This window comes from Amphiura filiformis, chromosome 16 (genome assembly GCF_039555335.1).
Source record: "Amphiura filiformis chromosome 16, Afil_fr2py, whole genome shotgun sequence".
Taxonomy (NCBI): Eukaryota; Metazoa; Echinodermata; class Ophiuroidea; order Amphilepidida; family Amphiuridae; genus Amphiura; species Amphiura filiformis.
Genome location: NC_092643.1, coordinates 12609278 through 12897635, shown reverse-complemented (window position 1 = coordinate 12897635; position 288358 = coordinate 12609278). Strand labels below are relative to the sequence as shown.

At 36.4% G+C, this 288358-nt stretch overlaps 6 protein-coding genes across 6 annotated transcripts in view; 3 read left to right on the top strand and 3 right to left on the bottom strand.

The window, feature by feature from the left end:
* LOC140135590 (uncharacterized) overlaps positions 1 to 9150 on the bottom strand; it is a 22001-nt gene extending 12851 nt beyond the window's left edge. The window contains exon 1 of the mRNA XM_072157130.1: positions 8794 to 9150. Coding sequence (XP_072013231.1) covers positions 8794 to 8980 — 187 coding nt within the window. The 5' untranslated portion in view covers positions 8981 to 9150. The remainder of the gene's footprint in view (positions 1 to 8793) is intronic.
* A 67103-nt stretch (positions 9151 to 76253) lies between these two features.
* Positions 76254 to 200021, top strand: LOC140172437 (uncharacterized). The gene is made up of 2 exons (XM_072195586.1): positions 76254 to 76882; positions 198455 to 200021. The coding sequence occupies exons 1-2, from the start codon at positions 76254 to 76256 to the stop codon at positions 200019 to 200021; spliced, it is 2196 nt and encodes a 731-aa protein (XP_072051687.1).
* A 5994-nt stretch (positions 200022 to 206015) lies between these two features.
* LOC140136510 (uncharacterized) lies at positions 206016 to 215013 on the top strand. The gene is made up of 3 exons (XM_072158222.1): positions 206016 to 206118; positions 206374 to 206695; positions 214139 to 215013. The coding sequence occupies exons 2-3, from the start codon at positions 206374 to 206376 to the stop codon at positions 214318 to 214320; spliced, it is 504 nt and encodes a 167-aa protein (XP_072014323.1). The 5' UTR covers positions 206016 to 206118; the 3' UTR covers positions 214321 to 215013.
* Positions 215014 to 263082: 48069 nt separating this feature from the next.
* Positions 263083 to 264387, bottom strand: LOC140172436 (uncharacterized). The gene has a single exon (XM_072195585.1). It carries the CDS (start codon positions 264385 to 264387, stop codon positions 263083 to 263085), a length of 1305 nt encoding a protein of 434 aa, XP_072051686.1.
* Positions 264388 to 267057: 2670 nt separating this feature from the next.
* Positions 267058 to 288358, top strand: part of LOC140135589 (grancalcin-like) — a 25087-nt gene continuing 3786 nt past the window's right edge. The window contains exons 1-6 of the mRNA XM_072157129.1: positions 267058 to 267230; positions 277441 to 277479; positions 278432 to 278501; positions 285602 to 285645; positions 286257 to 286404; positions 287374 to 287487. Of these exons, the coding sequence (XP_072013230.1) occupies positions 267222 to 267230; positions 277441 to 277479; positions 278432 to 278501; positions 285602 to 285645; positions 286257 to 286404; positions 287374 to 287487 (424 nt within the window). The 5' untranslated portion in view covers positions 267058 to 267221. The remainder of the gene's footprint in view (positions 267231 to 277440; positions 277480 to 278431; positions 278502 to 285601; positions 285646 to 286256; positions 286405 to 287373; positions 287488 to 288358) is intronic.
* Positions 270724 to 274766, bottom strand: LOC140135588 (uncharacterized). The gene is made up of 5 exons (XM_072157128.1): positions 274178 to 274766; positions 273402 to 273797; positions 273114 to 273246; positions 271805 to 271969; positions 270724 to 270806 (listed from the first exon to the last, which is right to left on the bottom strand). The coding sequence occupies exons 1-4, from the start codon at positions 274581 to 274583 to the stop codon at positions 271813 to 271815; spliced, it is 1092 nt and encodes a 363-aa protein (XP_072013229.1). The 5' UTR covers positions 274584 to 274766; the 3' UTR covers positions 270724 to 270806; positions 271805 to 271812.

The window sequence follows — 288358 nt, the reverse complement described above, 5'->3', positions numbered from 1 at the left end:
TAGATAACTGTTTATGTACACAATATTTGGCCAAGTATTAACAAATGAATACCCAAATATACTCCAGAATGACTTGAATGTTGCAGATTACAGTAAAAATGTTAATTATGCCATACAAAATTATACAGTGTGTCATTAAAAAGTAACAAAACATAATTTCTATGTAAAATTATACAGGGTGTGATTTAATAGTAACGCAACAGGTTGAAAGAGGTCGAAAAAGAGGAAAGTAAGCCAAATTATTAACGAGTCAATCAAAGTCGCTATCTTGGTACCATATTGCACCTCATTTGTTGTTAGTTGGAAAGAATTTCAAACAAATTCATGTACAGACCTATGAGTTGTTTGACTAGAAAAAAAAAGCCAATTATTTCAAAACCTTTTTGGTAATATTTGATGAAAACAGCAATGTAACTGTGTGGGGTTGGCGTGCCGATATTATGACAATAAATGACAAAAGTCTCGTTTCGCTTAACGGGGATTCCCTTACAGATTCCCTCTTAAAACATAAATTCCACGTATATTGTGAACGTCAGCGCATTATTATGACAATTATTATGACAATAAATCAAAATAATGACGACATTTGAGACATTGCGACACTGAAACATTGCGAAACTGGTTAGGTTAGAGTTTAAGACGCGGTATAGCTAAGTTTATAAGCATATTCAGCAGTTGGCCTAATTAAAGATATGGACGGTAGACATTGACCAGTGATAGGTCTGTCACACTACACCGAATAGGTCTTCCGTACAAGAAACGGATGGCATTTTAGTAAATCCGTTGTTGTTCGTCAATGATCGTTTTATGTTCTTTTTATGTCCTGCTATCATCCGCCAAATGCGTTTCGTGTTCGGTGATGTTCGTTAAGTCCGTCGGCAAGTTTGTGCATGCACAAAACTTGAAACGGAGTGTACCGAATACACATGTTCGGTATTTATCCGATGTGTGTGTTCGTATGGTGCTGCATATTGCCGGAGTTTGTTCGCTCTCCTTTCGTAAGTGTTCGTTCTTTGTTCGTTGCACTCGGCCCGTGTTCGTTGCAAATACGTTCCTGTGAGGCCTTCACCACCGGATAGCATATTTTTGCATTCGGTGATGTACGTTGACCTATACCGTCTTAGTGTCACACTACACCGGATCGGTATTCCGTATAAGAAACGGATGGTATTTTTGCAAATCCGTTAGTGTTCGTCAATGTTCGTTTTATGTTCTTCATATGTCCTGTTATTATCCGCCAAATGCGTTTCGTGTTAGGTGATGTTTGCTTAGTCCGTCGACAATACGTTTCAAGTTTTGTGCATGCACAAAACTTGAAACGGAGTGTGCCGAATACACATGTTCGGAAGTTGTCCGATGTGTGTTCGTACTGTTCTGTATATATACCCTGGGTTTGTTCGTTATTCTTTCGTTTATATACCGCGGGTGTTTGCAAGGTTTCGTAGGCGCTTGTGCCGGATGTAGGCCTATGACGAACATGTGCATCGATAATTGGGGGTGGAGGGAAGATCAGAAGGGTGTGTGACGCAATATCATATTTCCCCAGTACTTTAGTGACTGACAAGTAGAAAAAAGGGGAAAGGAGAGAAAAAAGTGAGAAAAATTGAAGAGAGAAGAGAAGAGAAAAAGTTAAATTGCACGTAATTTAGTAGTAGGCCTATGCATGTAAGTAGTATTGAGGGAGGGGCACTTTCTGAAGGGTAGAGGACGCAATATCAAATTCCTACCAGTTTTAGTGATTGACAAGAAAAAAAAGGAAGAGAAAACATGGAAAAGGTTAAATTGTATACGTTATTGAGTAGGCCCAGGATAGTAGTACTAGTAAGCCTAAGTAGGCCTATAGGCCTGTGATTATTATAGACAGTGCTTAAATGTGGTTCCTTGGCCCAAAAGCCTGTGAAAATTACTGCCGGCCAGTCCATATGCAGGGCCCGTGATATTTTGTCACGAAAGTCAGTATTTAAGACGGACTTATAGGTCTATTCCTGACTTTAACCATGGAAGAAAGAGATAACTCTTTCTTCCATGCTTTAACATATCAATCCATGCATGCTTTACCTGAAATTACGAGTCTGAAGTCTTATATATCCATGGAAGAAAGATTTCCATGATATATCTAAGTGTCAGTGGATCAGTGTAACATTTTAAATTTTGCAAATTCAAATCGGGCCTTCTTTGTTTTTTGTTTAAGGCAATAATAGTGTAAAAATGATGCACTAAAAACAATTTTCCAAATTTTCCATTTAAAAACTAAATTTATACACAATAGGCCTAGGCCTAATAATGTAAATAGGTCCTACAGTCCCCATGCAAATGGCTTCAATTGGACCTTCATTTTCAAAAATGGACAAGTCTTCCTTTTTGCTTCTGCTATGGACATCCACGTGTTATTTTTAAAACAATTGTTTATATTATACAATAATGGTGAAAACTTTTTAATGGCTTCAATTATAGGCTTTCGTTTCACCAATTTGCGGCTGTTTCAAACTAAAATAGTACCCAATAATAGTGCTAAAATTGATCCAAAAAATGACAAATGGCTTCAATTGGGCCTTCATTGTCGAAAGGTTTCTCACCTTTGCCCCCGGACGCTGGTTGCCCTGATATATCAGATTTGTAGCCCTTTTGTACTTATTAGCCAATATTTGACCATTTTCGTCAAAATTTACCCCCTTAAAAGTTGTCTTTCCCCACTTTGTTCACCCTCTGAAAAAGTGCTTGCTACGTCACTGCCTCTAAGGGGTCAAAAACCCTCTCAAACACACTCTCCTCCCCCACTTTTCTGATAGGGTGGACGTCCCTATTGGTGCCACATGCGACGGATTCGCCGGTCATTTGTCGGACGTTGAACGATTGAATATAAAACGCCTGCAGGATTATTAGCGGCCACAACGCATAGAGAGACGAACGGGAATCGGACCCCAGATCCGGACATTTGTCGGACGTTGGCCCCCAACGCCGGTCATTTGTCGGACGTTGAACGATCGAAAATAAGACGCCTGCAGGATTAATAGCGGCCACAACGCATAGAGAAACGAACGGGAATCGGACCCCCAAATCCGGCCATTTGTCGGACGTTGAACGATCGGATATAAGACGCCTGCAGGATTATTAGCGGCCACAACGCATAGAGCGACGAACGGGAATCGGACCCAAAATCCCACCGAATCTTCTGCCGGACTGGTGATTTTTCCACCGAATAAAATATTTTTGTATTCGGTGATGTACGTTGATCCAGTCCGTCGTAGTGTAACAGACCTATGAACTACATTCATTGTGTTTGTAAAGTACAATCCACCTCATTGGTCAACTATTAGTCGCCTCTAGATAGAGTATAGGGCGTCCATACGTCCATACACCATAGGTTCTCGAATGTAAAGATTCAGGCTAATTAAAAGTCGATATTTTGTTGGTTATGTATATCATATTATACTTGAGATGCAGGTATAGTAGGTAATTGGTATATGAATGTTTTGGAATCAGTTTGCTGCCAAGGTAAAACGTAGTTTCTACCTTTGCTTTTTGCGTGCCGATTGATGCATGAGATTGAATTTAAACCTACTCCGAGACAATCGCTTGACGTTATTGACATGAATAGAAACAATGACGGTGACTTTTTCGACTCTAGTGCGTCTTAATAGGCAAAACATTCCTGAAGTTTATCCTTCCGTTGGCTTGCAAACAATATCTTTTGAATCTGTAAAGCCATTAATCATACTGTCATTTTAATATCACCAAACCATTTTAGTTTAAAACCATTAACTACCCATTTTCGCAAAATTGCCGTGCAAAATTGTTGATTTTCTGATGGATAATCAGGCTGCTGCACGTATTCCTATGTTTAGAGCTCAAAGGACATTCAAAAGGTCGCATTAGACCCAATGATTCAACAAGGGCTGTACAATTTTCTCTACAAGCAGATTTTTGTGTACGGTGCCATATTTCCCCCAAGGTGTCATATTACCCCCAAGTGACCTTATACATTGTACAGGGTGTCTCAATAAAAATAGGCCCTGTGGATAGGGGGACATAACTTAAAAATATCAGCAGTCAAATTAAAACTTTCTTGCAGATTCAAAATCCATCAAGTGTTTGCTATAGAGCGGGGAGTCAATTATCAAAATCCGTTCACTCGTCACTGAGATAATTGGGAAACTATAAATAGACAATACACATTAACAATAATGTGCTGCATTGAAGTTAAAATGGAAGAAATTAATGAAGTTAATGGTTGACTAAGTATTGTTTGTCGAAGCTGCCAAAAAGATCGATTTTCATTATCTAAATCAATGATATATTATTGAAAAAAAAACACATTGATGTTTTGTGAAACGTCATACTTTGAAATCTTGCTTGATTTATTGTTGTTAATGAGTTATGTACGTTTTACAAAAGTGATGTTGTTTCATTCCTCTTTACAACATAACTCGAGAACCACAGGACCTACGAAAGTTTATCTGTAATGTCATTTTTTTTAAAGCTCACTACCATTTGCAATATGATGTGAACTACCAAATCGCAATAGTTTGAAATAGTGTCAAACCTTAACTCCCAGTGTTGCTAGGTATAGGAGATAATTAATCAGCAACTATGCCTCGTTTCTGTTATTGATGTTGTTTCACCATCAATACTATCACAAGGACATTTCATTTTGAGGGAATTTTTTCTTGAATCACATACAAATGTATAAAGAGCGACATTTTCAAGAATTTTTTGTGGGACCTGAGAGCAAATCAGACATATCGAATTACATTTCGAAAACGAGGAATGTCCTTTTGATATCAAGTAGTTTTTTAAATTCACGATATAATGTCATTATGGCAAATGATTAATAATTGATATTTTTGAAATTTACCAGTCCTCGAATTAAATTGTATAAATTTAATGATATGTACGCCGAAAAGCCGTCTATCATATGAAATTTTTACCTTTCATATTGATGATAAAGATTTTTTCCCAAATTACAAAACAGAAAAATATTGTTTTTTTTGGTTTTTTTCAATATGAAAGGTTAAAATTTTCAATTAAAGGTGGGCTTTTCATCCAGCTACATACACTAAGTACATATCATTAGATTATTAATCAATCAATCAATAAGTTTTTATTTTATTCAAAATACAACAATACAATAACATCAAAACAACACATTTGAATGACGAGATGCTCAGAAGGCCAAAAGGCCTGAACAAACACCCCCTTAAGGGGGTACTACACCCATGTGGTAAATTTGTGACTATTTTTGCATTTTTCTGCAAAATAATTGCACACTGGTAACAAAAGTTATGTATATTATTGGGGCAAGGAATCCAATTACTACACTGAAATTTCAGTGACTCAAGACAAGCGGTTCAGTATATATGATAGGAAACGAGGTACATGCTAGTGGTACCTTATTTCTGATCATAAATAACAAACCGCTTGCATTGGGTCACTGAAATTCCAGTGTAGTAAGTGGCTTCCTTGCCCTATAATATACATAACTTTTGTTACCACTGTGTTATTAGTTTTTGAGAGAAAAGCCTAAGTTTCATAATTTGTGAAAAGAAAAAACAGGCTTAAAACATGAACATGCTTTCTACATATACATCATCCCATGAAGCAATCCCTTCTTATGCCTAATTATTTTTAAAATGAATGGATATTAGCCGTGTTTATACACTTCACCATACTTGTATAGGTGTAACATAAAATTCCATGATTTGATATTTTCACAGTAAGTGATCTTTAACTTCAGACATACGTCGTACCTTGTTCCTTACAAAATGTTTCATACAGTGTAATTCCAGTGTACTTGGTAATGTTTAAGCATGTCAATAACTAGGCCAGGCATGATAATTGAAATGTGTACAATTTGCCCAATATGCATACAGTTAGGACGCTGGACAACCGATTGTTATTGTTCTGCAAGGCTCACTCAGTCATTTAATAAGGCAATACAAACGATCGAATTTGGTATTCAAATGACCAAAATTTTGAGTTACACCTTTTCAGTGTAAATTTTTTTTTCTCGGCCAAATGAAAAGCAAACATTTTCATTTTTTCAGTAAATGTCAGGAAAAACTCTAATGCTTGATACTGTATTTTTTTTGTCAAATCTTAGTGTTAAACTTAGTCGTGAAATTCAGTCATTTAGTGTAAGATTTTCGATTTTGATAGGCTTCAACTCTGCCCGCGAGCCTTTTTTTTTGGATCAACCTTTTAGCTTTTCAAAGTAATATAGTTCGCTAAAGAAGGATTTTTCCCAACTTTCTAACGCACATCACCGTGAGCGATATATCATAGTTTTGTCAGAATTTCCGTTTTGATTCCATAATTTTTTACTACCAGCTGAAAAATTTTCAAATCCACGCGTGAAATCTTAGGCTAATACTAGCATTGTGGATCGATATCTCTGGGTGCCCGGCCTGGATACAGTGTTGCCAGAACTTCAATATAGCAAAGAAATTACCTAGTGTTTCAATTGTCATGAAGGTGACTGGGTATAGTGCCTTTTGTTTGTGTTTGTTTGAAATTGCTTAAACCCACCGAAAGTCATAATGAAGCAGCCAAAACAATACAAGGTTAAACATGGAAGTTTATAACAACCTATTATAATGACCTAAAGGAAAAATCATTTATGGCAACAATGAGCCTTGCATTGTAAGTCATGGTTAAAATGTGTTGAGTACCCACCCCACCCCATAGGCCTACATAATATTACATACCGGTACCTTATAATATTTATATAGCACGGCTATAGCTATACATTTAGAAAGTAGGTCCTATAGCGCTAAATTATGACAAATATGCCTACACAAACCCGAACGCAAGTCTGAAGGGTGTAATGAAAATGCCAACCCGCGATGGGGGGGGGTCATTCAAAATTCACCTGGAGATAGGAGGGACAGAAAATTAAAATCCCCTCTAATAACACGCGAATTTTTTTAGTTTTGGACAGTGGATTTTCCCATGGACCTCATCCTAGGTAAATAAACAAACAAACAAACAGACAAAATGGTTTTCATAATCATGGATCCATAGCCCCTATAAATTGAAATTGCAGGCTATCACGGGAGCAAATTTCCAAAATTCACCTCATTTACCAGAATTGGGGATTTGGGCTACCAAATCGCTGGTCAGGCAATCCTGGTTTTCAATGGAAAAGGGACCTTGTTGACAACAATTGAAATATCGATTATTTCTGCTGGTTGCTCTCGAGATAAAGTACTGAGTTTGACATTTTCGGAGCATGAAGGGAAAAAGGGTAAAATAAAAACGGAAATTCTGACAAAACTATAATATATAGACCCACACGATGTGCTTTACAGAGGTGGGAAATATCTTTCTTTAGCAAACTATATTAGTTTGAGACGCTAAAAAATGAATTCCGTAAAAAGCTCGCGGGCGAACTAAAGGCCTATAAAAATCAAAAATTTCACACTAAAAGACAAAATATGATGCTTGAATTTTAACACCAGGATTTTTAAAAAAATGTATATCCAAGCACTATGTCTTTAACTGATATTACTGAAGCAAAAAAATATTGCTTTATATTTGACCGAGAAAATAAATTTCATAGCAAAATGGTGTATCTCTGAACTGTGCTGATTTTAACATGTATCGATCGACTTTTAGCGCGACTATGTATTTCTAAAGAATTGGTTGTCCAGCGTCCTAACTGCATAGGCGTATTTGGAAGTTCAAAAAATAAAAAAATATATTTTGAAAAGATTAGGGCCTATTTTGTGATACATTATACTATTTATACAAGTGATTCTATATTCCTAGAGTCAGCAGGTTTCCAACAATGTATACTCTTATTATTCTAGGGTGATTGGCTCACAAGATGAAAAAAATGTGTATGCAATGAAATTGCGCAACTTCACACTTCAAATTACTGAGTCTTGCATAACGACAAACAGCATGGTCACGTGACGTGTATTTTCCCAGATCTCTGAGGTTTGTAATTTCGCTGCCATGGTGAATCATCACAATCAGATCGCATCAACTAGGCTGGTTATCCCGAACCTGTCACAAACCTGTCCACACGTAGATGGTAACATCCACCAATTATCTGTGCAGCTCCCCAAATTCCATTGGGTGAAGGAAGTTTTTGATAACCAAACAACTAATAACTGATTTTTGAAAGCAGGAGGAAACCGGAGATCCCGGAGAAAACCTGCAAGAGCGAGCATGGACCAAGTGCACATGAGTCCTTGAGCCGCGCCGGGGCTTTAACCCAGGACCTCGGTGGTGCAAGGCGAGGTAACAACCGCTGCTCTCCCTAGGGGTTTTGTTATAATAAAATCAATTTAATAATATAACTGCAACATTTTCCCTTTAAAATGAGACCAAATATTATTATTTCAATTAAGGTTTGCTAACAAAAATTAACAAAATTATACACATGATATAGTGAAAAAGTGTGATTCTGCATAGACTTTATACAGTCCCTCCCCTAATCCTCAACCACCCTTGAAAGATGATTTGAAAACAGCACTTTACATGAGTAATAAAGAATAAATTAGCTTAAATTTATGGCCTTAATGAGCCTTCTGGGTGAAGAAATACTCAGGAGACAATGTTTTGTAATTCATACTGCACGTCAAAATGTAACAAAACCACCTTTTTGGATACCCCAGTATATTGCGCAGGACCATATGTTAGTTCTTGACTTGTGTCACTCCTCATGGGATATTGTTCACTCCAGCATTTTATGAAAAAAATGCCGACATGGCGCGTCTAGTCTTTTTTAAAGCCAATATAGCAAAGAGACTGCAAAGCTGACAGCAAACATATTGAATCATATCTTACCTACATTAACCACGCTAGGTGATGCTGATGATCCGGTCTGTTTGGACAAACTGACAATGGCAATAACGAAGGCCACAAAGCCAAAACATACCGCAGCAACTGACAACACAAGATACAGTTTACCATTCCCAGTGCTCCCCGAGTTGTCTTTTATGTACAGCTCCTTTTCTGAACTAGCAGTTTGCATGATCGCAGATAGATGTTGTCCTCTTGCAAAATATAGTTCGTCTGTCCAGGGTACAGCAAAATGTTTTTCTGTCTGTCTGTCGGTCGGTCGGTCGGGGTGTGTGTCTGTCTGTATGTTTCTTTGAGTGTGAAAGCTTGTGAATATGCGTTCATTTCGTATGTGACCGTAAGGCTTATATGTACACATTCACTCTTAAGGGGTACTACACCCTTCGATAAATTTGTGTCTATTTTTGCATATTTCTCAAAAACTAATAACACAGTGGTAACAAAATGTATGTATATTATTGGGGCAAGGAATCCAATTACTACACTGGAATTTCAGTGACCCAAGTCAAGCATTTCGTTATTTATGATAAGAAATAAGGTACCGATAGGATGTACCTCATTTCTTATCATACATAACGAACCGCTTCGTCTTGAATCACTGAAATTTCAGTGTAGTAATTTGATTCCTTGCCCCAATAATATGCATAACTTTAGTTACCAGTGTGGTGTTTTTTTGAGAAAAATACAAAAATAGTAACAAATTTACCACAGGGGTGTAGTACCCCCTTAATCACAAATTAATTGAAGCGTATTAAGGTTACCTGAGTTGTATGTTGTGTAAATTTGACTCATTTTAATTTCACATGGCTCGAGGTAAGGTCCCATTAAAGGCGCCGTTCCAATTTCTACTGCGAGTTTTATGCATGATCAAACATCTGCACTATTAACGTCGACATACCCTGAATTACTGTACTGGCTACCGGAACAACGTTTTTTAAAAGAAGGTCAAAATGGTTAAGTCATGAAAGTTGTGACTGGAAATCGAGGTAGTTTTTGCTAGCGATCAAGTCAAATTAGATACCTTTTCCAGATTTTTGCAGGTGACCTCTGAACCAAAATAAGATATGATACATCGGAATCCCGTGCGCATCCCTCCTACGAAATTAGCTCGATATGCAAGTGTTATGATTTATGCTAACAGATTATAACTGAAACAACATCAAATGTGTAACCAAACCTTTAGAAGAAAAGTATTTAAATACATTTTAACTTACACAAGAATTGTCTCTAAACAGGAAGAGTCCTTAAAAGGAAAAAGGACAAGCTCCCGTGTAGGAAATGAGGCAAAGCAATTGTAAATGATATGAAGAAATTTTTGTTTGAATTGAGAATTGAGAATGCAGAAAGCATGAAATGTACTAAATTGCCTAATGCGCATAAAATTAAAAGAGCAACTAAATATTTCTTATCTGAACTGGCCACTCTTCTTGATGAGTTGATCATTGAACATGTTGAAGTCAGCATTCGGAGCATGTTAATTTTGGTCCGTATTAATATTGACGATGGGGACCAATGGATAATGGATCACTCTTTGATGCAAACTTTGAACCAGTGGATACGGCGATGTAAATGCCTTGTGATACAATAATGACCTAAGTCCATGACAGGTGATTTTGAGAAAACTAAACTTACATCCAGGAATAAAAGCAAATAATTGAAACAGAATGTGAAAAACATGCTATGTCTATAATCTGCACATAATCTGTGGTTTTTCCAACTCTCAAGTCTTGATTTACTAATTATTTTTTTTATTTGTGTGCAAGCCCAGGATATGGCAAACGTATAATACTTGGGAAACTATATAAACAAATTAATTCCCTCATTACTGTCCGAAGTGTGAACATCAAAAGGTTTCTGTACCGTCTTAACCCTGATGGAATCCACGTCTGTATACGTACTCTGTATGTAGCCAGCGGATGGAAAATGCATGCTACTTTCGACGACCTTGAAAAATCGAAGTGCACCTAAACTAGACTACCTGTGGGATATGCAACGTTTATCGTCTATAGTTCATATATAAAGACGAACTTCGCAATCCGCAATAATAATTCTACAGGTTCCGGGAAAGAAGCATTTGTTTTTATCCTGCTTAGGGTAACTCGGGTATTTATCCGGTAACTGTGTTAATGTTCCAGCAAATTTTCCAATTGTGTTTCTTTTTACAGCATTCGGTTGCTCAAATTTGATTTTTGTTATTAAAACGAACAGCAGTGTTTCACGCGCCTCGTGAAAATTCAGACTAAACCCATCTTGCTCTATTTGTTGGCTTTTCTGTACATATTATCTATATTACCAGAAAAACGGCATTTGCTCGCTTGTTTGATTTATTTGCAAGAAATAATTTCAAGAATACAGATCATGAAGTAACATTTGACCCCGAATGACCCAGAATGACCCCAAGTATAAAGAACATTAAGATGCCTGCGTAAAAATCCTATAGCATCCACGGGAGGAGGAACCATAACAAGAGAAAGAAATCGTTATTATTATGCACTGTCCAGTTATCCAGTTATATTATATCCATAGCCAAGTACTCCTCACTTTTCTTTTTTAATAAAATTACTATTTTGCCTAAAACGATGTAGAGCATTTTTACTGCACACAATGGTGTGAACATTGTCTGGATGGTATCGATTGTGTTGATGAAGTACATTAGTAATGACTTGTGTATGTTTGGACGTGTTATTGATACGTTACACACATACCAAATTAGGTAATATAACACACTACTTGTAAGTGAGCAAGATATGACCAAAAGGTAAACACGAAGTGTCAACTATGGTGCTACTAGCCCATTTTATGAAAGTATGGATCTTGAATATTAATGTAATGTAACCTAGAATTCATGCGGGGAACATATTCAATGGTGATATAGCGATGAATGTTTGCGTCATAGCAATTGGGTGGGCCCAACTTCCAATACACTTATGAAAAACATAAGTCATCTTTCTACGATCTTTAATTTTCATTCCAAAACTCCTGACCAGAAACGTATATATCTACACAAAAAAGTATTCAACATACTTCACGTTGCGAAGAATTTGTAATGGCATAAATGGCTTCTTAAAAAATATTTCTACCCATATATCTGATCAATACAGGCAAGCTAAGTTAATATGATCACCTAGAATTTCGTAAGAGGTCATTGGGTTTTCAGTTTTTCTCCGTCAATCAATGTGATGTTACATCGAAACGACTCACGAGAATACAAGAGAATTTGCTCTGAACACGGCACAAGTCTCATTCCATGTTTCTCATTAAAAAAGCTGTCCAATTTATATGCAAAACTATAAAATATCAAACGAACATTTAAAAAAAATTGTGTACCCTTAAGAATATCAATTACCTTGTTTTCAATAGAGCAACCATCTACTTACCTGTTCTGTTCATTTGCGTATTTTCTCTTATTCCCTAATCTATAAAATTCATATCTTGTTATTGACTTACTCTTCTGGCTAGTTTGATACAGCACACTGCTAAATTCTTTTCATTTGCCTTGCATATCCCTAAAACTTCAAAACCTTACTGAACATTTTCATCTGAACTGGGACTGAAACGTCAACAATGCGTACTGTTTTATTGTGTTACTGTTGCTATTAACCGTCCATATCATACAAACATAATTCACAGAATCGATTCAAGCTGTGATTTTGGTGATAGCTCTCCCTGAGTATTATATTTGGTTGTTCCTGATTCATTTACATACAAATAGATTGCACTGGATCAAGTTATGAAATAGTGGCCTAGAGAGAAGTCTTTTGAAGTGGTCACTCCTTTCTAACTGAAGATTGTGTGGATAAAGAGCCCTTCAATCGTACTGTCCGCGTTAAGCATCAAGTTAGAGTCGTTCAATATCAGGTTGTTGCTGGCTTACCATAGAGCCCCTAACGTGAACTAAATATGTCCACTGACAGGTTTGAGGCTCTTAAATATACGAGTAACAAAGTAAAGTAGATTGCGCTTCTACGGTATATCAAAGTTTAGTTAAGCTTAGTTTGTTGTCAGTGATCGTTACAGACTAACCTAAAAGCGAGCTATAACTGCGTCTAGATGCCTCAACATCACCATATGAAAGCGTGGTCACGTCTCAGCTACGCCCAATGTACATACTCTAATGTCTATAGCCTTGAGAATGACGCTTTCAGGACAACAACAATGATAGTTGTGGTGCCAAGCCTATTTGGATAGCACCACTGATGTCTAACCAAAGGCAAGTAAGAAATGCGCATCGATATTTCCTGTAACGGCAACTTGAGAGGTATAAAATAAGCCTATAGTATGGAGTTACAAACACAACCTTGTTCACCACACATGACCACGGGCTGCTCAAATTTCGTACCGCTTGACATTATAGCAATGCTATTATGTGGACATTCATTATACATGTAGCTGACCAGAAGCCAATATGGGCAGAACATATTATGCATACTGATTTAACAGATCCCAGTTAGTTGTGTTCACTCCTGTATATCCTAAATAATGACAAATGTGTCAAAATTAAAACAAGCAACAGATGCCTGTACTCTTTAGCTCTGATTTAAGACCTTAATTTGTTGAGAATTAAAGAAACAGTAATCCAAAACCTAATGAATTCGAGCTAAAAGATGCAGCTATTGGCTGTTAGTTCCAAGTATGACAGAGCTGACTTTATTAAGGATATACAGGGGGTGAACGTAACTGGTACCTTAATTATTTGGCTTACTGTATAGCTGACCTACTATTCCACTACCTTTTTATATTAATATTGGTTTGACATTCGGATTTAAATGTTCAATTTGTTGAACATTGTACCTCAAAACTTGTTAATCTTGACATCGCAAAAGAAAAGCCACTTGCAATGATGTTTTCAGGCACACGTCAATAAAGATTATTATAAGCATAGCCTTGGATAAGATAGTAGCTGTTTGTAATTAGTTTTATTAACTTCTCAAAACGCAATAATCCAGTTTCCTCAGGCCGTTATCTCAGCAGTATTGTGTGGATGTTGATAGGTATCGGTGGTTGAGAGAATTCTTTACAAGTAGTTGCCTGCGTTATACGAATATATAAATTCGACAATACGTTGAATCTACTTGACGTCCGCAACGTTTAATGACACATGTTTTATTGCAGTTGCTTCGGGAAACATTCCGTGTTTAAAAAAACCATTATGGAATATTTGCAATCAAGAACAAAAACACAACAGCTTTGCAGAAAAGCGTTTTCATTTTTTTACTTGTTTATTATGTTAAGATTGAATTGCTTTCAGAATTTAAAATTTATAAAAAAATAATTTAACGTGCCCTTACCATACATCAAAAAGATTTCGCTTCTACAATGATGCAGCTACTCTCAGTAATGAGAGACTACGACCACGATACAAATGACAGTTACGAGTTTCTTGCACGCCTCTGGTCCGTCGAAATGGAAACCTATATAATACTACGCCATGTCTGTCTGTGAGTCTGTTCGTCATTATTCTGACAGATTGGGGGTAAAATCACCTTAGATTGTAGCAGGTTCATGAAATTTTGTGGGAACGACCACCGAAGCAAGACAAAAAATGTCACTGTCAGTTTCCGAGTCATAGATTGATGCCAGCTCAGGAAATTTGGTGAAAACGATATCTTTAAACAGGTTCTGTTTTTACGAACAGCGAAAGCCGAGTGACAACCTATTGTCTCTATATTGACACAGGTTTGAGCTAAATAGTACACTTTTAAAACTGCGAGTGTGATTGAAGTGTACCAGATTCTCCTGAAAATGTTAAGTCTATGTCATCCTACTGGACTGATACATATATATTTATGTTTGTGCTCTTTTCTTTACCTTTTTTAACTACTTCTCAAATAAAGGTCCATAACACTCTGCCCTTCTTACGTTCTTTTCATTCAGGACTACGTTTTACCTTCTTTAGCTCCCGGCTTTATAGCTAATTACGTATTTTGACAGAAAGATAAATGTAATCATAATTTTAGATTTTTGGACAGTAGACGCTCTTCGGTTTAGATAATCAGGAAAACTAATCGTAATAATATGGTGAAATAATAGTATCACCGATCCATGATTGCGCATGAGGCATGCAAATTATTCTGCCATAGTCCATGAAAAAAGAGTCAAAATTCGATGGTGAGTATTTGGTGGTTTGATCTAAAAGTTGGGTATGTAATGCATATATGCAGTGTTTTGTAGTTCCATATCATATTTCAATCACATCTATTTACTAATATTTCTTTTAATATTTATCCCACGTATAGCTAAATCCTATGTGGAATTGAATTATTATGTGCATTGAATCCACGTCAATCTTCAATCAATGCATCTGATGTTTAGCAAATAATTATATTTCTGACTAGATAGTGCAGCTGCTAATCTGACGAAGTGTGTGCAGTGATAAAGGCATGAATGGTGGTTTCCACACATGCAGTACATGGTCAAAAGTTTATCCAAAGAGGTGAAAGGTCGTACATTGGTGAAAATACCCTCATACCTTTATCAAAATGTACACAAACAAACAAACAAACAATAAATGCTGCAGTAAAGATTCTTGCCAATATATTCTACCGACTTTATGTTCATTATCATGACGCATTTTGGTAAATCAGACGGAACTGGGTACTTAGGGACCGTTCACAAACACTTGTAAGGGGGCCTGATGTACAGACCTCAAAAATTTCAGGGCTCCTCCCCCCTTTTTGACATGAAAATTATGGGTCAACCCCATAGAAAAGTATATAACCTCATTTTTTCCAGGAAAATGTGTGGTCATTTTTTCAGCCCCCCCTTAGGATGGTCAAAAATTTTCAGGGCTCCCCCTTTTTGCATCAGGCCCCCCTTACAAGTGTTTGTGAACGGTCCCTTACATGTCGTGACTGAGATTATTTGGACACCGTCTCTTGTATCATGCTAGCATCCGTAATCACCGTATTGAAAAATTTGATAAGAACGGGTATTCAATACAGGCAATATCATATGAAAATAATAATGGTAATATTCTTGTCTCTGGAGTAGAGCATCAAATATTCAGTGGCGTAACCAGTGGGGGGCCGCAAAAAAACTGGGAAGAAGAGCAAAAAATTGGGAAGGGGAAAAGGGGAAGGAGAGAAAAGAGGGAAGAAAAAGGGAAGGAGAAGAGAAAAAGGGGAAAAAGAGGAAGAAGAGAAAGGGAAAGAAGAAAAGAAAAAGGGAAGGGAAAAGGGAAGGGAGAAGAGAAAGGGAAAGAAAGAGGGAAGAAGATCTATACTACTTTCATTGTGAAATTTTGTACTCTGAACACTGGATTTTTAGCTTCTAATATGCCAAAAACCATGAGCTTCAGGGGGCTCCGCCCCCTTGACCCCCGACGGGGCTTTGCCCCTGGACCCACCAGGGGCCCTATGGCGGGCCCCTGGACCCCACCCGTTTATCACTTCGCGGCAAGCCGCTCGCGATGCGCACATAAATAATACAACTTTTGGTCAAAAATTGGGAAATTTTTCAATCTTGCCCCCCCCCCCCGGAAGGTCAGGTCTGGTTACGCCCCTGTAAATATTAACAATAATTATGTGTATTACCTCAACAATACAATCAAATGTCCCGCGCAAAATCAATTGTGGTGCCACCAGGGTGCCACCGCTAGAGGACCAAACACAAAACGTACGACAGATCAGGAAGAACATATCATTTGGGGACGATGAAAGAATGATGTGTACCCCGGGGTAATTGTCGGGGCCAAATAATTTGGCAAAACAAAGAGGGGCAAAGACTTTTTGGCAAGACAAAAAGGACCCGAGGACTTTTCGCACAGATTTTTGGACACCGTTTCAATATTACGTCCCAATGGTGTACAAAACCAGTAGGAAAAAAGGTTTAATTCTGTAACAAACTTCCCTGTCCCGCTGTATAACCTTTCTCAAATTTGAAGTTGAAACCTGTTACTGTTATTGCAATCATTTGGAGGTTACATATTGTGGATGTTAGATTCACCTCAAATCAAGTTTATGTACCAAAAAGTTCTTGCGGATTGAATTTCGTTCTGGTATACCAGAACGAAATTACAACAGTGGCCTATGGAGCAGTGTAATACACATAATCATGCATAACTCGCGAACGCAAAATCGGAAGCGCGCGAAAATTTGCAATTTCACACAATTCTATACCTAATTCGAGGGTTTATCAGATTTGTGAGTGTTTAAACGGTACTAAAGAACAAGGAATATTTCCTTTTCTGTTTTTGCTTGATAGTCAAATCCCAGATTAATGGTCATAATCTGATCTCAAGGAATACGGAGCCAATACGTTGGTACGCGTGAATTTTGACATTAGGGGGATGGGGTTGGAAAAAAATATCTTAAATCCAGGACTTTTTGGCGACAAATTAAGTTTATGACACAAATGCGCGCGAAACGCGCGAAAAATGTTGCCATTTTGAAACTAAACTGTTAAAATATGGTGCAAAAGGGGGGATTTATCCCCATCCCCACACACCCGGATCTACGCCTATGCACCTTAGGGCCGGATTTGCCTTTTTGGGGGCCCTGGGTCCGGCCAAATTTGGAGGGCCCCAAACTCACTATAAGGAAGGCATATATGCACCCAAGTGGCTTAGTTTAATTTGATTTACGTATAAGATTGCGGCAGAAGCATAACAATTTAGAGAGAGTCGGGCATATTTTGTTTTCAATTTTACTATGACATTTGCGGGTGAAGCACGGACAAAAATGGAGGTGAATTTTGGTATAATATAGGGCCAGTGCGCGCTTCGCGCGGGCAAAATTATGCAATTTTACCCTATTTTGGCCCAAAACATGGTCTAAAAAGGAAGGTGCACAGGGCAATTGGCAGGGAGGCACATTTTGGGGGCCCTGGGTCTGGGCCCATTTGGGCTCTGTACCCAATAATATTTGACATGAGGCTCATATACCCATGTAAAGGTACACTGTCCAAGTGCTGAACCGTGAACTGTTATTGCTTTAAATTACTTTTTAAACACATTTTAGGCCACAGGGACCTATAATATTTGACCTTTGGAACTCATGAATAGTTATTGAGAAACGACAGGCCCTTTGTATTGACATTTGGGCCCCCGGGAACTCTTGATCATGGATATCCGGGCCAAAGTTGGCAAAATTCATATCTAAGGGGAAAGACCTTCAGGCTTAAGTGCATCACGGTCCACATACGGGGTCTTTTGTTTGTTTGTTTGTTTGTTTGTTTGTTTGTTTGTTTGTTTGTTTGTTTTATTTCTTCTTTAACCTGGGACACTCAATCAGTTGAAAACACAATTAATCATCTGTTCTTCCTTGAGGCCCAGGGAAAAAGTCAAAAGTCAAGGGCCCTAGTTCCTTTGTAGTTTTAGAGCCAGCTTTGATGATACGCTTATATCTAACATTGGGGGCCCTTGACCCATACTAGATGACCTACTTTTTGAGAATGTGTAATGCACCAATTCGTAGTCCTGATTCTATAGAAATTGTATTCCCAAATATTAAATTTGGGCAGCTAGAACCCTTGACTTTTGATCTCTTGCTGTGGCCAAAACGGGCAAAATTTAATGAAACTTTTCAAGAATCATAAATGCAGGCATAAATAGAATGTCCTCTTGCATGCACGGGCATATATAACCTTTTCAGTACTATATTCTACCCACCGGACCTTTGAACCTTGCAGAAACCCAAAACAATTAAAGCACTTGCTGACTTGCTGACAGCTTAAATCCGCCACTGATTACATCCCTATGTTCGGATGAAGTATCTTCTCTTTCATCGGCTCATCAGTTTTGCCCATCAACAGTCAGTGTATAGCTTTTTCGTTTAGCTTTAAGATATATCACAATATCATTTTCCGAAAAGAAGAGGTTTACAGATCTGATAAAAAATGGTTTGTTCCGTTTACAGATCTGATAAAAAATGGTTTGTTTCTCTTCTCCCCTGTTTATTTTTGCATTTTTTTATATTGTCCGCTGCATCTTTCTCAATTTATTTCTGTTTCATTTCGCTCTGAACACTAAATGTTTTGTTCTATTCTGAAAGGAGTATTTCAGATCAATATCAAACAATAAATTTAGCGTACCCAACCTTTTATTTGCTTCTCCTCATTTTGCACCGATCTGATTTAAGGCTGGTTCAAAGTGAATATTCGAAGGCGAATATTCGGCTTCGAATACGTTTTGGGCGTCAAAATATATGCGGCTTCGAATATAAAACTATGAACCGGAGAAAGATATATTTCTACAGTTCATAGCGTTGCCCGACTGTTAACAAGTATTGCCCGTTGACCAAGGTAAGCAAAATTTAGAGAATTTCTTTAACGAAGTTAATAAAATCATAATAGGTAAACTCCATTGAACTATTGTCATGATTTAATGTCTGTATAAACATGATAAATGGTTTAAATAGGAGCAGTGGCGTAACCAGTGGGGGCCGGGTGCAAGCTGCCCCCGGACACAAAAACCTGGAAGAAGAGTCAAAAATTGGGAAGAGGGAAAGAGAGAAAAGAGGGAAGAAAAAAGAGGGAAGAGAAAGGGGAAAGAAGAGAAAAAATGGGAAGGAGAAGAGAAAAAGGGAAAAAGAGGGAAGAGAAAGGGGAAAGAAGAAAAGAAAAAGAGGGAAGAAAAGGGGAAGAGAGAGAGAAAGGGAAGGGACTCAAGGGAGAAGAGAAAAGGGAAAGAAAGAGAGAAGAAGATCTATAGGCCTACTACTTTCATTGTGAAATTTGTACTCTGAAACACTGATATTTTCTAATATGCAAAAAACCAGGAGCAGGCGCGGAGGTTGACCCATGACCCATACCTTCTTGTAGGTTTCAACTGCAAAGCAAATCATGAAATGAATGAGTAATAGATAAATAAAGAAAGAAAATAAATAAATAAAAAAAAATAAAAAATAAATAAATAAGTCAATAAATAAGTCAATAAATAAATAAATAAATAATTAAAAAATTTAATAATAATAAATAAATAAATAAATAAATAAATAAATATATAAATATATATAAATAAATAAATAATTAAATAAATAAATAAATAAATTAATTAATTAATTAATTAATTAATTAATAAATAAATAAATAAATAAATAAATAAATAAATAAATATAAATAAATAAATAAATAAATAAATAAATAAATAAATAAATAAATAAATAAATAAATATATAAATAAATATATAAATATCATAAGATATGATTGAAGCGACGACAAATATGACAGCCCTCACACGTGTTATATATGAGACCACCCACGGTGACCCACCAAATATATATCTGTCGAGTTCAACAAAATTCAACTCCCACAAATATATTTCCGGTGAATACTTTTTTCATTGGCTGATATCCACTAGAGATCGGTATCATCAAAGTAGTATTGCTCTCATTTCATGATTCATTGAGCAATCAATTTTGGCATTCGACCGAAATACGCGTCAAAAGATAAAAAGTCTCGTTCCGAACTTGTGTAGGCCTACATTGCTAGGGCCTAAGTGTGTTTTAATGCCTGATTCACAAATTATAGAAATAAACAAGAATTTATTTTAAAAGAACACGCAATGATAGGGTACCAATCCTCGTGGTTTTGGTTGTTCTGCATAGTTTATGAAGAGATTCATTGCAAAGCGCTATATATCCATTCCTACATATTACTTATTTTGCCCTCTTAATTATTAATTATAATTATGAATTTGACTGATAACAACGCATTACATCTTTATTCGGCCCAAAATAACAAAAATGGGTGAACTTCCATGAAACGCATTTTTATATCAATAACTAATGATTTACCACCCCGGACCTCACTCGTCCTCTGCCAGGGGCAGATGCATATGGGGACCTAGAACTGGGGCCAAACATTATTTATGTAAAACCGGGGTGGAGGCATAAATCTGAATTTGAATATGTGAAAAATATCACATTCTAATAATTTGTCATAAAATTTGTATTATATCGTGAATTTCCAAAAAGACCTAATTTTTTTTGGTGTTTTGGGGAAAAAATCCATATCTTCAATATAAAAGGGCAAAATTTTCAATTGATCGCCGGCTTTTCCTCCCAGCTACATACACTTTAAGAAAATATCATTAGATTTATAATATTTACTTCGAGGACTGTTATATATCAATATGTGAAAAATATCACATTCTAATAATTTGTCATAAAATTTGTATTATATCGTGAATTTCAAAAAATGAAAATTATTTGATATCAGAAAGGCATTCTTCGTATTCATAATGTAATTCGATATGTCTGATGTGCTCTCATGTCCCACAAAAATACTGTCGAAACGCTCAAAACGCTCATTCCAGATCCTTTAATTTTCATTGGGGATTTTTGAAATCATCGTTCGTCGAACGATATTCAGGTGACCTCGAGCCTTTCATATAAATCAATAGTATCTCGCTATCAGTTGCGCGATATTTAATCCGGTTCAACTCATATTTTATTCGTTGCCGTATATATTTTGACGTCACAAAAAGTATTCGAAGCCGAATATTCGTCTTCGAATATGCACTATGAACCGACCCTTATTGTCCATATCTTTATCCCGGTAAGCTGCTAATACTATACAATTAGCTTGAACCGTGGCTAGAACCAAATTCTACATGTTTTTAGGGGGAGATATTTTACATTAAATACAATCATGACAATGGTTTATATATAATTTGTCTGTATACTTCTTCTACCATATGATGCTATTTTTTAATTTATTTTTTTAATATTAATTTTGTGTCTATTATAGCAGTTTCCTGTAAAGGAGATGTAAAGATTATGCCGATATAAAAACGAACATCAATCAATAGAAGTAATATTTATTTTTCAATTCAATTCATCATTTTGTAAGACGGATTGTTCCACACTTGGAAAAATTAATGTGTTTCGCTGCGGGCGTTACCGAAATTGAAAGTAGTACAAATTGTATCAAGCACCAAGCCAGAAAATTAGAAGTAACAATAATAATAATAATAGACTTGTGATTGAGGACGATGCCTCATGGAATGATAAGATTGACGACACAATTCATCATTTTGTAAGATGGGTTGTCCTATATTTGAAACATTAATGTCTTTGCTGCAGGTGTTACAGAAATTGTAAGTAGTAGGATGCGTAAAGACCATGCGAGAAAATAACAAGTAACAATGGTAATAATATAAATGTGATTTAATATGATACATGAAATTTTAAGATTGAAAACAACCCTGTAAATTGAAGGCGATTATAAGCTTGTGTGACAAACACAAAGGTACTGAAACAATGGTAGGTAATTTAATTCTGTAGATAGGTAGGCATGGAGATTACAGTTTTAGATGAAACTTGGGGCTAGGTTAAGGGATCAGATAGCAACGTTTGCACAGTATTTTTGTGGAACATGAATGCACATCAGACACATCAAATTGCATTCTGAATACGAGGAATGTCCTTCTGATATCAAATGCTTTAGATTCGCGATAATAATTTGGTATGAATACACGGAGCCTAGACACCATTTGTCCTTCGGGCGATTTGAATGTGGCGTGTGAGTGTTTTCTGCAAGAAATAATGTAACGCCTTCAAGGAAAATTATTTGGTTGTGATCAATTCATATGTATTTTGGCAAAAAAGAATGCGAAGCACGATATGAAATCTAAATCATAATTCCGACGACATGCTCTCAGTAATTGACCAATGCGATGCGTCGTTAGTCGCTGAACTGTAAAGTACATGCATCATGACGACGACGACAAAAATGATGATGATAATGATGATGACGTTGGTGGTGATTGTGATAATAATAACGATAATGACGATGGCGATAAATCTTTCATTCTAAAGACTATATTCATCTTTAGATAATATTTCTTACCGCAAAGTATTGATACCCCCGGACTCTCAGCCATATTTCAGATTTATCTTGTTTTGGGGTCTTAAAGGTTTTGTTTTTGATGGCTATTGCTTCTCAAGATCACCTATTTAAGGGGGTACTACACCCCTTCACAAATTTGTGTCTATTTTTGCATTTTTCTCAAAAACTAATAACACAGTGGTACAAAAGTTATGTATATTATAGGGGCAAGGAATCCAATTACTACAGTGAAATTTCAGTGACTCAAGACAAGCGGTTTGTTATTTATGATAAGAAAAGAGGTACCGCTAGGATGTACCTCATTTTCTATCATATATACTGAACTGCTTGTCTTGAGTCACTGAAATTTCAGTGTAGTAATTGGATTCCTTGCCCCAATAATATACATAAATTTTGTTACCGGTGTGTTATTATTTTTGAGAAAAAAATGCAAAAATAGTCACAAATTAACCACAGGGGTGTAGTACCCCCTTAAAAGATAAAATTTACTGGTCCTCTGTTATTCCTTACCGTGATACCGTGATACTAGTATTCCAAGATCATTAACTTGAGTCAAAGCTTTTGAAAAATATATACATACAGATTTCGTACCATACACCAATTGACATTCAAACTTAAGGGCACAGACTATAGGAATAAAGACCAATCGAACATATTCTTGTTTATGCCATAATATTGTAGTCTTTCAACCCTTACATAACTTCAGCTGTGTAACTTACGAAAATTCCCGCTAAAAAGTGGTTCTTTTAATTTTTGAAAATCTGGATTTTTCGTACTGATCATACTATAATGATCACCAGACAATAATGTTCTAATCACACTATAGACTGTGTTGACATGAGACGTCAATTGCCAGGCAATTTCGGTCATATGCCCACGGATATGTTATGTTCAGTACGGTGTACCATGAGGAACATGCTAACTTAAAATAATTTTGCAAACTTTGATAATTTTTTACAAACTCAAATGATTTTTTACAAACTCAAATAATTATTACAAACTATTTTTTTTTGCAAACTTTAATATAATGTATTGTGCATGTAGAGGCCCATTTATTGTCGGATTTCTGTATTTAGATCACGCAGGGGACGCACCATTAGATTCTCAGGGGTGCATGGGAGTTTGGGTCAGGTAGAATTTTTTTTTTTGGCGGCGAATTTTGTATTTTTTTATCGCCTCCAAAGGGAGGATTTATTTTCCATCTCACTAGTGGGCGAAGTTGTTTTTTCGTCTCACTAGTGGGCGAAGTTGTTTTTTCAAAAAAATCCCATGCCCCCTGGAAATCAAATGGTGCGGCTCGTAACAACAATTGAGCGCTATTAATACACATTAATGTTTTTAAGCAAATAAAATTCCAAAATATGGTACGTTTTCTGTCTTTGCTTGCCACGTGGTAAGCCTATGTTGAGGTTGCGATTATATGTACAAAAAAATTCAAGATGGATACCAACAAGTCGTGTGGCCGAGCGGTCTAAGACCCTTCTTTTAAAAAAAAAAATCATATTATCGCATCGCGCATATACTCAATCTCGATAGCCTGAGTCTCGCTGGGAGTCTTGCTCTCTCGTGAAAGTCGAAAGTTTGCAAAAAATATTTCAAGTTTGTAAAAGATTATTTGAGTTTGTAGAAAGTTATTTGAGATTGTAAAAAAATATTAGAGTTTGTAAAAAACTATTTGAGTTGTAGAAAATCATTTCAGTTTGTAAAAAAATATTTGAGTTTGTGAAAAATTATTTTAGGTTTGCATGTCCCTCATGGTACACTGTAGTTCAGGGACCGTGCTTTAAAAACCCGCCAGATCGCAATCAGGCCATTGACCTGTGTAGTGGTCATACGTTGCTCGCTCAACCATAACAGCATGACTGTCCCTAATAGCTACTCATTAATAATGCGTTGCATCAGGTCATGGACTCTATTCAATAATTTTAATCCTTTCTTTGAGGTCAGAAAGATGAAAGGGAGACCTTGAAAAACAGATGCATGGTTCTAGATAATATTTTATCATCCAAGCTGGTTATCTAGGATATTTCTAGGAGGCCACACTTATTAATTCATAACGCTCACATCTTTCTTCATCCAATGGACTTTGGAGAACTGCTGAGATAATAAGTGGATGTTACAATCTAATCGGCTACAATCGGCATAGTTGATGATATCTGATTCTGATAATTCACTATAGTAGCAGCAAAATTACAGCGCTTTGTATCCTCTGGTGCGCTATATAAATCTTATATGGATTAATGTTATTTATTTATTTTATAAATATTTCTTTTAAACACAATCTAATGTGATGCTCACTACATGTAGAAGGCCTGGTCTGCAAACGTTCATTTCATAAATCTAGTAAAGATAAAGCTTCATGTTTAGTGAAAATGAAATACCAAAGCTGGATATTATACAATCGTGCTGCATTCCTTCTTGTTATGGACGACAAGTATTAACTTTGATATTATTATGGCAATATCCATTCCCTTCTCAATTGATTATGCTTTCTTTTCGAAAAATAAACCATGAGGCCTAGAGGCCATGATATAAACCTATATTCGGTATGGAAACCTTCCACGGTTAGGGCGGCGCTTGCACTCGCATATTCACTAAACTGCCGCCTCCTTCATTTGCCAACCTTTATAGAGGGGCGAGTTTGAGGTTTTATAGTCATACATGTAGGCCTACCATTTTTCACCCTTATGGCAGTCAACGTCAGCGCGTTGAAGCAGCTGTCTCGCTCGCGCATCTATGTGGCGTCGTAAGCGTGTGCATGTGTACACCAGCGCGCTGCAGCGCTTTGACCGAACGCTAGTAATTATTTGGCTGTGCCCAATTAAATGCTCACTGTACTGACATCACTACCACATCAGGATGAAAAATCGCATATCGCAAACCAGCCAAATTTGTCATAGGTTTGAATGCTAGTAGGAAAACCGTGAATATAGGGTCTCAAACTCTGAAACATCTGAGCAGAAACGTGTCCTTTTTACTAGTTTAAAGTGAGTCTGTAGCTGTCGCCATCTTTGGAATATAATACAACATTCTCTGGCCAAACATCGGGTTAAATGTAAGTCAATAGTTAAAATCGTCTAAATTCAATAATATCAAACAGCCACGGACATTAAGTCAAGGCTACATGAGAAGTTTGGTGTAGGTCACGCATTTCCTTGTTATAAAAAAACAGCCAAAAGGATGTCTAAAATTCCCTCTTTTTATCACAACGCGATTTATTACGAAACAGCATTTTCATAGGGCCTACGCTGGTTCTGTCAATTTTAGTTTAAAATCTGTTCGTCACATGCAGTCTGATTTGGTATCTATGTTATCATCAAAGTCTTGGGAACTAATGTGGACAGTTGTTTTGTTTAAAAAACGGATACTGTTTAAAATATCAGTATTTACGCGAGCGACATTTTGAGTGTGTAAAATGCATTGAAAATTGTCGGCTAAAGAGTGCATAAATTAAAATCGCGAACAGTAATAGCAACAATAACTATCTACATTCCAAGCGGAAACGCTTTTCATAAGCATACCCCACTTTTTTCAGCAATCGCTGAAACCTAAATATGCAATTCCAGGCGATTTGTAAAAAATAGCGTCAGCATATTTTACTATGAATTTAGGACACCGAAACAAATGCTTGCATTGGTGCCAGACCTATTATAATGATACGATAATTAGGCCCCCAATAATGGCTTTCATTTTAACCGTTATTTATTAAACTGAGATTTTTACTTTTTGAGAAATTAATGAATTTATCGAAAAACTTTTCGGAGAACGCTACTTTAACGAACCCATGCCTTAAGTGCACCCATTTTCATCTCAATCGACCAAAATGTCAAACACCCCATTGTACGCTAACGTCATGCAAAAAAGCAACAGAGAACGGGCATTAAATTGATTACAATCAAACATAAAAACGGTCACTAACACCTACTTCAAACCATTAAGCCATTCTATACTGAAATAAGAGTGTATGATATAAATTTACCAATAAATCTCTAAAATAACGATATTCAATTTTCCTTCACCAAAGGCGCAAAGTGCTTTAAATAAGTATAAATATGTTTGGCATTGGTCTGGTGGTTCTTACGATATGCGTTAAATGGAGTAACAAGCTATACATAAGTTAAAAAGGCAGGCGCTAAATACTATAAGATTCAGAATTCTTTTACCTAAAACAGAGAATGGTCCATTATAGCGCTGCATACATTGCCAATTAGACAAACGTATCCTGAATGATTTGGAATAAGGATATTTGTATGCGCAGTCATATTCTTATACGTGACATTCACACTGAAATACTGACATCAAGAAATGTGACATGAATAAACAAAATTAGTGCTTTGTGAATGCCGATCCAAAAGTCTACAATTTGAGGCTAGTACCTTTAAAGGTGGGTGACCTGATTGACAGCCTCACATACACCCACACACCCCACACCCATCTCCGCATCAAAATGGAGATTCTGATATCTAATTAAATATCATATCTTTCTCATTAACATAATAGGCGTTCCTAATCTGTGTATTTCGAAGATATCATCAAAACAACTGTTGAATTAAACTTGACCGTGGTATACCACGTTTGTTTTGAGTTTCATAAGAGGTCATTGGGGTTTCAACCTTTCTCCGTCTAACAATGTGATGTTGCATCAAAGAGACCCAAAATGGCTCCGCAGATGGTACCACTCGAGGTCTCATTCCATGTTTCTCATTAGAAGGGCTATACAATATATATGCAAAACTATCAAATGTCAAACGAAAATTGGGGACCCTCAATATCAATTATCTTTTTTCGATAGAGTACCCGTTTAATTTTCTGTTCGTTTACGTATTTTCTCTTATTCCCTAATCTATAAAATTCATATCTTGTGATAGACTTGCTCTCGATGCAGCTAATTTGTGATAACACTTCTGGCTAGTTGCATTGAGCAAAATGAAGGAATGAAAAGACATTACATCAAATGAATTAATATACATTTGATGTCATTTCTTTACATTTCATAAAAACGTTAATATAAACCTGTATGCTTCAATTGAATTGCACAACATGCAGTAAATAAATGGCGTTAAAAGGTCCTCGTGAAGTATGTTTCTGAATAAAGATATGAGTACGGTTGTTTCAGCTGCTACTCCTGTCCTTTTAGGTGAGACTTAATGGCAAATCCTTAAACAGGATAACACTCTACCTATATGGATAGAGTTTTACTTAAAAGTTTAATAATGTATAAGTATAAGTAGCAGAAAATGTGAAAGGCAGTGAGTTAACCACACCCTGTTGTGTGATCGGAATGTTTCGCGTCTTTCGTCTTTGCCCCCCCCCTAGAATATTCATGGCCCCCACCCCCCCCCCCACCCCCTCTGCCTACTGAAGGTTTAGTGGGTCTGAAAAACGTTTCAACATAGATTGTTGCTAGTTTACTATAGTGTTTCTGAAAAGAGAGTTACCTCCTAAAGTTTTCGTAGAATACCCATTATCTACGAAAATAACCTTAGATATATCAAATATATATGTAACAAAGTAGACTACGCCTTTACGGTATATCATAGACTTGGGTTGTCAGTGATCGTTGCAGCTTAACCCTAATTCCACTTCATATGTCCATAAATAAGATGTAAAGCTCGAGCTAAAAAAGTTATTCGTGCCGTGCGTCTAGATACGACCACATCACCATCATGTTAAAGTGTGGTCACGTCCCAGCTACTCCCGTGTCATACTCCAATGTCTATAGCCTTGAGAATGAAAAACGATGTTTTCAGAATAAGAAAAAGGATGGTAACTGTTACAACCTGCTACAACCCTCATTTTTATGGCGCCACAATAATCTGACCCTAGGAAAGTAAGAAATGCGCATCGATATTTCCTGTAGAGGCAACTTGAGACGTATAAAATAAGTGTATAGTAAGGAGTCACAAACGGTTAAACAATCTAGTTCACCACATATATGCACCACGGGGCTCAAATGTTTTACCGTTTGACAATATTACGACAGAAATACTTTGATTCTGGACATTGAGCAGCCAGATTGGCGCAAATCATATTATGTGTTCGTTAATCCAATGATTCAACAACTACAAACATTGCAGAAAACTTTCTGATAAAAAATAATATCTACCTGTCCTACTATTCCACCACTTGAACAGAAGACGTACCGTTTCCAATTTTATTTTTGGCATTGTAGTTTTAAATGTTCAATTTCTTGAACGTTACTGCAAAACATCGTTAATCTTTACATCGCAAAAGGAAAGCCACTTGCAATGATGTTTTAAGGCACATGTCAATAAAGATTATTATAAGCATTGCCTTGGATAAGATAGTATCTGTCTGTAATTGCTTATATTAACTTCTCAAAACGCAATAATCCAGTTTCCTCAGGCCATTATCTCAGCAGTATTGTGTGGATGTTGATAGGTATCAGTGGCTGAGAGAATTCTTTACAAGTAGTTTCCTGTGTTACACGATTATATAAATTCAACAATACGTTGAATCTAATTGAAGAAGAGCAAAAACGCCTGAAAAGTTTAATTACACTTACATGCTTTATTGCAGTACAAGAAAGTCGTATCTAAATGCTTGTGTTTCTCTTTTTTTTTACTTGTTTTAATTAAGTTTCTCTTCGATGTGAACACCACTGAATTGAAGGAGTAATTGGAGTAATTGTGATTCTATTCTTCTATTACTATGAGATATTAAGACTTAAAATGACACTGAAACTACAGAGTAACTTACTTACTTACTTGCTTAAGATGAGTGGTGTCCTCGAACTACAACAGCACGCCAAACCCTTCTGTCCTGCATGGCCGTTCCCAAATCCATAACATCCAGTCCAGTGTCCTGTTTCAATACATCCACGTATGTTAGAGGGGGTCTACCAGGTTTTCTGTTTCCATGTTTTGGTGTCCAATGGATCAGCTTAGCTACATGTTGCGCATACGTAGATCAATCTTTAACAGATATGGAGCCAGAGTTATATGGTAGTGTAACTCCATAATCATACATGTATCATATTGTAAATAATCACAATCATGTTAAATTCTTCCTAACAATTCTTCCTTAAATTCTTCCTAAAATTGTTTTCAGTGTGCTTTTCAGTCTCGAAATTTCATAGTGTATACAACTTGCAATTATGTGTATGCTTGAACTTTAGAATAGTCTCCTAAAATATATTTTGTACATATATTTTGTTCTGTTTTAAATAGAAAACACTGCATTTGGGACTTTATTTTAATTCAGGACAACATTCCATTTGATTTTCTCAATCGAATGTCATCAGAATGAACATTGATTTTAAGAAAAGAAATAAGTTAACAAGTTTACAAATTACTTCCGAAGCCCATTTATTTCAATATGTTATCCGGTTTTATTATGTATGTTTTCTTCTGGAGCTCTGATACTGTTATTTCAAACATTTAGAGGTTTGTACTTGATTTGGATGTTTATAGATGTTTCTTTTTTTAATCATTATGCTATTAAGCTGTTCCATATTATTACATTTTAGTGTGTAATATTACATTATTACATATTACATATTAGTGCGTAATATTACATAATATAACACACTTGGTATCTAGGCTCAGATTTGCAGGATATAATATTTAACTTGTTTTAATTGGCTTACGCATTTTCAGTGCCTGCAGAGGGCGTGGAGAGAAATCATGTAATAACCCATTGGAGCATAGACCATCTAATAACAGTCAATGACATGTCCCCATACTCAACGGGGAACTGTGCCTTGTTGTTTATTCGGTCTGGTGTAAGCCTTCGGTACTTACGTGCTCCTTACTATATAACATAAGGTGATCCTAATGTCTCTTTACAGAACCTTTAACTCTATCGTAATGTCACTGCGAATGCGCAAAATTATTGATCAACTGCAAAGTGAATGGACTTTAATATGCACAGGGTAAAATGACGCCCGGGAAGGACGCGTGCCGTAATATGGTTACTGCCGGTCTATTTATGAATTGTGTACCTAAATTAGAATAATATGCCCGGTAGAAACATTGCTGCGTTGTTAGAAAATTATGATCTGTTTATATTACATCAAACTATGTTGTACTAAATTGCCCTGAATACATACGAACCACATTCTAATCTAATTACAAATACGTGAAACTGATACCATTATTATCGAAGGTGAACCTCTGAAATTCGCGCGGGTTGTTTTCGTTACCTATGGGTGGAAATTAATAAAATGCCCTTTTAAATCGAACAAATTATCAAACATTGTATTCTAATATTTTTGGTTTGAAGGTTTATTAAGTCTTGAATTAATATAGTAATAAACCATAATTTAATACAATGCGTTTGCAAGATATTTTCTTAGGAAACACGAGAAGGGTTTGTTATTACAAATCATAATCAGGAACACTTATTTATCAAACGCCGCAGGAATTCAGTCAATATATGTTGCAGACATTTGCCGAAACAAAGGAATGTATATTTAAACCAGATTCAACAAAAACATAATTCGACTTATTGAGGCAGCTTATATTCTACCTAAACATGTGTGTGTAAAAGTAACTACTTGTTAGTAATTTATGGCCAGGAAAAATGAATTAATTGAGCTAGTAGTGTTTGCCATATTCTATTCTATTCTGTGAGTGGGTGAACCAGCCAAATGGTAATGTATATTTAAACCAGATTCAACAAAAACATAATTCCACTTATTGAGGCAGCTTATATTCTACCTAAACATGTATGTGTAAAAGTAACTACTTGTTTGTAATTTATGGCTGAATTGATTGAATTAAATGAATTGATTGAGCTAGTAGTGTTTGCCATATTCTATTCTATTCTGTGAGTGGGTGAACCCGCCAAATGGTAAACCTACATTGCCTTAAAAATTGAATAACCTTGGGATAGATTCTTCTTCATCGGCTTCTTCTTGTTTCTGTCCACCTTCTTCTTGCTGTTGTTGTTGTTTGTTCTTCTTGTTTCTCCTCTTCTTCTTCTTCTCATACTTCTTCATCTTGTTCGTTGATATTAACCACTGCTTACTTGAACTATAGACTTACCATCCGTTGCAGTTCATATGCTGTAAATCGCATTGGTAAGGCTTGACTTATGCATTCAGCTGTATTGAAAATCGATGTAATGTATTGTAAGTAATCATACATACAACATACTACGAACATTTATAAAGCGCCTTTTTCATTCAAAACGTTACAAAGCATCAATAATAATTCGATCAAAACAAAGTAATTTATTGACCACATAACTGTATATATTTATACTATTGTTTACAATGGAGAATCAGTGGGAGTTGAAAACATCAAACGTCACATATTGAACTGTGACATTTCGAGAAATGTGTACATTACTGTTACATATTATATTAGAATGCTTACATTCACCTTACAGGCCTAGGGAAATGATCAGTTAACGCCTCATTATACAAACAGAAGACTTGTTTGCACCTGCGACACTCTGGCACCAACGGGATACATTTCCACAGACATGCACATATTACACTACTTATAAGCCTTTGATACAAGTGTATTATCTGATAGAAAACGTATCCACCTATGTCATTATTGTTACTGAGCCCTATGGCTAGGCATTGTGTATATTAAAATGAAAGCCTTTTGGGGGTAAAAGTGTATTGCAAGCTGTGGATAATACGATATCGGGGATTGCCAATAAATTTGTCTCAGCGTTTCTGGTGACAGGTTTGACGAATAAAAAGCGATGATAAACATGAGAAAAAGCAAAGAAGCCCCTGAAAAAGGAAATTCTGTACAAGTCGTTGTCACCTACTGAACATGAAACAATGATATGCTATAGAAAATAAATAGCGCTCTTTTTACAGGCAATATATCCGGTGTGGAAAATTCCCAGTGACACCTCTAATATTAAACTTTCTCTCTGTCATAATACAGTCCGACACCAAGATCGTCATAATATGTTATTGATCTGATGTAATTTGAAGTAATATTTATTTTAGTACATGAAGTACATGGGTTTTCGGTACCAAACGTACCTTCTTCAGGATTTATTATAAAATGACACAAGAAAACAATCTAAAAACAAACAAGAAAATTAATGCGTAACGCGTAAAAAAACAAGCATGAAAAATCGCATGAAAAAAAATCGCAGCGTGAAGGCGCATCTTAAAAACGCGCGCATTTACAATTAGTGTAATATAGATGAGTGTCTATTGTGGTTATATTTGCCCAAGAACATACCAGCGTGGCCTCTGGTGCTATCATGATTACACAGCCGTGACGGCTGTGTCTTTTTTCTTACAGGTTCTTTACACAGCCGTGACTTTAGTCACGGCTGTGTCTTTTTTTCTTACAGGTTCTTTCTTTCTTCTGTCAACCATTACATTTGCTCTAGCACTCACATGCTTACATCGATTTTGACCTAACTTATTCACAATGATCATTGACCGTGCCCCTACATGTCACATGAAACTTGTTAGGTCAAAGGTCACGCAGGGGTTACAGGGGTCAAAAACGTGATTTCAGCTCAAAATGCATCTTCTCCTACAAATTACGTAGGACAGAGACGCCACTTGCACACATGCATTGTAATTACCCAGTGTCTATAAGGTGCACACGGATTTGGGGTCAAAGGTCATTAAGGGGTCACTTCCGGTATAAAACGAAAAACCTTCAAATTTTTTATTAGCTCAGTAAAACATGGGACAGTAACGGTATGTTCATATATGATCTTCAGTCACCCAAATGTAGTATGTGGTATTTTTTTTATTTGGGGTCGAAGCTCATTAAGGGGTCACTTCCGGTATAAAAAGAAATATCTTTAAAATGTATCTTCTTCCACAAATTATGTAGGACAGAGACGCCACTTGCACACATGCATTGTTTTATCCAGTGTCTATGGGGTGTACACAGATTTGGGGTTAAAGGTCATTAAGGGGTCACTTCCGGTATAAAACGAAATACCTGAAAAATTTCTATTAGCTAAGAAAAACATAGGAGAATGATGGTATGTTCACACATGAATTATGTCTACCCAATGTATATATGGTATTTTTTTTATTTGGGGTCAAAGGTCATTAAGGGATAATTTCCGGTATAAAACGAAATACCTTTAAAATACATCTTCTCCCACAAATTACGTAGGACAGTGATGCCACTTACACACGTGCATTGTTATTACCCAGTGTCTATGGGGTGTACACAGATTTGTGGTCAAAGGTCATTAAGGGGTCACTTCCGGTATAAAACGAAATAACTTCAAAAACTTTATCAGCCAAGAAAAATATAGCACAGAGACGGTACATTCACACATCAATTGATGTTACTCAGTGTATACGTGGTATTTTTTTATTTTGGGTAAAAGGTCATTAAGGTGTCACTTCCGGTCTGAGACAAAAAACCTTCAAAATGCCCCTTCTGCCACAAATAACATGGCAAAGTGATGCCACGTGCACACATACATTGACATTAGCCAATGTCTATGCGGTTTTCATATATTTTGGGGTCAAAGGTCATTAAGGGGTCACAACACGGCTGTGTTCGTGGTCTTAGACCACAGCTAAGTCTAGTTCTTTCTTCTTCTTCTTCTTCTTTCTTCTGTCAATCTTTACATTTGTCTAGCACTCACATACTTACATCGATTTTGCCCTAACTTGGTCACAATGATCATTGACCGTGTCCCTATATGTTACTTGAAACTCATGGGGTCAAAGGTCACGCAGAGGTCATAGGGGTCAAAAACGTGATTTCAACTAAAATGCATCTTCTCCCACAACTTATGTAGGACAGCGACGCCACTAGCACACATGCATTGTTATTACCCAGTGTCTATATGGTGTTCACAGATTTAGGTCAAAGGTCATTAAGTGGTCACTTCCGGTATAAAACGAAAAACCTTCAAAATGTTTTATTAGCTAAGTAAAACATGGGACAGTAACGGTATATTCACACATGATCTGCAGTCACTCAATGTATATGTGGTATTTTTTTGTTTGGGGTCAAATCTCATTAAGGGGTCACTTCCGGTATAAAACGAAATACCTTTAAAATGTGTCTTCTTCCTCAGATTCTGTAGGACAGTAACGCCACTTGCACACATGCATTGTTATTATCCAGTGTCTATGGGGTGTACATAGATTTGGGGTCAAAGGTCATTAAGGAGTCACTTCCGGTATAAAACGAAAACCTTCAAAATTTTATATTTCTTAAGAAAAACATAGGACAGTAACGGTATGTTCACACATGAATTGTGGTTAGTCAGTTTATATGTTGTATTATTTTATTTGGGGTCAAAGGTCATTAAGGGGTCACTTCCGGTATAAAACGAAATACCTTTAAAATGCTTCTCCTTCCACAAATTACGTAGGACAGTGACGCCACTTGCACACATGCATTGTTATAACACAGTGTCTATATGGTGTACACACATTTGGGTCAAAGGTCAGTAAGGGGTCACTTCCGGTATAAAACGAAATACCTTTAAAATGCCCCTTCTGCCACAAAAAGCATAGCAAAGTGATGCCACGTGGACACGTGCATTGACATTAGCCAATGTCTATAGGGTTTTCATATATTTTGGGGTCAAAGGTGATTAAGGGGTCACAACACGGCTGTGTTCGTGGTCTTAGACCACAGCTAAGTCTAGTTGTCATTTTCTCTAATGAACCATGCGAATGAGCACTACAGCATTTCATCCCGTTTGTTTCGCTTGAAAAAGCATGGTAATGTTATCCTTAAATAATAAAGTTAATCTAGATGCTTTGCTGAATATTTCAAAAATTTGATTTTGTTGTGCCGCTATTGTCTTACATTGTAGCACCACCTTAAATCATATTGATATTGTGGTTTGTGTATCATTAAAAGATATTTGACTGAAAATTTATTAGCACAGGTGTTTACGCTAAATATTTGGACAAGCTAGTGGTGGGTGCACACGGTTGGGTCCGGTGGGTGTGTGTTGGTATGTGGTGGAACCAGTAAACGCAATTTTTCCAACGACCTTGAAATATTGGGCTAAACCATATGGAATACCTGCAGAATGTTTGCAATGTTTCTCGTGTGTAGCTCACATACGCTTCTTCCACCGTGTCATAGGTCAATAATACAGAGCCAAGATCACTAGGCCTGATGATGCATTATGGATATTACGTGATACTGTACGTAGCCACATTACACATGCATAAAAGAAATTCCGTGTCATATTATTTTAGATCACGTACAACATGTCCGGGTAACGGACGGGCTGGTACAATGCACTTAGGGCACACTGCAAGTTCCAATCTTAACACTTTCCTTACCTATGTACCCCAGGCATTCACACCTCATCTTCCACATGGCACATCCAAAATACAATGCATGAATGATATCCAACAAGGCTAACGGTAACCTTAATGATGTGCATGGAAATAACTAGTAAAACGATAAAGAAGAAATGGCAGGAGAAGGAAACTGTTATAGATATGTTGCACTGTCTAGCCAAAGCCAAATCAAATCAAATAATCAAAACAGGCAAACCATGTACTACTTACTTCTTGTCTAATAAGATTACTATTTTGCCTGAAACAGAGTAGAGTATTCAGACTGCAACAAAAGTGTGAAATTTGTCTGAGAGCAATATCGAATTCCTTGATGAAGTACATTAGTAATGACTTGTATGTGTTTGGGCGTGTTATTAATACGTTATACGCATAATAAATAAGATAGATAAAATAGACTTTCGCTTTCAAACTAAAGCGCAGGATTACATATAATTAGATTATAACCTGTGCTTGACTTCCTCGCATACAGATGTTATATACTTATTGTTCCAAACAATTTTAGCAGAAGTGGTAATTTGACATTCCAAGGTCATGTGATCATGACGTCGGTCAAGCAGGTATCCTGCTAGGATGCTGAATGACCTGGATTTTGCTGATGATATTGCCCTGTTGGAATCTTCCACAGCCCGGGCCCAGTCGCAGCTTACTAGGACTGCAACTGCAGCAGCAGATCTAGGCCTTGTCATCAGCGCACCTTAGACAGAATATATGACTGCAAACTGTAACGCCCAACCAGCACTTGAAGTTTATGGTAGTACCATCAACCATGTCACAGACTTTAAGTACTTGGGTTCCAAGATGGGCTCTAGTGCTGGAGACCTAAACAGAAGAAAAGCACTAGCCTGGGCAGCTGTCTGGAAACTGGAACGCCTTTGGAGAAGTCCATCCCTGTCAATCGAAACAAAAATCAAGCTGTTTGAGACAACTTGTGTTACTGTCTTTCTGTACGGGTGTGAGTCATGGGTAATCACCAAGGACATGGAAAACAAAATCAATGCCTTTGCAACATCTTGCTACAGAGTCATGTTAAACATCAAGCGTGTGGATTGGATTCCAAATGTAACCATCTACAATCTGACCAACACCACTCTACTGGTTGCCAGAGTCAAGATTCATCAACTCAAATTTCTCGGCCATATACTGCGTCTTGAAGACGACGAGCCTGTGAAAGAATATGCCCTTTATATACCAACACATGGAAATAGCAAACCGGGACGGCCGCGCACACTGTACTTACAGTATGTCCAGCACCTCCTGGGAGATACTGAAGGGATGTTGCAGCCAAACAAAATTGTTTCGCTTGCCCAAGATCGCAATAGTTGGAGAAAGCTTGTAGTCGCCTGCTCCGCAGCCGACTGATGATCATGATCATGATCATGATCATGTTTACTTTATCAGCACAGCTTCTAAGACATCTGTGAGTAAGCGCTATAATTTTTGTTCTGACGAGACAAAATACCACACAATCAAACAAATCACACCGTACATATGATAATATTGCCACAAGTTGCCTGAGTTTGCGGAAAATGAAAAATAATTTAAAATTAAGAATATAGCTCAATGACATATTAAGAATATAGCTCAATGACAACTCAACTCAACTTAAAAGAATACTTTTTATATGTACATGAATAATAATAGGCATTGTTGTCTTGATATGTAACAGTCCGATATAGGTTTCAGATCTACTTCCATATCAAACATTGTAACACATATGTTTACTATGTGTCTGTAATGATTGATTTTGCAAGCTAAGCTGCATCGGTGCAAGTTGAAAAATTACAATAGCATTATACTGACACATGGCCTTCATATTCGGTCAAATATTTCCCCCTAATTATACAATATGTACGGGGCCAAAATTACTATTTATTGTTTTCAAAATGATTTTATGTTAGTTTTAAATGGAGCAACGGTACAGAGAAAACGTTTGTACGGTGGATAATATTACTAAATGTCTATCTGAGGCTTTATGGAGGTTAGTAATCGTTGCAGACTAATGTCACCTACTTTGAGCCACCATTATATTAAGTAAATAAGGGGCATACTTTCATATCAGTGGGCAAGAAGTAACCCAATATGATACACTGTAGAATGACCAATATACATTTATTCAACTATTTCACCACTTGGACAGTAGATGTAACCGCATTTTGCTCAATCAATCCAAATTTATATCACTATTGGTTTTAGCATTCAGGTTTTGAATATTCAATTTGTTGAACATTATACGGCAAAACTTCGTTAATATTTACATCGTAAAAGGATTATTATAAGCATAGCCCTGGATAAGATAGTATCTGTCTGTAATTGGTTTTATTAACTTCTCAAAACGCAATAATCCAGTTTCCTCAGGCCATTATCTCAGCAGTATCATCATCATTTCAGCATCATTTTTATTTCATTCAAATCAACATACCAAATATATATAAAAGACACAAAAATTTGAATGAGGAGATGCTCAAAAAGCCCAAAGGCCTGAAGCGAGCACCCCCTTACACTACCCTAAGTTACAACATACAAGTACACAAACTTAACAAATAAAAGAAAAAAGAAAGAGGAGAAGAACATGCAAAGAAAGAACCAATATAAATATTTATAACATTTCAATAAATAGACATTCCACAGTTCACACAAGAAATTGATAGTTTGGGTTGGGGAGGTCATTAAATAATGCCTAAATATTAGATGTAATTTTTATTAGACTTTTCTTTATTTGTAACTTAAACTGGTTGGTTTACTGATTTTGCCATCTTTATATATTTATCAGTAATATTCCATTTCCTAGGACCGGCAGCTCTTATTGTTTTGTGAGCAAATTCTGTTTTTGTATGACATATATTATAGTCATCGGCATTTCTTGTGTGATACTTATGTCGATTTATCTGCTGCATGAAATAGTTGTCGAATACTACAGGCAGCTGATTTGAAAAATGTTTATACATAAATATGCTTAATTCCATATGATATGTGTCATAAACATTAAGTAATTCATACTTTTTAAAAATAGGAGCAGAGTGACATAAATAATGACTATTTGAAATGATTCTAAGTGCCTTTTTTTTTTTTACAAAAATCTTCTCTAAGTATTTCTTACATGTATTTCCCCATGCTAAAATAGCATAATTTATATAAGGAAGAATTAATGTGCAATATAGTGAAAATAAAACTTTCTCTGGTACAAAGTGCTTAATTTGGTTTATTACTCCAATACCTCTGGAAATATTCTTTGATATATTATCAATGTGAGTTTTCCATGTCAAATTTTCGTCAATTGTCACGCCTAGGAATTTGGTCTTGTCAACCCGTTCTAGGGTAGTATCGTCCAATATGATATCTTTTTTTACATTATTTGATATACGTGATGTTTTATGGTTAGTTCCAAGTACCATATAATTAGTCTTACTTGCATTTACTGACAGCTTATTCGCCTTAAACCAATTATTGACTTCAAAATGTCTGTATGTGAATAGGTGATGGTGGTATCGTCGGCAAACAATACAAATTCAAGAATCGATGAGGTGTTTGTGATATCGTTTACATACAAAAGAAATAATAATGGGCCCAGGATTGATCCTTGGGGTACTCCACATTGGATATTTTTATATTGAGATTTGCATGAAATATAATATACATACTGTTTTCGATTTGATAAATAATCTTCGAACCATTTTAAGACATTACCTCTAAATCCATAGTATTCCAATTTATATAATAATATGCTATGATCAATAGTATCAAAGGCTTTTGACATGTCCAGGAATATTCCTAAGGTTGTTTCTTTTTTTTCAACTGAATTACTGACTTTGTCAATAAATTCTAAAATTGCCATATATGTAGAATGTTTTGATCTAAATCCAAACTGTTTATCATTTAATATGTTATATTTGTCAATATAATTCATACATCTGTTAAATACAAGTCTTTCAAGTATTTTAGAAAAACATGGCAAAACTGAAACAGGACGATCATTAGAAAAACATTCAGGATTCTCTTTTTTATAGATAGGAATTACTTTTGCTATTTTTAATTCATCTGCAACGACCCCTTCCCTGAGAGAGAGATTACAAATTATTGTTAATGGATCTGAGATTTCTTTAGCAATTCTTTTAACAATGTAGTTACCAAAGTTGTCATGACCAGCACTCTTATTTTGATTGAACTTATGTATGATTTTTATAATTTCTTCACTTACGATTGGTTTCATATACATACTGCTGCTGAATGGTTTTTCTAAATAATCATGATAATTTTTCCCAGTACATTTGATATTGGAGGCTAATTTTGGTCCTATATTGACAAAAAAATCATTAAATTCATTTGAAATCTTCTCAGAATCAAGTGTAACATCACCTTGAGTATTTTTAAATTGAGCTTGTAGTACATTTCTATTTTTCTTACGTCCAATTATAGAATTAATTGTTTTCCATGTCTTTTGTAAATTGTGTTTAACTGACTCAAATTTCTTTTGATAATATTCTTTTTTTTATTTTCGTATTAAAGCGTTCAACTTATTTCTATATTTTTTGAATGCTGCAAGCCTGTCATCACATGGTTTTTGAATATATCTTTTATATAACTTATTTTTAACATTAATACTTGTAAGAAGACCTTTACTTATCCACGGAGATTTCGGTTCTTTTTTGTTCTTACACTTATGTTTCTTTAAAGGTATACATTCATCATATAATTTACTGAAGGTGTGTATAAATTTATTGTAACTATCGTTAACATCTTCGTTATCCAATTCTGCCTTCCAATCTACATTCGAAAGTTTTTGTCTTAAGTTGTTAATATTACTTTCATTGTGATTCCTCTTATAGAAATAATTTCTCTTTTCAGTTGGCGTTTTCTTTGCTACCTGTTTTTTGATCAATATAGTTGGTAAATGATCACTAATATTTGTAACAATTATTTCCGAGTCAATATCGTTATAGTTATTTGTAAGAATATTATCAATAATTGTAGCACTGTGTTCGGTTATTCTGGTTGGTTTGTAAATGGTTGGTAAAAATGAATATGAATAAACAAGATTTAGATATTCATGAGTTTGTTTGTGGCAATCATCCTTTAACAAGTCTATGTTAAAATCTCCCATTAGATAGCATTCCTTTTTTTCGTTCGTTATTTTGTCAAGTATTGGACTAATGTCATTAATAAAATGCTCTATGGCTGTATGGGCACGGTAAATTGTGTGGATGTTGATAGGTATCAGTGGCTGAGAGAATTCTTTACAAGTAGTTTCCTGTGTTATACGATAATATAAATTCGACAATACGTTGAATCTAATTGAAGAAGAGCAATAATGCCTGAAAAGTTTAATGACACTTACATGCTTTATTGCAGTTGCTCCGAGGAACATTCCAGATTCTAAAAGAATGTGTTGAACACATACACATCGTGGCGTTAATGTAATAAAGTCGTATCTACATTTTTGTAGGTTTGCTGAAAAAGCGTTTTTGTGTTTCATTTTTGTTTTTAAGATTTATTTAATTGATTAGTAAAGCAGCTTTAACTAAAAATAAAAATAAAAAATTTGGGTGATTTATCATGAACTTCCCTGCATGAGAGGTTTCGAGGTTACGCGGGACGTCATTCACCCATTCCAACATCTAGGCCTATTGCGAATATTGCGGTTTTGAATGAAGCAAATGTGTGGGACTTGACAATTGACTCAGGAAGATAATTCCTCAAAGTTGGCGCGTATAGGTAAAATGAGGTTTCATCAAGAGTGTCTGTAAAAAGGGATCACGAGCACAGCTGTTAGGATTCCAGAGATTGTGTCTGGAATGAGGTTTGTAAGGATTTGGAGAAACACAGAGAGAATTGTAGATCTTGAAGCGATGACAAAGAGTATCAATGTCGTGGCATGGAGCAAAAGGCTCAAATTCTAAGATTCTAAGATTGATTTATTAAGGCATAAAACAATCCAGAAAGCAGGTCACAGACCTGATACGCCTGAAAGATAACCCGGGCAAAAAAACGTCGGCCTGATTCTAGGCTGTTGCTCAGAGTGCTATTAAGAGGGTGCCAGGTGATGCTACTATATTCCAGGACTGGCCGAACCAGAGTAAAGTAAAGAGTATACTATGTCATAGTCGATTTTTGGTAAATAAAAAAATATGTTATTAAAACCTAGTGTTTTTATATCTGTAATTTCCGTTTAGCATGCTTCTTTCTTTTACATATGACATCTAAATATATGCCATCTAACCCTGTTCCAATTATCTTAGCTTCCTTCCTTAATCTTACATTTCCTGATTAGCTTCTTTCCTTCTTCTTCATTTATTTTGTTCCCAGTTATTGTTTAACCCCCCCCCACACACACACACACACACACACCCATTTAATACCCTTAAATGCGATTTTTTTATGTACCTTATTAATCACCCTTTTCATTCATCTTTTAATTCTTTCCTAATCGCTGCCCAGCCATCGTTATCGACTCCGTGCGTGTGTGTCATGTCGCGTGTACGCCGACGCGCTACGGTACATGTTTTGTTGTCAAACTTTTTTATAACAAAAAACCCGTTGAGGCCAATTCATGACCGTTTTCAACCAAATATAGTTTATGGTACTTTTCGTATATTCCTCGATCTGTCGTGTGGTTCTGGCCTCATTTGGATCCAAACTGACGGGCCTTTCAATGGTCTTACATACTTACTCAAACTCACAACATTTCCCTATTTATAGTAAGATGTTTTATCACAAGTAGAGTATTCAACAAATGGTCATAAAAAGGTTCATTATAATATTTATAGTGACAGTAAAAGTGACAATGACAGTAAAGTATAAGTATGTTATGTATGATATGCAACATATTTGGCAAAATTATCATGAGGGCTCACTTGCTGAGCAATTCTGATTTTGGGATCTATCAGCTTATTGATTGTGAAGATTCGAGTAAAAATCGACTATGTAGTTGATTGCCCCGGCACTTTGTCCCTGACAAACATTCACCATATATTTGTTATCAATCCAATCTTACCGCAAGTACCAAGCATAGAACTACGAAACGTACGTCCATGCACCAAACGGGTGAAAGGCAGTGAGTTAACCACACCCTGTTGTGTGATCGGAATGTTTTGCGTCTTTCGTCTTTGCCCCCCCCCCCACTAAAATATTCGAGCCCTACCCCCCTCTGCCTACTGAAGGTTTAGTGTGTCTGAAAAACGTTTCAACATAGTTTGTTGCTAGTTTACTATGGTGTTTCTGAAAAGAGATTTACCTCCTTTCGACTTCGGTCCTAAAGTTTTCGTAAAATACCCATTATCTACGAAAATGACCTTAGATATATCAAAAAAATATAATTTATATATGTAACAAAGTAGACTACGCCTTTACGGATTCAGAGACTTGGGTTGTCATTGTTAGTTGCAGCTTAACCCTAATTCCACTTCATATGTCCATAAACAAGATGTAAAGCTCGGACTAAAAACTGTTTTTCATGCCGTGCGTCTAGATACGACAACATCACCATCATGTTTAAGTGTGGTCACGTCCCAGCTACTCCCGTGTCACATCATACTCCAATGTCTATAGCCTTGAGAATGAAAAATTTTCTGAATAAGAAAAAGGGTGGTAAATGTTACAACTTGCTACAACCTTCATTCTTATGGCGCCACAATAATCTGATCCTAGGAAAGTAAGAAACGTGCATCGATATTTCCTGTAGAGGCAACTTGAGACGTATAAAATAATCGTATAGTATGGTGCCCCAAACAGACCTAGTTCGCCACATATGCACCAGGGGGCTCAAATGTTGTACCATTTCATATAATCATAATGGAAATACTTCTGGACATTGAGCAGCCAAATTGGCTCAGATCATAATGTTTTCGCTAATCTAATGATTCAACAACTACCAACATTGCAGAAAACTTCGTAATAAAAAATAACATCTACCTGTCTTACTATTCCACCACTTCCATTTTATTTTTGGCATTCGAGTTTTAAATGTTTAAGTTGTTGAACGTTGTACTACAAAACTTGTTAATCTTTACTTCGCAAAAAAAATAAGGCCATTTGCAAGGATATTTTCAGGCACGTGTCAATAAAGATTATTATAAGCATTGCCTTGGATAAGATAGTATCTGTCTGTAATTGGTTTTATTAACTCCTCAAAACGCAATAATCAGTTTCCTCAGGCCATTATCTCAGCAGCATTGTGTGGATGTTGATAGGTATCAGTGGCTGAGAGGATTCTTTACAAGTAGTTTCCTGTGTTATACGATTATATAAATTCAACAATACGTTGAATCTAATTGAAGAAGAGCAATAACGCCTAAAATGACACTTACATGCTTTATTGCAGTCGCTGGGGTTAATACAAGAAAGTCGTATCTAAATGCTTGTGTTTATCTTTTTTTTACTTGTTTTAATTAAGTTTCTCTTCGATGTGAACACCACTGAATTGAAGGAGTAATTGTGATTCTATTCTTCTATTACTATGAGATATTAAGACTTAAAATGACACTGAAACTACAGAGTAACTTACTTACTTACTTGCTTAAGATGAGTGGTGTCCTCGAACTACAACAGCACGCCAAACCCTTCTGTCCTGCATGGCCGTTCCCAAATCCATAACATCCTGTTTCAATACATCCACGTTTGTTAGAGAGGGTCTACCAGGTTTTCTGTTTCCATGTTTTGGTGTCCAATGGATCAGCTTAGCTACAGGTTGCGCATACGTAGATCAATCTTTAACAGATATGGAGCCAGAGTTATCTGGTAGTGTAACTCCATAATCATATATACATGTATCATATTGTAAATAATCACAATCATGTTAAATTCTTCCTATTCTGTTTCAGAAAACGTTCTAGAAACGTGTGGAGACTTTAAAGCAACTCTGGTTTCATATCTCAAGCCTTACCCAAAATATTTCAGAGTAACACTGACTGAAAAATAATTTAAAACAATAGATAATTCCTCTGAAAGTCGCACTGAGTAGTTATTTTGTTCTGGGCTTTTTCCAATTACACTGAAAAATGGATTGAAACACTTCTAACCATTGACATTTACTAACCACACTGAAATGGTGCTAATCACACTGAAATGTATTGAACCATGCTATTGTTACGAAAATTGATCATCTGATCTAAAGCTAATTACGAACAGATATAATAACCACACTGACAAATACACTGGAGTAAAGGCTAGAGTAACGCTGCGCTGAAAATGGTTTTCAGTGTGCTTTTCAGTCTCAAAATTTCATAGTGTATACAACTTGCAATTATGTGTATGCTTGAACTTTAGAATAGTCTCCTAAAATATAATTTGTACACATATTTTGTTCTGTTTTTAAATTGAAAACACTGCATTTGTGACTTTGTTTTAATTCAGGACTACATTCAATTTGATTTTCGCAATCGAATGTCATCATCTTCAGAATGAACATTGATTTTAGAAAAAAGAAATAAGTTAACAAGTTTACAAATATTGCTTCCGAAGACCATTTATTTCAATATGTTTTCCGGTTTTATTATGTATGTTTTCTTCTGGTGCCATGATACTGTTATTTCAAACATTTACAGGTTTATACTTCCTGTGGATGTTTATAGAGTTTTTGGAGTAAACTTTTATCATTATACTATTGAGCTGTTCCATAATATTACATTTTAGTGTGTAATATTACATTATTATATATTACATATTAGTGTGTAATATTACATAATATGACACACTTGATATCTAGGCTCAGATTTGCAAGATATAATATTTAACTTGTTTTAATTGGGTTACGCATTTTCAGTGCCTGCAGAGGGCGTGGAGAAAAATCCTGTAATAACCCATTGGAGCATAGACCATCTAATAACAGTCAATGAAATGTCCCCATACTCAACGGGGAACTGTGCCTTGTTGTTTATTCGGTCTGGTGTAAGCCTTCGGTACCTACGTGTCCCTAACTATATAACATACGGTGATCCTAATGTCTCTTTAGAGAACCTTTAACTCGATGTAATTTCCACTGCAAATGATCAAAATGAGTGATCAACTGCAAACTGAATGAACTTTGAATATGCGCAGTGTAAAAGGACGCGTGCCGTCATATGGTTACTACCGGTCTGTTTATGAATTGTATACCCAAATTAGAATAATATGCCAGGTAAAAACATTGCTGCGTTGTTAGAAAATTATGATCTGTTTATATTATATCAAACTATGTTGTACTAAATTGCCCTGAATACATACGAACCCCACATTCTAATCTAATTACAAATACGTGAAACTCTCTGAAATTCGCGCGGGTTATTTTCGTTACCTATGGGTGAAAATTAATAAAATGCCCTTTTAAATCGAACAAATTATCAAACCATTGTATTCTAATATTTTTGGTTTGAAGGTTTATTAAGTCTTGAATTAATATAGTAATAAACCATGATTTAATACAATGCGTTTGCAAGATATTTTCTTAGGAAACACGAGAAGGGATTGTTATTACAAATCATAATCAGGAACACTTATTTATCAAACGCCGCAGGAATTCAGTCAATATATGTTGCAGACATTTGCCGAAACAAAGGAATTTATATTTAAACCAGATTCAACAAAAACATAATTCGACTTATTGAGCTAAATATGTGTGTGTAAAAGTAACTACTTGCTTGTAATTTATGGCCAGGAAAAATGAGTTGATTGATTATTCGATTCTGTGAGTGGGTGAATCCGCCAAATGGTAAACCTGCATTGCCTTAAAAATTGAATAACCTTGGGATAGATTCTTCTTCATCAGCTTCTTCTTGTTTCCGTCCACCTTCTTCTTGCTGTTGTTGTTGTTTGTTCTTCTTGTTTCTCCTCTTCTTCTCCTCAGACTTCTTCATCTTGTTCGTTGAGAATAATCACTGCTTACTTGAACTAGACTTACCATCCGTTGCAGTTCATATGCTGTAAATCGCATTGGTAAGGCTTGACTTATGCATTCAGCTGTATTGAAAATCGATGTAATGTATTGTAAGTAATCATACATACAACATACTACGAACATTTATAAAGCGCCTTTTTTATTCAAAACGTTACAAAGCATCAATAATAATTCGATCAAAACAAAGTAATTTATTGACCACATAACTGTATATATTTATACTATTGTTTACAATGGAGAATCAGTGTGAGTTGTAAACATCAAACGTGCCATATTGAGCTGTGACATTTCGAGAAATGTGTACTTTACTGTTTCATATTATATTAGAATGCTTACATTCACCTTACAGGCCTAGGGAATGATCAGTTAACGCTTCATTATACAAACAGAAGACTTGTTTGCACCTGCGACACCCTGGCACCAACGGGATACATTTCCACAGACATGCACATATTACACTACTTATAAGCCTTCGATACAAGTGTATTATTTGATAGAAAAAGTATCCACCCATGTCATTATTGTTACTGAGCCCTATGGCTAGGCATTGTGTATGTTAAAATGAAAGCCTTTTGGGGGTAAGAGTGTATTACAAGCTGTGGCTAATACGGTATCGGGGATTGCCAATAAATTTAAAAGTCTCAGCGTTTCTGGTGACAGGTTTGACGAATAAAAAGCGATGATAAACATGATAAAAAGCGAAGAAGCCCCCGAAAAAGGAAAAATTACAATTTAAATTAAATGGTTGTCACCTACTGAACAAGAAACAATGATATGCTATGGAAAATACAGGCAATATATCTGGTGTGAAAAATTCCCGGTGATACCTCTAATATTAAACTTTCTCTCTGTCATAATACAGTCCGACACCAAGATCGTCATAATACAGGGTGTCCCAGAAAAAAATTACCGTGCGAATGAATTTGGACATAAGTCGAGAAATATACATCAGAATCCAATATTCTAAACATCACCGTGTAGCCCATCTTATTCTGCATCTTATACGTTAATTTTACTGGAATCGGTTGACTGATTGCAGAGAAATGAGAAATTACATAACGCATGTGTCAATTCACTTCATTCCAAGTTTGAAAAAAAGATCATTCAACACAATGCGCACTAGTGGTTATCATAACTGTTTACGGGCTTCACATTTTGTTCTGTGAAATCCTTTTCGTTCATTTTAAACAATCTGTTTCTTGCAAAACATTTGATTAGGTTTTGTTAAAAAAAAATCCGCCGCCTTCGGCGCCGAAAAAAAATTCTGCCTGACCCAAACTCCCATGCCCCCCCCCTGAGAATCTAATGGTGCGTCCCTTAGTACAAGAAAGTCTCAATGCTGAGTTTTTTGCACAGGTGATTTTGTGTTTCTCTTTTTTTTTACTTGTTAAGTTTCTCTTCGAGGTGAACACCACTAAATTACATTATTACATATTTGTGTGTAATATTACATAATATAACACACTTGGTATCTAGGCTCAGATTTGCAAGATATAATATTTAACTTGTTTTAATTGGCTTACGCATTTTCAGTGCCAGCAGAGGGCGTGGAGAAAAATCCTGTAATAACCCATTGGAGCATAGACAATGACATGTTTACACGTGTAAACTTTCATGTTTCTTTTAAATTGGGCAGAAAATTGGAGTATCTTTGGGCGACACACAAGCAATTCAGGTTTCACCTGCTAAAGGGTAAAAAAAAGCAATTTGAAAAAACATTAAAATTAAATCACACCTATGCAGTTCGGAAACACAAATAAAAAATATAATGTTGAGTTGTATAGAATATCATCATCATAATCGTCATGACGACGACGACGAAAATGATGATGTTAATGATGATGAAGGTGGTGGTGATGGTGATAATAATAACGATGAATCGTTCATTCTAAAGAGTATTCATAATATTTCTTACCGCAAAGTATTGATACCCCGGACTGTCAGCCATATTTCAGATTTATCTTATTTTGGGGTCTTAAAAGTTTTGTTTTTGATGGCTATTGCTTCTCAAGATCACCTATTTAAAAGATAAAATTTACTGGTCCTCTGTTATTCCTTACCGTGATACCGTAACACTAGCATTCCAAGATCATTAACTTGAGTCAAAGCTTTTGAAAAATACATACAAATTTCGCACGATACACCAATTGACATTCAAACTTAAGTGCACCCATTTTCATCTCAATCGACCAAAATGTCAAACACCCCATTGTACACTAACATCATGCAAAAAAGCAACAGAGAACGCGCATTAAATTGATTACAATCAAACATAAAAACGGTCACTAACACCTACTTCAAACCATTAAGCCATTCTATACTGAAATTGAGAGTGCGTGATATAAATTTACCAATAAATCTCTAAAATAACAATTTTTAATTTTCCTTCACCAAAGGTGCAAAGTGCTTTAAATAAGTATAAACATTTCTGGCATTGGTCTGGTGGTTCTTACGATACGCGTTGAATAAAGTTACAAGCTATACATAACGTTTAAAACGCAGGAGCTAAATACTATTCAGAAATCTTTTACCTAAAACAGAGAATGGACCGTTATAGTGCTGCATACATTGCCAATTAGATAAACGTATCCTGAATGATTTGGAATAAGGATATTTGTATGCGCAGTCATATTCTTATACGTGACATTCACACTGAAATACAGGCATCAAGAAATGTGACATGAATAAACAAAATTAGTGTTTTGTCGATCCAAAAGTCTACAATTGGAGGCTAGTACATATAAAGGTGGGTGACCTGATTGACAGCCTCACTCCCCCCACACACACACACCCACCCCCCCCCCTCCACATCAAAATGGAGATTCTGATATCTAATCAAATGTCATGTCTTTCTCATTAACATATTGTAATTAGGCGTTCCTAATCTGTGTATTTCCGAAGATATCATCAAAACAACTGTTGAATTAAACTCGACCGTGGTATACCACGTTTGTATTTAGATTATTGAGAGGTCATTGGGGTTTCAACCTTTCTCCGTCTAACAATGTGATGTTGCATCGAAGAGACCCATAATGGCTCCGAAGATGGCACCACTCCAGATCTCATTCCATGTTTCTCATTAGAAGGGCTATACAATATATATGCAAAACTATCAGTTATCTTCTTTTCGATAGAGTACCCGTTTACTTTTCTGTTCGTTTACGTATTTTCTCTTATTTCCTAATCCATAAAATTCAAATCTTGTGATTGACTTGCTCTCGATGCAGCTAATTGGTTATAACACTTGTCAGCCGGTGCCCCCCGCTCGTCATGGCCGTCGGTTCATGTAAGGCCGTCAGTAGACGGAAGGGGTTGATGAAAAAAAATTGGGTTAACAATAGACTATTTTTCACCCAGGGTGACAGAAAAAAGGGGAGAATTATACAAAAACGATGAAAAAATTATGAATTATACATAAAAATGATGTGTTTTTCTGTTTGTACCGCCTAATATCCTTTTTTATTTTTTTTTTTTTTTGCTCTTCACTTTTCAAACCATGCAAAAAAAAATTGGGGTCAACAAATCACAACTTCCGTCGGCAAAAAAATATTTCCGTCGGTACATTTACAAGTTGTGCCCCTCCGGTTCCAAAATCCTGGCTACGCCACTGACACTTGTGGCTAGTTCCATAGAGCAAAATGCTTGCTTACTTGAACTCTTTTAGGAAATGAAAAGATATTACATCACGTGAATTAAAATACATTTGATGTAATATCTTTACATTTCATAAAAACGTTAATATAAACCTGTATGCTTCAATTGAATTGCACAACATGCAGTAAATAAATGGCGTTAAAAGGTCTTCGTGAAGTATGTTTCTGAATAAAGATATGATTACGATTGTTTCAGCTGCTACTCCTGTACTTTTAGGCGAGACTTAATTTTTAATCCTTAAACAGGAAAACACTCTACCTAGATGATAGAGTTTTACTTAAAAGTTTAATAATGTATAAGTATAAGTAGCAGAAAATATGAAAGGCAGTGAGTTAACCACACCCTGTTGTGTGATCGGAATGTTTTTGCGTCTTTCGTCTTTGCCCCCCCCATAAAATATTCGAGGCCCCCACCCCCTCTGCCTACTGAAGGTTTAGTGGGTCTGAAAAACGTTTCAACATAGATTGTTGCTAGTTTACTATAGTATTTCTGAAAAGAGAGTTACCTCCTTTCGACTTCTGCCCTAAAGTTTTCGTAGAATACCCATTATCTACGAAAATGACCTTAGATATATCAAATATATGTAACAAAGTAGACTACGCCTTTACGGTATATCAGAGACTTGGGTTGTCAGTGATCGTTGCAGCTTAACCCTAATTCCATATCATATGTCCATAAACAAGATGTAAAGCTCGGGCCAAAAAAGGTTATTCGTGCCGTGCGTCTAGATACGACCACATCACCATCATGTTAAAGTGTGGTCACGTCCCAGCTACTCCCGTGTCATACTCCAATGTCTATAGCCTTGAGAATGAAAAACGATGTTTTCTGAATAAGAAAAAGGATGGTAAATGTTACAACCTGCTGCAACCCTCATTTTTATGGCGCCACAATAATCTGACCCTAGGAAAGTAAGAAATGTGCATCGATATTTCCTCTAGAGGCAACTTGAGACGTATAAAATAAGCGTAGAGTAAGGAGTCACAAATAGTTAAACAATCTAGTTCACCACATGCACCACGGGGTCAAATGTTTTACCATTTGACATAATTACAATGAGTGCGGTGTGTAGATACTTTTTTAGTTTCTTTATGTTTGTTTTTTGGGTATCTACCAAGATTTTGTTCCAATTTTCTTTGTTTTTTTTTACATGTTCTTTTTTGCATGGTTCTGTTTGTGTGTGCGGGTGAGTGGCCATATTTATCAAAGCATAATTTATATGTATGTCTAGAGTTTTCTATGTACAATTACCTCATGAAACGTGTTCCATGATACCATTATAGACATTGAAAATGATTAAGCATGGCTAATGATGTTAAAATTCTATCAATGAATTGCCGGGGTTTAAATGCTAAAAAAAAAAAGAAGAGATGTTTTACATTATTTGCGTAACAAAAGTGTTTCAATATTATGTTTGCAAGATGTTCATTTTGATAAGAATATGGAAATAATGGTAAAAGCTGAATGGGAGGTGAAGCTTTTTTAGCTCTTTTGCCTCAAATTCAAGAGGAGTTGCCGTTTTTCTCAATAACAATTTAGATTTTAAAGTCCATACAACACAAAATGATGAAGAAGGAAATTGGGTAGCTTTAGATGTATCTATTAACAATGTTCGTATAACACTTATATCAATATATGGTCCAAATGATGACAAGCCAAACTTTTATCACGACATTAAAAGGGTAATAGAAACATTTGATAATGCCCATTGTGTGTTATGTGGTGACTGGAATTTGGTTCAAGATCCAAAATTAGATACCTCGAATTATATTCGCATAAATAATCCAAAAGCGAGAAAAACTGTTTTAGAAATGAAAGAAGAACTTGGATTGATAGACCCGTGGCGACTTCAAAACCCAAACTCTCGCAGATATACCTGGCGTCAACCAACTCCTTTAAAACAGTCCAGATTAGATTTTTTTCTGATATCGGAAGAGCTTACAACATATTTAGTGAAATCTAAAATAAACCCTGGATATCGAACAGATCACTCTCTTATTAGTCTTTCGCTCGACGTGTCTCCTATTAAACGTGGGAAAGGTTTTTGGAAATTCAATAATACGCTATTAAAAGATATTGATTACATAGATAGGATTAAGAACAAAATTAGTGAAGTTAAGAAACAATATGCAGTATCACCATATAACTTAAATAATATAAATCAAATCCCTGCAAGTGAGCTCGAGTTTACGATAAATGAACAACTGTTTCTTGAAGTATTGCTCATGGAGATAAGGGGGGAAACGATCAAATATGCATCAGAAAAAAAAAAAAAAAATAAAAATAAAGAAAAAATACTTGAAAGAGATATAGAAACTTTAGAAAAAGAGCTAGGTGATTCAAACAATACAGACGTTTTAGAAAATGTTGAAATTAAAAAGTCCGAATTAGAGGAGATGAGGAAGGAAAAATGGAAGGCGTAATGTTACGATCCAAAGCAAGATGGATAGAACACGGAGAAAAACCATCTAAATATTTTGTGAACTTGGAAAAAAGAAACTGTGTAAATAAAGCAATCGTTCATTTACAAAATGCAAACGGGGATGATATAAAAGATCAATACCAAATAATGGAAGAAACTTTTATGTTTTACTCGAAACTGTATGAATGTAAAGACAACAATTTATATTTGGAGGAATTCGACCAAAATCTTTCAAGATCAGATTTACCTCAATTAACTCAAGATCAATTACAAAAGCTCGAAGGGCATTTGACTTATAACGAACTTTTAACTGCCTTGAAGAAAATGTCAAACAATAAAAGTCCTGGGTCTGATGGGTTTACCACTGAATTTTGGAAAGTTTTTTTTTAAGACTTGGGAGGTTTTCTCTTACGTTCTCTGAACTACTCATATGAATCAGGGAATTATCAGTTACGCAGAGATTAGGGATTATTACCCTCCTTCCTAAAGGAAACAAACCAAAACAATTCCTAAAGAATTGGCGTCCTATTACTTTGTTAAATATAACCTATAAACTAGCTTCATCGTGTATTGCTGAAAGAATGAAACAGATTTTACCAAGCCTAATAAATGATGATCAAAAAGGTTTTATGAAAGGAAGGTATATTGGAGAAAATATAAGATTACTTTATGATTTAATTTTATACACAAAATTACATGACCAACCAGGTATGCTATTGCTTATAGATTTTGAAAAAGCGTTTGATTCCGTTTCTCATAAATTCATTTTTAAAACATTAGATTTTCTAAATATCGGTCCATCTTTTACAAAATGGATCAAACTTTTTTATAATAAAAGTCAATCCTCAGTTTTGGTAAATGGAAATTCCTCAAAACAATTCGATTTAGGTAGAGGTTGCAGACAGGGGACCCTCTGTCCCCTTATATCTTTCTAATTTGTGCTGAAATGTTGGGCTGTCTCATACGAAAAAATACTGATATATGTGGTATTACAGTTGAAAATATTAATTGTAAAATCACCCAATACGCTGATGACTCGACTGTGATCTTAAATGGAAGTAATGAAAGTTTACTACAAACGTTAAAAACACTGGATTTGTTTGAGCGTTTGTCAGGGTTGAAAATAAACGAGGATAAAACAAATGTTGTGTATATTGGGTCACTTAGAGGTAGAAAACCAAACCCTGGCATTACAAATAAAAATCTAAAGTGGGTTGAAGACGGAAAATTCTCTGCATTGGGAGTACAATTTTCAACCAATTTGGTTGAAATGGTTAATTTGAACTATGATAAGGTTATGGAGTCGGTGACAAAGGTAATGCATCATTGGTCTAAAAGAAACTTGACAGTGTTTGGAAGAATAACTATAGTCAAATCCCTACTGATACCAAAGTTTAACCACCTTGTTCTTTCAATTCCTAACCCGTCAAAAGACTTTATAAAAGATTTACAAAAGAAAATCTATAATTTTATTTGGAAAGGTACAAGAGATAAAATAAGTAGAGATCAATTGTCAAATGATTATTCTGAAGGTGGATTAAGATTGGTTAAAGTAGATTTATTCTTTGAAGCACTGAAATGTACATGGATTAGACGAATTGTAAATGGATGTATTGATGCTAAAGGATTGATGTTTTTTCTATTTCAACTGGTATACATATTAATGATCTTGAAAAGGGCGCAAATTATACACTAAAAGTAGCACAAAATTCCCAAAATGTTTTTTGGAAAGAAGTTCTTTTATCTTGGTCTAAGGTAAAGAAAAACACAATCCTAATACAATTGATGATGTGTTAAGATCATGTTTATGGGAAAACGAATGGTTTAAGATTGGTGGTAAAGAAATAAATTATAAAAAATGGCGGACAGCAGGTATTGATTTTGTCTCTGACCTTGTCCATGTTAACCAAAACCGTTTTCTCTTTCTTCATGAAATTGAAACAAATTATGGATTACGGCTAAATTTTTTGGAATACAACAGTGTAATTTGCGCAATTAAGAGTAATTTCAAGCATCTATTTCAGGAAAACGCTACATTTATTGCAATTCCTAAGCCGTTTATCCCATTTCATTTCAGTTTTATTTTAAAAGATAAAAAGGTTGCAGATCAATCTGTAAACAACTTATGTCCTCAAAGATACCAAGAGCAAAACGAAAATGGGAAGTAAAATTAAATAGTAGCTTTTCAGATGATGAATGGAAGGTATATTCTTTGTTGCCATTTAAATGTACAATGGATACAAAATTACGGTGGTTTCAGTACAGAATTTTAAATGGAATTCTTACCACAAATACATTTATGTTTAAAATTGGCAAAAGAAATGATAATATATGTACTTTTTGCAACAAGGAACCCGAAACGATAATTCATCTTTTATCAGATTGTAAAAGGTTAAACCCATTTGGTCTCAGCTCGAAACCTGGTGTTTACAAAAACTCGGTATACCTATCACATTCAACCGAAATCATATTCTTTTCGGGACAGATTTAGGAAAACTAAATAGTGCTATCAATTTAATTCTCATTCTAACTAAGTTTTATATATACAGAAAAAGATGCCAAAATTCAACCCTTTCTTTTATCCCTCTTCAGAAGGAAATAGAATATTATCATAAATTGGAAAGATTCATTCTTTTAAAAGATTCAAAATACCGAGTTTATCAAAATAAATGGCAGGTTTGGAAGGGACTTTTCAACTAAACATTTTGTTCTTATTGTAAAAGCTAGACAAATCAAATGCTATATAAATATGTATGTGAGAGTGTGTGTGTGCTGGTACTGTTTATGTATTGTTTAATATTTAAAAAATACCTGGTGTATAGAAATCAAAATTTCTGTATTTATCTGAGTAAACTATGATTGTAAAATGTACACTGGAAAAAAAGAAATAAAAAAAAATAATAATAATAATTACAATAGAAATACTTTGATTCTTAGCATCTGAGCAGCCAGATTGGCGCAGATCATATTAAGTGTTCGCTAATCTAAAACTTTAAAACTTGTTAATTTTTACTTCGCAAAAGAAAAGCCATTTGCACTGCATTGATGTTTTCAGGCACGTGTCAATAAAGATTATTATAAGCATTGCCTTGGATAAGATAGTATCTGTCTGTAATTGGTTATATTAACTCCTCAAAACGCAATAATCCAGTTTCCTCAGGCCATTATCTCAGCAGTATTGTGTGGATGTTGATAGGTATCAGTGGTTGCGGGAATTCTTTACAAGTAGTTTCCTGTGTTATACGATTATATAAATTCAACAATACGTTAAATCTAATTGAAGAAGAGCAATAACGCCTGAAAAGTTTAATGACACTTACATGCTTTATTGCAGTTGCTGGGGTTAGTACAAGAAAGTCTCAATGCTGAGTTTTTTGCACAGGTGACTTTGTGTTTCTCTTTTCTTTTTTTTTTTACTTCTTAAGTTTCTCTTCGAGGAGAACACCTCTAAATTGGACGGGTAGGTGTGAATATTCTATTTTACTGTTACTATGAGATATTGAGATTTAGAATGACAATGAAACTACAGAGTGACGCTGAAGAACAATAGATAAATACCTCTGAAAATCGCACTGAGTAGTTCTTTTGTTATTCGGGTCTTTTTCCAGAACAAATGGACTGAAACATTTCTTAAAATAAGTGACATTTACTAACCACACTTCAAATGGTGCTAATCACACTGAAATGTATTTGAACATGCTATTGTTACGGAAATTGATCCACTGATCTATAGCTAATTACGAACGGAGATAATAACCACACTGAAAAATACACTGGAAAATACCCAGAGTAATGGCTAGAGTAAGGCTGAAAATGGTTTTCAGTGTGCTTTTCAGTCTCAAAATTTCATAGTGTATACAACTTGCAATTATGTGTATGCTTCAACTTTAGAATAGTCTCCTAAACTATAATTTGTACGCATATTCTGAGTTCTGTTTTTGAATAGAAAACACTGCATTTGTGACTTTGTTTTAATTCAGGACTACTTTCAATTTGATTTTCTCAATTGAATGTCATCATCTTCAGAATGAACATTGATTTTAGGAAAAAGGAAAAAGGAATAAGTTAACAAGTTTACAAATATTACTCCCAAAGCCCATTTATTCCAATATGTTATCCGGTTTTGTTATGTATGTTTTCTCCTGGTGCCCTGATACTGTTATTTCAAACATTTGGAGGTTTATACTTCCTGTGGATGTTTATAGAGGTTTTTGGAGTAATCATTATACTATTGAGCTGTTCCATATTATTACATTTTAGTGTGTAATATTATATTATTACATATTACATATTAGTGTGTAATATTACATAATATAACACACTTGGTATTTAGGCTCAGATTTGCAGGATATAATATTCAACTTGTTTTAATTGGCTTACGCATTTTCAGTGCCTGCAGAGGGCGTGGAGAAAAATCCTGTAATAATCCATTGGTGCATAGACCATCTAAGTACAATTAGCGAAACTTGTTTTTTGTTAATTTGTATTAGTCCCGGTATCGATCGACGATGAGGGCGTGTGCATTGGCCGTTGACGTCAGAATTTGACTTCGGAATAGTTTTGATGGCCATTCTTTCAAATGAAAACCCACCCTACCCGCCCCTGTTTCGTTTGGGGAAAAAAGGGGGTGGGGCGTTGAGGGCTTACTTTTTGGAGCCTGAGCGTTTTTTTCAGATTATTCGCGTTGGTGGGGACGCGCCTCCTTCGGGAACAAATAGGGGTTGGGAAAAACTTTTAAGCTTTTAGGGACTATTGTGATTTGTTACAAATTGTTATATTTAGTCGTCCGTGTAGTATGGCGACAGCATAGACATTGTGTAAGTACATGTTGAAAGTATATGTTTTTCTTCGTTCGCCTGTGTATCACGGTGACAGTTGGTAATTCAGAATTTAAAGGTGCTCTTGTGTTTAACATTGCACAGATAGCCAGTGTATATACGGCTTTGTGTTTTATGTGTTTTTTATTCAGTATTATAGAGCCATAAAATTATTCCGTGGTCATTCCGCACAAAAGTTTGGTTGTTTGTGTCTTTCTTCTTTGTCGTCGATATCCGGGGCTAATAACAGTCAATGACATGTCCCCATACTCAACTGGGAATTGTGTCTTGTTGTTTATTCGGTCTGGTGTAAGCCTTCGGTACTTACGCGCTCCTTACTACATAACATAAGGTGATCCTAATGTCTCTTTAGAGAACCTTTAACTCTATCGTAATGTCACTGCGAATGCGCAAAAATTATTGATCAACTGCAAACTGAATGGACTTTAATATGCGCAGGGTAAAAGGACGCGTGCCGTAATATGGTTACAACCGGTCTATTTATTAATTGTATACCCAAATTAGAATAATATGCCCAGTAAAAACATTGATGCGTTGTTAGAAAATTATGATCTGTTTATATTACATCAAACTATGTTGTACTAAATTGCCCTGAATACATACGAACCCCACATTCTAATCTAATTACAAATACGTGAAACTGATACCATTATTATCGAAGGTGAACCTCTGAAATTCGCGCGGGTTGTTTTCGTTACCTATGGGTGGAAATTAATAAAATGCCCTTTTAAATCGAACAAATTATCAAACATTGTATTCTAATATTTTTGGTTTGAAGGTCTATTAAGTCTTGAATTAAAATAGTAATAAACCATGATTTAATACAATGTGTTTGCAAGATATTTTCTTACGAAACACGAGAAGGGATTGTTATTGCAAATCATAATCAGGAACACTTATTTATCAAACGCCGCAGGAATTCAGTCAATATATGTTGCAGACATTTGCCGAAACAAACGAATGTATATTTAAACCAGATTCAACAAAAACATAATTCGACTTATTGAGTCAGCTTATATTCTACCTAAACATGTGTGTGTAAAAGTAACTACTTGTTTGTAATTTATGGCCAAGAAAAGTGAACTAATTGAGCTAGTAGTGCTTGCCATATTCTATTCTGTGAGTGGGTACACTAGCCACATGGTAAACCTACAGCCAAATGGTAAACCTATTGCCTTAAAAATTGAATGACCTTGGGATAGATTCTTCTTCATCATCTTCCTCTTGTTTTTGTTCACCTTTTCTTGTTGTTTGTTGTTTTTGTTCTTGTTCTTGCTTCTCATCTATCTTGTTCGTTGATATTAATCATTGCTTACTTAAAAGGTTCACAGGGGAAATTGCCAAAAGTTGTCCAAAATTGTCAAAATTAACCAAACTTTTACAAAATTGTGCTAAAGTGCGCAAAGTTTTTATTTTACTTTGCTCAATTTTTTTGCAACTTTGCTTCAATCTCGAGTAACTTTGCGCAATTGTATGCAACTTTATGAAAGGGTTTCGCAATTTTGCACAACTTAACAAAATGTTTAAGCAGCTTTGCGCAACTTTGCAAAATTTTTAGGTAACTTAAGGCAACTTTGTACAACTTTGGACTGTTTTTGACAATTTTGAGGAATTTCCCCTGTGACATGGGGCCTCTTGAACTAGACGTACCATTACAGTTCATATGCTGTAAATCGCATTGCTAAGGCTTGACTTATGCATTCAGCTGTATTGAAATCGATGCAATGCATTATAAGTAATCATACATACTACATACAACGAACATATATAAAGCGCCTTTTTCAAAATGTTACAAAGCATCAATAATAATTCGATCAAACAAAGTAATTTATTGACCACATAACTGTATATAGTTACAATTGTTTACAGTGGAGAGTCAGTGGCAGTTGAAAACATCAAACGTCCCATATTGAACTGTGACATTTCAAGAAATGTGTACATTACAGTTACATATCATATTAGAATGCTTACATTCACCTTACAGGCCCAGGGAAATGATCAGTTAACGCCTCATTATACAAACAGAAGACATGTTTGCACCTGCGACACCCTGGCACCAACGGGATACATTTCCACAGACATGCACATATTACACTACTTATAAGCCTTTGATACAAGTGTATTATCTGATAGAAAACGTATCCACCCATGTCATTATTGTTACTGATTCCTACGGCTAGGCATTGTGTATGTTAAAATGAAAGCCTTTTGGGGGTAAGAGTGTATTACAAGCTGTGGCTAATACGATATCGGGGATTGCCAATCAATTTAAAAGTCTCAGCGTTTCTGGTGACAGGTTTGACGAATAAAAAGCAATGATAAACATGATAAAAAGCGAAGAAGCCACCGAAAAAGGAAAAATTACAATTTAAATAGAGAGTGGTACAAGAAAGAAAATTGAAAACAAAATATAGACGATGAAGTTATTATCACCTACTGAACAAGAAACAATGATATGCTATAGAAAATAAATAGCGCTCTTTTTACAAGCAATATATCCGGTGTGGAAAATTCCCGGTGACACCTCTAATATTAAACTTTCTCTCTGTCATAATACAGTCCGACACCAAGATCGTCATAATATGTTATTGATCTGATGTAATTTGAAGTAATATTTATTTTAAGAGAAGTATTACATAGTGCAATATAGATGCGTGTCTATTGTGGCTAAATTTGCACAAGAACATACCAGTGTGTGCTGTCATGATTGCCATTTTCTCTAATGAACCATGCGACTGAGCACTACAGCATTCCATCCCGTTTGTTTCGCTTGAAAAAGCATGGTAATGTTATCCTTTAATTAAGTTAATCTAGATGCTTTGCTGAATATTTGATTTGATTGATTTTGTTGTGCCGCTATTGTCTTACATTGTAGCACCACCTTGAATCTTATTGATATTGTGGTTTGTCTACCATTAAAAGATATTTGACTGAAAATTTATTAGCACAGGTGTTTACGCTAAATATTTGGACAAGCTAGTGGTGGGTGTGCACGGGTGGGTCCGATGGGGGTGTTGGTATGTGGTGGACCCAGTAACTGTAAACGCAATTTTTCCAACGACCTTGAAATATTGGGCTAAACCATATGGAATACCTGCAGAATGTTTGCAATGTTTCTCGTGTGTAGCTCACATACGCTTCTACCACCGTGTCACAGGTCAATAATACAGAGCCAATATCACCTTGGTCTGGGGCGCACATTTTAAAAATGAATTTAGAAGAGCAGCAACAACATCACTTGCATTACATTCCAGATGTTAAATCTACATCATATGGAAAATTTGAGGAAATTCGCACGAGTCCGTTTTATTTTAGGGTAATTTGTCTATAACTGGTCTTTACATGTAGCCCTATGGAGAGAGTGTCCGTTGAGGGCGCTATAACCCCCATTTTAGGAACAAAAATGTGATTTAAAAAAAACGGACTCGTGCGAATTTTCTAAAATTTTCAGAATATGTAGTATGAACATGTAGACATAATCAAGCAGTTGCCCTACCTGCTCTTCTCCGAAAAAAATAAAAAGTCCTATACCTCAATGATAATGAAACCTAGGTGATCCAAGATCACTAGGCCTGATGATGCATTATGGATATTACGTGATACTGTACGTAGCCACATTACACATGCATACAAGAAATTCCGTGTCATATTATTTTAGATCACGTACAACATGTCCGGGTAACGGACGGGCTGGTACAATGCACTCAGGACACACGGCAAGTTCCAATCTTAACACTTTCCTTACCTATGTACCCCAGGCATTCACACCTCATCTTCCACATGGCACTTCCAAAATACAATGCATGAATGATATCCAACAAGGCTAACCTTAAGTAGATGTGTGATGTGCATGGAAATAACTAGTAAAACGATAAAGAAGAAATGGCAGGAGAAGGAAACTGTTATAGATATTTTGCACTGTCTAGCCAAAGCCAAATCAAATCAAATAATCAAAACAGGCAAAACATGTACTACTTACTTCTTGTCTAATAAGATTACTATTTTGCCTGAAACAGAGTAGAGTATTCAGACTGCAACAAAAGTGTGAACTTTGTCTGAGAGCAATATCGAGTTACTTGATGAAGTACATTAGTAATGACTTGTGTGTGTTTGGACGTGTTATTAATACGTTATACGCATAATACAGCAGATAAATAAAATAGACTTTCGCTTTCAAACTAAAGCGCCAGATTACATATAATAAAATTATAACATGTGCTTGACTTCCTCGCATACAGATGTTATATACTTATTGTATCAAACAATTGCAGCAGAAGTAGTAATTTGACATTCCAAGGTCATGTGATCATGTTATCTTTATCAGCACAACTTCTAAGACATCTTGTGACTAAGCTTTATAATTTCTGTTTTGACGAGACAAAATACTACACAATCAAACAAATCACAACCTACATATGATAACAATGCCACAAGTTGCCTGAGGTTGCGGGGAGTGAAATAAATTTGAACACATATCAAGGAATGTAATAAAAAACAGCTCATTGACAACTCAACTCAACTTAAATACTTTGATATAATCATCTTATTCTTTCAAACCGATGAGAGTTTGACAAAACTATGAGATTTGAAAATTTTCTCATATCTTCGAAACTTTCTCAGCCAAATGAATGAGAAATACTAATTAACGTGTCAACAACCTATCACGTTGTATTATCGTGTTAAATTTTATCATTTAAAACAATAACTGAATATTCGGACTGCATAACCACAGCTTACTAAAAGGATGGTTAATCTTAATAGCATCGTTCAAATTAGCTTCCTGGTTGGCGCACTGAATATTTGGTATATCTGAAAGAATCGTTAAATTAGCGAATTCTCCCTGATCACTAAAAGAGCCAGGCTGCCACATAATGATATACGATCAGGTATGTTCTAATATAGCTAAGTGTCTATCTGAGGCTTTAGGGAGGTCAGTTATCGTTGCAGACTAACGTCAACTATATACTTCGAGCCACTATTATATTAAATAAATAAGGGGGTATGCTTTCATATCAATGGGCAAGGAGTATCCTAATATGATACACTGTAGAATGGCCAATCAACATTTATACCTTTTATAAAATATTTTTGTAACTGAAGAAGCCAGAACTAACCCTGCCGAATATCCGTTGTAAAAGTATAAACATGTACGTTTTGTAAGGCTACATCTAAGGCCATAACATGCGTAAAATGATTCAGGTCTCAAGTTGATTCTTCAAAATTATCAATGTTACTCGCATATGGTCTGACGTTGCTGTCCGGCAAAACGCTTTTGACTTTCAGTATCAGGAACTTGCAGAGTTGGATGGAATATCAGAATTATCTATCAATCGGAGTCATTAAAAGGTACAACGGTAACCATGCAACAATATGAGTGAAATTCGTTGCAAGCCAATGACTATCACGTTTAAGCCTCAAAGATTTATTAACCAAATGTGTGAGTTATGGCACTATTGTGTTTCCTGTCCTTTGGCTTGAGGATGAAGGTACAATCCCCGGGGGGGGGCACTCACATGTTAAGGTGGTACGGGTATGTGCGGCGCTCAAGGGTCCCTTTTTCAGGCTCTCCGGCAGTTCCTTAAGCCCCACATTTGGATATGCTCCCGTTCTTTGAGCCTCAAAATCTGACAATTGTAGCTCTTTAAGCTCAAATTTGGAAATAATTTAGAAATTTTTAGCTCAACAGCCTATAATTTGGCCCTAATTTCAGTTCTTCAAGCCCCTATTTTGCCCGAAAATCAGTTCTTAGTTCCCAAAGTTCGGGGCTCCGCGCCGCACACCCCTACCAAAATTTAAGTTGAGTGCCCCCCCCCCCGGGTACAATCCAACTAAATGGCTCAGGTCCATTTAAATGAGTTTGTGGGCTATTCTAATAGTTCTTTGATGTCTGCACACCCAGATGTTTGGAAACGTACCATTGTAGAGGCATGGCATCCCTCTTCATTCCAGGCACCCCATCACAATGTCCAAAAGCGAGCTATAAAGTTCCATTTGGTATGAACTATTATTCGTGCCGTGAGTATAGATATCGCAAAATAACCATATGAAAGCGTGGTCACGTCTCAGCTACGCCCCTGCCTAACACTCTAATGTCTATAGCCTTGAGAATGAAAAACAGTGATTTCAGAATCAGAAAAAAGGGATAGCCGAACTGCCGACCCCATTTCGATGGCAACACCGATGCCTGACCATAGGCAAGTAACAAATGCGCATCGATATTTCCTGTACAGGCAACTTGAGATGTATATAATAAGCTTATAGTATGGAGTTACAAACGGTTACATAACCTTGTTCACCACATATGCACCAGCAGGGGGCTCAAATGTTGTTCCGTTTGACATTAGAAAGCTATGATGCTGGACTTTATGACTAACCATAAGGTGTTTAAGATTGGCTACTTAGAAGCATCCAATCTGTAACACATGTGTTCCATACATGTGTTCTCGATTTCAGAAAGCCTCCAGAATTTAGTAATTCAAATAAATACAATGCCTATCATATGCTATAAGAATATTGTATCCTATACCTGGCTGTGCACATCATATCTATTCAACTATTTCACCACTTGAGCAGTAGATGTAACCGCATTTTGCTCAACCAATCCAAATTTATATCACTATTGGTTTTAGCATTCAGGTTTTAAATGTTCAATTTGTTGAACATTATACGGCAAAACTTTGTTAATCTTTACATCGCAAAAGGAAAGCCATTGCATTGATGTTTCCAGGCACGTGTCAATAAAGATTATTATAAGCATTGCCTTGGATAAGATAGTATCTGTCTGTAATTGGTTATATTAACTCCTCAAAACGCAATAATCCAGTTTCCTCAGGCCATTATCTCAGTATTGTGTGGATGTTGATAGGTATCAGTGGCTGCGAGAATTCTTTCCTGTGTTATACGATTATATAAATTCAACAATACGTTGAATCTAATTGAAGAAGAGCAATAACGTCCGCAAAGTGTAATGACTCTTACATGCTTTATTGCAGTTGCTCCGAGGAACATTCCAGGTTCTAAAAGAATGTGTTGAACGGGAATAATCAACACCATTTATAGTTTATTTAACAATCAAGAAACAAAAACACATACACATCGTGGCGTTAATGTAATAAAGTCGTATCTACATTTTTGTAGGTTTGCTGAAAAAGCGTTTTTGTGTTTCATTTTTGTTTTTAAGATTTAATTAATTGCTTTTAGGATTAGTAAAGCAGCTTTGACTAAAAATAAAAATAAAAATAAATAATTTGAGTGATTTATCATGCACTTCTCTGCGTGAGAGGTTTCGAGGTTGCGCGACGTCATTCACCCATTCCAACATCTGGGGCCTATTGCGAATATTGATTGATTGTTTGATTGATTGTTTGATTGATTGATTGATTGATTGATTGATTGATTGATTGATTGATTGATTGATTGATTGATTGATTGATTGATTGATTGATTTTGCAAAACACAATAGTGACTCAGGGCCATTTAAGTAAACGGATTTCTAAAACACAAACAAACAATAAAACACACAAAGGACCAACAAATGGGTGAAAAAACTGACTACAGAAGATGGTGGCTAATTGCGGTTTTGAATGAAGCAAATGTGTGGGACTTGTCAATTGACTCAGGGAGATAATTCCACAAAGTTGTTGCGTATAGGTAAAATGAGGTGTTATCAAGAGAGGGTCCGTAAAAGGGGATCGAAACCTCAGTTGTTAGGATTCCGGAGATTGGGTCTGGAATGAGGTTTGTAAGCTAGATTTGAAGAAACACAGAGAGAGTTTCAGATCTTGAAGAGATAACAAAGAGTATCAATGTCGTGGCATGGAGCAAGGAGACGGAGATTGAAATAAAGCAAAATGCTCCAATTTTTAAAATGTTCAAAAGGAAAGATTCTAAGATTAAGGATGACACGGGCAGAAAAACCCTGGCCTCATTCTAGCCTGTTGCTCAGAGTGCTATTAAGAGGGTGCCAGGTGATGCTACCATATTCCAGGACTGGCCGGACCAGAGCAAAGTAAAGAGTATACTATGTCATAGTCGATTTTTGATAAATAAAAAATGTGTTATTAAAACCTAGTGTTTTTATAGCTGTCATTTCCTTTTAGCATGCTTCTTTCTTTTACATATGACATCTAAATATATGCCATCTAACCCCGTTCCAATTATCTTAGCTTCTTTCCTAAATCTTACATTTCCTGATTAGCTTCTTTCCTTCGTCTTCATTTATTTTGTTCCCTGTTATTGTTTATCCCCCCCCACACACCCACACACACACACACTTAATACCCTTAATTCCAGCCGTACCATGAGATTTTAATGGTCTTCGCAATCCCTTAAGGGCTGGGGTATGAACGTTTGGACAGTATTTATTTTGGGACATCAGAGCACATCAGACATATCGAATTGCATTCTGAATACGAAGAATGTCATTCTGATATCAAATAATTTTGATTTTTGAAATTCGCAATTTAATACACATTTTATGGCAAATCATTAAAATTGATATTTTTGATATTTAACAGTACTTGAAGTAAACTTTAGAAATCTGATGATTTATACTTAAAGTGTATGTAGGTGGGATGAAAAGCCGACGATCAATTGAAAATTTTGACCTTTCGTATTGAAGATATGAATTTTTTTCCCCAAAACACCAAAAAAATTAGGTCTTTTGGGAAAAAATCCATATCTTCAATATGAAAGGTCAAAATTTTCAATTGACCGTCGGCTTTTCCTCCCTGCTACATACACTTTAAGAATATAACATTAGATTTATATAATTTACTTCGAGGACTGTTATATATCAAAAATTTGAAAAATATCAAATTTTTATAATTTGTCATAAAATTTGTATTATATTGTGATTTTCAAATAATGAAAATTATTTGATATCAGAAAGACATGCAATTCGATACGTCTGAGGTGCTCTCATGTCCCACAAAAAAATACTGTCGAAACGCAATAAACGCTCATTTTAGATCCCTTAAGGTGGGACAGGTGGAATTGACACTTTTTCTAGTGGAAACATACTAGGAAACCCTTACTAAGTATATGAAACAAGTATATGCTGAAATACACATTTCATACTTAATTACATATTTTACGCATATTAATTAGCTAATTTGCATAATTAATTAGCGTAAATTGGCCAATTTTCAAAAAAATGTGGAGCCACTATGCAATGTCCTATGAAGTTCATTGAGGTGGCAAATTAAAGCTCTTTGAAAGATCTAGATCATGGACCTACTTCTGGTTACATACAGGGTTGGTAGGTTTACCCCATTGGATTTTCCTATTTGAGGTGAAGGCAATTTTGAAAATGTACCAAAATCACAATTTCAGGTATTTTGAATTTACTTTAATTTAGGTCCATGCCCTAGATAATTAAATAAGCTTTATTTTGATACCTCAATGGGCCTCATAGGACATTCTATAGCGGCTCCACATTTTTCAAAATTCGATATTTGCTGAAAAAATGAAATGCGTAAAAAACGTTATGCAACGGGTTCGTAAACAATGAAAATAATAAGATTCTTGTTGTAATTAGCACACTTTTTATACAATTTGCATAATTTTTCCAGATTTTTTTTTATGTTATGAAAACTACATACATTAAAGTGTCTAAAAATGACAAAAACTAATTTTTGATGAAATGATGATATTGGCCTATTCCCTAATCGCTGCCCAGCCATCGTTATCGACTCCGTGCGTGCGTGTCATGTCGCGTGTACGCCGACGCGCTACCTGTTAGCTACGGTACATGTTTTGTTGTCAAACTTTTTATAACAAAAAAATCCGTTGAGGCCAATTCTTGACCGTTTTCAACCAAATATAGTTTATGGTACTTTTCGTACAAGTATATTCATCGATCTGTCGTGTGGTTTTGGTCTCATTTGGATCTAAACTGACGGGGCCTTTCAATGGTCTTACATACTTACTGAAACTCACAACATTTCCCTATTTATAGTAAGATGTTTTATCACAAGTAGAGTATTCAACAAATGGTCATAAAAAGGTTCATTATAATATTTATAGTGACAGTAAAAGTGACAATGACAGTGAAGTATAAGTATGTTACTACCAGCTTATTGATTGTGAAGATTCGAATAAAAATCGATTATGTAGTGTACTTTAGATTTTGAGCAACACTTTGTCCCGGCACTTTGTCCCTGACACACATTCACCATCTATTTGTTGTCAATCCAATGCACCAAACGAGTTTAATTTCACGCCAACACAAAGCGCCACAAATTCCACAGTTAGGCCAGAAAACCAGCGGCATTCCATAGACACCCGTGTTAAGAATTTTAATCGCATTCCAAAGTCAGTAAGTCAGTAGTCAGTAGTCAGAAACTAGCAAACAAAAGGAGCACGGGGACTGGAAAAAATACAAATCAGAGTTTCGTGTATAAATATAAAAGACATAGTATGCAGAATGGGCAAGTGGACTATGGAGACGTCTAAGAAGTAAAAAACTAAATCCTGCCTGGAATATAATCATTATGAATGAACGTGACTTTTCAATCAATGAACATGATGTTCGGGAGGCATATAGATTGCACATTTCTGAGGTTTTCTATGGTGTTCATCAAATCTCATAATATTGACAGCTTTGAAATTTGACGCATTTTGGTAAAAGGAGACGGAGCTGGGAAAATATGATCAACACAGACATTCAACACAAGGTAATACCCTATCACATGGTAATGATAGTGCTAATATTCTGGTCTGTGAAGTTAAAATGATATGTATTACGTCAAGAATGCAATCTAATGTCTCGCCTGAAATCAATTGTGGTGCCATCCAGGTGGCGCCGCTAGAGGGCCAAATACAAAACGTTCATCAGAATAGTATTCTACGTACCCAAACCTGTGAGATTCCTTTGTTTGGAGAAGCAAGAACATTACATCTACGTTAATTTATTCATTGTGATGATTTAAGGCGGTACACATTTGACCTTGATTTCATTTTTGAGTTTTATTTTGATGAAATATTCATCGCTATTGGCTTACGGTTCCAGAGCTGAGATAGGTTACCCAAAACAACAAAATACAAAGAAAATTCAATACTACAATTATTTGCTGTATCTCTAAATCAATATTAGCTCATTTAGCTCTATTAGCTTGACCAATTATCTTTATTATTCATTCATTCATTCATTCATTCATTCATCATTTTATTTCCATATCAAATTAATACATAATTACATACATCAAAATCAGACAATATTAAATTATCAAAATACATCAAAATCAGAAAAATAACTTAATTACAACAATTAACAAGACATGTTATGGAGGAGTAGGCTGGAAGGCCAAAAAGGCCTGTAAAATGCCTTCCCCTATAGGGGTAGAAACAAAAACAAACAAAAAAATATTTAAAAACAAAACAAAAAACAAAGCCAAATAGTACAACTGCGGAACAAGACAAGGACGGGTTTCAAAGAAATTTATTTAAGTGCTCAAAAGAGAAGAAAGTTGATATAAGCTTTTGCTTAAATTGATTACGGAAATGTTTAACTGATTTAGATTGCTTAAATTCATTTTCTAGTGTATTCCAAAGATAGGGACCGCTAGTACGAACAGAATGATCCGAAAATGTTTTCTTATTTTTAATTAGATTGTAGTTGTTACAGTGTCTTGTCGAATAGTTGTGGATATCAGACCGTTTCTTAAAGTAATGTTCAAATGAGAAAGATAGTTCATTCACGGAGTATCTATACATAAAAACACCCAATTCAAAAGTATACATATCAATGACGGTTAAAGCATTGCATTTGGCAAAAATGGGTGCAGTATGACTTCTGTAGTGACTATTAGAAATTGTCCTTATTGCCCACCTTTGCTTAACAAGTTTGTCTAAATAGGATTTACAATTATACCATAGTTTAAATACGGCAAGATAAGGGTACAGTAAAGAGTTAATAATATACGGTTAGGGACAAAGTGTTTAAGTTTATTTATTACACCAATATTTCTAGCAATTGTTTTGGACACACAATCAATGTGATGTTTCCATGTAAGGCATTCGTCAATTAACACACCTAGGAATTTGGTATGTTTAACTCTCTCCAAACAGGTATTGTCTAAAGTTACATTTATATCAGATTTATCTATATTTGATACCATATGCGGAGTTCCAAGAATCATATAGTTCGTTTTGCTAGCATTAACTGATAATTTGTTAGCTTTGAACCAATTGTTAACTTCTTTTAGTTCTTCGTTTATTATCAATTCCTTGACCCATTTCTTTCAGTGTGCTATCCGGATTTATTACAAATGTATTGGTATATTCCTCAAGAGATACTTTATTGCAATATGTGAATGATGTTTATTGTCAACCATTTTTCGACTGTTTCAATTGTATATCTCTGCACTATTAAAATACTCGTCAGTTCAATGTGTAAAAACATGACTTGGTTGCGTAATGCCATAATTACTTGAATTTAATCATAAGAGAAATGCTAAGGAGCCACTCAAGTATGTATTGAGCTGTTCCGTAATATTACATATCTCCCTACCGAAGACACATTTGGGATCTAGGCTTAGCTTTGCAGTAGGGATTTGCTATTTATCAGATTTAATTGGTTTTATTCAGTTTACACATTGAAGATACCACAGGCAATTTATTGCCTTTTTGCTACAGATGGAGTCTTCTATTTCTACAAGGGATTGGAAATCACATGAATTCGTCCAAATATGAGTTATGTTTATTAACTATTAAAAATAAAGTAGCAGGGGGCATTTATTACGCGTTGCTATTTTCGATTTGTATGAAATATCCTTTTTAGTGTCTACAAAGGGCGTCCAGAAAAACCATGGAATCGTCCATTGGAGTCAATGACATGTTCCTCTACTCAACGGAGAGTTGTGCCTTGTTGTTTATTCGGTCTCTGGTGTAAGCCCGCGGTTATTACGTGCTCCTTACTACATGACTTAAGGTGTATTCTAATATCCCTTTAGAGATGTCTTAACCAGATCGCAATGCCACTGTATTATGATCAAAATTACTGAACAACTGCAAACGGAATGAACTAGTATTTTATTTATGAATATTAAACCCAAATTAATTGTTACAACGGTATATTATTGTGTGGATGTTCCTTTTATATGACATTAAAATAAACTGGCCTCAAAAAGAAACTTATAATTTTTCACAAGGTCATATCTTAAAATCCTGTCTATAAAAATGAGCAAAAATTACACACAGGATTACTTCAATACTCTACTCTAAACACATGTCAGTAACCAAGCAGTTGTCCAACTGACACAACAGTAAAATGCACTCACACGGAACAGCTTCCTGGACCACATTCACAGCCCAACATATTTCTTTTGCTGGGTTCCAATTATTCGCCTGTGAATGTTGTCCCGGAAGCTGTTCCGTGTGAGTGCATTTTACTGTTGTGTCAGTTGGACAACTGCTTGGTTACTGACATGTGTTTAGAGTAGAGTATTAAAGTAATCCTGTGTACTTGTGTGAATCAGTTTAAACTTACCTGACATCATAATTCTGTGTGTAATTTTTGTTCATGTACAGGCGAATGTGTACGTGTGAAAAGTATCTCTTTCTTTTAAATGTATGGCCAAGAAAAAAAAATTAGTTGAGCGAGTGCGCTCATATTATATTTTGTGGGTGAACCCGTCAAATGATAAACGTACATCACTTTAATAATTGAGTGACCATGGGATGACTCCGACTTTGTCTCCTTTGTTGTGTTGTTGTTCTTCTTCTTCTTCTTCTTCTTCCTCTTCGTCTTCTTCTTCCTCTTCTTCTTCCTCTTCTTCTTCCTCTTCCTCTTCCTCTTCCTCTTCTTCTTCTTCTTCTTCTTTTCTTCTTCTTCTTCTTCTTCTTCTTCTTCTTCTTCTTCTTCTTCTTCTTCTTCTTCTTCTTCTTCTTCTTCTTCTTCTTCTTCTTCTTCTTCTTCTTCTTCTTCTTCTTCTTCTTCTTCTTCTTCTTCTTCTTCTTCTTCTTCTTCTTCTTCTTCTTCTTCTTCTTCTTCTTCTTCTTCTTCTTCTTCTTCTTCTTCTTCTTCTTCTTCTTCTTCTTCTTCTTCTTCTTCTTCTTCTTCTTCTTCTTCTTCTTCTTCTTCCAACGATCCAACGTACAACATGAGTTGTGTACCCAGAAATCCAGTAGAATTAGAACTAGGTTTCAATGTTTTAAAAAGCAATTTCGGTATAGAACATGAAGATAAAAGCTTTAGTCTATTGTTTTACATTGTAGCATTACATTGAATGCTATTGATATAGTGGTTTGTATATCGTCGAATCTAACACGCTTTATGTTATTGAAATATATTGTATGTGGGTGTGAGGATAGAAAACGCATATTTTCGCGACAACCTTGATATATTGGACTACAACATAATTATTAAGAATACCTTCAGGATGTATATACACACCGGGTAACAGAGCGATACATTGCAAGTTCAAATCTCTTACCTATACAGCCCAGGCATTCAAACATCGTCTTCCACATGAAAATTACAGATTAGTATTTTACAATAATGGTACAAAATACAATGCAAGAATTCGATCTGCTTCAATAAACCTGGTGACCTAAGTAAGGATGTGCAAGAAATAAGCTAGTACAAAGAACCTACCATAGCCGAGAAAGAAATCGTTATTATTTTGCACTGTCCAGCCATAGCCAGGGCAAATCAAAACATACAAATGGCAAAACAACCCACACTTCTTGTTTAATAAAGTTATTAAAGGTGTGACCTTTGTCTGAGAGACATATCAATTCCTTGATGAAGTACATTAGTAATGACTGGGGTGTGTTTGGACGTGTTATTAATACGTTACACGCATAATAAATCAAATAAATAAATACAGTTTACTTTCAAATTAAAGAGTAGGGTGATATATCGCCGTTCGCATCACATACTGCCGTATCTCAGGAAAACAGTTTCCGAGAAAATCGCGATTGAAATTCTTTTTCTATATATTTTTAATTTTCATTCCGAAAATCCAAATACATCTTTGGAACATACGAGACGAGACAAAAATTAAACAAATCACAAGTTAATGACATAAAACCTTAATCGAGATATGAAAAACAATATTTAGCAATTTTTTTTTTTAACCGCCGAGGCACAGCCGGAGTAAAACCATTTTACTATGTGAGAGGCACTCATCTACTTTGGTTACTACCTCACTAACGCAGTAACGTGGTGATATCTAGCCAACCTTTGAAAACATACCAAGTAATATGATAAAAACAGCTCAATGACAACACATCTACGTTAGAGAAGAACGGATTACCCGAGTAAAACTTGATTCATTGTAGCTCAATTACTACTTTTAAATCATTATTTTATAAATGTATGAAATCAAAGATCCCAGAATATCTGAAGAAATAAAGGGATTATAATAAATGATATTTAATCTTGATACTAGATCCCATGCTCAAACCGAACTTAAGTGGGTACTATACCCTTGTGGTAAATTTAGTGACTATTTTTGCATTTTCTCAAAAAATAATAACACACTGGTAACAAAAGTTATGTATATTATTGGGGCAAGGAATCCAATTACTACACTGAAATTTCAGTGACTCAAGACAAGCGGTTCAGTATATATGATAGGAAATGAGGTACATTCTAGCGGTACCTTATTTCTTATCATAAATACCGAACCGCTTGCCTTGGGTCACTGAAATTCCAGTGTAGTAATTAGATTCCTTGCCCCTATAATATACATAACTTTTGTTACCAATGTGTTATTAGTTTTTGAGAAAAATGCAAAAATAGACACAAATTTATCGAGGGGTGTAGTACCCCCTTAACCTGATGAGACAAAAATGGAAATAACATCATCTTGTTTGTCAATTTGCACCGATGCCGCATAGCTTGCAGAATTAATCATTACTGACACAGAGTAAACATACTTGTCATAATCGTTGATATGGAAGTAGATCTGAAATTCTGAATCGGACTTTTACGATGTTCCTGTAAAGATGTTATGGGACTTTTGTTATATAGCAGAATTCGGGATAGTTATTTGAATGAAGAACGTTTAACTTATTCTAACTATTGGATTTCCTGACAAGTCGGAACCCTTAATAAGGTCCCTGATATTTGAGGACAAATGAAGAACCAGGGTACCATTACTCACTAACACTCTGTTCCATGTCTTATGTGAAAAGACGGGTAAAAGCGAGCTGAAAAATTCGAGCTAAGAAGTTTCAAATGGATCGAGATGCGCTGATACCTGAACATCACCAACATAAAAGCGTGGTCACGTCTCACCTACCGACCCATTTCGATGGCGCTACCGATGTCTGACCATAGGCAAGTAGTATAAGAAGTGTACAGCGATATTTCCGGTAGAATCAACACAGTCTTGTGCACCATGAATACACATCGGTGCTCAAACTTTGTGCCGTTAGATATGTATAAGGATTGCTAGAAAAACCCTATTAGACATATGGCTGACCACGAGGCTCTACCCATATGAAAAGAGTTAAGGGAGAAATTTGAACACGCACGGACGGTAGAAAGATACCTACCTGAGTAGCGAATCTTAGATACGAGGCAGACCATCTGTGTTGTTGACTGATGAACGGTTATTGAATGATTAAACAGCTCCAACATTTCAGAAAAGTCATTATTTTAACTAACATTTCATTAAATAATGTACAACAATGGCCAGTATTAGCTTTGTATCTCATTTTTAGATTGTTCAATGTGAACTTTATTTAACTTGCAAAACTTCTTAATTCCGCAAGAGAAAAAGCACTGGCAAAGTATTTTCAAAAAGTGCTTTCAGGCACGTGTCAATAAAGATTATTATAAGCATAGCCTTGCATAAGATAGTATCCGTTTGTAATTGCTTATATTAACTCGTCAAAACGCAATAATCCAGTTTCCTCAGGCCATTATCTCAGCAGCATTGTGTGGATGTTGATAGGTATCAGTGGCTGAGAGGATTCTTTACAAGTAGTTTCCTGTGTACGATTATATAAATTCAACAATGCGCAGATTCTAATATAGATGCAGCGCAATAGCACCAGTAAATGACACTTTACTTTATTGCATTTGCTTCGAGGTATATTTGCAGTTCTAAAAGAATGTTAATATTAATTGGCATTATAACATGACAAAAAAATCTACTATCTTTTTCCAACTCATTTTAAACGAATAAACATGTTCTTTTACGAGCAACATATTTGGGACCAAAATCCAAAACGATTATTTTGATTATTCGACTAATGATTTTGAAAGTCGACGCTTTGCTCCGTTATAACCATGATAACTGATGTGTGACTCTTTTTACAAACCTCTACAATCTATCAATCATATATTGCAATTCTACGATCATCCTGAAACATATCCTAGCTCTTAACTGAATATCGAAACAACAATCGTCAGAACATGTTAAAATGAACGTTGTTTTTTTGTAGTACACTTTTGCGAGCGAGACTGTAATCCAAACAAATATCCCTTATACAAAACATTCATATAAGCAACATCAAATGGCGGTTGGCCTTGTAATTCCCCGCATGCAGTATAGTACCTTGAATTGTCCATAACATATTTGAATCGCATTTATGTGCTACTATGTCTATAATATTCTTCCCACGTACAGCTAAGTCCAATGCGGAATTGAATGTGCTTCGAATCAATGCCAATCTTCAATCGATGGAATGGAATATTTTGAGATGCATATAAATTGGACATTTCTGACTATAAATCTTGGTGACCGGTAAAAAAATAAAGCTTCAGTAGAGGTTTCAAACAATCATAGAATACTGTAGTTACTTATGGTTTGCAGTTCTTTTTAGTTAAGGTTTGTAAGTTGTTGTTGTTGCTTCAAATATCACCTCATAATATTGGAACCTTTAAAGCTAGAAGTGCGACGCATTCTAGTTATAAATTTTGTATGCTTCATAAGATACGATAACAACAGGTACTCAGTAAATGGAGCATTTTATGTTACTACACATGTGACACTGGCCAGTATGCCCTCAGGTATACTCTCATGAGTAAAATATGCGTGCTGCGTGAACTTAATAACAACAGATGGCGCTTAGTAGATAATTAAATCTGGTCAACCAGAAAAACTCACTTTTTGGTCAGATGGAATCACCGACGTTTCGGCCAAAACCTTTGGCCTTCAGCTGGGTGGATGATTTAGGGTCATCCGAGGTCAATCGATGAGGAAGTTGCTTGATGACCCGATCCCAACCATGTGACAGATTCACTCTAACGCCCCGCTCCTGTTGAGTGACGGTTGTTCGGCTCGTACCCACACTGCTTCTTTGACTCCCCGTTCAAACCAACGGGGTTCACGGTCCAAAATGACAACGTCGTCAATGTCATAACTGTGACCACTGCCCTGTGGTGTTTGTAGACCGCAGAATCGTTGCCACTTGAACTGGCGCGTCTATGTTGGGACATGCGACTTTGCAGTGGTTGGCCGGTTTCACCAATGTAATGTTCATGGCACACCTGATCTTCAGCGCACTGGACACCATATACAACACCACTTATACGGCCCTTGGGCTGCTTGTCCTTTGGGTGTACTAGCGACTGCCGCAGGGTATTGGTTGGCTTGAAGTGTGTAGTGATGCCGTGATCGCGGTAGATCCTCTTTAATTTCTCTGAAACATCCCCATGGTAGGGAATGGTGACAAAAGTCTTGGTACCAGAAGACGCGGTGGGTTCGCTGGCTGGTTTAGCGTCTTTCTCACCACGATTATCTCACCAAGTGGATAATAACATCAAATTCACCCAAGAAGGTCTGACGGACAATAAACTTCCATTTTTGGATTGCTTGGTTACTGTCAACCAAGATCGCACTCTCTCAGTATCAGTATTTCGCAAACCAACACATACTGATCAATATTTGCAGTTCAGCTCTAATCATCCATTGGTCCAGAAACTCGGTGTAGTGAATACGCTTTATCACAGGGCTGATACCATCATCACAAAGGACTCTGATAAGATCACTGAGCACCAACACTTGCGCCACGCCTTAAAAACGTGTGGTTACAAAGACTGGGCAATAGACAAGGCCCTAAATCGTGGTGAGAAAGACGCTAAACCAGCCAGCGAACCCACCGCGTCTTCTGGTACCAAGACTTTTGTCACCATTCCCTACCATGGGGATGTTTCAGAGGAATTAAAGAGGATCTTCCGCGATCACGGCATCACTACACACTTCAAGCCAACCAATACTCTGCGGCAGTCGCTAGTACACCCAAAGGACAAGCAGCCCAAGGGCCGTATAAGTGGTGTTGTATATGGTGTCCAGTGCGCTGAAGATCAGGTGTGCCAAGAACATTACATTGGTGAAACCGGCCAACCACTGCAAAGTCGCATGTCCCAACATAGACGCGCCAGTTCAAGTGGCAACGATTCTGCGGTCTACAAACACCTTGAGGGCAGTGGTCACAGTTTTGACATTGACGACGTTGTCATTTTGGACCGTGAACCCCGTTGGTTTGAACGGGGAGTCAAAGAAGCAGTGTGGGTACGAGCCGAACAACCGTCACTCAACAGGAGCGGGGGCGTTAGAGTGAATCTGTCACATGGTTGGGATCGGGTCATCAAGCAACTTCCTCATCGATTGACCTCGGACCCAGCTGAAGGCCAAAGGTTTTGGCCGAAACGTCGGTGATTCCATCTGACCAAAAAGTGAGTTTTTCTGGTTGACCAGATTTAATTATCTACTAATTGATCAAATCCCAGATAACTGAAAGTATACACAGTGTTAACAGATGGCGCTATCACTTTACTTTAATGATTAATATTGTCATTTTGATAGGGAGACTGGGCTGTTTCTGCACAAAATATTCTACTCAATTTCTAAAAACATGACTTTATAATAATAGTACACAATGCAATTGCTAGAGGGGACGATTTTGCCATTGTTTTACATTTAATATCCTAAACCACTGGGTTTACCAAAGTTTACCCCCTTTAATACTACTAAAACCAAGTAGCAGGTGGAATTTGCTAATTTCTGTTTGGAATTACATTTTTGGGGCCTTTTCGGGAAACATCCTATTGAAGTCAATGACACGTCCCCATACGCAGGGGGAGATTGTGTCTGGTTGTTTGCTTGGTCTCTGGTGTAAGCCCCTGGTATTTACATGCTCCTTAATTTATGCCTTATGGTGTATAATAATTCAGAAGATCCTTTAGCGAGTCCTTTACTAGATCGTTCAAATCACTGAACGTCTGTGAATTTAAAAAGGACTAATATGCACTGCAAAATAGAGAAGAAGGACGCGTATCGTTGTATTGTTGCCAGTATTTTGTAATATCCTAATTAATGCCCTCTCAATACATTGTTACGTTTATTATGCTGTCGTTACATAATTGGCCTGAATACATACGAATCACAAACTCATAGAAATACGCTATTTTAAAATAATTTTACACAGTTATTATTAGCCAAAAACATATCTAGCATGAAAATGTGAAATACGCACGGGTATTGTTTTCATTACTTACGGCGGAAAAAGTTGCTCTTTTAAATTGAAGAGAATATCAAATATTTGAATCTTGTGTTGGTAATATTGAGGCATATTAAGCATTGCTATAAATATATTCAAATGGTAATAGAAGAAGGTTTAATAAACTGAGTTTGCAAGATATTTTCTTAGGAAACTCAAGATGGAATTATTGTACTTAAAACAGGAACAGCTGTTATCGAATGTTGCAGGAATTCGTTCAATACGCTTTGCAACCATTTTCGGGAGCTCAAAAGAAAATCTGTTTATTTAAACCAGATTCAACATCATCTTGATTTACCTTTATAGTTGAAAAGTATTTGTTATGTTTGTTACATTCTTCTTCTTCTTCTCCTCCTCCTCCTCCTCCTTATTCTTCTTCTTCTTCAACTTCTTCTTCTTCTTCTTCATTTTCTGCTTCTTCTTCTACTTCTTCTTCTTCGTTTCTTCCCCCTTTCATTTATTCTACTTCAATGATATTAACCATTAATTTTACAGTCATGTTCTGTAAATCGTATTGAAAACTCGATGGTATTGTTTGAAGGAAGGTGACCTGATATATTTGGAAAATCAAATTCTTTAAAACTTATGTAAACTGTTGTCCCTTTCAAGCATTCATGCAAAAAGATCATGTAAATGTTCATTGTTTAATACAGTGTAAAACTGGTAGTCTTCAATGTTTTTATTAATGATAATCATCATGATCACGTATTAAATGAAAGATCCTATTTTTCTCATTAACATACTGAAATTAGGAGTTCCAAGTCGGTGTATTTCCGACGAAATCATCAAAAAACTGCTGAATTAGTCAAAAATGTGGTATACCACATTTGAGACTATATAGTTCGACAGTTTTTTGATGATTTCTTTGGAAATCTACCGATTTGGAACGTCTAATTTCAGTATGTTAATGAAAAAAATATGAGCTTTCACCTAATACCAAAATCTGCATTTTGATAGGATAAAGTTGGGGATGAGGCTGTCAATCAGGTCACCCACCTTTAAGATAAGATTAATAAAAATGACAATTTATAGACCACGTGACTGTTTATTATTCTACCATTGTTTACAATGGACATCCAACCCACGTTGAAAACATTAAACATGCCAAATACACAACATATTCGACGTTGACCTTTAAAGAAATACTTGGTTACACTTACATTTCATATTAAAATGCTTACATTATACATACACCCTGCAGGTGTAAGCAATTGATCAGTTAACGCATCATATACAAACACAGAAGAGTAGTTTACACCTGCGCCACCATGGCACCAACGGGATACATTTCCACAGTCACGCACATATTACGCCTGCAAAGTGATGATACAAGTGTTCTGTACTTTGGGAGACAACTTATCCACCCATGTCATTGGTGTCATTGAAGCCTGTGGCTATGTATTTGATAAAAAGGACAGACTGGTTTGTGGGAGAGTGTGTTACAAGCTATGTAGCAAATGGAATATCGGGGAGGTTTGATGGTTTGATACAGGTTCGTGGGCATATATTTGAGAGTCGATGGATATAAACAATGATTGGAGTAGTAGCGGACCAAGAGAAGAATAAGAAGAAAGATAATATATCAGAAGGAGGAATACAGAGAAGGGGAGGATGTAAAAAAGATGTAAAGGGAGTTGAAACAAATATATTTGAAATCATTATATTTCGCAACAGTCGGGTTGGTTTCGTAACGACTGAAATACCAAATGCCACAATTATATTTTATTTCTTCTCAACGTCACAGGCAGTATTGAGATATTCCCTGTTGTTATGTGCAATGACATTCTCAGTGATACACCCTATATCAAACTTTAGCTCTGTCATGTACATTCCGACACTAATATCGTCATATATTATTTTGAGCTGTCTTACGGACTTCATATTTATTTCTAACAAAAGTATGGTAACTAGTTCAAGATTTAATGTGTCCCAATATTGAAACCCCAACATTGGTCGATTTTGTTTTTAGGTTTCTTTGTCTATAGTCAGAATATTTATATATTCAGAAATTGTATTATCTACGCAAATGCTTATCAAATTAAATATTTATCTGGGAAATGAAAATCATGAGCGTCTGAGTTAGCGTTTTAAAAAAATACTGTATTCATTGAACTATATTACAGTTGGCCAATCGGAATCAAAACTAGAATTCTGTTTAGTATTCCGAATTGTGCGTATGTTAATTTTCATTTGAATCGACTTGAAACACGCTATTTGAGAAATAAAATACATGATTCAGTTCAATTTCAATGAGATCAACAGAACTCATATAGGTTAAACGTATATTGAGTTTGAATATTATTTTGTGCTCGTATATCAAGTTCTTCTTTTAATGTGTTGCACCTGTATTTGACATGGCTTATTACTCCAGATATTTGGGAACTTTTATTAGCATATTCACTTCATAAAAATAAAACTGATATGATATGTGGAAGTCTTGGTCGGTATAATTGCCGCTATATCATATTCGTTGTAATGAGCAACGAGCTAGAGACGAGGCTAATGTGGGATTCAAATTGACGCGACCAGATAGATGAATAGCTGGTGAAAAAGCTAGAACAAGGTGGCCCAAAACATCATATTTTACTTTTGTATACCTTTACTGTAAATGTGGTAAAAATCTGAATTTACATGATGTTATTCATATTGGGTACAATTATGGGTTTAAAGGTACGTCGTTCTCAAGATAGACGAATTATATAATGTAGATTTTTGTGAGTGGACACTTTGCTTGTGTGAATTAGTAACTTTACTTGTAATCATAATGTAGATTTGTTTTGAATAATTCGAAACAATTTAAGCAGTTCAAGCATGTTTTAATATTATTGATTCTTCCCAAGTTAAATCAACGATATGAAGTGGATGTAGTGAATTATAGCGCCCGGATAGTGCCCCTGTATAACAAGGTCAAAACTCTGATAAAACAATCTTGCTCAGCTTCTATTATCATTCAGTCTACCAAACTTCCCTCATTTTCTATCATCGTAGCAAATTTACTGATTCGTTCTTAAAAAACTATGAAAAGTAATCGCTGTTTATGTTGTTGACCTAGATAAAATTCATGATATTGATACAATAAGGCGTTATTTAATTACTACCTTGGATTGAAAGTAGCAATGGTTTTGTATCATTTTAAATCAATGCACTTAAGATATATGTGAAATTTAGAGGTTTATGCAATTGTTTTTCCTTGTGCATATAAAATGAAACAAAAAAAAGCTTGCTGATGTAATGTTTGCATACAAGCGGTCTTCTGAATGTGCGAACGCTTCTTGAATTGAAGAACGAATACATTTCGTAAAGGACGTACAGTCTGACTGTCTCTAATTAGTTAAAGAAACATTTTACAGCTTAAAAAAATAAAATTAACATTTCCATTATAACCAGAAATGTCATAATTCGATCATTAACAAATGGAAAATGTAATATTCTTTACGCCGTAACGTTACGATAAAACCATAACTTTCATGTTGTTTAGCTAAAGTAGTTGAGAACATAAATTTATATGTATTGATGTTTCTGTCGTTAACGTCGGCATATATCTTGAATTACCATTGCAAGTCGCCGTATCTGTTGGCAAAGGAGAAAGTGCATTTGTTAATTTTACACATGAAAGACATTTGTGAGAGTGAGATTTGGTACTATCATTATCAGGTGGCTTTAAGTGTTTTAGTCTTTTTTAAGAGGAACAAGAAAGAGGAGCCATTCCAATAAGACATCGCTTGACAACATAGTAATGTACAAGACTCACATTTGTATTATATTAGCACAGAACGCTAGAGTGAAGTGAGATTATATTCAAGATAATCAAAAGTACAGAAGTAGTCGTCAATCGTCATGCAACGGTATCAACTTCCAAATTTCTTGAGTAACGTACTTCACCACTATAGTAAGTAACGCGAAGCTTATAAGTCATTCCATCCACAGGATTAAATATTTTATCGTTTAAAGGATATAGTTGAAAGTTGTTTGAACATAACAAATGGCCGTAGGTTAACATTAGTAAAACCACTTTACACATTTTCTCACCCTAACCCAAGTATATAAAACAAAGTGGCTGTTTCAGCTGAAAGGCGGTTATGCTGAGCTTTTGCAACCTCTGGGCATTATCTTAGTGTATAGAGATAACCACTTGACCACTTAGCCAGTTGTATAAACTCGATTCCATTCCCTCGTATCAGTTTGGCCAACTTTTAATTTTGGTATATTGACCTGTGCAATAGAGATCTACACAATGTAATGTAATGTACGTATTTTAGGCATTTTTAATGGATATTAATTTAGGTATTTTAATGGATATCTAGTAATAAACAAAATAGGCATACGTGCTTAAGAAGTATTATACCGTATTCCGATTTCTATGATACTGTTTTTGTCTCTCATAAGTATGAGAGACAAAAGCAATCATCAAAGTGTCTGTTAATGCCAAAAGGATTTATATTGAATTTTGATACCACCTCCCCTTAGGCTTTGTCTCTATGCACTTCGTGCGGTATCAGTTTGACTACTAATGGATAAAGATATTATACAAATCAATACTACGCCCTATTATTTTCTATGTATCACCATGAAATGGTCTGCATTTTTACATTGATATTGACCTAATTAGTAGATCCTGAAGATCACAAGCAAGATCTGGACTATTTTTCATATTATATACTCTCATTTAATTCCCCCAAATGGAAGAGAGTTAAATAAAAGATTGTAGCTTTATGTTTTATGTTTCCAAATATAGAGTAAGAACCTGAAATATCCACTAACCATCAGCATCATTATGAGCAGTAAGAACCGGATGCTAGAACGAAATAAACAATAATTATGACATCAAAAAATACCTACATATTACAATGTTTGAATAATAATAATAAAAAAAACACAAAATAAAACAGTGGATAGCAATACGGCATCTGTCTGATTTGTTCTCATTTTTGTACATTTTGTCATATAAAGAGAATTTGGTATTATAGACAGAAACATTTCAGATCTCTTGTGAAATCCTCTCAAACATCCATTATCATTATACCATTAAAGTGAAATAAATCTTTCATTTTGAGTATTTCTACAACTTACTTTTACTGAAGAAAATATTCAACAATTGATTCAAGATATTGCTCTACATATTCATTGCACGTCTGAATTATTACGTCAATGACAATAATGTGTTATTTGGGACAACATGTCCCAGGTGGCAATACTCTTTTTCACAAGCTACTATTCAATTAGAAAATGTTCCTTTAGGTACTCAATATCATGACCTATATTTTATGCTTCACAGAAATGTAGAGACAGGATTGCTTGAAGATGTTTTCAGTCAAGATAACGATGATAAATATGTAGGAGTGAATCTTTAACAACAGGCGTTATACTGACAGTGACACACGACGACCGCAATATCAATGATGCGGATGGTGAATTTGAGCACCAAAACAGTTCAATAGTCGTAAAGTAGTTAAGCCCAAGTGACGTTTATTCCACATTAAGACGAAATTTTGCGGTAATAACCGAATTGACCATGGTGTCAATATTTATTAACACACACATGAACGTTTTCGGTAATTGCGTGTCAAGCGTCATCTTGCGTTCAAGTCATGCAATTTGTAAATTTGTATTCCAAATTCTAAATTCCTATCTGACTATTTATGCGAAGGCTAATGACAATTATTCATGAGAAATTCTAATTGTTTTTATGGAAAGCGGTATCCGTTGAAATTCGCCAACATAGACTGCTTTTTCTTTTTTTAATCAAGTATGTGTCGAAACTTATCATTTAGATTTGTTTTTAGTTTGTATCTATTCAGTAAAACAATGTCTAGATGAAAAGCGAATAAACTCAATCCATTGACCTCAATTTATATACAATGTCAAAGCAATCAACTTACAGCATCAGTTGACACTGATTGTCATTTTCTTAACAAACCACTTAAGCATCATTCAATGGTGTTTTTATCAAATACAGTGATGTCACATATGGCCCGTTAATTCGAATGGATCGTATCGTTACAGAATTTGTTTCTATTTAGATTAAGTATCATAATTTTGATAATACACTTAATTTAAATCGACTGGGATATAGATCTCTCAAGCGGTTTAACACAGATAACTCAAGATAATTGAAAGTAGCGTGTGTTTATCACTTTATGGATTCTCACGTATCATGTATTCGTAGAAAGCACTTATTCTATCCATCCATTAATGCAAACCTACACTGGTACAGACTTTGTTTCTATTTAGTTAGAAAAACATTTTGATAATACACTTAATTTGAATCGACTGGAATAAGATCTCTGTTTTTCAAGCGGTTTAACACAGATAACTCAAGATAATTGGAAGTAGCGTGTGTTTATCACTTCAGGATTCACACGCATCATGTATTCGTAGAAAGCACTTATTCTATCGATCCATTTTTGCTAACCTGTAAGCAGTTCCTACACTTGTTGTTGCTAAACTCCTGATATGATTGGTTGCTTACTTTAAAACGACATTAAATGGTTCAGCAATTATTATAAGAACGAATTTCCAATCAAGATAGTTCAGTAAGCTCACGCTGCACATAAAGCAATTAACCATGCCATAATTGTAAAAACCGTGAACAGATTTTTGACTTCTTTTCCATGTTAAAAACTAAAAAAACTCATTTGTGGAAATCGAGCGGAGATTTGAGCATAAGTTATAGCTTTCATCTCAGTAGAATTCAGCCTCAGGTGTTTGATTCTTGCCTCTCTCTTGAATAATGAAGTAGAGAAAGTGTCGGGTAGCAGCAACCATTTAACAATTTAAGTTTGCAGCAATAGGAGCCTAGGAGACAGATATTTTGGGCATATATATCCAATTATTAAATTCCAATTAAATTATTGCACCGATGTTATAATTAAATCAGATGTAAATTTCATGATGTTACAGATTTAATTCTCGTAAAATTAGAGCGAGAAACTTAATCAGTACTCGAACTGAATTCCAATTTTTTCATACGAGCCTCCAAAGTTTGAAGGTTTCGTTATTCTGGCTAATAATCAAATGCATATTTCCCCTATATTCCCTCTATAGCTTCTCATGTTAGCATAATTGTGTTTGAAACACAGGACATGTGTTTCAAACAACATTAAATAAATAATGGATAAATAAAAGATAAGCTTATAAGCTGGCTAACTTGGTCAAGACTAAGTGTTAACAGTCTGTTTCTATGTTCAAATTCCAGAATACAACGTATTGCATGCTTATTAAAGCAGTGAAGCACCCTAATACCTAAACCAGATGTAAAACATGACACGGTGTGAAAACAACAGACAATCAACAGACTGAAAGTGTTACATACATCTAAATGGAGATTTAATACAGTCATGGACAAAAGTTTGGAATATTTTTTATTTTTTGCATAGCCCTGTTTTTAAAGTGCAGATTTCTTACCAGCAATGACCCGTCAGCCATGCAAAATGGGTAACGTGTATGGCAAGCCAAGGGGGCCAAAAGCGTGGAACAGCTACGCGTAGCTTCTTTCTCGTTACGAGCAGCTGTTTGACCAATCAAAATAGTCAAATTTAATCACGTGGTTGGGTCGTTAGCTGCGCGTAGTATAGTTATAGGTATCCTCTTTCACAATTATTATCTTGTAATTAATTTACGGAATTAGCATATAGATAACGAACGGGTAAAGGAGGCCAAATCACAGCACGTGTCAAGAGAACATGTTGCTAATGCCTGGCTAAAATGACACAAAGCATATTTATTTAGTGTTTCCAAGTTTACACCGTGTTTAATAGCAAGTAACTTTATACTCGGGCTGTATTAGCCGTGCATGGGCTATGAAGGTCAAACAACAACTACTATACTGATGTAAAGCGCTGTGTAAAGATATTGCAGGGAAAGCGATATCACATGCCACTGTGTAAATATGGAGAGAGTAAAATGGGTCATCATTTTTTTTCGGAACGGGGGGTCCTAAATTTACAAAAAGTCGGCGTCAATAAATTGCGGCCCTCACTATTTCGGCATCAAAATGTTATGACCCCCGACTCCCACCACCGATACACCTTACCCCCTAGACAGGCTAAAATTGTATTGAAATCAGTCGTTTTGAATACAATAAACACACTATCTGTAGTCATCTTGTGACTCCCTACATTTTGTCATTATCAATTTATGACCCCCCTCCCCCTTATTTTTCTTTCCAAAAATGTATGACCCCCTATATTTGGGATCCCTTCCGAAGAAAATGATAGCCCCTAAATATAGAACAATCATCATTCTGTTCAGATATTACTTTAATAGCACCTATACCATTTTTTTGCTGATATACTACAGATATTTTCATTTACAAAAATTAACAACGCAATATTTGTGAGAGAGGATGTTTACATCAGCTCCACGTGTTTAAAACCGCGAATCTGATTGGTTAATAAGCTGCACGTAACGAGAAAGAAGCTGCGCGTAGCTAGTCCTACGTTCTGAGCCGCTTAGCTTGCCATAAACGTGTGTCTGGCAAGGTCTTAGGTACCATTCCTGGATTATCAATAAATCAAATCAAATCAATTCAATTCATTCCATATCACACATTACATAATCTAGCACAATGGCTTCTTATGCCTGACCAATGATCCATCGGGCATTCTTTTCGCAGTTATTTCAGCGATATGATTCATAAGGTTACATTGGCTTTTGCTTTATCGTGTGAAGAAACAAGCTTTACTTTGTTGCATCTGTCTGTTGTATACGATATTTCTGATCATGGGGTGCGAGTTAAGCGCAGATTTATACGCCCGCGTCATTGACTTACGTATTCGCGACTTTAAACAGAGGGATTACACAAGGTGCCGTTTCTAAACTACTACACCTAGACCAAGGGCAGGTCGGCCTCGAAAGACAACCGCCAGGGAAGACCGATCTCTCCCGAGACTTTGCCGCAATGGCCACACGAAGTCTGTATCTCGGCTACAACCAGAACGATTGATGTCCATTCACGCGCATGTTAACAGGAAACTTGTGAAGATCAGACTGGTTAGTGCAGGGTTTCGCGCAAGATGACCAATAAGAAAGCCGATCCTTCTGCAAAGATATCGGCATGGACAACAACCAATCACCTTGCAGAAACTTAGACCAGCCCTTATTGCTTGCTGGCGAGATATTCCACAAGGAACCTTGGCAAACCTGGTCGGGTGGACACATCAAATATTGAGTTGTGCTGAACATGTCACAGTGAGCGTTTAAGTTTTTGTTTGAACAATAAAGTTGGCTAGTGTTTGAAATTGTGTGATCCTTCCACTGTAATGCGCTTCGCCAGGCAATTCTTTGCTTAAATGGCAAACTGTGTGATGTAAACATCAAAGGACATTTGTACCTTTTAATTAAATTCAGCTGAGCACTACCCCAGATCAATAAACCTGTTCCTAATATGATTAAAACTACATTTGATACCAAAATAAAAATATTCCAAACTTTTGTCCATTACTGTATACTGGTTATTCCTCCGAGACGGTAAGAGTGTCCTGTCAAAATGTGCAAAAGGTGTTATCTGTTAGTTGAAGTGCGGACATTACCGAGTGAAATCAATTAATGCATACGGCATATTCTCGTACCTTCGTGTATTCAGTTTGTAATTCCACGACGTTGTGCTTTGGTGCAAGCTATGTCGACAAATTAAGATCTTTGAATGTAATATAGATCTATTGTACGCGTCATATGTTCCGTTGCTAGTAAAACCACTTTACACATTTTCTCACCCTGTTCCTGGGGCCAAGTATATAGAACAAAATGGCTGTTTCCGCTGAAAAGCGGATATACTGAGCTTTTGCAACCTCTGGGCATTATCTCAGTGTATAGAGATAACCTCTTGACCACTAAGCCAATTGTATAAACTAGATTCCATTTTCTCGTATCAATTTGGCCAACTTATAATGTTGGTATATTGACCTGTGTAATAGAGATATACAACATGTAACGTAATGTGCGTATTTTAGGAATGTAATGGATGTCTCGCAATAAACAGAATATTCATACGTGCTTTAAAAAGCATTATACCGTATTCAGATTTCTATGATACTGTTTCAGTTGGTGCATAACTATGAGACACAAAAGCAATCTTCAAAGGGGCTGAAAGGATTTATATTGAATTTTGATAACACCTCCCCCCCCCCTTAGACTTTGTCTTTATGCACTTTGTGCGGTACCATTGTGACCACTAATGGATAAAGATCTTATACAACTCAATACATGTCCTATTATTTTCTATGTATCACCATGAAATGTTCTGCTTTTTTGTTTTTTGTATTGATATTGACCTGTTTGTAGACCCCGAAGGTCACAAGCAAGGTCTGGACTATTTTTCATATTACATGTTCTCATTTAAGGTTCCCAAATGTAATAGAGTTAACGCTGCCAAATATAGAGTAAGAAACTGACATATCTATTAACCAACAGCATCAATAACACCAGGAATAACCGGCTGCAAGAACAACAACGACAACAGCAAAATTGACAACAGCAACAGGAGAGGCAATGCAGACAATCCAACATCTTCTTTTCAAGAGTACATAACATCAATTTTAAAAGGTAAGGGTTAAATGTATACCTGAAGAAACAAAAACGCTCTATATAATACAATGTTTGAACATTAAAATCGAGTCTCCAAAACAATGGATAGCAATACGGCATCTGTCTGATAGTGACTTTGAGGCACATTTGTGTACATTTTGTCACATAAAGAGAATTTGGTATTATAAAACAAAAAAAAGCACAGTGATTTATAGTGCACTACGCACATGCACAACGCCTAGACGATGATCCACGGCCCCACATCATTCCATAAACCATTAAACAACAATTCAGGGACTTTGCTGCTTCAAGAGCGCACACCTTAGACTCTCCACAAATGACCTTCGCAACCAGGATCAGCTCCCCGAGTTTCGTACGGGTTACAACAAGACAAATTAGCAGTAAGCTCCTTGTCCAGGGGAATTTCAAGCTAACTCAATTTTTCCACGAGAGCGTACTAGACACCGCCAGGGTTCGAACCTGCAACCTCTCGCACCATAGTCGAACGCCTTAACAATTGAGCTAACTTATAGACAGAAATATTTCAAATCATGAATTCATGATACTTTCAAACTTAAAGTGAAATGAATCTTTCATGTTGAGTGTTTCTAAAACTTACTTTTACTTGAAAGAAAATATTCAATAATTGGAGATAGCATTAATAATATTCTTAAGGAATCGTCATAAATTGCTCTACATATTCATTGCATGTCTGAATTATTACGTCAATACAATAATGTGTTATTTAGGACAACATGTCCCAGGTGGCAATACTCGTTTTCACAAGCTACTATTCTAGTAGAAAATTGTTCCTTTAGGTACTCAATATCATGACCTATATTTTATGCTTCACAGAAAATAATGTAGAGACAGGATTGCTTGAAGATGTTTTCAGTCAATTCTGCGTTCATACCGTAAGATAACGATGATAAATATGTAGGAGTGAATCTTTAACAACAGACGTTATAGTTACAGCGACGCACGACGACCTCATTATCAATGATGTGGAAGAGAAATTTGAGCGCCAAAACCTATAATACCATTCAATTATAGTCGTAAAGTAGTCAACAATTTTCAAATGAATAGGTCCGAGCGACGTTTATTCCGCATTAAGACGAAATATTGCGGTAATAACCAAATGAATTGGACATGATGCCAATATTTATTAACACACATAAATATTCTCTGTAATGGCGTGTCAAGAGCGTCATCTAGAGTTCAAGTCATACAATTTCTAAATGAAAGCAACCCTATCTGACTATTTATGCGGGGTTAACGACAATTATATATGAGTAATTCTAGATGTTGTGATGGCAAGCGGTATCCGTTGAAATTCGCAAACATAGACTCGTTTTTTTCCTTTTTCAATCAAGTATGTGTCGAAACTTATCACAAATATTTGTTGTTAGTTTGTATCTATTCAGTTACACAATGTCTCGATTTTTCTTCTTCCTTGAAAAGCGAATGAACTCAATCCATTTACCTCAATTTATATACAATGTCAAAGCAATCTTGACACTTGACACTGATTGCCATTTCAAACCACTTAAGTACCTTTCAATGATTTTTTATCAAATACAGTGATGTCAAATATGGCCCGTTAATTCGAATGAATCGCATTGTTACAGACTTTGTTTCTAGTTAGTTAGAAAAGTATCATAATTTTGATAATACACTTAATTTGAATAGACTGGAATATAGACGTCTGTTTCTCAAGCGGTTTAGCACAGATAACTCAAGAAAATTGAAAATGGCGTACGTTTATCACGTTTTGTATTCACATGTACCATGTATTCGTAGAAAGCACTTATTCTATGCTAAGCTGTAAGGAGTTCCTACACTTTTTGTTGCTATATTCCTGACATGATTGATTGCTGAATTCAAAACTACATTAAATGTTTCGGCAATTATTATAAGAACGTATGCCCAATCAAAATAGTTCAGTAACCTCACGCTGCAATTAAACATGCCATAATTTTACAAAAACGTGAACAGACGTTTTGACATCTTTTCCATGTCAAAAACTAAATGCCAGAACTCATTTGTGGATATCGAACGAAGATTTGAGCGTAAGTTATAGCTTTCATTTCAGTAGAATTCAGCCTCAGGTGTTTGATTCTTGCCGCTATCTTGAATAATAAAGTATTCCATATTAAAAGGTGTCGTGTAGCAGCAACCATTTAACTGTCAGTGCATGTTCTTATAGAGGTATGATGTTTCAGCAATATGAGTCCTGGAGACTGATATTTTGGGCATATAAATCCAATTCCAATTAAATCATTTCACCTATATATTAATTAAATCAAATTAAAAGTAGTTGAGAAATATTATGGCAAGTAACGAAGCTTAAAGTCAATTCATCCACAGCACTAAATATCTTATCGTTTAAAGGAGAGAGTTGAAAGTTGTTTGAAGATAACAAATGACCGTAGGCTAACATTAGGAAAACCACTTTACACATTTTCTCACCCTGTTCCTGGGGCCAAGTATATAAGACAAAGTGGCTGTTTCCGCTGAAAGGCGTTATGCTGATCTTTTGCAACCTCTGGGCATTATCTCAGTGTATAGAGATAACCACTTGACCAATAAGTCAGCTGAATAAACTAGATTCCATTTTCTCGTATTAGTTTGGCCAACTTTTAATGTTGATTTATTGACCTGTGTAATAAACATCTACAACATGTAACGTAATGTACGTATTGTAACAGAATAAGGTCCGAGCAAATTCCGTTACAGTATTTTAGGCATAAATGGATGTCTCGCAATAAGCAGAGATTAGTCATACGTGCTCTTTTAAAAGGATTATACCGTGTTCCCATTTCTATGGTATCGTTTCATTTAGTGCATAAGTATGAGGAACAGAAGCAATCATCAAAGTGGCTGTTATTGCTAAAAGGATTTATATTGAATTTTGATACCACCTGTACCTCCACTTAGACTTTGTCTTTAATGCACTTTGTGCTGTATCATTTAGACCACTTATGGGTAAAGATATCATACAAATCAATACATGTCCTATTATTTTCTATATACATGTGTGTATATTTTGTCACATAAAGATAATTTGGTACCATAGACAGACATATTTCAGATGAAATGAATCTTTCATGTGAGTTTTTCTAAAACTTGCTTTATTTAAAAGAAAATATTCAACAATTGAAGATAAAATTATTTGCTCTACATATTCATTGCACGTCTGAATTATTACGTCAATGGCAAAAATGTGTTATTTGGGACAACTAGTCCCAGGTGACAATACTCTTTTTCACAAGCTACTCTTGTAGTAGAAAATTATACCTTTAGGTATATAATATCATGACCTATATTTTATGCTTCACAGAAATGTAGAGACAGGATTGCTTGAAGATGTTTTCAGTCAAGATAACGATGATAAATATGTAGGAGTGAATCTTTAACAACAGGCGTTATACCGATAGCGACGCACGACGACCTCGATATCAATGATGTGGATGGGGCATTCGAGCAACAAAACCTACAATACAGTTCAATAGTCCCAAAGTAGTTTGACAGCTTTAAAACCGAATTTCAGTCCAAGCGACGTTTATTCCGCATTAAGACGAAATGTTGCGGTAATAAGCGAATTGGACATGGTGACAATATTTATTAACACACATATAAAAATTTTCTCTAATAGCGTGTCAAGCGTCAACTTAAGTTCAACTCATGCAATTTATATTCTAAAGGAAAGCAACCCTATCTAACTATTTATACGTGGGTTGGCGACAATTATTTATGAGTAATTCTAGATGTTTTGATTGAAAGCGGTATCTGTTGAGATACGCAAACATAGACTGGTTTTTCTTTTTTCAATAAAATATGTGTCGAAACTTATCACAAAGATTTGTTTTTAGTTTTTATCTATTCAGTTACACAATGTCTAGATTCTTCTGCTTCCTTGAAAAGCGAATGAACTCAATCCATTGACCTCAATTTATATTCAATGTCAAAGCAATCAACTTACAGCATCACTTGACAACGATTGCCATTTTCTTATCAATCCACTTCAATGATTTTTATCAAAATACAGTGATGTCACATATGCCCTGTTAATTCGAATGGATCGTATCGTTACAGAATTTGTTTCTATTTAGATTAAGTACCATAATTTTGATAATACACTTAATGTATGTATTTATGGCATGTAATGGATGTCTCCGAATAAACAGAAATTAGTCATACGTGCTTTTAAAAGGATTCTACCGTGTTCCCATTTCTATGATACCGTTTCAGTTGGTGCATAGGTATGAGAGACAAAAGCAATCATCAAAGTGGCTGTTATTGCTAAAAGGATTTATATTGAATTTTGATACCACCTCCACTTAGACTTTGTCTTTAATGCACTTTGTGCTGTATCATTTTGACCACTTATGGGTAAAGATATCATACAAATCAATACATGTCCTATTATTTTCTATATACATTTGTGTATATTTTGTCACATAAAGAGAATTTGGTGCCATAGACAGACATATTTCAGATGAAATGAATGTTTCATGTGAGTTTTTCTAAAACTTGCTTTATTTAAAAGAAAATATTCAACAATTGAAGATAACATTAATTGCCCTACATATCCATTGCACGTCTGAATTATTACGTCAAGTGGCCTGCGTTTATCACTTTCTGGATTCACACGCATCATGTATTCGTAGAAAGCACTTATTCTATCGATCCATTTATGCTAACCTGTAAGCAGTTCTTACACATGTTGTTGCTAAATTCCTGACATGATTGGTTGCTCACTTTAAAACGACATTAAATGGTTCAGCAATTATTATAAGAACGTATTCCCGATCAAGATAGTTCAGTAACCTTACGCACCACATAAAGCAATTAACCATGCCATAACTGTAAAAAGCGTGAACAGATTTTTGACTACTTTTACATGTCAAAAACTAAATGCCAGAACTCATTTGTGGAAATCGAACAAAGATTTGAGCATAAGTTATTAGCTTTTATCTCACTAGAATTCAGCCTCAGGTGTTTGATTCTTGCCGCTCTCTTGAATAATGAAGTATGCTATATTAGAAAGTGTCGGGTAGCAGCAACCATTTAAATGTCCGTGTCTGTCTTAGGCAATGATTCAATGTTCTTAATGGGGTATGAAGTTTTCAGCAATAGGAGCCCTGGAGACAGATAATTTGGGCATATGAATCCAATAATTAAATTCAAATTAAATCTTTTCACCGATGTATTAATTAAATCAGATGGACATTTCATGGTGTTGCAGATATATTTCCCGGAAAATAAGAGCGAGAAATTCTGCATTAAACTTAATCAGTACTCGATCTTAACTCCATTTTTTCCAAAGTTTGATGGTTTCGTTATTCTGCTTATTATCAGATGCACTTTGCCAATATATTTCCATATCTTCTCATGCTAGTATAACAAAGTTTAAAATCACAGGACATGCCATACGTTTGCCATTAATAAAAGATAAGCTTATAAGTTTACTAACTTGGCCAGGACTAAGTGTTAACGGTCTGTTTCTATGTTCAAATCACAGAATGCAACTTATGCATTGCATGCTTATTAAAACAGTAAAGCACGCTAATAGCTTAACCAGAGATGTAAACACGGCGTGAAAACAACAGACAATCTTGCTTATTGAAAATGTTACATACGTCCAAATAGAGATTTTACATACTTGTTATTCCTCCGAGACGGTAGAGTGTCCTATCAAAATATGTGATGCGATCAAGCAAAATCAGTCGGAACTCGGAAATATTAAATTTTCAGTTTCTTATATGATAGTAAAAAGCATTCACAAAGCTGCAATTTGCAGAAAACCCCATTGAAATTGAACAACCAGTTCCAAAGAAACGAGCAATTAAAGAGTTTCCAAAACAATATGAAACAAAAGGAAATATTCCCTTTGTTTGGCTATATCTCAAAATCAATATTTCCGAGTTCCGACTGATTTTGCTTGATCGCATCACATATGTGCAAAAAATATCATCTGTTAATTGAAGCGCGGATATTGCCGAGTGAAATCAATGAATGGATACGGCATACGTATCTCGTATTCAGTTTGTAATTCCGCGATGTTATGCTTTGGTGCAAATGTCGGCAACCTAGATTAAGATCTTTGAATATAATGTGGCGGAAATGGATATCGACGAGAGAGGGCCTCCTTCAGTCACGTGGTTTCATTGGCTATATAAGCCGAGTGCAAGAGCACTCTTGGCCAGTTCGCCAGGTCGGCCGGGCCAGTGCGCCCGGGCCGGACCGTCTGTTCGAGTCATTCAGACCAAGTGTGGCCAGTTCGTCTGTAGCCGTGAGTGCAGTTGGTTGGCGACTAGATAATTAGCCTCTCTCGCTCCGAACGCATCCAAACCACCGCTCTCCGCTCCTGAATCCACTCCGATCTTGGATCAGCCCGAAGCCCAATAAAGGTGTTGAGCCAATTGTTCTCATATCTGTGTGTGTGAGAGAGTATTTCATTTGCCATTGTCAGGTACGATATGGTTCGTACACCCACTAGATCCTAAGCCTTGCTTTGCCAAACGCTACTACTTATACCGAAGGCCGGTTCCGCTACATTTGGTAGCAGCGGTGGGATCTATTTGTCATGATGAACTTGGAAGCTCCGGAAATCCGGCGCATAGGGAGCCGGTTCCGCTACATTTGGTGGCAGCGGTGGGATTTTTGTGACATTGGACTACTATCAACATATCAGGGATTGTAGGACAAGTGTTTAGCAGAGAGAACTACGGAGTGCGAAGTTGATAGACTCAAAGCCTACGAAGCTCCGGAAATCCGGCGCACCGTGTCTCCGAGACATAGTTGCTCCGGATCCGATAGAACTCATTAAAGTGATTGGAATGATTAGAGCTATAATTGTGAAATCTGGGCAAATTATCGGAATAATTAATTGGAACTGTAGCAAAACGAACTTTGTCGCCGGATTTTTGCATGCTGATAGCAAGCGGAAGAATAAAACTAGTCCTCCTTCACAAGTAGCCGTTGCTGAGTTAATTAACTTGAAATAAAGAGACTCCGGGGAAATTGAGTTGCTGTAGTCGGAGCAGTGATGCAGCAGACTCCCACGAGGAAATTGAAATGCCGTGGTCGGAGTCAGTGATGTAGACTCCCACGAGGAAATTGAGATGCCGTGGTCGGAGCAGAGTCCGAAATGGAATGGGACCAGAGAGAATTAATTTTGTAGTTTTAGTTTTTGGCAGTGTGAAGCGCAAGGACAGGGATCTGAATCTAACGAAGCAGAAATCCAAATCCAACGGAGCAGCATTGTGAATTCGATGCAACAGCTTACCCAATCTTGCAGAGAAGACTTTGGAGGTGACAGCGTGTAGACAAATCCCGTGATTATAATGCAGACTTGGAGGTGACAAGGTGCATGCCGGAGTAGGCTTCGGTATTCTTAAGTAGATGAGTACATGATACGATGTACATGTAGCTCTGCACTTTGAGGGTGAGCCGACAACTGCTTTTAATCTGATAATTCTGCACACTGGAGGTGAGCCTCCAACACATGCGAATATGTGTAGTGTGGAAACAACAGGAATGTTATGTTTAGTTGCTCCGGGGAGAATGATTATTGTGCTCCGGCGGAGAAGTTGTAACAAGCAAGAACATGTGCATGATATATGAATCTATGATGTATACTTCTATGTTATAATAGTTACATGATGACATCGGCATGGTTTATTTGTTGTATCCATATAGCCACCCTATTTCATATGCCTGACACGGTCTATGAATAAATCACGGTTCAAAATGATATCTATGTTGTTGTTTTAACACTTTATGTATAATTTTAATATACAATTATGTGTCTGGTCTATTTGAATCTTTGCTGAATCCACTAATGATAACTATATCTTCAATGCCTTCAAACCCTTGTAGGTTAACATGTACAACGGGATTTACAATTTTGTTGATATATTATCTCATGACAATTCTAAATGATATCTTGTTGTATCTACACTGATCCATGTTTATGATATACATTAATGTTCCCGTTAGCAATCCATGTTCAGTTGGTTACAAAATGTTATGATTACATAACGGTTCCAAATGACTCTAAAGATGCAATATTGTAAACTCTTAAATGGTTTTCTTTTTCATGTATGCTTGTATACAATTCATGTATGTCCTCAATATACAGATTTTATGAATCTAGTACCTTTATTCTATAAATTGGTCATGTTCAAAGTCAAATACTGCATCATTCAACATCGATATGTGTCTTAATTGTTTTTGATAAATATGTTCTTTATAAATATGTTCCTTATAATATTGGCATGCAAGCTTAGTAATATCTAAGTATAACCCTAATATTTTGCTGTGTTTACAGCATAACTAGGTTATTGCTTTATATATTATTTTTACTTTATTTGTTTGTTGTTTTATTTATTTATGTCTTGTTTATGTGCTATATGCTCCCATCTTGTAAAAAGAAATCATAGAAAGTTAATTTGCAATTTATGTAAGAAATATGTTCACAAATGTTGCAGTGACCTATCTGCAAAGGAATTCAGAAGCAATGACTATACAAAATATTGGCATTGCTCCAGTTGTAATGAAAATTTGACACTGCCTTTTAATCATTTTACTGATGAACGTGAATTTCAACTTGAATTGTATAGGTGTTTTGAGGACATGTCGGCTGATACTGAATATATGAAATCCCATTTCGATAACATGAAATACAATCCTTTTGATAATGATGATGCATTTGAAGTAAATGATTGTAATAATAACACACAATATTTTTCCACAGACAATCTAAAAGAAACAGCCGGTATAAAAAACAGCAATTTATCATTACTTTGTAGCAATGTAAGAAGTCTGACTAAAAACTTTGATGCATTAAAGGAATTACTCTCAGAAATTGATGTAAACTTTCAAATCATTGGACTGGTTGAAACTTGGTTGAAAGAAAAGCCTCATGATTACTATCATCTAAGAGGATATAACCTCGAATTGTGTAATAGAAATGACAAGAGAGGCGGTGGTGTATCTATGTATGTTGATGCGAATATTGCTTATAATGTTAGACATGATATTAATGATCTAAATCAGTTGAAGTATACTGAATCGTTGTTTATAGAAATTGAAAAAAGTAATTCGCAAAACATTGTAGTTGGTGTAGTATATAGACCACCTGACCAAACTATTGATGAATTTAATAAATATATTGATGCTGTATTATGTAAAATAACAGGTCAGGAAAATAAGCTCCTATATATAATGGGTGATTTTAATATAAACCTACTCAATGATGATGTTCATAAACCAACTGGTGAATTTGTGGATGTTATAACATCATATTCTCTGTACCCTAGTATAACTAAACCGACTCGGATAACTAGAAAATCAGCAACTCTGATTGATAACTTTTTTACCAACAATTATGCAAATCAAACATCTGGCATTATTCTAACTGATATAAGTGACCATCTTCCTATATTTGTATCTACAAACTTAAGTGTTTATGGTAAAAATACCAAAGATTTTGTCATCGAAATTAGGGATATGAGTGTACAAAACATTGATGCACTTAAAGATAAACTTAGCGAGGTTGACTGGGACAATGTGTGTGAAAATCATGATGCCAATGTATCATACAACAAGTTTATTGATAAATTTAAAGCGGTATTTGATGAATGTATTCAAAAAAAGGTAGTTAAGAAATCTCATACAAAAAATAGGATGCCTAGGGCACCTTGGATAACATATTCTCTACTAAAATGTATTCGTAGAAAGAACAAGTTGTTCAAAAAACATATCCAAAAACCTACTGATGCGAATGTACATAAATATAAAATGTATCGTAACAAGTTAAACTCCTTATTGAGGAGGGCAAAACAAAATTATTTCAGTTCACAACTGGACAAAGAAAGGTATAATATGAGAAATACATGGAAAATTCTGAATTCTGTACTCAGATGTCCAAAAAGACATCTTCTCAAAAGTTTGTAAGTGACAATGAAACTTATAATGATCCATCAAAAGTAGCAAACAAATTCAATGAATTCTTTGCCAGCATTGGACCTACACTAGCTGCCTCTATAAAACACCAAGGTAAAAATTTTGATGAGTATCTAACTAATAGTTGCAACTCTAGTTGTTTTTTCAAACCGACAGACGAAAATGAAATCCTGAAGATTATTAACAACTTAGGTGATAGAAAAAGTCCAGGTTATGATCTAATAAAGTCTGACGTGGTAAAATTGGTTGCCACTGAAATTTTATATCCATTGAAAATCATTTTCAACAAGTCACTAACAGAAGGAATTGTTCCTGATGCTATGAAAATAGCAAAGGTTGTACCTATATATAAGAAAGATTCTCCACAATTATTTGGTAATTATAGACCAGTATCTGTGTTGCCTTGTTTTTCAAAAAAATTCTTGAAAGAATTGTTCATGAAAGATGTAGTAACTTTTTAAATGCCAAAGAATTACTGTACAATAGGCAATATGGGTTTCGTCATAAACATTCTACGTATATGGCTGTATTAGACTTGATTAAAGATACAAACAAGGCTATTGATGAAAATATGTATACTGCAAGTGTCTTCATGGACCTTTCAAAGGCCTTTGATACTATTGATCATGACATCACAAAAGTTGTACCATTATGGTTTTCGTGGTGTACCGTATAACTGGTTTGAAAACTATCTGTCAAACCGTAAACAATATGTATCTTTTAATTCTGCAAAATCATCTTGTACCAGTGTGAAGTGTGGGTGCCACAGGGCTCCATCTTGGGGCCACTACTATTTATTATATATATGAATGACATTAGCAGAACATCCAAACTTCTATCGTTTATATTATTTGCAGATGACACAACTGTTTTTCTTTCTGATAATAATATTCAAAGGCTTTGTGACAATATGAATAAAGAATTGAAGGAGATTGTTAACTGGTTTAAGTGTAACAAGTTATCCCTGAATGCTAGTAAAACAAATCTTATGTTTATTGGAACACCTCATCAAACAAAGAATATAACTGATGTCCACAATGTATTTCTAGATGGATGCAAACTTTCACGTGTATATGACGTTAAATTTCTGGGCATTACACTTGATGACAACCTAACTTGGAGGTCACATATTAACAACATTAGTAAAACATGTTCTAGAAATATTGGTATCCTAAACAAACTTAAACTATTTTTACCAAAAACAAGCCTGTATCAGCTGTATTGTACGCTAATCTTACCATATTTAAGCTACGGTATAATATTGTGGGGTTCTGCTAATAAGTATAATTTAAACAGACTTGTGAAGCTCCAGAAAAGAGCAGTAAGAATTATAAATAATAGTTCGTATCTTTGCCACACCAAACCATTGTTCGAAAAGTACAATTTACTTAATATATGCCAACTGTATAATAAAGAACTGGGTATATTTATGTACAAATATCATAAGGGTCTATTACCAAGTTCATTTGACAACTTGTTCATAAACATGAAGTCTATTCACAATTATAATACCAGAAAGAAAGAGAATTATCGAACTGACATCCATAAAGTCACTGATGTTTTAACACTTGGTCCTAGGCTGTGGAATAGTTTGCCAAGTGAAATTAAAGAAGCTAAACTGGTAAATGAATTCAAAAATAGTATGTTAAGGTATCTAAAAGATAACAAATAATGTCACAATTCATATTGTGCTGAATCTATGTTATTCACTATACTATTTGATACTACACTACTGCTATAATATTTGCCTACTTAACATTGTATTATGGTAAATTAAAATGGGTTCTTATAATTCATATTGTGCTGACTCTATGTTATTCACTATACTACTTGATACTATACTACTACTAAAATATTTGTTTGCTTGAAATTGTATTACGGTAAATTAAGATGGGTTCTTATAATTCATATTGTGCTGACTCTATGTTATTCACTATACTACTTGATACTATACTACTGCTAAAAATATTTGTTTGCTTAAAATTGTATTATGGTAAATTAAGATGGGTTCTTTGTTTATTTATTTATGTTTATGTGTATATTCGTTGTTTTGATTAAATTATAATTATTTGTTAATTAAAAGGTGGTACATCGTTATCAGGCCTCGGCTTTGTGATGTACCTACCTTCATCAAATCTTGTTAATACACAATAATTGTATATAATAATGCTATAATGTTTGTAATGAGATTGATGAAAATAAAGATTGATTGATTGATTGATTGATAAGAACTCCGAGAAGAATTGTGAACTGTAATCATGGTAACGTGTTACTGGGAATGTACACGAGAAAATGATGTGATTTAAGTAGTAAAATGTTCTGAATTTCTTATGATTGTCCATTTTCATTTATCTAATAATTTGTTGATCCTTGAAACAAGTTGGCAATGAAAAATGATCCAGCAAAAATTTTGCTCTTTTAATACTCCGGAATTTCGGAGCAAGTTTATTAAATGTGAGGCGTAGCTTTTCTTTGAAGCTGTTGTTAAACACACTAGTTTATTTTTACTTCAACATTAGCTTTGAAGTTTGGATTTAGAAATGATTCCCACAAAAGCTCCGGATTGTGCTCCGGATTGTGGATCCGTCGGATCGGAGAGGGAGTCTGCCAGTGAGGGTATGTGCACGAGGATCGTTTGACTGTCATAGATGTTCGACCTATGATTGCTCCTCCTGTGTTCTTGCTCATCACTGGCAGGCTCTTTCTTTGATGCGATGGCTCCGTGAAGGAGTAAATGGTTACTCCTACACTGAGTAGTATTTGTGTGTGATGTGAAATGTCAACATCGCACACATGTAATCGCGATGTAATGCTTTGATGGTGCATGGTGGTGAAACATTTATTCCGGATTCCGGGAATTGTTGGATCATTGGTTGTGATCCCTGGTGTCATGTATGGGCATTGGTTGCGGATTTGTAGGAGTCTTCCCATGTCGTTGCATTTCGCTGTATGGGCCCTTCCGCTGCTCCGGTGATTCCTAAAAGCATCTGGGAGTGGATGGAATGCTACCGTAAGTGAGATGTTGATGTTACACAATACCGGTAATTCATATTGGTGGATCACTCATTCCGAAATTTTGAATAATCAGTCAAATTACTATGTAAAATCTGGATAAAGACGTTAAAGACAACATTATATTGTGTATATTCTGATGAAGAGCAGTTGCAACATGTACATATTTTTTATGTTGTACTATTGTGTAAATTACTTATAGGAGCATGACCATGCATTTTGTGTAAACAATTAATCAGGATGATTTTGTAGGATATGATTGCTTTTAAATGATAATAGGATACATTGTTTGCTCCGGATGGGGATTCGTCGGATCGGAGGGGGAGTCTACCGGTGAGTGGTATGTGCACTAGCGAGGATCGTTAGCCTGTCATAGATGTTCGATCTCTGAAGGCTCCTCCTGTGTTCTTGCTCATCACTGGCCGGCTCTTTCTTTGATGTGATGACTCCGTGAAAGAGTAAATGGTTGCTCCTAATATTTGCGTGTGAACTAAATACACATGTAATCGTGACAGTAAAACATTTTTTTTTAATGATCATTGGTATTAATAACCAGCGATAATGCTTTGTACCGGAGCAAAATACATTTCTTTTAAGGCGACTCCGGATTACTAACTATAATGTTATAAAGGTTACCAGCATATAATATACATGCTGTGAAGTTATTTAGAACTGCTTTGTTTAAACATTCAGTATCACAAAGCATGACAACAAGTAAGTTTAAAGTTGATGATAATATTTTTTTGGATATGCCATATTACTTGTTGGAGATATTTTGGAATATTCAGTAAATTTTCCCACATGTTTATATGTTATAAAGTGTTGAAGAGTATCCTTTAATGTAAAGATGATAGTTTTTAAGGAAACATCATTTACTCCGGATTTTGGACCCGGCGGAGCACCGATTGAATCTGAGAGCAATGTGTATGGGCACCGGTGAGGGTAATGCACGATCATGGCTGATCTCGTTCCATGTTCGTACCCTCCCGCATGCTCTTGCATGTCGTTGTCTGGCTCTTTTGGTGATCCCCGCTCCGAGTAGGCGTAAGTGATCGATCCTTCCTGAGTCGGAACGATTCAGTTGCGTGTGATTTGATCAGCTCTGAAATATAATCATCGCCCATTTTCCGCCCTGGCCCGACTATGTACGATCCGGGACGTATCGGTTTGGGGAGGGGAGTGTGTGGCGGAAATGGATATCGACGAGAGAGGGCCTCCTTCAGTCACGTGGTTTCATTGGCTATATAAGCCGAGTGCAAGAGCACTCTTGGCCAGTTCGCCAGGTCGGCCGGGCCAGTGCGCCCGGGCCGGACCGTCTGTTCGAGTCATTCAGACCAAGTGTGGCCAGTTCGTCTGTAGCCGTGAGTGCAGTTGGTTGGCGACTAGATAATTAGCCTCTCTCGCTCCGAACGCATCCAAACCACCGCTCTCCGCTCCTGAATCCACTCCGATCTTGGATCAGCCCGAAGCCCAATAAAGGTGTTGAGCCAATTGTTCTCATATCTGTGTGTGTGAGAGAGTATTTCATTTGCCATTGTCAGGTACGATATGGTTCGTACACCCACTAGATCCTAAGCCTTGCTTTGCCAAACGCTACTACTTATACCGAAGGCCGGTTCCGCTACATTTGGTAGCAGCGGTGGGATCTATTTGTCATGATGAACTTGGAAGCTCCGGAAATCCGGCGCATAGGGAGCCGGTTCCGCTACAGTAATATAGATGTATCGTACGCATCATATGTTCCGTTGCTGCTTTTTAATCATGATTAATTTAATCAATCATGCTCATAATTCTCCAGTCTACAGTAATTTAAACATTCAATTATGATTGGAGGGCCAGGCAATCATATTAAGGTTCATATAGTTCCCATTACCGTGCCTACCTAAGTAATTGAGAACATACATGTATTATATGTATTAATGTTTTTCTCGGCATATATCTTGAATTACCGTTACAAGTCGCCGTATCTGTCGGCAGAGGATAAAGTGCATTGTTAAATTACACGTGAAAGACATTTGTGAGAGTAGGATTTGGTAAAATCATTATCAGTAGCCGTCGTGCTTGGGTGACTGTAAGTGTTTTAGTCTTTTTAAGTGGAACAAGAAAGAGAGGCCATTGCATAAAGACATCGCTTGACAATATATGAAAAAGTAACGCGAAGCTTATAAGTCATTCCATCCACAGGATTAAATATTTTATCGTTTAAAGGATAGAGTTGAAAGTTGTTAGAACATAACAAATGACCGTAGGCTAACATTAGTAAAACCACTTTATACATTTTCTCACCCTGTTCCTGGGGCCAAGTATATAGGACAAAGTGTCTGTTTCCGCTGAAAGGCGGTTATGCTGAGCTCTTTCAAACTCTGGGCATTATCTCAGTGTATAAAGGTAACCACTTGACCACTAAGCCAGTTGTATAAACTAGATTCCATTCTCTCGTATCAGTTTGGCCAACTTTTAATGTTGGTATATTGACCTGTGCAATAGAGATCTAAAACATGTAGCGTAATGTAATGGATGTCTCGCAATAAATAAAATAGCCATACATTTTCCCGTATTCTCATTTCTATGATACTGTTTCAGTTGGTGCACAACTATGAGGGCTAAAGGCAATCATCAAGTGGCTGTTAATGTTAAAAGGATTTATATTAGATTTTGATACCACCTCCACTTAGACTTTGTCTCTATGTACTTTGTGCGGTATTATTTTGACCACTAATGTATAAAGATCTCATACAACCCAATACAAGTCCTAAACAATAGCAACAGAAAAGGACATGTAAACAATCCACCATCTTTTTTTTTCAGGAGTACATGACATCAATTTGAAAAGGTAAGGGTTAAATTTATACATGAATAAACAAAAACTGTCTATATATTTCAATGTTTGAACATTAAAATCGAGTCTCTAAAACAGTGGAAAGCAATACGGTATCTGTCTGATAGTGACTTTGAGGTAGATTTGTGTACATTTTGTCACATAAAGAAAATTCGGTAATATAGAAATATTTCAGATCATGATACTTTCAAACTCTCGTAAAATCCTCTAAAACATCCATCATCATTATACCATTTAAGTGGAATGCATTTTTCCTGTTGAGTGTTTCTAAAACTTACTTTTATTTGAAAAGAAATATTCAACAATTGAAGGTAGCATAACAATATTCCTAAGGATTCGACAAAAATTGCTCTAGCTCTACATAGTCACTGCATGTCTGAAATGTGATTACGTCAATGACAATAATGTGTTATTTGGGACAACATGTCCCAGGTGGCAGCACTCTTTTTCACAGACTACAATTCTTGTAGAAAATTATACCTTAAGGTATATAATATCATGACCTATATTTTATGCTTCACAGAAATGTAGAGACAAGATTGCTTGAAGATGTTTTCAGTCAATTCTGCGTTCATACCGTAAGATAACGATGATAAATATGTAGGAGTGAATCTTTAACAACAGGCGTTATACTGACAACGACGCACGACGACCTCAATATCAATGATGTGGATTGGGGAATTAGAGCGCCAAAAGCTACAATACAGTTCAATAGTCTAAAAGTAGTCGACAACTTTAAAATGAATTTCAGCCCAAGCGACGTTTATTCAGACGAAATGTTGCGGTAATAACCGAATTGGACATGGTGCCAATATTTATTAACACACACATAAATATTTTCTGTAATAGCATGTCAAACGTCAACTTGAGTTCAAGTCATGCAGTTTATAAATATTCCAAGTTCTAAATTCCTACCTGACTATTGACACTGATTGTCATTTTCTTATCAGACTACTTTTCATCATACAATGATGTCACTGTTAATTCGAATGGATCGTATTCTTACAGACTTTGTTTCTATTCAGTTTTTAAAAGTATCATAATTTTGATAATAGGCCTCAGTTAGCATCCTGGACAACCGATTCTTTTGTTATGCAAGGCTCACTCAGTCATTTAATGAGGCAATACAAACGATCGAATTTGGTGTTGAAATGAGCTAAATTTTTAGTTACACCTTTTCGATGTAAAATTAATTTTCTCGGCCAAATGAAAAGCAATCATTTTCATTTTTTTAGTAAATGTGAGGAAAAATTGTAGTGCTTGATACTGTATTTTTTTCAAATTCTAGTGTTAAACTTAGGCGTGAAATTTAGTCATTTAGTGTAAGATTTTCGATTTTGATAGGCTTAAACTCTGCCCGCGAGCCTTTTTTGGATCAACCTTTTAGCTTTTCAAAGTAAGATAGTTCGCTAATGAAGGATTTTTCCCAACTTTCTAACGCACATCACCGTGAGCGATATATCATAGTTTTGTCAGAATTTGCGTTTTCATTTCACCATTTTTACTGCCGGCTGACCATTTTTCTAAATCAACGCGTGAAATCTAAGGCTAATACTAGCATTGTGGATCGATATCCCTGGGTTTAATAGGAATACCGGCATGGCTACAGTGTTGCTAGAACTTCAATATAGCAAAGAAATTCCCAGGCCTATAGCGCTCCTACTGATCATGTTTAACCAGAACACTCAATTGGGGATTTGGGCTACCAAATCGCTGGTCGGCAATTTGCTTTCAATGGAAAATTGACCTGGATAAACAACAAAGGAAATATCGACTATTTCTGCTGGTTGCTCTCGAGATAAAAGTACTGACTTTGAAATTTTCGGAGCATGAAGGGAAAAAGGGTAAAACAAAAACGGAAATTCTGACAAAACTATAACATATAGACCCACGCGATGTGCCTTACAGGGTTGGGAAATATCTTTCTTTAGCAAACTATATTAGTTTGAGACGCTAAAACATAAATTCCGTAAAAAGCTCGCGGGCGAATTCAAGGCCTATAAAAATCAAAAATATCACACTAAAAGACACAATTTGATGCTTAATTTTAACACCAGGATTTTTAAAAAAATGTATATCCAACAGACATTACTGAAGAAAAAAAAATTATTGCTTTATATTTGACCGAGAAAATTAATTTCATAGCAAAAAGGTGTATCTCTGAATTGTGCTGATTTTAACATGTATCGATCGACTTTTAGCGCGACTAAGCATTTCTAAAGAATCGGTTGTCCAGGTGGCTGACTGGCCTAGATGTCTTTTAACATTTAATTTGAATCGACTGGAATATAGATCTCTGTTTCTCAAGTGGTTTAACACAGATAACTCAAGATAATTGAAAGTAGCGTGCGTTAATGGTTGCTCACTTCAAAACGACATTAAATGTTCAGCAATTATTCAGCGTATTCCCAATCAAGATAGTTCAGTAACCTCACGCTGCACATAAAGCAATTAACCATGCCATAATAATTTTAAAAAACGCAAACAGATTTTTGACTTCTTTTCCATGTCAAAAACTAAATGCCAGAACTCATTTGTGGAAATCGAACGAAGATTTGAGCGTAAGTTATAGCTTTTATCTCAGTAGAATTCAGCCGCAGGTGTTTGATTTTTGCCGCTCTTTTGAATAAGGAAGTATGCTATATCATGTATATTAGTGTCGGGTAGCAGCAACCACTTAACTGTCCGTGTCTGTCTTAGGCAATGATTCGATGTTCTAAGAGAGGTATGAAGATTTCAGTGATGGGAGCCCTGACGACAGATATTTGATATAAATCAATTAAAACATTACAGTTAAATTATTTAGCCGATATATCAATTAGATCATATCATGATGATACAGATTTAATTCTCGAAAAATTTGAGCGAGAAACATTGCCTTATTAAAACTTAATCAATACTCGAACATAATTCCATTTTTTTTTTCAAGTTTGAAGGATTCGTTATTTTGTCTAATAATCATTTGCACATTTCCCTATATTCCCATTATACCTTCTCATGTTAGTATGATAGTATTTGAAACATATGACATGCGATACATTTGGCATAACTAAAAGATAAGTTGGCTAACATGGTCAGGACTAAGTGTTTACGGTCTGTTTCTATGTTCAAATTACATAATTACACATCGCATGCTCATTAAAGCAGTGAAGCACCCTACTAGCTAAACCAGATGTAAAACATACCAATACATTGTGAAAACAACAGACAATCTTGTTTATCTAAAATGTTACATACATCAAAATAGAGATTTAATATACTTGTTATACCTGTCGAAATATGTGCAAAAGATGTTATCGGATATTGAGAGTGAAATCTGTGAACGGATACGGCATACGTATCTCGTATTCAGTTTGTAATTCTACGATGTTATGCTTTGGTGCAGATGTCGGCAACCTAGATTAAGATCTTTGAATGTAATATAGGTGTATCGTACGCATCATATGTTCAGTTGCTGCTTTTAATCATGATTAATTTAATTAATCATGCTCATAATTCTCCAGTCTACAGTAATTTAAAAATTCAATTATGATTTGAGGGCCAGGTAATCATATTAAGGTTCATATAGTTCCCATTACTGTGCTTACCTAAAATAGTTGAGAATATATTATTATGTATTAATGTTTCTGTCTGCATATATCTTGAATTACCATTGCAAGTCGCCGTATCTGTTGGCAGAGGATAAAGTGCATTTGCTAATTTTACACATGAAAGACATTTGTGAGAGTGAGATTTGGTACAATCATTATCAATAGCCGTCTTGCTTGGGTGACTTTAAGTATTTTAGTCCTTTTAAAGTGGAACAAGAAGGAGAGGCCATTGGATAAAGACTTCGCTTTAAAACATACCTATATACAAGACTCACATTTTTTCAAGGTAAGATATTAGCACAGAACACTAAGTGTGAAGTGAGATGGTAATCAAAAGTGCAGAAGTAGTCGCAAATCGTCATGCAACGGTACCAACTTCCAAATGTCTTGAGTCACGTACTTCCCCACTATAATATTATAGTAAGTAACGCGAAGCTTATAAGTCAATCCATCCACAGGATTAAATATTTTATCGTTTAAAGGATAGAGTTGAAAGTTGTTAGAATATAACAAATGACAGTAGGCTAACATTAGTAAAACCACTTTATACATTTTCTCACCCTATTCCTGGGGCCAAGTATATAGGACAAAGTGGCTGTTTCCACTGAAAGGCGGTTATGCTGAACGTTTGCAAACTCTGAGCATTATCTCAGTGTATAGAGATAGCCACTTGATCAATAAGCCAGCTGAATAAACTAGATTCCATTTTTTCGTATTAGTTTGGCCAACTTTTAATGTTGATTTATTTACCTGTGTAATAAACATCTACAACATGTAACGTAATGTACGTATTGTAACAGAATAAGGTCCGAGCAAATTCCGTTACAGAATTTTAGGCATAAATGGATGTCTCGCAATAAGCAGAGATTAGTCATACGTGCTTTTAAAAGGATTATACCGTGTTCCCATTTCTATGGTATCGTTTCATTTAGTGCATAAGTATGAGGGACAGAAGCAATCATCAAAGTGGCTGTTATTGCTAAAAGGATTTATATTGAATTTTGATACCACCTGTACCTCCACTTAGACTTTGTCTTTAATGCACTTTGTGCTGTATCATTTTGACCACTTATGGGTAAAGATATCATACAAATCAATACATGTCCTATTATTTTCTATATACATTTGTGTATATTTTGTCACATAAAGATAAGTTGGTACCATAGACAGACATATTTCAGATGAAATTAATCTTTCATGTGAGTTTTCTAAAACTTGCTTTATTTAAAAGAAAATATTCAACAATTGAAGATAACATCAATTGCTCTACATATTCATTGCACGTCTGAATTATTACGTCAATGGCAAAAATGTGTTATTTGGGTCAACAAGTCCCAGGTGGCAATACTCTTTTTCACAAGCTACTATTCTACTGGAAAATGTTCCTTTAGGTATTTAATATCATGACCTATATTTTATGCTTCACAGAAATGTAGAGACAGGATTGCTTGAAGATGTTTTCAGTCAAGATAACAATGATAAATATGTAGGAGTGAATCTTTAACAACAGGCGTTATACCGATAGCGACGCACGACGACCTCGATATCAATGATGTGGATGGGGAATTCGAGCGCCAAAACCTACAATACAGTTCAATAGTCGTAAAGTAGTCGACAGCTTTAAAACCGAATTTCAGTCCAAGTGACGTTTATTCCGCATAAGACGAAATGTTGCGGTAATAAGCGAATTGGACATGGTGACAATATTCATTAACACACATATAACAATATTCTGTAATAGCGTGTCAAGCGTCAAATTGAGTTCAACTCATGCAATTTAAAAATTTGTATTCCAAATTCTAAAGGAAAGCAACCCTATCTAACTATTCTTGCGTGGGTTAGCGACAATTATTTATGAGTAATTCTAGATGTTTTGATTGAAAGCGGTAGGCCCTATCAGTTATTCTGTTGAGATACGCAAACATAGAGACTGGTTTTTCTTTTTTCAATCAAGTATGTGTCGAAACCTATCACAAAGATTTGTTTTTAGTTTTTATTTATTCAGTTACACAATGTCTACATTCTTCTTCTTCCTTGAAAAGCGAATAAACTCAATCCATTTATTTCAATTTATATACAATGTCAAAGCAATCTTGACACTTGACACTGATTGCCATTTCAAACCACTTAAGTACCTTTCAATGATTTTTTATCAAATACAGTGATGTCAAATATGGCCCGTTAATTCGAATGAATCGTATCGTTACATAATTTGTTTCTAGTTAGTTAGAAAAGTATCATAATTTTGATAATACACTTAATTTGAATAGACTGGAATATAGACGTCTGTTTCTCAAGCGGTTTAGCACAGATAACTCAAGATAATTGAAAATGGCGTACGTTTATCACTTTCTGGATTCACACGCATCATGTATTCGTAGAAAGCACTTATTCTATGCTAAGCTGTAAGGAGTTCCTACACTTTTTGTTGCTATATTCCTGACATGATTGGTTGCTGAATTCAAAACTACATTAAATGTTTCGGCAATTATTATAAGAACGTAATCAAAATAGTTCAGTAACCTCACGCTGCACATAACGCAATTAAACATGCCATAATTTAAAAAAAAAACGTGAACAGACATTTTGACATCTTTTCCATGTCAAAAACTAAATGCCAGAACTCATTTGTGGATATCGAACGAAGATTTGAGCGTAAGTTATAGCTTTCATTTCAGTAGAATTCAGCCTCAGGTGTTTGATTCTTGCCGCTATCTTGAATAATAAAGTATTCCATATTAAAAGGTGTCTGGTAGCAGCAACCATTTAACTGTCAGTGCATGTTCTTATAGAGGTATGATGTTTTTAGCAATAGGAGCCCTGGAGACTGATATTTTGGGCATATAAATCCAATTCCAATTAAATCATTTCACCTATATATTAATTAAATCAGAATAAAAGTAGATGAGAAATATTATGGCAAGTAACGAAGCTTAAAGTCAATTCATCCAGAGCACTAAAGGAGAGAGTTGAAAGTTGTCTGAACATAACAAATGACCGTAGGCTAACATTAGTAAAACCACTTTACGCATTTTCTCACCCTGTTCCTGGGGCCAAGTATATAAGACCAAGTGGCTGTTTCCACTGAAAGGCGGTTATGCTGATCTTTTGCAACCTCTTGGCATTATCTCAGTGTATAGAGATAACCACTTGACCAATAAGCCAGCTGAATAAACTAGATTCCATTTTCTCGTATTAGTTTCGCCAACTTTTAATGTTGATTTATTGACCTGTGTGATAACCATCTACAACATGTAACGTAATGTACGTATTGTAACAGAATAAGGTCCGAGCAAATTCCGTTACAGTATTTTAGACATAAATGGATGTCTCGCAATAAGCAGAGATTAGTCATACGTGCTTTTAAAAGGATTATACCGTGTTCCCATTTCTATGGTATCGTTTCATTTAGTGCATAAGTATGAGAGACAAAAGCAATCATCAAAGCGGCTGTTGTTGCTAAAAGGATTTATATTGAATTTTGATACCACCTGTACCTCCACTTAGACTTTGTCTTTGTGCTGTATCATTTTGACCACTTATGGGTAAAGATATCATACAAATCAATACATGTCCTATTATTTTCTATATACATGTGTGTATATTTTGTCACATAAAGATAATTTGGTACCATAGACAGACATATTTCAGATGAAATGAATCTTTCATGTGAGTTTTTTCTAAAACTTGCTTTATTTAAAAGAAAATATTCAACAATTGAAGATAAAATTAATTGCTCTACATAGTCATTGCACATCTGAATTATTACGTCAATAGCAATAATGTGTTATTTGGGTCAACAAGTCCAAGGTGGCAATACTCTTTTTCACAAGCTACTATTCTACTGGAAAATGTTCCTTTAGGTATTAATATCATGACCTATATTTTATGCTTCACAAAAATGTAGAGACCGGATTGCTTAAAGATGTTTTCAGTCAAGATAACGATGATAAATATGTAGGAGTGAATCTTTAACAACAGGCGTTATACCAATTGCGACACACGACGACCTCGATATCAATGATGTGGATGGGGAATTCGAGCCCCAAAACCTACAATACAGTTCAATAATCGTAAAGTAGTCGACAGCTTTAAAACCGAATTTCAGTCCAAGTGACGTTTTATTCCGTATTAAGACGAAATGTTGCGGTAATAAGCGAATTGGACATGGTGACAATATTCATTAACACACATATAAAAATTTTCTGTAATAGCGTGTCAAGCGTCAACTTGAGTTCAACTCATGCAATTTAAAAAGCAATTTTTGAAAGCAACTCTATCTAACTATGTATGCGTGGATTAGCGGCAATTATTTATGAGTAATTCTAGATGTTTTGATTGAAAGCGGTAGGCCCTATCTGTTGAGATACGCAAAAATAGACTGGTTTTTCTTTTTCAATAAAGTATGTCTCGAAACTTATCACAAAGATTTGTTTTTAGTTTGTATCTATTCAGTTGCACAATGTCTAGATTCTTCTTCTTCCTTGAAAAGCGATTAAACTCAATCCATTTATTTCAATTTATTTACAATGTCAAAGCAATCTTGACACTTGACACTGATTGCCATTTCAAACCACTTAAGTACCGTTCAATGATTTTTTATCAAATACAGTGATGTCAAATATGTCCCGTTAATTCGAATGAATCGCATTGTTACAGACTTTGTTTCTAGTTAATTAGAAAAGTATCATAATTTTGATAATACACTTAATTTGAATAGACTGGAATTTAGACGTCTGATTCTCAAGCGGTTTAGCACAGATAACTCACGATAATTGACAATGGCGTAAGTTTATCACTTTATGGATTCACACGCATCATGTATTCGTAGAAAGAACTTATTCTATCGATCCATTTACGCTAACCTGTAAGGAGTTCCTACACTTGTTGTTGCTAAATTCCTGACATGATTGGTTGCTCAATTCAAAACGACATTAAATGTTTCGGCAATTATTATAAGAACGTATTCCCAATCACGATAGTTCAGTAACCTCATGCTGCACATGAAGCAATTAAACATGCCATAATTGTAAAAAACCAGAACAGATTTTTGACTTCTTTTCCATGTCAAAAATTAAATGCCAGAACTCATTTGTGGAAATCTAACGAAGATTTGAGCGTAAGTTATGGCTTTCATCTCAGTAGAATTCAGCCTCAGGTATTTGATTCTTGCCGCACTCTTGAATAATGAAGTATGCTATATTAGAAAGTGTCGGGTAGCAAGAACCATTTAACTGTCCGTGTCTGTCCTAGCATGCTTAGGCAATGATTCGATGTTCTTATAGAGATATGAAGTTTCAGTAATGGGAGCCCTGGAGACAGATATTTTGGGCATATCAATCATAAAAATCCAATTCCAATTACGTCATTTTACCTGTATATTAATTAAATCAGATTGAAATATCATGGTGTTACAGATTCAATTCTCGTAAAATAAAAACGACAACTTAATCAGTACTCGAACTTAATTCCATTTTTTCATACGAGCTACCAAACTCTGCTTATTATTAGATGCACATTTCCCCTATCTTTCCTCTATATCTTCCTTCTCATGATAGTATAATAGTGTTTCAAAACACAGGATATGCCATACGTTTGCCATAAACAAAAGATAAGCTTATGAGTTGGCTAACTTGGCTAGGACTAAGTGTTAACGGTCTGTTCCTATGTTCAGAATGCAACTTACGTATTGCATGCTTATTAAAGCAGTAAAGCACCTTAACATCTAAACCAGATGTAAAACATACTGACACGGTGTGTGTAAAAAACAGACAATCGTGTTTATTGAAAATGTTACATCTATCAAAATGAAGATTTTACATACTTGTTATTCCTCCGAGACGGTAGAGTGTCCTGTGAAAATATGTGCAAAAGATGTTATCTGTTAATTGAAGCGCGGACATAACCGAGTGAAATCAATGAACGGATACGGCATATGTATCTCGTATTCAGTTTGTAATTCCACGATGTTATGCTTTGGTGCAAGATGTCGGCAACCTAGATTAAGATCTTTGAATGTAATATAGGTGTATCGTACGCATCATAAATTATGTTCCGTTGCTGCTTTTAATCATGATTAATTTAATCAATCATGCTCATAATTCTCCAGTCTACAGTAATTTAAACATTCAATTATGATTGGAGGGCCAGGCAATCATATTAAGGTTCATATAGTTCCCATTACCGTGCTTACCTAAGTAGTTGAGAACATACATATATTATATGTATTAATGTTTTTCTCGACATATATCTTGAATTTACGTTGCAAGTCGCCGTATCTGTCGCCAGAGGATAAAGTGCATTGTTAATTTTACACATGAAAGACATTTGTAAGAGTAGGATTTGGTACAATCATTATCAGTAGCCGTCGTGCTTGGGTGACTTTAAGTGTTTTAGTCTTTTTAAGTGGAACAAAGAGTGGCCACTGCATAAAGACATCGCTTGACAATATACATGTAGTAATGAAAAAGTAACGCGAAGCTTATAAGTCATTCCATCCACAGGATTAAATATTTTATCGTTTAAAGGATAGAGTTGAAAGTTGTTAGAACATAACAAATGGCCGTAGGCTAGCATTAGTAAAACCACTTTATACATTTTCTCACCCTGTTCCTGGGGCCAAGGATATAGGACAAAGTGGCTGTTTCCACTGAAAGGCGGTTATGCTGAACTTTTGCAAACTCTGAGCATTACCTCAGTGTATCGAGATAACCACTTGACCACTAAGGCAGTTGTATAAACTAGATTCCATTCTCTCGTATCAGTTTGGCCAACTTATAATGTTGGTATATTGACCTGTGCAATAGAGATCTAAAACATGTAGCGTAATGTAATGGATGTCTCGCAATAAATAAAATAGCCATACATTTTCCCGTATTCTCATTTCTATGATACTGTTTCAGTTGGTGCACAACTATGAGGGCTAAAGGCAATCATCAAGTGGCTGTTAATGTTAAAAGGATTTATATAAGATTTTGATACCACCTCCACTTAGTCTTTATGTACTTATTTTGTCACATAAAGAAAATTCGGTAATATAGAAATGTTTCAGATCATGATACCTTCAAACGCTCGTAAAATCCTCTAAAACATCCATCATCATTATACCATTAAAGTGGAATGAATCTTTCATGTTGAGTGTTTCTAAAACTTCCTTTTATTTGAAAAGAAATATTCAACAATTGAAGATAGCATTACAATATTCCTAAGGATTCGACAAAAATTGCTCTAGCTCTACATAGTCACTGCACGTCTGAATGATTACGTCAATGACAATAATGTGTTATTTGGGACAACATGTCCCAGGTGGCAATACTCTTTTTCACAGACTACAATTCTTGTAGAAAATTATACCTTTAGGTATTTAATATCATGACCTATATCTTATGCTTCACAGAAATGTAGAGACAAGATTGCTTGAAGATGTTTTCAGTCAATTTTGCGTTCATACCGTAAGAAAACGATGATAAATATGTAGGAGTGAATCTTTACCAACAGGCGTTATACTGACAACGACGCACGACGACCTCAATATCAATGATGTGGATTGGGAAATTAGAGCGCCAAAAGCTATAATACAGTTCAATAGTCTAAAAGTAGTCGACAACTTTAAAATGAATTTCAGCCCAAGCGACGTTTATTCAGACGAAATGTTGCGGTAATAACCGAATTGGATATGGTGCCAATATGTATTAACACACACATAAAGATTTTCTGTAATTGCATGTCAAACGTCAACTTGAGTTCAAGTCATGCAGTTTATAAATTTTTATTCCAAGTTCTAAATTCCTACCTGACTATTGACACTGATTGTCATTTTCTTATCAGACTACTTTTCATCATATACAATGATGTCACTGTTAATTCGAATGTATCGTATTCTTACAGACTATTCAGTTTTAAAAAGTATCATAATTTTGATATAGGCCTAGTTGTCTTTTAACATTTAATTTGAATCGACTGGAATATAGATCTCTGTTTCTCAAGCGGTTTAACACAGATAACTCAAGATAATTGAAAGTAGCGTGCGTTAATGGTTGCTCACTTCAAAACGACATTAAATGTTCAGCAATTATTCAGCGTATTAAGATAGTTCATTAACCTCACGCTGCACATGAAGCAATTAACCATGCCATAATTGTAAAAAACGTAAACAGGTTTTTGACTTCTTTTCCATGTCAAAAACTAAATGCCAGAACTCATTTGTGGAAATCGAACGAAGATTTGAGCGTAAGTTATAGCATTTATCTCAGTAGAATTCAGCCGCAGGTGTTTGATTCTTGCCGCTCTTTTGAATAATGAAGTATGCTATATTAGAAAGTGTCGGGTAGCAGCAACCCCTTAACTGTCCGTGTCTGTCTTAGGCAATGATTCGATGTTCTAAGAAAGGTATGAAGATTTCAGTGATGGGAGCCCTGACGACAGATATTTTATATAAATCAATTAAAACATTCCAGTTAAATGTTTTATCCGATATATCAATTAGATAATATTATGATGATACAGATTTAATTCTCGGGAAATTTGAGCGAGAAACATTGCTTTATTGAAACTTAATCAATACTCGAACATAATTCCATTATTTTTTTGAAGGATTCGTTATTTTGCCTAATCATCATTTCCCTATATTCCCATTATACCTTCTCATGTTAGTATGGTAGTATTTGAAACAGATGACATGCCATACATTTGGCATAACTAAAAGATAAGTTGGCTAATATGGTCAGGACTGAGTGTTATAGGTCTGTTTCTATGTTCAAACTACAAAATTACACATCGCATGCTCATCAAAGCAGTGAATCACCCTAATAGCTAAACCAGATGTAAAACATACCAACACATTGTGAAAACAACAGACAATCAAATGGAGATGTAATATGGGATGCGATCAAGCAAAATCAGTCGGAACTCGGATCTAGTTTTTCAGTTTTTTATAGGGTAATAAAAAGAATTTACAAGGCTGTATTTTGCAGAAAAATCCATTAAATTTGAAAAGAGGTATGAAGATTTCAGTGTTCTAAAAGAGGTATGAAGATTTGTTCTAAAAGAGGTATGAAGATTTCAGTTTATGGGAGCCCTGACGACAGATATTTGATATAAATCAATTAAAACATTCCAGTTAAATTATTTATCCGATATATCAATTAGATCATATCATGATGATACAGATTTAATTCTCGGAAAATTTGAGCGAGAAACATTGCTTTATTGAAACTTAATCAATACTCGAACATAATTCCATTATTTTTTTGAAGGATTCGTTATTTTGCCTAATCATCATTTCCCTATATTCCCATTATACCTTCTCATGTTAGTATGGTAGTATTTGAAACAGATGACATGCCATACATTTGGCATAACTAAAAGATAAGTTGGCTAATATGGTCAGGACTGAGTGTTATAGGTCTGTTTCTATGTTCAAACTACAAAATTACACATCGCATGCTCATCAAAGCAGTGAATCACCCTAATAGCTAAACCAGATGTAAAACATACCAACACATTGTGAAAACAACAGACAATCAAATGGAGATGTAATATGGGATGCGATCAAGCAAAATCAGTCGGAACTCGGATCTAGTTTTTCAGTTTTTATAGGGTAATAAAAAAGAATTTACAAGGCTGTATTTTGCAGAAAAATCCATTAAATTTGAAAAGAGGTATGAAGATTTCAGTGTTCTAAAAGAGGTATGAAGATTTGTTCTAAAAGAGGTATGAAGATTTCAGTTTATGGGAGCCCTGACGACAGATATTTGATATAAATCAATTAAAACATTCCAGTTAAATTATTTATCCGATATATCAATTAGATCATATCATGATGATACAGATTTAATTCTCGGAAAATTTGAGCGAGAAACATTGCTTTATTGAAACTTAATCAATACTCGAACATAATTCCATTATTTTTTTGAAGGATTCGTTATTTTGCCTAATCATCATTTCCCTATATTCCCATTATACCTTCTCATGTTAGTATGGTAGTATTTGAAACAGATGACATGCCATACATTTGGCATAACTAAAAGATAAGTTGGCTAATATGGTCAGGACTGAGTGTTATAGGTCTGTTTCTATGTTCAAACTACAAAATTACACATCGCATGCTCATCAAAGCAGTGAATCACCCTAATAGCTAAACCAGATGTAAAACATACCAACACGTTGTGAAAACAACAGACAATCAAATGGAGATGTAATATGGGATGCGATCAAGCAAAATCAGTCGGAACTCGGATCTAGTTTTTCAGTTTTTTATAGGGTAATAAAAAGAATTTACAAGGCTGTGTTTTGCAGAAAAATCCATTCAATTTGAAAAACCAGTTCCAAAGATATCCCAATTAAAGCGTTTCCAAAACAAGAGGAAACAAAAGAAAATTATTCCTTTGTTTGGCTATATCTCAAAAACAACATTTCCGACTGATTTCCGACTGATTTTGCTTAATCGCATCACATATACTTGTTATTCCTCCTAGAATAAGTGCGGACATTATCGAGTGAGATCAATGAATGGATACGGCATACGTATCTTGTTTATTGAAAATGTTACATACATCCAAATGGAGATTTATTATACTTGTTATGTTATCTGTTAATTGAAGCGCGGATATTGCCGGGTGAAATCAATGAACGGGTACGGCATGCCTTCTCGTATTCAGTTTGTAATTCCACGTTGTTATGCTTTGGTGCAAGATGTCGGCAACCTAGATTAAGATCTTTGAATGTAATATATGTGTATCGTACGCATCATATGTTCCGTTGCTGCTTTTAATCATGATTAATTTAATCAATCATGCTCATAATTCTCCAGTCTACAGTAATTTAAACATTCAATTATGATTGGAGGGCCAGGCAATCATATCATGGAAGAAAGAGATTCCATGATCATATTAAGGTTCATATAGTTCCCATTACTGTGCTTACCTAAATATCTCATGATGCAGTCATGTCTACAGTAGAATTTAATTCGACCTTTGCAGGACTTAAACCCCATTAAAAGCTATTAAACCAAGATAACACTCATTGAAAGCAGCTCAACTGATTAAATCATATCTTCTCTGGTTAAATACACACATCATATGTTTCTGCTTTTACACGTACAATGGAGCAATTGCTGAGATTATAGTTTCAGTTGGGTGAACGATTATAAAGCGAGCGCTAGAGAACAATTCTGTGTGGGCTTTTGTTTACGAAATGAGACAAAACTCTGCTTATTGTTAACCAGCGTTCTTGAAAATGAGAAACATGGTGGTTTGCAGACTTAACACGGTTTGGAAATAATTTCTTCATATTTTTTGGTGTTATCTGTCGTTTACATATCATTCCTAAAACACGAGTATTTCCAAACATCTAAATTAGCTAAAAATTTTGGACATGTTATAAAACTATATTGTCTAGAATTTTATAAGAGTACTTTTAATATTGGCCGGTTATTTTTCACACAGCGACGTTAACTAGGCAATGTACTATTACCTATAACATTAGCTAAAACACCAAAGTACGAATATTTCCAAACATCTAAATTAGCTAAAAAAATAGGACATGTTACAAAACTATAGTCTATATTTTCTAGAACTTTAGAAGAGTACTTTTAATATTGGCCGGTTATTTTTCACACAGCGACGTTAACTAGGCATATCCCCATCCTTTTAACGTAGGCTATTTGTAGAGGTCACGCGTCAATGGGAAAGAGCACTGTGTATTATGTATAGGAAAACGGACAGTAACTGCAGTATGTTACCTATATATCTTGAATTACCGTTGCAAGTCGCCGTATCTGTTGGCAGAGGATAAAGTGCATTTGCTAATTTTACACATGAAAGACATTTGTGAGAGTGAGATTTGGTACAATCATTATCAATAGCCGTCTTGCTTGGGTGACTTTAAGTATTTTAGTCCTTTTAAGTGGAACAAGAAAGAGAGGCCATTGGATAAAAGATTTATACAAGACTCACATTTTTTCAAGGTAAGATATTAGCACAGAACACTAAGAGTGAAGTGAGATGATAATCAAAAGTGCAGAAGTAGTCGCCAATCGTTATGCAATGGTACCAACTTCCAAATGTCTTGAGTCACGTACTTCCCCACTATAATATTAGTGTAAGTAACGCGAAGCTTATAAGTCAATCCATCCACATGATTACATATTTTATCGTTTAAAGGATATAGTTGAAAGTTGTTAGAACATAACAAATGACCGTAGGCTAACATTAGTAAAAGCACTTTACCAATATTCTCACCCTATTCCTGGGGCCAAGTATATAGGACAAAGTGGCTGTTTCCACTGAGAGGCGGTTATGCTGAACGTTTGCAAACTCTGAGCATTATCTCAGTGTATAGAGATAACCACTTGACCACTAAGCCAGTTGTATAAACTAGATTCCATTCCCTCGTATCAGTTTGGCCAACTTTTAATGTTGGTATAATGACCTGTGCAATAGAGATCTTATCTACACAATGTAATGTAATGTAATGTAATGGATGTCTCGCATTAAATAAAATAGCCATACATTTTCCCGTATTCTCATTTCTATGATACTGCTTCAGTTGGTGCACAACTATGAGGGCTAAAGACAATCATCAAGTGGCTGTTAATGTTAAAAGGATTTATATTAGATTTTGATACCACCTCCACTTAGACTTTGTCTTTATGTACTTTGTGCGGTATCATTTTGACCACTAATGGATAAAGATCTCATACAACCCAATATAATTTTAATATAATATAATGAAATGGTCTGCATTTTTGTATTGATATTGACCTGTTTAGTAGACCCCGAAGATTAAAAACAAGTCCTCGATTATTTTTCATATTACATGCTCTCACCAACAGAAAGGGCAATGTAAACTATCCACCAACTTTTTTTTTTCAGGAGTACATGGCATCAATTTGAAAAGGTAAGGCTTTATACCTGAATAAACCAAAACTGTCTATATATTTCAATGTTTGAACATTAAAATATAGTCTCTAAAACAGTGGAAAGCAATACGGTATCTGTCTGATAGTGACTTTGAGGTAGATTTGTGTACATTTTGTCACATAAAGAAAATTCGGTAATAGAGAAATATTTCAGATCATGATACTTTCAAACTCTCGTAAAATCCTCTAAAACATCCATTATCATTATACCATTAAAGTGGAATGAATCTTTCATGTTGAGTGTTTCTACAACTTACTTTTATTTGAAAAGAAAAATTCAACACTTGAAGATAGCGTAACAATATTCGTAAGGATTTTCGTTAAAAATTGCTCTAGCTCTACATAGTCACTGCACGTCTGAATGATTACGTCAATGACAATAATGTGTTATTTGGGACAACATGTCCCAGGTGGCAATACTCTTTTTCACAGACTACAATTCTTGTAGAAAATTATTCCTTCAGGTATATAATATCATGACCTATATTTTATGCTTCACAGAAATGTAGAGACAAGATTGCTTGAAGATGTTTTCAGTCAATTCTGCGTTCATACCGTAAGATAAAGATGATAAATATGTAGGAGTGAATCTTTAACAAACAGGCGTTATACTGACAACGACGCACGACGACCTCAATATCAATGATGTGGATTGGGGAATTAGAGCGCCAAAACCTACAATACAGTTCAATAGTCTAAAAGTAGTCGACAACTTTCAAGTGAATTTCAGCCCAAGCAACGTTTATTCAGACGAAATGTTGCGGTAATAACCGAATTGGATATGGTGCCAATATGTATTAACACACACATAAAGATTTTCTGTAATAGTGTGTCAAACGTCAACTTGAGTTCAAGTCATGCAGTTTATAAATTTGTATTCCAAGTTCTAAATTCCTACCTGACTATTGACACTGATTGTCATTTTCTTATCAGACTACTTTTCATCATATACAATGATGTCACTGTTAATTCGAATGGCTCGTATTCTTACAGACTTTGTTTCTATTCAGTTTTAAATAATTTTGATAATAGGCCTAGATGTCTTTTAACATTTAATTTGAATCGACTGGAATATAGATCTCTGTTTCTCAAGCGGTTTAACACAGATAACTCAAGATAATTGAAAGTAGCGTGCGTTAATGGTTGCTCACTTCAAAACGACATTAAATGTTCAGCAATTATTCAGCGTATTCCCAATCAAGATAGTTCAGTAACCTCACGCTGCACATAAAGCAATTAACCATGCCATAATTTTAAAAAAACGTGAGCAGATTTTTGACTTCTTTTCCATGTCAAAAACTAAATGCCAGAACTCATTTGTGGAAATCGAACGAAGATTTGAGCATAAGTTATAGCTTTTATCTCAGTAGAATTCAGCCGCAGGTGTTTGATTCTTGCCGCTCTTTTGAATAAGGAAGTATGCTATATTAGAAAGTGTCGGGTAGTATCAACCACTTAACTGTCCGTGTCTGTCTTAGGCAATGATTCGATGTTCTAAGAGAGGTATGAAGATTTCAGTGATGGGCGCCCTGACGACAGATATTTGATATAAATCAATTAAAACATTCCAGTTAAATATCAATTAGATCATAATCATGATGATACAGATTTAATTCTCGAAAAATTTGAGCGAGAAACATTGCTCTATTAAAACTTAATCAATACTCGAACATAATTCCTTTTTTTTTCAAGTTTGAAGGATTCGTTATTTTGTTTAATAATCATTTGCACATTTTCCTATATTCCCATTATACCTTCTCATGTTAGTATGATAGTATTTGAAACAGACGGCATGCCATACATTTGGCATAAATAAAAGATAACTTGTCAGGACTGCTTGTTAACGGTCTATTTCTATGTTCAAATTACAGAATTACACATTGCATGCTCATCAAAGCAGTGAAGCACCCTAATAGCTAAACCAGATGTAAAACATACCAACACATTGTGAAAACAACAGACAATCTTGTTTATCTAAAATGTTACATACATCAAACCCATCAAAATGGAGATTTAATATACTTGTTATACCTCTGAGACGGTAGAGTGTCCTGTCGAAATATGTGCAAAAGATGTTATCGGATATTGAGAGTGAAATCAATGAACGGATACGGCATATGTATCTACTATTCAGTTTGTAATTCCACGATCTTATGCTTTGGTGCAAGATGTCGGCAACCTAGATTAAGATCTTTGAATGTAATATAGATGTACTGTGCGCATCATATATTCCGTTGCTGCTTTTAATCATGATTAATTTAATCAATCATGCTCATAATTCTTCAGTCTACAGTAATTTATCAATTCAATTATAATTGGAGGGCCAGGAAATCATAATAAGGTTCATATAGTTCCCACAACTGTGTGCCTAACCTCATATTGTAGTAAAGTCTGCAGACGGTGTTTACTGTTTTACTGCTTTTCAGCTTGCTTCCGCGTCGTGATTCAATTATAATAGCTTACAATAACACAATAGTCAGATACATGAATAAGACGCTTTCAAGACTTGAATCCATAACAATTATTAATAAAGCTGAACTGAATAAATGTGTCAAAACATCGCTCTATCTTCCGAATAATTTCTGACGAAAGCTTACGTTTTAGTCCTACTTTGTATTTATTTGTATTTATAAATCATGTTTTTATGAACAAGTCATTACTTTAGTCAATAAAGGCAGTTAGGGTCCCATGTTTTTAGGCACCACAGAACCCGCAATCAAAAATCACCGCCAAAAATTCGATCTTGACTTGTACCTTTTGAATAAATACAGATTATTTAGCCAATGACAACATGGTGCCATCAGCAGAAATAGTTTGTAATTATATTGCAATTACAAATGACGTCACGAAAGTAAATACAATCTCCTAATGTGTATATTCTTCCAGCTAGCTCGCCACAATTCAACGGCCACCGTTCGTCTAGTTATTTATATATGATGTCTATGTAGTCAGTAGATGACAGTGATAAGCAAGTCAATGACTGGGGCGAGTTCATGAATGGTCTTGTATTTGATGAAGAGCGTCTTGAACATTATCCTCTGAGACACACAAAGCCAATGCAGTTGCTGTTATAGTGACGAGGTATGTTCATGCTGCTTGTTGATACACACTAGTCTTGCATCTGCGTTTTGAAGACACTGCAGTTTGTTGATCTCACAACAAGGGAGTCCGGCAAGGGGACTGTTGGCATTGTCAATTCTGGTGGATTTGAAGGTGTGGACATAGAAGAAAAACTTAAACAACTGTTTGAACAATTCAAAAGTAAACGTGAAAGTATTAAACTCAAATTTGTTGGTGACGTTTCACCAACAGACTGGTGGTTTCATACATTCTTGAAAGTAAACTACAAACAATTTTAATCTTTACTCAGAGTAGCCAGCGCACATAAACGGTGTCAAAAATCGGCAACCTTCGTAACATTACAACCACAAACGCAGGAACGCCAGAGTAGAGCAGAAGATTGGAATCTAAGTGTTCTAATGAATCCTAGCTGAAGGTATCAGTACAAGTACTTGTTATTTTGTCACAAGAAACATAAAATATGTTTCTCTATTTTGCAGAAAGTAACCCGTTATGTTAAATATGAAAGCTCTAAGGGATTGCTGTTTAAAGGAGTATTTCGTGATCCTAGCATCCTCTATTTATGTCATTTTGCATTAGATATCCACGAAAAAAACCTATTCCCAAAATTTCAGTTGATTCCGATTTTGCGTTCGCGAGTTATGCATGATTATGTGTATTACACTGCTCTATAGACAATGCGTTGTAATTTCGTTCTGGTGCACCAGAACGAAATTCAAATTTCACGATATCTTTGCTAAACGAATTAATCTGCAAGAAATATTTTGTACATAAACATTATGTAGCCAGAGGTTTCCAGTGATATAAAAATCTCAACTTTTTTTAGAAAAGTGGGGGGATGAGGCTGTGGATCACGAAATGCCCTTTTAACTATAAATAAGTAAGGACCGGTTCATGAAGTAGAAACCCCAACTCGACCATCACCTAATTCACAGTCCTTACGCTTCAAGTAAATCACAATGATGTGTTATCTTAATAAGTAGATTAGCCAGATAAATCTTGGCGTCTTTCAATTCCAATTTTTATATGACACGGTCTGGAAAACAGTCGTCACAAACCACCTCAACCAACAAGACTAGTAAACTCGATGCGCACACCTCATCCTGCGCGTATGACTCCACCAGGAGTGTTATGCAGTATACCTTCAGATTTGGATTCAGATTGGTTTGTGATATGGGAACCTCGTAAATATTTAAAAGCAGCAATATTTGGATTTGAATCTTGAAATAAAGTACCATCAAATGACTTGACATAAACGAATATCTCGGTACGACCAACCCAGCACTCGAGTATTTACAGCCAATCTAAACATGTAAATAAAAACGTACAGCATCCAATATAGAAACATACGAGAAAATCGTATGGTATGTTAACTTGTATCTTAGCTATGTACATGAAGTAAGTAAAAGAAAGGTAGTAACATTTGTAGGTACCGAATGATACGGTACAATGTAGGACTAGGTGTCATACCAAATTTAAGTAATTATATGAGTGTTTGCCCTTTAGCTTGTATTGCAAGAAGCTAACGTAGTAAAAATCCCGCTAACCATTTAATTATCGTCAAAAGGCAGTCGGCTTTTTGCACAACATTAGGAACACAAATGCGAATGTGCTTGCTATCTACGACAGTACTATTGCAACAGATTGCGAGACGGATATTCTAGCAAAAATATTTAGCGACAATATGTGGACATCTATAAACTATAAACGCCAATATGTTTCTCCCTCTTGATTGAATCATTTGATTAGTATGAATATACAACGGCGAACAGTTTTCCAATGAACTGTCTCGAATATTCTTGCAGATTTGACATTGGAATAGACGCGATAGAGGACATTCACATTATATGTCTCCCACAAACACCAATATTTTTGGGAATATTCTCTGGGAAAGAGGAGGTACATTTCAGGAATATCAACAAAGATGCAACCTGAAAAGGGCCATGCTGTCTATTGAAAGTTATAGCCGGGTGTGGCCGCTGCCTGCCTTGATCTGCATCAACGTTTCTTTTCTTAAAATATGATCATCATTTTATTAATTTATTAACAGAAATGTAATGATTTATGAACATGTTTGCAGGACTGAAGGTACTTCAATTCCAACAAGGTATGCTCGATACAGATAATTAACTTGCCTTCAAATTAAATAGCATTGTCATTATAACGTGCCCTGATTTCCTTTCATTTCATTTGATGTGTTCACTTTCTCAAACATTTAAAGGGTAGGTGGCGTTCGTTTCTTATTTTGCCAGAGAGAAATACTTTATGTTTAACACTTATCACTTTCCAATGATTATGGATACGACTGCTCATCTGATTTGTAGATGCATGTAACAAAAGAATATAAAACAATTAATTATGGTCGTTTCAAGAGGATTTATTTTAATGTTTATCAGCAAACGTCTGATAGGTAACAATTATGTTGATGTATAAAACCGAATACACTCCGTGGTCAACCGCATCAATCAAGTATATTATTAATGTTTTTTAATAAATCGAACATGATAGTGGTTCGTGATCAAGATTTTATCATTTTAATTTTATACAGAACAATGTTGGAGCGGGAAAAGGGTCGCAAACTAGGCGTTATAGCCACCATCCATATCATCAAGGCAGACAACCCAAGGGTATACCCTGATAATGGATCAGTACCAATGTATCTAGTGTAGCTATGCTAGTAAGTGTCTCCACTTTTGAAATTGTATATGCCTCTACCTCCCTTGAGAATCTATCAGGGGAAAGAATTTTTGAGACGATGGTAAATCATAGGAAGACAGATGCCAAAACTTGCACGAGATTAATTAAGACTATTTTCCAATTCTACGTTGTCAAGCCGACGCGTCGCGACGTAGTGTGCATTAGTCTGTGTATCACACGAGTGTTGATCAAGTCATGTGTCATAATGTGTATATTATTTGTCACACAGAGGAATCGTATTGTAAATTTAGTATCTCTTTAAAGTAAATCGTCATTCGTCAGTCAATAACACAATCAATAATCTATGTTATTACATTGTCTTTTTACCATACAAAAGTATATTCATGACATTCATTGAATACAAAGTTGATTTTTCAAAACTAATTAGATTCTTTCACTGACCTGACAGTTTCGAGCGTCATGGGCGACGTTCTTCTTCAGAGTGTTGAGCAATGTCCACACACTTTCCCCAACGAATTTCGGCCTGTAGAGGGCGCACTACTCGTGGAGATGTTGGGGTCATAGATGTGACCTAGAAAATGGGCCCCTCGTCTCTGTTCATGACTTGCGGTGATTTCTTCCTTACCCAGATGGATTCCATAATTCTTCTCGATCTAACGTCATCTTTCTTACTATGAATTGTGGACCCTTTCCAACCGATGACATGATTTTATTTGACAAAATGATCGGCTATCGCAGATTTGCTAAGTTCACTTTTAGATTGTTTTCTAGTCTGACGGGTGTAGTTCTTTTTTTTTAACCCGTGACTTTGTCCGTTTTCATGTGCTCATTTAGTCGTCCCGTTTCACCCACATTATGAATGATCACAGTTAGAATAAGGGATTTCATATACGCAGTCAGTTTTGGAGTCCGAATCCCTCTTGTCCTTGGGGTGGACGAGCATTTCCCTTAATGTGGATTTGGGTCTCATCGGTCATGTTCTTTTTCGTAAGTGACTTAAATGCTGTCCGTGTGGTCTGTGCTGTTGCGATGATCAGTAAGGTTGTCAACTTTTTTTACAATCTCCAAGACATCATCCACGTACATTTTCCACATACGCGGTTTACACTCAAGAGGGGCGGACGCGATAGTTTTTTCTTCCAAAAACTCCATGTATAAATTGGCTACCACCGGGAAAATGTGGCTGCCCATGGCCGCGCCAAATCTTTTTTTTTTAAATTTGCCCCTGAACAGAAAGTATGTAGTAGTGAGGACGTTGAGTCTTGCTGAAGTCTGGTCTTTATTACTTCCAGTGACTCAGTGATGGGCGTGTTAGTAAACAGTGATACAACGTTATGTGAGTTGAATAGCTCACCTTCCTCAATGAAAACTTCTGCCATGTCCTTACCGAGATTTAACACATGATGTTCTGTTGTGCCGACTAACGGTGCCAGTATGTCAGCCAAGGATCGGGTGATTTAATATGCAATAGAACCAGATTAGTCAACAATTGGTCTGACTTTGATGCCTTCTTTGTGAATTTGACACTCTGAAGAAGAACGTCGCCCATGACGTTCGAAACTGTCAGGTCAGTTAAAAAATTTATTTGGTTTTGAAAAATGAACTTTGTGTTGTGATTTTCTGCAAACCTTATCCAAAATATACCAAAATATATCTGAAATTTATCATGAATGCGTTTTTAGACACACTTCCAACCAAAAACCACTTGAGTCGGTGGGGTAAAAGAATGAACACTAAATGTGATCTTTGTGGTAAAAAGGAAACTCTTCAACATGTTTTGAACAACTGTAAAGTAATGTTTCAACAAGGTCGTAATACATGGCACCATAATTCTGTTCTCCGCATTATCCTTGACGACCTTCGTGAAGTTAGCGATTCCTCCTGGACCTTCTATTGCGATCTTGCCGGTGCTTCTAAAGTTGCGGGGACCACAATCCCACCTGGCATTCTGGCCACCCAACAAAGACCTGATCTGGTCCTCGTCAACCGCGCTTCCAAAAAAATAATTGTCATTGAGCTCATCATCCCTTTTGAACAAAACATTCACAATGCTCATGTCTACAAGACAAACAAATATGCTGGTTTGATTATGGACTTGCGGGAACAGAATTATGACGCCAAATTAAGTGCACCCTTGGAAAATTGGTAAATCCTAGCTTTGTCTAAAACATAGGCCAAAATTTTTATTTTTGGCAAACAAATGGTACACACAATATTAGTGGGCTTCACCTCCCAACACTTTAAGTTCGATTGGCCATCCTATCGCAGCTAAAGTGGTAGGTCCGGGGTTTTTTTCAGCTGATAAAGGGCAGGTCAACTGGATGATTACTTGAGCATTTTGGTGCACATATTAACTGTTGCAAGAAAATACTAAAGGTTGGTTTATTTTTTTTACAAATGGCTGCAATAGCTTTGATTGAAAACATTATTAGAACCCGTTCAGTTGAACACATATTAGAACCCGTTCAATTGAATATGTCTTTAATAAACTAGAGAAGCAGGCGCCTGATTTAGCTAGGGACTAAACTATTAATTTGCTCTCTCGATAGTCATGATAGTATATTGGCAGTTGTGAAGTGTTATCGTACGGGAATGATGTAACACGTTTAGGATCTACTATAGTACTCGTGTGTAGAAAACAATATTAATCCCGAAGTCCCAAAGCATCTTGCAACAATCTATCATCTACCTATCCACGGAGAGTATGAGTTGTTCTAGAATTTAATAAAGTAAAGGAGGCGATGATTTTTCTCTATTATATTTCTCTTTCTAATCCGTTGAGTGTCATATAATTACGAACAATATTTTGATTAACTCTTGATACCTAGCCTATCTGTCGCGCTTCATTACATAATGTACACTAAAGTGCAAACATGTGGCTTACACACTCAGTATTGTATCTTACATTTATACCAGACTAAGGATATGCGTTATGGAGCCAAACTCACTATGATGAGGAATTTATTTTCTAAAGTGAAGTGGAGTTTACACGCTTCAAACATATTACGCAAAACAATGTCTATAACTAAAGGGAATATATTACATGTGAACCAACTCATTTATTTATTTATTTGTAGTTTATTATAGTAATTGAGAGACGGCATAATAAATTCAAGCAAATGATGACTTGCATCAAGTAAATGATGATTCTTTTCTTACGAAAAAAATCAATACACAATGTAATACTTTAACGCATGCCCAACGCCTTTTATCTCGTATATTTAATTATCGATTTATTATCAATATCAATCAATTTTACATTATTCACTTCTGCGCATAACTCTTACTAACATGTCTTTTCACTTTCCACGTACAGATTGCATATCGCTCCTCTTCAAATTTGTACTATTTTGCAATATCGACTATCTTAGTCTAACTTTGATGATTGGAAATCTTCACGCGTGGTTTTGAATGCTAAATGCTTTAGTACGTAAAAACCAAGAGAGAGGGCGAAACCCAAGAATAATGGTGGAGTTCATAACCCTGTATGAATGTAGCATGCGATTGAAGTGATTGAACTGCACGCGAATGTCTTGGTTTAAAAAAGTTTTTATATTCCACTTTAACTTGAAAAAACGAATAGCAATCGTCTTCATGTGCTCTTTAAAAGTGAATACATCTAGGTTTCAATTCCTAGTTTACATTTAACCAAGTTTCATATATTATAACACATTAACCCTTATTGCAAATGGCACAAAATCAATTGTCATCAACAGGTCATCTTATCATGGCATGATCAAACATCTATCTGAGGTATTTTATTGACCTATCCACCTTAACCAACCTTGCAAATTTTCACTTATCATGAAAATTTAAGGAGTTTATCATTATTAATATTAATTTTGTGAACTCTCTTTGAATTTACTAGCACAAGCAAGTTATTGTTGGTTTTGTTTATACCGTCACCATGACGGTCAGGGCAATCCCCGTGACATCTCCTCTAACACAATGATGTTTTCAAGTACCATGGTTAATTCCATCAATACTGGCAACACTGGCGCAGAAACTTGGCTATCGTGCATGTGTTACACACATGACATTATACCGGGTATGGTTTTGAACACATCTTATCTAGTGGTATCTGTGAGTCGCAATATTAATTTATCAAAATTAATACAGCCTTTACCGTTTATTTAAATGGATAGGCCTACTATATCATTGCAAACTCACTATCACTATGATGAGAACGGCACTTGCTAATAATTGATTGTCACCCTATTCTGTAGAAAATGATATGTCTGCTATAAAGTTTTCAGTATCACTTATATACCAGATCATACATGTTCACAGAATTAACAACGTTATTTAGCACGTTTTATCTGTTCACTCCATACTTTCTCCCTCCCTGCAGCTGATGAGTTCCCACTTATCTGAGGAACGAAACCGGTCCTGCTGTTTTATCTTTTAGATTACGGTTCATGGAATGTGTTACTATATAGGCCTAGCTATCACGCGGGCTTATATCATCTAATATCCGTAACATACCATGAATTGGTCTGAACTTATAACAACCTTAAACATGTATCACAAAGCATGTATTGCAAGTGTATAGCATCATCATTGCTATACTGAGCTATGAAACGAATATATCAGGCATACCTATGCAACCTACGTTGTAGTTGAATAATGTACATGCGTCCCCATGTCGTTTTGGGCCGTCCCTTTATTCATTTTGATTTCTTTTCCCTTCTTATTTTATAAGTCGGGGTGACGGCTACGCATGGAGGTCATTTTTGATCCGTGGGTTGGCAATGTCTTATCATCATTTTTCAACTACAATATTTTAATTATCATGATATCCCGACATGATATACATGTTTCATAGCTACACCAATCAACTTGTCTGCTTTTTGATACTGTTACAACCGGGTATCAAGCTATCTTCTGACGCCATCCTGTAACAACAGGTCATCTTATCATGGCATGATCAAACATCTATCTGAGGTATTTTATTGACCTATCCACCTTAACCAACCTTGCAAATTTTCACTTATCATGAAAATTTAAGGAGTTTATCATTATTAATATTAATTTTGTGAACTCTCTTTGAATTTACTAGCACAAGCAAGTTATTGTTGGTTTTGTTTATACCGTCACCATGACGGTCAGTTCAAACTCCTTGACATCTCCTCTAACACAATGATGTTTTCAAGTACCATGGTTAATTCCATCAATACTGGCAACACTGGCGCAGAAACTTGGCTATCGTGCATGTGTTACACACATGACATTATACCGGGTATGGTTTTGAACACATCTTATCTAGTGGTATCTGTGAGTCGCAATATTAATTTATCAAAATTAATACAGCCTTTACCGTTTATTTAAATGGATAGGCCTACTATATCATTGCAAACTCACTATCACTATGATGAGAACGGCACTTGCTAATAATTGATTGTCACCCTATTCTGTAGAAAATGATATGTCTGCTATAAAGTTTTCAGTATCACTTATATACCAGATCATACATGTTCACAGAATTAACAACGTTATTTAGCACGTTTTATCTGTTCACTCCATACTTTCTCCCTCCCCTGCAGCTGATGAGTTCCCACTTATCTGAGGAACGAAACCGGTCCTGCTGTTTTATCTTTTAGATTACGGTTCATGGAATGTGTTACTATATAGGCTAGCTATCACGCGGGCTTATATCATCTAATATCCGTAACATACCATGAATTGGTCTGAACTTATAACAACCTTAAACATGTATCACAAAGCATGTATTGCAAGTGTATAGCATCATCATTGCTATACTGAGCTATGAAACGAATATATCAGGCATACCTATGCAACCTACGTTGTAGTTGAATAATGTACATGCGTCCCCATGTCGTTTTGGGCCGTCTCTTTATTCATTTTGATTTCTTTTCCCTTCTTATTTTATAAGTCGGGGTGACGGCTACGCGGAGGTCATTTTTGATCCGTGGGTTGGCAATGTCTTATCATCATTTTTCAACTACAATATTTTAATTATCATGATATCCCGACATGATATACATGTTTCATAGCTACACCAATCAACTTGTCTGCTTTTTGATACTGTTACAACCGGGTATCAAGCTATCTTCTGACGCCATCCTGTAACAACAGGTCATCTTATCATGGCATGATCAAACATCTATCTGAGGTATTTTATTGACCTATCCACCTTAACCAACCTTGCAAATTTTCACTTATCATGAAAATTTAAGGAGTTTATCATTATTAATATTAATTTTGTGAACTCTCTTTGAATTTACTAGCACAAGCAAGTTATTGTTGGTTTTGTTTATACCGTCACCATGACGGTCAGGTCAAACCCCTTGACATCTCCTCTAACACAATGATGTTTTCAAGTACCATGGTTAATTCCATCACTACTGGCAACACTGGCGCAGAAACTTGGCTATCGTGCATGTGTTACACACATGACATTATACCGGGTATGGTTTTGAACACATCTTATCTAGTGGTATCTGTGAGTCGCAATATTAATTTATCAAAATTAATACAGCCTTTACCGTTTATTTAAATGGATAGGCCTACTATATCATTGCAAACTCACTATCACTATGATGAGAACGGCACTTGCTAATAATTGATTGTCACCCTATTCTGTAGAAAATGATATGTCTGCTATAAAGTTTTCAGTATCACTTATATACCAGATCATACATGTTCACAGAATTAACAACGTTATTTAGCACGTTTTATCTGTTCACTCCATACTTTCTCCCTCCCCTGCAGCTGATGAGTTCCCACTTATCTGAGGAACGAAACCGGTCCTGCTGTTTTATCTTTTAGATTACGGTTCATGGAATGTGTTACTATATAGGCCTAGCTATCACGCGGGCTTATATCATCTAATATCCGTAACATACCATGAATTGGTCTGAACTTATAACAACCTTAAACATGTATCACAAAGCATGTATTGCAAGTGTATAGCATCATCATTGCTATACTGAGCTATGAAACGAATATATCAGGCATACCTATGCAACCTACGTTGTAGTTGAATAATGTACATGCGTCCCCATGTCGTTTTGGGCCGTCCCTTTATTCATTTTGATTTCTTTTCCCCTTCTTATTTTATAAGTCGGGGTGACGGCTACGCGGAGGTCATTTTTGATCCGTGGGTTGGCAATGTCTTATCATCATTTTTCAACTACAATATTTTAATTATCATGATATCCCGACATGATATACATGTTTCATAGCTACACCAATCAACTTGTCTGCTTTTTGATACTGTTACAACCGGGTATCAAGCTATCTTCTGACGCCATCCTGTAACAACAGGTCATCTTATCATGGCATGATCAAACATCTATCTGAGGTATTTTATTGACCTATCCACCTTAACCAACCTTGCAAATTTTCACTTATCATGAAAATTTAAGGAGTTTATCATTATTAATATTAATTTTGTGAACTCTCTTTGAATTTACTAGCACAAGCAAGTTATTGTTGGTTTTGTTTATACCGTCACCATGACGGTCAGGTCAAACCCTTGACATCTCCTCTAACACAATGATGTTTTCAAGTACCATGGTTAATTCCATCAATACTGGCAACACTGGCGCAGAAACTTGGCTATCGTGCATGTGTTACACACATGACATTATACCGGGTATGGTTTTGAACACATCTTATCTAGTGGTATCTGTGAGTCGCAATATTAATTTATCAAAATTAATACAGCCTTTACCGTTTATTTAAATGGATAGGCCTACTATATCATTGCAAACTCACTATCACTATGATGAGAACGGCACTTGCTAATAATTGATTGTCACCCTATTCTGTAGAAAATGATATGTCTGCTATAAAGTTTTCAGTATCACTTATATACCAGATCATACATGTTCACAGAATTAACAACGTTATTTAGCACGTTTTATCTGTTCACTCCATACTTTCTCCCTCCCTGCAGCTGATGAGTTCCCACTTATCTGAGGAACGAAACCGGTCCTGCTGTTTTATCTTTTAGATTACGGTTCATGGAATGTGTTACTATATAGGCCTAGCTATCACGCGGGCTTATATCATCTAATATCCGTAACATACCATGAATTGGTCTGAACTTATAACAACCTTAAACATGTATCACAAAGCATGTATTGCAAGTGTATAGCATCATCATTGCTATACTGAGCTATGAAACGAATATATCAGGCATACCTATGCAACCTACGTTGTAGTTGAATAATGTACATGCGTCCCCATGTCGTTTTGGGCCGGCCTTTATTCATCAGTCTACTCAATTTTAAGACAAACGCGCGTCTTATTTTAGTTGTTTCTATACTCTTTATTTTAACCTGAATCACACAAGTACATATGACAAAAACACGGCTTTTCGTTTTATATACAATCGCTAATGCAATTACTTGTAAGCCTGACCCTGAAATAATGCCTTCAACATTCCTGTTCGTGTATAGCATGAACCCAGTAAAAGAATAAAAGATTAACCTGGATCACAATATCAAATTTACCGTAATCAAATTGAAAGCTCATCTTCTAATACCACCACTCACAATGTCAATACCCTTAATGCTGTTGCACGCAGCTTCAAATTCCTATGATGAAAATCCTGATGGGTGCATTATATTTAAGACGATTCTTACCAAATGATATGTCAACTTGGTCAAGAACCACCAAACTATATTGTGGACATTTTTGAACTGATACAAGGGTTAAATTCCTATTAATTTAAAAATGTCCTACAAAGCATAGTTTATCATTTTCATTAGAAGGGTTGAATGCACAAATTAACAAACGTTTACCAAGGTCAAGTTAACCGTATAATGAGCACTTCGATGATTGATAAGGGCAACCACTATAATAGAATTATAGAGACTTGCCATCGTGTTCATATTTTACTTCTTTTTAATAATATTTTGTAAGGCAAATTCAAATAACGACATTTCCATACCTTTTGAATCATTTGTGTAATTATACTTTTACTATGGCTTCCTTCGTGTGTACCGTGTCGTGTAGGAGAACTGCCCGTTTCTAACGCGCGTTTTTCGTGTATGGTTTTGTATTATGATTGACACATGAAAACTTGATTACCACAATGGGCTCTGTAAATCATATTACGTGTGTTCTACAATGAGAGTGTAACATTAAGTACGGATATTTTTCACATTTGTTAGCTTTATATATTTATCTACCGATATCAGACACTGGAATACTTCCGTAAGTTCATCCAATTCAATGGCGTAGTTTATAATTATTGTGACAAGGGTCAATGTTAACATTGTTGTTATTTGAAACAAATTGCTGGCAGGTGTTGTGGAGATAACCCGGATAAGTAGACGGAATGTAGAGAGTTTGCAAAAAAAATGTTGTTTGACAATTTGCTTTTAACTTCCACTCAGAACTTTAACTTTCTTGCTCAGATCAGTAAACACCGATATGTCGGGCCTACGTTGGCAATGGGTTGGACATGGCGGGAACACGTCGGAGACGCCCTTGCTTCTTCGGAACGGCGTCGGGCCTACGGCAGTGTGACGACGTCTTCTTCAGATAGTTGGAAGAATGTCGGGCCAACAACAGTCAGCCGGCGTCTTTCATGCATAGTCGGAAAAAGGTCGGGCCTACGGCCGAGTAACGACGTCTTTTATGGGAAGTCGGTAAAACGTTGGTCCAACGACAGTGAACCGTAATTTCGTATAGGCCTATAAGTAGGACGATCTTTATTTGGATAATTTAATTAAGTTGCAAAATTGGCGGTTAAATTTTTCTTCGCCTGGAATGGGGTAGGCTTTTAATTAATTATAGCCTCCCCACCCCAACCCCCCGCAAATTGCTCATCTTATACCTGTTCTGTATATTACCTGGTCTAATTAAAGTGCTAGGCCTATAATGTGTTGAACATTACAATGTTACAACTCATGTCCCTTTTATTCTGAATAATAATTTAAACCTGTGTAAATGAACGCAAAACTAAAAGATTTTCCCAAAAATAAAAAATAGGACCAGGCCTACTAGCAATATTATAATCTCGATTTTAGAGTTGAAATGATGACCCAGCCATAGGTTAGCTATTATCAACGATGGTTGTTTTGAAATGAAGCTTAATGAGTAGGCAGCTCACGGGTGATGAGACTATACAAAACCGTTAGAAAATATGAACTGATTTTAACCTACTGTTGGAAGTGAACTTTTGGCCTCCGTTGCCGTCCACATGTACAGTCAATGCACGCTACGTTGAATTATGTACAGTGCATGGCAGTTGAAATTCAAATGACACAGAGAGGCAAGCGCTATCATGCTAATATTATATCGTTAATATTTTTTGGAAGTTATGGATAATATTATATCTTTTTAGCTGCACATTATTGTTTAAAGTTTTGGATCAGCACCAGTATACTATACGGAGTCGTTGTTGTTGAATAGCCATCACCTACCACTAGGCCTACATCACTTTCTGATTCACTTTTTTATACATTTTGTTTGTATTGCAATGATTGCTGCTCGTATTTATTGAAGAGTGAAAGAACAGGATCTAGCTTTAATAGGCCTATGTAGGTAAGTATTTTCTAAATATTTCTTCCAATTTGAATTTTTAACAGGTTAACTGCATCAAATTTACTCATGTTTAATCAGTTAGGGCCTAATGTATTGCTATATTATTAGATCTGTTTTAAATCTCGACAGGTAGGCACAGATGTTTACTGATGTTTGTGAAAGAAAACGGTCAACAGAAACATGTTTAACCACGGGGTCATACATTTACTACATGATGTACTTTACTTTATCATGGTCGGTGTATGACTACGTCATGGTTTTATGTGTTTACAACTAGGATTCTCCTCACTGCGATGCCTTCTCAACTTCCGTTGCCGTACTTTACATATAGGCCCTATCCGAAGGAAAATACATGGCCATATAAGTCGGACCATCATGTTGGTATACCATCAGATCAGCAGGACCGTTGGCAAAAAGTGTAAGTCAAACCAACGTACTTTTTTATGTTGGTATACCATCGGCAGTAGCGTAGGCAAAGAGTTGGCCCTAAGGGGCGCACCATTAGATTTCAGGGGGGGCATGGGAGTTTTTTGAAAAAAAAAACTTTGCCCACTAGTGAGAAAAAAAAAAAAAACTTTGCCCACTAGTGAGACGAAAAAAAAAATTTTGCCTCACTGATGAGTAAAACAAAAAATTTCCCCACCCAACTTTGTATAAAAATGTACATTAAAATTGAAAAAAAAATAACTTTGCCGCCGAAGGCGGCGAAAAAAAAAAAATTTGGAGCTCTTGGAAGCGAAAAAAAAAAAATTCCGCCGCCTTCGGCGGCGAAAAAAAAAAAAAAAAATTCTGCCTGACCCAAACTCCCATGCCCCCCCCCCTGAGAATCTAATGGTGCGTCCCTAAAACAATCAAACGTACTTTTCTCGTCGGCATAAGTAAGGCATGTCCGTAGCCGGCAAAACATTGGCCCTAAGTCGGAACGACGTCCTTTTCAAGTCGACATGAAATCGGCACTAGAAGATATTCTGTCGCTAAATATCTTTGTGAAACAAATGGCCCCACGTCGGGACAACCCTTTTTAAACATCGGCATAAAATCGGCATGACAGTAGGCAAAACGACGGCCCAGCGTTGGAACAACGTCTTTTACGTGTCGACGGCAGGATGCACCCCCGATGAGCACCCGACACGAATCCCGACGTCCGGTCGACTTTGCTAGCTCCTTATATCCGACGTCGGACCAACGTCCGTGTGTTATATATCGATCGATTTACTTCAACGCGAACGTCTGATTTGTTACTGCACCAACAGCGTCAAAGACAATATTGCTCAAAGACATACAAAGAAACAATGTTGCTCCAAAAACAATAGCAAACAAGCTTAAATTCTAAATTAGCACCCGATAGAGGGCAGGGCCTCCTGAAGAATGAGGGAAAGTATGAGGAAAAAAGTAAAAAAGTGAAAAGTATGAAATGGGTGACGGGCAGTCGCTAACTATAGGTATGGATGACGGGCTGTCGATAACATAATGTAACAGCATTATCGACAGCCCGTCACCCAGTAGAGACTGTTCGTCACCCTTAAGGTTAATCTTGCTTTCTTGACCTGCGGGGCCCTTATAGTGTGGTCCCACTTGGAGTGTTTAGTCGTCGTATGGGAGTCGGCGGCCTCGGGCCTGCCGGCCCTGCGGCCTTGATGTTTTCCAGTATCAACAAAAAACATCAAGGCTGGTGACTCCTATATCCATCCAGATATGTACGGTACTCTGGACACGTATTACACACGTGTACATACGTATCCCCGGGTACGTATCATGTAATGCAGAATATTTATCCGAAAGTATATACCAAGCCTAACGTTTGTAACGGAACATTATTTTAACTTAATTCAGTTAGTTTGTTTCAACAACAAATGACGTGTTTTAACCCAAACCAATTTACAATTTACATAGTAATCTATGAGGAAATATGGAAAATAGTGTTCTCAAAATTTAAATTGACGTACTTTCGACCATATTTTACGGCTCACTATAGATTTAACTTCAACTTCTAGATGTTTTACTGGCAGAGTGGTTTTGAATACATAATCCTCTATAATCCTCTAGATGTTGAAGTTTGTGCTTTTGAACCGCATGTTGCAAACTCTCTAACATTTATTGCGCAAACGGCGCATTGGACCAGTTCTAAGTATAATTGTACACACACTAAACAAAAGTATTGCAACATCACTGAATAAACTTTACGTACTAGATGGAAATGGAATGAAATGTGTGACCTGATGTGGCATTATGTGCTTATTCCAGTACTTACAATGGTGGAATAATGATAATTCGAAGAATCTTGTTCAGATGCCTTTAGAATGGACGCCAAATGGTTCAATTGGTTTCTGCAAGGTATCAAGCGAATGGAAACGAAAGTATGTTCCCATGAGTAGGTTGCACGGAAGTGACGCTTGGACGAAAATAACGGTCAAAGATATTGGACATTTTTGTGGACTAAATTTTGTTCGTCTATGTATTCAATCGGCTTTACATTCTGCCACTGTAAGCACTGAAATACCCGCATGATGGCAACACAGTGGACACCTTCCATCCCATCCATTAGCCTAATCACAATTATTCATGCAAAGAAATGTTATATTGACAGAATATTGGATGAAGGTTCAAATTACAGTTTGCAAAAAAAAAGGTTTCTCTCTCTCTCTCGGCTTGACTTCGCTAACGAAGATTTTAAGGTTGTTGTCTACGTTTTCCGCTACAGGCTCGCTGGTGACTAAGAGGCCGATGCGGAATAGGCACGTCCAACTGCAGTAGTTGCAGGTAAAAGTCTGGTCAGTGGTGGGGGTCCTGTTGCTGCTCTCTTTCCGCCTCCACAAATAATGTGTTTATGTTAAAATAATCATAATACCATTGGAAATACACATCTGAGTTGTTGGTTTATTGGTAAGTATATATGTCAAGCGTTATCTTGACTTCAAAAGTGTAAATTGTTGTGCAAAATTCTGCGAGGAAACAACCCTATCTGACTATGTATGTTTCGATGACGATAAGTAAACTAATGTGTATTATCAACACGATCAAGCCAATGATTTGTCAACATAATATAGACTATGTTTCCAATAATTGTGCATGTCGGTTAAAACAGAAAACACAAGATCATTGAAAGCAGCGTGGGTTTAGCACTTTCGGGAACCACACGTATCAGGTACTCGTGTAGAGAGCCCTTACTCTATCGACTCACAAATGCTATACTGGAAGGAAGGTGTTCCTGCACTTATTACCGCCTGTACAATTCCTGGCACGGTTGGTTGCACACTTAAACGGTTTCTCTATAAAACAACCTGAAATGATCAAGCAATCTTAGGAACGTATTCCAATTTAATTACGACAGTTCATTGACATCACGCATCACATAATGCAATTAACCATGCCATACTTGTCAAAAGCATGAGTATATTTTTCATTTTAAGCTTCTTTTTGCACCTCAAAACTAAAGCTCAAATGCCAGTACTCATTTATGGAAATCGATCGAAGATTTGCCCGATAGTGATAGCTTTTTATCTCAGTATAACTCAGCCTCGGGTGTTTGATTTTTGACGGTCTCTTGAATTAGGAAGTGTCGCGTAGCAGCAACCATTAAAACTGTTCATGTCTGACTGAGGCGATGATATTGATGTTCTCAAAGAGGTAAAAAGTTTTAAGAAATAAAATTCAGGAAGACGGATATTTTGAGCATCTAAGGTACTCGTCAAAATTAAATTATTTAGTCCATTTGTTGATTAAATTAGAGCCAGAAACGCAAGAAAGAAACTCAAGAAACATTCAGTGATCCCAGCCAAAGTGTAAAACAAATTGTGTATCAATTTCTTAAAGCCATTGTAAAATTTGCTGCGGAGAATTAAAATTATTTTTTTATAATAATGTTTTTTTAACGATTATAATGTACTTTAGTAAAATAAGACTTAAAAAATCAAGACTTAAGGTGCGATAGTTTGGTCAAATCCGAGATTTTGAAAAACCGTCTGAACAAGACGGTTTATTATATATTACGATGGAAATATTAGTTGAACGTGTGGAGTGCGAGACGATCACACCGATCAAAGGCCCGTACCGTAGCACGACCGATGGAGTAACACGCATTGGCGCTGGTAGTAAATTTCTTTACTCAAGTTGTTCGGCTCAAAATTTAAAGGGGACATGTCTGACAGTAAAAGCGAACATTTTATGGAAAAGAAATACTAATCTATTTTGTATGAAAATGTTACAATATGGCTTTAAGGATAACTCATTAAAATTGTCATTGGGTATTTTTAAAATGAAAAAACGAGGAAAACAGCAGTATTGGCGTATTGTCAAAGTTAAACAAGCCATCAAAATGCATACGTTAGTATATAGATGAATCACAATATTACGAATTTTGTCCATGAAGACCCCCAAACAAGAAACAAAGTAATAACAAATATTACAAATCTCTGACACAGTTTCATCCTTTTTTTGTATGGCGCTTTCAACTACTGTGGTTATTTGCGCCAGTACTCACTCCTTTGTCAAATTGCACCTGTATATCTTCATTCAGTCACAATACGTTATTATCTGCTTCACTGCATCTTAGTTATTTCCTATCTTCTTCATGCCTAGCTCGTTGTATGTATCTTGCTGTATGTGCTCGTACGATGAATCCAAATTTATTTATTTGTAGACGTGGTAAAAACCCAAACGGTATCTCTTCAGAGCCACATCAGGCTGAGTCAGCCGAGGAAGGGCTAGAACGGGGTCAAAACAATACATGATCCTCCGCTAGCTTGACTTCCTCGCATCCAAGCCTGTTCCCCAGAGCCCAAGCTTGCGTTACCCATCCGACACCACGTGGAGGTTTGGGTTGAGTTTTCATTTCACGAGGCAGTATTACGAATACATTCCTTGAGGTTATGTGCAATGACATTTACTGCGATACATCTATCATGATACAGTCCGACACCAGGTTTGTCATATTTTATTGATCTTTCTGTCAGATGTAATATTTATTTCCAACAGAAGTATTGTAATTAGTGCAGGATACATGTCTAGGTGATTATTTGATCAAGAGCATACCGGCGTGGCCCCTGGTTTGGATGGCATGCTTGTCATGTTCCCGTAATGAACCATGCGAATGAGCACCATAACATTAAACTTGATGTGATGAAGTGATATCCTTGTACGTTATATACGTACATTAGCCGCTAATAACAGATTTAATCCAGATGTTTGTCTGAATATATCAGCTTCAGGCAACGTCATCCAAATTGCCTGGTTATTTATGTTCCAATCAATTGTATGGTTTGTAAAGCATAATCGCCATCAGTGATACATACATACCGTAGAATTCCATCTATAAGCATTAATCTAAATATGGGTTTGTTTTAACGAAAAAGACACAAGGTAGACACTCTCAATATCAGTAATATAGTTGATCAAACTTCAAATAATGTTTCTGTGGAGGGTGTCTACCTTTCGCCTCTTTCGTCAAAGAATAAAATTGCATGTTTTTTTTTCATTTGAATGTCCATATCTTTCACATTTTATACCCAGCATATATAAAAGTATACATTTTCTTGCAGCACATAAACCCACAATCCACAAGAAATCCACAATTGCACTTTAAAATGACGCAGGCGTAACACTAAGGAGTTATGAAACTGAATATACCAAATGTTTTAGGAAAAAATAGAAAATTTGAATTTTTTCTTTAAAAAGTTCCATATTTTAATTCCTCTCAGACGGAGCTTTTTATACATACGAGAACATTATAGGTTCAATAAAATGAAAATAGTTTTGCGCCAGCCTCTTTCAAGGCATATTTTCCCATTGACTTCAATGTGTAACCCGAACGGAAAATAAAATATGCAAAATTGCTGGAATATGATTGTATTGTATTTTTAGATAAATGCACTTAAGATTTATTTAAAAGTGAGAAGCTTATGCAACGGTTAATCTTTGGGCATATGAATTAAAACAAGAAGGCTACTGCGCAAGAGAGAGGGCGCTCTTTTCTATGATCGGTCTTCTGTATTTTCGTAAGTGTCTTGTATTAAAGAACGAGTACATAAAGACGTTTAGTCTGACCAGTGTCTCTAATGATTAAAGATACATTTGAATACTGCAGATTAAAACGAAAATTAACCATTAATGTAAAAATTATCATTATCATTTTGGCTGTTAATGGCAAATATCATATCCTTCACTACACTGAGGCGGTAACATAATACGATAAAACCCATAACTTTTATTTATGTTGTTTACCTAAAGTTGAGAACATGTTAATGTTTCTGTCAGCATGGATCTTGAATTGCTGTTGCAAGGCGCCGTAACTTTTGGCAGAGGACAGAGTGTCCCTGTTGATTTTACTCATGAAAGACATTTGTGTGAGTGAGATGTGGTACAATCACTTTCTTGTTTGGATGACTTGCAAGCCTCGATATTAGATGGGAATGTCAAAATGCACAGGACTCACACTTTGTACTCGGGATTTATACAAGACAAGCTATGAACACTGAGATTGAAGTGAGGAAATAATCCAGGGTGCAGAAGTGGTCACAGATTCTCAAGTAATGGCGGGAACGATAAGGAAAAGTCTAGACAAAGCATGCCTTGTATTGAATTCAAAACCGTGACCAATCAATAGAAATGTCGGAAGACCAATCCTACTACTGCTTTGTTACTAATACAGTACCACTACTGTGATAACAGGAACACAAACACCAACAATGAGAAAGTTACTCAAGAAACATACAAGTTGGCAACTTCCACGTTTCTTGATTCCTCATTAATATAAGCGGAATACTTTTGCAGGTAATGCCAGGCTTATACGTCGATCCATCCAAGGGTTTATATATATTACCGTTTAAAGAAGTATTTTGAAAGTTGTTTGAACATAGCAAATGACCATAGGCTAGCATTAGTAAAACCACTTTACACATTTTTTTCACACGGTTCCTGGGGGGCAAGTATATAGGACAAAGGGGCAGTTTCCGTTGAGCAGAGCTTTGGAAACCTTTGAGCAATATTTCTATGTCCTTTTCAGGTAGTATCTTGACCACTAGCTACCACTATAAAGCCAGTAGTAGAAACTAGATTTCATTCTCTCTCCCAACATTAAATTGGGCAATAGTGATCTACAAATATGTAACATAATGCACGTCTTGGGCTTGTAATGGATGTCTCGAAACAAGTAGAATGGCCATACTACAACCGTATTTCAATTTCTATGCTAATATTTTATTTGGTGCACAACTATGAGGGCCAAAGGCAATCAGCAAAGTGGCTGTTAATGCTAACAGGATTTATATTGAATTTTGATACCACATACCCATAGGCTTTGTCTCTATGCACTTTGTGCGGTATCATTTTGACCACTAATGGATAAAGATCTCATACAACTCAATACATGTCCTATAAGTTTCTATGTATCACCATGAAAATGACCCTAATTTTTTTATCGATATTGGTCTAGTTAGTAGCCCCGTTATACGCCGTATCCTTTCAAGGATCATATTAAAGCTTTGGCTATGTTTATATTGTATGCTCTCATTTAGTTTCCAAGTGGGTCAAAGCCAAAAACAGATGTGTTGAAACAGCTAGCTGTACATTGGCAAATAGAGCGTACAAATATCAAAATATCATCTACCCAACAGCATCATTAAGCATTAAAGACTCATGTCATTACGCCTCTGATTTTAGGCACCACAGAACCAGCGAGCAGAAAACATGGGTACCGAAAAAAAAAAGAGGTGTAGTACAGACTGCACCTTTTACAGAAATTTGCTGACCATTGTAGCCCATCTTATAAACCATTTAGCATTAATCAGGGACTTCCAGTTAAAGAGCGCACACCCAATACATTTATACAAACCATCGCAGCCACGATCAGCTCCCCGCGTTCTCATACGTGTAAGCAGTAAATATCTAGCCCTAGTATCGCGGCCAGTAGTACGTGATCAAGATTTTGCGCTTTTAATTTTAGCAGTTCGATGCTGGAGAGGGGAAAGTGCGCAAAATATGAGTTATAGCCACCAGCCCAACCATATTATCAAGGCAGACAACCCAAAGGGTATACCCTGATCATGGATCAGTACCATTATATATTGCATAGCTATGGTATCTCTACATTCCAAATTGCATCTGTCTCTGATCTGTCTCCCTTGTGATTCTAACAGGCGACAAAATATTTGAGATGTCGAGGATAAATTATTGCAAGTTACGGATGGCTTGCACGAGATGGATACAACAGTCTAATTAAGACTATACGAGTATTTTATTTTTTCTTCTGCTTTGTCTGTCAAGCCCGTAACACCACGCTATCTCTAAGGACAAGTGTATCCTCTATAAAATGGAAAATTCTAGCTCTGCACAAAACATAAGCCAAACATTTATTTTTGGCAAACAAAATGTACACAAAACTTTAGTTTGCCACACATCCCCATACTTGAAGTTCAATTGGCCAATCTGCCTCGGGTAATGTGGTACATCCGGGGGTTTTTTCAGCTAAGCAAAGTCATTTGGATGCTTTCTTGAGCATTTTGGTGTGCATAAAAAACGTTGGTTTAGTGTTTTTTACAACATGTACAAAGGCCTGGTCTAGCGTCGATTGAAAACTTATTAAAACCCGTTCAATTGATTATGTCTTTAATAAACTAGAGAGACAGGTGCCTGATTTAGCTAGGGAGTAAACTATTAATTTGCTCTCGATGGTAGATTGCCAGTTGTGAAGTGTTATCGTACGGGAATGAAGGAACACGTCCAGGTTATGCTATTGTACTTGTGTGTATAGAAAACCATATTAATCCCAAAGTCCCAAAGCATCTTGCAACAATCTATCATCTACCTATCCACGGAGAATATGAGTTGTTCTAGAATTTAATAAAGTAAAGGGGCAATGATTTGTCTCTATTATATTTCTCTTTCTAGTCCGTTAAGTGTCATATAATTACGAACAATATTATATTTTATAAGCTACTCTTGATACCGCTGTCGCGCTTCATTACATAATGTACACTAAAGTGCAAACATGTGGCTTACATACTCAGTATTACATTTATACCAGACTAAGCCGTAACTCTTACTAATATTTCATTTCACTTTCCAAAAGCAGGTTGCATATCGCTCCTCTTCAAATTTGCGATATATTGCGATATCGTCTGTATAACTTTGATGTTTGGAAATCATTTATACTTGCAGAACAATAATGCTTTAGTACGTCAAAACCAATAGTAGAGGGCGAAACCCAAGAGTTGTGAGCTCACAACCCTGGTGCACAAAACAAACGTTGCAGGAAAACAATAAACGTTTGTTTCAGCGGTTGTTGCAATGGCTTCGATTGAAAACCCGTTGAATGGAATTACGTCTTTTAGAGAAGCAGACGCCTGATTTAGCTGCGCAGTAAACTATTACTTTGCTCTCGATAGTAGATAGGCAGTTGTGAAGTGTTATCGTACGGGAATGAACGAACACGTTTATCTAGCATACTTATGTGTAAAAAAACCATATTAATCCCAAAGTCCCAAAATATCTTGCAATCTACCATCTACCTATCTACGGAGAATATGAGTTCAAGAATTTAGTAAAGTAAAGGAGGCGAAGATTTGTCTCTATTATATTTCTCTTTCTAATCCGTTGAGTGTCATATAATTACGAACAACATTTTGATAAACTCTTGATACCTAGCCTTTCTGTCGCGCTTTATTACCTGATTACATAATGTACACCGTAAGGGCAAACATGTCAGTGTTGTATCTTACATTTTTACCAGACGAAGAATATGCGTTATGGATCAAAACCCATTATAATTTAAGAATTTCTTTTCTAAAATGAAGTATAGCTCACGCGCTAAAAGTATTCGCTGTCGCAGTCCGACGTCACTTCATGTCGAGGTCATGACTACTTCCGTAGTGATGGCTCAAGCGGTTGCATGACAACGCTATCTACGCTGTACACGTCGATGTTCTGCTGTTTAAAAATCAAGTTTTAGCCATTTCTTATGGGTTTCACTGCCTAGTAAGCTTTTGCAAGATGTTTTTCTTCTGAACTCATGAGGTTTCAGGTCTAATATGACTGGTAATTTAAAAATTTGATAAATTAATTCCATACATTGACGTCATGTCTACGATAGCGAATAGGTCACGCACTTTTCAAACATATATGTAAAACAATGTGCAGCGATGAGGTGTCTATAACGACTTAATATCAAATGCGAACCAATTTCTTTATTAATTATAGTTTATTCTAATAATTGAGATACTATAATAAATTCAAGCAAAAATGAATGATGATTAGCATCAAGCAAATGAAACATAAATTGTCACAATGAAACCCAATGCGTTCATCCATGATCATTGATTTTTATCTAGTAAAAGTATATTATCAGTTTATTATCAATATCAATCAATTGCACAGAAATGACTTCTATGCATTTAAAGGCACATACCACAGAGGAGTAAGATAAAACAGAGCGCGTACCACCAGTCAAAGTCTCCGCCTCATCCGATAATGAGGGCCGATTGTTCCGTGAAATGCGACAGGCGAGACTGCTACGCAATTACCGCGTATTTTCACGGTCTATCGCGTAATCGCGAAAGCACGCAACGCTCTATCGCGTATACGCGAAGGCACGCAGCGCTGGCGTGATTGTTAGACACGACACGGTCGAACAATCGGCCCTCATGAATATGCGAGAACTGGTAGCATACAATACACGGGGACTTTGACTGGTTGTACGCGCTCTGTTTCTTCCTCCTCTGTGGCACATACATACTTTTTAGTGGATGTAGAATATTTGATGTAACATGTCTTCGTTATTTAATCTATGCCCATTATATTTCCAGTCATTTTTAAGTTCTAACGAATGTTTGATGACGTAAAATCGATAATACATTTCTACCAGACATTCTGTATAACATATTATCGACTTTACGTCAAAAACATTCGCTAGAATTTCAACATTAATGGAAATAGAATGGGAAAAGATTAAATAACGAAGATATGTTACATCGAATATTTTACGTCGAATACTCGGAGTCTGTATCGGTCTTACTAACATTTTATTTCACTTTCCAATCGCAGGTTACATTTATCTTCTCTTCAAATATGAACCGTTTTGTGTTATCGTCTTATTTTTGCCCAACTTTGATGTTTGGAAATCATCACGTGCAGAGGCATGACTTTGAATACTAATGCTTTGGTACATAAAATAAGGACAGTGAATCACTGTAGCAAAAACCTTGATCTTCGAGTGCAAAATCAAGAATTGTATGTTCACAACCCTATATTTATATTAATGTAACGTGCATTTTGTCCAATTGAAAATTTTATATACTTGAAGTAGTCTGGTGATTATAGTGCATATAAATGTAAATGTCTTGGTTTAAAAACGAGTTTTTCCATATTGCATTAGAGCTCTAAAGAAGAGCCGAATGAAGAGAAGAGCGCTAGTCTTCATTTGCTCTTTCAAAGTGAATACAAATCGTTTTCAATTTCTGGTTTACATTTAACCTAGTTTCATACATTATAACACATTAACCCTTAATGTAATTGACAGAAAATCAATTGCCATCCAACTTCAGATAACACTAAATAGCAGTCTACTAAATTTTAAGACAAGCGCGTTTCTTTGTTAATTGTTTACCTCCACCTGAATCGCATCGGTACATAATTATGACACAAAACATGGCTTTTCGTTTTATATACAATCACTAATGCAATTATGTGCAAGCCTGTCCCTGAAATAATGCCTTCGACATTCCTGTTCGTGTATTGCATGAACATAATCCCTGTAAAAGGATAAAAGATTAACCTGGATCACAATATCAAATTTACCGTAATCAAATAGAAAGCTCATATCCTAATACCGCGACGCACAATGTCAATACCCTTTATGCTGTCGAACATAGCTTCAAATTCCTATCAAAAATCAAAATTCGGATGACTATATCATATTCAGAAGATATAGGTATGTCAACTTGGTCAAGAACCACCAAACTAACTATAGAGATGTTTATACTGATACAAGTGTGAAATTCATGTCAATTTATAAATGTCCTTCATAGAATTCTAATGCTTTAGTACTATGTTTATCATCTGTTATGTGTAAAATAGACAACTTTTACCAGAGCCAAGATAACGGCATAATGAGCACTTCGTTAATATAATAGGGCAATCATTACATAAATACTTGTCATCGTGGTATGTTATTTACATAAAGGCAAGTAACAGAATGAAGGAAGGAAGGAAGGAGGAAGGAAGGAAGGAAGGAAGGAAGGAAGGAAGGAAGGAAGGAAGGAAGGAAGGAAGGAAGGAAGGAAGGAAGGAAGGAAGGAAGGAAGGAAGGAAGGAAGGAAGGAAGGAAGGAAGGAAGGAAGGAAGGAAAAGACCTTTGATGTTTGTCAGCCATATTATTTACTTTCTTAAATCTTAGTCGAGGGCATATCCAGTCGTCAACGTGCGATCAGTCTGTTTTTAAAGTTTTCTTCTTTAACATTCGTGACTATTACTGTGTTCAATGGCATGACCCTGGATAAAGCGATAGTTAATGTGTTGTCCGCTAGTGGTCCCCAATTAGCTGAAGTCACTTGGTGGTTCGTTTGAGTAGACGGTTTGAACGTGTTATGGTGCAAACTTTTTATCGCGCACCTGCTGAAAAATCTGTACAAGTTATAGACTTACCTAAGGCGAATGATCAAGTGTCCAGAAATATGATTCGAAGAAAATATGATCTGGAAAATTGCTTGATTGTTTGTCATGTCGTTAATATTTATAAGCTTATGTGTAAATGAAAGTGACATATATGCCCGCATATATGACACTGTACCTCTACGAAGTGGATAGTCAAATAACATTCCAAAGAAAGATAAATGACGCGTTGAATTATATTGATACATACTTTTTATTAAAACAAAAAGGAAGTATTTTATGTCCAACAAGAATTGCTCTACATAATCATTGCAAGCCTGATTTATGTCCAAGTATCAATAATTACATCAGTAAGAGTTTTGTTATTGGGAAAAACAATTCCCAACTGCGTGTCTCTTTTTGCAAACTACTATTTTGGTACAACAATATTCATTAAGTACATACTATCATGACCTATATTCTTATCTTTGAAAGAAAAGTAAAAAACGATATTACTTGAAGGTGAATTCTGTCAATTCCTTATTCCTACCGTCACATAAATCAAACAGTGATAAATATGTAGGACTGAGGTCTTTAAAAACATAGTGTACACAGCTATGAAAGAACGCCTGCCAATGTGGGGAATGGTTAAATTTCGCCCTAAAAAACCCACTTCAATACTCCTGGTTAATCGTCATGATTGAAGTAGAAATTCAACTTAAACCTAAATGTTGTTTGTCCTCTGAAGAATGAAAGTGCAGTTTTAAGTTGTCGGTGATAGCCTCATCATGACTTCGAGTGCAGAAGTGTAAATTTCCATTGCTGAATTTCTTTGCCAAATACACTGGTGCAAGTAACAACATACCCGATATCTAACCAATGGTTCGTGATCAGTATTTTAGACAGGGAAGGAGCGGGAAAAGGAAGTTATATTATCAAGGCACGCCAACCAAAGGGTATACACTGATCATGGATCAGTACCACACATCGTCATCATCCCTATATCTTCGTGTCAAAAATTGCCGTGATAGTACAGCGACTCCTCTCGTTTTTCAAAAGCTACGCATCGCGATTTTGTTCGAGATAGGCCGAGCGACTCAGGCTAAGCATACCATGACTATCATATGAGATACACATAGAGTTTCTATATTCTACATATTATTACGATTTGTGCATGCTCTAGTACCGCATATGATGTTTCTATTACAAGAAAATCGATTTGTTTTCAGGTAAAACCAGGGTTTTGTTTCCAGTACACTCACTCGAAAAGCAGTACACTAATTAGCGGGGCCTTGCAGCTTGCTGTGGATATCTTTTACTGCATTTTTTATGTAAAGATTTTGAAATCCAATGTAAAAATTGTGATATATTTAATTTTGAGAATTACAATTCTACTTTATAGGTATAAAGGAACACGTTTAGCCCATTCAGTTAAGTTCCAGGTGCAAGCCCTATAACACAATGCATATGTAAACTTTCTTTATCTGTGTCAATAATAGAATATTGATTTCAACGGAGTATTGAGCTGTATGGAAAAAATATTTATAATACAGGGTGTTGACACTGTGTACCATTATGTATTGCATAGTCACGCTACATGTAGTAGGTGTCTCATCTCTCTAAATTGTTTCTACCTATATCTTCCTAGTGAATGTAACAGGCGATAGAATGTTTGAGATGTCTATTATATGTGAAAGTTTTGAAAACGTGCCTCCTTTACTTTGCAAAACACGATCATTTAAAAAAGATAACCCAAAAACCATGTTGCAAACAGATGTTCAACAGAGCCACATATATGCTTTTGTTGTACAAAACTAATTCCATCCATACCTGAAAAGATTTCATGTTCATATTAGGTTATTGCTCTGGTTTGAGATTTTCGTGTGCCTCACCACCCCTACCCTTTATAGTCCCTCCTAAGGTGGTATGTCATTTTTTCACTACAATGAGCCCACGCGCTGGTCCTAAATCACGAAGTTGCTTATTTAAGCGTATTAATGCTAGTGCATAATAAGAACTGTTGAAGGAAAACAAAACTACCATTGACGTTGATTTCAGTAGTTATTACAAAGACCTTGTCTGGCTTTGATTGAAAGATATTAGCACCAGTTGAATTGAATATTGTTTTAATAAACTAGAGAAGCAGGCGCCTGATTTAACATGGGAGCAAACTATTAATTTTCTCGCGATAGTAGATTGGTAGTTATGAAGACAGTGTTATCATACGGGAGTTGAAAACACGTCGAATTTCCGTATAGTATTTATATGTAGAAAACCATATTAATCCCAAAGTCCCAAAGCATCCAGCAATAATCTATCATCTACCTATCCGTGGAGAATTTATGTTGTTCAAGGATTCAATGAAGAAAAGGAGCAATGATTTTCTCCCATTATATTTCTCTTTCTAGATCGTGAGTATCATGTAGAAAAAATATTATGATAAACTCTTGATTCCGAGCTTTATATCGCGCTTCCTCAGATAATGTACACTTGACGCTACTGTGCACTCTTAATCGTGTCTTTAATGGAATTTAGCTTTGTGATATTTATGTACTGCGTAATGTTTTCTATAAATTTAAGTAAGCCAGATACAGATTTGTAAACCCAAACTGCATTTTTTTGATACATGTTATTTCACTTATCCCCTTCTGTGCGCTATTTTTTAAAAAGGAAAGAAACTTGTTGTTGGATCAGGGGACTTTACAACGGAGGTGTGCGAAATTTGTGCTTGGCGCATGGTATTGAAGCACTGACCTCAAAAATAACATGTGATCAAAATTTCTCGGTTTAAGCTGATTAAAAATATAGGTTTTTCAAGTTATTTTGCTCGATATTAATATCAAGCTATGAATGAATATCGACCAAACGTTTCAAGGGGCTATGCATTCACTAGATGTGCACGTATATAAATACGAGGGGAGGCACTAGATTTGTCGCATTTACCAGTGAGTTTCAATCAAAGTGCAGCAAGCAAGTGCCGATATTCTGTGTATTGCGAGACGTCACTCTATTGCAGGACGATACTGCTTACAAAATGTGCATTATGTTACATCTTGTAGAGATCAATTGCAAAGAACAATTACGGGGTGTTTTAGGTGATGTCTAAAAGACTTCTTTCTGCAATCTGCTAGTCTGTAATCTGCTGTAATATGTAATCTCATGGTACCAAATAATGACAAATATACAAGAGCAATACAATGAAATCTAGCTTGGTTTAGTCGTCAGGATAGTAGCATTAAAAAGTACACAAAGATATTGCCCAGAGGATGGTGTCAGAGTAACTTTGTCCTATACTTATGGCCCTCGGTAGTCGAGTGAGAAGATATGTAAAGTGGTTTCACTAATGTTCCACTATATAATTATTTAAACAACTTTCAAATTCTCTTTTAAAGGATATCATGTTTAAACGATCATGCAAATGGGGTAGAACAATCCTCCGCAAACATTGACTTTATATACATTTTACGCCAATGTAGTTTACATGCCCTCTATATTGTTTGTTCTATATAATGCTAATGTCTTAAATATGCGAGTCTTGTACATTCTTCACCAAAAACGTCGTCTTCCAATAGTAATTTAAGACAGTAGTTGACGACGACAGAAACATTAATGCTCTCAACTACTTTCAACTTTCAAGGGAGAAACTACTAGAAGTGACATTTGATGGGTTATGCAACTATAAAGTGAACTTCTTAATTGTTCCAGTATTGAAAATTTAGACGTTTTGTCATAAGTGAGAGCATTTTGTCTTTTACACAAATCTCACAGTGCATTACTTGCCAGCATACATGGGCGTCAATCCCGGATGGACAGGGGGACGTGTCCCCCGCCCCCACCTCTCGGCAAAATTACCCATTTTTGTTCTTTTCAGCCACTTTTCAACAATTTTGTCCGGGTGTCCCCCCCCACACACACACACACACACACCCCACACACATTTCAAGCCGGATTGGCGCTAATGCCAGCATAAGTATATATATATGCTCAGGGATGAACACAATCATTGGACAGAATATTCCCTCTTCTACTTCTTCGCTGATACTGGAACAGGACCTGCGAAGGTATACTTGTCCAGGGTGGAAAGGTAACATCACATGTGTTCACATCGAGACAATCGTGCAGACAATATTTACAGTGCAAGTAAAAATCCAACAGCTGGAGAAGCTAGTAGGTCACGATGGGCTGTTGCTGTTCCTCTTAATAGATCTCACATCGCTTAGTACATGCATTACAAAATACTTTAAGTTGCATACTCCCAAGGTTGAAGCCTATCCAGTAACTTCTCATTTTTATCTTATGTAAGAAGTACATTTATCAAAGTAGCAATGCATGCTTAAGGAATGGGGTATGAACGTTTGGACAGTATTTATTGTGAGACATTAGAGCACATCAGACATATCGAATTGCATTCTGAATACGAAGACTGTCCTTCTGATATCAAATAATTTTGATTTTTTTAAATTCGCAATGTAATACACATTTTATGGCAAATCATTAAAATTGATATTTTGATATTTAACAGTACTTGAAGTAAACTTTATAAATCTGATGATTTATACTTAAAGTGTATGTAGGTGGGATGAAAAGCCGACGATCAATTGAAAATTTTGACCTTTCGTATTGAAGATATGGATTTTTTTCCCCAAAACACCCAAAAAAAATAGGTCTTTTGGGAAAAAAATCCATATCTTCAATATAAAAGGTCAAAATTTTCAATTGATCGTCGGCTTTTCCTCCCAGCTACATACACTTTAAGTATATATCATTAGATTTATAAAATTTATTTCGAGGACTGTTATATATCAAAAATTGAAAAATATCAAATTTTAATAATTTGTCATAAAATGTATTATATCGTGAATTATTTCATATCAGAAAGACATGCTTCGTATTCAGAATGCAATTCGATACGTCTGAGGTGCTCTCATGTCCCACAAAAAATACTGTCGAAACGCCATAAACGCTCATTCTAGATCCCTTAATACATTTAAATGTTCTATACCTTATTTGCAGGTCAACGACATAAAGAGCGATTTCTCTCCATAGTTTTCACAGATGAATAATTAATTTCGTTACGGTGATGGTAAGCGAGATAATTTCGTAGATTAAATAGCAATTGTAGCTTGTAACAATTTCAGATGATTACAGACCTTGTTTCCTCTGTATACAGGGGGCGCTATATCACTTCGACGTCCTGCTCGAAAATCGTAGTTGGTTTTTAAGGAAAATATTTTTATAGTCGTAGTCGTTCGTAGATTCTGAGGACTTAAAAATACTTTAAACACTACAACCTGAGCATGAGCTTGCCAAGTAATAAATAACGATTTTATACACCCGGTTCATACCGTTTACATTTGAAACGTAATTTGATAACTTCTCGATTTTTGCGCGATCTAGTTCGACTAACTCTTAATACAAACGATTAGAAATGGCCCTGCAATTCCATGTCTTTAGTTTTTGCCTCTTTGAAAAAATTGTAGTATTCACTTAGTCAGGTTCGTTGGTAATTGAGTTTAGGGGACAATAGTAAATAATAAGTATTTTTTATTAATACTCGGTAATTCTGGACGTGATGCCTGGCAACTAGGTCGTAAAGTTATTTGTGTTTGTTTTTGTTTTTTTGGTGTTTTTTTAAAGGTAATCCGTCTCGTTGGACCTGCCGATATCACTTCAAGTTAATACATATCAAGTGTTGTACTTAAATGAACAACTTGATATACGAGCACATGATAATATTCAAACGGCATACAAAAGTCTAACCTATATTTATGACGGCTTCACTTACTGTTTATCCCATTGAAATTGAACTGAATCATCAACTTGATATGCGAGCGCAAAATAATATTCAAACGGCATACAAAAGTATAACCTATATATATATATGATGGATTCACTTACCTGTTTATCCCATTGAAATTGAACTGAATCATGTACTAGTATTTCTCACCATCTTGGCCTATGCCGTTTTAGGTCACAGCAAGAAACATTACTCTCAAACATTACTAAACAAGAAATAAGAGAATTTAAAAAGAATCTAAATAACGCGAAATCGGAATACTTAAATAGAAACCTTATTCCAATCACACGTAGTGGTGTCACCTGAAAAGCACGTCTTGGTTTTGAGTACAATACACTTGTATTAATTAATCAAATATTTCACATAACCGACTTTGGTTGTATCATATTACTGTACCTTGTGATGTACGGTATCTTCAATTTAATCCACACTTGGAACAAATTGACAGGGATTTGATCGTGGTATGACTTTTTATTATTTTATTATGTATCTGTGCAGGCATTCGTTGCCAAATGATAGCCAAACAAACAATATTTTTCTGAATAATGTGATATTTTTTTTGTTAATTTCCAGTTTTGTTTTGTTTGTTTGTTTTTCATTTTGCCCAGTATTATACATCATTTTGACAGCAACCCAGGTAAACCTTCATGCGAACACATATGATATATAGAAAAGTCTACAATAGTGTTATTACTTTGAGACAAATTTCTACAAATTTTACTTTTACAATAATTTCTGACTAGAACAATAACCATTATCTCTTCTTATCAATTAAATTTGAAACAATAGCCCAAAGCTTTTGTCTCCATGCAGCCATATATTTGTCTTTTCAAAACATGTAACACTAATATTTTATTGTTTTAATGATTAAAATCATTGTAATATGTAAATAATCATTGAGAGCGAAATCAGTTTTATAAATACTATCGCCTTGTCAGTATTGTTTTCGTTCAGTTTTGGCAAATCAAACTTTTGAAACATTGAGCAAACAAATTGATAATCTCGTTCTAGAACTTATGAGAATCATACTTTTTCAAGTGCAATAAATAGATCAAATATACACGGCATAAACAAACGACACAGCTGTTCAAGATATCACTTTACCAAAGCAAGTAAGCGGAATGTTATGGCGCTCATTCGCAAGGTTCATTAGAGAAAAATGACAAGCAAGATAACACTAGAGGCCATGCCGGTATGTTCTTGAGCAAATAATAGCCAGCTAGACGGATACCCTGCACTAATTACAATACTTCTGTTGGAAATAAATATTAGATCAGACAGATCAGACAGACGTATCAATAATAAAATCTTGGTGTCTGACTGTACCGTGACAGGGAGTTAAGTTTAATATTAGATGTATCGCTGAGAATGTCATTATGTCATTGCACAAACACGCTGTGCATGTCTTCATTATAATTCCAGTTAAAGTAAAAATATTGAAAGTTTAGATGTAACTGTTTCAGAGATTTTGTTGTTTAGGTATATTATGATTTTTTTAAAATTAAGATGCCGAGCCTGTTGTGAAATTTAATGATTTAAAATTCCACTTCTATTTCATCTCATACGATATCATATTACTTCCTTTTACTTTTACTTTTTTATTTCTCTTCTTCGTCTTCTTCTTCTGTTGTTGTTCTCCCGTTTCTGTTTCTCACATTTCTTCTTTCTCCTTTTCTCTTCATCTATTGTATGCTATTTTTTATTCCTCTTTCATTTGGTTTTCCTCCTTATTTCCTGGGCCTTATTCTCGTCTTTCGTATTTTTCCTTCTCAGTGCTCAGCTTTCAAATTTGTCACCGGGAACTGTATCAAACATACAAACAAAATAAGGTCATTACATGGTGATACAAAGAAAATAAGTTATTGGCAATCCTCGATATCGCTAACCAGGGCGTATAACCTAAGAGGTGTTACGACACACTATTTCCAAAAGAGACTTTCGTTTTATTATACACCAATCACCATGGCAAGCCGCAGGGCGCAGTTACACCGATGACATAGGTAGATATGTCTGTCAAAATACAGAACACTTGTTTTAACGCTTTTTAAGTTGAATAATGTGCATAAATGTGGACATTTATCCCATTGGTGCCAGAGTGTGGCAGGTGCAAGTTAGTCTTTTATGTTTGTAAGAGCTTTGAAAATGATGCGTTAACGGATCATTGCTTATACCTGTAGGGTGAATGTAAACGTTCTAATTTGATATGTAACTGTATCCACGCACTTCTTGAAAGATTAACTTTGAATATGTTCACGTTGCATATATGAAATGGTATTGTATTAAGTGTTTTAAAACTTGACAGCAAAATGTTTTCTACTCTGGTTCTTTTGTACACAGTAGTGTAATCCTAAAGCAGTTATGTTGTCAATAATTTGTTTTATTTATTTTGACAAACCAATCAAATTACGTGAATTCTTTACAAGACACACTGAATAAGAATTCAAGTTAATAAGATTGATAAGATAATGAACAACTTGATATTCGAGCGCGCAATAATATTCAAACGGCATACGAAAGTCTAACCTATGTTTATGACGGCTTCACTTACTGTTTATCCCATTTAAATGGAACTGAATCATGTACTAGTATTTCTCACCATCTAGTTCAAAACCGTTTCAGGTAACAGCAAATAGAAACGTTCAAATAGAAACACCTCAAATAACAATAAACAAGAAATCTAAAATGAATTTAAAAGATTCTAAATAACGCGAAATCGGAATACTTAAGCAGACACGTTGTTCCAATCACACGTAGTGGTGTCACCTGACAAGCACGTCTTGGTTTTGGTTACAATACACTTGTATTAATTAATCAAATATTTCACATAACCAACTTTGGATGTATCATATGCCTTCTGATGTGGTGTCTTCAATTTGATCCAAACTTGGAACAAATTGACTGGGATTTGATCGTGGTATGACGTTTTATTATTTTATTATGTATCTGTGTAAGCATTCGTTTACTTCGTTGCATAGCCAAACAAACAATATTTTTCTGATTAATGTGACATTGTTTGTTAATTTCCAGTTTTGTTTAGTTTGTTTGTTTGTTTGTTTGTTTGTTTTTCATTTTGCCCAGTATTATACATCATTTTGGAAGCAATTCCGAGGTTCAGGAACCCAGGTAAACCTGCATGCGAACACATGTGGTATATAGAAAAGTCGACAATAGTGTTATTACTTTGAGACAAATTTCTACTAATTTTACTTTTACAATAATTTCTGACTAAAACAAAAGCCATTACCTCTTATCATTTAAATTTGAAACAATAGTCCAAAGCTTTTGTTTCCATGCAGATTATATTTGTCTTTTCAAAACATTTAACACTGATATTTTATTGTTTTAATGATTAAAATCATTTTTTTCTTTCTTTCGTATTTTATTCCCTGTACTTGGGTTTGATGGGGGGAAAAAACATACAAAATAAACCATCAAACCCTACACACATAAACAAGCAAGATACATACATTAAAATCATTGTAATATGTAAATAATCATTGAGAGCGAAATCAGTTTGATAACTACTATCGTCTTGTCAGTATTGTTTTTGATCAGTTTTGGCAAATCAAACTTTTGAAATATTGAGCAAACAAATTGATAAACTCGTTCTAGAATCTAGAATATTCTAGAATATATCACTTTAACAAAGCAAGTAAGCGTAATGTTATGGCGCTCATTCGCAAGGTTCATTTGAGAAAAATGACAAGCATGATAACACTAGAGGCCATGCCGGTATGTTCTTGAGCAAATAATAGCCAACTAGACGGGTATCCTGCACTAATTGCAATACTTCTGTTGGAAATAAATATTACATCTGACAGATCAGACAGACGTATCAATAATAAAAGATCTTGGTGTCTGACTGTACCGTGACAGGGAGTATAGTTTAATATCAAATGTATCGCTGAGAATGCCATTGCACCATAAAGGCTGTGAATGTCTTCACTATAATTCCAGTTAAAGTAAATAAATTAAAAGTTTGGATGTAACTGTTTCAGATTTTTGTTCTTTTTTTTTCAGAAAACTAAGATACCGAGCCCGTTGCGAAATTTAATGATTTTAAATATTTATTTTGTTCTTCAATTCCTTTCTTCACAATCTTGTCCTCTTTACCCCTACTTCATTTCATATCATATTACGTCTTAACTTTCTTTTACTTTTTTCTTTCACTTCTTCGTCTTTATCTTCTATTGTTGCTCTTCTGTTTCTATTTCTCACGTTTCTTCTTTTTCCTTTTCCCTTTATCTATTGTATGCTTCTTTTATTCCTCTTTCATTTCGTTTTCCTCCTTATTTCCTGGGCCTTATTCTACTCTTTCTTATTTTTCCTTCTCATCGCTCAGCTTTCAAATCTGTCACCGGGAACTGTATCAAACATACAAACAAAATAAGGTCATTACTGTGATACAAAGAAAATATAAAGTTATTGGCAATCCTTGATATCGCAATACCCACAGCTTGTAACCTCAGATGTGTTGCGACACACTATTTCCCAAACGAGAATGTCCTTTTATTATACACCATGAAAACCGTAGTGCGCAGTTACACCAATGACATGGGTAGATATGTCTGTCAAAATACAGAACACTTGTTTTAACGCTTTTTAAGTTGAATAATGTGCATAACTGTGGAAATTTATCCCAATGGTGCCAGAGTGTCGCAGGTGCAAGTTGGTCTTTTATGTTTGTAACCAGGGCTTTGTAAATGATGCGTTAACAGATCATTGCGTACACCTGTAGGGTGAATGTTAACGTTCTTAATTGATATGTGACTATAACCACGCATTTCTGGAAAGGTTACCTTTGAATATGTTCACGTTGTATAATGAAATGGTACTAAAATGTCAATCGAAGTTCTTTAATAAAACTTGGCAGCAAAATATTTTCTACTCTGGTTCTCTTGTAAACAGCATTGGAATCCTAAAGCAGTAATGTTGTCAATAAATGTTTTTTAATTTGTTTTGAGAAGAAGAAACAAGCTGGGTTCTACTGAGATAAAAGCTATAACTTATGGCCAAATTGACGTTCCATTTCTTAAAATGAGCAAAGGCATTTGAACTTAAGTTTTTGACACTTGATACCTAAGATTGGTGGACCATTTACGTTGTTTGACAAACGAAATGAAGTGAGCAACAATCATGTCAGGAATTTTGCACCAACAAGTGTATGAAAATCGTCCAAGTTGTCATTAATGAATCTCTAGGGTAAGTGCTTTCTACTAATACATGATGCGATTGAACCCAGAAACGCTACTTCGAGTGGTTTTGAGTCATCTGTTTCAACGCGCTTAGGAAATTCCAGTCGTTTGAAATTAAACCAAGAGAATAATCTAACTAAATAAAAACATACGTTTACAAAACGACATGACAAGATCAATTTCAATTATGCTGGCCATTAGTCACATCACTGTATTTGAAAGATGGAATAGAATGTGCGTTAAGTGGTTTCGAAAATAAACAGGCAATCAGTGCAACATGATGTAGTGCGCCGACTGTGTTGACATGGTATAAAAATGAGGTCAATGGATCGCTCTCTTCTGTTTTTCTTGAAGGAACAGATTATCTAGACAATGAGCAACTGAATAAATAAAAAACGAATCATTATGAAATAGTCTATGTTGGCAAATTTTCAACGTATGGAGTTTTCGCGCAAACAGATTTACTCATTGTTTTAAAAAATATACCAAGTATCTTTTAAGATACTTCGTATATTTAAAACATATAAGTGGTCAAGGAGGGGTCCATTTGCCACTTATTGGGATATTTTCGACTCATAAGTGGGCGCAGGTTTTTTTTTCTCAAATCAAATGGTGCGCTCCTAAACAGGTCAATATCGATACAAACAAAATAAGGTCATTTGATGGTGATACATAGAAAATAATAGGACGTGTATTGAGTTGTATGAGATCTTTATGCATTAGTGGTCAAAATGATACCGCACAAAATGCATAAAGACACAACCTAAGGAGGAGGTGATATCAAAATTCAATATAAATCCTTTTAGCATTAACAGTCACTTTGATGATTGCTTTGGGCCCCATACTTTTACATCAAATGGCAATTTTGGTATGCGGCTGTAATGCTTTCTTTAGGCACGTATGGCTATTCTATTTGTTGCGAGACGTCATTCTTATAGCAGAGCTTTATTGTACAAACCAATGAAAGCCTTCTTTCTGCAGTCTGCTGGTCTGCAGTCTGCTGGTCAATCATATAAATAATGACAAATATACAAAAGAGAATAAAATATATAACTGTAAAATTGTGCTACATAAGCACCAATAAAAATTGAGAATTTTAGCTACGAAGCTGTAGTAGGGATGTTACAACGATATTACGATTATAGTGTGCACGTTTTCGCATTTAATGCCATCAAATCGGAAGATTGGCGACAACTTCTGCTCTCTCGTCTTGTTTCGATACTGCTGTGTGCTAATCTCTTAAACATGCGAGTCGTGTACATTCTACTTACTTTTATGGTTTCTGTTTTCGCTACTAACAGTGTAAAGCACTTATTATGTCATTCAAGCAAGACTATCCGACCATAATTCTAACACATCTCCGTCACACAGATGCCCTTGATGAGGAAAATATGAGCAAAATACATTTTCTCTTTGCCGCCAAACACGTAATTTAAGAAAATAGTTGATGACGAGAGACACATTAATTTTCTCAACTACTTTAGGTAAACAACATAAGAGGTTTTGCTTTTTTATCATAAAGGATAAAAGGGAAATTACTGAAAATGGCATTTCATGGCTTGTGCAACTATTAATAGCATTTTTAAATTGTTCTGTTTTGTCTACCAATATAATTATACATTCCTCATTTTCTAAAAGAATTGCAAAATGTTTTCGAAAATTTAGATGTTTGATCATTGGAGAGAACCTTTTACACAAATCTCACAGTAAATTTTGCTCTAAATTGTGTGACTTTCGTTGATATGCTCCGAGGCGAACACGAGCATTGAAGAGAATATACTCTTAAGTCTCATGCATTGCAAAATATTCGGTGAAGCCTATCCACTAACATTTAACTCTTATCTTATGTGGATATTTGCATTTATCTACACAGCCAATGTATTCATGCCTTAATACACCTATGTCCTCCACTTTATCTTTAGGTCAACAACATAAAGAGCGATTGCTCTGAAGTTTCCATTGATGAATTATTCATTTCGTTACGGCAAACGAGCCCAATTTCGTAGATAGCAAGTGCAGCTTGCAACAATTACAGAGGACTACCGACCATGTTAAAGAGGGGGCGCTATATCATGTCGACGTCCTGCTTGAACAAAACAATATCGTAGCTGCTTTGGAGCAAACGGCTGTGCTATACTTCAAACGTGCTTAGGCATATTTTTTTATTGTCACGAACGTTTGAAACGTATCTAATTATCTAATTACTACAACATGAGTTTGTCAATTCAGGAGTAGAATTGGCGACTACCACCCCAGCGTTGTTCAACCTTCAAAGCTCAGACACCTGTCTCAGGTAGGCACTCTTGGTAAAGTTCACTTGGATGCCAACGAGGATGTCAATATAGTTCCTGTGCATTTTAACTTATTCCAAAGGTTCCTGAGCTTCAGACCAGGCCTTAGCGGATTCAACTAGTTTGCCGCGGCCACAACCGTCTCACTTCCCTCTGAGTTGTTGCTTGGTCTTGGTACTAAGGACATCTTCTGACAAGCTTTTGAGTTTCTGCTAAGCCAGATTGCATAGCTTCCTCTTAGGATTGTCTTTGCTGCATGGCAGGGGCGTAACCAGTAGGAGCAGTACAGCGTTCACACCTGGCGACATCGCTCATTATAAGCGCGAAGTTTCTTTTGTGTACGCTCGGTATTTATCTACCCATGTCATAGGTGTAACTGCGCCCTGCGGTTTGCCACGGTGTGTAATAAAAGGGCAGTTGAGAAATGTGTGTCACAACACATCTGAGGTTACAAACTGTGGTTATTGCGATATTGAGGATTGCCAATAACTTATTTTCTTCGTATCACCATGTAATGTGCTTATTTTGTTTGCATGTTTGATACAGTCCCCGGTGACAGAAAAAGAAGAAACATGAGACACAGAAACAGGAGAACAACAACAGAAGAAGAAGAAGAAGAAGAAGAAGAAGAAGAAGAAGAAAGAAGAAGAAGAAGAAGAAGAAGAAGAAGAAGAAGAAGAAGAAGAAGAAGAAGAAGAAGAAGAAGAAGAAGAAGAAGAAGAAGAAGAAGAAGAAGAAGTGAAAGAAAAAGTAAAAGAAAGTTACTTAAGTAATATAATATGAGATGAAGTAGAAGTAAATAGGACAAGAATGTGAAAAAAGAAGAACAAAATAAATATTCTAAATCATTAAATTTCGGAACAGGCTCGGTATCTTAGTTTCCCGAACAAAAAAGATTTTAAAAATCATGATAGGGTCTAAATTAAACAAGCTCTGAAACAGTTACATCTAAACTTTCAATATTTTTACTTTAACGAACTATAATGAAGACATTCACAGCGTTTATGTACAATGATATCGTCAGCGATACATCTAATATTAAACTTACTCCCTGTCACAATACAGTCAGACACCAAGATCTTTTATTATTGATACGTCTGTCTGATCTGTCGGATGTAATATTTATTTCCAACAGAAGTATTGCAATTAGTGCAGGATACCCGTCTAGTTGGCTATTATTTGCTCAAGAACGTACTGGTCCAGTAGTGGTATGGAAATTGGGACTTCAAGTACTTGTATGGGTCCTATTATGGGTATGGGTATAAACAAATTAATTAATCAAGTACAAAAAGAGATCAAATATTGGTGGTCATAGTGAATCTAGCCTGAAGGTGGCATATTTTGGGATGCAAGTGAAAAAACTATGTCTATGTACAGTATGGACAGCCAGACTGTGCAATATTAATTTCAACATATATTTAGCAATGATGTAGCTTTCGAGTCTTATTATGCACATCTGGATAATTATATCCATGTTTTATTAATATTTTAAAATTCATATACATCCCAAATTTCTGTATATGGTAAGAACCTCTCTATTCATTTGACTCAGATGCACAAGCCCAAGCCTGGGCACAAGAAGTACATGTGGCTGGTGGAAATGCTCACACCAGTCAGTCACATTGCAATGTAGTTCTTCATGTGTGCAGCATGTAGAGGAGTGTATTTGGATGGGGAATGATCAAAATGATTAATAAAAGCTATAATAATGATATTTTAACATGATAACTTGAAATTCACCACAAAAAAGAAAGTATCTCGAAATGTTTTCCCAGTTTGCTGGGTTCGTTTTTCTGTATTGATCAGTCATTGTGTGAATGAGACATGTAGCATACATGTAGGGTGTGTGCACAGGCTGTTACAATGACATGTGTGTAGCATTCATGTACATTTTGTGTAGCCAGGGCTGGGTTTACCTTTTTCAGGGCCCAGGACCAGGCTAAAATAAAATTAAGGGCACTTGCTATAGCTTGCTATCTGTATCCATGCGTTACTCCCCACCCAACCCCATCCATGATGTAACCTATATGTTTAGATTATGATCAGAGGACTCACAGTGAGATATCCTGCATTTGTGTAGCCATTATACTCTATGGTACCCATGGGTACGGGTACGTGTCCCGGACCATGAAAACGGGTTCGCGTCCCATGCCATGAGTATGGGTCCGGGTCCCAGGCCATGAGTACGGATACGGGTACGGGTCCCAGTCCATGAGTCCGAAGACAAAATAGGGCATGAGTACGAGTACGGGTCCAAAGCCATGGGTACAAGTACGGGTACGGGTATGGAAATTGGGACTCGAGTACGGGTACGAGCACTATAAGTCTGGTAATCAGCAATGATGGACAATGGACTTTTCCACTATGCCAAGTTTGAAGCATGTAAAAAAAAGGTTGATCCTTTAGCCAGATCGACAGGCAATCATACATGTACATTGTACACACATACACATAATTTATATTTTAAGTTATTATAAAGATGTTGAGAGATAGTAAGCCCACTTTGTAAAATATGAATCACAATACACTGAGATGTGTGGAAGAAAACGTGCAGGTATTATTAGAAATATTAAGGTATAATTTATATTTTCGAGTCATTTTTAAAAAGTCGATTCAGCCACAGTGACTCGAGTCACAAGCCTCGAGTCATCGAGTCGAGTCATTAAATTTCGAGTCGAGTCGAGTCATCGATTCATCAACCCTCGAGTTGAGTCGAGTCGTCGAGTCACCTTGCCTCGAGTCGAGTCATCGAGTCACCAAAACTCGAGTCGAGTCGAGTCGAGTCGAGTCATTTCGAGTCGAGTCACTACAAGTCTGCTGTTTATCATAAGAAACAAATTAACAAACTAGTTCATAGGAATTATCATGAATAATGACCCCTGTCCCTGACCTGAATTCTGAATTAGAGTTGGTTAATATTGCACATGGGACGATGTCGATGCGTGCTTTCGATAGTGCAATGACTTCCCATGCTGCAATCCCTGAAATTGTTTCAAAACCTATTGAATGCATGTTTTTATAAAAATAGTTACAGAAACCAGGTTGGGATTTTATTTATAAAGTTTCTTGTACAATTTATTATAAATACTGTTACAAATACAATATTCATGAAGTTTGAAACAGCAAGATCCAATTTATTGTTTTCTTATAATAGCAACTCTGCTTGTTTACTTTCTGGCAGTTCAGTCAGAGCTGCAGTTCAGTACAGTTGCGTCATAGCCTGACATAGGCTATGAATATTCATGAGCAAAATGGCAGCTTCCGTTAGCCAAAAAATTGCATCAAAAGTTGCTTATTTCTATCTTATAAGACTTTAGATGTCAGTTTTATTGGTAATTATGAATAAGAAACTATATATGGTATCATATGAAGCTTGATTGTAGTATCACTACAGTTCTCCTTTAACAATTTCTTCAACATTCATTGAAATTTAGGGTAAGGAATAAAAATAATGAACAACAATAGAAAATAATATCTTTTTCTTCAGGTCTCGACGGGTCTCGACCAAAAAAACGTTCGAGTCCGAGACTTTTGAGGTCCGAGACCGAGACTTTTGAGTTCCGAGACCAAGACCTTGACATCCGAGCCCGAGACACTGCAAAACCAGGTCTCGAGATGGTCTCGAGACCGAGACCTGGTCTCGAGACCTACAACACTGATGACGTATGACGTATATTGTGCTTGGGAACAAACATGACATCTACAACAATGATTTACCCTTCCCCCGAGACTTATTTCCAAGATTGTAGGTCGGTAAACATGAGTAAGGTTTGAGAAGAGAAGTCCTTTTCAGAGTGCGAGTGCCTTCTTCAGCAGAAAAGTATAGTTTGTTTGCCTATCGTTTGGTAACGAATGCGTACATAGATACATAATAAAATAATAAAAAGTCATACCACGATCAAATCCCTGTCAATTTGTTCCAAGTTTGGATCAAATTGAAGACACCACATCAGAAGGTATAGTAATATGATACAACCAAAGTCGGTTATGTGAAATATTTGATTAATTAATACAAGCGTATTGTAATTAAAACCAAGACGTGTTTGTCAGGTGACACCACTACGTGTGATTGGAACAAGGTTTCTGCTTAAGTATTCCGATTTCGCGTTATTTAGATTCTTTTTAAATTCATCTTAGATTTCTTGTTTATTGTTATTTGAGGTGTAACGTTTCTATTTGCTGTGACCTGAAACGGTTTAGGCCTAGATGGTGAGAAATACTAGTACATGATTGAGTTCAATTTCAGTGGGATAAACAGGTAAGTGAATCCATCATATAGGTTATACTTTCGTACGCCGTTTGAATATTATTTTGCGCTCGCATATCAAGTTGATCATTTTGTACAACACTTGATATGTTTAACTTGATTTAGAACTCCAGATCTTGGGACAATTTAGAAGTGTCATTTTATCCATATATAAATTATATATGTATGTAGTTTGATTTACATACTCTCTATAGATTTAACTCAAATGATACTTGTAGAAGTGTCAATCAGAAGTTTCCTGCTGTTCCGTAAACTTTCAATAGAAACGATTTGAAAAGGTCTGGCAAGGCCCTTGTTTTAATCTTTGCTCATTTGAAAAAAACGTGATTTACCTAGTCAGATTCGCTGCAATTTGAGGTAGGAGGAACGATAATAAATAATATCTTCAGTAATAATGCTCGCTGCCATTGTTTTGGTATATCGATGTTGTTTTTGGTGTTGTTTTTTTTTTCAAAATAAAGCAATCGAACTCGTTAGACCACCGATTTGAATTCAACATAAGCCAATTTCTCTTTTACGTTATAGTTCACAACGATTACGGAACAGCAAGGAACTTCTGATTGACACTTCTATAAGTATCATTTGAGTTTAATATACAGAGTTTATGTAAATCAAACTATATAAACATCTCAAAAAAAGTAACTGACCTCCCTTAAATATTGACCATTATTCAAAAACGGGTAATTGTATTTTAATTTTGGCACCTCATTTGTAGCAATTGACTAAATATTGACGTCACAGCGTACATTTAAATCAATGTAGCCCAAGATTTGAAAGTTGCAGTAAATTCTATTGATATCTGAGTGTTTTTGTATTGTAAACATTTGTATGTAAGTGCAACTTTCAAATCTGGACCTCACTACATTAAATTTACCGGTGTTTTATTGTTTTCTTGGCTATCGTATCAAATGAGGTGTCAAAATGCGCAGAAATAAATTCTGCTTCCAACGCATTTTACAGATTTGCAATACAATTGCCCCTGTTTGAATAATGGCCATCATTTAAGGGGGGTTAGTTACTTTTTTTGAAATGTTTACATTTATAATGTATATATTGATAAAATGACACTTCTAAAGTTTCCCAAGATCTGGAGTTCTAAATCAAGTTAAACATATCAAGTGTTGCACAAAATGAACAACTTGATATACGAGCACAAAATAATATTCAAACGGCATACGAAAGTCTAACCTATAATTATTTATGACTGCTTCACTTACTGTTTATCACATTGAAATTGAACTTAATCATGTACTAGTATTTCTCACCATCTGCACCTATATACTGTTTCAAGTCACTGTCACCTTACATCTCAAATAACATACTTAACAAGAAATCCAAGTAGAATTCAACAAGAATCTAAATAACGTGAAATGCGGAATACTTAAACAGAATACTTGTTACATACACACGTATCAGTGTCATCTGACAACCACATCTTGGTTCCGATTACAATAGGCTTGTATTTATCAAGTGATTTCATAACAGATTTTGATTGTATCATATTACTGTATCTCCTGATGTGGGTCTTCAATTTGATTAAAACTTATGACAACTTGACAGGACTTTGATCGTGATATGACTTTTTATCCTTTTATTATGTGTCTGTATGCGCACTCGTTGCCAAATGATTACAAAACAAACAATATTTTTCTGATATGTGATATTTTTATTACACTTCATTTTGAAAGCAAATCCAAATGTTTCAGAAATGCATGCGAACAACGCTCCAAGCAGATGAATTAATAACAACATCTAACGTTTTGATAAAGCCAGAAATGTTTCCTTTGGTCTTGACAGAGAACTTTAAATAGCGGATTCTGTTACTCGGTTGTTAATCATTGGATCATTGAGAACGAAATCAACTTTATAAATACTATCGCCTTGTCAGTATTGTTATCGTCTTGTTTTGCCAAATCAAACTTTTGAAACATTGAGCAAAACCTATTTCAAGGAAGGCTGGGGTAATCATACTTTATCAAGTGAAACAAACTCAAGTGAAACAAACATGATCAAATGTACAAAGCATAAACACACGACGCAACTGTATACGAGATCACTTCATCACATCAAGTAAGCGTAATGTTATGGCGCTCCTTCGCAAGGTTCATTAGAGAAAAATGACAAGCATGACAGCACTAGAGGCCACGCGGGGATGTTCTTGAGCAAATGTAGCCAACCGACAGAAGTATCCTGCTCTAATTATAAATAAATATTACATCAGACAGACAGATCAATAATATAAGAAGATCTTGGTGTCGGACTTAAAGTTTAATATTAGATGTATCGCTGAGAGTGCTATTGCACATAACCGCGAGGTATGCCATCATATTACTTCCTGATAAAGTAAAAAAATTTAAAAAGTTTAGATGTAACTGTGTCAGTGTTTTTTGTTTGTTTGTTTGTTTTTTTTTTGTTTGTTTGTTTGTTTGTTTGTTTTTTTGTTGTTGTTGTTGTTGTTGTTGTTTAGAAGGCTAAGAAATCAAGCTACATGTTGCAAAATCAACTGAAATTAAAATTACATTTTTTATTTCCATTTCCTTTCTTTACATTATTATTCTATTTACTCTTCCGCTATCTAATTTCACATTACTGCTTTCTTTTACTTTTTTATTCTTCGTCTTCTTTTTCTGTTCTTCTTCTGTTCCTATTTCTTCCGCTTTGGCATCTTCTTTATCTTTGTTCCTTCATATATTGAATGCTTCCTCTGTCTCTCTTTCATTTCGTTTTTCTCCTTATTCCCCCTTCATGCTCTGGCTAATGCGATATCGGGGATTGTTGTGTCCTTAAAAAACATTGATGCAGATCAAACCACGTGGCGTAGCCAGGGTTTTCAATCTCATGTGATTCATTTTGTTGCTGTGTTCCCTTTTTACTCAACATTGGGTAATATCATGTACTATATTTTATTTAAAGTGTAATGTTCCTATTTTGTAACAGTACTTTGTTTCTGCACCTAGATCTCTTTGAATAGACTTATTATAGGAATATAAGAAAACGTTACTATCAACTGTTCAATAGTTTCTTACAGGTTAACCTCGGTTTTCAATAAAGATTCATTTCACTTTAATAACATACTGATGATAGATATTTTGAAAGATTTTAATTGAATTTGAAATTATTATGATATTATCACAGCTCGGTATTACATACTTTCACCGTAAACAAACAATCTGTCATATGAACTTACGGCTCTTAGGAACATGTGTAAAGTGGTTTCACAGATGAATTTCTCTTGGGTCATATATTGATCACATTAAGCTCTTAGAGTTATAAAGTTATTAACTTTACCTGACCAAACGACTATGTTTATGAATTGGGAAGAACATTGTTCTGAAAACATTGACATTATTAATTTTTGGAGAATGTAGTTTATACTCTTGATGTTGCTGCTACTGTAGTTGTGATACTTTATAAGTAGCAAGCTCGAATGAAACTTTTACAAAGCTGTATATAGAATTGGTTATACCATATTTCTACACATTCTCACATTCATTGCCCATTTGCCTTTATCTTCTCTTTGTTAATTTCACTATTTGATGTGCTAATCTCCCTGGAAATGTGAGCCGTCTACGTTTTGTGCCGTCTAATTTTATCACTTCACTCTCTTTTGTGCTTGTCTCGTAAAATATAGCCTTCTCTGTTGATGTCATACAATGTCTACTTTAATGGCCTTCTCTTTCCAATAAAGCACTTAGATGTCATCCAAGCAATGCTATCCGACCATGATTGTACCGCATCTCATTCTCACAAAATGTCTTTCATGAGTAAAATGGGTAGGTGCATTTTCACTTTGCCACCAGACACGGCTGCTTGCCATAGTAACTCAAGGTAGTAGTTTATGACGACAGAAACACTTGTTCTCAAACACTTTAGGTAAACAATTTAAAAGGTGTATGGTTTTATCGTAACGTTACGGCTTTTTCGGTAATGGACATTACACGGATTGCAATCAATGGCTTACGTGAATGTTTATGATATTTTCTAATGTCCATTTATAATCTGCAAGTGTATGTCAAATTTCTTTTATTTTCTTTAATTCTAAAGCGATTTTAAGCTAAATGGTGCTTTACGCAATTTTGTACAAATCCCATATCAGCAAGAAATTTTGTCACACAACACATTCATTTATATGCCCAAGGATGAACTCTTGGAGTATACTTCTCAATTTTACATAAATCTTATGGGTACTATATTTGCAATTATCAATACTGTCACAAGATATTGTTACTCTCAATTCAAGGTAGTAATTATTCCCGCCTTAATACATCAATGTCCTATACTTCACAGGTCAATAACATAAAGAGCGATTGCTCTCCATACTTTCCAAAGATGAATCATTCATTTTATTACGGTGATGGCAAACGAAGGGAAGTTTCGTAGACAGAATGATAATTGCGTCTTGTAACAGTTTATAGGAGCGTTGACATTGGGGCGCTTATATATGATATTCCACATCAATTACCATGATAACAATGGTATTTGCTTTGGAGGTAAATAATAATAATAGTAATAATATGGAAATTTATGTTGCGCAAGTATTCGTCAAAGCCAATTACTGCGCAACAACAATAATATGAAAACAAAGGAGAACATGATTAACAGAGCAAATACAGAAAATATACAAAATACCATATTAAGAAAAACATTCTACACTACAAGTCATCAGCAAAAGCGATATTAAACAGTGGACTTCGGTTGTATATATAAATGCGCATATATAAATGCGCACGTGAAATCTACAAGTCGCCATACCGTATTAAACGATATAAGGTACCCGGATGTACATAAACTCACAGTGCAAAAGTATAGGAGAAAATTACAGGTCGCAAGGAAAATTGCTTTTGAAAAATAGTGGCATTGATTGCAAAGGGTAAAATAACTTGACGCGAAAGATAAACTCTTTATTAACGTTTTCCATCACGGAAAAAAAATTAACTACGGAAAAGCTAGATATAGCTGATTTACAAACTTATATGTCATAATTTCCGTGCTAAATGGGCGTGCCAATTGGCCATATCTATGACGTAGAGCTGGTTTCATACTATCATGCTGCTTGCCGCCGAGCGGCGTGACACACGCGCATTGTAGACAAACAGACACAATCAAGACTTGTGAATGGCTGATAAGTCATGCCTCTTGTCGCAACGGCATGAAAGTATGAAAGGGGACATGATTGGCTTTAAGGTCAGAACTGTGCAGGCGGCGGATGACATGATCGAGCCGGCAACTTGTGAAACCGCCCGGCCGTATGGCATTTTCCAATATAGTCGGTTAATTTAGTGGGGTTCATTATCGAACCCCAACGGTTTTAGCTTGTATTTATATTATTTATCAACATTGGCCTATTTGTTTGTGATATTTCAAGCGTTTTAAAATTTCAAAATAATCCCATTCAATTACACGGTTGACGATGAAAATTTACTGAATTTAGAGAATGCAATGCGGCCACCACCTGGAACTGTGGTCGCAATTTCAGTGATTGACAGTGAGGTAACACGAACATGGCACTGGCCATCTGGTCACGTGCGCATTTATATATGCGCATTTATATATACAACCGAAGTCCACTGTTAAAGAGATGTGTTTTTAACAAAGATTTTAAAAAGTTTAAAGTTGTACAGTTTTTAATATGAGTAGGAAGATGGTTCCAAAGTTTAGGAACACAAATGACAAAAGAATGGTTGCCAAAAGAGTTGTTAGATCTTGGTTCCTGAAGAAGATGGAGATTGGCTGACAGTGCGACCAGGTATGTAAGTGTGAAGACGTCGGAGAGAAATGACGGTGCAATACTTCATCAAATATCTACTTATATTATATTCAATTAGAGGACAAGGCTAGTATTTCTAAATACTTCACACACTTAAATGTTCTTTACCAAATAGTACTAAATGTATTTATACACCAACAAAATATTGGTAATTTTAAATAGAAAGAAATCATTGCTAAACCAGATCTTTGTCTTCACCATCGATACCTATAAATATCACTTCCTTATATGCCTTAGGACTTCTATCTATCTAGGACTGCCTATATCATAAGGGTGTAAAGATATACACACATCTAACCTAGATTTATGAAAACTGCACCCACCTGTTTATGTTTATTCCTTTGAAATTGAACTGAATCGCGTATTCCATTTCTCACCATCTACAGTTTCGATTCAGTTCAAGGAGAAATATAACATTTCAAACAACACACTTAACAAGAAACTATTTAAATAACACACAAGGCGAAATATTTAAACAGAATACTTATTACAAATACACGAAGTAGGTGTTACTTGACAACCTCATCTTGGTTCAGATTACAACACACGTGTATTTATGTAATATTTCATGACCGATTTTGATTGTATCATATTACTAGCTACTGATATGCTGTTTTCAATTGGATCCAAACCTGAAAGCTGAATGACAGGAATTTGATCTTTATATAACTTTTTACGCATATATGTTACCAAATGAGAGCATAACAAATAATAATTTGCTGAATATCTATATTGTTTAATTTTCAGTGTTTCAGGAAATAATGTATGTAATTTTCAGGTCGCATCATTATACTTTTGAAAATAAAATAAAATAAATGTTGGCATTTATACAGCGCCTTTCACATGTGAACATGTACCAAAGCGCTTTACATTTATTCCGCCGTCGTTAGAATATGTCAGCTGCCATAAAATGGCCAAGGCATGCTCATACCTTTGGGCGGCGCTCAATGGACAGTATTCATAACAGCTCCCCATTTCACACCTGGGTATAGAGGAGTAATCGAGATAAGTGCCTTACAACACGATGGCGTCGCCGGTGCTCGAACCCGCAACCTTCCGATTATGAGTCGTAGCCCGTTCCGCGCGGCCACCGTGCTTGCTTAAAAGCAAGCACATCTTGGGTTCCGGAGTGCAGGTAAGCCTTACATCCAAACACAAAAACACGCAATTTCCAATTTGACATGGCCCTTTCCACAACTCCCCAAAACCTGTTGAGGTTACATTACGTGACATGGAACATCATGGAAGACATGGAACACTCGGCAATAGTGTTACAAGTTGATGACAAATTTATGCAAATAAACACAGTCTTTTATAACACTAAATATCATAAGTAATCAATTATGACTAAGAAATAATAGCCATTAGCTGTTTAGTCTGGGTGTTGTACAACATATTTATCTTGTCAGAACATTGAGAAAATGAATCATGCTTCATAAGCGTATTTCATTTGCACAATGCGCAGACATGTAGTTGACAATACAAAATTTGAAACAATAGCCCAAAGCTTTTGTCTCCTTGTTGTCACACATTCGTCTTTTCTAAACAGTTAACACGAGGAACATTTCAGTGTATTAGGTATATAATCATTGAGAACGAAATCAGCTTTGTAAATACTACTTTAGAACTGCCTCAAACAGCATTGTCAATCTTGTTTACCATCTGATTTACCAAAGCAAACTTTTGAAACATTGAGCAAAACATCTGGAGTAAGGGTACAAACCAAAAGTTCGATGACGTCCTGTAAACGAAAGTCCTTTCGTTAGGGGAGTGGGTCAAAATGTCCGATCATTTATTTTTCAATATTTCGCACATACGAAAGTATTTCATTTTTAGGATTTCACAGAACTTTTTGTTGATCTTTAACTGGTTCAAGAAAACATGAGTTTATCAAACATACTCAAATGAAACGAACATGATAAAAGTAATGTACACAGCATAAACAACTATACAAGATACCACATTATCAAATCAAGTAAGCGTAATGTTATGGCGCTCATTCACAAGGTTCATTAGAGAAAAATGACAAGCATGATAACACTAGAGGCCATGCCGGTATATGTTCTTGAGCAAATATAGCCAATTTAGGCACGCGGCTTGTAACAATTACAATAGTTCTGTTGGACTGCATCAAGAGAGAAAGATTAATATTATATGTATCGCTGAGAATGTCATTGGCCTGCACATGGCTGCAAGGTATGTCTTCATAATACTTTTTTAGTTAAAAGTTTGTTAAGATGTTAGAGTGATTTATTTAGGCCCAATTAGCATTTTTTTGAAGTCAAAGAAACCGAGCCGCCTATTGCGAGATTTACTGATTTACTGAAGTTCGTTCCTGTTCTTCAATTTCTATTTGCTTTCTTCTCATTTTGGTCCTATTTAGTTTTCTTTCATTTCATACATCATAATACTTCTTTCTTTTACTTTTACATTTTTTCTTCTTCGCCTTTTTCTTCTGTTGTTGTTCTTCTATGTCTGTTTCTTATTGCATCTTTTTCCGCTTCTTCGTCCTCCATTTTCTTCGTGTATTACATGCTTCTTTAATTGCTCTTTCTTTCTCCGTTTCCTTCTCATCTCTCAGCTTTCAAATCTGTCAACGAGAACTATATCAAACATTCATATGGCTATGGCCCGTGGCCAGAGACTTCTCAAAGTTATTGGCAATTCCCGATATCGTATTAGCTACAGCTTGTGCCAAAATATTCCTCAAAGGAACACTTTGGCTAACCGTAGGGCGCAGTACCACCAACGACATGGGTGGATATGTTTCCTTTCATATGTCAACGGGAACTATATCAAACATGCATGCTACTAAATGGCCTGCGTCCAGAGACTTTCGAAGTTATTGGCAATCTCAAATATCGCAGTCAGCTACAGCTTGTGACTGTTTCCCAAAAGAGACTGCCCTTTTATTATACACCTCGGCTAACCGTAGGGCGCAGCAACACCAACGACAAGGGTGGATATGTTTCTTTCATATGTCAACGGGAACTGTATCAAACATGCATGCTACTAAATGGCCCGCGTCCAGAGACTTTCAAAGTTATTGGCAATCCCCGATATCGCAGTCACCTACAGCTACTGTCCTTTTATTATACACCTCGGCTAACCGTAGGGCGTAGTAACACCAATGAGATGGGTGGATGTGTTTCCTGTCAAAATACAGAACACTTGTTTCAACGCTTTGATGTCGAATATGTGAATAATTGTGGAAATGTATCCTATCCCATTACTTGCAAAGTGTCGCAGGTGTAAGCTAACCTTCTATGTTTGTAAATGATGCGTTGATTATTGTTTACCCCCTTTACCCCTGTAGGTTGAATGTAAGCATTATAATGTGATATGTAACTATAACCTTGAAAAGTCACCGTTGAATATGTTGACGTTGTGCATCAAATGTCAATATCAATGTCAAGTTTTAATGTTTTCTACTACGGCTGCATATTCATTGTGTACCATAGTGTAATGTTGAGCAAGTTGTGTGGTCAATGTTTTGTCTGATTTATTATAAGAAGAAAACGGCAAGAAGCTGAGTTCTACTGAGATCAAAGCTATACTTTGATCAGCGCTTAATCGGCGGGCCTTATAACATCGCGGATTACTATCAAAATATTTTATTTTGAGAATTGTCTTGTGACATCTCGCCAGAAGCATCACGAATTATTAATTGAAGTCCTATACTTTCTTTAACACACAAAATATAGACCAGATATAACTAATAGCGCTCTTAACATGGGTCTACTTTTCGGCGTAGTGGTAAAAGCTTAACATTTCCCGCCTATTAAGAGCTGATCAAACTCTATATAAAGCTATATCTTATGGGTACACCGTACTTCAATTTCCATAAATGAGTACTGGCATTGGAGGTTTATTATTGACACGGAAAGAGAATTCACATTCTACATGTATCCAAGGTTTGGATAATAATTATGACATTCCTAAGATAAGGTCAATGGATTCAGCTCTTCTCTTTTTTCTCGACGGAAAGATTATCTAAAACATTAAACAACTGAGTAAATATATAAAAACGAATCATTATGAAACAGTAGTATGTTGACAAAAAAATTAACGACTTGAAAACAGTAATTCAAGTACTAGAAGTTGATGATGATCAAAAGTTTAAAGTTCTCAACTACTTTAGATAAATAATATAAAAGATATGGTATTATCGCAACGTTACGGTTTCAGTAATGATGGAATTACACGGAATGACAAGGCTAAGATGAATGTTTATGTGAATTTCTAATGTTTATTTATAATAGGCAGACGTATTAATTACCTTAAATTTTCTTTAATTATAAACAGATTCAGATTGATGTGTTTTACGAAAAAACGTTTTCAAAAATACAGAAGTTCGATCTTTGAGGAGCAGTTTTTAATTTGTGCATAATCTCGTCACGTCAATTCTCGCTATTCACAATAAGGGCGCCGCCAGCGGTTTGCGATGTAATCGTGATGTATCATGGGAAAAGGTCGACATCCAAGTCCGCGCAATACGAATATCACCATGCTATTACATAGGAACACGTGACAATATTTTTTAGTTTGTCAATATAACGGTATTACACGCAAATCGATAGAGAAAAAATTAATTGTGCACATTTCAAATCACATTATTAAGTATTATTGAGTATCGATTCGCATGTAACACCGTTATATTGACAAACTAAAAATATTGTCACGTGTTCCTATGTAATAGCATGGTAATATTCGTATTGCGCGGACTTGGATGTCGACCTTTTCCATGATACATCACGATTACATCGCAAAACCAAGCTGGCGGCGCCCTTATTGTGAATAGCGAGAATTACTCATTTATATGCCCAAAGATTAACTCTATGGGTATACTTCACACTTTTACGTAGCCTAAATCTTATGAGTACTATATTTGCAATTATCTACACTGCCACAAGATATTTTTACTCTCAATTCAAGGTAGCAATTATTCCCGTCTTAATACATCAATGTCCTATACTTCATCTCTAGGTCACTAACATTATACATAAAGAGCGATTGCTCTCCAAGGCGTCCAAAGATTAATCATTCATTCGGTGATGGCAAACGAGGGGAAGTTTCGTAGACTGAACGATAATTACGCCTTGTCACAGTTTGTATAAAAGCTTTGACATTGAGGGCGCTAACATGATATTCGACATCAATAAGACAATAACCATTATATAGCATTTGCTTTGGAGGATAAAGTAAATGCTTGATCATCGATACCAACTAATATCACTTCCTTAAATACGCCTATATAGTAAGGGTGTAAATATGGCAGTGGTCCTCGGCTTAGGGATTCTAGATAAATATCGCCAGGGCAGAGATACATACTCGATTCACCTGCCGATTTGAATTAATATCAGCCAATGCTCTTTTTAATACAACGAATACTGTGCCATAAAAGTATCCTTACGCTTGGACAAAAAATCCTAATTTTAAAACTTCAACAAATTTTTTAATAGATGCACTTTCTAAGCCTGTACATTATGAGACCCTTTTTATGACCTAATGTGACATCAAGAAGTATATTTCCAAGCATTTGATTAGACGAAGAAGTTTAAAAAGTGACAGACTGGCCTATACACGCCTACTCGGGAGCATACAACAACGATGCACAGCCGTTATGGACAATAACGGTGGCCACACAAGATAATGATGTGATCAAGAACTGAAAAACAATAAAAGTTGTTACAGAGAGGGAAAATGAAATAAAAGCTTACTGCTTTAAATACAGCTTTACTGAAGAAACTGTGTTGTCTCTTTGTTGCGTATAGGCCAGTTTGCTCTTTCAAAACGGGACCTTTGTCCAATCAAATGCTTGTAACTTTACTTCTTGAGGTCACATTGGATTCCATGAGGTGTCATAATGTGCAGGATTAGATTTATCCAAATAATTTTTATTTTTAAAGTGTAAGAATACTTTTTGTCACAGTATATAATAGCAGTAGCAAATTACTATTCTTATAAACACAGCCAAATTAAAAAGTCGCCACTAGTTCCATCCCCTTTTAATCAGAGTCTGATGAGTTTATGGCAAAATAATATAATTTTCTATACACTTTCCTTCGAAGATTGATACCAAATTTGATATCAAAAGTTTAATCATCGTGAGCAAAGGAACCGTTGTTTGGAAATTCGTGCCAAATTATTTTGCCATAAACTCATCAGACTCTGATTAAATGGGGATGGAACTAGTGGCGACTTTTTAATTTGGCTGTGTTTATATATGGATGTAATGTCAGTTGAAGAGTTTATAAGACATAGTCCTAAGTCAAGTCAAACATATGAAGTGTTACACAAAATGAACAACTTGACATGCAAGCATAAAATAATATTTTAGGAAAAACACACAGCTAACTTATATTTGTCACAGTTGCTCCCACCTACCATGGAAGAAAGAGATAAGAAGGAACCACAACGAACGCATTCACTTTGTCCACTCCCTTTACCGACATTTAGTTGACATTGTTATTCATGAGGATTTACTTTGATCAATACCCCGCGTTAAATAGGTGATTGGTATTGTATTCCATGTATTTGCATGTCTTCTGGAGCGTGTGTGAAGGATGATTTGAACTAATGACCTTCCGTGCAAGCACCCTATAGGATTTTCGTTGGTGACGTGATCATCGGTCATTGATGGCCTACATCTTTTTCTTCCATTTTGCCCAATTTTTCCGAACTTTGATGACTTTTTCTCAGAGTTGGCAGTCTTTGGCACTAAAACGAGTTAGCTAGTTACGATTATACACATATAAACTATTAAATTAAACAGGTTTTATGTACCGGACTCAACCGGAACATTGTGCATTATTTAAGAACATTTTACATCTATTTTTCATCGAAAAAGTCACCAAAATCTTACCTTATTTGCTAAAGATGAAACTCAGCAAAAAACGGCCGATTTTGATTACCTTTTCGATGTTTTATAGGACATTTTCTACACAACACGATCAAGAAAACAGTTTGACTGTAGATCCCAAAACAAAGCTACTATACATGTTCAGAGCATCAGTGAAATTCCATAATCTTACTTCTGGGTAGCGTTTGTTTGTTCGTGGATGGGTTTGTTATAAATTTTTTTCCATTAATGATTTTGCCAAGCATCGATCGCGGTAAATGGATCATACATGAAAGTAAGTACCATTGATAGCTTTTCTTTTCATGCGTCAATAGATAAGCGGATTAAAACTTGGCCGATCGAAGTCGTTGTGGTTCCTTCTCATCTCTTTCTTCCATGCACCTACTAATAATTCCACTTAAATGGAACTGCGTATTCCATTTCTCACCATGTACAATTTCGATTCACTTAAAAGAGAAATATACCATCTCAAATCAATCTTAATAATACATATTTTGTACTATTGAAACAGAATACTTATTACAAATACACGTAATGGTGTTACTTGACACTAACATTTATCTAATATTTCAAATTAAGCCGACTTAAAACTGGTATCATATCTCTATACCTCTTGATAAATTATACTGTCTTTGTTTTGTTTTGTTTTGTTTTGTTTTATTTCTTCTTTTGCATGTGTTACTCATTCAGTCGATGTTTTAAGGTGCCCCTTGTTCTTCCCTGAGACCCACGTGTTATATAAACCCGGGACAAAATGACAGGAATTTGATGGTGTTATTTGTTTTAATTATCCTTGTAGGCATATGTTACCAAATGATGACATAACAAACACAATGTAATATGTGTAATTTACAGTGTTTCCGGAAACGATTGTCTTTCATTTTGCCCAATACTTCCTTTTGAAGGAAAATCTAGGGTTCTGGAATCAACGTAAGCCTTATATGCGAACCCACAAACACGCAGTTAAACATTTCACATGGCCCTTTTTATGTCTCCCCCAAACATGTTGAGGTCCCATAATGTGACATGTGACATCAACAGGTTTTGGGAATGTAAGTAACAGGTTAATGACAGATTTCGGCATATAAACACCTAATATTACTTTCATCAAACTAAATATCATATATAATCAATTGTGAATGAGAAACAATAGCCATAAGCTATTTAGTTATTTATGTTGCACTACATATTTATCTTGTCAGAACATTTTAGCTTTAACATCCATAAAAACGAATCATCATTCATAGCGTATTTATTAAATTTACACAATGCGCAGACAAGTAGTTGACAATACAAGATTTGAAACAATAGCCCAAAGCTTATGTCTCCTTATTGTCACACATTCGTCTTTTCAAAACATTTAACACTAACATTCGGTTGCAAATCATTGTAATATGTAAATAATCATTGAGAGCGAAATCAGCTTTGTAAATACTACTTTAGTATAGCCTTTAGCAGCCTTATCAATCTTGTTTACGTTCTGTTCTGTTTTATGAAATCAAACTTTTGAAACGTTAAGTTGAAACATTTGAAACATTTGGAGTAACTCATTCAAGAAGTACGAGGTAATTATGATTTTTCAAGTGAAACAAACAAGATAAATGTACACGGCATAAACAAACGTCGCAACTGTGCACGATATCACTTTATCAAATCAAATAAACGTAATGTTATGGCGCTCATTCGCAAGGTTCATTAGAGAAAAATGACAAGCATGACAGCACTAGAGTCCAAGCCGGTATGTTTTTGAGCAAATGTAGCCAAGCTAGACATGTATCATGCACTAATTGCAATACTTCTGTTGGAAATAAATATGACATCAGACAGACAGATCAATAAAATATGACGAGCAAGCTGTCGGACTGTATCATGACAGAGAGAAAGTTTAATATTAGATGTATCGCAGTAAATATCATTGCACATGACCACAGGGAATATATTTGTAATATGTCCTGTGTCAGAGATTTTTACCTCTTTACCTCTCCTTCATCTCATTACATCTATTACTTTTTTTTTTCATTCGTTTTATACTTCTTAGTTTTTCTTCTTCGTTTTCTTCTGCTGTTCTTGCTTATGTGGATTCTGCTTCTTCTTCCTCATTTTCATCATCTCTCGCCTTCTTCTTTTTTCTTCTTTCTTTTCCTTTTCCTCCTAATGTTTCTTCTTTTTTCTTTTCATCGCTCAGCTTTCGAATCTGTCACTGAATATAGTATCAAATTTGCAGGCCGTCAATGGCCCGTGACCAGAGACTTCAAAGTTATTGGCAATCCCCGATATCGCATTATCCACTTGTGACGAACTCTTTTCCAATCGAGACTGTCTTTAACGACGCATAACGTAACAAACACAACACATGTACAACAAATTGCAATGTTATGCGTTTTTCTTACGTTATGCGTCGTACAAATGTCGTTTTATTATCATGTTACAGGGCGCAGTAACACCAATAACATTTAGTGGATAGGACAAAATACGGAACATTTGTTTCAACACTCTTTTAATTTGCTTACACAGTACATGTAGAGTGAATGTAACCATTTTAATATATATGCCCGGGTATATGTAACTGTATCGAATTATTCTTTAATAATATGTAGGCCTATGACATATGTCACACTTAGCGTTTAAAACAACCTGTATTATGATAAGCAGTGCATAATTATTATAAATTAATTTGTTATGATTTTATTTTATCTTCAATCACTACCCTCGACTTTCAAAATAGCGGATGCGAAAGAAGGAGAATTAATGTGGGTTTACATTCAGTCAGAAGCAATCAAGTTAGCTTAATCGATAACATGGTGCGAGAGGTTGCGAGTTCAAACCCGGCGGTGGTTAGTACGCTCTTGTGTAAAAATTTAGTTTGAAATTCCCCTAGACAAGGAACTTACTGCCAATTGTCTCGTTGTAAACCATACGAAACTCGGGGATCTGATCCTGGCTCCGATTGCATGATGCAGTCATGTCTACAGTAGAATTCTTCTCGACCTTTGCAGGACTTAAACCCCATTAAAAGCTATTAAACCAAGATAACACTCATTGAAGCAGCTCAACTGATTAAATCAGATCTTCTCTGGTTGTGCACAAGTGTCTGTTTTACATGTGCGACATCGCAATAAAGCTGGTATTATAGCTTCAGTTGGGTAACCGATTATAAAGGAAACGAAAGGAAACAATGGTATGTGTACCTTTGTTCACGAAATGAGACAATGACCTGCTTTTTGTTAACCAGCATTCTTCAAAATGAGCAACATAATGATTGTTGACTTAACACGGTTTGGAAATAATTTCTTCATATTTTTGGTGTTATCTGTCGTTTACATATCCTTCCTAAAACACAAAAGTGCGACCCTCTCCAAACATCTAAATTAGCTAAAATTTAGGACATGTTACAAAACTATATTTTATAGAACCTATTTAGAATAGTTTAAATGTAGCTTGTACCGTTTTTTTGTGGCATCCTTCAGAACGGAGCGTTCCGTTACCAATATAGCTCAATATTTTCGGTCAAATCTCCATTCAATTAACACGGGGAGTTGGCTAGCTATGAGCTAGCTATGCTTTGCCCTCACTCATATTTTACAAAAGTGCGACCATTTCTGAACATCTAACCTAGCTGTAATTTTAGGTCATGTCAGAGAAACATATTTGCTAGAAGTTTGGAGAATAAATTAAATATTGGCTGGTTATTTTTCACACAGTGATGTTAACTAGGCAAGTGTCCATTCTTCCAACATACATCATTTGTAGAGGTCACGCGTCAATGGTGAGAGCACTGTGTATTGTGTATAGGAAAACGGACAGTAACTGCAGTATGGTCAATAGTGAAATGTCTATGGTGTGCGCTTCTTAGCTGAAAGTCCCTGTGTTGTTGTTTGGTGGTATACGGAATGATGTGGGCCGTAGTGGTCAGCGACAACCTGTAAAGTGTACTGAGGCTTGTGAATCAATGTCTAGGCGTTGTGCCTGTGCGTAGCGCACTATAAATCACTGCCTTTTTTTGTTTGTTTTGTTTTGTTACCAATTGACGGTTGCACCCACAAGATACAATATAATGTTAACAGCAATAATTTAACAACCTGTGTCTTTTTTCTGGCCGTTTGTTAATAATAAAACTACCTTTTGGACATTTTCAAGTTTTGAAAAATATTTGTCAAAGTAAAAATATAACCTTTTCGAAGTTGAATACAGATGGTATCGAATCTGGTTTAAATAAATAACTTTTCCCTCGTGCTTCCGAAAAATGTCTGCAAAAGATATTGACTGAATTCCTGCGGCGTTCAAAAATAAGCGTACCTGTTATTTATATATGTCTTACAACAACGAATCTTTATTGTGTTTCCAAAGAAAATATCCTCCAAACGCATTGTCTTAAATCATGTTTTATTGCTATTTGAATTCATGTGTAATAAGACTAAAGCCTTAAACCTTTAAATATTAGAATCAAATATTTGATAATATGTTAAATTTAAAACGGCAACTTTCCCCCTAAGTAATGAAAATATCCGCTCGTGCATTTCACAGTTTCACGGTAGATACACATTCAAGCTAAGTAACAACAGTATCATGTAATATTTTCGCAATTATATCAATATTTAGTGCATTTGTATGCAGGGCAATTTGATTTAGTGTAATAAATTTCAAAGTTGTATAAGTTATATAAACAGAACATAAACTTCCAATTAATGTGTTTTAATTTGGGTTGAACATCCATCAATAAAACACTGGCAACTATTCTACGGCATCCCCTGCATCCATCTTTGTTCCCTATTTTGGTGTGCATATTAAATGTCATTCAATCATAATGCAGTTGTTCAGTAATTTTGATCATTTACAGCGGTATTAAGATGTAGTTACAAATCGCTAAAGGGCTTTACATCATATAAATGAGCATGTAAATACCAATGGCTTACACCAAAGGCAGAACAAACAACCAGGCACAACTTCCCCTGAATATATGGGGACGTGTCATTGACTTCAATGGACTGTTCCAGGATTTTTTTTCTGTTAGCCCTTTGAAGACACTAATATTATTCCTTGAACATAGCAAAGTACAAACTTCCAGCTGTAGTTGTTTGTAAGTATTACACAAGTTAGTCATCAGTTAGAAGTCCATCATATTAATGTGTGCGATTGACAATCATAAAGCTCAATAAATCCCCCTTTTCTAAAAAAAGGAAACAATAAATAACAAGTTGTGCCTCATGTGTGAACCAATTTAATTGGATAAATAGTAAATCGCGACTGCAAATTTGAGTCTAGATCCCAAAAGTGTCTTCTGTAATATTCAGATATTTAATAATATGGAACAGTTCAGTACAAGCTCTGTATTTTGAAGTACAACTTGAAAGAATGTGTGCAGAGAATATGATATATCAAATGAAAAAGACGATTCTTAGTATAGCCATCAATTATTTACAACAAGGTTTTACGAAACATACCCAGCAAAAAGTACTACTATACTACCCAGCAAAATTACTACCCAGCAGTTGATACAAAGTACAGAATCATTCAATATCACGTAGGATTTAGTTGTACGTGGGATAAATGTTCAAAGAAATATTAGACAATAAGATGATTGAAAAAGTCGCATTTTTGACATTTCATGATTTGAATAAAAATGTAAGCACTAGACAATAGTTATATAAATAGCATTATATAGTTTTCAAAAAATGGATAATTTTGTAAATGATACCTTGATATTTTTGCCAAATTGCTGTTTAGGTCAATCAAATTAAGGAAAATCAGGGCTTAACCCACCACTAATTGTAACAGAAACCATTTAATTACCATTCGTTTCAGAAGTATATTAAAAAAATATCAAAAGTCCCCAAAAGTCCAAGTAGTGAAACAGTGCCTACTTTCCATAAATCCAAAAATGGTCGCTTGGTCAAATCTTTTAAACAAGATAATAATAATTCAAATAAATATTATTATCTTGTTTAAAACCATACCAATGTCGTACTCTCATCATAAGGATTCAGAAAAAGTATAGTTTGACCAGTCTCAGCCATCCAGTTCTTAAGTTATAGGCAAGAATGTCAAACGTCAAATTTTTGATTCCATAGTTGTTTAAAATGGAAATATGCTCCAATTTTAATCCAACTGGTCTCAAATTGTTCATTTGACAAAAATAAATCAAAACGAGAAAAGTTGCATTGTTTTGGATGTTTTGTTACATAGGTAACATCACAAAATAGGTCAAGGTCAAGAGGGCTCAAAAGAATTTGATCTTCTTTGCCTTGTTACCAAGTCCACCTGAGATAGGTCAAACTATTCTTTTTTTAATGTTTCTGCAAGCGAAGCAATATGAAACAATTTTGATCAAAATCAGAGCATTTTTAAATTTTTGTTTCCCTGTGGAATCCAAATTTTAACATTTGACCTTTTCCCATAACTCAAGAAATATATATCGGAGATAGGTCAAACTATACTTTTTCTGAATCCTTATGACGAAAGGAATACATTGGTATGGTTTTTAACAACAATTGACCAAATAAAAAATTTCACCCCTGCATACACGGTCATTTTGGATTTATGCAAATTATGCACTGTTCCACTACTTGGAATTTTGAGGACTTTTGATATGTTCTTTAATACACTTTTCTGAAATGAATGGTGACTAATTGGTTTCTGTTACAATTAGTGGTGGGTGCTTATTTAATTTGATTGGCCTAATTCTGAGTAATGGACCATAGTTTCCTGCCTTACACAGGATTGCATAGGGATTATCATAGTTCAACTGTTATTTATCATGTTTATTGATTAAATAAACCTCTTTTTAATAAGACCTTTCATGGATTCGAAAGTCCATATAATCCTACAGTCAAATACCATGAAATTTAGAATTCCAAAATTTCATTTTTTATGGGAATGTCTATAACTCAAAAACATGTCTGGCGACTTGTTCCGGGTTTTGTTGGAGCTGGTCACATATACTAGTATACGGTATGATATTAGATGATATTATAAGGAAATCAACAGGCGCGCGAGTTTAATAATTGTGAATTGGTCGTGATTATGAGAAAAATTAATTTTCAACCAATTATAACGCTGTTTTCGATTTTTCAGTATAGAGCGTTAACAGAAAGAATATTGTTGACTATCTTTTTTCCACGATGGGCGTAGAATTTCCCAATTGTATCTAGACATAATCTGAATTCAGCGCGAAAAATTAAAGTTGCGTCCGTATCTCGGTTATTTGTAGACACGGTTGAGGGAAGAGTATTTTTGACAAAGAAAAGCCTATTGCCACTAATAGAAAAGACCAGGCTTCTAGGAAATTGGAATCACTGCCTTCTCATCAAATCGGTTTAAAATATCTAATAGTTACATTGCTTTCACAAGAATATCAGCAATGCATATTGTTCTTGTATTCAGTTAAAATCAGCGAAAATACACTTCAAATGAGAACAAGCATATTTACATTGATCCAGGAGGATATAGCAGGCTTTGGTATGCTCAAAAGAATGTTTTAAAGTTGAATCATACACGAAGACGAAACAGAACAGTGAAGTAGAATATGTAGAGCAAACATAAGCTGAGCCCTGGGCTATAGAGATGATCCTATCTATGGCTGTATGTTTCTTTGTTTTTCTGTGTTTTAAATAATCCATAATAATGTTTATTTGATCAAAATAAACTGAAGAAAGTAATAAGGCTAATATTTGTTTCATCAAGCTCTAACACCAATAAATATTCATATTCTTTTCGAACCAGAAATGTTCCTGTATCATGGTATACAACTGTATAATGATATTATCATTAAAAGTAGTACAAAACTTCTCTTGCGTTCTTACGATGCTTCAATTAAATTCAGCGTATTATTAGATTTGTATCAATCGTACCACACATGAAACCATTTGTAAAGCATCCTCTCAGCCACTGATACCTATCAACATCCACACAATGCCTCATTTCAAATATTGAGTTTTAGTTTTGGTTTTGGTTTTGGTCACGTGGTTTTCTATTGTCCTGCCTAACCACTTGAATCACAAGATATCGAACTCATTGTTTCTACCTTTTGTTTAAAACTAAACATTTGTGACAGGTAGTTTCGGTTTTGGTTTCAGTTTCTTATAAGTGGTGTGACGAATAAAATTACAGGATTTTCGAGTTACCTGATCTAAGTATACAAAAGAAATGTTTAAATTTCGCAGTGCAATATTCACGAGCAGAGAAGTCGAACAAAGCAGTCTACATTTGAAAGCATTGATTTAGTTTGAAAGCATTGACTTGAGACTACGAAATAGCCTAAGCTGATTTCACTGTGAAAATATATAGACCATCGAAATATTTGCATTCGACATTACAAAAGGGGCTACTATTGTAATTGTATAGGTGCTATAAACAAAATCGATTCATGTCCTTAATCCCATGTACCAGAATCGATGGAAGGCCACTATATGACCTCTAATAACCTAATGACTTTTACTGAAGCAATTTTTACTGCAAAAATAGAAGATAGAGGGAGAAGAGATTGTGTGATGTGTGTGTGGGGGGGGGTTGGGGGCAAGGGGATATGGGCCGGGAGAGAGAGAAACATATGAGAGAGAGCATTGGAAGTGAAAGAGAAGGGGGAGTAGAGCTCGAGATGAAGATATCGAATGTAGGGGAGGAGGAGGGGGAAAGGGGTAATTTAGGGAAGATGTGGTTATATAGGGAGGGGAGCCCCCTCTTAAAGAGGTATGGGTTGTGCTTCCCGGGTATAATAAACTAATTCATAATCAAATCATCTCCATGCATCGTTTATGTTTCACACAAACAAACAAATCCCCCACCCCACCCCATCCTTCAATATACGCGCATGTATATGATTACATATGCTAGGCCTAGAACTCGTGAGTGTAATATGCCACCTACCGTCGACAGAGAGCATCAACTGTCGTCCGCTGGATAGATTTCCGATATCAATCATGATAATAATTATGTTAGCACAATAGGCTATTGTATACTTCTGGTTATATACCCTATACTGTGTCCCCCAGCATAATAGTGTTATGATTGCAGCTACTTTTTAATCCCTTGATTTTTGGTTTCTGAACAAAAGAGAAACCAAAACTATATATTTGAAATGAGAGAATGCTACTGAGATAATGGCCTGAGGAAACTGGATTATTGCGTTTTGAGGAGTCAATATAAGCAATTATTACAAACAGATACTTATCCAAGGCTATGCTTATAATAATCTTTATTGACAGGTGCCTGGAAAGTTTTTTGCATTGGCCCTTCTTTTGCGATGTAAAGATTAAAAAGTTTTGAAGTACAAAGTTCAACAAATGAAACATTCAAAACATAGAATATTAATTGCAACTCCATGTAAAAACCACATGTGCCTGCTCACGGTCAACATTTTGTTATTGCATGAGGCAAAAAGACTTTGGTAGTAGGTTACAAAAAGTCACATCAAAAATTCCTCCAGAGCTTGTTGCCATAGCAACGGCAGATTTTATGATTTTAACGATTTTTGATTATTTTGGGGTGAAAATAAGGGAAAATATACACTTTTCTGAATTGCCCTTGACTTAAAATTTGAGGTCACATTAAAAAGCAACTTTACCACCTTAAAGTACCATCTTTGCACTTTTCTCAGATGCAAAAAATATTTCAAAAATATTTCTCCATGTGCAATTTTAGGGATGGACAACATTGACAATTTAGCACTTTTGAAAAAATGACATTTTTACCCTATGTTTGAAGTCAAAAAACTTATTTTGCTTGAGCACCCAGAATTTTTATTTTCTTCTTGGTGGTACTTGAGCAGACATTGACCCTTCCAAATCTGGTAAAAACATCTCTGTGGCTATTTGTCCTGTAAAGCTAGTGTTGCCAGAAAGTTTGCCAATTTTTAAAAAAATGCATTTTTGTGTTTTGTAACAGTTTCTGTAAGAGATTTGACATTAGGGCGCTAACACGATATTCGACATCAATAACCATGATAACAATAAATGCCTGACAATTGTATTTGTTTTGGAGGATAAAGTAAATACTTCATCAAATATCTGCTTGCCGGTCCAGAGGATATGGTAAGTATCAAACGTATTTATATTTTTACACTGCAAATTATATCCTTGCTGAGTCAGATCGTTATAGTATCTTCATCATCGATGCCTACTAAAAATAATTACTTCCTTAAATATTCCTATATCTTAAGGCTATAGATATGAAGTGATCCGCAGCTTCGGGCTTCTAAATGCTGCCAGGGCAGAGATACAGTCATACTCAATACACCTACCGATTTGAAGTCAACATCAGCCAATGTTGTTTTTAATACAACGAAAATATAATGTTATGGTCACTAAAAAGACCCAGGCCAAAATCACCTGCTACCGAGTTCACACAACACCAAACACGCAAACACACTGTTTATTAGTTAGAACAACTTATGATTATTTATTTATTAGTGCAGTATGGCTGACTTTTTAATAAGATTCCTTTGATGGTCTCAGTTCCTCAGATCCGGCGATGACCAAGATCCTACCCAAGGGAAACCGCTGGTCTACCACAGTCTCAGTCCAAGTCCTGAAGACTATGTTTTCACTATCCTTTAGTGTTTTCCAAATGGTCTTCTATCTATCTATATCTCCCTGCGATCTCTTGATCAAGCCTTCTGCTCCACTTGACAGACAGATAACACACTATACCACAGTTCGTTGATGGAGATATTTCAATCTGCCGCTTCTTTGAGTCGACAAAACAATCAAGCTCCTTTGGCGAATTTTATTCTCTCCAACACACAAGAACCCGGAATGGAAGTTTGAAGATTTCACATAAATTATGGTATCTCTTTACCACCACTGGCTAACATAAGTTTCACAGAGTTCTCTGTTATAACTGCAAATTCTGACTTAAACTTCTGCAAAATATATATGATGATTACTATTCTTTATGAATATATGCATAAAATATCAGTTGAAAAATGTACAAGACATGGAGTTGCAAGTCAAGTCAAACATATCAGGTGTCACACAAAGTGAACAACAAGACATTCAAGCATAAAATAATATTCAAAGGAATTACACACATCTAACTTATATTTATGACAGTTGCTCCCACCTGTTGTCACGTTGAAATTGAACTGAGTCGCCTTTTCTATTTCTCACCAACACTGTTTTTGCCAATATCTCAAAAACAGTATTAGCGACATCCGACTCATTTCCCTTGATCGTGTCACATATATGCTTTGTAAATCGCTACCGGCATATCATGTTTGTTGTACTTGTAATTTGTTGTATAATTTTGTAATTAAGGCATGTTTTGTAAAGCGCTTAGCGACTTATGTTTTAAGCGCTTCATAAATGTTTCTTTATTATTATTATTTTTATTATAAAACAACACTCTTAACAAGAAAAAACTATTTAAATAACACATTTAAACAGAATACTTATTACATCACGTAGTGGTGTTACTTGGCAACCTCATCTTGGTTCCGATTACAACACACTAGTATTTATGTAATATTTCATAACCAACTTTGATTGTACCATATTTTCATATCCCTTGATATGGTGTCTTCAATTTGTTACATAAACAATTGACAAACTGACAGGAATTTGATGGTGATATGGCGTTTTATGCGTTTTGGTTATCGTTGTACGCACGCAAATATTACCAAATGATGGCAACAAATATGTGACGCGATCAAGCAAAATCAGTCAGAAATCGGAAATATTTCATTTTCAGTTTCTTATAGGATAATAAAAAGCATTTACAATGCTGGATTTTGCAGTAAACCTCATTGATAAACCAGTTCCAAAGATATGAGCAATTAAAGAGTTTCTAAAACAAGAGAAAACTAAAGGAAATGTTTCCTTTATTTGGCTATATCTCAAAATCAATATTTCCGAGTTCCGACTGATTTTGCTTGATCGCATCACATATGTGATATTGTGTAATTTCCACAGTGTTCCCCGAAACAATGTTTTTCAAATGCTTCACATGTCCCTTTTCATGCCTCCCCAAAACATATTGAGGTCCCATCATGTAACATGGGACATCAACAGGTTTTGGGAATGAATGTGAAACAGGTTAATCTCGGCGTAAAAAACACCTTAAATATTACTTTTATAAAACTAAATATCATATATAATCAATTCTGACTAAGAAACAATTGCCATTAGCTGTTTAGTCTGTGTGTTGAACTACGTATTTATCTTGTCAGAACATTTTAGCCTTAACATCCGTGAAAATGATCCATCATTAATCTGCGTATTTATTTAATTTACACAATGCGCCGACAAGCAGTTGACAATACAAGATTTGAAACAATAGCCCAAAGCTTGTGTCTCCTTATTGTCACACATTCGTATTTTTAAAACATTTAACACTAACATTCTGTTGATCGGTTGTTAATCATTGTAATATGTAAATAATTATTGAGAGCTAAATCAGCTTTATAAATACTAGCCTTAAGCAGCCTTATCAATCTTGTTTGCGTTCGTTTTTACCAAATCAAAGTTTTGAAATATTGAGTAAAACATCTGGAGCAACTCGTTCAAGTAGGATGAGGTAATTATGCTTTTTCAAATGAAATAAACAAGATAAAATGTAGACGGCATAAGCAAATTAAACGACGCAGGTGCACGATATCAATTTATCAAATCAAATGAACGTAATGTTATGGTGCTCATTCGCAAGGTTCATTAGAGAAAAGTGACAGGCATGACAGCACTAGAGTCCAAGCCGGTATGTTCTTGAGCAAATGTTGCCAACGTAGACATGTATCTTGCACTAATTGCAATACTTCTGTGGGAAATAAATATGACATCAGACAGACAGATCAATACAATATGACGATTTCGGTGTCGGATTGTATCATGACAGAGAGAAAGTTTAATATTAGATCGAACTAAAAGAAGAAGAATATGGAAACTAGTATTTTTATTAGTGAAAACTAACCGCGACATGTAGCTATCCAACTAGTTTGCCCCGCAGGGCTGCAAAGAAGCACTAACCGCGAAATATGGATATCCAACAAGCTTAAACTATAAATTAGCCCCCGAAAGATGGCAAGGCTTGAAGAATGAGGCTACCTTTTGGACACTTTAAAGTTTTTGGAGAAGAAATATATGAAAATATGTTAATAATAACCTACCTTTTTGACACTTTAAAGTTTTGAAAATTATTTGTCAAAGTAAAATTATAACCTTTTTGAAGTCGAATACAGATGGTATCGAATTTGGTTTAAATAAATAATTTTCCCCCGTGCTTCCGAAAATGTCTGCAAAAGATATTGACTGAATTCCTGCGGCGTTGGAAAATAAGCGTACCTGTTATTTATATATGTCTTACAACCACAAATCCTTATGGTGTTTCCAAAGTAAATATCCTCCAAACGCATTGTCTTAAATCATATTTTATTGCTATTTGAATTCATGTGTAATAAGAATAAAGCCTTAAACCTTTAGGTTAGAATCAAATATTTGATAATATGTTGAATTTAAAAAGGCAACTTTCCCCTAATGCAAACATCCCCTTGCATTTTTCACAGTTTCACGGTAGATACGCGTTCAAGTTAAGTAACAACAGTATCATGTAATATTTTCGCAATTATATCAATATTTAGTGCATTTGTATGCAGGGCAATTTGATTTAGTATAATAAATTTCAAAGTTATATAAGTTATATAAACAGAACATAAACTTCCAACCCCACATTAATGTGTTTTAGTTTGGGTTGAACATACATCAATAAAACACTGGCAACTATTCTACGGCATCCCCTGCATCCATCTTTGTTCCCTATATTGGTGTGCATATTAAATGTCATTCAATCATAATGCAGTTGTTCAGTAATTTTGATCATTTACAGCGGTATTAAGATGTAGTTACAAATCGCTAAAGGGCCTTAAGGGTACATCTTAAGGCGTATATAAATGAGCATGTATATAAATACCAATAGCTTACACCAGAGGCAGAACAAATAACCAGGCACAACTCCTCCTGAATGTATGGGGACGTGTCATTGACTTAGCCCTTTGAAGAGTGCACACCAGTAAATACAAGTCTCCTACACCCTGGGAGAAAAAAAACAGTGTTTCAAACGAGGAAACGTGCAATACGACTGAATTAAATCCATTAGAAAAGGCTTAAAACCCAACTATTAGGCCCTGATTCATATTTAATCCTCATTTAGGCCTGGGAAATAGATTGTCTGTGAAAAATGAGCAGGATCTGACTTTTTATTACAATTTGGCTAAACTTTCAAAATGTGTTACATTTTAGAAACACCAAGCTATTTGTAAGGTGGCGTACGCTGTATGGGCTATAGGGTGATCTAGTCGGCATTTTTCTGGAAAAAAATGCTTGACTCCGTATATAATTTCTACACACAGCTGTTTGATGTGATCATTTATTAGTTTTTTAAACAAAACATCATGTACAACCCAATTTTAGGCTTGAACAGCTTAAAGCTGTATCATACTAATGTATACAGATGCTTTTGAGTCATTTTCAACTTTAATTTCCCCTTATTTACAACATTATTCACTTTCAAAGCATTTTTTAAAGCTTTTTCAGGATATAAAATGTATCTATTTATGACAAGATAGGTGGCGCTATTTAGATATTGGAAATTACTCTTTCAGGCTTTTAATAAAAATAATTCCTTTTATTTTTTGATGAAATATCCTTATAAAATTTCTTTGTTGCTTATTTCATCTATTCCACCTGTTTAAATGGCAGTATTGATTACCTATCCCTTGCAAATAAAGAAATATGATTTATGATAAATAGCGCCATCTATAGTTTGCATTTTCTTAATAATGAAGCCAATTCTATATACATCAAACATCCGTGTACAATAGATGACTTCATCTGACCTTCGACTTGCAGAAACGGTAAGTTTTGAAGAACTGAGTCGCTCTGGAGTCAAGAAAATGACGTTTTCCTGGACCCTGTTTGTACAGAAAGTCAATGGGAGCTATTTACTGGTGTGCACCCTGAAGACAATAAGATTATTCCTTGCAAGTTGAATATAGCAAAGTACAAATCTTCCAGCTGGTAGTTGTTAGTCATGAGTTAGAAGTCCATCATATTAACATTGACAATCTTTAAAAGCTCAATGATTCCATGCGCCTCTTCTGAAATCAACAGGCTCGGAAGTCAATTGTGAATTGGTGGTCATTATGAGAAAAATTAGTTTTCAACCAATTATAATGCTGTTTTCGATTTCTCAGTATAGAGCGTTAACAGAAAGAAAGTTGTTGACTATCCTTTTTTACACGTTGGGCATACAAATTCAAGTTACATCCGTATCTCGGTTATTTATAGACATGGTTGAGAGTGTTTTTGACAACGAAAAGCCTATTGTCATTAACAGAAAAGACCAGGCTTCCGCTTTCGGAAATTGGAATTACTGCCTTCTAATCAACACCAGCAATGCATATTGTTCTTGTACTCTGTTAAAATCAGGAGAGGTGCGCTTCAAATGAGAACAAGCATATTTATACTGATCGAAATAGAAACAGAAGTCGAAACAGAACAGTGAAGTAGAATATTATAGAGCATACGCTTTCAACGTGAGCTTAGCCCTGGGCTACAGAAATGATCCTATCTATGGCTGTGTGTTTCTTTGTTTCTCTGTGTTTGAAATAATCCATGATAATGTTTATTTGATCAAAATAAATTGAAGAAAGTAACAAGGCTAATATTTGTTTCATCAAGCTCTAACACCAATGAATATTCACTCTTTTCGAACCAAATATGTTCCTGTTAACAACTGTATAATGAGAAGTATGTAAGCGTTAATAAAACTTCCCTTGCGTTATTAAGATGCTTCAATTAAATTCAGCGTATTGTTAGATTTGTATCACTCATACCACACAGGAAACCTATTGTAAAGCATCCTCTCAGCCACTGATACCTATCAACATCCACACAATACTGCTGATATAATGGCCTGAGGAAACTGGATTATTGCGTTTTGAGGAGTTAATATAACCAATTACAGACAGATACTATCTTATCCAAGGCAATGCTTATAATAATCTTTATTGACACGTGCCTGGAAGAATCTTTGCAAGTTTTAATAAATGAAACATTAAAAACATAGAATGTTAAGCCAATACTGCCCATTGTTGCCATCGATATAGCTACGAGTATCTGTTTGTTTATTCAGGGCAAGATGTGCCCGGGCCCAGGGCCCAATGTGGCCATGTGCATGTTTCTTTTTAGCCCGTGTTTCCTTTTATAATTGCAAATTTTTCGCGCTTCGCGCGCACTGGCCCTTTGCACAGCAAATTTCACCTTAATTTTGGGTTAAAAGTGTCTGAAATTGAACTTTTTCGCACTCAAATGATCTAGTAAAGTCGATCTTATAGTAGAGCCCCCTTTGTAAACCAAAACGTGGCCACTTGAGTGCACATGCCTTCCTCACGGTGATTTTGGGGCCTCTGAATTATTCCGTACCCCGATACAGAGGCTGATTGAGCTTTTAAATTCCAGAGGTTTTCTTAAATGTTTGAATCCGTAGATAACCATTTACCCATATGGTCTACCTCCTATAAAAGTACAGTTTGGCTACTCAAGTGTTTTCTTTTTGACGTCCGCACCTTTTCCAATTATAAACCTTCAGTTGAATGTTTCTGCTACACCGGCCAATCTGAGTGCAAGGAGCAAGAAACAAAAATCAGAATTAAAACATACACATTCCTTCACTTAGTTACGTCCATTTCTCAGATCTAGTCCCACCACGTCATAGCACAGCACCACACCGCCTTCAACACTTGTATTTAATATAACGTAACTCTGCCCATCTGTCCAAAGTATCACGTTTTACTGTTTAACAATAATATCTCCTAAAAGGACAGGCGAAGCAGCTGAAACAATCATACTCATATCTTTATGCAGACGCATACCCCATGAGGACCTTTGGAATACGTTGGCCATACTTTAACGGCGTTTATTTTGCAGAATTCAATCGAAGTGGGCAGGAAAGTAAGATTTTAATCAATGTTTTACGTTTTAGTGAAATGTTAGGATACTATATCAAATGTATATGACTAGTAACTGCTGTATTGAAGTAGTCGGAAGGGTTATGAGCAATTATCTGCCTGGATAGGAACTCAATAAAAAGATATGAATTTTATAGATCAGAGGATAAGAGAAAAACAGAGATGTGAGACACTGGACCTGAAGTATCTGAACCCGGAGGGGGTTCTCCTTGGTGGAAGGAAAACATGGATGTGCCACGGTTTGGGGTACCTTTTCTGCGATTTCGGTATATCAGTGGGTGTGTTTTCAATGGAGACAAATGGGCCCAATTGGATGTATTTGGGGGGGGAGGAAGTAGGGCAAACTGTTGGTGCTTTTGGGGTGTTTTTGAGAAGAATTGGTATACTGATGGGTGGCAAAAGTAGGTAGAAATTCAGCATCCGAAAGTCTGCGTGGCACATCCCCTTACAAACCAAGTGTCGAGCTCTTACTTTATTTATAATTATTACAAAAAAGAAGAGTGACAGTGACATCAATACCTATTATCTGAAATAAAGTTTTGCAAATCCCAGTCAACGGAAAGCACTCTTCGACTAATTATAATAATAACAGCCCAGATTACAAGGAAGAATTTGGCTGGAAATTTTAGGAAAAAAATTAAACAAAAATCTTCATGAATTTTCTTTTTATAACAGCAATTCTGTGACATTATGTGCAGGTCTATCGTATTTAGTCTGATTCAGGATTTCAGATATGCATTTATTTTCTTATCTTTATGTCTGTTCACTATGTGTCTGGAATGATTAATTCTGTAAACTATATGCCACATTGGTGACAGTTGACAAACAAGATGTTTAATCCTATCCATAATATGGGATGAAGCTGAGCATAGGTTATAGACATACTACCAAACCATCAGTCAAGTCTCTGCGCAGTCTGATGAAGACCCGGTGAACGGGTCGCAACGTTACTGAAAAAATCGTTGGTGAGTCCAGTATTTGATTCATATTTTTGTCTATTTTATACTACTGGATGACTCAAAACATTCATAATCTTGTAAGGAACAATTTCGGGCGTGATCGCCTAAAATTATGCAGAGAACTCGAAAATACGGCGAGGAAGATAGCGAATCATCGGAACCACTTGCGTTTTAACTTGCGTTGTCTACATGAAGATGTTATACCTCGCAGTGTTAAACTCAGGAGTACTATAAAGGGACACAAGGCAAGTAACATCCTTAAAAATGCCGAGAGAAAACTTCTCAATGAACGTGTAAGACAAGTAAACTTCACGATTAACGCTCTTAATAACAAATTTCACAGAACTGATGAAAACTACGCACTGAGCTCACAAGAGAGACATATGATCAAGTAAAGAAGTTCACCACAGATACGCAACTAGCGCAACACAAACTTGTTAAAGATCGTCAAATTGATAAATTCTCAAAGTTAAAGCAATCCGGGAAGCAATCTCGTTCTGATTTAGATCTTAATTGGCGGAATAGTGGAAAAACATCTCCCATGAGGACAAGGAAAAGTGGGTAAAAACCTTTCTAACAGAGACCTTACAGAAAGTGAAACATCGATCCTTGCTAAAGGTCTTGGTTATTGTGTTGTTGATCGTAAAATTCCAATTGCTGAATACATCACTGCCACTGAATCGGCCATTAAACAAGCGAACCTTGACAACTCAAAAGCTGAAGAACTTAGACACAAAGTTAACACAACCATCCGTAACTCCAAGCCTCCTCTATCTAACATCACTAAAGAGGAAAATAAAGCGCTTATTGATCTCGGTAAGGACAAGACTATTACTATAGTTCCCAGCGACAAGGGCCGTTGCGCAGTGGTACTTAACACAGCGGATTATGATTCCAAGTGCCAAAATTTATTGTACGACCAGCAAACTTACAAACGTGTTGGATACAATCCTACAAGTGGATACAGAAAGAAGGTCACAGATTTTACCAATAAATTATGGACTAAGGGAGCGGTCACTAATGTTGAAAAGCATAGTTTGAATCCCCCCACTGAACCCACTGTTCCCGCGTTCTATGGCTTACCAAAGATTCATAAGCCCGAACCGATCCCGGTACGACCTATAGTAAGCAGCATCGGTTCAGTTACCTACAATTTGGCCAAATACGCCGCCAAGGTTCTTGCTCCATTGGTCGGCAAGACGCCCCACCATATTAAGAACAGCCAAGCTTTCGTGGATACTGTCAAGGACATTAAGTTAGAACAAAACGAAATCATAACATCTTACGATGTTAGCGCATTGTTTACATCCATTCCACCGGATGATGTTCTCAAAGCAGTTACCAATTCGCTTATAAATGACCCAAACCTCAGTGAGCGCACAAATCTGAACGTTGAACAATTGTCTGAGTTGGTTGATATTTGTCTGAATACCGCGTATTTCTCGTACAAAGGGCAATACTACAAGCAGATCCATGGCTGTGTCATGGGATCCCCCCTTTCACCAATTGGTATTGACATACGTATGGAAGAATTTGAGCAATATGTCCTGAAGAACTTTCCAGGCAAACCTCCAAGACTCTGGCTCAGATACGTGGACGATACATTCGTTGTTATCGATCAGAACGAACAAGACAACTTTTTCAAGTATATCAATCAAGTTGACTCCAACATTAAGTTTACTCAGGAAAGTAGTAAAGACAATCGGCTTGCTTTCCTAGACTGTCTTGTTCAAGTTAACCCTGATAACACCCTTAGTACTACTGTTTACAGGAAACCGACCCATACTGACCAATACCTTCAGTTTGGGTCACATCACCCCCTTGTGCACAAATTAGGGGTGATCCGTACCTTATATCATCGCGCGGATACCATTATTTCTGAAGAAAGTGACGTTCAGAAAGAAAAAGATCACGTCCGCAGTGCCCTTCAACAGTGTGGCTACCCAGACTGGGCTTTCGAGAAAGCCGCCACAACCAAAGACACCCCACAACAAAATAACACGGGAGATGTCATTGCTAGCAAAGCCAGAGTTACTATACCTTACTCCACAGGCCTTTCAGAGAGAATCAAAACACTTTCAAGGCATTCGGCATTGCTACCTCCTACAAGCCCTCTAATAATTTACGGAGCAAACTGGTGCACGTAAAAGACAAAATTCCAAAAGACAAACAGTCTAACCTAGTTTATGGACTCACATGCTCTGAAACTAGCTGTGCCCAGTCTTATGTAGGAGAGACAAAACAGTCTATTAAAGCTCGCTTCAATCAACACCGGAGAGGAAGTTCCAACGAAAACCAGGACTCCGCAGTCTTCACCCATTCAAAACTCTCTGGCCACCAATTCAATGCCGACGACATCATAATCTTCGACAAGGAGGAGAGGTGGTTTGAGAGGGGAGTGAAAGAATCCATCCGGGAAAGAGCTGAGCAGCCAGCTCTCAACAAGAAGGGGGGCCTCCGTTTCCTGCTATCACACGCCTGGGACCCCACCGTGAAACTACTTCCTCGCCGATTACCATCACGTGACCAAACCATCAGTCAAGTCTCTGCGCAGTCTGATGAAGACCCGGTGAACGGGTCGCAACGTTACTAAAAAAATCGTTGGTGAGTCCAGTATTTGATTCATATTTTTGTCTATTTTATACTACTGGATGACTCAAAACATTCATAATCTTATACTAGCTGATTGTTATACATGTAACGTATTTCACGTCCAAATATATACAGCCTGTCTCAAAAAAAGTTGTGCAAAGGAAAAGCGCCATCTTTGGCAATTAGAAAATACCGTTGTGACATAATGCTTAAATCAACGTCAAGGGCGTAGACTTAGCTCTCAAAGCTGAGCATAGGTCATAGGCAAACTCTGATTGTTATACATGTAACGTATTACACGTCCAAATATATACACAGCTCATTGCTAAATATACTTCATCAAAGAAATCGATATGTCTCTCAAATAAAAGTTCACGCCTTTGTTACAGTCAAAATACTCGACTTTTTTCAGGCAAAATGGTAATTATATTAAACAAGACAAGTGAGGAGTAGTTTGCTGTTGATATGTTGTGATTTCATCTGGCTAAGACTTGGCTGTAAATTTATAACGCTTTCATTCTCATGGCGTGGGATCTATAGAGGTTATCCACTTTACTCATGCGTGACTACTAACAAAAGCCGCTGATTCCCGTAGTATTCCTCATTCAAACAAATTCAGTGCACGACCTCGGAGTTACCTGCATGGCTTTGGCGGGCTATTTTGAAACAGTCATGGTTGCACATGCAGGTACTTCTTTTGAAAGTCCTAAACAAGGTATAGCAGTCGCTGATAGGATATGCAGCTTATAGAACACGGATAACCTCTATTAACATGAATGCAACACAATCTTCCAAATTATCGCATTATTTTAATCAGACAATAGAGCCAAAGTGACCATTTCAGTGGTTATAGCCTCGGCAGCAGTGGCGTAGCCAGGGGGCAAAGGCGGGAAGTTACCCCCCCCCCCACCCCCTGTCAGAAGTCTTGCCCCTTTTGTCGGAATACTTTGCACAGTTTCCGGATAAATACCCGAGTTTGTCATACGAGGGTTGGTCAATAATATCCCGCAACCATTGTTTATCTCCGCTCATGCATGACTTAGATGACTGTTATTTACGATCAATAAAGTTTGTACCTTTGTCTTTCAAAAGACACAACAATTAGTATCAGAGTACCTTTAATTACATAATCTCATATGCATAAAGTCATTGCCATATGTACTGTCAACATTGGCGGGAAATTTGAATTGTAGTTGAGGAACGTGTAATAAAAAGAAGCAGAAGTAAGGACCAAAGCAGTTTACAAGCCTTATTTTTGGTATGAGGTAATCTAAGTATATTCAATTGATAACTGGGACCCCACCGTGAAACTACTTCCTCGCCGATTACCATCACGTGACCAAACCATCAGTCAAGTCTCTGCGCAGTCTGATGAAGACCCGGTGAACGGGTCGCAACGTTACTAAAAAATCGTTGGTGAGTCCAGTATTTGATCCATATTATTGTCTATTTTATACTACTGGATGACTCAAAACATTCATAATCTTATACTAGCTGATTGTTATACATGTAACGTATTTCACGTCCAAATATATACAGCCTGTCTCAAAAAAAGTTGTGCAAAGGAAAAGCGCCATCTTTGGCAATTAGAAAATACCGTTGTGACATAATGCTTAAATCAACGTCAAGGGCGTAGACTTAGCTCTCAAAGCTGAGCATAGGTCATAGGCAAACTCTGATTGTTATACATGTAACGTATTACACGTCCAAATATATACACAGCTCATTGCTAAATATACTTCATCAAAGAAATCGATATGTCTCTCAAATAAAAGTTCACGCCTTTGTTACAGTCAAAATACTCGACTTTTTTCAGGCAAAATGGTAATTATATTAAACAAGACAAGTGAGGAGTAGTTTGCTGTTGATATGTTGTGATTTCATCTGGCTAAGACTTGGCTGTAAATTTATAACGCTTTCATTCTCATGGCGTGGGATCTATAGAGGTTATCCACTTTACTCATGCGTGACTACTAACAAAAGCCGCTGATTCCCGTAGTATTCCTCATTCAAACAAATTCAGTGCACGACCTCGGAGTTACCTGCATGGCTTTGGCGGGCTATTTTGAAACAGTCATGGTTGCACATGCAGGTACTTCTTTTGAAAGTCCTAAACAAGGTATAGCAGTCGCTGATAGGATATGCAGCTTATAGAACACGGATAACCTCTATTAACATGAATGCAACACAATCTTCCAAATTATCGCATTATTTTAATCAGACAATAGAGCCAAAGTGACCATTTCAGTGGTTATAGCCTCGGCAGCAGTGGCGTAGCCAGGGGGCAAAGGCGGAAGTTACCCCCCCACCCCCTGTCAGAAGTCTTGCCTTTTGTCGGAATACTTTGCACAGTTTCCGGATAAATACCGAGTTTGTCATACGAGGGTTGGTCAATAATATCCCGCAACCATTGTTTATCTCCGCTCATGCATGACTTAGATGACTGTTATTTACGATCAATAAAGTTTGTACCTTTGTCTTTCAAAAGACACAACAATTAGTATCAGAGTACCTTTAATTACATAATCTCATATGCATAAAGTCATTGCCATATGTACTGTCAACATTGGCGGGAAATTTGAATTGTAGTTGAGGAACGTGTAATAAAAAGAAGCAGAAGTAAGGACCAAAGCAGTTTACAAGCCTTATTTTTGGTATGAGGTAATCTAAGTATATTCAATTGATAATTGTGAAAGAAGAAATGTATCCGTCAAGAGATGAGGAAAGGTACCGTCTTTGAACTTTACCAAAAATGGACCTTAATGACAAACAAAAATGGTGTGAAAATCGCGAGAAAAGAGCCCACACGGTAGAAGAAAGAATCCAAATTATCTCCAAAATAAAACAAATATGATTATTGGTATGGTATGAGAGATCATAGTCAGGATAATAGAATTTGTTGCAATAAAAATAGAAATATGCGCATGCGTTGATGGTATGCATGATAGAAAGTACCAAAAATGTATGAAAAAAGTAAAATTTCATCAAAAAAGCGTTAAAAATAAGACTAATATTAGGTTTGCGGAACAGTAGCTGTGTGAGTGAATTGTTATACCAAGTCTTATGCAAAAATTAAACATACCTTTCGAAATTCAAATTTCTTATTCAATCCAGAGCCTCTCTATGGTGTGCTACTTTGATTACAAAAACAAGACCTTTTGAAAACAAGGGTTCATTAATCAAGAAATGTTTGTGAATTCACCACTGGGACCTCCCTTTTTAATAATCAGTAGATACCCAATCAAACCAGGTACCATTGGTTAAATTTTTTTGTCATCGATTAATCTTTCTATCTCTTATTATGTAAGGAACAATGGGTGATAAAGCCTACTCAAAATTGGAGATATTCAACACGATCCCTTTTTTTAAAATAAAAATGGTATAGATCTAAAAAGAGTACAGCATCATTCTTATGTTATTGGTCTACAAAGTTGCAAACACCGCGCCAGATTCCATATTTTATTCTCGAGATATTTGTAATTATGTAACAATACCTCAATTTGGCGAGAGATTTTCTTGACTTCATTTCACCATAAATCAGGCAGTGCCCATACGCTATTGTGTTTATGCTAATGCCATTACGTAATCAAGTATTCAACATCGCTAATACATATTTGTTTTGAAAGACAAAGGTACAAACTTGTATTTAGCATAAGTAACAGTCATCCAAGTCATGCATGAGCGGAGATACACCATAGTTGCGGGAACTTATTGACCAGCCCTCGTATAAAATATTGTTTTACTCCAGGACCTGTAAAAAAAAAGGAAGGAAGGAAGGTTTTATTTCAAACTCTAATGGTGACCCGCAGGTCAAATTGCTAGAATTGTACATTAAACACAACGGTTTGATCATGACGCCATACAAAATACAACAAACATTAACACATGAAATATAATACAAAGCAAAAAAATACAAATTCAGATTAAAACAAATGAGTTTTCTAGAGTTTTTTTTGAGAAATGGAGTTGAGCCGGCATTTCTTACATGCTGCGGAAGTGAGTTCCAAAGTGATGGGCCTGCAACAGAGAAAGCTTGTTCACCTAAACATTTCTTACTAAATGGTATTGCAAGAAGAGTCTTGTCTGTTGCAGACCATGTTACCGGAGCCGTTGAAGGACGTCTTATGCGAACAAGTAAGTTGGCAAGCAGGACCACAGTCATTGAGACATTGGTAAACATGAAGACATATCTTAAATTGAATGCGTTTTGTGACCGGTAACCAGTACAATTCTTTTCAGAAGAGGTGATGGACTATCGAGTTTGGGCGCCAGTTACAAACAGCGACATAATTTTGTCCGTCTAAGTAACGTGCGTTTTCCATATCCCAGAACACACCAAACAAACAATTATAAAACGAATTTACTTCGCAAGTATTTTTGTCGATAAAAGTTCCTTTTTAAAAACTACATAACTGCAGAATGTTTTCGATCACGTATATTGGATGTACCAAACGACAATCCACGATGATTCTATAACTGACGCTAAGCGTTTGCCAAATTTCTTGTCGCCAAATGGATTTTAGCGATGCTATAATAACATGTAAAATCAATATTTACATGCATGTAATTTATCTAATAGGGAATTATGTGTGGTAGATCTTATGAAATTGGGCCCCAGATACCGCAAACAATGGCCGTGTTTGACCGGTTTTTGGGGGGTTTTTTTTGGGTTTTTTTGCCAAATTGTCTGACTCCAAGGGGGAAAGCACCCCTCAAGCACACCAAGAGCAGGTCGTGAACACAATTTGGTTTTGTTAGCCCCATGTTGAAATCTGTTGGAGCCACTGCCAATACCCTGTGCAAAACTTTATGGTAAATAAAACATTACATTTTTATTCGACATACAAAATAAAAATTAAGGCAATTCCAGAAAATTCCTATAAATGTTTGACTCTTAAATCAAACATATCTCAATCTAACATATAACGTATTCGCCGTAGAAGTGATGATGTAACAGGATTAACTACCATGCATAGCAATTGGTTCAAACAATTTTTGAATATATCGCCCAGCACTACAAGCAGGTTGCCCTCATCACCTGTGTAGACGGAATACCGCTCTTTTCAAAGATACTAATCTTACAGGTGTGAGTGATTAGCATGATATATGCTATATAATTATGATCCAGGTCTTTATCCCTGTTCTTTGACATTTATGGTTCAATACAAAGAAACCATGTGAACGTACCAGTGCAGCGCGATATATTCAAAAATTGTTTGAATAAATTGCTATGATAGTTAATTAGACTAACTCCATCACTCGTCTACACTGCGCATGTATTTGTAGGACGAATGAGAGCATCAGTCTAGTAGTTAAATCCTATTACATCATCACGTGATATGAAGAGCATGCAACTTCATGTTGTGTGCGTCAATGTCATCATACTAGGCAGAAAATGTTATCTCATAAAATGGGAACATTCGGCTTTGGAACAATAAAACCAGTTTCAATCTCGAACCTTTTTATTACAAAATTGTGAATTCTTACACGAAAGACGCTGCTAAAAGACGTTGTCTACATGAAAGACGTTGTCTACATGTTTATACTGGATTTTGACCAAAATTGAAGGAGCATTTTTTGTTGGTGAGATGAATGCCCCCTTTAACTTGATACATCATTGACGGATAGAGACAACATTTTCCTTCAAAGAAGGTAAATAATTGATAATTCCTAGGTTATATTGACAAGATTATGCAGCTGCTTAAGCCTGCTTTTCACAGAAAAATAGAAGTTGCGTGGGAAATAGAACCATGCCAATTATTATTATTATTATTATTATTATTATTATTATTATTATTATTATTATTATTATTATTATTATTATTATTATTATTATTATTATTATTATTATTATTATTATTATTATTATTATTATTATTATTATTATTAATACTTCTTTCCTTATAGATGGCTGTGTCATTGACAACGCAATCGTGTGATCTGGCCAAGTGCAGTATATGCCATCAACTTCTAAAGTCTCCAAGAACTCTTCCATGCTTACACAGTTACTGCGCAATCTGCCTTGAAAAGCATACCAAAGATTCGTCACCCAGCAGTAAAGTGAAATGCGTTGAATGTGGAGAAGAGTTTAACATTCCACCAGGTGGCTTGAAAGAATGGCAACCACTGGCGATTGTTCATCGGGTAACGGAGCAGAAGGCGATACAGATGCAAACGATGTCAGAGGAAACCATTTATTGTACTGCTTGTGCTGGCGTCGGCGAGGAAGGTAATTTTTAATTATCAGATAGACATGCTTTTACAAAGTTGCTTAGGGATCAAATCAAAACTCGACCGCCGGTTGCCCGCCGGTTCCGGGCGGTTCCGTCCGGTTCTAAATTATACACAGTAATGAGGTCAGTCGTCACACTCTGGCTCATATGGCCGGTTGGTATCATCGAGTGAATGAGTGGAGTGATTTCAAGTGGTTTCTTTTCAAATTTAGTACAATAGGAATAATCGATTTTCCTTCTCGGAGTTCTTCTCAATCAATATAGCTACTTTTAGCATTTTATTTTGATAAAATATAAGCAGAGACCTGGTCTATTTATTTCTAATTATTTTACATCGTGACAGGTTTCATTTCCGGGGGATAATCGCGATCACGAAATTCTGCATGTTTTAAAACGCAAGGGTAACACACTAAGAAAGGGAAAAGAGAGAAAAAACAAGACAGAAAGGGAGAAAGAACATGAAGAAGGGGAAGAGAGAGGGGAGAGGAACAGGGAGATGGAGGATGGGGAGAGGTGGAAAAGGGGTGAGAGTATGAGATGTGTCTCTCAAATCACATGAGAGAGAGAGGGGGATAAAAACTACACTAAGTTCGTAATATAGGCCTAGGCCATTAGGCTGGTATATTGGGCCTACAATGATGTTGGCCAGGCTCGTTGAGGTGATGTGCAAGAAGAACTAATGATTTTGCAAGATCGACAAAATATATGCGAATCCCATCACCCCTCGGCACTGCGCCCGTCATCAGCACCAACGGAGATTAGCCCCCGGGATTAGCCATGGGGCAGGATGGCAAGTCATTCCCCTCTCCTGCTCAGTCGTCAGAAATGTTGTTACAAAATCTTCCTTTTGGTCTATTTTAGACCCAAAATCAACCCCATTTTGTACCATTTTGGGCTATCATTTTCTTCGGAAGGGGGGAGAGGTGTCCCAAATATACGAGAGGGGGAGGGGTCATAAATGTTTGGAAAGAAAAATGGGGTGGGGGGGTCATAAAAACTTTGATGACCAAAATGTAGGGAGTCATAAGATGACCACAGATAGTGTGTTTGTTTCCTTCAAAAAGACTGATTTTAATACAATTTTTGCCTGTTTAGGGGTGTGTCGGGAGCGTTAGATCAGCTCCTCTGATATAATACTCTTTAGGTGGATCAAAATAAGCCTACCGGGACTAAAATAAAACCAATAGTTGTAAAAGGCCTATGCATCTTCCTTTGGCAAGTTGTCCTCAATTTTTGTTCATTTTAGTATTGAAGTTACATTTTTTGCATAAATCACAAAAGAAATCCCCAGTTGAAGTACAAAGCAAATTAGTCAATCAATATCACTTCAACTGGGGATTTCTTTTTGTGATTTATGCACGCATCATATCTTCTGGAGGCAGTTTTGAACTAATGACCTTTCGTATAATTGTCCATCACCAATACAGGCCTATGTGATTCACAAAATAATAAATTCACAACTTCTAAATTACTTAACCTATAGAAATCATTGAAACACTGTTCTGAACTTAAATTAACTGATTAAAACAATAGTGATATATTCAAGCAATTTTAACCATAAACAAGAAATCATTTCCTTGTCAATAGACACGCGACTAAGAAAAATCGATCATCGTGCAGTACTTTAAAGTATGGGCTATCATGGCTATTGTGACCGTGAAATTTCAAGTATGCGCTATTGTGATCGCGAAATAAACATATCGACATTTTGTTAATCTCTCCGGTTATGTGCTTAAACCATGGAGGTATATAAATAAATGGAGAATGATCGCCAGAATTCTAATCTCCTAAGTGGAGATTATCCCGTTACCTCTATTCAATGAGTCACCAAACTTGAATTGACCAGCCACTTCAGCCAAGCTATTGATCTCCACGATGGTTATGAGCCTCTACCATGGTTCATTGATTGTCACTCCCAAAATTTCCTCATAGGAATTGACCCTACATTGACCCGTACCGGAAGCCTTGTAAAAGAGACTGTATAATGACGTCAGCTAGTCAATCAGCTAGTTCAAAGTCACCAGTTTTGATAGCTTATAGTTTCAATGTATGATCGTGTGAAAACCCGAAGAAATTCGGATGTTCTGTTCTCAAGTTATGAAACTGTTTTCTACACTAGTTGTGCCGTAACTTGGCAAATATACTTAGTTTTCATGTTCATATATTAAGCTTTTAAGGGGGTCTGAGGGAGTTCAAATATAGTGCAAATGAAAGCAAAACGTTTTTACCTTCCGATTGTGAAAAATTATGTTGGGCCAATTTGGGCCATTTGAGTTACGACCGAGCAAAATTTACCGGAAGTACTTCGGAATTCAAGCAAAAGTGATGATCAGACAATCTTTTCTAGAGAGAAATTGATATATGGAATGTATAGGCCCTACATACTTTGTTTAAACAGTTTCTCATAGTTTAGTGTATGATAACCGTGATTTTGGTTGAAGCTTCGGGTCAAATTGATTGAGTGCCATGACGGATATGTCATGTTATTGTTTTTAAACTTTTAATTCTGCATTGTCATGAAATCGTATAGGCCGCCTAAATCATCATCATTAAACTTCTCATTGTATAATAAATAATTATCAGTATTTAGGCCTAAATGATTATTAATATTATTAGGAGGCTATCATTTGCGGTTCCAAATATACGGGGGGTCATAACTTGTTGGAAAAAAAAGTCATAATTCAATTTTTTATGACCAAAATGTAGGGAGTCACAAGATGACAACAGATAAGGTGTTTCTTTTTTCAAAAAGACTGATTTCTTGATGCAATTTAAGCACTCAATTTTTGGCAAAAATGAGATTTTGATATCAAAATTTTATGAAACATGAGCACTTTCCAATAAGTATAAACTTCATTTTACCCCATTGAAATCAATGGCCAGTGAAGCAGACTTCACAATGTAATCAGCTTAGCATAATCAATATAAACGTGAAATTGCCTATTCAACAATAATTGGTCATAACCAACGTAGTACAAAAGAGGCTTGGCTGGATCATTCTCCATTTATTTATATACCTCCATGCTTAAACCAACCGGCGGTTGCTACTCATGCATTCTTGAATATTCATATACCAATGACCTCTGCCAACCGGACGGAACCGCCCGGAACCGGCGGGCAACCGGCGGTCGAGTTTTGATTTGATCCCTTAGAGGAAAATTGTACACCATTATTAGGCTGCAAGTTCTCCATTACACAGAACTAGTATATTATCATGGCTGGTAAGAATCCTCCAAATATATCAGATAATAAAGCGGATATTTTTCATCGGGCATTGATTAAATACGTTAAAGCTTAGCTACTTATCCAGGAAACACCCTGATACTATATATTTTCTTCAAGCTAAAAATAAAAAATCCAGAAGTTTATTATTATGTGGCCCTTTGATAATTTAGTTAATATGCATGTTTGACCGTTTATATATCGTCGTATAGGGTGCACAACTTATAAGTTCCCCCCTACATATTTTTTTAAATAAATCAAAAACGATTTGACGAAATGCAAAACTGTAAAATGATATGGGTAGCCTTATTTGTTTTCCACATGTGGACCAAATTTTAGCGTCACACGTTATTGCGTTCAGTCACAATGGTTCATTATGTAAAAAAAGAAGACCGTTTTAAACAGTGTTAAAAGTTGCATCTGAGTCCATAGGACCCAATTCTCAAACAATACAGTAGGCCAGGGATATTCATGTGTTTGTAAAAGAAAACTTGATCTTTGGTATTCTTCTTCTTCTTCTTGAAAAGCATAGCAGGTGTTTTATTCTTTTCTTTTTAATGATAAATGTCTGAGATGGAAGGGATATGTACTGCAGTGAGATTAGACCACGTCACCAGTAGTTCATCACATGTGAAAAGTCACACTTTAATAATGCCGCGTTTGCCCGAATTTCTTCGCGGTAGAGCAATAGGTCTGCTGGATGAAAATGTACCGGTGAAAGAAATTGCTCGTTGTATGGGAGTTGCACTTAATGCAATTCGAAAACCTTATCAATGAAAACACAACACTGCAAGAGCTAACCCGAGCAATCCAAAATGTATGGAACATGGACCAGCAACGGGTCCGGAATTTAATAAACCGCATGCGGCGACGTTGCAATGCAGTTGTCAACAGTGCTGGAGGACACATCCCCTACTAAACATCTTAAACCACTTTTAAGTTTTATTTCCATTACAAACACATGGACAGGCCTAACATACTGTATTGTTTGACAATTGACTCCTATGGACTCAGGTGCAACTTTTAAAACTCCCTCTTTTTTTACATAATGAACCATTGTGGCCAAACGCAATGATGTGTGACACTACAAATTGGCCCGGATTTGTAAAACAAATAAGGTTACTCATAACTTTTTACAATTTTACATTTCGTTAAATAATTTTCGATTTATTTTTAAAAGCATTAGGGGGAACTTATAAGTTGTGCACTGTATAGTAGAGTTTTAGATTTATCCTACAAATCTAGAATATTTGAGAAATTGGATCTCGATCATTTAGAAAAATAAATTTAAATAACCCAAGGTTACCGATACAAGACAAACTTGTATATATATTTACATTAAAAAACATGTATAAAAAAAGAAGGCAAGGGTCTTCCACTACATAGACATTTGGATTATAAATCGGTAAACTTGTTGCTAGCTCCAAAGCGTAACAAAGGAAGTTCTAAACAAAAAGAATACTAAGCCGAAAACCTTTTACAAATAGTCCGGCTGCAAACTATTGTTTTATCGGGTTAAATGGTTTAGCCAGTTAAAGTGGTTTTTTTTTCGCTGATTATTATCCTTTAGGTAGTACAAAATGTAATTATGGGGGATGTAGAATTGTCACCCCTGGGCAATTCAAGATTTCCAATGTCAAAGTTCATTCAGGGGTCAAAATTCAAAACTGCGCACCCCCGACTTATTGTTTCGGAGTTTTGGACAAATTTTTATGTTGACTCCTGTATAAACTTTGACCTTGGATATCTCGAATTGCCCAAGGGTGGCAATTTTACACCCCTCGGGATCTTATTTTGAACCGCACATAGAACAATAATCAACAAACAAAAACACATTAACCAACCTACCTTGGTTTGCCACCGGACTAAATGGAACACAAAATAACCACCCTGTTGTCACACTTTAACACGCTTCGTAGCGTTCGTTAAGTCACCTTGTCTATTTGCTGTCGAAATTATGTAATAATCGGATTAACTGCCATAGCAATAGATGAATACAATTTTTGAATAGATCGCCCTGCACTAAAAACTGGATGCACTCATCACCTGTGTATATCTGTAATCATAGAGTTAATACTCGCTCTTTTTAATGATACTAATCTTACAGCTGCGAGTGATTAGCATTTCTTTGACATCTATGGTTCAATGCAAAGGTACCACGTGAATGTTGTAGTACTGGACGATCTATTCAAAATTTGTATTCATCATTGCTATGGTAATTAATCCTGTTACATCATCACTGCGACGGCGAATTGTTAGCTAGCGATGATTAGGTATCTATTCGGCCTATTAGGGTTAGATAGCGATGATTGTATCTATTCAGCCTATTAGGGTTAGATAGCGATGATTAGGTATCTATTCGGCCTATTAGGGTTAGATAGCGATGATTAGGTATCTATTCGGCCTATTAGGGTTAGATAGCGATGATTAGGTATCTATTCGGCCTATTAGGGTTAGATAGCGATGATTAGGTATCTATTCAGCATATTAGGGTTAGATAGCGATGATTAGGTATCTATTCAGCCTATTAGGGTTAGATAGCGATGATTAGGTATCTATTCAGCATATTAGGGTTAGATAGCGATGATTAGGTATCTAGTCGGCCTATTAGGGTTAGATAGCGATGATTAGGTATCTATTCAGCCTATTAGGGTTAGATAGCGATGATTAGGTATCTATTCGGCCTATTAGGGTTAGATAGCGATGATTAGGTATCTATTCAGCCTATTAGGGTTAGATAGCGATGATTAGGTATCTATTCAGCATATTAGGGTTAGATAGCGATGGTTAGGTATCTATTCGGCATATTAGGGTTAGATAGCGATGATTAGGTATCTATTCAGCATATTAGGGTTAGATAGCGATGATTAGGTATCTATTCAGCCTATTAGGGTTAGGGTTAGGGTTGGGTTAGGGTTAGGGTTTGGCTCTCCAACGCAACGCTAGTAAGCATTCGTTAGTAGTGAAGAGGCATCGCTCTGGAGCGCTTGTGATAAGTTACTGTAGGAGTTTGCAAACAAAGATCAGACATCATAAACAGGACAAGGACAAACTAGACCAACAGGTACCTTAAGGGTTCTGGTTAGAGCGTTCGGGCAGTATTACATGAGAGCACATCAGACATATCGAATTGCATTCTAAATATGGAAAATGTCCTTCTGATATCAAATAATTTTTTGAAATTCGCGGTATAATACATATTTCTCATCAAAAAAGGGTCTAGGTTTTAAAACAAGACCATTATGAAGGGTGTAAGTATTTATATAATATTGAATGGCTTTGAGTGTGATACAAGAATATTTTTCTATCGAGTGCAATATGTTCTTGTATCACACGAAAATAAGCCATTCAATATTATTATTATTTTTTATATCAGGTTTTTGCTATGCGGTAAAATGAAAATTTAAGCTTACCTTGCCACCGGGTTTAACCAATGTGTATTGTAATGTAAGCTTACATTTTGACCTTCTTGTTTTCTGCTCTATACTCTCCAAAGACAATTTCGTAATAATTATATATAGGTTTATTTGTAGATGTGGATTATATTTCCTAAGGTTATCATCATCCAGAATTGTCGCGAATTAAGTTTGTGATTTTACTTGTTTATACAGTACGAAATCTCCTGTGAGCCGTTACGATGTATGTATTGTATTGTTGTGCTGTTGTATCATGACGCGTGTTGGTGCCGTCACCATGGTAACCCGCGATACGCGTACAATATTCAATAAATATTGTATTGCATCCGGGTGTTTTGAAAATATTGTAAAATATACAGTTTTATTGTATCGCTCAAAAGCCTGATATAAATAATATTCATCTTTATTTTGAAAATATTATTATCATTTCATTTTGCAAGAAAAATGTCACGCCACCACCCTGTTAAGGGTCCCAATATAAGACACATAGCCATATATGTGATGCGATCAAGCAAAATCAGTCGGAACTCGGGAAATATTAAATTTTCAGTTTCTCATAGGATAGTAAAACATTTACAGAGCTGCATTTTACAGAAAATCCCATTGAAATTGAACAACCAGTTCCAACGATATGAGCAATTAAAGAGTTTCCAAAACAACAGGAAACAAAAGGAAATATTTCCTTTGTTTGACTATATCGCAAAATCAATATTTCCGAGTTCCGACTGATTTTGCTTGATCGCATCACATATTATGAATTGAACTAAGTTCTGAATTTTTCGTTTTACATCTTTTATACAGACGAACAAGGCGATGACTACTTACTACTGAAAGAATATGGCTCTGAATTTGAAGTCGCTCCTGTTTATGGGAGCCTGAAAGCTGTGTTAGAAGATGTCGTTGTGGCAGAGCCTCCCTCGATTATTCACGCTGCGAAGAATTTGACTGATGTAAAATTCGAGGAAAACAAAGATAAGAATTAAGAAAAGATAGTCATTGGTCGGGTTTTGTCCGGTAGTAAATGTCGTAAACGTGAGTTAAACAATAAGACGCCTGTCTTGAAGATGGAATTCGAAAATTTTGAAAACGAGAAATTATCCACTGCACTAGATGTTGCCGTGACAAGTTCTGCGCTACACTACTTCCGAACTTCATCAGGACCAGTAGCTTTATCTCGTTGCTGATTCATGCGAAGCTTCCTAACATCTTTGACCTTGAAGGCTATTGAGCACGTTTCTGAATGCTGAATGAATATTCTCCTGCGTTGGCAAGCTGACATTTAGTGGCAAAGGCCTGGCAAACTTTTCAGATTTGTGTTTTGATGTAGTCTAGACCTGCCCGTCAGTATATCAACTTTGGTGGACTTACCAGACAGGGTGTTAACAGTGTTCCACCATTTCTTGCTGTTGAGGCTGCCATCTGAGAGTTCTTACCTCAACTTTGTTGTTAAGCTCCTTCTATCGACCTTCTCTGAATGATCGTCAGCTCCATGTCCTCTGGGTCTAGAGCACTGTTATGAAATATGGCGATACCCTCAAGGCAATAGATGGCGATCCCTCCTTTGTTGGATGTAGGTCTGTTTCTACGACAGCTGAGGGAGTATCCTTCAGCTGAATGTATTGTTATACATTCAGCGCCATCATTCACAGTAGCATCCAAGAAGGTTTCCACGATGACAATTAATTGTCAACAAACTATAACGCTCACTGTTTCCGATTTTTTGTATTAAAGAGCATTAACAGGAAGATCTTCCACGTTGTGCAGACAATTTTCCAGTTGTAACTGGACATAATATCTGAATTCAGCGTGAAAATGCAAGTTACGCTGGTATCTCGATAATTTATAGACATGGTTGAGAGTGTTTTGAACAAGAAAAGCCTATTGCCACTAACAGAAAAGACCAATTCTTATCAAATCCGTATAAAATATCGAATAGTTACATTTCTTTCACAATAATATCGCAATGCATATTGTTCTTAAAACTCCATTAAAATCAGCGAAGATGCTCTTTAAATGAGAACACCATATTCATATTGATCCAGCAGTATATAAGAAGCTTTAATATGTTCAAAGAATATATTAAAGTTGAATCATACTCAAAGTGAAAACAGAACAGTGAAGTAGAATATGTGGCGCATACACTTTCAACATAAGCTGAGCCCTGGGCTATAGAGATAATCCTATCTGCGGCTGTATGTTTCTTTGTTTCTCTGTGTTTAAATAATCCATAATAATGTTTATTTGATCAAAATAAATTGAAGAAAGAACAAGGCTAATATTTGTTTCATCAAGCTCTAACACCAATAAATATTCACATTCTTTTCGAACTAGAAATGTTCCTAGTAGTTAATGTGGGCTTTTTTGTAGGTGAGGTCAAAGGTCAAGATGACGTCACTTCTGGGTCAAAGGTTAAACGAGGTCAAAGGTCATTACGTGTCAAAGGTCACGATGACGTCACTTCCGGATCAAAGGTCAACTGAGGTCAAAGGTCAACCGAGGTCAATGGTCATCACGGGTCAAAGGTCGATTTGCATATTCATGAGATGGGCGTGGCTAATTAGCATATATGAATATTCATGAGATGGGCGTGGCTAATTAGCATATATGGATATTCATGAGGTGGGCGTGGCTATTTAGCATATTTGAATAAAATTTGGAAGAAAAAAGTTGAAAAAAATATGAAAAAAATGTCAAAATAAAATTTCAAAAACAAAATTTCAAAAAAAAATATTAAAAAAAAAAAAATTCCAAAAAATAATTTTAAAAAAATTGTAAAAAAAAATTGTGAAAAATTGAAACAAAATTTTGAAAAAAATTTTTGAAAAAAAAATCCAAAAAAATAGAATTTTTTTCAGAGTGACCTTTGACCCGTTTTTGTTCTAGAAACACCGAATTTTTTACAAATAAGGGACAAATTTGCCTAAAATAACGCGTCGTATCGGCCGTATTACGGAAGGTATCGGCTTTAATTTTGTCTAGGGAAACATCGTATTTTTCGTTCTATAGCACGTATCGAGGTAAAACCTGATCTTGCTACACGGAAGCGACCCTCGATCCGGAAGTGACGCCGATTGCGTAACAAAATGCGTCATTTGCGTAACGAAACGCGCATCAGTTGCACGATAAAATGCTTCAAAATGAGTCAAAGAGTGGGGTAATGTAGTGCATTTTGACCATGAATATTTCTCTTTTGTAGAACCAGTGTGGAGTGTTCGTATTCCGATAGTGAAGGGGAATCAAACCCGATCAAACCGGATAGAACCGGATAGAACCTGTTCTCCTATCCCCTCCCACCACCACATACAACAAAATGAATCAATGCGTCAATTGCGTAACAAATTGCGCCAGTTACGCAACAAAATGCGTCAAAGCGTAATGAAATGCGTCAAAGCGTAGCGAGATGCGTCAAAGCGTAACAAATTGCGTCCAAAATGCGTCATTGCGGCGTGAGACGTAACGAATTATTTCAAAATTTAACTCTGACATAATTTCCGGTAAAAAATGGCGCACTTCCGATACAAAATGGCAGAACTTCAATTTCAAAATGGCGGCACTTGACCCCTTAACTTTCGACCTCGTGAATCATGGTCTTTTTATTCCGAAATGCATCAAAACGTAACAAATTGCGTAACGAAATGCATCAAAATGTAACATATTGCGTCAAATTGCATCGATCGCACGACGAAATGCGTAACGCGAAAGGGAGGTTTAAAATTGGGTTAATAACGAGTAAAAGAGTCGATTGTATTTTGTTTCTCTACTTTTTATTATCTTTAAAAATATTCGCGGGTTAATCTTCATCGTCTTCGCCCATGGCAGATTCCGAGACATTATCATCTTCATCGTACTGGAACAGCCCATCAAATTTAGAGCGATGTTTCGCCATCGTTCTCTTCACGGCTTTATCCACCTCAACGCCATTCTCCATTTTCTCCTCGAGATCATCCGCGATCTCCGTGTAAACTCCGTCGTCTTTGAGAAGCGCGTGGCTTCGTAGAAACGTGCTGTACCGTTCGAAAAAGTCGCGTTTGACGGCCCATACGGTCTTCAAATGGGCATTTTCCCTCGCCATCTCCGGATCCATGCCGTCGCCGACGTACTTTTCGTATTTTTCCCTCCTCATATCTTCCGTGGCTTCTTTAGCTCCCGCGTACCATTCCCGATAAGCCTCGTTGTCTTCCAGTTCGTCGCCGGATTCTCTGTCCGAGACAACCTCCGAGTCGTTATCATCGGACTCCTCCTCTTCCTCATCCTCTTCGTCTTGTTCTTCAAGGTGTACGTGTCGCTTGTGTCTCTCGAGATCGTACTTGCGCGAGAACGTCCTGCCGCACACGGAGCAAGGATAAGATTTAAAGGAATTCATATTGACTCTTCGGAAGTTAGGATCGAAATGATCGATAGGTTTAAAATGACCGACTTATATACTAAACTTTTGCGTTACGCTAATCATTACGCAATTGACACAGTTTTACGCATTTCATTACGCTTTGACGCATATTGCAGCGTAATGGACGCAATTTAAGACGCAATGGCGCATTTTTGACGCAATTTGCTACGCTTTGACGCATTTCATTACGCAATCGACGCATTTTGACGCAATTAGTTACGCGATCGACGCATTTCGTTACGCTTTGACGCATTTCATTACGCAATCGACGCATTTTTCGTATGTGATGGTGGTGGTGGGAGGTGATAGGAGTTCTATGTCACACCGATCATAACCTAAAGTCATTTTTATACGGGTACATGGACACGTTCGTGTAAGGGTCGCTCCGGGACGCGTTATTTCTTTCTGCAACCATAATGGGCCGCAATGCGATAACACATAGTACATACATGCAATTATAGGCCTATGAGGCTAGATATAACACGAGTTTATTACCATTATTATTTCCTCTTACTTAATAAAATAAAAAGCAATCGATAGAATTTAAATTCTACAACGTTTTACCTGGGGGTTCGAACCCACAATCTATGTATCCATAGTCTAATGCCTACACGATTGTGCTATGATTCGTTGTGCCAGAAAGGTGTTTGTTTATGATACTTATTGATTACGGAATAAAGTGCATACACACAATATACTATTACTAGTATATTAGTACTAATAAAATATGTATATAATCCTAACCCTAACCCTAACCCTAATCCCTAACCCTAACCCTAACCCTTACCCTAACCCTTACTCTAAACCCTAACCCTAACCCTAACCCTAAACCTTAACCCTAAACCCTAACCCTAACCCTAACCCTAACCCTAACCCTAACCCTAAACCCTAACCCTAACCCTAACCCCTAACCCCTAACCCCTAACCCCTAACCCGTACCCTAACCCTAACCATAAGACCCTAACCCTGACAATAATGAACCTTGCCTCGGACTATGCGGTTAGTGATATATTGCGGCCCATTATGGTTGCAGAAAGAAATTAAGCCTCCGGGACAAGCATCACTTCCGGGTCGAGGATCGCTTCCGTGTAGCATGGTGAGGGAGTTTTACCTCGATACGTAATATAGAACGAAAAATATTTCCTTAGACAAAATTAATTTCTTAAGCGCATTGACCTTTCGACCCCTCGACCCTCGTGGATAGCTCGTAACTCGACCCTTACCGTATATATCGAATTTGACGTCAACACGGTACGACGCCTTATTTTGGTCAATTTTTTCTCTTATTTTTAAAATGTCGGTGTTTCTAGAACAAAAACGGGTCAAAGGTCAATCTGAAAAAAAATTTTAATAATTTTTTCAATTTTTTTCAACATTTTTTTTCAAATTTTTTTCAACATTTTTTTTCAAAAAATTTTTTGCAAAATTTTTTTTCAACATTTTTTGGTTAAATTTTTTTTTTAAATTTTTGTTTGAAATTTTTTTTTCAAATTTTTTTCAAATTTGTTTTTATTTTTTTTAGCCACGCCCATCTCATGAATATGCTAATTAGCCACGCCCATCTCATGAATATTCATATATGCTAATTAGCCACGCCCATCTCATGAATATGCATATCGACCTTTGACCCCCTGATGACCTTTGACCCGTGATGACATTTGACCTCGGTTGACCTTTGACCTCAGTTGACCTTTGATCCGGAAGTGACGTCATCGCGACCTTTGACACGCAATGACCTTTGACCTCGTTTGACCTTTGACCCGGAAGTGACGTCATCTTGACCTTTGATCTCACCTACAAAAAAGCCCACATTAACTACTGTTCCTGTATGCAACTGTATAATAATAAGTATGTAAGTGTTAATAAAACTTCTCTTGTGATTAGCGTATTGTTAGATTTGCATCAAGCAATGTACCACACAGGAGACCATATATAAAGCATCCTCTCAGCCACTGATACCTATCAATATCCACACAATACTGCTGGTAATAATGGCCTGAGGAAACTGGATTATTGCGTTTTGAGGAGTTAATATAACCAAAGACAAACATTATACTATCTTATCCAAGGCAATGCTTATTATAATCTTTATTGACACGTGTCTGGAAAAATCTTTGCAAGTGCCTCTTCTTTTGCGATGTAAAGATTTGAAAGTTTTGAAGTATAAAGTTCAACATAGAATGTTAAGCCAATACTGGCCATCGAGTATTTGTTTGTTTGTTTGTTTGTTTGTTTATTTATTTGCTTGTTTGTTTGTTTGTTTGTTTGTTTGTTTGTTTAACCAGTCGGTCCGGGTGGACACACAAAAGCTCAAACAAAATGCTCATCAAGCCAAACTTGAAAGTTTAATATATAAACATGCTGGCCTGTATGAAGTGAAAACTAGAACGAAACAGAATCAGGAAAAAGAGCAAGGAAAAGAAAGGCCACTCGCAACAAATCAATAATTATACAATTTTGCTCTTAGCCCTTGGGTCGAGAAATAAGAAACTGGACGTCCTTATTCCGTGCCCCGATACAAAGGCTGGTTTAGATTTTAAATTCCGGAGCCTTTCCTAAATGTTTGAATCAGTAGATAACCGTTTACCCATATGGTCTACCTCCTATAAAGTGCACTCAAGTAGTTGTCCTTTTTTGACGTCCGAACCTTTTCAAATTTCGCCCTTAAAGCTCTCTTTTATGCAAATTGAACATTGTGGTCAGTCATATACATGACATGTCCTAAATTTCTCATTATTACATTCTTATTCGTGTCAAACGCTCTTCCATACGTTTAAAGTTGGTCTTACAGGAACTTTCCACGCGCATTTGTTACTTGCCTATGGTCAGACATGGATGGTGCCATCAAAATGTGGTCGGCAGTTCTGCTATCCTTATTCTTATCCTGAAAGCATTGTTTTTCATTCTCAAGGCTATATATTGGCGTGTTGGGCAGGGGCGTAGTTGAGACATGACCATGCTTTTATTCATATGCGATGCATGCATAATAATTCAACTGTAACTTAATTCGGTTTTGAACAAAAGGTGTGGAATAGGGATTGAACGAGGAAGACTAGTGTACCATGTAGCGCGTAGGAAGGGTATTTTCTTTTCCCAAGCCCCTGCGTTTGTGGACAATTAGTTAAAATTGTTAACGAACTTAATTTAAAAAGATAAGCATTCAGCACAAAACCTCAAAATAGAATATATCACAACTAAACCTTCAGTTGAATGCTTCTGCTACACCGGCCGATCTGAGGGCAAGGAAAAGTATGGAATCAGAATTTGAACATACATATTGCGTCAATTAGTTCATTTCTCATATTTAGTACCACCGCGTACGTCATAGCACCACCACACCACCACACCGCCTTCAACACTTTTATACTTAAAGGCCCATTCAGTGATTTGCTCATCCGGACGATCGTAAAAATCATCAAAATTCAGATTTTGGTACCTTTGTCATTGTCATAGATGTGCTAGCATAGCCTGCGAGTAGTTCAGCCGAAAGCCGTGTATTTAAGACAAAATAAGACATTTTACAGGAATCTGTAATTTAGATACTGACAGTATCTAAATTAGCTACGTGTATTTGAATGGGGCGTCAACTTCGTCAGTACTGCTGTTTTCTTCGTTTTTTGCCAAATTTGTCATTTCAAAAATTTTACACTTGCGCTGGGATCACTGAATAGGTCTATAATATAAAATAACTCTGTACATCTGTCGAAGGTATCAGGTTTTACTGTTTTACAATTTCCCTTCAGGCGAAGCAGCTGAAACAATCATACTCATATCATTATGCGGACACATACTCCATGAGGACCTTTGGAACACGTTGGCCATACTTCAACGACGTTTATTTTGCAGAATTCAATCGAAGTGGGCAGGAAAGTAAGATTTTAATCAATGTTTTACGTTTTAGTGAAATGTTAGGATACTATATTAAATGAATTACAAGTTACTGTTGTATTGAAGTAGTCGGAAAGGTTATGAGCAATTATCTGCCTGGATAGCAACTCAATAAAAAGATATGAATTTCATAGATCAGGGCATATGAGAAAACACATCAGACAGATACATATCTACAATATGGGGGGAAGCTAGACATAGGATATATACATATCACCTGATTGTTATGCATGTAATGTATTACACGTCATTATACACAAGTCATTGCTAATATACTTCATCAAGGAAATCGATATGGGTCTCAGAGAAAAGTACGCACCTTTGTTGTAGTCAAAATACTCACCTTTGTTTCAGGAAAAAAGGTAATTATATTAAACAATTCAAGTTAGGTTTGCTATGGATATATTATGATTTGACCTGGATATGACTGGGCTATAAATTTGTAACGATTTCATCCTCATGGCGCGGGATCTATTAACATGAATGCTACAGGAATTTTCAAGCAAGTGATCATATACCGAACACCTTTAAGGATACAAGATTATTTTTGGAAAATGTTAAATTCCGTCATGACTTGCATATTTTAAAAACAAAATCTTCCAAATTGACGCATTATTTTAATCAGACAAGCGAACAAAAATGACCATTTCGGTGGTTTTATAGCATAGGTAGTGATCCGTATGCCAAGTATATCGAGGAAAGTATATGGCTAGGAGGGAATTTTATCATATCCTCCAATGAATGTAAAACTGTTGTTTCTTATATTCCACTGAATCTTTTTTTTATATATATAAATTAAGCAATCTAAAGCAGTAATGAAATACAATAGGGGAATTTGCTTGAATACTTTGCACAGTTTCCGGATAAATACCCGAGTTTGTCTTAACCAAGGAAAAAATATTGCTTTTCTCCGGGCACCTTACCATGATTTGTAAAGGTCGACTTACATATGAACTTAACACGATAAACATTGCAAATATCCCACAGGTGTTCCAATTTGGTACCTTCCAATAATTGTTCAATGTCGTCGAAGGTAGCGTGTGTTTTCCATCCGCCGGCTACACATAGACATGAATTTTGTTAAGAGTGAGAGGGTACAGAAACTTGTTTTAGGTTTGCGGTTTGGCCAGTTACCAACAGCGACATACTTTTGTTCATCTAAGTAATGTGCGTTTTTGTATCCCAGAACAAACCAAGCAACAATTATCAAACAAATTAACTTCGCAAGCATTTTTGTCGATAAAAGTTCCTTTTTAAGTACATATTTGCACATTTTCGATCATGCATCATTGCATTATCAAACGACACGCCACGAATTATCTATAACCATAGACAGTAGAACTGACGCTATTTAATCATTTATGACACCAATAAGCAAATTGAGTCTCTTGTCGCCAAGTGGATTTTTATAAATGCACTACGGCATTTTCTGTCTGGTTAACAGGACGTCATACGCAGACTAATATTTTTAATTCGGTCTCAAATTATAGTGATGCTTTAATACCGTGTAATATTAATATTCTATATTATTGTTTCTTGTAGCATGTAAATTGTCACATGTCTTGAATCTTTAGTCCAATATCTATTGCCTCTAGTCGTCTGTATATTATAGCCTGTCAGTTGGTCCAGAAGAGTGAATGAAGAAAACAATTAAAATTCATCTACTTAAAGGAAGATGAAACTTCGAACATTATATTAAATCTACTAAACTCCAAAATGTAGGAGATTTTGGATCGACAAATGACTAATTTTCTTTGTTTATTCATGTCACATTTCTTGTAGTCTGTATTTCAGTGTGAATGTCTCGTGTATGGTTATGACTGCGCATACATATATCTTTATTCCAAATCATTCGGGATACGTTTTTCTAAATTGCGCTGTATGCAACACGATTATTATTAATGATCCGTTCTCCATTTTAGGTAAAAGAATTATGTTCTAACAATATAGCTCTTGCATTTGAAATTTTATTCATGTATATTATTTAATTTGTAGCTTTTTATGGCCCTACCCTAAACTAATCTTAAGAATCATTCAGACCTAAACTTATTTGTACTTATATAAGGACAATTCCAAAATTTTAGAGATTTGTTGGTAAATTTGTGTCATCTACTATGAATTTCCGCATAGAAAGGCTTAATGGTTTGAACAAGGTGTTATTGACCATTTTGTATTTGATTTCAATCAATTTAATGCTGTTCTCTATATTGCTTGTATGCATGTTAGTGTACAATGGGATGTCTGACATTTTGGTCTATTGGAATGCAAATGATGCACTTACCAGTTTTGAAAGTCAATTGCTGCATGACGTGGAATTTGTGTATTTTGCATCTCAAGTTAATAGTACACTTGGAATAGTGTTATGGGACAAAGTTATATATTCCCACTGGTTTCTGTTATGTAGGAATTTTTTTTTCTTTTTTTTTTCTTTTGTAACTTTTAACTGACCCGAAATACGTGTTTATGATGACTTCTTGAAGCTTGAATCGAATTGGAAAGTCCCTCGTCGTTTTGAGTATATTCAAGGAAATTGTTGTGCGGATGGAAGGTTGTCTCCCCCATCAACCCCGGGCGACCCTCAACCTATTTGTATGACATAGATGGAACAACGTTTTTCTTTCCATTTGAAATCATTGAAATGGTTAAAATCTGCAAAACTAGTTCATCGGAATCTTCCTTATTATATATATCATTTGTTTTACTTTTCCATGTATGATTTTGAAAGTGCTTCGCACTACGGACGGAAATATTTATGATATCGTTGTCAATTATTTTCGCGGCGCTCAGCGTAAATTTCGTTGAATAAAAGTTTAGACTCAGACGAGAAATACTTAAAAGCAAGAGTGTTAAAACATTGTGTTCATGGTGATAAGAACTGGTGAAATAACCATAGGATGCTGAGCTCAACAAAAGGATCGGCAAGGCGGCCTCTACTCTCTCCAGGTTATCTAAGAAAGTATGGGAGAACAAGCAGCTCACTAATACAACAAAGATGGCGGTCTACAAGGCATGTGTAATCAGCACGCTCCTCTATGGTAGTGAATCATGGACGACCTACTTGAGATGTCTACGCCGCATTCTTGGAATCTCCTGGAAAGACAAGGTCACAAACAATGAAGTCATGTCTAAGGCGGGTATCCCATCAATGTATACGCTACTACGTCAACGTCGCCTTCGATGGCTAGGACATGTGAGTCGAATGAAAGATGGTCGCATTCCCAAGGATCTCCTCTGCGGAGAGCTGTCTTCAGGACACAGAAGAAAGGGTCGACCGCTACTCCGCTTCAAGGATGTCTGTAAGCGTGACTTGAAAGCACTTGACATGAACTGGGTCACCTGGAAATCTACTGCTAATTACAGAAAAACTTGGAAGCAACATCTCTCTGATGGCCTGAAAAGGGGAGAAGACCTCATCCAGAAAGCTGCTGATGATAAACGAACAAGGCGCAAAGCCAGTCAGTGTGAAACATTCAAACCAACCCTACCAGATGCATCAGTCTTCAGATGCCATGCCTGCAACAAAATCTGCAAGTCTCGCATTGATCTATTCAGCCACACAAGACGATGCTTTTCAACCACATCAGACGGCGCTACTCCATAGTCTGCGAAGACTGACGAATGCCAACTCAGTTCATCCACAGGAAAATGTCTAATGACTAAAAACATCGTGTTTTTTATTAATAATTTAATCTTTGAAGATTCGTGATTTCGTGTATGACTCAGTGACCAGGCTTTTTGGTTTTTCGCCAGCCCATAGGGCTGGTATCTAATTCTGAGATGGGATTTGTGTACACTAAAGATTAGCTAAGATTATAGCCTTCTTCTATTGGTATGAATTTTTTTTTTTTTACTTCTTGTGGTGGAAATGTTTTTGATATCTGCTAATTCGATTTGCAAGGAAAAGAAAGTATGTTTTGCCGTTTCAACGAACGAAAACGATTGAGTATTGCCAAAGTTATGTTTGAATTAATTATGACTTAAAAAGTTTAGGTTAGGCCTACACATATAAACATAAACTTGTTCAGCAATCAGCATATCAAAAAAATGACATGGTCAACAATTAGTAATTAGCAGGGAATGATGGAACAAGGTCATATCAGTGGACTACTGAGCATAGCATGATGTTTGCTTGCCTGTGAGTGCATAATTGATTTGTTGATAACAGATCTAATAATGTTGTAGAATCAAAATCTTCATTATATGGACCACATTGAAGTCAAAGTAATTCTGTATCGTTTTATGGATAAAATTGGCTCAAAATGTTCTTGATGGTATTATTGCTATCTTTAACATCAGTTTTGTCTTTTCAACCGGAAAAATCCGATGGAAAATAAAGTTTTTAGGGGCTAGCTATAATATTGAACAATATATCCCATATTTTGACATGCACTTATAGAAAATAAACTAGAGATAATTTGCGCTCACAGAGCGCAGACAATCGCAAGGCATGTAACCCTTTAATGGCCGTTTGACCAGACCTTTGACCTTAATGTTTCCCGGGTCATGAGGTTTGTTGTCACCGAAATTAAGCCCCATACCCCTTACAGACAATGAAATTACGGTATAAGATTTGACCCCAGATAACCTTTGACCTGACCCTGCAAAGTGTTCCAACATATTCCCCCTGGTCATTAAGTTTGTTGTCACAGAGTTTGAGTCCCGTACCCATTACAGATGTACAGAAAATGCATTTCTTAAATTTGACCTCTGCATGACCTTTGACCTGACCCCTGTAAAATGTTCCCCTGGTCATGAGATTTGTTGTCACTGAGTTTGAGCCCCATATCCCTTACAGATGTCCAGAAAAGGAAATTGTAAAATTTGACCCAAGATAACCTTTGACCTGACCCCTGCAAAGTGTTCCAAAATATTCCCCTGGTCATTAAGTTTGTTGTCACAGAGTTTGAGTCCCGTACCCATTACAGATGAACAGAAAATGCATTTCTATAATTTGACCTCTGCATGACCTTTGACCTGACCCCTGTAAAATGTTCCCCTGGTCATGAGATTTGTTGTCACTGAGTTTGAGCCCCATACCCCTTACGGATGTTGAGATAATGCAATTGTAAGATTTTACCCCCTTAATGACCTTTGACCCCAATTCTTTGTACAACTTTTAGACACTGGCTAAAGGCGATGCAGGTATGCAAGTGACGACATTGTGGTATGGAATTTGTGGAAGAAGAAGCATTTTTAGTGAAAATCACATTTTGGTCATAATGACCTTTGGATGACCTTTGACCCCGAGTTGGTCATGTAACATTTGTGCCCCCACCCAATGGTCCTTGTGACCAAATATGGTCACATTGGCTTAAAGTATATGGCTACGATGGCTCGTTAAAAGTTTGACAGAAGAAAGAAAGAAAGAACTAGAGCTACTGTGGCTCACAAGCCACAAATATCAGGCGGTGACTTCCGATTTACCTCATTTGACCTTTGACCGTGGGTAAACTCAGGTTGACAACTCATACTCTCTCAACTCAAGGATAATTTGCATTTAAGTTCAATCGGGCCTACTTTAACATGTGACCTTTCCTGACCAGTGACCTTGGATGACCTTTACTCCCCAGGTGTCAGGGATCATTTTCCGCAAGTTACAGCCCGATCAGAACAACTCCAAATTTGTCCTGAACTTTGACCTTGGATGACCTTTATGGTTTCATACTCCTGAAGTGTCAGGAATCATTTTCTAATTTTCTGCAAGTTACAGCTTGATCGGAACAATTTTTAATTTGACCTGACCTTTGACCTCAGATGATCTTTGCAGTTTCATACTCCTGAAGTGCCAGGCATTGTTTTCCCTGAGTTACAGGTCAATCGGAGCAACTCTCAATTTGACCTGACCTTTGACCTCAGATGACCTGAGTTTTATACTCCCCAAGTGCACAGCAGCTGATAGGTGTATCCCATCATGCTCTGCAGTACCATGATAAAACTGTTTGTGCCATAGAAAGTGTACACAAAATCCCTCACTTCAACTTTCAATAACTCGCTTATATCAGAGGAGCTTAGACTTTTGTTTGAAAAAATATGATCTCTAAAGTATTGTGAAACTATCCACAGCTCTCAATATCTAAGCGACTCTTGTTTATATTTTGTATACATTTGCTATGGAGCAAGCAGATAGACTGCAATGCATGATGGGATACTCCCTTTAGCTGCTGTGTCCCAAGTGCGAGGGATTGTTTTCCCCGAGTTACAGCCCCATCAGAGCAGCTTTAACATTTGACCTTGGATGACCTCGGATGATGTTTCACGATCCCCTTATATCAATGATTATTTGTACATGTACTAAGTTTTAGCTCAATCGGACATATATCAAAATTTTGGTAGAAACTATATATAGCATTTACCTAGTAGCCTTCAGTGTGTATGTATTGATTTTCATAAATGCATCATGGGAAGGAATAACATTTGACCACCAAACCCCCACCGCACAAATATTCACTATTATTGCGCAATCAGAGGCAACTATATCGCATTTACCATATACCCTTAGTGTGTATTTTCATAAATGCATCATGGGACACCATAATTCCCTGTGATCTAAATCTATTTAACTAACCACAAAATGGGCTATTCCACTGGGCGATTTTAGACACGTCCAGTTTGGTCATTCCTGTGGTTAGGATACTGTTTTTAATAATATTTACTTCACTTTCTTGGAAACAATATACTTGTTATCAAAATAGCAGACAAGCTGTCTCCCAGCACAAGTTACTTACCAAATTGCTGCCTCTAAAGATAGCTGCTTCATTACATTTCACGCAAATATTTTCACAAAATGACCCCTATTAAGCCTTACATGAACTATGACCCCAATCTGTGGTACAACTTATTTGAAGCGTGGGCCAGCAGTTCTTGCTGACCATAATTGGTGGTCATAGCATGTCATTTAAAGGAGGAGTAGCATTTATAAGATTTTCACAAAACGACCCCTAATAACCTTTACGTGACCTTTGACCCCTATCCGTGTAGAAGTTATATTAAGCTTAGGTCAGTGCTTCTTGTGGCCAAGTTTGGTCAAAACTGGTTCAAGCGTCTGGCACTAGTAGCAATTTTTGGTTCTACTAAAGAAGAAAGAAGAAGATTTAGGAGCTTCACAGTATATCAGGCGGATAAATCCGCCTGATATAAAGAAGAACTGACCAAAAACAGAACACTCGCAAATTGGAAATTTGCGATTGTAATAAATTATTGTCTTACTTTATAAATTATAAATACTGTAAAATGACACATAACTAAAGTGAGTCCACTTTCTATCTTTAAGTTAGGCGTGCAGCCTAACTTATTATTTTCTCGCTGTTTGTTTCTTTCTTTCTTTCTCACAATTTACTACTTGTGCTACATCCGTGATCGGATTTCGACCAAATGCATACCCAAGCCGTATTGGGTAGGTGGCTACAAAAGTCTTAAAATGTTTTAATATCGGAGGTCATCCAGGGGGTCACAGGGGTCCGAAATGGTCAGTTTTGCCTCATATGTGCCGCACCCCCATTATAATTAGGGGCAAAACATGGAGACATCTAGTCTAGTGTTTTGATAAACAAGAGATAACCACAGGCAATGGTTCTGCTGTCTGTGCTTCAAAACGTGTAAATTTTCGTCTCGATTGGTCTAGTGCCAGGTGGTGAATGCCGTGCATTCTCTAAATTCAGTAAATTTCCATCGTCAACCGTGTGGAAAATGTCATACGGCCGGGCGGTTTCACAAGTTGCCGGCTCTATCATACCAGTCGCCGCCTGGCTATTGCAGCTGCAATCCATACATCAAAACATGTAAATTTTGGCTATTCCAACTGCAATCCATACACCCTTCATGCAAGACATGACTGGAATCGTCCACACAGGGAGTGAATATTACAAACGGAGTCACCCATTGAGGTAGGCCCATTCGAAATTCACACGCCCTGTGTGGGAGATTAAGATAATGTCTTCCGGAGAGGTTGTATGAATTTCAACTGGAACAGCCCAGTTGGGGTGTTGGAAACCGCAAGTGGGCGATTCACACGAAACAAACTGAGGTATGTTCAGATGCCAATTTTGTTACATATCTTGAGTGTAACTTGTGATGTGATGCCTGTATGCTAGACATAAACAGCTACAACAGTATTATGCACTGCTTGAGATAGTCATATCTTTAAATAGGTGTGATTGCAGTTGTTTGTACATGTACATGTAGAGATGGCAATGGTATTAGAAGCTATTACATGTGGTTGTGAAATAGGCCATTGTGGGAAATGACTTCATTCAATCACATTTGATCTGAATATTGTGAGGTTAATGATGCAGTGGTATTAGTACTATAAAAGCTTTTGTGCTGCACTGGTACTGCACACACGTACTTTTCTTCTTTCTTGAAGAAATGTATCGGAACTGGTTGGGGTGGTGTGTGTGTGTGGGGGGGTGATATCTTGGCTAAAACTGCATCACGCCTTCCCATGATGCATTTATCAAAATCAATAATCCCACTTTATAGTTTCTACAGATGACGCAATAATGGTAAATAATGGGGGGGTAAGTAAAATGTTGAAATATGACCGCATTAAACTGCAAAGGTCATGTGAGGTCAAAGGTCAGGTCAAATTACAAGTTGCTCCGATTGGGCTGTAAGTCGGGGCAAATGATCCCTGACACTTGGGGAGTATAAAACCACAAAGGTCAAGTGAGGTCAAAGGTCAGGTCGAAGTTGAAGTTGCTCCAATTAGGCTGTAAGTCAGGGAAAATGGTCCCTGACACTTTGGGAGTATAAAACCACAAAGGTCATGTGAGGTCAAAGGTCAGGTCAAATTTAAAGTTGCTCCAATTGAGCTGTAAGTCGGGGAAATGATCCCTGACACTTGGGGAGTATGAAACCGCAAAGGTCATGTGAGGTCAAAGGTCAGGTCAAATTTAAAGTTGCTCCAATTGGGCTGTAAGTCGGGGAAAATGATCCCTGACACTTTGGGAGTATAAAACCACAAAGGTCATGTGAGGTCAAAGGTCAGGTCAAATTTAAAGTTGCTCCAATTGAGCTGTAAGTCGGGGAAATGATCCCTGACCCTTGGGGAGTATGAAACCGCAAAGGTCATGTGAGGTCAAAGGTCAGGTCAAATTTAAAGTTGCTCCAATTGGGCTGTAAGTCGGGGAAATGATCCCTGACACTTTGGGAGTATAAAACCACAAAGGTCATGTGAGGTCAAAGGTCAGGTCAAATTTAAAGTTGCTCCAATTGAGCTGTAAGTCGGGGGAAATGATCCGACACTTGGGGAGTATGAAACCGCAAAGGTCATGTGAAGTGAAACCACAAAGGTCATGTGAGGTCAAAGGTCAGGTCAAATTTGAAGTTGCTCCAATTAGGCTGTAAGTCGGGGAAAATGATCCCTGACACTTGGAGAGTATGAAGCCACAAAGGTCATGTGAGGTCAAAGGTTAGGTCAAATTTGAAGTTGGTCCGATTGGGCTGTAACTCTGGGAAAATGATCCCTGACACTTGGGAGTATAAAACCACAAAGGTCATGTGAGGTCAAAGGCCAGGTCAAATTTAAAGTTGCTCCAATTGGGCTGAAAGTCGGGGGAAATGATCACTGACACTTGGGGAGTATAAAACCACAAAGGTCATGTGAGGTCAAAGGTCAGGTCAAATTTGAAGTTGCTCCAATTAGGCTGTAAGTCGGGGAAAATGATCCCTGACACTTGGAGAGTATAAAACCACAAAGGTCATGTGAGGTCAAAGGTCAGGTCAAATGTGGAGGTGCTCCGATGAGGCTGTAACTTGGGGACAATGATCCCTGACACCTGGGAAGTATTAAACCACAAAGGTCATCCGAGGTCAAAGGTCAGGTCAAATTTAAAGTTGCTCTGATTGGGCTGCAACTCGGGGAAAATAATCCCTGACACTTGAGAAGTATGAAACTGGAAAGGTCATCCAAGTTCAAAGGTCAGATCAAATTTAAAGTTGCTCCGATCAGGCTGCAACTTGCGGCAAATGATCCCTAACACTTGGGGAGTGTAAAACCGAAAAGGTCATCCAAGGTCAAAGGTCAGGTCAAATGTAACATTGCTCCGAATATGAAACCGAAAAGGTGAACCGAAGACAAAGGTCGGGTCAAATTTAACGTTGCACAGTATTGCTGCGTGATGATGTCATCACAGTCATACGCCTAACTTACCTCGTGCCCTTGCAAAGGGCACAGTTGCTCTAGTTTTTATTTGATTCATAAAATAATATAAAATCATTTAAAAATAAAATGTGCATGTAAGTTGAGTTTACATAGCGAATTAACTAACAACTGCAGTGTATTTCTTGATTTTAATAATAAGCATGGGTAAAAAGCAGTACAGACAGAAATACAGAATAATTTGGAGTAATGAATTAAAGAGTTGACAGGAGTTATATGAGTTAATGCTTTTTGCTGTTTCAGTGTGCACGTTCTCACCATTGATGGTTTGGTGAACTGTCATGTAACATGGATGTAAGCGTGATCCTAAAAAATGCCTTTCACGGTGACCCAAACTATTTACAAGACCTCTTCTGCATTGAGGCTGGCCTTCCCTTTTAAAGGGAATTTTTATTTAATATCTTCCTCGTTTTTCGCCGCAATCATGGCGATTCTCTATATTTCATTTAAAATTTTTCATTTCTTAAATCTAGGAGTCTCAGGTTATTTTCATTAACATAAGTATTCTCCCAGGGAACTTTGAAGAATAAGAAGAATAAGCCTACGGTCATCAGAATGCTTTAATATAAACTTAAATTAATTAAAATTAGTCTTCATCTAAACCTGTAATCTCCCTACTTGCCAACCAAGTACAAAACCTACTGAGTACCATTGTCTCAGTCCCTTTGGTGCTTGTCACACAAGCCTATATTTTGTCTTCAATTTCCAGGTTATCTTCAATCTAATTATTTCTTGTATCATACCCAATCACATTTCTATTATTACCATTGTTACTTGCTATTTTCTGGCATGGCTTTACATTTTGTTCTAATTCCAATTTCTGTAACACTCGCAGCAAAACATTAATTTTTTTCAAATATAGGTCAAACCCTTTTACAAAATGATGAATTGAATTGCGAATAAATGTTACGTGTATTGATCGTTTTCCTATTTCACAGCGTATGCATTAATATAATGACCGCTATTTCAGACTTTATATTAAAGCATTCTGATGACCTTAGGCATATTCTTATTCTATTTTTTTAGATAAAACCGAATCCACATAGAACGATCCTTACACTGTATTTTGGTTACCACTATTTATTTATTTACACTCATCTCATTCACCTTCATCTATACAAAACCCCGGGTACAAAACGAAAGAAAAGTAGCAATATTTAACAATTCTTCTTTACAGCTGAGTCCCAAAATGAATTCTTTTCCATGTCTCTGACATGACCAATTTACCACTATGTCATAGAACTCATAGAACTAGGGTCTATATGATCCAGAAGGGGCATCGGTTACATCAGATGACTTCGTTCAGTCCAGCTTTCCAGAAAGTGTCCTTCGCTTGAGGCAATTAGATGTAAAATGTTGACAGTTGGTAACAGGTGTCATGCAAGAAGCATATTGGTAATCAGCTAAAACTTTTGTAAAAATATAACCGATTTGATTAAGGAGTCTGTTTTATAATGCTATATAAGCTGACTTAGACAAGTTTTGAGAGACATCTACAAAGACGTGACAGAAGATGCGACAGATTCAAAACCAAATATCCTTATTTATTTTTTCAGTTAGTATATTGTGATGTAGTACCTTGAGTAATTAATTCGATCATTTACTTTGTTTACATTTAAAACTAATTCATGAGAGATGGTAATCCCTTCTTATGTAATCAAGTTGATTTACAATAACAAAGTCAGTCATATCTATTATTATACTGGAAATTCAAATTATAAGTATAACTGAAATGTAAACATGATTTCGGGGCAGATTGTATGAAAGTGTTGTGCTGTTTAATGTGATTAAAGTCTTTGTGCCGTCAAAGGTATTTGCGAACAGTGAATTTCTGCGTAGTCAATGTGTAACTAATACCGCAATTATGTAAGATTTGGTGTACGCCGAATTAAAATTCGCATCTTTCACAAAAAGGTAAATACTCTTCTGTAAAGCCAAATACGAGACGTAACAGAGCTTTGTCTTATCTCTGTTATCATAGTTATATCATTGTGTTAGATACAACGGACTATATACACAGCTGTATACAGGAAATGTAGTAATACAAAGGAGACGCATATTGTCTCTATTTTGTTCAATATCATTTGAAAGGAACTATATTAAAGACAATTTACAACAATTTTGTTACTATACATTTTAATTTAAAGGTGGCTAGTCAGATTTTTCCATATGGTGTTTTGTACCTCACTTTGACGCCTGTTCCAAAATAATCTGATTACCAGGTTTGAAGTACAATGACACCAACAGTTTTGATAGAAAAAATATTAGAAGCATAAAAACTTTTGTTCTTATTTTGTTCTTGCTGAAAATTGCTATTACCAAAAGCAAAATTATAAATTGAACCGTATGTGAAAACACAGGCGCTTGATCGGGGTCGAGGTAAAGGTAACGACGTGATCCGTTCCACTACCCATATTAGATTTTGTAATCTTCAATCATTTTTTTTTTCTTTTAGATTACCCACCAAATGCTCTGATATGTTTACGCACGTTTGAAATATTTGCGCCAGACTTCGGAATCCAAACTTCAACCATGAGAACGCACGGTATCGTACAACAGATCGGTCATATTTGAACCTTTGACTATTTCACTTTTATAATATGAGTTCGTTGTTAACGATCCATCCTACAATGTCGTTATTCTGGATGATGATGTCCAATATCTAACCGGTCTTGCGTCGGTAACTTTCCGGAATAGCGTTGACGATTTGAACGACATCATAAAAATCTTCCTCGATGCCTTCTTCAGCTCGTTTGTTTGCGAAAAAAAAATACATTTTTGTGATATATCAGAGCCTTGTCGTACTCCAAGTCATCTTTCCTTTTCATGACGGCGTCTATGCCAAACAGAGCTTAAATCTGTCGTAAGATCGTGTTCCCGAACCGGCGCCAAAATGTGAAATCAATGTGCAGTGTTCGCCGTGAGCTAGTCCATAGGTTGCGATTCTTTCACTTGTCCTTGTCCAGTCATTTTTCTCATTGGGATATTCTCTTCTTGACCACGTTTACAACATGCACATTTTACTTTATCGAATAAAATTTCAGCAAATGTGTACAGAAATGGATTGAGGGTAGAATTGATTGGCAATACGAATGTTGCTATCCAGGCATAAGCTTCTGGGCTGACTTCAACCGCGCCAGATTGGACAAGAATCGACAATATCCCAATTGGTACCCAGCAGAGAAGGTCTGTGAGCACGAGAATAGATATTTTCATGGCCATACGCGTTTCTTCATTTGATCTCTGAGACCTTCCAGAGTCTCTGCTAGTTTTCCTTACATTAATAAAAATGGATATATAACAGGCAGCAACAACTGAGAAACAGAGAAGGTTGAGACCGGTAAAAACGGCGATGGATAGATACATGGACACTTTGCTGTTTTCATGAGTAGAAGTTGATATGTGGTCAGAAACGCTACGCTTAAAACAACCGCACTCACTCTTGTATTCAGATTTGATGGAGGTAATGTTTTCACTATAATACTTGTATCTTGATATTGGCAAACCAACGCAAACCTCGGAAACAGTGTAAAAGTCGGACTCTTCAGAAGATAACACAAAGGAGGCGATGGTTATACTAAATGCCACTAGCCACAAAACGACCAAAAGTACATGGGCTACTTTCGGACTCAAGCGTCGGGTTCCAAATGGGTATCGATATTTAACACACATAAAACTATTTATGCTTATCAGTGTTATGAAGAAAACTGAAGCCTCGCTAGACAAAACGGATAATGCTCCGGCAAACCTGCATAACACACTTCTTCGCCAATATTCAGAATTAGCTGGGAAAAAATCTTTGTAATACATATATATATATAAGCAAAATTAGCAGGTAGATGCCCATTATAAGATCAGATATTGATAGATTTGCGATAAGAAGAAACTGAACCTTATTACCTTGTAACCTGTTCCTAAACTTTGTGTAAAGAGCAGCTATGTTGCCAACGATGACACAGATGCTCATAATCCATATTACTATGCGAAGATAGTTGAAGTACAGCAAACGTGTACATGTAAGGAATGAGGAAGGCGTCTTGTCGCTTTTGCACTGAACAGCTGATGCGTAGCAACAAATCGCAGGACTGGTGACTAGCAAGTTAACTGTTTCATTTAACCCTATAAAAACGTCACTGTTTATCCACCGTAATGGGTTTTCTCTCAAATTAGCTGTTTCTAAAGATGTACAATTCGATAGTTTTGGAATTTGGTCCAATTTGTTTGCAGAAAGGTTTAGATACCTTAAATTAGTCAGACTGTGAAAAAGGTTCTCTGCAAGATGATGAAGATGATTGTGGTCAAGTCGCAGTTTTTGAAGAATGCTTTGGTTTTGAAATATGTCAGGATGGAGAAAGGGTACCTTATTGTTTGATAACCACAGTATGTCTAATTTCCTCAATGATCCAAAAGCGTCGAATGCTATCTTTGTTATTGCATTATTACCAAGAAATAACAACCGTAAACTGGTCAGATCTTCAAATACACCACGCTGTATCTCACTGAATATATTGTAAGAAAGGTCTAAATGTCTTAACTGAGCCAGGTTGTGGAAAATGCCCTCTTGAAGATGACGAAGTTGGTTATGGTCAAGCATCAGGTTTTCAAGTGTGATTTGGTTTTGAAATGTGCCAAGATGGAGAATAGGTAGCTTATTGTAGGAAAGCCACAGTAAGTCTAGGTTCTTCAATGGGCCAAACGCGTGGGTTACTATATCTCTTAACGCATTATTTTCCAGGAATAACTCTTCTAGACTTGGCAGTGCTGCAAATAAACCAGGCTGTATCTCACTTATGGAATTATAAGCCAGAGATAGCCACCACAATCTTGAAAGTCCTTCAAACACCCGAGGCTGCATTCCGCGCAATACATTAGCTTCCAGATCTAATACCTCTAGACTATCCAGTCCTCTAAACATTCCAGGCTGTACCTCACTTAATGAATTGTTTTCCAACGATAACACAAGCAGCCCTGTCAGTCCTTCAAACACGCCAACCTGTATTGCATGTAATCTACTGTCACCCAGGGATAACCAATGTAGACTTGACATATTTTCAAATGCTCCAGGTTGTATCTCACGTAATGCATTGTTTTGTAAAGAGAACAGCACCAGACCCGTCAGTCCTGCAAACATTCCAGGCTGTATCACACTTAGCGCATTGTTATCTAAGGATAACACTTCCAGCCATGTCAGTCCGTCAAACACACCAGTCTGTATCTCATGAATGCTACAGTTAGCCAGTGACAACCGCCGTAAACTTGTCAGTTCTTCCAGCATACCAGGTTGTATCTCACGTAATGTATTGTTTTCAACGAATTGGCACATACCCGATTCTCCTCCAAACACATCACGCTGTATGTCGTTTATTAATGAATTGTTATACGGGTAACCCCACTGCACAAATACACCTGGTTGGATCTCACATAACATTAAAATTAACGCTAATGCTATTTCTATGTAGTATGGCGGTTTACAAGGGATCTTTAGGAGAGAATCTTGTCTAGCCATGGATGCCGGCTTCAAAGGTCTTCTGGACAAATTTAAGCTATCTTGAACGTCTCCGTGAACCGTACGTTACCCCTGATTGTTCAGTTTATGCCTGCGAAAACTCAACGAAAAGATTCTAGCTGTAAATGCTATTCTAACTGTTGGCTGATCAGGGTGATGACCAACTACAACATGATGGTAAATTGCTCTGTGAAATGAACGAAATGGCTTGAGCCAGCGTAACAACCGACTTTCTGGAAGCAGCGCACAAGGCTCTGAAGCAAGGTTTGTTTTTTCACCTTTGAAATAGATACATAACACGTCTCTACAGTTTCCGGTACTGTCTTTATATTCCAATATACAATACTAGCAGAAGTTCTTGCCCGAAACAGTTGTGTGAGTTGACAGACAGAAAGATGACATTATTATCAAGCTTGGCTTAATAATTCTACGCCTGTAATTCAGTGCTAATACAGTTTGATCCTCTTCTTTACCACCATCCAAAATGAAATGCATCTAGTTTAACAAGTTCTAATTCAAAACGTCTATACTCTGTAGAACATTATAAGGTTTCCAGTGTACTGAAAACTATAGAGAAGAAGTGTGGATGCGACTCCCAACCGAACAAAAATGGCTTATTATCAAAATTATATGTCCAAACTACCCTAGTTGGTGAATTTTAGATTAATAGGTACACTGTCATAAATCAGGTAATATTGAAAGTTACCGATATTTGATAGTTTTAATCAGTGTAATGAGACAAAATTACGTGCAGCCTAGATGATTTATTGGTGGGATGAACGCTTGTGGGATTTACGAGGTGTCAGTGAAGAAATCGGAGATGATTTAATAAACACACGTCGTTTTGATATCACCAAGTCCGGCGAATTTTGTAATGAAATATTTAAAACATCATAGACAAGTTAACAAGAATTCATGGCGAGTCATTCTTTCTCCATTATGGAATATCGTTGCTGGCATTTTGTCATCTTCTTACGAGTAAACGCAATAGGAAATTATTCTAATTGCTGTAGAAGTACTGCTTCCAGTCCATTATCCTTTTTACTGTCAGAAGAGTTATGAGCACCTGCTTGGATAACAACTCAATAAAAAAATAAAAATGTTATAGATCAGGGAATAAGACAAAATACATGCATCAGACAGATACAACGTGAATACCTTATAGTGAAAAACAAGACCATTTTTGGGGGAATAGCATTAACAGAATTTGTCGGAATACTTTGCACAGTTTCCAGATAAATACCTGAGTTTTTCTTAATCTTTGTAAAAAATATTGTTTTTCTCTGGCAACCTGCAGAATGCTTACTGTGATTTGTAAAGGTTGACTTACATATGGAAAAACACAAAAACATAGTAAATATCCCACATGTGATCCAATTTGGTGCCTTTCAATTCTTCAATGTCGTCGAAGGTAGCATACGTTTTCCATCCGCCGGCTACACATAGACATTTGTCAGGAGTGATACGGTATAGAAGATGGTTTAAGGTTTAGGGTTTGGCCAGTTACCAACAGCGACAAAATCTAGGTAGTGGGCGTTTTCTAAATTCAAGAACATACCAAACAAACAAGTATCAAACAAATTGACTTCGCAAATATTTTTGTCGATAAAAGTTCCTTTTTAAGTACATAATTGCAGAATATTTTCGATCATGGATCATTGCATGTATCAAACGACAAGCCACGAATTACTGACGCTAAACATTTATGACGCCAATAAGCAAATTGGGCCTCTTGTCGCCAATTGGATTTTTAGTGATGCTTTAATAACATGTAATATTAATATTCTATATTATTGTTTCTTGTGGCATGTAAAATATTAGGATTTAATTTAAATCTGGTCAACCAGACCCCGGGAACCAGACATACTTATTTTTGACGGATGAACCGACGTTGCGACTGAAACCTCCAGTATTCAGCTAGGTTATGATGCAAATGATCTTGAGTACCGGACACTTCTGGTATAAATGACAATCGGTGTGTGAAAGTTTGAGTTGAGTCGATCATCACCAAAGACCCTGATAAAAGATCGTTGAATACCAACATCTTCGCAAAGCTCTGGGCAACTGTGGTTACCAGGACTGGGCCGTAAACAAGGCCTGGAACAAGGATATCGCTAAACCCACCGCCACGAGCATTACCATCCCATACCACGGTGACTTATCTGAGAAACTCAAAAGAATTTATCACCACCATGGAATCAACACTCACTTTAAACCCACAAATACTATCCGCCAGTCCTTAGTACATTTCAAGGACAAACAACCCAATGAAAGGATCAGTGGAGTGGTCTACGGGATATGCTGTTCTGGAGAGCAAGACTGTCAGGACTCCTATATAGGAGAAACCGCCCAACCTCTTCATAATCGCATCCAACAACATCGCAGAGCCAGCTCAAGTGGAAACGACTCAGCGGTTTTCTACATCTGAAAAAAGCCAGCGTACACCATTTCGACACCAAGGATGTCCCAATTTTAGATCGTGAGCATCGTTGGTTTGAGCGAGCGTGGCGTGAAAGAAGCTATCTGGGTAAAGGCGGAGCAATCATCCCTAAACCGTGGAGGAGGCGTCCGGGCCAAACTTTCACACGGCTGGGACAGAATCATAAAGGACATTCCCGGGGGACATTCCTCGCCGATTGTCATCTATACCGGAAGTATCCGGTACTCAAGGTCATTTGCATCACAAACCAGCTGAAGCCTAAAGGTTTCAGTCGATAGGTATGTCTGGTTGACCAGATTTAAATTAAATCTTAATTTCAACATACCAACATGAATGAGAGTCTACACAGTTTCATATTTCTTGAACCTTTTCAATAGTCCAATATATATCAATTGCCTCTTCAGTATATTATACAGGGTGTCCCAAAAAAAAGAGGCCCCTCATTGCACCCTCTTTTTCTCCTATTTTTGAAAGGTTGATTAAATATATTTTGGTATGTAAAGAAACCTTTAATCGTTAGCTTTAATAAACCAAAACAGTTATTTCAATCGGCTCAAAACTTTTGAAGATATGCCCTTTTGAATAAAAGTACCCGTTTTTCACTCTGTCCACGGATAGCAAACAGAGTGGTTGTGATGACTCCTGCACGATCACCAGACCTCACACCACTTTTTTTCCTTTGTAAAATCTAAGATCTTCGCAAACGTATTACTGAATGCATTCGCAAGTATCCGGCACAAAAGTATGGTACGCAATGCAATTGATGCAATGAGGACCAGGGCTGAAACCTGTATTTGCCAAGGAGGCCTCCAGGTAGAGGTAGAGGGCAGAACAGCTCAGTAAACTCAGTTCAGAAGAACCAAAGACAAACCAAACAGCCTTTTCGGGAAAAAGAGAAATGACTTATGTTGCAAATAAAAAAAGAAATCAAGAAACAACAAAGTAAGAAACATGATAAAACAAAAAGGCATAAATAACCAAGAAAAAATAAGTAATTGCAAGTAAAGCAAAAGAAGTCCCATTCGGCATCCAATTTACCCACAAATTAATGACACTATGAACAAAATCCATTGCCCATAAACTCACCGGTAAAACCCATTCCATAAATAAAGTTATTTTATAAAGTTATCATTGAGGAATGTTGGATGTTCATGCATGGTATATGTACTCCTTTTCAATCTTTGAAGTAGCCAAACCTTCTCCGTGGACAGAGTGAAAAACGGGTACATTTCTTTAAAAGAGCATATCTTCAAAAGTTGTGAACCGATTGATAAAATTGTTTTGGTTTATTAAAGCTAATGACTCAAGGTTTTTTACATACCAAAATATATTTGATTAAATTGTCAGAAATAGGAGAAAAAGAGGGCGCAAAGAGGGGCCTTTTTTCGAATTGCATTCTGAATACGAAGCATGTCTTTCTGGTATCAAATAATTGTCATTTTTTGAAAATCACAATATAATACAAATTTTATGACAAATTATAAAAATTTGATATTTTTCAAATTTTTGATATATAACAGTCCTCGAAGTAAATTATATAAATCTAATGATATATTTTAAAGTGTATGTAGCAGGGAGGAAAAGCCGACGGTCAATTGAAAATTTTGACCTTTCATATTGAAGATATGGATTTTTTTCCCAAAAGACCTAATTTTTTTGGTGTTTTGGGAAAAAAAATCCATATCTTTAATACGAAAGGTCAACATTTTCAATTGATCGTCGGCTTTTCATCCCACCTACATACACTTTAAGTATAAATCATCAGATTTATAAAGTTTACTTCAAGTACTGTTAAATATCAAAAATATCAATTTTAATGATTTGCCATAAAATGTGTATTAAATTGCGAATTTCAAATAAATCAAAATTATTTGATATCAGAGTGACATTCTTCGTATTCAGAATGCAATTCGATATGTCTGATGTGCTCTCATGTCCCAAAATAAATACTGTCCAAACGTTCATACCCCAGCCCTTAAAGTAAGATAAAACTTAGAACCTTATATTAATCTTCTACAAAATGTAGGAGATTTTGGTTCGACAAATGACTCAATTTGTTGGTTTATTCATGTCACATTTTCTTGATGTCAGTGTTTCAGTGTGAATGTCTCGTGTAAGGTTATGGCTGCGCATACATATATCTTTATTCCAAATCATTCAAGGTACGTTTTTCTAAATTGCACTGTATGCAGCACGATTATTATTAATGGTCCGTTCTCCATTTTAGGTAAAAGAATTATGTTCTAACAGTATTTAGCTCTTGTATTTGAAACTTTATACATATGTATATTAGTTAATTTGTAACTTTTTATGGCCCTACCCTAAACTAATCTTAAGAATCATTCAGACCTATACTAGACTTATTTGTACTTATTTAATGACAATTCCAAAATTTTAGAGATTTGTTGGTAAATTGTTACCCGGCAGCACAAATGAGCCGTAAATTCCCTAAATTGTATTCTGAGTTACGGTGTAAAATGTGTACGAAGGTCATATTCATCGGTAACTTAAGCTGGCCCGACATCCGTCTCATTTCGATAGTCAAAACTAATCAATAATCCTATTGTTGAAGTGGATAATAAGCTTCTACCTTAGATGGCTATAGAACTTTTAATAGCTCTGGTCTTTGTTTGCTTATTTGCTAAATCCTGTTCAAGTGGTGGGTTACCAGGCATTGTATTTTGTACAGGTATGCATAACCAACAATTAACAATGAGAGAACTTTCTTAAACCTCGTTGACTTGGGGATGATTTGAAATGACCGCCAATTATGACTATTTAGAGAATAAACGATAGGAATTTTTATTTTGCCTATCCTCTACCGTGTGGACCTGCCTGTCGTCTATCATAGGTAGAGGATAGGCAAAATAAAAATTCCTATCGTTTATTCTCATTGTTAGTCAGTTAAATATTATTTTAATAACTGTAAACAATTTTCTAAAGCAAAAACTAAGTTACCGTCATAAAAACTCCCCTCATTATAAAATGAACGAAACTTGTTTACAACTTCACGTATTCTGTTGCGCGTACTGCTAGCGCGTTCGCGTATTTCGCACTAGTCTACGCATACAGCGAGATACGTACGCGCACCTCTACAAGCGTGTTACGCATTATCAAGACTCATGATGATGTGGGGTCGTCTACGGCCTGATAGACGGCACCCGAAATCATGCGATTGTCCAATCAGAAATATGTCTACGAACTAGACCACTCCCACTGACTAAGAATTGATATTTATTGCCAACAATGTGGAAACAGAGACACATGTAAAAACGTAAAAAGCTATAATTTTGTTGAAGGAGCAAAGTTTAACAAACCATAACCCCGCTTCTGGATATCGTTTGAAGTCAAATGATATATCATTTTTAAGTTTATAATGTGTATTTTTTAAGGCAGCTCTGTACTCTAGACATTGTTTCTTTCGCAAAATTGAGTTTTTGATATGTTTGTACTTTGTTATGTTTTTTGTAAATACAAGGAATGTAAATCCAGATTTGTAATCACCCAGTTTCGTATCGATTCACTTGAGTCTGTAATAAATTCACCCTTACAAGGAATGTAAATCCAGATTTGTAAACTCCAACTGCAATATTTTAAGGATTTTATTTCACTATTCCACTCGTGTTTGAAATTGAAAAGAAAAGAGAATCTTTGTTGTACCAGCAGGGTACACGCGCGCAACAACGCATCGCGTTGCGTATCGCGCAATTTGTTAACGCACAAATACGCTACGCATACGCGACGCTTATCTGCATGCGCGGCGCATCTTATGGAAACACCACGGAAGCACAAAAACCTAGTGGTCAAATGGCTCCGTTTTAGCTGATAAAATGTGGGGTTTTTCAAGTTCTCTCCCCGATTTAAATATCAAGTTATGAATGGATTTCGCTCAAACTTCTCAAGGGGCCGTGGATTTACCCGATGTTTATGTAATGTAAGGTAGAAAAATAAAAACTGCCGCATTCTCCTGCGAGATTCGATGAAAGTGCAAAATGTGACCACTTTAAACTTCAACGGCCATTATTTCAATGTTTATTTTCTCGGTAAAATGACGATTTAGGTACACGATAACTCAATAAATACAGCATCTATAGGTAAGCAAATATGATCATCGTAAAAAGCATGATCGACTCAAGAAACGATTTTCTCATTTTTTTATATTTTGGTCTATTTCCGATTTTAGGCATCATTTTGTGCAAATAGGCGTTTGTGAATTTTAAAAAGTTCTATTTGATGCCTTATATGGTCAATATCTCAAAAAATAAGGCCAATATCAAAACATTTTGGAATGGAGCCTCAAGATTGAGCTAAAAACTAAATAAAATATTTTGGAAAGAGTGTTTTTTTGTTATGATGTACCTAACAAATATTGCCAAAAACTCACTTTTTTGTGATTTTCTTCATAATTATTGTTGTTTTTACCCCAAATCTGTATTTATATTAAGATTTATTGATGTCTTGTCTTCATAAAAATGTATACTTTTATATGTCTTGCGCGAATAATTACAAAGTTATTGCACTTTTACTACATGCATATCTGAGAGTACACAGCCTCCTTAAACACGAAATAAAACAAAATTGACCGGGGGAGGAATTTACGGGGCTCATTCGCCGTGGACGGTCACAATTTGTGTCATCTGCTATGAATTTCTGCACAGAAAGGCTTAATGGTTTGAACAAGGTGTTAATGACCGTTTTGTATTTGATTTCAATCAATTTAATGCTGTTCTCTATATTGCATATTAGTGTACAATGGGATGTCTGGCATTTCGGTCTATTGGAATGCAAATGGTGCACTTACCAGTTTTGAAAGTCAATTGCTGCATGCATGACGTGGAATTTGTGTATTTTGCATCTCAAGTACACTTGCAATAGTGTTAGGAGACTAAGTTATATATTCCCACAGGTTTCTGTTATGTAGGATTTTTTTTTTTTTTTTTTTTTTTTTTTTAACTGTTAACTGACCCGAAATACGTGTGTATGACTTCTTGTTCGAAGATGTGGAAATAAACAGGACTTTATAAACCTGAAAGTTGTGTGATTTCATGTGTACAACGTTAAATCCAATTTTCCAGCAGATCGAACTAAACTAATATAAATTCTTGCCCAATTGGAAAAAATTCAAAGAAACATGAAACACACCTGACGGGTAATCATGTTTACACGTGTAAACTAATGGGCAAACTTCTAGTTGGCGGTAAGAGATTACTTTGAGCCCAATTAAATTCGTCGTACTTTACGTTTAACGACTAACGACACATCTCATTTGTTAAATGAATGAGAGTTTATCACTATAACTATAAATTTGACATATCGGGCTGTACATAATGCTTTGCCAAATTTGATTACAAACATTTGAAGCTGCGCTAAATAAATCTAGTGTTTCTGCTTGAATGTGCAACGTTATTGTGCTATTCCAGTTGAAATCCATACACCTGATATGGAAGACATGGCCTTAATCTTTCATACAGGAACTTTGAATTTCAAATAGGATGACCTGAATGAATGACTCCGTTTAACATCTCCACAGCCTGTGTGAAAGTCAAATATCATGTCTTCCATAGGAGGTGTATGGATTTCAGCTGTAGCCCATTCCTTTAGCATGTTGTAGAAGACACTCACAAGCTGCATTCAAACGCCCAAAGGACAAATTCGGTGCATGGGCTCTATGTGTATTCACACCAACCATTGCCAAATTTCGAGTTCCAGTCCTCATGTTTATTTCAAGCATATCAATAAAAATTGTGCCTTTAAATTAAATTAAATATTAATAATATTAAATATAATATTTAATATTATGAAACGCCTCTAAGACGGTCGGTCCGTGTGTTTCTTTTTAATATCCAGCTATTTCCGTTTGCATATATAAGAGTGGCGTAAAAATATCAATTGCTTTTTTAAAATCAAATATCATACAAGAACTTGTTTTGAAGATAACATATATCCACATAAATATATAAAACTAATTCATACACTCCTAGATAGTGAGGACCAATCAGCGCCTCCGTTAGTAAATTATTAGCCGTGCATAAATGTTGTACGGGCGCGCACTCCGCGTAGTACGCGCAGTGCTTTCGGACGCGTTCATTTTACTTGCGGGTTGTTGCATTTATATTTGCGTGCATTTCCAAATTTTTAGTGACAATTTTGTTATAAAAATGCAAAAATCACGGGATTTTTTTCTCGTGTATGAAATAGGTTAATAAATGCGTATCACTTGTTGCTCGAGAAATTGTACAAAATAATGCACTTGTACTGATATGTTGATGCGTCTAATGCAATTCGGGGCTCGTGCATTAGACGCATCAACATATCAGTACGCTTGCATTATTTTGTACAATTTCTCCCAACAAGTGATACGCATGTATTAACCTATAAGTCGTTTGCTCGCGCGCGCTCTGTATGCAAGAAAACCACACTTTCGAGTCGACAATATTTGGCAAATATATAGGGTAATTCAACCTACACAATATTTCGAACCTTTTATAATATTACATCCTTAATCACCCAGTTTCGTATCGATTCACTTGAGTCTGTAATAAATTCACTCTGAGAATACGCCCAAATCGGTTCATCAATTTTACATCTTTGATATCATCGAACTCAACCTTCAGGGAATTTGAAAGTCCCTCGTCGTTTTGAGTATATTCAAGGAAATTGTTGTGCAGATGGAAGGTTGTCTCCCCCATCAACCCCGGGCGACCATCAACCTATTTGTATGACATAGTTGGAACAACGTTTTTCTTTCCATTTGAAACCATTTGAAATGGTTAAAATCTGGAAAACTAGTTCCTCGGAATCTTCCTTATTTTATATATCATTTGTTTTACTTTTCCATGTATGATTTTGAAATTAAAGTACTTCGCACTACGGACGGAAATATTAATATGATATCGTTGTCAATTAATTTCGCGGCGCTCAGCGTAAATTTCGTTAAATAAAAGTTTAGACTCAGACGAGAAATACTTAAAAGCAAGCGTGTTAAAACATTGTGTTCATGGTGATAAGAACTAGTGAAATAACTACAGGAAAATGTCTGATGACTGAAAACATCGTGTTTTTATTAATAATTTAATCTTTGATGATTCGTGATTTCGTGTATGACTCCGTGACCTGGCCTTTTGGTTATTAAAATATCTTCCTCGTTTTTGGTCGCAATCATGGCGATTCTCAATATTTTATTTAAAATTTTTCCATTTCTTAAATCTAGTATATAGTTATTTTCATCAACATAAGTATTCTCCAAGGGAACGTTTAAGAATAAGAAGAATAAGCCTAAGGTTATCAGAATGCTTTAATATAAATTTAATTAATTAAAATTAGTCTTCATCTAAAACTGTAATCTCCCTACTTGCCTACAAAGCCTACTGAGTACCATTGTCTCAGTCCCTTTGGTGTTTGTCTTCGATCTTATCATTTCTTGTATCATACCCAATCACATTTTCTATTATTACCATTGTTACTTGTTATTTTCTGGGACGGGTTTTACATATCTATTACTTCCAATTTCTGTAACACCCGCAGCAAAAAACATTATTTTTTCAAAATTAATATAGGTCATACCATTTTACAAAATGAAGAATTAAATTGCGAATAAATGTTACGTGTATTGATCGTTTTCCTATTTCACAGCGTATGCATTAATATAATGACCGCTATTTCAGACTTTATATTAAAGCATTCTAATGACATTAGGCATATTCTCTGATTCTATTTTTTAGATAAAACCGTATCCACAAAGAATGATCCTTAGACTATATTATGGTTACCACTATTTACACTTATTTACACTCATCTCACTCATCTTCATTCTGTACAAAACATAACAACAAATAACAACATGTGTCTGCTTTACGCTACATGTGACTTTAAATTTTAACAATTCTTCTTTACAGCTGAAGGTCCCAAATGGATTTTTTTCCTTGTCATTGAGATGAACAATTTACACTTTGTCATAGAACAAAAGCCTATATAATTATGACCCAAATGGGGTTTCAGATACATCAGAAGATCTTGTTCAGTCCAGATTTCCAGGAAGTGACATTCGCCTGAGGCAATTGGTCGTCAAATGTTGACAGTTGGTAACAGGTGTCATGCGGGAAGCATATTAGCAATCAGATAAAACTTTAGTAAAAATATAACCAGAGGATGATTACTTCCCACCACGCCACTGTGTTGACTTGCGGTTAGCACAGCTGTGTGAGTGAACATGACACCACACTGCTCGCACATTGCATTGACGGCCATGGTTAAATTTGAATTTGGACTGATATATTTACAATAAAAACGCATTCACAATGCTAGTCGATTTCACATTTTATGTTACCTACAGAAGGTGTGAATTATCCTTCATGCATACATCACTCTGGACGGCACGTGGCCAAGTAATAATGACACACGCACAATTCTTAAACAACATCTTTTGCACAGAATTCAATGGGATTTGAAAAGTAAAGTTACAGTTGAAACTCTGGTGATAACACGTTTGCAGTGCATGATGGGGCTTCCTTAAATCATCCTCTGAAATATAACCGATTTGATTAAGGAGTCTGTTGTATAATGCTATATAACATGTATAAGTAGCGGCCACTAAGCAAAACAAAGGTTCGTTGTCTGTGTGGCAGATCACATGGGAAAAAGTAAACACGGAACAAGGGCACACGCCACAAGGGAACAGATACGAGGCCTAAGGTACAACGGACTATATATAGGAGATGTAGTAAAAAAGGAGACACGCATAAGACAATTTCAGAATTTTCAACAATTTTGTCATTAATAGGTGGCTAGTCAGATTTTTCCATATGCTATTTTGACCTTACTTTGACGCCTATACCAAAATAATCTGATTCCCAAGTTTGGAGTACAATGTCACTAACAGTATTAATAATAGATATTAGAAACCAAAAACTTGTATCATATTCTTTTGTGGATAACTGCTATTACCAAAAGAAAAATTACATATAGAACCATACAGGACAAAGTGTGCTTAAGCCATTGCTGTAAGATTTCTAAAAATCATGTTTTCTTTTTAAAAAAAAACAACACACCAATATTTGTATCATGGTAAAAACGTAAAAGTAACGAGCTATTCTAAAAATATGACTCGAACAATGAACCAGAAAGGAGACAAATCAGAGGAAGTGAATAAAGGATGAAGCACAGCAAGGTTTGATATTCATCTGAAATACCTATTTGGAAGAGAAACTATAGACTGGGACTTTTCATTGCTCAGAGCAAAATGAAACGGGAAAAAATGAGAACGATATAACAATATTTGTAAACTATATCTTAATATAAAAAATAACCTGAAGCTAAACAAAAAAGCGAAATTGAAAATGGTTGGTGGACAAAACTGATGACTCAATGAAAGAGAAGATTGTTCATAGAACAAAGGAATGTAACATAAAACAAATATTGTATACCTATCAAACCCATGCAACCCTGCAGTCCAAACCTCAGGCTATATAATCAGAGAAAATATTAACATGCTTGAAATTATTAGTGTTCTGAATACGTAGAACTGGTGCTTGTTGTTTGAGATCTTCCTAAATGCCCATACTCAATCAATTCTGCCTTCAAGGAATTACAACACAGGTACATGTACGTACATCACCTAACCCTAACCGTACCAAACATCAAAAAACCTGAATTCAGAAAGCGTAGGCACAAGCAGGTATCCCACGTGATGCGATTGCGTCATCATGTTAAGACTGAGAATTGGCTGTCAATCAGGGCTGGGACAGCTATGCGGTTACATAAATCCACATACCGTACGTGAGTACGCGCTGCGAGTCGCTGACATGAAAGGCGATATCAGACGATTGGCGCACAGTGTCATCGCCCCGATATCTTCATATATCATAAATCGCCATGGTAGGTTGGATCCACCGCCACGCATGGCCATTTTGTTCCGACCTGTTTAATAGTTTTGAGACGCATAATGGGCCGAAGGACATCTGACTAAGGCTACTGACAATAGCCCGGTGACTGACCTCGCTGTGTGTGAGGTATACGCCATAGTTCATCTGCTTTTAGACTACCTCCACGATTGGCCTACACTGCACTATAGTTCGGTACATATAAAATCTGAATTTTTGTCAAGTTTTTGAGTTCAAGACGCAAGCTTCTTTCTCAAGACGCAAGCTAACGACTATCATATCCGTTCAATATATATATTCAAATGCAAGGAACCAAATCTGGCTTTTTTAGACTAAATCAATTACGGGAGATATTCATCATTTTCTACCCCGGTATTCAAATATTTTCGTCTAAATATCAAATCGTGCATAGCGCATTCACGTGTATCGATCCCGGGTGTTGATTTTAGTATCTCTGCTGTACCAAGTAATTATTAGCCAGGCGATGTCGGTGTGTGGCGCCTCAGTTACTGCTAAGCTAGGGTATATTTTGCGTTTGTGGTATCTACAAATAGTGGGAGTCTACAATGTTTAGTGTCACTTAGACAAGTAGTCAATTGAAAACAGTTGTATTTGGGAATTCATTAACCAATCAGCTATCGTCATTTCGGGGCTGTCGCCAGACGGTTTGTTTAGTGACAGAGGAATACAAACCAGGTGGGACCGAGACAAGCCAAGGTACACCCCCGTGGCAAGGTAGGCCCGTGCACGGGTATAGCACCCGAGGGGTCGGGGGTTCAAAACCGCACCCGAGAAAAAGTTTTCTCTTCTTATTTCTTTCTTCCTTCCTTCTTTCCTTCCCTCTCGCCAAAAAACAAGAGGGTCGTTAGGGCTAAGTGATTAAAAAAGTCTATCATTTCCACGTCCGTCGATTGGTGGCGCACTGTAAAGAAATCTCAATTTTCGAGAGTTGATTCACACAACCTTTCTAATACTTCATTTTTACTATTTTGTAAATATATCCTGCAAAAACTACTTTTATGTAATTCTATAGACTTATCATTTATTTATAAGCTGTTCCATTAAATTTCGATTTTTTTTTCTCATTCTCTCGCAAAAAATATTAACATCCGAAATGACTTCCGCGTCATGGTGGCCGGGTATCCTTTGGCATGTTTGGATACGGATGCATGTATATGCAACCTATTTCATAGCTCAGTACAGAGAAAGTATTAGTTCAACTTAAAAGCAAATTGATCGAACTTCACTGAAAATATACATTTTATTTGATTTACTTACTTATCGTAGATGCATAAGATTTTTTATATATTGAAAATACAATAACAAAATGAAGGATGCTGAATTCCAACCATGGTCCCCTACATCCATGCAATCTTAATAGCCGAAAATGTCCGGTGTGTTGGGTCTTTTCCCTTTACCAACTTTTTTTTATATATACGAGTTCATTGTTAACGTTCCATCCTACGATAACGTTATTCTAGATGATGATGTCAAATATCTAACCGACCTTGCGTCGGTATCTTTCCGGAATAGCGTTGATGATTTGAGCGACATCGTAGACATTTTCCTCGACGCCTTTTTCAGCTCGAAGCGGTTCTCCGGTTGATCGTGCAAACGGTGGATTTATTTTCTCCATGATGGTAATTTGGAATGGTTCACGGTTTTGCTCGCGAAAAGTCAAATACTTTTCCAATCTTTCTGATACATGTATTCCGAGGAATCTTTCCTTTTTATGATGGCGTCTACGACAAACGAAGCTTAAGACTGTCGTAAGATCGTGTTCCCAAACCAGCCCCAGAATGTGCAATCAATTTGCAGTGTTCGCCTTGACTTAGTTTACAGTTTGTGATTCTTTCACTCGTCCTTGTCCAGTAATTTCTGTCATTGGGATATTCTCTTCTTGACCACCTTTACAACATGTACATTTTACTTTATCGAATAAAATCCCAGCAAATGTGTACAAGAACGGATTGAGGGTAGAATTGATTGGCAACACGAAGCTTCAGGACTTACTTCAACCGCGCCAGCCTGGACAAGAATTGACAAAATCCCAATTGGTACCCAACACAAAAGGTCTGTAAGCACAAGCATAGACATTTTCATGGCCATACGCGTTTCTTCATTTGATCTCTGAGATCGTCCAGAGGCACTGCTAGTTTTCCTAACATTAATAAAAATGGCTATGTAACAGACAGCAACAACTGAGAAACAGAGAAGGTTGAGACCGGTAAAAACGGTGATTGATAGATACATGGACACTTCGCTGTTTTCAGGAGTAGAAGCTGATATTTGGTCAGAAAGACTACGAGTAAAACAACCACATTCGCTTTTGTATTCAGATTTGACAGAGGTAATGTTTGTAGTATAAGACTTCGATCTTGATATTGGAAGTCCGACGCATACCTCTGAGACAGTGTAAAAGTCGGAATCTTTAGAAGATAACACAAAGAAGGCGATGCTTATAGTAAATGCCACTAACCACATCAGGACTAACAGTACACGGGTTACTTTCGGACTCAAGCGTCGGCTTCCAAATGGGTATCGATATTTAACACATATGAAACTGTTTATGCTTATCAGTGTTATGAAGAAAACTGATGCCTCGCTGGACAAAACAGATAATGTTCCGGCAAACCTGCACAACACACCTCTTCGCCAGGATTCACTATTAGCTGGGAAAAAATCTTTGTAATAATTATCTACTGAAAGCAAAATTAACAGGTAGATGCCCATCAGGAGATCAGATATTGAGAGATTTGCGATGAGAAGAAACTGAACCTTATTACCTTGCCGCATTTTCCTAAATTTGGTGTAAAGAGCAGCTATGTTGCCAACGATACCAAAGATGCTCATAATCCATATCACAATGCGTAGATAGTCGAAGTAAAGCAAACGTGTACATGTTAAGACCGGAGAAGGCAGATCGTCGCTTTTGCACTGGACAGATGATCCAATTTGTTTTCAGAAAGGTTTAGGTACCTTAAATTAGTGAGACCGTAAAAAAAGTTCTCTGCAAGATAATGAAGCTGATTGTGGTCAAGTCTCAGATTTTGAAGTGTGGTTAGGTTTTGAAATATGTCAGGATGTAAAAAGGGTAGCTTATTGTTTGATAACCACAGTATCTCTAGGTTCCTCAATGATCCAAAAGCGTCGAATGCTATCTCTGTTATTGCATTGTTGCTTAGAAATAACCACTGTAGACTGGTCAGATCCTTAAATACACCAGGCTGTATCTCACTGAATGCATTGTAAGATAGATTTAGATACCTTAATTGAGTCAGGTTATGCAAAAGGTTATCTGGAATATAATAGAGTTGGTTGTGGTCAAGTCTCAGATTTTGAAGGTTCCTCAATGATCTAAAAGCACCAGGTGCTATATCGGTTATTACATTGTTATCCGGATAAAACACCTTGAGACGTGTTAGTCCTACTAACAGGCTAGCCTGTATCTCACTTAATGCATTCCCATAAAGACTTAAATACATTAGATTAGTCAGGTTGTGAAAAATGTTATCTGGAAGATGACGAAGTTGGTTATTGTCAAGTATCAGATCTTCAAGTATGATTTGGTTTTAAAATGTGCCAAGATGGAGAAAGGATATATTATTATAAGACAGCCGAAGTGAGTCTAGGTTCCTCAATATCTTTTAACGCATTATTTTCCAGAAATAACTCCTCTAGACTTGACAGAGTTGCAAATAAAACAGGCTGTATCTCTCGTATTGAATTATAAGCCAGAGAAAGCCACCGCAAACTTGCAAGTCCTTCAAACGCGAGAGGTTGGATTGCTCGTAATACATTGTTTTCCAAAGATAACAGCTCCAGACCTGTCAGTCCTGCAAACATTCCTGGCTGTATCTCACTTAGCGCATTGTTTTCTAAGGATAACACTTCCAGCCATGTCAGTCCGTCAAACACACCAGGCTGTATCTCATGAATGCTACAGTTAGCCAGTGACAACCGACGTAAACTTGTCAGTTCTTCCAGCATACCAGGCTGTATCTCGCGTAATGTATTGTTTTCAACAGATTGGCACAGGCCCGATTCCCCTCCGAACACATCACTCTGTATGTCGTATATTGATACATTTTTATATGAGTAAGCCCGCCCAGCAAATAAACCTGGTTGTATCTCACATAACATTAAAGTTAATGCTAATGCTATTTCGATGTAGCATGGAGGTTTACAAGGGATATTTAGATGAAAAACCTGTCTAGCCATTGGGGCAAATTACCTTGAACGTCTCCTTGAAAAATAGTTTACCGCTGATTTTTCAGTTTATGCCTGCAAAACTCGACTGCAAATATTGTTCTAGCTTTTGGCTGAACAGGCTGATGACCAAACACTAAATGATGATCAAATTCTTTATGAAATAAATGAAATGTCTTGACCACAGTAATACTAATAACTGACTTTCTGGAAGCTGTGCACAAGCTCTGAAGCAAGGTTCGTTTGTCACATTTAAAATAGATACCTAACACGTCTCCGGCAGTGTCTTTATATATTCCAATATACAAGACTAGAAGAACTTCTTGCGCGATAACAGTTAGGTGAGTTGACAGTCAGAAACATAACATTATTATCAAGCTTGGCTTAATAATCCTACGCCTGTAATTCAGTACTCAATACAGTCCTCTGCTTTAACACCACTTTAAAACAAAATACATCTAGTTCAACAAGTTCGCATTCAAAACGTCTATACTCTGTAGAAAATTATAAGGTTTCCAATGTACTGTAAACTATAGAGAAGAAGTGTGGATGTGTCTACCAACCGAACAAAAATGGCTCATTATCAAAAATATATGTCCAAACTACCCTAGCTGCTGAATTTTAGATTAATTGGTTCAGTGTCATAAATCTGGTAATACAGGAAGTTGCCGATAGTTGATAGTTTTAATCAGTGTAATGAGACAATATTACATGCAGCCTAAATGATTTATTGGTGAGACGAAAACTTGTGGGATTTACGAGGTGTCAGTGAAGAAATCGGGGCTAATTTAATAAACACACGTCGTGTTGATATCACTAAGTCCGGCGAATTTTGTAATGAAATCTTTAAATTAACAAATTAACAATAATTGGTGGCGAGTCATTCTTTCTCCATTATGGAATATCGTTGTTGACATTTTGTCATCTTTTTACGAGTAAATGCAATAGGAAAATTATTATTCTGATTGCAGTAGAAGTACTACTCCCAGTCCATTCTTCTTATTACTGTATCGGAAGAGTTATCTGCATGAGCATCAGCTTGGATAGCATCTCAATAAAAAGATACAAAAATAATAGATCAGGGAATATTAAAAGACAAAATACATGCATCAGACAGATACAAAGTAATAACTTTGTGAAAAACAAGACAATTTATATAATAGCATTCACCATGTTCACAGAAACACAATTGGGGAATTTTGACAGAATACTTTGCATAGTTTCCACATAAACACCCGAATTTGTCTTAACCAGGATAAAAAATTTGTTTTTCTCCGGCAACCTGCAGAATCTTTTCTGTGATTTTTAAAAGTTGACTAACATAAGGAAAAACACGATGAATATTGCAAATATCCCACAGGTGTTCCAATTTGGTGCCTTCCAATTGTCGTCGAAGGTAGCACGCGTTTTATATCCGCTACACAAAGACGTGAATTTTGTCAGGAGTAATACGGTACAGAAGATGGTTTAAGGTTTGCGGTTTGGCCAGTTACCAACAGCGACATAATTTTGTTCATCTAAGTAGTGGGCGTTTTCTAAATTCCAAAACATACCAAACAAACAAGTATCAAACAAATTGACTTCGCAAATATTTTGTCGATAAAAGTTCCTTTTTAAGTAATTGCACAATATTTTCGATCATGGATCTTTGCATGTATCAAACGACAAACCACGAATTATCTGTAACTGACGCTAAACATTTATGACGCCAATAAGCAAATAGTCGCCAATTGGATTTTTAGTGATGCTTTAATAACATTTAATATTAATATTCAATATTATTGTTTCTTGTGGCATGTAAAATATTAGGATTTAATGTAATCTGGTCAACCAGACATACTTATTTTTGACGGACGAACAGACGTTGTGACTGAAACCTTCAGTATTCAGCTAGGTTGTGATGCAAATGACCTTGAGTACCGGATACTTCCGGTATAAATGACAATCGGTGTGTGAAAGTTTGAGTTGAGTCGATCATCACCAAATACCCTGATAAAAGATCGTTGAATACCAACATCTTCGCAAAGCTCTGGGTAACTGTGACTGGGCCGTAAACAAGGCCTGGAACAAGGATATCGCTAAACCCACCGCCACGAGCATTACCATCCATACCACGGTGACTTATCTGAGAAACTCAAAAGAATTTATCGCGACCACAGAATCACCACTCACTTTAAACCCACAAATACTATCCGCCATTCCTTAGTACATTTCAAGGACAAACAATCTAAGGAAAGGATCAGTGGAGTGGTCTACGGGATATGCTGTTCTGGAGAGCAAGACTGTCAGGACGCCTATATAGGAGAAACCGCCCAACCTCTTCATAATTGCATCCAATAACATCGCAGAGCCAGCTCAAGTGGAAACGACTCAGCGGTTTTTCTACATCTGAAAGTCAGCGGACACCATTTCGACACCAAGGATGTCCCAATTTTAGATCGTGAGCAGCTTTGGTTTGAGCGTGGCGTGAAAGAAGCTATCTGGGTAGGGGCGGAGCAACCATCCCTAAACCGTGGAGGAGACGTCCGGGCCAAACTTTCACACGGCTGGGACAGAATCATAAAGGACATTCCTCGCCGATTGTCATCTATACCGGAAGTATCCGGTACTCAAGGTCATTTGCATCACAACCCAGCTGAAGCCTAAAGGTTTCAGTCGCAACGTCGGTTCGTCCGTTAATATATAGGTATGTCTGGTTGACCAGATTTAAATTAAATCCTAATTTCAACATACCCAGATGAATGAGATTCTACACAGTTCCACATTTCTTGAACCTTTTCAATAGTCCAACATCAATTGCCTCTTCAGTATATTAGCCTGTTAGTTAGTCCCGAAGAGTGAAGGAAGAAAGCTATTAAAATTCTTAGATCGCCTTAAAAGTAAGATAAAACTTAGAACCTTACATTAAATTTCCTAAACTCCAAAATGTAGGAGATTTTGGGTCGACAAATGACTCAGTTTGTTTGTTTATTCATGTCACACTTTCTTGAAGTCTGTATTTCAGTGTGAATGTCTCATGTAAGGTTATGACTGCGCATACAAATATCCTTATTCCAAATCATTCGGGATACGTTTATCTAAATTGCACTGCAGGCAGCACGATTATTATTAATGGTCCATTCTCCATATTAGGAAAACAAATTATGTTTTAATAGTATTTAAATTTAAATTACTTAACCTTGAGTACCGGACACTTCCGGTATAAATGACAATCGGTGTGTGAAAGTTTGAGTTGAGTCGATCATCACGAAAGACCCTGATAAAAGATCGTTGAATACCAACATCTTCGCAAAGCTCTGGGTAACTGTGGTTACCAGGACTGGGCAGTAAACAAGGCCTGGAAGAAGGATATCGCTAAACCCACCGCCAGGAGCATTACATCCATACCATGGTGACTTATCTGAGAAACTTAAAAGAATTTATCGCGACCACGGAATCATCACTCACTTTAAACCCACAAATACTATCCGCCAGTCCTTAGTACATTTCAAGGACAAACAACCCAATGAAAGGATCAGTGGATTGGTCTACGGGGTACGCTGTTCTGGAGAGCAAGACTGTCAGGACGCCTACATAGAAGAAACCGCCCAACCTCTTCATAATCGCATCCAACAACATCGCAGAGCCAGCTCAAGTGGAAACGACTCAGTTGTTTTTCTACATCTGAAAGCCAGCGGACACCATTTCGACACCAAGGATGTCCCAATTTTAGATCGTGAGCAGCGTTGGTTTGAGCGTGGCGTGAAAGAAGCTATCTGGGTAGGGGCGGAGCAACCATCCCTAAACCGTGGAGGAGGCGTCCAGACCAAACTTTCACACGGCTGGGACAGAATCATAAAGGACATTCCTCGCCGATTGTCATCTATACCGGAAGTATCCGGTACTCAAGGTCATTTGCATCACAACCCAGCTGAAGCCTAAAGGTTTCAGTCACAACGTCTGTTCGTCCGTTATGTATGTCTGGTTAACCCGATTTAAACTAACTCCTAATTTCAACATACCCAGATGGATGAGATTCTACACAATTCAACATTTTTTGAACCTTTTCAATAGTCCAATATCAATTGCCTCTTCAGTATATTATAGCCCGTTAGTTAGTCCCGAAGAGTGAATGAAGAAAGCTATCAAAATTCTTACATCGCCTTAAAAGTAAGATCAAACTTAGAACCTTATATTAAATTTCCTAAACTCCAAAATATAAGAGATTTTGGGTCGACAAATTACTCAATTTGTTTGTTTATTCAGGTCACATTTCTTGATGTCTGTAGTTCAGTGTGAATGTCTCGTGTAAGGTTATGGCTGCGCATACAAATATCGTTATTCCAAATCATTCGGGATACGTTTATGGCAAGCCAAGGGGGCCAAAAGCGTGGAACAGCTACGCGTAGCTTCTTTCTCGTTACGAGCAGCTGTTTGACCAATCAAAATGGTCAAATTTAATCACGTGGTTGGGTCGTTAGCTGCGCGTAGTATAGTTATAGGTATCCTCTTTCACAATTATTATCTTGTAATTAATTTACGGAATTAGCATAGATAACGAAGGAGGCCAAATCACAGCACGTGTCAAGAGAACATGTTGCTAATGCCTGGCTAAAATGACAAAAAGCATATTTATTTAGTGTTTCCAAGTTTACACCGTGTTCTGTATTAGCCGTGCAGGGGATATGAAGGTCAAACAACAACTACTACTGATCTAAAGCGCTGTGTAAAGATATTGCAGGGAAAGCGATAGCACATGCCACTGTGTACATATGGAGAGAGTAATGGGTCATCATTTTCTTCGGAAGGGGGGGTCCTAAATTTACAAAAAGTCGGCGTCAATAAAATTGCGGCCCTCACTATTTTGGCATCAAAAATGTTATGACCCCGGCTCCCACCACTGATACACCTTACCCCTATAGACAGGCTAAAATTGTATTGAAATCAGTCTTTTGAATACAATAAACACATCTTATGACTCCTACATTTTGTTATTATGAATTTATGACCCCTCTAAAAAATATGACCCCTATATTTGGGACCCCTTCGGAAGAAAATGATAGCCCCTAAATATAGAACAATCATCATTCTGTTCAGATATTATGTTAATAGCACCTATACCATTTTTTGCTGATATACTACAAATATTTTCATTTACAAAAATTAAAAACGTAATATTTGTGAGAGAGGATGTTTACATCAGCTCCACGTGTTTAAAACCGCGAATCTGATTGGTTAATAAGCTGCACGTAACGAGAAAGAAGCTGCGCGTAGCTAGTCCCACGTTCTGAGCCGCTTAGCTTGCCATATACGTTTTTCTAAATTGCACTGTATACAGCACTACCATATATCATTAAATGGTCCATTCTCCATTTTAGGTAAAAGAATTATGTTCTAACAGTATTTAGCTCTTGCATTTGAAACTTTATAATTTATATTCGTTGTTTAACTTTTTTACAACCCTACCCAAATCTAATCTTAAGAATCATATTATAGACCTATACTAGACTTATTTGTACTTATTTATATTTCAAGGACAGTTTGAAAATTTTAGAGATTTGTTGGTAATTTTGTGTCATCTACTTTGAATTTCCGCATAGAAAGGCTTAATGGTTTGAACGGGGTATTAGTGACCGTTTTGTGTTTGATTTCAATCAATTTAATGCTGTTCCCTATATTGCTTGTATGCATATTAGTGTGCAATGGGATGTCTGACATTTCGGTCTATTGGAATGCAAATGGCGAACTTACCAGTTTTGAAAGTCAGTTGCCGCATGACGTGGAATTTGTGTATTTTACATCTCAAGTTAATGGTACACTTGGAATAGTGTTAGTGGAGAAAGTTGTATCTTCCCACGGGTTTTCTTTTATGTAGGGTTTTTTATTTATTTTTTTATTTGTATTTTTGTAACGGATCCTTTCGCAGAATTGACGTAATGATCATTATCAACATCGTCATCATCCTCATCATCATTATTGTTCTTCAACTCGCAACATAATTATTCTAAACTGTAAAGGCGTGACATTAACTGAATTTCTAATTTCCTTTCAAATTATTTTACCATAAATATACACCTCAGCAGTTGAAACCAGAATTACGTGTGTGCGATGACTGCTTGCACAAAGATGCGGAAATAAACAGGACTTTATAAACCTGAAAGTTGTGAGATTTCATGTGTACAACGTTAAATCTAATTTTCCAGCAGAACGAACTAAACTAATATAAATTCTTGCCCAATTGGAACAAATTCAAAGAAACATGAACCACACCTGACGAGTAATCATGTTTACACGTGTAAACTGATGTGTGTGTATTGGTAAATTTGTAGCTAGTGATGAGCGATTATTTTGAGTCCAATGAAATGCATCGTACTTTACGTTTAACGACTAACGATGTATCTCATTTGTTCAATGAATGAGAGGATATCACAGGAACTATGTATTTGGCATATCTTGTTGCACATAATACGTTGCCAAAATACATTTGATTTGATCACAAACATGTGAACCTGCGATAAATAAATTTGTGCTATTCCAGTTGATGATATCCATTGTAGAAGACACTCACAAGCTGCATTCAAACGCCCAAAGGACAAATTCGGTGCATGGGCTATTTGTATAGTCACCCCAATCATTGCCAAATGCGGGTTGGTTCTGGATTCGAGTTGATGTGGAGATTTCGAGTTCTAGTCGTCCTCATATTTATAACCTTTAAACCACTTAAACATGTTAAATAAAACTGTGCCTTTAAACAAAATATTATATGAAACGCCTCTAAGACGGTCGGTCCGTGTGTGTCCTTTTTTCAATATCCAGCTATCTCCGTTTGCTTCTTACTTATCAGCTACCTTCGATTATATTTATAAATACGCAATTATAAATACACACGTGACCATGGGCATGACATTCCAAGACCAACAAGCGTGACCAAATCCTCATGCCATTGAAAAGGATAGATAAATATCATCAACTGTAAGTATTAATTGAATAGCAAAATTATTACACATGGGGAGATTCCGAATTTGTAGAAAGTATTTGCCGACGGAAAAATATGTATCGACGAAAACGTTTATAATCACAAAGTTGAACAAAATAGACAATTTTCCTGCACAGTCTGCCGCCCGAGACTAATATATCTGAATTACACAAATTTAAGTCCAAATCTTCCCAATTAATGAACTTATATAATAGTTGTTGTTTTTGCTTGATATTCTGATTTAATTTAAAAATTGTTGACGCTCGACTCTCCGTGATTTCCACGCTGTTTACTTCTGTAGAATGACAGCTGGAATGACCTGTGTCATTTAAAGGTCGCTGTTCATTGCTCCGCGCATGCGCATTTCGTCAGCTGGGTCAATACAGCGGAAATGAGTACCGAGGATAAGTAGTGTCCTATTTCGCCGATATAAACCATGTAGTATTTCTTCTTCTTCTTCCAGTTATAGTGAAGGCTTTTTGAAAAGAAGATTGCTCACTGCAGAGTGGTGGGTGCGCAGACATATGACGCAGACGAGAGATCACAGGTGCAAAATTTGTACAGTGAAGAGCTAATTAAAAATTTGATGCTGTCTGCTGTCTAGATGGAGCCGTCCCTCAATGCCATCTTGAAGGCATTGAGTGTTGGGAAGGCTGCTGGATCCTTCTTTAAGGAATTCCAATCCCTACTTGTGCGTGGGAAGAAGGAAGATAGGTACACTTGCGAGCTGCAGTATGGCGTCCAGATGCGGGAGTTATGAACTCTGGTGTTGGATGTTGCTTCAGTGACGTGATCTTTCCAACTGATGTCAACCAGATCGGAGTGAATCCTGTAGAGCATGGTTAGCCGGCTTTGGCGACGTCTACTTTGTAGAGATGGCCACTGGAGCTCACTCAGCAGGGGGGTAACACTTGATCTGCGGTCATAGGTGTTGGTAACGTATCTGGCACTGGTTCGCTGGACTTGTTCAACTTTCTTGATGTTTCTCTGAGTGTGAGGGTCCCATACTGCAGATGCATACTCAGCAGTAGGTCTTACATAAGTCGTTTACGTAGCCTCCTTAATCCTCCGACTGCTGTAGTAGAAGTTGCGCTGGAGAAATGCACGGGTGGAATTTGCTTTTTTGGTGGTGATGTCTACATGGTCGTTGAAACTCAGCTTGTTGTCTATGTTGAGACCAAGATATTTGACAGATGACACTTCTTCAAGAGTGATACCATGAATGCTGTAGGAGAAGGTGATTGGTTTCCTCTTCTTGGTAACACGCACCACCTGGCATTTGGCTGGATGAAATTGCATAAGCCATGTGTGTTCCCACTTCTGCAAAGCATTGAGATCTTCTTGTAGTAAGGAAGCATCATGATGGGACGATATCCTCTTGTACAGTGCAGTATCATCAGCAAACAGGCGGGTTGTCGAGCTCTTTACGCAGTCCGGAAGGTCGTTGATGAATGCCAAGAAGAGCAAAGGTCCCAGAACGCTGCCTTGTGGTACGCCTGACGACACATTGGCTTGAGTGCTGATTTGGCCATCAACCAGGACTTGCTGTGTACGGTGGCTGAGGAAGTCCGTAACCCATTGAAGAGTAGGTCCACGTATGCCGTAGTGCTGGAGCTTGTGTAGGAGAAGCCTATGTGAAACCTTATCGAAGGCTTTAGCGAAGTCCAACAATATCATGTCTGTTTGCCCTTTTTCTTCGATCCCCTTGGCCAGATCGTTGATAGTCAGGATTAGCTGTGTGTCGCATGATCTGTTCTTTCTGAAGCCATGCTGTGCATCGGACAAGATCTTTTGTTCAGACAGATGGTTGATTATTGCACTATGGACCACATGCTCGCATAGCTTACACAGAATGGCGGTGAGAGATATAGGTCTATAATTTGCTGGTGACGATCGGCTGCCCTTGTTAAATATGGGAACTACCAGTGCTTTCTTCCACGAAGATGGGACAGATCCTTGGTCGAGGGATGCTTGGTAGAGGAGGCAGATGGCTGGAGCGATCTCTTCCGCAGTTTCCTTCAGAAGTCTGGCAGGCACGCCGTCAGGACCAGAAGCCTTGTATGGGTTAAGATTCTTCAGCAACTTGACAATGCCTTGATTGGTGATCTGGATACCATTCATTGGTGGATGAGTGCTGGGTCCAAGATCAGGTAGAGTTGATGAATCATCCTTGGTAAAAACTGATGCAAATTGGCGATTCAGCAGATTGGCCTTGGTCTTTGGGTCACTGAAGAGATGATTGCCTTCCTTCAGAGGAGCAATACCAGCTTGATCGCAACGCTTGGCTTTGATAATGGCCCCCAGTCTTCTACTTGCACCAGGTTCACTGCGTAAGGTACTTGTTGTAGGCCTGACGACAGGTAATTTGGCTCTGTTTCTTCAATTGCCCAAATCTCCTCCAATCACGGTCTCTGTTTGTCTTCCTAGCTTTCTTGAAAGCCCTTGCTTTCCTTCGACAGATCCGTTTGGTAGAAGTGTTAAACCATGGCTGGTTGAATCTGGTGGAGCTGAGCTTGGAGGGTACCCTGTCATGGAGTATTTTCTGAAGATACTGTTCAATCTCCCTGGATAACAGTTCCACTGGAGTAGATGTTGTGTTGCGAGAGACAAACTTGTCTGCCCATTCCTTGGTCTCCTGACGGATCAAATCAAAATCAGCATGATTCCACAGGAAGATCTTGCGACGGGATGGTTTCACTCTGCTGGCCTGAGCATTCCAATCAGCATACACAATGTCATGGTCGCCCAAAGCTGGCAACCCCTCACAGCGGTTGATTAGAGAGGGTCGATTGGTAATGATGATGTCAAGTATACTTTCATTGCGGGTTGGAAAGTCAACAAGTTGTTCCATTCCAGTTCGAGCCAGCATCTGCAGGAAGGATTCATTTAATTCAAGTAGATACTGGTGGCCGACGACTCGGTCTGTAGCCCAATCGATGTCTGGTAAGTTGGCATCACCTGCAATCCATACTGCCACACCTGGGTTGGAAACGCATATTTCCTCAATAACCTGGTTTAAGACATTCATGTAAGGCTGTTTGCTGCTAGGCGGACGATACAGTGCACCAATGATGATGGTTTGTTTACCACTGATGATTTTGGCACCTACGAACTCTGCTTCGGACTCAATCTGGAGTTGTTGGCTGATTAAGCTAGAATGGACACCAAGCAGGACTCCTCCCCAGCCATCTTTACGGTCTTTTCTGTACAGGTTGTAGCCTGGTGGAAAGATTTCACCTTTGCTCATATCAGGTTTCAACCAGGTTTCGCAACTATATATAATATCTGGTTTGGTGGCATCTACAAGGCTCCAAAACTCCTCCTTCTTACCGTACAAACTTTGGAAGTTAATGGTGAGGGTACGAAGGTTAGAACCAGTGTTGCTCGCTTTAGCAGATGGTTTAGCTGGAGACGATTGAGCAGATAGAGATCCTGGCTCTGAAGAACTACAGCTGCCTGTTGAACTACGCTTACTGCGGTCAAACACATCTCCAGAGGCTGACGAGTCGATGCTACAATCTCCAATGATGGAGTCAAACAAGCTGGCTGATATATTTGGCAAGCCACAACTAGTGCACTCCCATGGTAAGTCAGATCTGCCCATGCAGGAGAACATGTCTTCAGACATTTTAATGCAGTCAGCATGGAACCAGGTGTTACATTCTTCGCATAAGATACTTGCTTTTGTACCTTTATAGACAGTGCATGCTCTTCTACATTCACCACATGGGTACTTTGCTAACCTTGGGCCTGGGTTGCTCTCTACGTGCTTTCAAGATGATTAACAGGAGGCCCAGGATAATACATAAGGTAAGTCTATATACATGGTATACGGTTAACAACATGGTGGATGACATTTTCAACATGTCCATGTCCATTATTAATAATATTAAAAAGATCAAGATTAAGATCAGTTCATGAGGATTTCATACATGATTATACACATGGTCCATAATTCCATTACTGTAGGCATGTATAAACGTAAGCAACATTGATCAATCAATCACAACACACACACACAATCACAACACAGCAGGTTGGTTGGCTGTAGTAGTAGGATGGAGGGTGAACAGGTGTTGAAGGATGGAGGGTGAACATGGAGCACACCAGTATGGAGGATGGTAGGATTGGTAACAAGGGTTGGTATAGACAGGGATACAGTCTCTCTCTCCAAACATAAACATTGGCAACAATAGTGCCCTACCTGTTTTGCAGCACTCTCTACACTATCCGATCGATCGCTACAGTAGGTGATTGATATGCTTCCAAATTCGGCAGTCTAATTGTAGGTAGCAGTAGACAGCAGTTGGGGATTGATACAACGGAAATGGTGGGATAATCTGAAAACGTCGAATCCACGGCAAGGCTTGGTAAAGATGATAAACACCAAGGGGATGACGATTGGGTGGAGAAAACCACACAAATTAAGATAAAAACCAAAATTTTGCGGGAGCGATCTCAAAAATGCGCCATATTGGTCATGCGCACGAACCACGCCCCAAGTAGGTAATGGGGCTAATAAACACAAGAGGAAACTAAATATAGTTAATAAAAAAGAAAGAACAGTCTACCAACCCAAAGTGTTACAATTAAACAAGAAAACAGATAAAAACAAATCCCGACCGACACACAACCCATGACCTTCCGATCTCCAGATGGACGCATTATTCATTAGGCTACCAGCTCCCACTGATAAACGGTGGGTAAAACTGAGTAGCCTAATGGATAAGGCGTCCGTCTAGAGACCAGAAGGTCGTGGGTTCGAATCCCATGCCGGCACATTCCATTGCTTTCATTTTAAATTGGGTTGTGTGCCGTTCGGGATTTGCGTTGATTTGTTGTCTTTTTCATTGTAACCCTTTGGGTTAGTAAAGTGTTCTTTCTTTCTCTTGTAGTATGGATATGGGGATAGATAGAGGAAATTATTACACATACATATTCATGAGTAAATCAGTCCACTTAATTGGTCAATCACAAATGACACGACCTAATTCACCGTGCAATAGTTTCCCTACCACCACGATAACATCACCCACATTATCAAAGGTCGGTGTAATAAACCAAATACTACATGGTTTATATCGGGGAAATAGGGCTCATTATTTTTCCTCGGTATTGGCTTCGGGCATATCACCCCTAGGCCCGTAGCCAGTACCGAGGGCAAATAGTTTGCTCAATTACCCCTCTAACCATGTAATATTTGTATACTATCGAAGTAGGTCGTGTTGTCTGATATTGACCAATAGGGAGTCTATAGAGTGGCATGATTTGCTCATGAATATTTATGAGGTGTAATAATATACGTATATCTTAAGTCGGGCATTGTTTGTGACCACTGACCCGACATTGGCCCTTATGCATTTGACTCTCACCCTCCTAACTAATACTACAATACAATACAATACAATACAATACAATAGGAAATAAATCGTACGATCGGTTCCGGTCAGTAACCAAGTACGTCTTTGTTCATGCTTGGCTACAAAGTTTGTTGTCCAAGATTATTAATTTCAACCAATCAAAGATTAAAAAGCATTGGACCTCGACCATTAATTGTCCGAAATAGGTAGCGGAATTAAATCATCAAAATTCAGTTTTTTAACCTTTGCTGACATAACCTGCTAGAGGTTTAATAAGGTGAAAATGTGTATAAAAGACAAAATAAGACATTTTACAAAAGAAACTGTAATATCTATATTAAAGTATACAAAAATAAGCTACATATATTTGAAGGGGCTTCAGCTTTGTCAATACTGATGCTTTCTTTGCTTTTTTTACCAATTTTTTCATTTCAAAAATACCTAGTGACAATCCTAATTATTCTTCACTTAAAAAGTGGGTAGTGCTGAATCCAACGGACGAGGGTACAAAATACAGCAAGGATCAATAAATGACACAAGAGGATACCTTGAATATACGTACGAACAACTAGAAATAGGAAAGAGCGAAGTATACCAACTTGACGTGGGGAAACAACCCAAACAAGTAAAATACAGACTAGACGGTGCACAGAGGGGGACAAAAAAAAAACTAATGTAGGCACAGAAGTAGGTAAAGTTCGTAAAAAAGAAGTAAAAGTGCACTGGAACAAGTAAGGAACATCACTGTGCACATATAAGCTGTGTCTCAACTCAATTATAACAAGTATCCTTCACTTGTAAGAAATTTATACACAATTTTAAATTGTTTACACTTATGCGTGGATAACTGAATAGACCTTGACCTTAATGACCTCTTCTTAACTGAATAGCGTAGAGTCACTGAGCCTTTTAATTGATAACAATGCCCAGAATATTCCCTGCACAAATATAATGTTAGACGCTTTATATTATTTTTAAACTTTCATTGACAGCCGAGTTGTGTTATCGATAGCATACACAAACGCCACAGTACAGGATCCGAGACCAGGTTTACGTTACATTCATTCACTGCAAGAAGTCGTTCAGTTATATCTCCAGAAAAATGGCTCAAGTAAGTAAATCAACTAAAATAATACTGCGCCAAGGAAGTATCCTTTATGGAAAAATAATCACAATTCCAAAAGTGAACCATATTGGGGTAGATGCACTATCTACAGTACGACGGCAATTTCTTGACCTCTTTTGATCGATAGAAATTTTTTTCTAAATGTAACCAAATGTTGAAAATTTGGCCGGCAAACATGTTTTAGCGAAATAGCTCCAGAAATGGGAGACACATTTTTGCTTAAATTACGTACCATGATCACGGATAAGATACCAAACATTTGTGCAAAGAACAAAAAAGTTGAATTATATTGAAAATAAAGAAGCTTGAACATGTCCAAAGTAGCCGGGAAAAATTGCATGTCACGATCACCAAAATGGTTATATCTACAACAGTGAGTAAACGCCGGTCGTATGCTTTTCTGTAATGATTGATATTAGCTAACGTGAGCTTGTATCAAATTTTCAGCGAAAATGATTGGTGGAATAATCGAGTCGTAGGTTGGAAGGTTACTCTCAAAACGGCCCGTGTCGCAATCGTGTGCGTGTCCCGTTAGTATTAACAAGTGTCACTAGCAAAATAGCAGCCGGCCTTGTCCATTATATCGAATAATAATCGTCAGAATCGTCCAGTTGACTCCAGTGATATTTATTTATTCAAGCAAAATACTGCATTGACTTACAAAATATTGAAGTCAATATAAAAAGTAATATCACCTCATTTGACTGAACTTAAAAGCACTTTTAAAAATATTATTGTTGATCGAATCCCTGAATGAGAAATAAGAATGCAAAAGATACGAGTATGGTACAGCAGGTTGTGATGGTCAAGTGGTTAACGCCGTGGTTTGAATCCTACAGCATTTTGATTTTTTTTTCTCTTCTACATATTAAAAATGAGATGATTAAAATGAGATAGCGTCAGCCATAATTTACGAATTTCACTGATATTTTGGCATAATATTATTTGTAATTTTTACACCGTCCTTACACCCTACCCAGACATACACCTAATTGGAATCAGCGTATCGTTGTCTAGAGCAACTTTAATTATCTTCAATAGAACACCATTAAGCGGTCAAGATAAAAAAAAATGCTTTCTTTCATTTTACCTCATTATTTCTGCTTCAAATGATCAGAAACCCTTCCTGAAAGTTGTTTACTAATATCATGAATATTTTCATAATTTAAAAAAAAAACCGCTATGGTAGGGTTCGAACTTCCAACCTCCCGCACTACAGGCACGGGCTTAGCCACTACCATCACAACCTGGTAACCTATTCTCGCACCTTTTGCAATGTTATTTCTAATTCAGTGTCTCGTTCAACAATAATCTTTTATAAACTGTTTGTAAGTTCAGTCAAATGGCTTGAAATTACGTTTATATTGACTTCGATATTTTGTAAGACAGAGCAGTATATTTTATATGAATAAATAAATATCACTGTAGTCAACTGGACGATCCTGACAATTGTCGACAATTATTTATCGATATATGGACAAGGCCGGCTGTTAATTTTCCTGCTGACACTGGTCACTAATGATCACGCACGATTGCGAGGCGAAGCCATTTTGAAAGCAACTTTCCAACCTACGACTCGATTATTCAACCAATCATTTTCGCTGAAAATTTAATACAAGCTCAAGTTAGTTATTCCCTAATTCATTCTTCAAACGTGAATAAAGTATTTTCAATCCCGCCCTATACCCTCTTTGTATGATTAGACCTAATACATACTTAACCAATGATAATACTGGGGAGACACCTAGCATCGCTCGCAGGACACGCCATGGCCGTCCGTGTTCAGTATATGAAGAAAAGTAATGGTGACTTACCAAATCGCCGGCATGTCTTACCGGGGGTGCCCCTTGGCTGTCTTCAGTATACCAATCTCGAAATCCATGTACGAAGTTTTCTGCAATACTGCAACTCTTTTTATACATACCAATGCACTATATTCTCTGAGGCTTTTTATCATACAGGCACTACCGCCTCCTGTCCATTGAAACGTTAGAGGACTCAAGAAAGTTGATGGCGTCCGATGTCCGCGAGTAGATCCAGGTCAATGAGAGCACCTCTGTGCGCTTCATTCACTGCACGGTGCACCCGTGACGTCACCTGCAACAACCTCATACAAAACGTTTATTGGCTGACCATTGAAAAAATATTTATTCCCTAATTCATTCTTCAAACGTGAATAAAGTATTTTCAATCCCGCCCTATACCCTCTTTGTATGATTAGACCTAATACATACTTAAACAATGATAATACTGGGGAGACACCTAGCATCGCTCGCAGGACACGCCTCCCCCATATCAAGCAAAAAGAACGGGCAGCAACTGAAACGACAACATTATCTTGAAAGGTAATTTATTTATGTATCTTCCAATTATTATCAATGAAGAAGCTCCTTTTATATTATTAGTAATCTTACTCATATAATTAACCATTAAACATTTTGTGCAATAAACCACCGAAACTTCACAAGATCGTGCTTGTACAAAAATCTTTCATTGTTGACATCATAATAGCTGTATGTCTCACTTTTATAATACTCAATTGTTGGCATTGGATATTGTCCACAATTTACTAGGACCATGCACTTATCTATATACCTAGATTCAGCGATACGGATAATCTGTCTTTAAAACTGTCATTGATATATCCGTCTTTGGCATTTTCAGAACGCCAACGACCATGTTTTTGAACAGTCTATCTTGGACTCCAAAGTTGGCCGCCGCTGAAGCACCTCCGCTTCTAAGACTGTGCATTCCAAATTTCTTTGGTTCTAATCCGACTGCGTAAAGTGCCTCTCTGAAAAGTTCTAAACATCTCGAATAAGAAAGGGGTTGTGCTTTTCTTAATTTATGTATGTTAGATGTTTTGATGAAATTCGCTCTACGAAACAAAAAATCTTCATCTGTATCATCATACAATTTGGCTGCTGCCAGGTAACGCTTAAGCGCCGCAACAGGGCAGGTGGAAGTATTTGTTGCAGCAATCAGGACCCAGGCTCCCTGCCTAAAAATATCAGTCTTACTTTTGCATATGAATATGTTCACGTGAGAAACGTATAGGAAAACATCGCACCTACGAATATCCACCAACTCTTGATATCGGAGGAAACCAGCATAAGACAATAGAATCATTGAACATAATCTGATATCAATTAGAGATTCAGAATTGCCATATCTGCACATTATTGCTTTCATAATTTCTGGAGTGACGGGTTCCTTTTTAACAATAGGTTTGGCCAGTAACTTCTTGAGACCCAGTAATACATTACGAAGAAATTTTGAATCACATGGATTCAAACCTACTTTAGGATCGCAGTCATACCGCCATTTTATTGAATAAAAGGCAGTTTCCATTCTCGAATATGGTGCTTTACTCTGATAAAGATGAATCAAATATCTGCTAATGTCTTCACTAGACGCTGATATGGCATAGTTTACCTCGTTTTCATTACATTACACCAGTTCTGAAATGCTTCAAACCCTTTATTATACTTGTACGCCGTATTCTTAGCTCTCGATGAATCTAGAACTTTCTCCAAAATAGACGGATATGCGTCAGCCGATCTGAAAATATAATAAACAAGACTCATGTCTGTACATCACACGCAGTCCATCAACTGCCAAGTAAATCCTTATTAAAATCTTCATAATCTACTAAAATGACTTCAAAACCACCCGGTTACTCATAACCATATTCTTCCATTTCCAGTTATTATTGCTATGCAGCTACTGAGATTATATCTCTATGCCATGCGGCAAAAATCTCTTATGCCATGCGGCAAAATTCTCTTATGCCATGCGGCAAAATCTCTTATGCCATCCGGCAAAATGTCCACTCGTATACCAGACTATAAAGCAGTCTGAATCTCTAATTACCGAGCATGCTCAATAGCATTGACCTCAATATCAATCTAATCAAAAGCAGCCAATCTGACACATAAAACTGCATTTTTAAATTTTGGAGAACCAAAAATAGAGTTTTGATTTCTTCCTCGCATAAAAATGTGTGCTGGATCTTGAATTCTGATGACATTCTTCACTAAGGCCCGGAAGTCACTGTATTGTGAAAATAGTAATGGCCAAAACGCCGCTGAAGGCCATTCTGGAATTACTAAAGTTCCTGTGGCAGAACAAACTTGCACATGCCTCAATACTTCCCCAATTAGGGAAATTGGAGGTACCAACCAGTTGTTTTCAGCACTCCAATTAAATACAAAGGCGTCAACCCCGATGTACCTGGACACCAGACTTTCGAATTGAACTTTGGCAACTTGGCATTATAATCGGTGGCAAAACGGTCAACCGAATGAGGTCCCCATATTCCGTCAATGAAACTAAAAACTCTTTTGACACGCCCCAATCGTCTGTGTCCACTTCCCGACTTATAGCATCAGCCTGGACATTCTCGGCTCTCGGAACCCACTGTACTTCAAGTGAGATTGCTCTCTCTTTGCAAAAATGATATATTTCCAAACTTATAGTTTGCAACTCTGCAATCATACTGCCTTTACTTACAATCGACACAACTCCTTTGTTGTCTGTGAATATTTTCACTTTCTTACCGATCAACTTAGGGGCAAATGCTTGCACAGCTAAGTATAAAGACTTGATCTCTCTCCAAGTGGAACTTTTCCGCTCTGTTCCACTGTCCAGTTTCTATGAAATACCAACTGATCTTCTGTCCAAGCACCAGCACCTGTCTTACTTGCATCTGTGTACGCAACCACCTGTGGCATAGAGTATTCAAACAATAATCGCTTGTTAAGATATTCTAATTCACTTTTCCAAAAGAACAGCTCTTCAAATACTTGACTATCATGCGGTAAATTGTACGATTTATCCCAGTGACTACGTTTCACTACTTCATAGTACATGAATCTTGTCTTGAGTTGTGAAATTGCACCAACAACTGGATAAAGAGAAATGATCTTTCCTGCCAAAGAAGCCAATTTTCTGGCAGAGACTTGCGGCAGTGAAAATTGCAAGAGTTCAATATTGCATAGAATATCTGAAATTCTTCTATCTACTACCTTTATACACCCATCTACACTGGACCATGTGAGACCCAGCCAATCTAACTGCTGTACCGGCTCCCATTGAGATTTTTCTTTGTTTGGCACGAATCCTGCCTTTAAAAGGTCCGACTTTACACGAACGGCATTCTCAGCACACACTGCTTTGCTACTAGCTCTTCCCCAACCGTCGTCCAGGAAAAGTACAATAAAAATTCCACTGCTTCTCCAGTGATGAATCAAAGGTCTTAAACACTTGGTAAATAAAAATGGCGCCGATGTCAAGCCAAAGGGGAGATTTTGGAACGTATAATATCTATTACCAAAACCAAAATCCCAACTAAATCCGAGAAACGTTGTATGGGGTGGAAAAATATCAAAATGGTGATAACCAGACTTAAGGTCAAAAGAGAATAGAAAATCACCTTTCTGAAAATAAAGCAACGCAATGTTCCAGTCTTCGAATTGAATCTTATCTTTCCATAAATGTTGATTAACAAACCTCAGATCTAAAATAAGTCGCAGCTTGCCTGAACTTTGCTTGGCAACTGAAAGTGGATTAACTACATGTGGTAATTCAAAACACTCGTTAATTAGACCCTTGTTTAAAAGATCCAAAACTGCTTGTGACACAAATGACTTGTCGGATAAGGCCGACTTATTGTTCTTGAAGAATGCACGTGACGGCGTCTCAATAAACGGTAGTTTGTAACCATGCTGAATAACCTCAAGAACGAAACTTGGAGCCTTTATTTCTTCCCAGAATTTGATGGCATTCTTAAGCCTGCCTTTCACAATCGGCTCCGCGTTCCCCTGTTCATACTCAAAATAATTGTGCAAAAAAAATTCATTATCGTACCGTGCAATGTCTGCATTAAATTCTGAACCTGCTATAAGCAAGGAACTGTGAACACCATCCGGCTTTGTGACACCATCCATGGAGCTCTTTGTGACAGTCTCCTCTCCAACCCTCGACTGGGTAGAACAATTATCTGTTAACACAGAAAACATAAATGCAACAATCCAACATAATGACTATGTAACAATAATTGTCAAGTTCTATTGACTCAAACTATTAAAGACCTATCAAACCACTGAATATGCATTCTATAATTATGGTATATTTGCCTTCATAATATCTCCATACCTGATTCCACATAATTACTTCCACTGGCTCCCGGTGGAACTTTCTTTGTTTGTGTTTGCTGAACTTGCTCTGGCTGGGCAGTTTCGCCTCCAATGCCCCAGTTGTCCACAGCTGAAACAGTAATCGGACGATTTTGGCCCGCTTCTGGGGTACCATGTCTGGTTTCCTGAACTCCCAAATTCCGATCGATACCTCGCTTGATAGCCACGAAAAGATCATGAGACCCAACACTACCAGCCATGCTGAAATCACGGTTATACCGACCTCGCTTAGGATTTGGACGGGCGGTCACCTTTCTTTTTCTCGAGGCTCTCGCCTGCGCTTGACGAATTTTCTTTTCATCGTCTGAGTCGTCTGCAATGTCATCCCGTAAATACTCGTCAACCGCTTTCCAGCCTAATTATAGAATAATAAGAATGCCACTTTATTTCTTTTCAATACTCCATTCTTTTTAATGAATAGGCCCAAGATGCCTGGTAAAGCAAAGAAATGATGTAAACCACTGAACATAAAACTGTTACGCAACGACTGATTAATCCATGCGCATCAATTATTGATAGTCACCAGCGCAACTACTACGGGACTACAATAGACAATTACAATGATATATATCACCATGAATATAGCTTACCGCTGGTTTTTCCCGCGGTTCCTACGCATGATTGAACTTCAACAGGCTTACGTGCTCACGGCATGATAATCCAGAATTCATTGATTTTTAGCATACTGTACACAGTCCATTTCAACTGACTGAAATATATCTATTATACACTAACCTGCATCACTTTTATCTGCTATCCGTATTAATTTGTTGCGTTTCTGTACCTCTTCTATCACTTCTTCCACCGTATCTTTCCCTTCCCTAACTTCTCCTTCTTGAAAAGCACACACTGCCGCCTGTAGTTTGCTCACAACGCCCTGATTGAACTGAAATTGCGCCTGGTTTCCTTTTAATTGTAATTCGGATGACTTTTTGAATTTCTCGAATTCTGAGGAGGTTGCTGTATACTTTTTCTCGCTATCTCTCTTTATATTATTTATCGCACCTTCGAAATATGACTTCAGGCCTCCTACGGCCTCATTAATGGTTGAACTTATAACTTCCTTAGTAATAGTAGTAGTAGGACCAGAAACTGGCCTATTCTCCTGCTCTTCGCTTGGCCCCGCTTGTTCGTGCGACATAACTATAAGGCGGTGGCCAGAAATATCAATATGTGCTCAAGAAAAGTTGATGGCGTCCGATGTCCGCGAGTAGATCCAGGTCAATGAGAGCACCTCTGTGCGATTCCTTCACTGCACGGTGCACCCGTGACGTCACCTGCAACAACCTCATACAAAACGTTTATTGGCTGACCATTGAAAAAATATTTAATATTCTATCATTACAGAAAAGCATACGACCGGCGTTGGCTCATAGTGCAGATATAACCATTTTGGTGATCGTGACATGCATTTTTCTCATTTTTAGGCTACTTCGCGCACAATAAACATTCATTTTCTCCACAATAATTGGACTTTTACACGTTACTGTTTGCCTTATACTCATGTTTCATATCTTATCTATGGGCTCAATATGGAAATGAAGGGAGAAGCGACTCGTGTATTCCATTTTTTTTTATGTTTTCTGAAAAACCCTACTTGCCACCTGATTTTCAAGATTACGTTACGTAACAGCAGAGGTCACGCCGGTAAAAATTACCGGAAGTGAGCTAAGTTGCTGTCGTACTGCTAATCCTGCACATTATGATACCACATGAATCCAATATGACCTCAAGAACAAGAAGTTAAGTTACAAGCAATTGAATAGACGAAGGACCCGTTTTAAAAGTGACAAATTGGCCTATACAAGGCACAAAAAGATTCCAACAAGCGTAACAAAGTTTCTTCAATGAAGCCTTATTTATTTCAGTTTTTACTTCTCTGTAATTTTCATAACTTGCATTTTAGTAAGTAAGTAGTGGTTCTTGACTTATGATGTGCTGAAACAACATCACCTTTGTAAAAAGTTTTCAAAGTATATGATTTGTAGAATGAAGCAAAATATCAAGGTTTTATTAATAATATATTGATCTAAATAATGAAAATCGATTTGTTTTTTTCGATACTTCGACCAACAATACCTCGTCTGCCCTTATGTTTGCATTGGCATATGGCTTAATTTTTCTGTACTGAGCTATAACTAGTGGACTTGAAATGTTCTTCTTCTCTGTCAGGTGGTACAAAATGAGATTATGGGGGTGTAGAATTGTCATCCCTGGCTAATTCAAGATTTTCAAGGTCAAAGTTTATACAGGGGTCAACTTGCAGAATTGCGCATCTTTTTTTTAACCCATACCAAAAATGTTCATCTGATCCTAAGGATTCAGTAAATGTTGAGTTTGACATATTTCCAACTTACATACTGCAGTTACTGTCCGTTTTCCTGTACACAATACACAGTGCTCTCACCATTGACGCATGACCTCTACAAATAGTGTATGTTAGAAGTATAGGCAATTGCCTAGTTAACGTCACTGTGTGAAAAATAACCGGCCAATATTTAAAGTACTCTTCTGAAATTCTAGAAAATATAGTTTTGTAACATGTCCTAAATTTTTAGGTAATTTAGATGTTTGGAAATATTCGCACTTCGGTGTTTTAGTGTATGTTATAGGTAATAGGACATTGCCTTGTTAACGTCACTGTGTGAAAAATAACCGGCCAGTATTTAAAGTACTCTTCTGAAATTCTAGAAAATATAGTTTTGTAACATGTCCTAAATTTTTAGCTAATTTAGGTGTTTGGAAATATTCGCACTTTGGTGTTTTAGGAAGGATATGTAAACGACAGATAGCACCAAAAAATATGAAGAAATTATTTCCAAACCGTGTTACGGTCCACAGCCATTATGTTACTCATTTTCAAGAACGCTGGTTAACAATATGCACACTATTGTCTCATTTCGTGAACGAAGGCCCACACAGTATTGTTACCTTGCGTTTGATTTATAATTGTTCTCCCAATTGAAACTATAATACCAGCTCATTGCTCATTGCACAGGTAAAACAGAAACATGTGTAGTGTGGATTTAACCAGAGAAGATCTGATGTAACATAGTTGAGTGTTATCTTGGTTTAATATCTTTTAATGGGGTTTCAGTCCTGCAAAGGTCGTGGTGGATTAGACTAATTCCAATCAGCCGTCTACACTTCGCATGTACTTTGTTATGCTTCGTAGTGACGACTGATAATCTTCCAGTCCATATCATGACGGACTTCTGAAAAATATTCAATGCGACTTTGGTTGTGCGCGGTAGCGCGACTGACTAGCGGCGCCCGTGTACCGCGTCGCTGTACCGCGCCGCTGTGATAAGATCGCGCTCTGAACTTCTAAAAACAACAAACTCGGTCAAAAGGTCAATTTGGACACAACTGCGCATGCTCTATGCCACAGGAATCCTGTTGCAAAATCCGTCACTTTTTTTCCACGTAGTTTTCTCAGTCGTCAATCCAGACGGTTGACGACTGAGGGCAGCAGTCTAGTGGTGGATTCTACTGTGGACATGACTGCATCATGATCGTTTTGGAGTTATAAGCCAAATTGATCTCGTACGGGGGTGTGTTGTAAGTTGTTTGCCCTGGCTGCGCATATCCACATGTACCAGCATTGAGCCCTGTTTATATGCAGGGATAGTCCGTGTAGATCACTGGTTAGAGCGTTCGCCCGACAAGCGAAATGTCTGGGTTCAAGTTGGGCTGCGTGGTACTTCTTTCCGGTATATTGACATAATTTATCAAGAATTACGATTAGGAATCATTAATTTGATCTCGTGCGGTAGTTTGCAATGTTTGAATGTTTGTATGTTCTATTATACGATGCGTATGAGTAAGCCTCTTCCTTTGTTTGTACTTTAGACCTACAATTTAGCCGTTACGAGGCCCAAAGGTTCCATAATTCCAGGGTTATGACCAACCTTAAATTCAATTCACCATGTAAATTTATAATAGTTACGATAGGAATTATAGAAATTTAACCGTTCCATTACTCTTCTTTGATACAGGATCCACTTTGGGGATATTTTTCCGCTGTTGCAGGAGCGGTAAGTTGATTATTATTTCTTTTTTAGGCCTACGTGTCAATAGCGTGTAAGCCCGATGCCCTCAAATGGGGTATTTGGTACCAGTTGGTGGAGGGGTTAGGAGCGGCAAAGCTGCACTGCTACCAGAGATAGTTGACATCATGGGCTACACAAAAATACCTGATAGCAATTGAACCGGGTTAGCTTTTGGCGGGAAAAGGTCATCGAACTTTACACAGGGTCAAATTTGAAAGTTGCTCAAATAGTGTATTTGTTCAATGTATTCCTCTGGTCACAAGGGTTCAGAAAATGTATAGTTTGACCTACCTAAGACGTACCGTTCTTGAGCTATAACGGAAAATGTCAAAGGTCAAGTTTTTGGCTCTATGGGGGTCAAAACATCAAATTGCTCCGATTTTGCCAAAAGAGGTGTCAAATTGTTCATTTTGAATCAGTTTAAATATGGATAGGATTGCACTATCTAAGATAATTCGTTACCTAGGAACGCAGCAATATAGGTCAAGGTTTATTGGTAGTTTTTTTGGGGGGGGGGGGAAATTGTCACCAAAAAAATTTGCTCCACCTCTGACCAAAAAACAATTGCTCCGCCTGGACCCAGAAAGAAACAAAAAAGATTTGGTATCGAGGGTGAAAAACAAATTGTCACAGTTAGTGAAGCAAAAATAACCTTATAGACCTAGCTTTTAAATTGCACATTTTTTCGCTTCGCGAATTTGCTCCATTTTTCGTCATATAGCTTCAAACTGGTAAGTAGTGTGCGCATTTGTCTGTGAGCAAAACCACTTGATTCACTCTGCTTCACAAATTTTCACCCCAATGTCAAAAATAAATCTATGCCACGTGACTGATGGGAGCTATATATGATACGTTGGGATGGATCTGGGTATCATTTGTCGCTTTAATGTTGCGTATTTGGAATAACAATATTTAGAAAACATGCTTTTTCAAACAGGACCAGCAAATTGACGCTAAAGAACTACAACAGTGTCTCACAGCATCAGGAATCTCGGGAACCTATCAGCGTGAGTACATACTAAAACTCGCAAAATGATCATGTTTTTATGAAGTATACCTTTAGACGATTTATGCATCGTCTTATAATAATACAAGTTAACATCTTAAGTTCCTTGGACATCTGCATAACTTTACTCAGCAAACACACACACCCCACCCCCACCCCACGTGTAATTGCCTCTAAACGTGGACGCTATTGAGGACCATGCAAACGTGGTCGTCTGAATCCGTACTCAATCGACATACCGAAGACGTTTTCCGCCATTGTGTTTGTGTAGTTTTGTGTGTATGGAATTTAACCTAGTAACTGCGGACGTTATTCCTTATATACCGATAGAGGTCGTATTTCGCAAATACATTATAGACATGCATTTGCGGTCGTTTGCAGGCCTCTAGAAACCGAGGACGGTCCTCATTGCAGAGTGGTCCGCGGTTTGAATGTGAAGTGAGCCTGAAGTGCGAGTGTATGTCCTCGTTTGCTGGCAAAAACAAATGCACACATACCACCACCACCACCACACCCCCGTTTAAAACTTTATAAACGCCTTCTAGTTTCGGTCAAAACGTTTTAATATCGGGTTGTCAAGGTCATAAAACCATTTTAAAAGTTTTGCATGAAACAATTTTAAAATGTTGCCAAAATGTTATTGCAAAATACTTTATCAACACTTAAAATAACATCGTGTTAGAATGTTTTTGCATCAAGTTTTTAAAATATCTTCTGAATGTTATTAAAACGTTTTATACCCGTTATATAACTCGACATTTGAACGTTTTCTCTAAACCGTTACGTGTTTTCTGGGTATCATGTCAACAGGTCAACATCATCTCTTTCTGTAATGAAAGTAAAATGGTGATGGGGACGGTGTTTCACTCTATTACGTACAGTGATCATGGAGATCACTATAATTGACTAAAATGGCCAGAAAATTTAAATAGGGTCAATACGCCTATTCTCGGTCACACGCCTATTCTCGGTCAGTTAGCGATTTGAACAACCGCTGACGATCGTTGCTTTAATTTCAGCCGTATCTTCCGAACGAATCATTTAGCCGTACCGGTGCTGCAGGTTTTGGTGACTTTTTAATATCACGGCAGCACAGTTCACCTCAAATGATAGATTTTGAGATTGTATGGTGACCTGAAATATCGGCATTAAAAAAAAATAATGACGTCATTTAAGAGGGGATATTGTAATATAATCAGTGATGCGAAATTGTACATGCATTTTAAAGCTGTAATTTTAACAAGTTGATCCACCTGCATCGTAAATAACACCATAGCAAATGATTGGTGTTGTGTTTATGTAAATTCCCATAGAAACAGGGGTGTCTGAGAATAGGCATACGAATTCCGTTGGCATTCCTATTCTCGGTCAGTGTTCCCAAGTATGAGCTATGTTGACATTGTTGTTGCCATGTGTCCTACAAATGATCATGCATGAGCAGGGGAGAGCGGGGAGTGTTCGCCCTAGGGGCAGGTTCGCCCACCCCTTGTTTCTCAGCACTAGGGCTATCGGGGGATTTGGTGATGGCAAAATTAGGTGACACTAGTCATTATAAACTTCTCATATTAGCTACGCGACATATAGGGACGTGTTCATCGAACTGCAGCCAAAACAAAAAAAATACACCAAAACGTAATTTTTTCTTGCATTAATAATGTTGTATTATCATTGATACATAAATACAGATGGTTTTAATGGAAATCTGTATTGGGAACATATGGGATTTGTCAAAGATTTAATGCAGTTATAAACACACTATTCGATTTGTATTTTGCATACCCTAAAGAAAATACAAAAATGTGTTCAAGGGCACGTTCGCCCTTTTGAGGATGGGGCATGTTCGCCCTATATCTTCCCCAGGCGGACTTACCCCAAGCTGCAGGGCGGACCTGCCCCATCAGCGTATTATGCAAAATATTGATAATTATACCATTAAACAAGGTAAAACTGCTGAAAAGCATGTTTTTTAAAGTTATGTGGTATCAGTATTATTCATACCACCGTTTATGTCCTAATCAATAATCCCCCTGAAGTTGTAAACACGATACGTTTAAGCTCACTTTGGACCCCCTACATTTTACCCTGACCCGACCCCTGCAACAAATTTAGTGATTCCCCAGAAGAAAATGAATGCCCTTTATACTCTTGCTAAATGTTTGCATTGAATATGTTATTGTTAGGCGATGTTTAAACCTTTTTTTTTGTGATTAGGGTGAACTTACCCCACCATATGGGCGAACGTGCCCCAATATGGGGCAAGTTCGCCACTTTGCAAAACTTTTTTGTTTGCTCTATCCTGTTGCTATTGTAAGGCCTATAGTTCTGGGATTGTGGTCGTATATAGCTAAGACATAGGACTTTCACATGGGCTAATCAGGTCATCCCTAACCTTAAAATTGACATCGCTAGGCTGGTCAGAAAAAAATAGGGCGAACACTCCCCGCTCTCCCCCACATGAGAAGTGTTGCATTTTGCTCTGCAGGCTTAAATTAGGCCTATAGCCATTTGTCGAATACAAATGAGCGAGGAGAAATTATTTGTGACCGCCCGCCCCTCCCCTCCTCTACCCCTTACCCCATCCCGTAACCTGTCGTATTTTCGAGCTTTTTCGGTCGGAAAAATTGGGTCAACAATGTCACATTTCTGGCGGCAAAAATGGTTCCTGCCCTGGACCGAGAAAGGCGCTATAACTGACTTGCGCAGATTACATACACTATCTCCTCGGGCCTACACGTGCTATTAGCGCAATTTTGTCTTTACTTTATATACATGTTAGCACAAATAGCATCGCTATTTTCATGGATATGCTATTTGTGCAATTGACAGTGTTATTTTTGAGACTTAGAAAAAAACCATTAGGGACATTAAAAATAGCTTTAAATGTTAATTTTAGCGCAGTTATCATGGTTATGCTATTTTTGAGTTCTCCTATTACTTGGAGGGGTGTTATTAGCGCTGTTGTGCTATTCTTATGGTTAGACCTTATAGCGTGCTATTAGCGCTATGGTGCTATTCTTAAAATGGTTAGGCCTTATAGCGTGCTATTAGTGCTATTGTGCTCTGGAAATTGTTTTGGCCTTAGGCGGCATATAGCTCGTTATTATCGCAATAATGTTATTTATTATCGCAATAATAATTCTTGTAAACTTGGAGGGGTGTTATTAGCGCTATTGTGCTATTCTTAAAATGACCTAGACCTTATAGCGTTCTATTAGCGCTATTGTGCTATTCTTCAAGGGGGCACAACACTAAATCCTTTCGCATTTGGTGTAACCTTGTATAGTTCCGGTTAAAACTATATAGCGCCTGAGCAAAATGTATCAGCCTCTCGTGGGTACTAAATTCAAGTGAATCGTGCTTGTTTTTATGGGAACAACAGAGTAGGACCTCAACATTAAAAATCTATTCAATAAATGTTTCAAATCGATTGTGAATTAGTGACAGGCTGTCGGAATAAAATCAAGGCCGGAACTGGTAAGGAGGCAAAATTGTCGGCTGAAATTTGTGAGGGCGCTGTTTAGGTGCCCGTAGCGCAAAAATTTTGACTTTCATCGCTTGGATGCTAAATTGGTCAATTTGGCGCCCCTAAGGTATGTTGCCCCCCCCCGTAGTTACGCCACTAATCGATCTGCAGTGGTATTGATACCAAAATGAATTCATTTTCATCAGTAAAACGTGAGTTTTGGTGATTTGTATGTCCCCTACCCTTAATATTGTTATTATTTTATGTTGCTACACATGGAAAACATTTTATGTCTATCTACCTGACAACTAATGGTTTAATTGCTTTTAAAATAATTACTAGAAAGTTAGAACAACCAATTAGCTACATATTGATACCAAAATGAATTCATTTTCATCAGCAAAGCTTGAGTTTTTCGTGATTTATATGTCCCCTACCCCTTAATATTGTCATATTTTATGCTGTTAGATATGGAATATTAACATATTTCTCATATATTATGTTTAACTACCTGACAACTAATGGTTTAAATGCTTTTAAAATAATGCTAGAAAATGAGAACAATCAAATAGCTACATATTGATACCAAAATGAATTCATTTTCATCCGCAAAACTTGAGTTTTGGTGATTTCAATGTCCCCTATCCCTTAATATTGTCATATTTTACGCTGTCAGACATGGAATATTAACATTTTCGTATATTTTATGTCTATCTAGCTGACAACTAATGGTTTAATTGCTTTTAAAATAATACTAGAAAGTTGGAACTATCAATTAGCTACATATTGTTACCAAAATGAATTCATTTTCATCAGTAAGACCTGTGTTTTGGTGATTTGTATGTCCCCTTACCCCTTAATATTGTCATATTTTACGCTTCTACACTTGCAAAATGGATATTTGTTACATTTTTAAGTCTATACAGCTAACAACTAATGGTCATTTTGCTTTAAAAGATTACAAGAACCAAATAGCTATGTATTGATGCCAAAATGAATAAATTATAACATGTATAATGAATAAACATCGAGTTATGTTGGATTGTATGTCCCCTACCCCTTAATATTGTCATATTTTACACTGTTACACATTGGAAAATTAACATTTGTTCACACTTTATGTAGACCTGATGGTTTTTCTGTTAAAAATAATACTGGAAAGTTAAAACAATCAATTAGCTACATGTTGATACCAAAATGAATTCATTATTATGAGTAAAGGTTGAGTTATGGTGGTTTTTATTTCCCCTAACCCTTAATAATACCACATTTGACATGGTTATACATGAAAAATTAACCTTTTCTCACATTTTATGTCTATCTACCTGACAAATAATGTTTTTTTTTTGCTTTAAAATAATACTAAAACATTTGAACAATCAATTAGCTACATATTAATTCCAAAATGAATTCATTATCATGAGTTGAAGTTGAGTTATGATGGTTTATCTTGCCCCTACCCCTTAATATTGTTACACACGCTGCTACATGTGGAAAAGTAACTATTTTTACATTTTCAGTCTATTTTCCTGACAAGCAGTGGTTGATCTCACCCCGCACATATAAATATTCAAAATATTATATGAATGGTAACTTACCAAACAAATTTTGTTAATGGAACTTATATAGTTCAGATGAGTGATATATTTTAATATGTTAGAATTGTTTTACGTGTCTTAAAAGACACGTAAAACACCCCAACCCCGAACCCTATACACACCCCACACCCACATACACACCCCACCTACCCCAAACCTACACAACACAAACCAACATGCACGCAAACATGCACTTATATAAATACTTGAACCAGAACATCAATGTTTGCCTAGACATGCTAGATATGCTTGATATTAAAAACAAAATTAAAAAATGGAGCTTAATTAATTTTGAAAATAGAAATTGGCACAATAGTAAAATTTGAAGCCAGTGCCATAAAAACACCCACCCTACGCATTGTTGTGAAAAATCTGATTTTCCACTAGTGTATGGACTGGCCACTTCCAATCATGATCTAATGAAACCTAGGTTTGCTTTCAAATAATACTAGAAAGTTAGAACAATCAATTAGCTACATAGTCATACCAAAATAAATTCATTATTATAAGTAAAAGTTGAGTTATGGGAATTTATATCTCCCCTACCCCTTAATTTTGCCCTATTTTTTGTGATTTTATGTGATTATACGTCCATATATAAAATGACCTGTAAAAAAGGTGTTACCACAATTTGAGACCACTGCCTACCTAGCAGTGATCTAGAGGTTCCATACTAACTACCTCCGGTGTCAAACCTTGAATGTAGTGGGGGTGCACGAACGCCTTATTTAGGGCCCTGTGTGATCTTGCTCCTGGACTAGTCGGGCGTGCCACCGCATTCCGCTGTGCGCTCCCACAAAATAGGACCACCTCGGACCCCGATCGGATGGTACGAAAATTTTTGCCAAAAAACCGTTTTGAAAGGATCGCTCCTTGTCAATATATCTGAGAATACTGCACGCGTATTTTTTATTATGCGTTTAAGTTATCAAAACCGCATCATACCGATCAACAAGGCTTCCAAAGAGAATGACCGAGAATAGGTATAGAAAAACTATACGGTGACCGAGAATAGGAGTTTAGTGACCGAGAATAGGCGTTGTCGTCAACTTTGACCTTTTGACCTTGTACTTCCAATACAAGTTCAATGGAAGATGTCATGCAGGGTATGTTAAACCGGATGTTGTGGGGAATACACGTTCCCATATTAAACTTTTATAATTATTTACACAAGAAATAGAGCGGGTTGTTTCTTAAGTGACCGAGAATAGGCGTATTTACCCTAGTAAATTTCACTCTGGAAAAGGAGTGTCTGGAAAGAGTAAAGAAGACATTTTTACGCAGTTACCATGGTTACGGCCTATACCAAAGGAAAAAAACATTTTACCCAAGAACACTTCAGAATGCAAAACACACTGTTTGTATAAGTTGTCAATATTTTAATCATGATTGGACAATGTTCTTGCATATAAACAAGAATGCATACAATCAAATGACAATGATTTGCTGGATAATTACTTAATCCGGCAGTCTTCTTGTTGTTATTGATTGTGTAAAAGTTCGATTGTACGCAATGTACCGTACAGTTGATATTCTGTTTCAAACTTGTCAGGCGAAGACCTCTGTTGACTTATATAATATATCCTTTGCGTACAAAATCCCTGCACAGATGATAATTTCCAAAAGGTCCTGCTTTTACTTTCATAGTCACTTTCTTCAGGAAATATGCATTCATCCATTCTGTTTCCACTTCAACATTAAGAGATGCGTTGTTTCATAAACCGGATGTCAACAAGTCGAATAAAACTGCATAATTTGACATTGTTTATGTTGATTTTTAAAAAATCAATGGCCATGGTCACTACAATCAGTACTATATAGCAGAGCGTACCGGTACAGTTTCATCATGGATCTGCATTGGTAGGGCTATAACCTGCTGGTTTAGGAAGCCTGACCGCTAGCCAAACGGACGTTACTGCCTTACTGGCATGTTATTCCACGCAGTCAAAATATCATATGAGTGAAGCATATAATAATACAATAATGCTTTAGTATTTACATGTTCTTTTATTTATTTATTTATTTTTTTTATGATTTCAGCATTCAATTTGGAAACATGTCGTATAATGATAAGTATGCTGGATGTATCCTTTAATTCTTGTACATATCTGACACATGTATTAAAATGTGTCGTGAAAGTTTTACGTCTTGTGAATACTCTCAATCATCTGGGAATCGTAAAAGAGAGAATGAATTAGAATCTTGCCCACAGATTTTCCACATACCTTGGGCCAACCAATGTAGCGGTCAGTACCACTAACCTTCAGGTGGATTGTGATCCAGGGGGAAATCACATATATGGGCACGCGTCATGTGCCTGTCAATAGACCCCCTTTTCTCAGCAAATCAGCCACCCAATGACTCCCTTTTTCATCAGCTTTTTTTTGCGCACGCGCTTCCTGGTAAATTAAATTTGCCATGATGTAATGCATCTTTAAATGGATCTGGCTTGTGATTGGTCGCCCAGATCTCGTGATTATTTAAATCCTCCGGGCACGTGCCATTACCACTAACTACAGCGTACACAACTATCTGTGGAATTTGCGGCGCTTTCTGTTGGCGCATGGAAGTAGTAGTCTACTACTTCCATGGTTGGCGCGAAACTTAAACTCTCACGTCTAGCGCATACTTCCATGCTTGGCTTGGTCCTGATCATTGCGCATCAACATTTCCTTAACTTATGCCTTGATAACAGAGGGACTATTCCGGCAAGATGGGTTTCAATGAGTTTAAAGAATTATGGGGTGCTTTGAATCAATGGAAAACGACGTTCATGACTTATGATCGCGATCGCTCGGGTACAGTGGAGCCTAATGAGCTGCATCAGGCTATCACAAGCTGGGGTAAGTAATTGATGATCAAAACGAATAACATTCAATAAAATACTATATTTAAGGGCTCTGGTAGCAACGTTTGGACAGTTTTTGTGGGACATGAGAGCACATCAGACATATTGAATTGCATTCTGAATACAAAGAATGTCCTTTTGATATCAAATAATTTTGATTTTTTTTTAATTTGCGATATAATACACATGTTATGGCAAATGATTAAAAATTGATACTTTTTGAATTAAACGTTATAAATCTAACTTGTGTACTTAAAGTGTATGTGGCTGGGAAGAAAAGCCGACGATCAATTTAAAATTTTGACCTTTCGTATTGACGATACGGAATTTTCCCCAAAACACCAAAACACTTTAGGTCTTTTGGGGAAAAAATGTATATCTTCAATATGAAAGGTCAAAATTGTCAATTGATTGCTGGCTTTTCATTCCAGCTACATTCACTTTAAGTACATATCATTTAATTTAGAAAGCTTACTTCGAGGACTGTTAAATATCAAATATCAAATTTTAACAATTTGTCCTGAAATTTGCATTATATCGTATTTTTTAATAATAAAATATTTGATATCAGAAGGACATTCCTCATTTTCAGAATGCAATTCGATATATCTGATGTACTCTCAGCTCCCACATTCCTTAAGATTCTGCATCAAACATGCAGTGGTCTACATTCGCTAGTCCCAAGGCCCGCTAGTACCCAACCATAAGCATAACCCTAAACATAACTCTAACTCTAACCGTGCCAACTGTTGGACTAGTGGACATATTTTGGACTAGCGATCTTTTTTTCAGACTATAGAACCTTATGTTCAGACTAACGAATCTAACGAGAGGGTCCGAGTACTTTTGTAATGAAAAGAGCTGAACTCAAAGTGAACGTTTATTTGCATTTCCCATATTAAATCGGGAATCAAATAATAAACTTTTCATTAACTTTTTTAACTTTAACTGGTTCTTGTTTTAGGTTACAACCTCAGCCCTAATTGTCTTGCACTACTTGTCAAGCGGTATGGCCAAGATGGCAGAATACCCTTTGATGAATTTGTGTCTTGTGCGGTGCGTCTGCGATTAGCAACCGGTAAGAACTTGACTTTTAAACATATATGTTTCCACATTATTATTTTATATTTAAACTAGACGCAGTTTCTAGAAAAGTCCACTATTTGGGAGAGGCAGAGGCAGAAGAAACGAGCGAGAAAAGGGAGGTGGTGCAAGAGATTGAGAGGAGAGAGGGAGAGAGAAGGGGAGAGAGAGTGAAGAGAGAATAGAGAGACGTACAGAATACCAGGTTAATGAAATTATTTAATCTCAGATTCTAATCCGTATTACGTCTTTGAAAGCTATAATCTGTAGGTCTATGGTTAATGTTGAACTACAGTAAGCCAAAAATTAAGGTACCAGTTGTGTTTACCCCTGTATATCCTAAATAAAGACAAATATGTCAAAATTAAAACAAGCAGCTGATATCTGAGCTCTTTAGCTCCGATTCAAGACCTAAGAGACGGTGATCTAAAACCTACTGAAGATACGAAACTAAAAGTTGCACTTTTGTGTTCAAATCAATGAAAGCATGACGCTAGTTTTAACGTGCTTATCAATGGAAGCACGGCGCTAGTTCCCTTGTTCGCGGAACGGTTTACTAGTATGTACAAATCAATAGCGCATGCAATGGAAGAAACTGCAACTTTTAAATTGGCACCTTCCTTGGGGTTTTGGATCGTCGTGTCTTTATTTCTTGAACAATTACAACGAACAAGGTCTTAAATTCGAGCTAAAAGATTATTATGACATATCTGTCTTTGTTTAGGATATACAGGGGGTTAACATAACTGGTACCTTAATTTTTTGGCTTACTGTATAACTAAACGTAAATGAAGAATTGAACTTTTGTTCACAACACATAAAGTTGCTCTCCTGACATTTTCGGTTGTTAAGACTACAACCTTCTT

Excerpts from the sequence above, each read along its gene's own strand:
- LOC140136510 (XM_072158222.1), top strand. The coding sequence starts at position 206,374 with ATGGCTGTGTCATTGACAACGCAATCGTGTGATCTGGCCAAGTGCAGT. Across the intron at positions 206,696-214,138 it reads TGCTGGCGTCGGCGAGGAAG|ACGAACAAGGCGATGACTAC; the intron begins GTAATTTTTAAT and ends TCTTTTATACAG.
- LOC140135588 (XM_072157128.1), bottom strand. The coding sequence starts at position 274,583 with ATGTCGCACGAACAAGCGGGGCCAAGCGAAGAGCAGGAGAATAGGCCA. Across the intron at positions 273,247-273,401 it reads AAGTAATTATGTGGAATCAG|ATAATTGTTCTACCCAGTCG; the intron begins GTATGGAGATAT and ends CTGTGTTAACAG. Across the intron at positions 271,970-273,113 it reads TTTAATGCAGACATTGCACG|GTGGTTGCGTACACAGATGC; the intron begins GTACGATAATGA and ends TCTATGCCACAG.
- LOC140172437 (XM_072195586.1), top strand. The coding sequence starts at position 76,254 with ATGGTGACAAAAGTCTTGGTACCAGAAGACGCGGTGGGTTCGCTGGCT. Across the intron at positions 76,883-198,454 it reads GGTGTTGTATATGGTGTCCA|AGACCTTACAGAAAGTGAAA; the intron begins GTGCGCTGAAGA and ends CCTTTCTAACAG.
- LOC140172436 (XM_072195585.1), bottom strand. The coding sequence starts at position 264,387 with ATGTCTGAAGACATGTTCTCCTGCATGGGCAGATCTGACTTACCATGG.